Source organism: Moschus berezovskii, chromosome 1, assembly GCF_049115385.1.
Source record: "Moschus berezovskii isolate FMDL1 chromosome 1, NW_MosBer_1.0, whole genome shotgun sequence".
Classification (NCBI taxonomy): domain Eukaryota; kingdom Metazoa; phylum Chordata; class Mammalia; order Artiodactyla; family Moschidae; genus Moschus; species Moschus berezovskii.
In genome coordinates this window covers 71,051,917-71,340,274 of record NC_142460.1, presented here as the reverse complement: position 1 = coordinate 71,340,274, position 288,358 = coordinate 71,051,917, and the positions used below count along the sequence as shown (strand labels likewise).

The window sequence follows — 288,358 nt, the reverse complement described above, 5'->3', positions numbered from 1 at the left end:
CAATGCACCTGGTCACCCAAGAGCTCTGATGGAGACGTGCAACTAGATGAATGTTGTTTTCATACCTGTAACACAACATCCTGGAAAAGGAAATGGCAACCCACTCCAGTGTTCTTGCCTGGAGAATCCCAGGGACGGGGGAGCCTGATGGGCTTCCGTCTATGGGGTCACACAGAGTCGGACACGACTGAAGTGACTTAGCAGCAGCAGCAGCAGCAGCAACACAACATCCATTCTGCACCTCATGGATCACAGAGACATTATGACTTTAAAGCTTTATTATTTAAGGCATTCATGTCATAGAACTATAGCTTCCATAGACAGTGATTCCTCTGATATATCTGGGCAAAGTAAATTGAAACCTTTTTTGGAAGAATTCACCATTTTAAATGTCATGAAGAATATTTGTGGTCCACGTGAGGCAGTGAAAATATCAAGATTATCAGGATTTTGGAAGAAGTTGATTCCGATCATCATGAACGTGTTTTTGATGAGTTTAAGAGTCCCTTGGACTGCAAGAAGATCGAACCAGTTGATCCTCTTTCAAAGTAAATTAACCCTGGGAGAAATATGAATAACCTCAGAAATGCAGATGACACCACCCTTATGGCAGAAAGCAAAGAAGAACCAAAGAGCCTCTTGATGAAAGTGAAAGAGAAGAGTGAAAAAGCTGGCTTAAAACTCAACTTTCAGAAAACTAATGTCATGGTATCTGCTCCCATCACTTCATGGCAAATAGATGGGGAAACAATGGAAACAGTGACAGACTTTATTTTCTTGGGCTCCAAAATCACTGCAGATGGTGACTATAGCCATGAAATTAAAAGATGTTTGCTCCTTGGAAGAAAAGTTATGACCAACCTAGACAGCATATTAAAAAGCAGAGACATTACTTTGCCAACAAAGGTCCATCAAGTCAAAGCTATGGTTTTTCCAGTAGTGATGTATGGATGTGAGAGTTGGACTATAATTACAGCTGAGCACCGAAGAATTGATGCTTTTGAACTGTGGTGTTGGAGAAGACTCTTGAGAGTCCCTTGGACTGCAAGGAGATCCCACCAGTCCATCCTAAAGGAAATCGGTCCTGAATATTCATTGGAAGGACTGATGCTGAAACTGAAACTTCAATACTTTGGCCACTGGATGTGAAGAACTGACTCATTGGGAAAGACCCTGATGCTGGGAAAGATTGAAGGCAGGAGGAGAAGAGGATGACAGAGGATGAGATGGTTGGATGGCATCACCGACCTGATGGATATGAGTTTGAGTAAACTCGGGGAGTTGGTGATGGACAGGGAAGCCTGGAGTGCTGCAGTCCATGGTGTTGCAAAGAGTCGGACATTACTAAACAACTGAATTGAACCCTGAATATTCATTGGAAGGACTGATTATGAAGCTCCAGTTCTTTGGCCACCTGATGCGAACAGCTGACTCACTGGAAAAGGCCCTGTGCTGGGAAAGACTGAAGCAAAAGGAGAAGGGACAGAAAAGGATGAAGTGGTTAGATAGCATCACAGACTCAATGGACATGAATCTGAGCAAACTCTGGGAGACAGTGGAGGACAGAGGACCTGGCATGCTGCAGTCCATGGGGTCACAAAGGGTCAGACATGACTTAGTGACTAAACAACAAGAAGACTTCAGTGGAAATGGTAACTACTGTTATGGTAAAAAAAAAAAAAAAAAAAATAGCAAAATAGAAATAGAGCCTGGAAATGTGACTAAATTGCTGAAATCTCATGATAAAACTTGAATGAATAAGGAGTTGCTTCTTCTCAATGAGCAGAGAAAATGATTTCTTGAGATAGAATATACTTTTGGTGAAGAAACTGTAGGAGGAATGTTGAAATGACAAAAAGGGATTAGAATATGACATTAACTTAGTTGCTAAAGCAGCTGCAGAGTTTGAGAGGATTGACTCCAATTTTGTAAGAAGATCTACTGTAGCTAAAATGCTATCAAACAGCATTGGCTGCTACAGAGAAATCATTTGTGAAAAGAAGAGTTATTCGATGCAGCAAACTTCATTATTTCTTTCAAGAAATAGCCACAGACATCCTAAACTTCAGCAACTACCACCCTGATCCATCAGCAACCATCAACATGGAGGCAAGACCCTCCTTCAGCAAAAAGATCACGACTATTTGAAGGCTCAGATGATAGCATTTTTAGCAATAAAGTATTTTTAACTAAGATAGGTACATTTTTTTAAAGCATAATTCTATTGCACATTTGAGAGACTATTCAGTTCAGTTCAGTTCAGTTCAGTCGCTCAGTCGTGTCCGACTCTCCGCGACCCCATGAATCACGGCACGCCAGGCCTCCCTGTCCATCACCAACTCCCGGAGTTCACTCAAACTCATGTCCACAGAGTCAGTGATGCCATCCAGCCATCTCATTCTCCGTCGTCCCCTTCTCCTCCTGCCCCCAACCCTTCCCAGCATCAGAGACTTTTCCAGTGAATCAACTCGTCGCATGAGGTGGCCAAAGTATTGGAGTTTCAGCCTTAGCATCAGTCCCTCCAATGAACATCCAGGACTGATCTCCTTTAGAATGGACTGGTTGGATCTCCTTGCAGTATAAGGGACTCTCAAGAGTCTTCTCCAACACCACAGTTCAAAAGCATAAATTCTTCGGCGATCAGCTTTCTTCACAGTCCAACTCTCACATCCATACATGACCACGGGAAAAACCATTGCCTTGACTAGACGGACCTTGGTTGGCAAAGTAATGTCTCTGCTTTTTAATACACTGTCAAGGTTGGTCATAACTTTCCTTCCAAGGAGCAAGCGTCTTTTAATTTCATGGCTGCAATCAGCATCTGCAGTGATTTTGGAGCCCCAAAAAACAAAGTCTGACACTGTTTCCACTGTTTTTCCATCTATTTCCCATGAAGTGATGGGACCAGATGCCATGATCTTTGTTTTCTGAATGTTGAGCTTCAAGCCAACCTTTTCACTCTCCTCTTTCACTTATAGAATAGTATAAATATGACTTTTGTATGCACTGAGAAAGCAAAAAATTCATAACTCATTTTATTGTAATATTCACTTTATTGCTGCAAATCCCACAATGTCTTCGAGGTTTATCCATATACTGTTATAGAAAGATTAAGGAGTAGCAAACAATCAGAGACATTGAGGACAATTTATGGATATTCACTCCAAGATTATATATGTACAATATATATTAGATGTACCAAAGGGGAATATCCTACTGCTGACATAATATGGATAAAAACTTATATCAAAAGCTTACATCAACAGCAAAATATTGGGTATCTCTTATCCTATAAAACAAAGGCCTTACTAGCCAAGAAACGGCCTTTATGAAGCAAATAATGATTGGTAGGAGCAGGTTCTGAACTGAAAGACAAATTACATATTTTGAGTGCCTTAAAGAAACGCCAAATCATCGAAACTCTGCTAGTTGAACTTAGCAGCTAAAGTCACCCAAACTTTCAGTTCCAATTCCACACATCTTAAGACTGTCTCTAGCAGCACCATCAATACACCACCATTCAGTAACCACCGATTCATATTATTTTAAACTATTAAAATACTGTGTTATCTAAAGAAATAGACATTGCCTTTTGCATTAACATATCTCAAAAAAACCTTAGATTCCTTTAAAATTTTTTTTTTGCTTTGAAATGGGAAATCAGCCATAATTTCATTAGTATATGCCAAATATAATCAAATAAAAAACAAGTAAAAGTGAATTAAAGTTTATCAAAGCTACAGTCATTAAGCTTAACTGTCATTATTTGTCAGAATGCAATCAGTTTCGGTGCCATTTTATAATAACACTTTCTGTAATTGACAGTTTAAGAAATAAGTTTAAGATCAAGAGCATTCTAAGACTTAAATGTTATTTTTGTCATTCTAATCAAGTGACGTTTAAAACATCCTAGAACCTTATTTCAGGAGTGGAGATCTTTAAGAGATCAGGGCATTTTAGTACCTTGAACTTTCAATGGCATTTAGAATCTCTTTCAGGAGGAAGTATGGTGATGACTTTTATGTTCTACTGTTTACAGAGACTTCCATGACATCATATGGTAAGGACTCAACAAATCCTTCCAGGAACTGGCCTTTAGGCAGCTTGCATCTGCTTTGTAACATTTTAAAATGTGAGACTTTAGTTATTAAAGAGATCTCATATTTATCAGCCCCTAATTTGCTTTCTGTATGTCTTTCCAAGTAAATTCCAATACCATTAGGGTGCATATTTTCTTTTTCTGCTGAAAGTGACTTTTTTCTGCTACCAAGAGTTGTTAGTGAGGGTTTGTCTTTTATTATGAAAGAACTAGGCAGGCAGAGTTACTAAGAGGGGTCCTAAAGGTACAAATAAATCATATTAATGGACATGGTTTCCTGTTTATTTCTAAAAGAATGTAAGCAAATACATTCTTTACTGATTAGATTAATTTAACATTTTATTCTAAAAGTATGCTTTCAATATTGACTGTCTTAAAATTTGCAATTTTCTTCTCCATTTTTACCAGTTAAGCTAAAAAACAACCTTGCCTTTGATTAATTTTAATATATACATATAGGATGAAACAATATAAAAGGAATTAAAAGAATGATGATTTTTTAAAAAGCAAACAGAAATATAAAAGCCATATTCTCATGTTAATTGTTCTACATTGGAGCAAATTACAATAAACTGATTTTATAATCACATATGTACACAAAGAGCCATACTAATAATATTTTAAATTAAGCCAAATTACAATGAATTGAATTTAGTGGTTTTTAATATGACAAATTTTATATCCAAAGTCTCTTTATTAGAATTATTTTGTAGGAACAAAACCTCTGCTGGGGGGGAAAAGAAATGTGATGGCTTTAAATGAGCAGAGGAAAATAAATGTTTCTCAGCAAACATTCCTGACCTTATAAGGCTTTGGGAAGTGTGTGGAGGTAAGCGCTTTCCTGAAGTGTCATCGTCTCTGAGGATAGAAAAGGGACCCAGTTGCCAAGTGACGTTCTAATTGTCATACTGGGGCCTGCTGTCTGGAAAAAAAATCACACTCCATTTAGTAATTCCAATGTTTCTTCCTCTTCCTGTAAATGAAGGGTGCGGGAGTGGGGAACACATTCATTCACAAAAAAGAAATAGAAATATATATCCCGTGGGAAGGAACCATTTTTAGAGCTGTCTAAAAATATGTTCTTGGGCAGGTCAGATGGTATTTTGCAATATTATTGCAATGACATTAGATTTTTATACTGGCTTTGGACCTGTGCTCATTTCTGAAGCAGGAGTCATCTTGAAGAACTAAGAAAATGACTTTGCCAAAGAGATTCATGATTACATGACTAATTTATTTGTATCCAGTTCAAACCAGCTCCCCAAGTAGAACGTATAGATATCTATGAAATTTAAAAAGTAATACTCTACTTAAGATTCCTTACCAATGACATTATTCTCATAATATAGTCTTAGAAGTTATAATCTTTTTAATTTAGAGTATAATTCTATGACTTATTAAACAGGTCATAAAAATAACTGGGCAAGGGAAAATTGAGACATTGCAGGAGAAATCCAGGTCAAAGCGCTCATCAGGCACAGTCGATTAGAGAACTCATCATTCTTGGACTCTGCTAAGTGGAGGCATGGACCGGTTTTCATCAGAGCTAATAGGGACAGTTTGGGAATAGGCACAGGGTTGTGTGCTAAGAGACACAGATTACAGACAGGAGTCTTGGTTTCCAGGCTTCACCACATCCCTACCCCACATCACACACTATGTGATCTTAGAACAAGATTTTTAACCCCTTTTTAAGCTCAGATTCAAAATCCAGAGTGAGGACTAATTAATTTCTAAAGCTTTCTCTAGCTCTGAGTTCTGTGATTTCATGTTGTATTATATTTAGGTCTTTCTCAGTTGTGTTTTCCAGTTCCTTCAAGTCAGTATTTCACCTGGAAATTAACCATAATTTTGTTCTCTAAAATTCATCATTAGACTTTCTGACTTGCATATCATTTTATCCATGAGAACAACAGGATGCATCCTGCCCTGTCCTTCACAGAAAAGCTGCATCCTAGCTTGAGAATTAAAATGGAAAAGAGTGAGGTCACACACTTCCTAGGATGATGGCCGCTGTCCGCAAAGAAGGTTGCTTTCTGTCAAGAGGGTGAATCAGGTTATCCTACCTCTTGACCACTTCTTTCCTTTAGCCTCTCCAAGACCATCAAGCTATATGTATAGCTATATATGACTTTCTTTACTGAAGTGTTACTTCTGTTAAAGATGATAATGAAACAAAAGAGAAAAACTGAAGCTTTGTGGTAGGGTTTCCCAGGTGTCTCAAATGGTAAAGATTCACTTGCTATGGAGGAGCCTCAGGAGATGCAGGTTTGATCCCTTAGAGGAGGAAATGGCAACCCACTCCAGTATTCTTGCCTGGGAAATTCCACTGACAGAATGCCTGGCGGCTACAGTTCATGGGGTCGGGAAAGAGTTGGACACAACTTAGAGACTAAACAACGACAACAAAGCTTTGTGGTAAATAGTATATTCTCCATTTCTAGGGTAAAAGCACAAGAGCTGAGTTCTTCACAAGGGAGTCCATTCATGGAAAACTCCCCATACTTTCTAGGTCATATCCACCAACCCTCATGTTAAAATTAACAGCAATCTAAGTGCTTCTTTTTCCAAAACTTCTCTTGGCTAATCTTCACCCATTTTTTTTTTCCATAAAACTTCAGTATAACACGTTCCTGGGTATATTCCTCCACGTATTCCTGGGTATATTCTTCCACAGGTATATTAATTCACAGTGTATTTTCCCATATTTATGCTATATAATTTGAATTCTTGCAGGGAAAGGATTTTTACCATGTGATAAAGAGACAGGGACCAACTGACTACCCAAACCTTTCCTTAGGATGGAGGAGAAAAACAAATGACCCCATTTCCAAGTCCTTATCTTAGACCTAAATCATAAAAGTGAAGTGAAGACCATGTTCAGATCAAGAGACGTTACTCTGCCTTCCCCAATATCCTGGTCATTTGGAGTTGTCTAGTCTACCGTGTTCAGACACGACTGAAGTGACTTAGCAGCAGCAGCAGCAGTCTACCTGGTAGGCTTCAGTCCACGGGGTCGCCAAGAGTAGGACACGACTGAGTGACTTCACTTTCACTTTTCACTTTCATGCATTGGAGAAGGAAATGGCAACCCACTCCAGTGTTCTTGCCTGGAGAATCCCAGGGATGGGGGAGCCTGGTAGGCTGCTGTCTATGGGGTCGCAAAGAGTCGGACATGACTGAAGCAACTTAGCAGCAGCAGTAGAGGTAGCAGTCTACATGAAGGAAGAAGATGTACAACAGATCGGATATAAGTAAAATCCAGCTTTAGCAGTAAAATGCAAGGGCCAAAAGTCAAGCCTTGATTTCAGTATAAACCACAAAGGGTTACTTTGCCGGAATTTCTAAGGGATTTCCTTTTGCTTCTGTTACATCCGTACTGTTTCTGTCCCTTATTGTGCCCATCTTTGCATGAAATGTTCCCTTGGTATGTCTAATTTTCTTGAAGAGATCTCTAATCTTTCCCATTCTATTATTTCCCTCTATTTCTTTGCATTGATCGCTTAGGAAGGCTTTCTTATCTCTCCTTGCTATTCTTTGGAACTCTACATTCATATGATGTAGTTTTCCTTTTCTCCTTTGCCTTTTGCTTCTCTTCTTTTCTCAGCTATGTGTAAGGTCTCCTCAGACAACTATTTTGCCTCTTAGCATTTCTTTTTCTTGGGGATGGTTTTGATCACTGCCTCCTGTACAATGTCACAAACCTCTGTCCATAGTTCTTCAGGCACTCTGTCTATCAAGGAAATCAGTACTGAAGATTCATTGGAAGGACTGATGCTGAAGCTAAAGCTCCAATACTTTGGCCACCTGATGCAAAGAACTGACTCCTTAGAAAAAACACTGATCCTGGGAAAGATTGAAGGCAGGAGGAGAAAGGGATGTCAGAGGATGAGATGGTTGGATGGTATCACTGACTCAATGGACATGAGTTTGAGCAAACTTGGGAACTGGTGATGGACAGGGAAGCCTGGTATGCTGCAGCCCTTGGGTCACAAAGAGTCATACATGACTGAGCAACTTAACTGACTGACTGACTAAGGGATTTCCAAGAGTCTGGTAGTGAGGGAGAAGAGTTGAGCACTGATTTCTGTTTTATGAACAGGTTTCTTGGGAATAGAATCTGTCCTATTTTCATGGACTATCTCCTGCCAATTCATTAAAGTATCCCCTAGATATACTCTGGTCCCAGTACTGGGTATAATCACCAACTTAGTAACTCTGACATCCAGGAAGCCAAAAGATTGCTTTACCACATACAGATATGTGCATTTATGAGGTCTGCTAAATGTTGTTTGATTTTGACAGAAGTATTCTTATCCCACAATTTTATGGTAATTGAGAAATAAACAGGAGGTTCAGATATAGATGAAAATATCTTACTAACTTATTATATCTGATAGTGCTGGATTAGAAAATCCCTCTTGCTTCCGAAACCAAAATGGGTGACTTCACATGTCTAGGCATGGAGACTTACATTTGGAAAGAGTTGGGTCTCCAAAGCACCATATGCTCAGTTAGCTGCTTTACATTTTGCTGCACACCGTAAGCTCCAGAGGAAAGGTCACACGTGGCTTAGTAACCTTCAGAGTATTGACATTGAACATTAGAAAAAAGAAATGTAGATCAAAGCAAGCCAGACTCCCACCATCATGTCCATCATATAAATCACTCCTCCCTCCAAGAAAAGGAACAAGTTAAAGGTCAGAGAAAGGTAAGTGGTCTCGTAATATTTTTGAGAGAGTGGAAGTTCCTTATTTGTGAAGGGAGTAGGACATGGGAAAAGGGGCTAGACGGTTTGCCTTGGGATGGGAATGAGGATGATAACTTTTAACAGATTAATCTGAATTTACCCTATGAACTGAATGTTAATTTTTTCAAATTAATGATTATAAACCTGGACCTTATCTTATAATTTTGGTAATACTACTCATTGTTTCTTTCTTAAGAATATGCAGTAGATTCCCTCCTTTAGGAGTACAGTGGTGCCCTTAGAGAAAGCACGAAATATTTGAGGAAATAGACAAGTGAGTAAACGGCTTCAGTATACATTGGAGAGTGTTAGAAAAGAGGAATGCGAAGAGAGTCACCAAGGTGTTGACACTGAAATAGAAACCTGAAAGATGAATAGGAGTTAAACTGTCAGGCGAAGAGAGCAGAAGACATTCTAGGCAGAAAGACAGCAGAATGCCCAAAGGTGTCAGAAAGCTACCCTGCTTCAGGGACTCTGGGTAATGAGTGTGGTTTGCCTGTAATTTAAGGGACACAGGAAAAGTGTGTTTCTTCATCTGCCTGAATTACCATATTGCCACTTCCTTCCTAAGACATCATTTCATACTTTCGTGTAAATAACCGATATCCTCTTTCCCCTTCAAGATGAAAACAATAACAAAAATAAAGCAATATGATTCTTTAATGCCTTTTTCCACTTTCACAAAAAGAAAAGTACAATCTATCAAGGTCATGCTTCATCTCTTGGGAGTATTTTCCTTCATATCTGTCCTTGGGGAAAAAAGTATTCTTATATGTACACTTTGTTTTGAGAGTAAGTCCAACTTTTCCTGTATGTGTGTGTGTGTGTTTTAATTATTCACTGCTCTGTGACACTTGGCAGAAGTTTTTTCTTAGGACTCTTGTTTGCCCAACTACACTTTAATTTCCACAAATTCATAAGAAAAATTGTCTTATTAAGAAAAGCAGAGGTCATGAGTGTATTATGCCTGAGAATTCATAATATAGAGAGAAAACAGGGCAAAATTTGAGCATGGAGATTTAGGCAAGTGTCAGCTGTTTAATAGCCTTGAGCTTTTCATAAAGAAGTCATTTGAAGGAAACAGAATGATCATATCTGTTTCTTTAAAAAAGTCTTTGGGGAATGGACTTTAAGTGAAAAGACTGATCATGTGAAGGGAGACTAATTATAAAACTGCTGCCTTGTGGCTCAGCTGGTAAAGAATCCGCATGCTATGTGGGAGACCTGGGTTCTGTCCCTGGGTTGGGAAGATCCCCTGGAGAGGAGAAAGGCTATTCACTCCAGTATTCTGACCTGGAAAATTCCATGTACTGTATAGTCCATGGGGTGGCAAAGAGTCAGACACAACTGAGCAACTTTCACTCACTCAGCGATTATTGAACTATAACTAAGATGAGATTAATAGGATAGAAGAAAGGAGTGACTCTAAGAGTTATTTAGGTCAATTTGAATTGATGAAGTGGAGGAGTTGGAATAATTAAGGGTAGAGCCCTTTGCTTAGATTAGAAACATACCAGGAAAGGGAATTGATGAGACAGTGGGTAGAGAAAGGAGAAGGAAATGGCCACCCACTCCAGTATTCTTGCCTGGAGAATCCCATGGACAGAGGAGCCTGGTGGGCTGAGTCCATGGGGTTGCAAAGAGTCAGACAAGACTGAGCAACTGAGCATTCATGCATGAGTAGAGAAAAATAATGAATTTAATTCTGGATATTTTTATCTTGAGTCCCTTATGGGACAATCAGATCACTATTCTTTTGGAATATTTCAAAGCCAGTAAAAGGTGCTATAGGAGCAGATTCAATTTTTCAAACACTGACAGTTACTTTGGAAGTGGAACTGTAATGTAAGTGTATTTGGTGTGAATTTTTCTTTTGTTTTTGTTTTCTTTTCTTTTATAAAAAGCAGTAACATATGTGGTTTTTACAACCATACTATAATGCAACTTACTTTTGAGCCCAAGTTGTAGCATAGACTAAAGACTCATGAAAGATGGGTATGCTTCAGTTCAGTTCAGTTCAGTTCAGTCGCTCAGCCGTGTCCGACTCTCCGCGACCCCATGAATCACAGCACGCCAGGCCTCCCTGTCCATCACCAACTCCGGGAGTTCACTCAAACTCATGTCCACAGAGTCGGTGATGCCATCCAGCCATCTCATTCTCTGCTGTCCCCTTCTCCTCCTGCCCCCAATCCTTCCCAGCATCAGAGTCTTTTCCAGTGAGTCAACTCGTCGCATGAGGTGGCCAAAGTATTGCAGTTTCAGCTTTAGCATCAGTCCTTCCAATGAACACCCAGGATTGATCTCCTTTAGAATGGACTGGTAGCCTAGAGTCAAAAATAAAGGAAAAAAGTTAGCCGAATAAAGACTATTTCAGTCAAACCTCCTTCACTTCCCTTTCATCGGCTTACTAAGTGCCATGCCATATTTTTATCTGTCAAATCTCAGGTAATATTTCCAGTGAAACATTGTTTCTTAACACTTCATCATGTCTTCCACAATGAGATAAAATTCCTTTAGTGAAGTTCCATCTCCTTTTTGCAGATTCTAAAATAGGAAGACTTTAAATAATAGAAGAGAAATGCATTCTTAAATATATAAATTCAGAAAGTGGTCAGTCTCTTAGGATGTTATGAATAGCCTAATTTCATGGACTATCATCAAGAATTATCTGAGATTTACTCTGAATATTAAATTGTAATTATCTATATGAATAATGATGAGATCTTAAAATACTATATTTTTCTTCAGGGGATTAAAAATAAGCAAATGGATGTACATTACAAATCTTTTCATTTACATAGTCAAGGTCATCAACCACTGTAGAGAAGCTATTCATACCCAGTAAATATTGCATTTCCAAAAGGAATAAAATTGTTGTCTTACAGCTTTTTCAGTCTGGGTTATGGGTAATATTCTCAGGAGACCTCTGCTTGGCAGAACAAATGATGGTTGTATTGAAGTTTATCGAAATGTACAATAGTCTAAAACATGGAAAATAAATAGAGGATGGCTATATAGTGTAGAATTATAGGAAAGTTTTAAATTCCTAAATAATAATTTTTTAAGACTATAGAAACTTTTTACCCTGGTAAAACATAAATTTACTATGTTATTTGCCAAGTCTACATTGCAGTCTTCTACAGATCCAATTTCTGTAAATATGTAGTATACTGGAAATGGGCAAATAACGGTCAATTTACAAATTCAATGTTAAATATTTGGATATCATATAAAAATCATATGCTAAAGGAGTAAGTTTTTAGATTAAAATCTATACCATTTCATAAGGCATATGAAGTGATATGTTCATTTAACAAGTTTTTAATAAAAATAAAAATATCTTTATGTAATAAAAATGGAAGAAAGGCAGTGAAATAAGAATTGAGTCTTCCTCCCTCCCCATCCACCTGTACCCATGTTCTGCAGCCTCCCCAACCCTCCTCTCTACCAGTCTAGCCTGAAGGACCTATTGTCATCAATTATGAGGTTTTTCATATACTCTACTGGAAAAATTATCCAGATGTACAAGTATATATCTTATCTATCTATAGATCATTCAGAGATAGATCTACCTTTTTAACACAAAGATAGGCACATCATCACTCATTATGAATTTTAATTTTGTTTTAAATTAATATATCTTTAATACTGTTTCATATTAATCAATAAAGAACTAATTTTTTTTTCATAATGAAAGCATGATGTTCCATTGTATAAATGAGCAATAATATTAGAAATAGCCTTTTCCTAATGATTGGGCTTCCCTTGTGGCTCAGCTAGTAAAGAATCTGCCTGCTATGCGGGAAACCTGGGTTCAATCCCTGGGTTGGGAAATTCCCCTGGAGAAGGGAAAGGCTACCCACTCCAGTATTCTGCACTGGAGAATTCCATGGAATGTATAGTCCATGGGGTCGCATAGAGTTGGACACAACTGAGCAAATATCACTTTCCTAATGATTATATTATATAGGTTTGGCTAGAAACTATACTAGCCTTTGAAAGTTCAAGAGTAGAATATCCACTTGCTGTTCAGGTGAGTAGCCATTCCACTTCACTTCTATGAATAATTTTATAGGTAAAGGAAGAGTCCTCTCACCATTTTCCTCCAAAATATAGGAGTCTCGGATACTCTGCTCTGCCTTGGGGAGTTTTAATCTTACAAATACTGACTTTTAAAACACTTAGATCCCTGGCATGTTAAATTTAAAAAGTCATTGTAATTACAGTTAGATATTTCCTTTGTACTTAATCTGAACCTTCGAAATGTTTTATATTGAACATAATAGTCATTGGGCAACTTGTTTTTATAAACAATAATAAAATAAAGAACTTCAAGAAGATTGCAAGGTCAGGGAAAATTCTTGATCAGAGGAAGTTCGTGCATCTGACCGCTCACAAGAGTCACAGATGCTGTTGGTCAGCTTCTGCCTGTTGCTTAATAGACTGGGATTCTTGAGTCAGGAACTGAATTCCTGAGATAAATAATCTGTGGGAATTTCTGTGTCCTTCTCAGATTCTTTTTTGAAGACCATCAGCAAAAATGATTTACCATAACAGAACTTAAAGAGAGAATTGGTCTCAGAAGTTGACTCAGTTCCTAAGCTTGTATGTCATGAATCCACAAAATCAACGCCTACTATCAGAGCTCACAGACCATTAAAAATATCACAGACCTGCTCTTCCCCAGACACTTCTCAGAAGCCCCACAATCTGCTTTGTAAAGATCCTGGCTCCTCTAATTTAATAAAACTGGGAATCTTTGTGGGACAGTGTGTTTCTCTGACAATATTTTTCTACATAAGTTTTCCTTTTTATTCTCAGAGAATTAATCATTCAATAGCACTTTATTGAAAATAATACTGAAACTTGATAGTATAGGCTTCTATTTTGAAGGATTACAGATGGTGAAAAATAACTTGGTGTGTGTGCAGGCATACCTTTATTTGGGGAGGAAAGAATATTCCTAACCACATAACCAATTCAGTACAGCTAATGCCCTGGTGGCTCAGAGGTATAAGCATCTGCCTCCAATGTGGGAGACCCAGGTTCGATCCCTGGGTCGGGAAGATCCCCTGGAGAAGGAAACGGTAACCCACTCCAGTATTCTTGCCTGGAGAATCCCATGGACGGAGAAGCCTGGTAGGCTACAGTCCACGGGTTCGCAAAGAGTCGGACACGACTGAGTGACAGAACAGAACAGAACAATGCTTGAAGTATGTCCCCTTCCCAAAAATTTAGCTTTCCTTATGTTTCATGTTGAGCCAGATTATTAGAATTCAGCCTGGGTTTCCTCACCTAGGATTCAGTTGTTCATTAATTCTTCTAGATACCAAGGGTTTTCTGTCAGGCAGTGAAGTCTACTGAATTCAAAGCTGAAGCATGTGGACCTTTCCCGCCTCTGTATCCTGTCTCCACACTTCCTGTCCACTGTTCTCCTATGTAGAGAAAGTTCTCCTAATGTCCAGTATTTGTCTAGAATTCTGCTGCATTACTGAACCCACTAGGCTAAACCACCTGATATTAATGAATATTATATATATAATGAATATATATGTATATATTCATGGGAGCTTGCCATGCCCATGGGCACTATGAATTGGGCAGGCTATGCATGGAACAGTTTGCTGAGGCAGTTATCTGTGGCTAAATGAACTGGCCCAGTTCCTTCCATGACTTAATCATTGATTACCCTTCCCTTAACATCTTACGTTATCCCAGTTGTAGAATGTAAAGTTCTGAATTTACCTGAGCTACCAAATTTACATGTGAGGAAATTCTTTATAATAACTAGATCTTCCTCTTCTGACCATCAGTCATATCCAGAGCTGGCAGTATTCCAGTTGATAAATCCATGTTCTCAAGAAAGCTGTTCTTGATTCCGTAAGACAGGACTGACTGCCTTCACTGTTTCTGCCGAAATACGTTCTACTTATGCCAGTTGGCCCTTATCACATTGTGTTGTAATTGACTGTCAAAACTGTACTCTGCTCACCATTAGAATCTAGTGTCCAGCACAACACCTGGCTTGTAAAATGCTCCATGAATATTCACCAAATGAGTAAGTGAATGAAAGTTGGAGTCAAAGAGCAGTCAAAGAGAGGTGTATATGAGCAGAGAGGAATAGAGGTGGGACACAGCCACCACAGATAACTTCTCTAAAAGTATGTTTATGTTCGAAGTTAGTATGACACATAACCAGGAGTAAACCTTGTAAAAGCCTGTCCATATATGGCAATATGGTAAGTGATGGACTGAGATGGATTCTGAGACAGAGAATGGGGCGAATTTTGAGAGAAAATGTGTTATAAAGAACAGTTGGAAAAGGAATATAAATGCACTTTATCACAGATTGTTTTAAAGGCATTAACATGCAAGATGGCAAAATGATATATAAAGAACATGTAATCTTATGTGATTTGTGTGTTTCTTTTAGAAGTAAAACTTTAGTGAAAAAAGTATGATATAATGTTAACTGGAAAACAGCGATGCAAAAATGTGCAAATGGTCCAAATACCTCTACCACAGCAAAAACATATGTGCAGTGAAATAAAAGGGAAACATCTCAAAATATTAGTAATATGTTTGGTAAAATAATTATGCGTGGCATTTTTAATACTATTCAGTATTTTCTAAATTTTATTATTAAGTATATACTTCCTAAGTGATTTCTTTTCTTGCATAGGTTAATCTAGTGAACAAAAGAATGTAGTTCCCATAGCAACTAGACAAGTTGAAAGTCTCTTTTTTTGAGTAAACATAATTTAACTGTTGAGTCTTATCAACTCAAAAAGCGGTAAAACTGCATTTAAATAATTGTTAATGCTAAAACCAAACATGTCATTATATCTTTAAGATACGTACTATTTTATTACCAAAATAATTTTGTTAATGCTGTAAGTTGTTTGCAGGCAGAGACCTGCATTTATTCATTTTTAAATAACAAGGGTCTCCAAGAAGATGAGGCACCAAAACATAGTGAATAAGAGTTCTTATCTATCTTTCCCCATATATAAATGCACAATTATGCAGACAGACATAAACACATAACACAGACACACTGCTAGTGTCACATATGAATACAGAGCTCATTTCAAGAAAAGAGACAGTGTATAAATGGGATTTAGTTGAGCAAACAAACTGTACCATACCCATACTCTGAGTGAACATATTTTATATGTATATGTAGATACTCTGGGAGCAAATTTATCTGTATATGTGAATAGACAGATGTATAAGATCTAAATATATCATAAGATATTTCAGAATCAACATTTCTCAACTTTTGTCAAAAAATAGTCAAGATTTTTTATTGTTTTTCTACCAAATTTGATTTGATTTTTTTACTACCACAATTTTACATTGCACCCACTTATTTTTAAGATTGAGTTACAGAAGCTTTAAAATAAAATTCTAATTATTTATATAAAGATAGAACTATTGATTCTGGTCATAATATCACAACTATAACCACAGATAATATCATTTCAGGCAAATGTCACTTGAAATATGGTCTGACTTATATAACAGCATTTTGCTCACCAGCAAAATTACTAGAACATCAATTAGTAGAACATCCTTTCTTTTAATTGATTTTAAAAGTTGTAAATTTCCGTTCTGACCATTCATTTACAGAAAAAAAATTCTTGAATTTTAATGGCTTCTGTAATGCATACTCTGGCTTCAATAATTAAATTTCAAACCGACAAAAATTAATGGGCTTTATAAGGGATTATCATAGAAGTTAAAGTTTTAAAACACATAGAAGAAATAATGTAATGATATTAAACATTATCTTTGAGATTTAATTAGAAAGTGCATGAATATCAGGATATCATAGCTAATCCATAGAAAAATCAGAATTTTACTTTTAGCTTGTGTGGTTAATATGAATTTTATTAAATAACTTTTATGAAACATTTTGACAGTTGACTAACAAACTTCCGAATTTTATTCATATAAATATAAATCCAGTAGTAAAGATTTTATTTAAAAAAATAAAGTAATATTGTCTGCATCACGAAGTAACACCTTGTGCTTCTTTGAAAGACTCATTTTTGAAGTTTTCATATGTGAAATTATTTCTTCATTAGTGTTTTCAAATGCTTACAATATTACAAATATTAGAAATTCAATTGCTATATCACACGTTTCTATCATGTAAAGAAATAATTACCAAATGAACAGTCAATTTTGTCTATTGGCTAATAGTTCCATTTTGATCATTTTATCCTAAGGACTTTGATAATCTCCATCACTGTGCTTTAAATTTGAGCTAATTTAGGAAAGGGTTGCTACCTACTTGACGATTGAGTTGCCTGCATTAGGCCATTAAAAATATTATTTTGGAATGACTAAAAATTTGCAAAAATGCTGAAGTTCTATTTTTTAACAGACTAGTTGGAGAACAACTAACACACACAAATTAAAAATAGGGAAATCATTATTTCTCTTTTCCGTGTCTCCATATTATCATTTTTTGTCTACAATTGATCTTGACCAACTAATTAATTTCACTTTTTAAAGAGTTTGTCGTTTTCTAGTGTTTGGAATCCATTAAGTTTGCATTTGGCTGCTTTCTGCAAAGAACACGAGCTATAGGCGTTTAATCTGTTAGATTGTTCATTTTTCTCATATAACCATTTGTCTGAGGGTAGCAGTCCAGACTGATGAAGGAGGCCTGTGATGTCATCAATTCCCCCTTTATTTTCTGCCTCCACCATATGAAACATATATGTTTCCATCCTCATAGGCATAAGCTGATCTTACACATCTAGTCATCATGTCTGTGTTCTGGGCAGGAAGCAATGAAAAACACAAATAGCAAAAGTGCTTTATCATAGCAAGCTTTGCCTTTTTATTGAGAAATGGAATCCTTTCCATAGGGTCCTCTCCTCTCCGTAGGGTCCTCTCCCAGTGTATATAATCTAGTACTGGGTCTCAAAGCCACTTCCAGCTGCTAGGGAGTCTATTTTTAGCTGGACATATTATTACCTTAAAAACAAGAATCAGAGTTCTCTGAAAAAGAAGGATTCAAGTAGCTAGGGTATTTTGTTTCTTAAGAACCATATTTAACATTTTGACAATTTCTTATTAAATTTTATATGTAAAGTTAAGATAAAAGCATGCAGCCACATCTTCCTGAATGAGAATAATTTATTATCCTTACTTTTCCTAGATATTTGCAAGTGCATTGCATGGTTGTCTTTGAATATATTGTATGTTTTTCAGAAATAATTTTTTGCCATTTTTAAACTTTTCTGAAAAAGCTAATTTAATGAAGATTGAACTTAGATTCTATGAAAACTTAATTTTGATTTCTGAATAGGTTATTATGTCAGTCCTGAAATGGATTTTATTGCTTTAAATAGTATTTGCAATTTTTATCAAAATCCTTTGTATTTGTATGTCTTAGGCTGTATGTTCTGAAGAACCTGCCATATTCTGACTGCTGCTGCTGCTGCTGCTAAGTCGCTTCAGTCGTGTCCAACTCTCTGAGACTCCATAGACGGAAGCCCACCAGGCTCCCCCGTCCCTGGGATTCTTGAGGCAAGAACACTGGAGTGAGTTGCTATTTCCTTCTCCAATATTCTGACTACTTAATTTCAGTATGTGCCCAAATGTTCACAGTGTAGTAAAGTAGTATGTAAATAGAAAGAATACACATTATTATCTTATAATTCCAATTTATTGCCTTTTAACCTGCCTTTTTCTGGTTTTATTCTATAAAAAAGAATGAATAAGTTAGGTTTACCTTTCATAGGATCATCATGATTATATTTTCACAAAGATAAAAGTATAGATAGTCCTGAAAAATTCTGGAAAATAGTAGTAGACGAAGATGTTGTAGGGCTATGTGCTGAAATTTATAAAGAAGGTGCAATTTTGAGATAATCTCTGCATTTAGAGTGTATGTCAACATAGGCCTTACCATCATTGCTGAATGTGACCTAACTCTACACACAGGCCCAATCTAATTACTTTTTATATGTGGTCAAGGAGTTAGTGTTTCACCTTATCTTGATGCTAGAGTCTTGATTCAGACTTTAAGAAGCCTTCTTTGAATAAATATGAAAAATAAAACCAGAAAGGAGAAATTTTTTTGTCAATAAGACATGGGGCTTCATTTCTAGTTTGTTCACTGAGGATTATTTCTTGAAAATATACACATTGGCATGATCTAGCTCCAAGTAAAGTTTCAGAAAATTATAATTACTTTTGGTTCATATTTAATTATTCTTAGGTAGGAAAAAGTGTTCAGCCACCTATTTTTAGGTTCAGTTCTTTATGTAAATACTCTCAAAGATTTTTCCTTATAACTAATACTTAAATATTCTTTGTTAGCTTGGGTAAGAGTTCAACTTTGGAATTATGAGAAAATTTCAAACTTGGTCATTTTAGTTAACTTAAATTCTCCTTGGTTTCTACTGAAAAGTATACCATGTATTGCTCTACATTTAAATAGACTTAATGTGTTATTCGGAGAAGGCAATGGCAAGCCACTCCAGTACTCTTGCCTGGAAAATCCCATGGATGGAGGAGCCTGGTAGGCTGCAGTCCATGGGGTCGCTAAGGGTCGGACACGACTGAGCAACTTCACTTTCACTTTTCACTTTCACACATTGGAGAAGGAAATGGCAACCCACTCCAGTGTTCTTGCCTAGAGAATCCCAGGGACGGGGGAGCCTGGTGGGCTTCCGTCTATGGGGTCACACAGAGTCGGACATGACTGGAGTGACTTAGCAGCAGCAGCAGCTATGTGTTATTAGTGGTCATTAGTTTTCCTACATGTTTTTACATGTACAACAATAGAAATGTAATAATACCATTTATTAAATATTTTCAGTATGTCAAGTCTTGTGTTAGGTACTTCACATAAGTTATTTCATGTAGTTCTCACAATAACTCCATGTAATAAGTACCATTTTTTAACCCATTTTCCAGAAAAAGAAAACCAGTGCTGAGAGGACTAGGACAACATGGCCAAGGTCACAGCTTATAAGAAACAGGGTTTATAAGAAACTATAAATTTACAAGTTACAAGGAAACTGTAAAGTTTATCCCTAATCAATCTAATTTGATAATAAAACCTTCAAGAGGTCTGGAGAGGTGAGTGATGAAAAACGTGGCTAATAATTTTGAAATTATCTCCATCTGTTGGTATATGAACTATATTATGAAAGTTTTGCTTAATACTAATCTTAAGAAAAGTACATAAAGGAAATGATTATGATAACTAGAAGGGTTCTTGGTTTTGGAATCATGAAGACAAGCCAGATAATGTTATCTCCAATGATATCATATTTTAATGAAAGTTTACACTAAGGTGGTTGTTGTTGTTCAGTAGCTAATTCATGTCCAACTATTTGCAACCCCAAAAACTGTAGCATGCCAGGCTTCCCTGTCCATCAGCAACTCCCAGAGTTTGCTAAAACTCATGTCCATCGAGTCAGTGATTTCATCCAACCGTCTCATCCTCTGTCGTCCCCTTCTCCTGCCCTGCCTTTACCAGCAGCAGGGTCTTTTCCAGTGAGTCAGCTCTTTGCATCAGGTGGCCAAAGTATTGGAGTTCAGCTTCAGTAACAGTCCTTCCAGAGAATATTCAGGGTTTATTTCCAGTATGATTGACTGATTTGATCTCCTTGCAGTCCAAGGGACTCCCAAAAGTCTTCTCCAGTACCACATTCAAAAGCATCAACTCTTTGGTACTCAGCCTTCTTTATGGTCCAAATACTAAAGTCTTTGAATTCTAAGAAAAATCAAGGAATAGAATAGAAACTGTTCCGCAGGAATGTGTATTCCTACAGACTAATATCTCTTTCTGATCAGGTGACTTTGGGAGCATTCTGGATTCTGTAAACAGAGGGAAAGGAAGTAGTATATAGAGCTGATCTATAGGAATTCTACAAACTGAAGAGAAGCTATTTTATTTGCTCATTCTTCGAAGTCCAAATATCTTCCCCTCAGATTCTAAGACTAGTTCTAAACTGTCACATCTTTGTGTAGTCTTGGGTTTGCAAGAGCAGTAAGGGGACAGGGGCTGCTTCAGCATCCTTCATCTTAGGTAGGCAGCTTAAACTGGTACTGAGGCAGCTTGACAACCAAAAACTTTTGCTGCAAACCTTAGCCTGGGGAAATATTTAATTTTGTAGATGTTTGAATTGTTTTCCCATGTTACTGAAAGAGTGGAGAGCTGGAAGCTTTGTTCCTTGGGTTATTTGCCCAGAGTAGGAATCAGGATATTAAATTCAGATATTCAATGCCCTTTTGACTGAACTGCCTCTAACTTCTATTCCTCTAAATTGGAATTTGCCAATATGTGAATGCCACAGCATGAAATAGAAAATAGAGTTACAGCAAACAGTTTGGAGACTGAGTTCAAATTTTTTCAGTTCAGTTCAGTTCAGTTCAGTCGCTCAGTCGTGTCCGACTCTCCGCGACCCCATGAATCACAGCACGCCAGGCCTCCCTGTCCATCACCAACTCCCGGAGTACACTCAAACTCATGTCCACAGAGTCGGTGATGCCATCCAGCCATCTCATTCTCCGTCGTCCCCTTCTCCTCCCGCCCCCAACCTTTCCCAGCATCAGAGTCTTTTCCAGTGAGTCAACTCGTCGCATGAGGTGGCCAAAGTATTGCAGTTTCAGCTTTAGCATCAGTCCCTCCAATGAACATCCAGGATTGATCTCCTTTAGAATGGACTGGTTGGATCTCCTTGCAGTATAAGGGACTCTCAAGAGTCTTCTCCAACACCACAGTTCAAAAGCATCGATTCTTCGGCGATCAGCCTTCTTCACAGTCCAACTCTCACATCCATACATGACCACGGGAAAAACCATTGCCTTGACTAGACGGACCTTGGTTGGCAAAGTAATGTCTCTGCTTTTTAATATACTATCAAGGTTGGTCATAACTTTCCTTCCAAGGAGCAAGCGTCTTTTAATTTCATGGCTGCAATCGGCATCTGCAGTGATTTTGGAGCCCAAAAAAATAAAGTCTGACACTGTTTCCACTGTTTTTCCATCTATTTCCCATGAAGTGATGGGACCAGATGCCATGATCTTTGTTTTCTGAATGTTGAGCTTCAAGCCAACCTTTTCACTCTCCTTTTTCACTTTCATCGAGAGGCTTTTGAGTTCCTCTTCACTTTCTGCCATAAGGGTGGTGTCATCTGCATATCTGAGGTTATTGATATTTCTCCCAGCAATCTTGATTCCAGCTTGTGCTTCTTCCAGCCCAGCGTTCCTCATGATGTACTCTGCATATAAGTTAAATAAGCAAGGTGACAATATACAACCTTGACGTACACCTTTTCCTATTTGGAACCAGTCTGTTGTTCCATGTCCAGTTCTAACTGTTGCTTCCTGACCTGCATACAGGTTTCTCAAGAGGCAGGTCAGGTGGTCTGGGATTCCCATCTCTTTCAGAATGTTCCACAGTTTATTGTGATCTACACAGTCAAAGGCTTTGGCATAGTCAATGAAGCAGAAATAGATGTTTTTCTGAAACTCTCTTGCTTTCTCCATGATCCAGCGGATGTTGGCAATTTGATCTCTGGTGCCTCTGCCTTTTCTAAAACCTGCTTGAACATCTGGGAGTTCATGGTTTACATATTGCTGAAGCCTGGCTTGGAGAATTTTGAGCATGACTTTGCTAGCGTGTGAGATGAGGGCAATTGTCCGGTAGTTTGAGCATTCCCTGGCATTCCCTTTCTTTGGGATTGGAATGAAGACTGACCTCTTCCAGTCCTGTGGCCACTGCTGAGTTTTCCAAATCTGCTGGCATATTGAGTGCAGCACTTTCACAGCATCATCTTTCAAGACTTGTAATAGCTCAACTGGAATTCCATCACCTCCACTAGCTTTGTTCGTAGTGATGCTTTCTAAGGCCCACTTGACTTCACATTCCAAGATGTCTGGCTCTAGGTCAGTGATCACGTTATCGTGACTATCTTGGTCGGGAAGATCTTTTTTGTACAGTTCTTCTGTGTATTCTTGTCACCTCTTCTTAATATCTTCTGCTTCTGTTAGGTCCATACCATTTATGTCCTTTATCGAGCCCATCTTTGCATGAAATGTTCCCTTGGAATCTCTAATTTTCTTGAAGAGGTCTCTTGTTTTTCCTATTCTGTTGTTTTCCTCTATTTCTTTGCATTGATCACTGAGGAAGGCTTTCTTATCTCTCCTTGCTATTCTTTGGAACTCTGCATTCAGATGCTTATATCTTTCCTTTTCTCCTTTGCTTTTCGCTTCTCTTCTTTTAACAGCTATTTGTAAGGCCTCCTCAGACAGCCATTTTGCTTTTTTGCATTTCTTTTCCATGGGGATGGTCTTGGTCCCTGTCTCCTGTACAATGTCACGAACCTCCGTCCATAGTTCATCAGGCACTCTATCTATCAGATCTAGTCCCTTAAATCTATTTCTCACTTCCACTGTATAATCATAAGGGATTTGATTGAGGTCATATCTGAATGGTCTAGTGGTTTTCCCTACTTTCTTCAATTTAAGTCTGAACTTCGCAATAAGGAGTTCATGATCTGAGCCACAGTCAGCTCCTGGTCTTGTTTTTGCTAACTGTATACAGCTTCTCCATCTTTGGCTGCAAAGAATATAATCAATCTGATTTCGGTATTGACCATCTGGTGATGTCCATGTGTAGAGTCTTCTCTTGTGTTGTTGGAAGAGGGTGTTTGCTATGACCAGTGAATTCTCTTGACAAAACTCTATTAGCCTTTGCCCTGCTTCATTCCGTGCTCCAAGGCCAAATTTGCCAGTTACTCCAGGTGTTTCTTGACTTCCTACTTTTGCATTCCAGTCCCCTATAATGAAAAGGACATCTTTTTTGGGTGTTAGTTCTAAAAGGTCTTGTAGGTCTTCATAGAACCGATTAACTTCAGCTTCTTCAGCATTACTGGTTGGGGCATAGGCCTGGATTACTGTAATATTGAATGGTTTGCCTTGGAAACGAACAGAAATCATCCTGTCATTTTTAAGATTGCATCCAAGTACTGCATTTCGGACTCTTTTGTTGACCATGATGGCTACTCCATTTCTTCTAAGGACGCGACGCGAGAGACGCCGGCCCCGGCGGCGCAGACGCGACGCGAGAGACGCCGGCCCTGGCGCAACGAACCACACAAATAGGTGCGGCCGTGAGGAGCTACCCCACGCCTGAGGCCAGGGCCGGCGGCCGAGAGGAGCTACCCCACGTCCAACAGGCGGTGGCTGCGCGGGCGCAGGAGGGCCGAGAGGAGCTACTCCACGTTCAAGGTCAGGAGGGGCAGCCTTGAGGAGATACCCCTTGTCCAAGGTAAGGTACAGCAGCTGCACTTTGCTGGGGCAGCTGTGAAGAGATTTTCCACGACCAAGGTAAGAGAAACCCAAATAAGACGGTAGGTATTGCTAGGGGGCACCAGAGGGCAGACAAACTGAAATCATAATCACAGGAAACTAGTCGATCTGATCACATGGACCACAGCCGAATGTGGTCCACTGGAGAAGGGAATGGCAAACCACTTCAGTATACTTGCCTTGAGAACCCCATGAACAGTGACAAAGGGCAAAATGATAGGATACTGAATGAGGAATTCCCCAGGTCGGTAGGTGCCCAGTATGCTACTGGAGCTCAGTGGAGAAATAACTATAGAAGGAATAAAGGGATGGAGCAAAAGCAAAACCAATACCCAGTTGTGGATGTGACCAGTGATAGAAGCAAGGTCCGGTGCTGTAAAGAGCAATATTGCATAGGAACCTGGAATGTTAGGTCCATGAATCAAGGCAAATTGGAAGTGGTCAAACAGGAGATGGCAAGAGTGAACGTCGACATTCTAGGAATCAGTGAATTAAAATGGACTGGAATGGGTGAATTTAACTCGGATTTAACTCAAATTTTTTAGGGGTTGAAAAATAAAGGGGTAGACTAGCAAGGTTTGTTGTTGTTCCATTGCCCAGTCATGTCCAACTCTTTGCCACCCTTGCACCATGCCAGGCTTCCCTGTCTTTCACCGTCTCCCGGAGTTTACTCAAACTCATGTCCATGTACTCTTGCTTAAGAAATCTGAAGGACAGGGAGGCCTGGTTGGCTGCAGTCCATGTGATTGCAAAGAGTTGGACATGACTGAGTGACTAACATTTTTTTTAGTTACTCAGTTGTGTCAGGCTCTTTGTCACCCTTTGGACTATAGCCCAGTCTGCCAGGTTCCTCTGTCCATGGGTTTTCCCAGGTAAGAATACTGAAGTGGGTTGCCGTTTCCCCCTCAAGGGGATGTTCCCGACCCAGGGATAGAACTCTCTTCTCCTGTGCCTCCTGCATTGCAGACAGATTCTTTATCCACTAAACCATCAGGGCTTCCCATTAATCATCAGGGGAAAGGCAAATCAGTACCACAATGAGCTGTTACCTCACACCTGTCAGAATAGGTATCATCAAAAAGACAAGAAATAATAAGTGTTGGCGAGAACTTGGAGAAAAGAGAGCCCTCATGCACTATTGGGGGAATGTAAATTGGTGCAGCCACTATAGAGAACAACATGGAGGCTCCTTGAAAAGTTGCAAATAGAAACATCATCAGTTCAGTTCAGTTCATTCACTCAGTTGTGTCCGACTCTTTGAGACCCCATGAATCACAGCACGCCAGGCTTCCCTGTCCATCACCAACTCCCAGATTTTACCCAAACTCATGTCCGTCGAGTCGGTGATGCCATCAAGCCATCTCATCCTCTGTCATCCCCTTCTCCTCCTGTCCCCATTCCCTCCCAGCATCAGAGTCTTTTCCAGTGAGTCAACTCGTCGCATGAGGTGGCCAAAGTACTGGAGCTTCAGCCTTAGCATCAGTCCTTCCAATGAACACCCAGGACTGATCTCCTTTAGGATGGACTAGTTGGATCTCCTTGTAGTCCAAGGGACTCTCAAGAGTCTTCTCCAGCACCACGGTTCAAAAGCATCAATTCTTTGGCGATCAGCTTTCTTCACAGTCCAACTCTCACATCCATACATGACCACGGGAAAAACCATAGCCTTGACTAGACGGACCTTGGTTGGCAAAGTAATTTCTCTGCTTTTTAATATGCTATCTAGGTTGGTCATAACTTTCCTTCCAAGGAGTAAGCGTCTTTTAATTTCCTGGCTGCAATTAGCATCTGCAGTGATTTTGGAGCCCCCAAAAATAAAGTCTGACACTGTTTCCACTGTTTCCCAGTCTATTTCCCATGAAGTGATAGCTTACAGCAATAAACTATATAAGAGAAATTTAAGGCAAAAAAGAAGTAATTATCTGATTAGTAAAAATTGTAATATTTATATAATTTATATAAAAAGAATATTTAAAGTGGAAGACAAAAGCAGCTTTAAATTGTAAAGTCTTACTAGAAAATATGGGCAAAGCATTTGGTAGAGTATAATTATTTACAAACACTATTTTAAAAAGAGTATTTCTTCAGAAAAGAAAAAAATCTGTGGTGTTAGCAATTCAATATCATAGTTTCTAGGCTGACTAACATGGAAATGAATGCAATCAATACTATGGTAAACTTTCGTAGCTTAAGTTGGAACCCTCATGTTTAATGTCCTCCAGAAACAGTTATTTACTGAAATGAAAGATTACTACTGCAGTAAAAGCCAACTTAAAGATTCCCAGGGCTACTACTTTAATACTGACAGTATATATTATTAAATAAGATAAACTTCATCTTTATCCAGTCTTTGGCCAGTTTATGTATTACACGTTATCTCTGAGTAGAGTAAAGCACAAAATTTAAACAAGTGTCTGTTCTTACTGCTCCTAGATCATAATTTCAAAATCCTGCTCTTATTATTTGTCGGTTTTTTAAGTGAAGCATTCTTAACAGGCAAAGGAGGAAGACTTCATAAAATCTTATTTTTTTGACTCTCTTTTCAAAAAATATCTCTGAAAGATCATTATATAATACATAAGAAAGTATTTTTTCCTTTATAGACTGAAGTTACCAAAACGAAAAAGAGAGAGAGAAAGAACAGAATGAAACAATTCATTAAATATATCAATTAAACATCATTTGTGCCCAAAACCCTGATGTTTATTACTGTAGTCTATACAGTGATAAATAAGAAAGAGTCCCTGAACATAAAAGGGTAGTCCAGAAAAGGAAAGTAGAATCTGTACTTGAAGGGCAAGAAATAATAGGAGAGTGTTATAAAGTCCTGAAAATGGTAAACATGAGAGATGTGCTGGATATACAAATTTCAGTTTGATTAGAATATAAAATGTTAGAGAATGTTTGAAGTTAATTGAGAATATGTTCGTGACTCAAGATCATAGAGAACCTGCATACTGGATGCTCGATTGAGTAGAAAGTTCGTTCCGTTCCGTCGTTCAGTCGTGTCCGACTCTTTGTGACCCCGTGGACTGTAGCCTACCAGGCTTCTCCGTCCATGGGATTCTCCAGGCAAGAATACTGGAGTGGGTTACCGTTTCCTTCTCCAGGGGATCTTCCTGACCCAGGGATCGAACCCCGGTCTCCCGCATTGGAGGCAGACGCTTTAACCTCTGAGCCACCAGGGAAGCCAGAGTAGAAAGTTAAGAATCCTAAAATCATTTGGTAACAGGAGCAACAAGAAAAGTGTTTTTGGAAGCCTGAAAGAAACCTTAAGGCAAGAAGAGATTAGATCTGAAACCTAATTGAGTGATTTTGCAATAGCCCAGAGACAGGGTGGGGTAGACCATAGCCAGGAGGATACTGGTAATGGCATTCATGTGGAAATATGCTCTGGAGGTAGAATCAGTAATACCCAGCAAACAATTAGATAAACCACTTCAGTATACTTGCCTTGAGAACCCCATGAACAGTATCAAAAAGCAAAATGATAGGATATTGAATGAGGAATTCCCCAGGTCAGTAGGTGCCCAGTATGCTACTGGAGATTAATGGAGAAATAACTCCAGAAAGAATGAAGAGATGGAGCCAAAGCGAAACAAATACCCAGTTGTGGATGTGACTGGTGATAGAAGCAAGGTCCGATGCTGTAAAGAGCAATATTGCATAGGAAACTGGAATGTTAGGTCCATGAATCAAGGCAAATTGGAAGTGGTCAAATAGGAGATGACAAGAGTGAAAGTTGACATTCTAGGAATCAGTGAACTAAAATGGACTGGAATGGGTGATTAACTCAATGACCATTATGTCTACTACTGTGGGCAGGAATTGCTTAGAAGAAATGGAGTAGCCATCATTGTCAACAAAAGAGTCCAAAATACAGTACTTGGATGCAATCTCAAAAATGACAGAATGACCTCTGTTCGTTTCCAAGGCAAACCATTCAATATTACAGTAATCCAAGTCTATGCCCCAACAAGTAATGCTGAAGAAGCCGAAGTTGAACGTTGCTATGAAGACCTACAAGACCTTTTAGAACTAACACCCAAAAAAGATGTTCATTTCATTATAGGGGACTGGAATGCAAAAGTAGGAAGTCAAGAAACATCTGGAGTAACAGGCAAATTTGGCCTTGGAGCACGAAATGAAGCAGGGCAAAGGCTAATAGAGTTTTGCCAAGAGAACACACTGGTCATAGCAAACACCCTCTTCCAACAACACAAGAGAAGACTCTACACATGGACATCACCAGATGGTCAACACCGAAATCAGATTATATTCTTTGTAGCCAAAGATGGAGAAGCTCTATACAGTCAGCAAAAACAAGACCAGGAGCTGACCGTGGCTCAGTTCATGAACTCCTTATTGCCAAATTCAGACTTAAATTGAAGAAAGTAGAGAAAACCACTAGACCATTCAGATATGACCTAAATCAAATCCCTTATGATTATATAGTGGAAGTGAAAAATAGATTAAAGGGACTAGATCTGATAGAGTGCCTGATGAACTATGGACGGAGGTTCGTGACATTGTACAGGAGACAGGGACCAGGACCATCCCCATGGAAAAGAAATGCAAAAAAGCAAAATGGCTGTCTGAGGAGGCCTTACAAATAGCTGTGAAAAGAAGAGAAGTGAAAAGCAAAGGAGAAAAGGAAAGATATAAGCATCTGAATGCAGAGTTCCAAAGAATAGCAAGGAGAGATAAGAAAGCCTTCCTCAGCAATCAATGCAAAGAAATAGAGGGAAACAATAGAATAGGAAAAACAAGAGATCTTTTCAAGAAAATTAAAGATATCAAGAGAACATTTCATGCAAAGATGGGCTCGATAAAGGACAGAAATGGTATGGACCTAACAGAAGAAGAAGATATTAAGAAGAGGTGGCAAGAATACACAGAAGAACTGTACCAAAAAAGATCTTCATGACGAAGATAATCACGATGGCGTGATCACTCACCTGGAGCCAGACATCTTGGAATGTGAAGTCAAGTGGGCCTTAGAAAGCATCACTACGAACAAAGCTAGTGGAGGTGATGGAATTCCAATTGAGCTATTTCAAATACTGAAAGATGATGCTGTGAAAGTGCTGCACTCAATATGCCAGCAAATTTGGAAAACTCAGCAGTGGCCACAGGACTGGAAAAGGTCAGTCTTCATTCCAATCCCAAAGAAAGGCAATGCCAAAGAATGCTCAAACTACCGCACAATTGCACTCATCTCACACGCTAGTAAAGTCATGCTCAAAATTCTCCAAGCCAGGCTTAGGCAATATGTGAACCGTGAACTTCCAGATGTTCAAGCAGGTTTTAGAAAAAGCAGAGGCACCAAAGATCAAATTGCCAACATCCGCTGTATCATGTAGAAAGCAAGAGAGTTCCAGAAAAACATCTATTTCTGCTTCATTGACTATGCCAAAGCCTTTGACTGTGTGGATCACAATAGACTGTGGAACATTCTGAAAGAGATGGGAATCCCAGACCACCTGACCTGCCTCTTGAGAACCTGTATGCAGGTCAGGAAGCAATAGTTAGAACTGGTCATGGAACAACAGACTGGTTCCAAATAGGAAAAGGAGTACGTCAAGGTTGTATATTGTCACCCTGCTTATTTAACTTATATGCAGAGTACATCATGAGGAACGCTGGGCTGGAAGAACCACAAGCTGGAATCAAGATTGCCAGGAGATATATTAGTAACCTCAGATATGCAGATGACCCCACCCATATGGCAGAAAGTGAAGAGGACCTCAAAAGCCTCTTGATGAAAGTGAAAGAGGAGAGTAAAAAGGTTGGCTTGAAAGTCAACATTCAGAAAACGAAGATCATGGCATCTGGTGCCATCACTTCAAGGGAAATAGATGGGGAAACAGTGGAAACAGTGTCAGACTTTATTTTTGGGGGCTCCAAAATCACTGCAGATGCTGATTACAGCAATGAAAATAAAAGACGCTTACTCCTTGGAAGCAAAGTTATGAGCAACCTAGACAACATATTAAAAAACAGAGACGTTACTTTGCCAATCAAGGTCCGTCTAGTCAAGGCTATGGTTTTTCCCGTGGTCATGTATGGATGTGAGAGTTGGACTGTGAAGAAAGCTGATCGCTGAAGAATTGATGCTTTTGAACTGTGGTGCTGGAGAAGCCTCTTGAGAGTCCCTTGGACTGCACGGAGATCCAACCAGTCCATTCTAAAGGAGATCAATCCTGGGTGTTCATTGGAAGGACTGATGCAAAAGCTGAAACTCCAATACTTTGGCCACCTCATGCGACGAGTTGACTCACTGGAAAAGACTCTGATGCTGGGAGGGAATGGGGACAGGAGGAGAAGGGGACAACAGAGAATGAGATAGCTGGATGGATCACCGACTGATGGACATGAGTTTGAGTGAACTCCGGGAGTTGGTGATGGACAGGGAGGCCTGGCGTGCTGTGATTCATGGGGTTGCAAAGAGTCAGACAAGACTGAGCGATTGAACTGAACTGAACTGAGCAAGACATTTCCCTGGAATTCCCTGGCATTTCAGTGGTTAGGATTCTATGCTTTCACTGCCAAACGTGCACTTTTAATCCCTGGTTGGGGAACTAGATCCTGTAAACTTTCTGTGTTGCCAAGTTTTTTGGGCTTCCTGGGTAGCTCAGACAGTAAAGGATCTGCCTGCAATGCGGGATACATGAGTTTGATCCTGTTTTGGGACGATCTCCTGAAGAAGGAAACGGTTATCCACTTCAGTATTCTGGCCTGGAGAATTCCATGGACAGAGGAGCCTGGCAGGCTACAATCTATGGGATCACAAAGAGTCAGACACAACAGAACAACTTTCACTTTCAGTTGAAAAAGAGAAAGAGAAGACAAGGAAGTCTGACTATTTGGGCTTGGCATTTAGGAGGTAATGGGAACACCAAAAATATAATGAGAGAATTCAGAAATGTTAAGTGTTCAGGGGTGAATTGATGTGTTGAAATGATGAGGTTAATTTTTATTCATACTTTTAACAAATATTTATTGATATCCTATTATGTGCCAGAAACCAAGCTAGGTGCTGGGGATAAAATACTGAACAGGAACAGAAAGATTATATTTTACTAGGGGTGACTGCTGGGCTATTTGATAATACAAACAATTATAAACTTAGAAGTATAACAAATGTGACAAGCACTACGAAGGGGAGATCCCTAGTTACGTTTGAGGCTACAGTAAAAGGAGTGCTTTTGGTGCCTCCAGGGGTGTGCTTCTCCCTCCCACTAGAATGACTGTTTATCTGATATCTAAAGACTAGGTGATGGGAGCCAAATAGAAAAAGAGAGCAGCAAAGGGCCTTTGAAGTCATATGTGTGTCTGTGCTGTAGAAACAACCACTATCGCTGCTACAGCCGCTTGTGGAGAAAAGGAGGGTGACGTGTGAGAAATGGGAAGATGGCCATGTCATGTTGCTGAATTGGAGGCAGTGAGAGAAGGTGGTGGGTGGGGGAGTAGGTGTGATGTTGGGCAAGATGGTCAAAAAGAACTTTTCCATGCAGACCTTTGTTGTTGTTCAGTTGCTTCAGTTCAGTTCAGTCACTCAGTCGTGTCCGACTCTTTGTGACCCCATGAACCACAGCACGCCAGGCCTCCCTGTCCATCACCAACTCCCGGAGTTCACTCAAACTCATGTCCATCGAGTCAGTGATGCCATCCAGCCATCTCATTCTCGGTCGGCCCCTTCTCCTCCTGTCCCCATTCCCTCCCAGCATCAGAGTCTTTTCCAGTGAGTCAACTCTTCACATGAGGTGGCCAAAGTATTGCAGTTTCAGCCTTAGCATCAGTCCTTCCAATGAACACACAGGATCGATCTCCTTCAGAATGTACTGGTTGGATCTCCTTGCAGTCCAAGGGATTCTCAAGAGGCTTCTCCAACACCACAGTTCAAAAGCATCAATTCTTCGGTGATCAGCTTTCTTCACAGTCCAACTCTCACATCCATACATGACCACGGGAAAAACCATAGCCTTGACTAGGTGGACCTTGGTTGCCTAAATAATGTCTCTACTTTTTAATATGCTATCTAGGTTGGTCATAACTTTCCTTCTAAGTAGTAAGTGTCTTTTAATTTCATGGCTGCAATCAGCATCCACAGTGATTTTGAAGCCCAAAAAAATAAAGTCTGACACTGTTTCCACTGTTTCCCCATCTATTTCCCATGAAGTGATGGCACCAGATGCCATGATCTTCGTTTTCTGAATGTTGAGCTACAAGCAAACTTCTTCACTCTCCTCTTTCACTTTCATCAAGAGGCTTTTTAGTTCCTCTTCACTTTCTGCCATAAGGGTAGTGTCATCTGCATATCTGAGGTTATTGATATTTCTCCTGGCAATCTTGATTCCAGCTTGTGCTTCTTCCAGCCCAGCGTTCCTCATGATGTACTCTGCATATAAGTTAAATAAGCAGGGTGACAATATACAACCTTGACGTACTCCTTTTCCTATTTGGAACCAGTCTGTTGTTCCATGTCCAGTTCTAACTGTTGCTTCCTGACCTGCATACAAGTTTCTCAAGAGGCAGGTCAGGTGGTCTGGGATTCCCATCTCTTTCAGAATGTTCCACAGTTTATTGTGATCCACACAGTCAAAGACTTTGGCATAGTCAATAAAGCAGAAACAGATGTTTTTCTGGAACTCTCTTGCTTTTTCCATGATCCAGTGGTTGGCAATTTAATCTCTGGTGCCTCTGCCTTTTCTAAAACCTGCTTGAACATCTGGAAGTTCACGGTTCACATATTGCTGAAGCCTGGCTTGGAGAATTTTGAGCATGACTTTACTAGCGTGTGAGATGAGTGCAATTGTGCGGTAGTTTGAGCATTCTTTGGCATTGCCTTTCTTTGGGATTGGAATGAAGACTGACCTTTTCCAGTCCTGTGGCCACTGCTGAGTTTTCCAAATTTGCTGGCATATTGAGTGTAGCACTTTCACAGCATCATCTTTCAGGATATGAAATAGCTCCACTGGAATTCCATCACCTCCACTAGCTTTGTTCGTAGTGATGTTTTTAAGGCCTACCTGCCTTTACATTCCTAGATGTCTGGCTCTAGGTGAGTGATCACACCATCATGATTATATTGGTCCTGAAGATCTTTTTTGTGTAGTTCTTCTGTATATTCTGCCATCTCTTCTTAATATCTTCTGCTTCTGTTAGGTCCATACCATTTCTGTCCTTTATCGAGCCCATCTTTGCATGAAATGATCCCTTGGTACCTTTAATTTTCTTGAAGAGATCTCTTGTCTTTCCTTTTCTGTTGTTTTCTTCTATTTCTTTGCATTGATCACTGAGGAAGGCTTTCTTATCTCTCCTTGCTATTCTTTGGAACTCTGCATTCAGATGCTTATATCTTTCCTTTTCTCCTTTGCTTTTCACTTCTCTTCTTTTCACAGCTATTTGTAAGGCCTCCTCAGACAGCCATTTTGCTTTTTTGCATTTCTTTTCCATGGGGATGGTCTTGGTCCCTGTCTCCTGTACAATGTCACGAACCTCTGTCCATTCTTCATCAGGCACTTTATCAGATCTAGTCCCTTTAATCTATTTTTCACTTCCACTGTATAATCATAAGGGATTTGATTTAGGTCATATCTGAATGGTCTAGTGGTTTTCTCTACTTTCTTCAATTTAAGTCTGAATTTGGCAATAAGGAGTTCATGAACTGAGCCACGGTCAGCTCCTGGTCTTGTTTTTGCTGACTGTATAGAGCTTCTCCATCTTTGGCTACAAAGAATATAATCTGATTTCGGTGTTGACCATCTGGTGATGTCCATGTGTAGAGTCTTCTCTTGTGTTGTTGGAAGAAGGTGTTTGCTATGACCAGTGTGTTCTCTTGGCAAAACTCTATTAGCCTTTGCCCTGCTTCAGTCCGTGCTCCAGGTGTTTCTTGACTTCCTACTTTTACATTCCAGTCCCCTATAATGAAAAGGACATCTTTTTGGGGTGTTAGTTCTAAAAGGTTTTGTAGGTCTTCAAAGAACTGTTTAACTTCAGCTTCTTCAATGTTACTAGTTGGGGCATAGACTTGGATTACTGTCATATTGAATGGTTTGCCTTGGAAACAAACAGAGATCATTCTGTTGTTTTTGAGATTGCATCCAAGGACTGCATTTTGGACTCTTTTATGACCATGATGGCTACCCCATTTCTTCTATGGGATTCCTGCCCACAGTGATAGACATAATGGTCATCTGAGTTAAATTCACCCATTCCAGTCCATTTTAGTTCACTGATTCCTAGAATGTCTACATTCATTCTTGCCATCTCCTGTTTGACCACTTCCAGTTTGCCTTGATTCAGTTACTTAGTAATGTCCAACTCTTTGAGACCCCCATAAACTGCAGCACACCAGGACTGCCTGTTCCTCACCATCTCCCGGAGTTCACCCAAGTTCAAGTCCATTGATTCAGTGTCGCCAGCCAACCATCTCATCCTCTGCTGCTCCCTTCTCTTCCTGCCACCCATCTTTACCAGCATCAGGGTCTTTTCCCATGAGTCAGCTGTTTGCATCAGCTGCCAAAGTATTGGATCAGACCCTTATGGTTTGTGTTAAAGCATCTCTGACCCTAAAAGCAATAGGATGGCTTGAAAATGTTTAAGCATGAAAGTATCATAATCAGGGAATGAGGCTGTAACACACACTAGTGTCAGAGTAGGAGGCAGGGGAGAAGTGAGCATGTTTAAGAAATATTTCAGAGGTAAAAAGAATAGAACTTTATGATGGCTTGCAAATTGACCACTAGGGAGAAGGAAGGGTCGAGGAGAGTTTCTATATTTTGTATCATCCAACGGGATGGATGAGATGGGCATTAGTGGACAAGGTCGCAGAAGAGGAAGAAACTGTGAGCTACATTTTGAACATATGCAATTTAAGGCAGTAAGAGGATTTCCAAATAGATGTATTTGTAGCTGTTAAAACGGAAGAATAGATGTTCCTGAAATAGGTGAAAAATGCAATTGAAGACTAGAAAGTGACTGACAGGGAAGTGATAGTTGAAACCTAATTATTAGAATAAATAAGATCCTAAAATAGATTATAGAATGAGATGAGGGAGACCAAAGACAGAACTTTAGGAAATATCTACATGAGGAAACAGAAAAAGACAGAAGGTGGCAGAGGAGGAATAATCACAGAGGTAGAAGTAGAGCCTGAAAAATGAAATACATCGAGCTTCATGAAGATATAATTGCCGAGTGTTCATGTGTAATCCCTGTTATTTAATGATATGAACAGTTTCAAAATGTGCAAACATTGCCTTTTCTTATCTTCTAGCCACTCTTTCCCCACCACTCCAACACACACACACACACACACACACACACGCATGCACACTCCCCCTGCTGTTAGTTAACTATGAATAAATGGTTATGAAATAGGGTTCTGTTCCTCAATAACAGGTCTATATTCAGACCAACAGATTCTTCCCATGTTTTATTGTGATCTAAAAAATTAGAAGAAACTGAAAAATTACTTCTAAAAAATTAGAAGAAACTGAAAAATTACCTCTAGCATTAAGTATCAAGAGGCTGTATCTATTATTTGTCTAAGCCTAACATGTTGAGATATTGTGGCATAGGGCCAGCTTAACTGAACAATGGATGGTATCACCGTATAACAACAAAGTCATGGACTCATATGAAAACTATAAAAGGATACTCACTGTATTGTTCATGCCCTTGGAGTGCTTCTTCCTTCCTTTCCTGTTTTGTTGCTGCCATAGGATGTCAGCTCAGATTTACTGTCATTGTTGTCATTTGGCCAATGAATATCATGAAATGTAGTAGGCACTTAACCTTGGGTGAGTCCATGAGCAGGCAGTCTGAAGTCTGAGTCCTCTAAGGAGGTTATCACGTTGGCTGAATGTTCTTGGAATACAAATGTGACAGTGAGGCTTGTCTTTTTTCATTGCCAAGGGAAATACACCCTTCAGAATTGCTTTCCATCTTGTATAAAAGTTATAGCTTTAAAGAATATAACCTGCCTTCTCACAGATTTTCAAAACTCACCTACAGACTTAGGTAGCATCCTTATATTTCATAAAAGCTTCCCTAAAAACAGAGATCTATTTCCATGGGAATAAACCTAAGGCCAGGTTTTTTAACCTTAGCACTGTTGCATCTTGGACCAGATCATCTTTCCTGTGGGGGGTTGTCCTGTGCATTGTTGGATATTTAGCAGCATCCTTGTTAACTGTCATCTATAATTTAGTGGCACAACTCTCCCAAGTTGTGATAATCAAAAATATCTCCAGACACTGTCATAGTGTTGCGGGATGGAGGACCCCTTCCAGGGCCCGAAACTGGGCTCTTGTCTAACACGGAAATGAACTGTCTGAGGAGACACATGTGCTGACAAAGCAAGAGACTTTATTAGGGAAGGGCACCCCGGTGGAGAGCAGTAGGGTAAGGGAACCCAGGAGAACAGCTCTGCAGCTTGGTTTGCAGTCTTGGGTTTTATGGTGATGGGATTAGTTTCTGGGTTGTCTTTAGTCAATCATTCTGACTCAGAGTCCTTCCTGGTGGTGCATGCCTTGTTCAGCCAAGATGGATGCCAGAGAGAAGGATTCTGGGAGGTGGTCAGACATGTGGTGTCTCCTTTTGACCTTTCCTGAACTCTTTCGGTTGGTGGTGGCTTATTAGTTTCGTGTTCCTTACCAGGACCGCCTGTCATAAAACAACTCATGCAAATGGTTATTATGGTGCCTGGCCAGGGTGGGCAGTTTCAGTCCATGTGCTTCCCCTAACAAAAGGTCCCTGAGGTGGGGCAGGGGTACAAAATCACCTCAGGTTGAGAACCGCTGGCCTAAGAGAAGTGCCTTAATATAAAGTAAGAATAAATAGATTTCATGAGATATTCATTGTGGAAACATAATTTCCCTTTGTCTTTCTGTCATTACAAAGCATAATTGTACCTACAGGATAAATCTATGGATAGTAATGACTTCTTCATCTTTTCTGTCCTAATGAACAATTAGGTAAACAGTCTGAGGTAGTATTCTTCCTGTGGTGTTTTACATTTTATATACCAGTTTCATTCATTTATTTGTTCAATAAGTATTTGCCAGGCTCCCTCTTTGCTCCAGTTGTTAGACGTTAGTAAAGAAACAATGAGTGAGGTAAGCTATGGTGCTGCTGTTCTCAGAGCTTAAATTTGAGTGACAGAAAACACAGTGCACAAATAAAACGGAGAGAATCGAAACAGTTTGGTGTCATTGAGCAGGCATTGGTAAACTATGTTGACCTGTTTTGCAGATAAAGTTTTATGGGAACAGAGCCACACTCATTTATTTACATATTGTCTATGGCTGCTTTCCTGTTGCAACACCAGTCAGTTAGTTGTAACTGTGAACATGTGGCCAGCAAAGCCTAAAATATTTGCTATCTGGTCCTTTACAGAAAAAAATTTGCAGACTCCTGTAAGAGTGTGAGCTTGGGGGGCTATTTTTGATTAAATAATTGGAGGACAGTTTTGATATTGAGATTTATGATAAATATGTATTTGGTCTTTGCCCGTCTCTTGCCAAACATCTCCCAAAACTCTTGGAATTTCTTAAGTGATTAGAGCTATAAAAGTGTCTTTTGTTATTTAGAACAAGCCCCTTTCAACCACACCTGGTTATTTATGTTAACGAGGAGACTTTAGAGAGTCCCGAAGGAAGGGGCTGACAGTTGGGGGCTGACCAAGTTACTAGACATGATTAGATCCGCTTCAACCACATAACCCCACTTCTCACCTGTAAGATGGGGAGAGGGAATAGAGAGTGACTTAATCCCCAATGGCCAATGATTTAATCAACCATGTCTTCATAATGAATTCTTCATTAAAAATTTAGAAAAGGATGAAGTTTCAAGGTGCTCTGGATTGGTGAACAAGTTTGACACCCCCAAAACTCCACAGGGACAGAAGCTCCTGTGCTCTGGACACTTCTGTACGTTGCCCTGTGTATTTCTTCATCTGAATGTCCATTCATATCCTTTAATGTTCTTTGTGATGATAAACAGGAAATCTAATCAGTAACAGTTTTCTTGAGCTGTGTGAGCTACAGGAAATTAGTAAAACCTGAGGGTAGGGGTGTGGGGGGAAGCATGGGAAGCTCTGATATCTAGCCAGTCAATCAGGAGCACAGGTATCAACCTAGATTTGTGATCTGTGTCTCAGGTGCGGGTGACGTGGGGTAGTCTAATGGGACTGAGCCTCTAACCTGTAGAATCTGATGCTAACTCCAGGTATATGGTGTCAGAAGAAATTGAACTGTAGGACAGCCTGCTGGTGTCCATCACAGCAGCAGAATTGCTTGATATGGGGACAAAAACTCCCATACACTTAAGAGTACATAAGTATTGAGTGAGTAGTAGAGAAATAACAGGTGAGTTTTTCCTAGATAATAACATACTGCACAGATGACATTTAAACTGATAGTTGATTAGAAGGCATCCATTCTGAGAAGATGAAGGCATCAAAGAGGCAACAGGAGAAACTGGAATGAAATCCCTTAGCAAGAATGAGCTAGCATGGGAGAGGGATAGGAATGGTCTAAGATGAAATCTGAAATAATGGGGGCCTGATTAAGTAGGCCTTGCAGGTAATACTAGAGATGAGGGCTTTTATTCCAAGTAAGAAGGGAAATTGAATGAGATATGAGAGTTTTGTGTGATGTGAACTGTCACATTTTAATAAGATATCCTGGCTGTTTTCTGCAGAAAACAGGATATAGGAAAGGAAGGAAGATCAATTAGGATGCTCATAGTCAAGCCAAGAGACAATGGTGTCTTGGGCTGGGCTGTTAACAACAGAGACGGAGAGTGAGAATTAATTTGGAGTAAGTTTTGAAAGCAGAATTTACATGACTTGCCAACAATGAGGATTTGAAGGATGAAGAAAGAAGCAGTGTCAAGAGTAATTTCTAGATTTTTGTCTCAAGTATTTGCATGAGTTGCAATGCTGTTTATTAATGGTGGGGGTGAGGGACTCAAGGGAGGAAGTGTAACCAAGCAGGACCCTATGGGGACTTCTTGGGGAAGACCCTTCCTCCATATCCTCTGCTTTAGCTCTGCTCTGAAGGACCTAGGTAATAGCTTTGGATGCCTATTTCCTGAGTTTTTCAAATGCTAAAATACCACCAAATGAAAGAAATTAACTACTCAATACTTGAGGATCATAAGCACATAGCCCCCAGACCTTCTAGCACCTAAGGATTGATCACCATCAACCAAAAATCAGAAAATTGTACATGAGCTGATCACACATTCTGGGACACTCCTGCCTCACCTTGCCTTTGAAAATGTTTTGCTGAAACCCTTGGGGATTTCAGGGTTTTTTTGAGCATGAGCCACCTGTTCCCCTTGCTTGACACAGAAGTAAACCTTTATCTGCTCCAACTCAGATGTTTCAGTTTGTTTGGCCTCACTGTGCATCAGACACACGAACTTGTGTTCATTAACAGAAGTAGCTTTGAGAGTCTATGATTATCAGAAGCTCTGTTTCAGGTTTATTAAAGTGGGAATATTAAATACATACTTGGATATATGTGTCTGGTGTTGCAGGGAGAGGTCAGAGTTGGGTGTAGGTATTCAGAATGGATATATGGGTGGTATCCAAGTCAATGAGAGTAGATGAGGTTGTTTAAAAAGATGATGTACATGGAAAAGGGCAGGAGGTGGATACAGGAGAGAACACTAGTTAGTTCTATATTAGAAATTACCTATAAGAGAAGGATACAGTGGAAGACAAGGAGTAGCTGGGCAAGCAAAAGAAAAACTAGAAAAATTGTCATCTTGAAATTTTCATTCAACAAACAAAACACTCCATCGTCTTGTAAGACCAACATTTATGTTTTCACTTTACAAAAAACCTGAAGGTTAATGCGACTGGGTAACTGAGTAGAAGGTAGTGGTCAGTAGTGTGAGAGCTAATTTCAGATCTTACTCACCTTATTTCTTATAACCACAAGATACCTGAAGGAACACTTAGTTGTTGTCCAGTTATCATCTGGACCTTTCTACTCCACTCTCACTCCATTGAGACTGGAGTGAGGCCTTCTGTTCAGCTCTTCTACTTTCTGGCTCTACGAACTGTTTGGGGGATGGATTTTTTACATAAACCAACCTAATCAGAATCTTCTCTGGGAACTCCCTCAAACTAACTGGTCAACAGAGAGACTTTTCACAGGGATAATAAGCTGTGAGAAGGAGAAAAATTTAGAACTGCCAGTGACTAACTTACTCCCATATGGGGAGAGCTTGCTTACAAGTAGGACCAACACAATGGGTGTTTGAGCACCTGGAACCCATATAAGTCTGAGCCAAAAGCACCATTCCCTATACCCTCTTTCCTTCTAATTTTACTTAAATGGATTTGAGTTGGGGTTTTACTACTTGACACCAAAATTTTTTGAATATATACTTTTTCTTGTTGACTTTTTATGCCAGCATACCTCCATTTGTACATAAAAGGAATAATAATAAATGTGCATTAAATAAAATTGAAATGTCAATGTTTAATGATAGTAACATTTTGATTTAAAATTAAGCAATCAATTTAGCTATTTAACATAGATAAATAATTTTGAAAGCTTTTCTTCCCATTACTACTCAAAAACATTCAGTAATGGGAGGAAAATAGCTTCAACCAAAATTGTTGGTCTATTAAAAACATCAACATTTTGAGAATGGAATAGTTTAGTTTCATTTTGATTTAAAACCACTCTCTTCTTTTCCTCCCCTTTAATTTTATAGTTTGATGGAAAGACAAATATTTTGAGGCAACATTCTCCTGATGGTTTCATTTGCCTTTCTATCCAATCTTTAAGTTTACTATCAAGTTAACCCTCTTTCTTACCATTGCTGCTCTTAAGGTCCTCATCATAAGTGTTAATATGATGCTTTTTGATCCTTAAATTGAAAATAAATTTATAAATTTGTAAAAAAAAAAGCTAATGTTATTATGACTGTTGACATAATGTTACCATTATTATTATACCCAGCTGTTGGCCTGAAAATCCTTCTTCTGTAAGCCTGTATCAGTATACTTTCAGAGTGAAGATAATTAGAGGTACAGGTAATTCATTGTTCAGAGAATGGAATAGGATTTTCAATTATTCATCATTTCATCAAGATCATAAAGAAAAATCTGACTTCTGTATCTAAGGGTAATACAAAGACCATTGCCTTGGTACCATTATTTCCCTTCTGAAATTATAGACACTGTTTCCTTTTTTGTTAACAGGGGTGAGTAATCTACTAATTTCTGGGACTATTTTTAGGGCAAAGATAATAAAATTTTAACACCATATAGAATCTTTACTTATAAGTGCCCGTCTCCAAGGCCTGTTAATATTCTGATTCTACCTACCATAGCCTTTATACTTCTAATATCTTTACATCAGAAACTATAAATTAATCTGGTTTCTGGCTATGAACAGTGTGGGTTCCGTTAAAGTGCAAGAAGCACAAACTTCTACAATCAACTTTAGTCCCTATATAGCTCGATCCCTCGGCAGCAATGTTTTTTTTTTTATCTCATAAAAAGTTATTAATTCAAGTTCTATTCACACTTCTTCTGGCCTAATCTGATTCAGTTTTTTTTTTAACTTTTTATTTTATATTGGGTGATAACCAGTTAACAATGTTGTGATAGTTTCAAGTAACAGCAAAGGTACTCAGCCATCCATACATACACACCCATTCTTTCCCAACCCAAACTTAGCCCATCCAGCCTGCCACATAACATTGAGCAGAATGCTATTTGGTAAGCCCTTGGTTATCCATTTTTAATACAGCAGTGTGTACATGTCCATATCCCTTCCCCCCATATTTCTCCCTGGAAACCATAAGCTTGTTCTTGAAGTCTATGAGTCTGTTTACCTTTTGGAAGTAAGTTCATTTGTATCATTTGTTTTTAGATTCCAAATATAAGGGATGTCATGTAATATTCTCCTTCTCTGTCTGACTTTTATTTTTAGCACGTTGGGTTACCGATTAAAATTACACTGAAATAAAGAAGTTTCTGTCAATCTCAGGAACCCCCCTCTAATTTTTTTACTATTTGGAAAGCTGCTGCTGCTGCTGCTAAGTCGCTTCAGTCGTGTCCAACTCTGTGCGACCCCATAGACGGCAGCCCACCAGGCTCCCTTGTTCCTGGGTTACTTGGAAAGCTGCTGCTGCTGCTGCTGCTGCTAAGTCACTTCAGTCGTGTCCGACTCTGTGTGACCCCATAGACGGCAGCCCACCAGGCTCCCCTGTCCCTGGGATTCTCCAGGCAAGAACACTGGAGTGGGTTGCCATTTCCTTCTCCAATGTGTGAAAGTGAAAAGTGAAAGTGAAGTTGCTCAGTTATGTCTGACTCGTAACGACCCCATGGACTGCAGCCTACCAGGCTCCGCCATCCATGGGATTTTCTAGGCATGTATTAAATACTTATTTTCACACATATTGTGCTTTAATGGCTGTGCTTAACTTCTGTTCTATTTAAACATGGATTTTATGATACAAACATCATTAAGACCTCTTTGGAATGAATCCCACTCTTTCCACTTCAGACTTCAAGTAGACATTTTTGTTTCCACACTGATAGGCTTCCCTAACTAGTTAACTGTTACATATTAAAAGCAATCCTAGGGACTTCCCTGGTGATCCAGTGGTTAAGAATTTGCCTGCCAGTGTAAGGGACACGGGTTTGATCCCTGGTCTGGGAAAATCCCACATGCTGAGGGGCAGCTAAGCCCAGCACCGCAACTACTGAGCTTGTGCTCTGGAGCCCATGCTCTGCAACAAGAGAAGCCACCTCAATGAGAAAAATCACACACTGCGACTAAGGAGTATCCCCTGCTCACCGCAGCAAAGACCCAGCACAGCCAAAAATAAATAAATTACTTAAAAAATATTTTTTTAAATAAAAATAAAAGCAATCCTAAAAGATGATACTGTGAAAGTGCTGCACTCAATATGCCAGCAAATCTGGAAAACTCAACACTGGCCACAGGACTGGAAAAGGTAACTTTTCATTCCAGTCTCAAAGAAAGGCAATGCCAAAGACTGTTCAAACTACTGCACAATTGCACTCATCTCACACACTAGCAAAGTAATGCTCCAAATTCTCCAAGCCAGGCTTCAACAGTGTGAGAACCATGAATTTCCAGATGTTCAAGCTGGTTTTAGAAAAGGCAGAGGAACCAGACAACAAATTGCCAACATCTGCTGGATCATTGAAAAAGCAAAATAATTCCAGAAAAATACCTACTTTTGCTTTATTGACTATGTCAAAGCCTTTGTGTGTGGATCACAACAAACTGAAAAATTCTTAAACAGATGGGAGAACCAGACCATCTGACCTGCCTCCTGAGAAATCTGTACGCAGGTCAAGAAGCAACAGTTAGAACTAGACATGGAAAATAGACTGGTTCCAAATCAAGAAAGGAATATGTCAAGGCTGTATACTGTCACCCTACTTATTTAATTTATATGCAGAGTACATCATGTGAAATGCTGGGCTGGATGAAGCACAAGCTGGAATCAAGATTGCTGGGAGAAATGTCTCAGATACACAGATGACACAACCCTTATGGCAGAAAGTGAAGAAAAACTAAAGAGCCTCTTGATGAAAGTGAAAGAGGAGAGTGAAAAAGTTGGCTTAAAACTCAACATTCAGAAAACTAAGATCATGACATCCTGTCCCATCACTTCATGGCAAATAGATGGGGAAATACTGGAAACAGTAACAGACTTAATTTTTTGGGCTCCAAAATCACTGCAGATGGTGACTGCAGCCATGAAATTAAAAGATGCTTGCTCCTTGGAAGAAACGCTATGATACCTAGATAGCATATTAAAAAGCAGAGAAATTACTTTGCCAACAAAAGTCTGTCTAGTCAAGGCTATAGTTTTTCCAGTGGTCATGTATGGATGTGAGAGTTGGACTGTGAAGAAAGCTGAGCGGCAAAAATTGATGCTTTTGAACTGTGGTGCTGGGGAAGACTCTTGAGAGTCCCTTGGCCTGCAAGGAGATCCGACCAGTCCATTCTAAAGGAGGTCAGTCCTGGGTGTTCTATCGGGGACCAGCCTCGATATGGCCCAGGGTATCCTCGGGATGAACGGCGTCGGCGTCAGCGAGAGAGAGAGAGAGAGAGAGAGAGAGAGAGAGAGAGGGGCTGATGATTCCTTGGTTTACACAGGAAACCAATAAAACCCCAGCATGGGGTTTGCTCTGTTTACGTAGGCCGCAGGCGCCCTCTCAAATCACTGGAGGCACCCCACCAGGGCACCCCCTCGAGTGGGTCTTAGAAGCCCAGGCAGATAAGTAAACTCAGAGGGCCCAGTGCTCCAAGGATCTCAACCGGAAAAAGGAGAATAGAGAAAAGGACGGAAAAAGAGAAAGAACGACATGGGGAGACCAAGCTTCAGTGAGCAAGGCCCAAAACTTTATTTTCCAGTGCTGCTTTTATATCCTAAGTTGTGCACATAAAAAATAGAGAAACAGAGGTATAGAGTCACGCCAAAATCACGCGGGGTCAGCAATCTTGACCCTTATCAGGATCAGGGCTTATTTTTGTATGTCTCATGATATACAAAAGTTTTAGGTGGTTTACATCATCTTCTGGCCAGGAGACCTGCTAACAGTTTATGGCCCTCTCTCCTAACAAAGGTTAGTTAGCTGTAAAAAGGCTTATATTCTTTTAAGGTGATTTTCCTAAAGTCAGGTGCTATTCTCCAAAGACACATGACAAAGTTACATTCCTATAAGGCAAGGGTGTAGTGAGCTACAAGAAAGGAATTTATTAACTTAAGATCTGATGTGGTTAAATCAAAGGCTACTATTTATTTTCTCTATATGTGATTAATATATTTCCAAGGATACAATAGATAGAGGAAACTTTGCAGCAAGCATTGATTCAACAATGGAATCTTTTTTAGTACTATTCTAATGATTTTAACTTCTTCAACAGATTCCTGTATTTTAGAATATTAGGCTTTCTGTCCTTGCATGGCTGGGAGGCTGTAAACAGTCACACTCTTGGTTGTAAGAGCCCGGACAAACTTGTCATGCAAGTTAGAAAGCTATCAGAGGGGCTTGGATTGGAACACTCCTATTAAGCCGAGGAGAACTTTTTAACTACAGCTCTGAATTAATGTTTTCAGAGAAAGGTGGTTGGGGGGAAGCCCCCATAAGTATTAGAGGACTTGGTAAGAGGTGCAAGATAGTAAGGCAGTCAGACTCCGGTTTTCTTTGGGGTAGATGCTCAGGTAAGTCCAGGGGGTTCCTCGAGTCCTGATTAGCCTTTGCCCGTCAGGCCTCTTCCCCAATTGACCTTTGCCATGGGTAGGATTTCCCTCGCTGGCTCCCGGCAGTGTTCGTTGGAAGAGCTGATGCTAAAGCTGAAACTCCAATACTTTGGCCACTTAATGCAAAGAGCTGACTCATTGGAAAAGACCCTGATGCTGGGAGGGATTTGGGGCAGGAGGAGAAGGGGACGACAGAGGATGAGATGGCTGGATGGCTCGATGGACATGAGTTTGAGTGAACTCTGGGAGTTGGTGATGGACAGGGAGGCCTGGCATGCTGCGATTCATGGGATTGCAAAGAGTCGGACACGACTGAGTGACTGAACTGAACTGAAGATAAATTTTTCATTTTCACCAAGAACTTTAGTGAACAGTGTGTCACTAGCTGAACTTTTTGGCCATCCCAATATTTCTGCATCACCTGCTCAATCAAAGCACAGAACTGTTTTGAAGCTACAACCTTCCTTTCCCAGAGCCTGAATGGAGAAATTTATAAATCCTGCTAGTTTGACACCACTACCCAATGCCTCATCTTCAAACACCATTGAATCTTTCGAAAAGATTCTCAGTCTTTTATTTAATACTTGTCCTTTTCCTTAAATCAAAATCTTCATCATTCTCAGGTTTCCTTCAGTCTGAGAAGACGGTTTTGTCTGTTACTTCATCCAGTAGAATTGGAAGCCATCGAGCATGGGTGGCATCAACTTCTTACCATCTCTAGAAATGTATTTATAATAAATCTATGCCTACATAGTTTTACAGATATCATTATTTATATATTTCCCTATCTCCACTTTTTTTTTATTCTCAGAGGTCTTTTTTTATTTTTATGGTTCATTCTTATAGGATAATGTGTCCTTTAATCTTTCTAATTTATCTCCAAGCATAAACACTCACGCTGAAATTTCTCTCATTTCTCCATCCTTATACATATTTCTTAATAGACTAAGCTCTGCCTTTTGTTCATCTCCCATTCCTGTCACGGAGAAGGCAATGGCACCCCACTCCAGTAGTCTTGCCTGGAAAATCCCATGGACAGTGGGCTGCCGTCTATGGGGTTGCACAGAGTCGGACACAACTGAGTGATTTCACTTCCACTTTTCACTTTCATGCACTGGAGAAGAAAATGGCAACCCACTCCAGTGTTCTTGTCTGGAGAATCCCAGGGACGGGGGAGCCTGGTGGGCTGCCGTCTATGGGGTCACACAGAGTTGGACACGACTGAAGCGACTTAGCAGCAGCAGCATTTCTGTCAATCCATTCTTTAATTAACATTGTTCCCACCAAGGTCCCAAGTGATCTCTCAATTGCTAATGCCATTGGATATTCTGTAATCTTTTTTTTTTTAATTGGACCTCTTCTGGGTTGTTGTTTGCCCCATGGAAACATTGTACTTCCCTGGTTTTTAGTATAACCTCACTCAACTGGTTTCTTGTGTGATCTTTTTGTGTGTGTGATTTCTTTTTTCTCTGCTTTTCTCTGAATGTTGATCCTCAAGGTCCATCTGTCAACTCTGTGCTCTTCTTATCCCATACAATCTCTCTTTATGACTTAAGTCTCGGGTATTAGTCACTTGTCAGTGTTGCCAAACCTCTGATTTTATGTATGCCATCATCTAACTAAATGATCCTTCAGTTTATTCAATGGATATCTTACATTTTTTATTTTTAGAAATCAAATTAGTTCTCCCTTTTCCCTAACTAGACTGTCTTTTGATATACTTTATGCTAGTTGTTGAGGCTGTCTTTTGCCAAGTCATTAAAACTGGAATATTGACCATCATTCCCGACTCTTCTGTTTTCTGCACTTTTCCTATTTCTGTAATTCGCTCAGTCGTGTCCGACTCTTTGCGACCCCGTGGACTGTAGCCCACCAGGCTCCTCCATCCATGGGATTCTCCAGGCAAGAATACTGGAGTGGGTTGCCATTTCCTTCTCCAATTAGTGACTACAGAAATCATTAATCTGGTTAATTAACTGATCTGCTTCAGTTTCTATTTAGGGTCACCTGGGAAGCTTTAACAATATCCTAGCTCAATTAAAGAAGATACTCTGGTATTGGGGCCTGGAAATTTGTTTTTCTAATGGGAAGACAGGAATAAAAACCACTTTTCTCAATATTTCTCACGTATGTCACTCACTCATCTTTCATCTCCAGTTCCACTGTCTCATTTTAGATCATCATCATTACTTATTGCCTGTGTCCTGACCAGCTCCCTGCCTCAGTCTCATCCTTCTGCAATCCATTATCAATCTGACCATCTGTGTGAACATTCAGAAATATAACTGTTAAAGTGCAATTTCCTTTGCTTTTCTAATGCAATACACTCTCCTCTGGTCTAAAATACTTAATGACTTCCCATCAAAAAAAGGATCAAACCCAAGTCCTTCAACTGGGTACCTGAGGCCTTATTTTAATTTACTCATCACTTGACACATTTCGCCTTTTATTTACCTTTCTCTGCTTCCCACGAAATGGACCCACTTATTCCTGTACATAATGTGTTTATTTTCTTTCTTTATTTGCCCTTGCTTGTGAGGTCTCTGACTAGAATACCCTTTTGTGTTTAACTTTAATCCTATTTACTTTGCAAGTCTTGATTTTGTAATCACTTTTTTCCAAGCTGGCTTAAGTAGCTTTACTCAGTTTCTTGTGATGATCTCTGCCTGAAGAAATTACTGTTTTTACTGCTTGACTTTATAATAATCTTTTATATGCCTGCTTTTTTTTCTGAAACAATGACTGGTACTTAGTCATCTTTGTATCCGTGGGGTCTAGCATATATCAGATGCTCAAAAAATATTTATTGAATAAATGAATCAGTGAGCAGTTAGAAGTTATAGCTGATAAGATAAAGATGGATGCCTAATAGATCTTGTGTCCTGAAACAAGAGAATTAAATGAGAAAAGGATAATTATTGTACATTGAGAATAGGAAACTTTGAAACCAGTAGGGAAGACTTTCTGTAGGGTTAGAATATATTAGATCTTTATTGACATTATTAGAGTTCCTCCTGTAGGTAATTTATTCGGATTTATACATTCCTTTTGAGAATCAGTAGTCTTTATTTGGCTTTTTGAGAAGAAAAATGACTATATAACTGGTCTGTATTAATACTAGTCTCATTAGCAGTCATATTTCCCACACAATTGTTTTTTATACTACACATTAATCTCCTGTGAATTTATTGTCTATCATTTTTAGGGTCCAATCAACTTGAATAAGTTTGCCAGTTTCCAGATTTGCCAAACTTAGTAATGTGATCAGCACTGCGATCCCCTTCAGCCTTGAAATTCTGAATTTACATCTTGTTTAATTGAAAAATAAAAATTCAATGTTGCATCAGTGTGGTATAAATCAAAAGGTGTAAGGACTGTAAATAAATTATTATGACACATTCTATCACATTTCACATTTCTCACACAAACTCTTGAGGAAAAAGAAAATTATCCACTTTTCTCTGAATCAAGGCATCATTGGAAAATGTACTGTGAAATAAAAAGAATGCAATTAGGATACAAAAGAATACAGACTGAGACAAAGTAGTAGGTTTATTCATCACACATATGCTTATATCATATGTACCCTGTATATTTAAATATCTCATATACATCTCATTTGAGTGGTCATGTATGGATGTGAGAGTTGGACTGTGAAGAAAGCTGAGCACTGAAGAATTGATGCTTTTGAACTGTGGTGTTGGAGAAGACTCGTGAGAGACACTTGGACTGCAAGGAGATCCAATCAGTCCATTCTAAAGATCAGTCCTGGGTGTTCATTGGAAGGACTGATGTTAAAGTTGAAACTTCGATACTTTGGCTACCTCATGGGAAGGGTTGACTCACTGGGAAAGACCCTGATGCTGGGAGGGATTGGGGGCAGGAGGAGAAGGGGACGACAGAGAATGAGATGGCTGGATAGCATCACCAACTCAATGGACATGGGTTAGAGTGAACTCCAGGAGTTGGTATTGGACAGGGAGGCCTGGTGTGCTGTGATTTATGGGGTCGCAAAGAGTCGGACACGACTGTGAGACTGAACTGATACATCTCATATATAAACAAATATATATATATATATATATAAGCATACTATATAAAACATATATATGTTATTCTGGTATTTCAAATTTTTATTATCTCATGCCACCTGCAATCTCAAGTTGTTTTAAGAACTGATCTAATAATCATAAGTTTATTTCTTGAACAAGACCTTTGTAATAGTATTTGCTGGTGTTTTTCTAAACATTTATTCACTTCTTTCTCTTTAGAAACAAAACTCAAAGTTTTAGCTGGTTATATTGCTTTCTATAATAAAAAATACATTGCTCTCCAGATGTATTAGCAACTGAGTTTGGCCATCAGACTGAATTCAGGACTTAAGCTATTAAAGACAAATATTTGTGGGAGTTCTCTTAAAATTACTTAAGGGAAATTGATTCAGGGAGGAGTTTGATATACCCTTCTACCTTTCTTCTTAGCTTTCAACCTGAAAATAAATGGTGATAGCTAGAGCACCAGTAGCCATTTGGGAACATAAGGTGATTGGGGGTGAGAAACAAGGTTCTGGGATCATACAGAGGAAAGAGGAACTTGGGTCCTTGAAAAAATTGTGGCTCCATTATCCTTACCTGTCCTTCCTAGTTTTAGACATTTTCTAGTTGTGAAAGAAAGAGGATTCCTCTTGTTTACAGCATTGTTATTTATTGTTGCTTTTGTTGCTAAACAAGAATTCCAGTTGATCCCAAACTAGTAAGACCCAGGTAATATCTGATAAGTTATTCTGATAAGCATCCCTCACGGCTAGCTACTGTATGTGCTGTTAAGGAACTATGGAAATCTATTCCCCTTAACAAGGTGGTGGTGGTGGTGGTTTAGTTGCTAAGTCGTGTCTGACTCTTGTGCTCCCATGGACAGAGGAGCCTGGCAGGCTACATTCCATGAGATTCTCCAGGCAAGAATAATGGAGTGGGTTGCCATTTCCTTCACCATAACAAGGTAGGACTTGTAAACCAAAATTTGACTAGGTAATAATCCACTTATCTATCTCTAACCTGTGAATCTAACCTGGGGATTAATGTTCTGTGTTGTGTCATTATGGTTTTGAGTTGCAGGGGCACTGTAAATCTACCTGGTAGGAAGAGTAACATCTTGTTTGAAATTGTGAATAAAGTGGACTCTCCATTACACAGAAACAGGAAACCTTATACCTTCTATACAATAACCTTAAACAGTCAATTCATTCAACAAACATTTTTTGAGGGGCTATTTATAGATCAAATAAGTTACAGGGAGACTTTGTTATTTAGTCAACTGGTCTAATATCACATGGGTCATCTGTGAATTTGGAGAAAGTAGAAAGAAGAAAAATTGAATCAAATGGAAAAAACGGTAAATGTTTTCCAATAGGTGTCTTATTGTAAATTGTTCCCCCTAGGTTTAAAGACAGGATTCTAAGCCGAATTTTCTCAAATGGTAACAGCCTGTGAGTAGAAGCATTAATGTCAGGTATTAATGCTCAAATAACAAGTGTTCATGTCTGCCATTATAGAGTTTCTCAGCACCTCTGCCATAGCTTCTCCCAGTTTTTTTCTGGGAGTCCTCAGGGAAGGGTCTCACATAAACTTATAAACAGTTGTTTATATTATTCACTTCTTGGCTGTTATGGTGCATGGAAGGAAGGCTCTGTTAGGAGTTACGCCATTCTCCCTCATGCCAGGATCCTCCAGGAGAACACTCCTCCCCTATAAAGGTGTCACACTCAAGTTCTCTCTAGGTCACAAATATCCATGTTTCTGAAGAATAGCACATTCACCTTAAAGAGCATCATGTTTGAGATCGACTTGTTCCATGTAGAAATGAGCAGTGTATTTCTCTAGCCAATTCTGTCACCTTGAAGTACTACTGCTTATACTCTGAGTATCACAATGTCTCCTATGAAAACATTTCTTTGTGCTTTTATTTATAGCCCTCAGCATGCAGTACTTAATTATATTCTGTCTCTTCTGTCTTCATTGGAAGCATCTGGGATGTAAAGTTTCATCCCAGTAGGTCTTTTTTCTTTTTTTCCAGTAGGTCTTTATTCCTTCCACAGACATCAACTACTCATGCTAATAGTTTACAGGGAGGGCTACCACTCCCTTAGTTCATCAGACACAAGCAAATCCTGAATCTAGTTCTGGTTCAAATGGGAGCCCTAATATACCAGCACTTAACTCCAATACTTTGGCCACCTCATGTGACGAGTTGACTCACTGGAAAAGAGTCTGATGCTAGGAAGGATTGGGGGTGGGAGGAGACGGGACAACAGAATGAGATGGCTTGATGGCATCACCGACTGATGGACATGAGTTTGAATGAACTCCGGGAGTTGGTGATGGACAGGGAGGCCTGGTGTGCTGTGATTCATGGGGTCGCAAAGAGTCGGACACGACTGAGCGACTGAACTGAACTGAACTTGGACTCAACATGGTTTAATAAAATACCTAGTGGAGAATGAAGCTGTAATTTCTTTGTATTATTTATACTATATAAAATAAATTGTGTGTGCATTGTGTATATGTGTTTTATATATATATAAAACCATATCCCACAAAATTTTTAATTTGTGTCAATGTGATATGCTTGATACCATAGTCAGTGCTATTTTTTATTTTTTTATTTTTTAATTTTAATTGGAGAGTAACTACTTTACATTATTATATTGGTTTTGCCATACATCAACATGAATCTTCCCCGAGTGTACACGTGTTCCCCATCTTGAACCCCCCTCCCACCTCCCTCCCCATACCATCCCTCTGGTTCATCCCAGTATACCAGCCCCAAGCATCCTGTATCATACATCGAACCTGGACTGGTGATTCGTTTCATATATGACAATATTCATGTTTCAATGCCATTCTCCCAAATCATCCCACCCTTGCCCTCTCTCACAGAGTCCCAGCAATCGCACTCCTGGGCATACACACCGAGGAAACCAGAATTGAAAGAGACACATGTACTCCAGTGTTCATCGCGCACTGTTTATAATAGCCAGGACATGGAAGCAACCTAGATGTCCATCTGCAGATGAATGGATAAGAAAGCTGTGGTATATACACACAATGGAGTATTACTCAGCCATTAAAAAGAATACATTTGAGTCAGTTCTAATGAGGTGGATGAAATTGGAGCCTATTATACAGAGTGAAGTAAGCCAGAAAGAAAAACACCAATACAGTATACTAACACATATATATGGAATTTAGAAAGATGATAACGGTAACCCTGTATATGAGACAGCAAAAGAGACAGATGTATAGAACAGTCTTTTGGACTCTATTTTCTTACTAAGTCATCTCTTTCAGTTGCAAAGCTAACACCAAAAGAATGCCACATGCTATAACATGTTTTTACTTATTCTGCATTTATCTAGATATGAGTATAGAATTAGAGTATGTGAGTATGAATATGAGTATAGAATATGAGTAAGAATGTATATACTTAGTTGTAATGTTTCCTTAAGCTACTCTTTTCCTACATGCTGAAAAGCCTTCTATAAATATATTCTTTTGGGATTTATTTAAAAGGTGACCCAATAAGTTTTTTTTTTTTTTTTTCTTTTGGAGTCTCTCTTTAGTAAATTTAGCTACTGCCACTATGAGTAAAGGAGATATGCATGGGTGGAAGAGATATGGAGAAGCCAGTTCTTTTGTAGATAAACACAATGTGAAAACAAGGAACTACTCTTTAATTATTGGCACAGAAATAATGGCAAAGAAACAAAATTACTTCCTGAACTACATTTTATCACCTGACCAGCTTCAAAGACCACGTTTTGCCTGTTTTAATCAAATGAAAACTTTAACCGTCTGTATTCAGGGCTGTGAAGAATGTTAACAAGAAGTCAGGATGCTTGACAGTCATTATCACTGGACTAAAACGGTTATTTAACTAGAAAGTGGTTAGAACCATTGAAAAACGTCTTATCAGTTTAACTGGTTAGAGAAATATTTTTAAAATTAACAAAATGTTACAACATCTGAGAAACCCAAGGTGTAAAGTTTATTCCACACTGCCAACTGAGGTGGAAAAAAATTGTAAAGCATAACAATCCAGAGCAATTGTTAGTAGCATCTGTGGTGGGGCTGGAGCTAATAGAAGACATTTATTTAATCTATGATCTTGTTGAAAGAAGGGCCCAGGCAGAGTAGCTTTTTCTTTTTAAGACTGGTCAGATATGGGCTTTTCTAAAGACATTGGGGCGGAGAAGGCAATGGCACTCCACTCCAGTACTCTTGCCTGGAAAATCCCAAGGACGGAGGAGCCTGGTAGGCTACAGTCCATGGGGTCGCTAAGAGTCAGAAGCGACTGAGCGACTTCACTTTGACTTTTCCATTTCATGCATTGGAGAAGGAAATGGCAACCCACTCCAGTGTTCTTGCCTGGAGAATCCCAGGGAAGAGGGGCCCTGGTGGGCTGCCGTCTATGGGGTCGCACAGAATCGGACACAACTGAAGCGACTTAGCAGCAGCAGCAAAGACATTGGGGGTGGAGCCACAGAAAGATTACAAATGCTGGGAGAGAATGGCAGACACAGAGTAAAGGTGACTCAGACAAAATACAAAAGCTGTTTCCTCTTCAGTCATTTATACAGCAACTTGTAGTAAATAAAGAGGTGCAGTGTATACATTAGCAGTTCCTATAGTCTGGTTCTTTTACTGCCCCGGCATGATTAGTACAGACAATTTGGCCTGCGTTGCCAACTGTTTACTTTTTCATCAACCTGATGTCTGATCAGCAATTCCTCTAGAACTAAAAGTAAAAGGGAAACACGCTCAGAAATTAAGGAAGTTTTGGTTGGCAATCAGGTGTTAACCCCAGCCTATTCTGTGAAAGGCTTATACTTCATTTTTTAGAAGCTGAATGATTGTGTGCTATTTTTTGCTAGTCCACAAGAAGCCATGCTTTAGACCCGTTTGGCTGCCGTCCTGGGTAGAAGTTTGGCAGCCCTAAGGAGATGAATTCTTCAGCCTCGTATCCGCCCAGAGTAAAGAAGCAACACCCTCTCAGCCACTACTCTGTTGCTATGAAACAAAAGACTAGGAAGGTGAGCGAAGCAGGAAGTCCCGCCTTTTAGCCAGAGTTCGCTTTGGCTCCGTTTCCCAACGCTCACGCCCACCCGCCCACTCCTTATTGGTTGATTCCCTAGTGCCTTGCATCTTTTCTTCCATTTCCTTTTCGACTTTCGTTCTCGGGTGAATCCAGTCCCCTCATTGTCTCCGAATCCTTTTCCATTTGGGACGTGTGGCGAGAGGGCCTTCCTCTGGGGCCATTGTGTACTGTGGGAGACGTGGACCGGGTGGTAGTGCGAGGAGGACGGGCGCCTCCCGCCCATTGGCGCCGCCCGCTGTCGGGTAGGGCACTCGTGCGCCGGATTGGCCTAGCCCCGAGCGGCCCCGCCCCCAGCCCCGCCCCGCGCCGGGCTCTCTCTGTGTGTATCCTGCAGGGGTGGGGTGGCCAGCGAGTGGTCGCCTCCTCGGGCCAGTGCTGCCGCGGCGTCCCGTGGCCTCCCTGAGAGTCGGGCGGGAGGGGAGAGCGGGCGTGGATTGGTTTTGACGGTAATTGTTGCGTTTGCCCACCTCGGTGGCCGGTGTCTCTGGGTCGCTCCTTCCTCGGGAGCCGGGCTTTGACGGCGATTACACACACCCTGCCGGGGCTACCCACGCACCCTGGGCTCGGGCGTGTAGAGCCGGACCCGCGCACCAGCGTGTCTCTACGGCGCCGAGCCGCCGGGAGGGAAGGGGCTGCCGGGGAGGGTCGGCGCTGCTTTCCGCCCACGGGGCTTGGGGCAGCCCGACGCGGGCCTCGGAGGAAGAGGGGACAGCCCCGGTTTCCAGCTGCTGTCGCCGCCGCCGTCACACTTTGAAGAGGGGTATTTAAAGCCGGGACCGGGCTGGGCCGGGGAAGGAGGAATCAGGGGAGCCAGGGGGCTGGGATTGCAGACGACCCGGGGAGGAGCGTCCTCCGGGGAGCCGAACGCGGAGCGCCCCAGACGCGCGGGGCTGCGGGTGCCGGAGCGGGAGGGGTTCCTCGTCCTTTCTCTGTCCACCCCCCGCGCCAAGCTGTGGTCCGAGAGTGGCAGGGGAGGAGCCTGAGCCGGGAGGCACAGATGTCCCGAGACAAAGCTTTGGACCCTCTACCCCCACCCGACTTGGATGAGACGAAACGCAGGAAGCCTAAGAAGTGAACTCTCCTTTCTGTGCCCGCTCTTGTCAGTTTCTCTCTTTTAAAATGGGCTATTTGTCTGTTGGTTCGTTTGGCTCTTAACTTGGGAACAACTCCTCAACCGCGTTGTTTGAAGAACTTGTGTGCTCGTGTGTTCTTGAGTCTGAACTTGGTGGTTTTAGCTGGGAAAATCCAAGTCCTCAGCCTTTGTTGACAACAGGCGTGCCCTTTCTGCTCCTGTAGAATAATCTTTACGTTTATATAACTTGGCGAAATCACACAGTGAAAGTGCGGTTTTTGAGTGAGGCACCCAAAATGTTTTATAGGGGCTTCAGTTCTGGTCTTTTGAATTAGGGTTAAGTCAGGGAGGAGGGAAAACCGATGTGTTCTTACGTAGTTAGAGGAAATCTAAGTTTTTGTTACTGTTGTGAGTTATGTATTAATCAAGCCTTCACTCCTTGCCATGTGAGAATGATGCATCTTTAACTCTTAGTGTTCCCCAAACAGATCTAAGGTCATTGCTCCTAAACCTGTGTGTTGTGTGTAAAGATTGAGAGTGAAAAATTCACACGCTATTGAAAAGTTGAATCTGGGACCCTGAATTTTGTTCTCACTGATGGAAGAGGATGTAATGGGTACAAGAAAACCTGTTTGCTGTTGCATAAATATTTTCATGACCAACTTTTTTTTTTTTTCTTTCAAAGAGCTAAGATTCCAGATGGCAAATTCTATGAATGGCAGAAACCCTGGTGGTCGAGGAGGAAACCCCCGCAAAGGACGAATTTTGGGTATTATTGATGCTATTCAAGATGCAGTTGGACCCCCTAAGCAAGCCGCAGCGGATCGCAGGACTGTGGAGAAAACTTGGAAACTGATGGACAAAGTGGTACGTTCTGTCTGACTGTGTCTGTACAACAGCAGGGTTGACTCTGCATGTGGTTCTCCAGTTTTGTTTGTACTGTCATTTAGTAATAATTATTGGTATGACAACAATCTTTTGATTCAGATTGACCATGTTTGTTGTATCTGCTCTGGGTGTTTTGAAAAGTTGGATTCAGAGCCAAGGCTTGTTTTTTTTTTTTTTTACCTTTTGTCCTACTCTTCAAGGTTCAAAGTTCCTCTATATGACTCAGATATGCAAAGCTTTTACTGTTGGCTGCTCTTTGTTGGTGCGTGGCATAGACTCGTTTGGAAGTGTTTGTTCTGTCTTATGTAAAGTTGTGTTGCTCTTAGATAACAAAAGAGTGCATACAAGTAATTTAAGAAAAGTCTCTGATGGACTACTCATGACATCCACAGTGTGTGATGCTGAGAATGATTACTGGGGAAAGAACCATGTTAGTCTTTAAGTGAGGAAGAAGTATTTGAAATGAAAAGTTTCCATTTTCATCTTTGAGAATTCATCTTCATTAAGGAACTTTTTGGTTGTTGTTAATGGGAGAGTCACAGTTTGTTTCATCTATTCCATTTTGAAACAGGAAACCTTTTCGATTGCACATTGTTTATTGTGAAAGGAAAATTTATGATGGAGGTGGTGGGACTGAGAGTATCAGAAACCTCTGTGGTTTTTGCATGTTGCTTTCAGATGAACTACAAGTTACAGGAAGAAATGGTGCTGGATGTCAGTACCTAGACAAGTCTAGGCAACCTGAATACTTTACAGAGGTCTGCTGAGAAAACTGTAGCTGTCACTGTCTTGTCTTACTAAGTAGGATTATGAAATAAATATGATTAAGATGTAGCTTGTTTAGTTGCTAAGTCATGACCATATGAACTGTAGGCCACCAGGCTCCTCTGTCTCTGGAATTTCCCAGGCAAGAATACTGGAGTGGGTTGCCATTTTCTTCTCCAGGGAATCTTCCCGACCCAGGGATCGAACCCCAGTCTCTTGCATTGGCAGGTGTGTTCTTTACCCCTAAGCCACCAGGGAATTCTAAGATGTAGCTTGCTGCTGTGAAAAATTAATAGTTTTGCTTTTGCATCAGTAGTACTGTAAGCTATATATTGGTAAATGTTTGTAGCCCTTTATAGTTTTATTTGATAGATATTTGCAGCTAATTATAACATTAATTGATGCAGGGCTCTTGATATCTTTATACCTGCAGAAATGGAAGTTAAATAAAAATATTTCTTTGTAGCTGTGTGCTAAAGCCTTCATGAAGTCATATTATGAAGAGTAAAAAGTAAAGCAGTTTAACTTTACTTTTTTCATAACTGTCCAAATATTTTCCATGAAAAGCCACTATTGGTGGTGGTAGCAATACTGGAAGGGGATAAAATTTACTTTATTTTTGTTTATCCTTATGAAAAGCACAGATGGGTAGATGAATGATAGGCCTGGCATTCTATGGCTGGTGGCACTAAAGGCAGAGCCAGAATGTTTTTGTTAGATAAATATCCTTAGTTTTGGGCTTCAGTGTGACCTATTTAAGCTTCTGCCAATTATTCAAATTGTGATTTTAAAGTACTTCAGACAGAATGATGTCATAGTGTCAGAACATTGCAACTTGCTGCTTGAGGTCAGGTTTTCATTTTAACATTGGATCCTTAAGAATGAGGAGCATGCAGTTGGAAAAATTGTGTACATCTGGCAGGCACAATACTAGCTGTCTTTGCTTTTTTGAGGAGTAAGCAATTTAAGGTCACTCATGCTTGTATCACTAGTTGGGTGAAAGAGAAGGAGAGTCAAGGTTTTTCTTTAACTTATCTGTTGTATAAGTGGGCAAAAATTGGTCAGGTTCTACCGGGGAGGTCTCCTCTCTCCCCACCCCCTTCTTTGAGTGGTCAGAGTTTGTACAATTGTGAGTAAATATTAGAACGTCAAATGAAAAAGATCTGTATGAGGAAGTGGTAAACTCTGGTTAATAGAGTCATTATTTTTGAAACATTAAAAAATGTGTGTGTAATTTTGGCCTGTAACTGATTGTTGACCTAAGTTTTATCCTCTTTTAATTATTTCATCATGGGTTATGGTAAAATAGATGGGTTATGGTAAAATAGATGGCTTATGGGTTATGGTAAAGAATGGCTTCTGCCATTGTTTATTTTATTAACCCTTTTGTGGGTTTGCGTTTAGCCTCTCCAACTGAGAATCTTGACTCAAGAGGAAATCTATTACCTGAAGTCTTTACTTAGTGGAATGTGGGTACAGGTGTTGGCAAAGGTGCATTGTGTGGCTTTCTCTATTTGTCTTCATTATCTGTCAAGGCTGAAAATTGTTGTGTTCGTTTATGTATGCGTTTGTGGGCTTTGTGGTGGGAAACCATGTAAATCTTTATGAAAGTCCAGTATGTTTATTGCTACTCTATCTCACAGTAATAAAAAAGCACTGATAGTTACTAATTGGAAGAATATTTTATTTAATTGTATAGTGTAGAAGAATCCCCCACATGTGTTTATCTTTCCTGCTTGTCAGTGGTGAAGGAAGTGGTTCATATAATGAACACTGTCCTGGTGATTACATCAGGAACTTTATTATTAGTCCAAAAGATAATCCCTTGACACATGCCTAACTGTTTTGTAAAATGACTGCCATAGCTGGAGTTTAGCTTGTGAATAACAGAATAGTAACTTTCAAATCTAACTGGTACTTATGTAGAAGACAGGGTTAAGTATTCAGCATTTTTCTTTATAAAACCTCTTCAACAAGGTCAAATCTTCGAAGTGTAAATTTGTAAACAAGCTCCAAGTACAGTATGTCTCAGCTACCTACAAAGTAAAATAACATCTCACAGGGCTTATGAAGCAGTCTTAGACTGTAGGGGAAAGACCTAGTAAGTGTGTAGTTACACCATTCCCTGGCCTCTAGAATTTAAAACGGTCAACTGAGATTCCGGTTCTAGCTTAACTGTTATATTTTCAGAGGGCAAGCTTTCTATGCAAACTCACTGAGAGTAGGAGGGAGTAATTGCTCAGTTGTGTTCCTTGTAAGATGTAAAGCATTTTGAAAGAAAACATCAGTGTTACAAACTTAACATGGTACATTTATTGAGGAAAAGAATAGTAACATATCCCAAAGCATCTCATTTATTTTAGATATATTTTCTGGTCTTAGCACCATGTGTCAGTGTAAGTCAATAGCTGACCCCAAACTGTTCAGATCAGCGGATGCCTGTCTGATACAGAGACAGAGCTATTAGTCATGAATACACAGTGAGGTTCATATACACCTGAAAGGTGGAGTCTGTTCCAAAACTCCCACAGAGATGGAGGTTCTTAAACACTTAAACATTTATTGAGGACCTACTCTGTTTCTATGAAGTCCTTGTTACCTGGAGATGCAAAGCTAGACAAGATATAAATCTGCCCTAGACCTGTCAAGGAAGCTCTAAGACCATCATCAGAGCCAGGCATGGAAGTGGGTAATTGCCATGTCATATGGAGAGGCCTGTAACACAGACCTGTACAAAGTACAGTGGGAGCAGAGTCAAGAACATCTGCCTTGTTTTTCTTCTGGCCACTGCTGAAACTGTTGTCTGTCTGGGTTCTGCTGGCCATTGTGTTTTAGGAAAGGCATTATTGTATTGTTGAAAATGCTGTAGTGAGGGTAAGGAAATGATTGCTAATCAGTGTGTAGGAGTGATGATTTATTAATGTGAGGTTCCTGAGTATGGTTTTCACAAGCATCTTAGCCAGGTGATGGAAAGTGGAAGAAACAGTTTTCCATCTAATAATGCTAAATGTACTGAGCATACATGGATATTCAGGAAATTAAAAAATAGTTAATTGATGCCAAAGAGCAACACAAGTTGAGTACCTGCCTATGTTTTTGTCTTGCTGTCATTGTCATTTATTTGAAGTTATATTACTGACAGAGTTTTAAAAGCATTTAAAAAGTGATGATGCCAGACAGCCTTTTCCTGTCTTTTGTCCTCAGTGCATTTAATACATTTTCAAGCTTGGAATTTAATTTATTCTCTGTCTTTGTAATCTCATTTCAACTATAATATATTTTAAAGCTTTTCAGTCAAAATGTCTTAAAATACATACAGCTATTAAAAAATAGTCAGTATTCTTTTCTAAGTTAAATTACTCATACCTCTGAAAAATATTGCACATAGACTAAAACTTTATTTTCAGATGCCAGTTGTTTGTGTTTGATGGGTTTGGGAATATCACCGTCCTTGGGCCCTTGGAATAGGGAATATCATTTATTTGAAGTATTCTTCACATATTTCACTTTCCTCAGTGAGGTTGTTCTCTATTAGCAGGATCATGGGTCCAAACAGACTTGGATAGAGGATAACACAATACATATCTGGGTTATTTTTTTTAGTACTGAGTTAGATTTTTGAATCTGTGCTTAGATAAATGAAGTGATCCCAAAGTTTGCTTCCTGTCCCTTCTAGGTAAAACTTTCAGATAAAGTAAAAGATGTAAAGGAATCTTCCCAAGAGTTCCCTGGGTTTATCCTTGTGATATAGAGCATACCTTTAATCCGTTCCGTTCCGTTCAGTCACTCAGTCGTGTCCGACTCTTTGCAACCCCATGGACTGTAGCCTACCAGGCTTCTCTGTCCATGGGATTCTCCAGGCAAGAATACTGGAGTGGGTTACCATCTCCTTCTCCAGGGGATCTTCCCGACCCAGGGATCGAACCCGGGTCTCCCGCATTGGAGGCAGACACTTTAACCTCTGAGCCACCAGGGAAGCCCATTTAATAGAAGGCTTCATTAGTTAGTAATCATTTAACTCCTATAAAATTTTAACCATTCAGATTTTGAATCAACTTTTTTCTTTCAAATTTGCTTTCTATGCTATTAGTGATTTCATCATTCATTTATTATATGCCAAGTATGGAAAGATAGACAATCATAAATAACCCTGTTATCCTGGAAGATATAGTAAGTGCTGTAATACAGTGTAAATAAGGATGGCATCATCTACTCAATGGACATGAGTTTGAGCAAGGTCCAGGAGATGGTGAAGGACAGGGAAGCCTGGTGTGCGTGGTCCATGGGGTTGCAAAGAGTCCGACTCTAGAAAGGATGAATTAAGAGAGGGGAAAAAACCCTTTAAAGGTAGAAATAATGATCAACAGAAATTAAAACAGACTGGGTAAGAAATAATGAAGGGCTGTGCTAGAAAACTGACAGTAGGTATAACAAGTGTTGGTTCAAACGTGGGAGACATTTTGGAGTAAAACCTAAGGTCCTGGTGACCCTTCAGAGAGAGAGGATGAAGGAGAAGTTGAAGTGAAAGTGGCTCTTGAGGTTTTCAGCTTAGTTGACTCTAAAAGCAGTGATGCCCTTAATGAGATAAGGAACATACGAAGAAAAAGAGGAAGCTTGGGGCCTGGTGCATGATGTTTGTTTTCTGGCCCTGTTGAGTTTGACATGCCAGAGTGAAATCCCTTTTGAAGTCAGAAAATTGAATATGCAGTTAAAGAGAGAAATTAAAACTAGAGGTGTGTGTTTGGTAGATATGCCCATATTGGTGACATTTCAAGCTGTAGAACAGCCAGAGATTTGGAAGGCAGACTAGAAGGTGAGAGTTGGGGAGAAAAAGTCAGAGATTGGAATTTTGGGCTGTATTGGTTGTGTATCTGTAATTAGATGGTGGTGAAGGAAAGAACAGTGATGGAACAGATAGGAAAGGAATGAGAGCATATTGATTTCCTGGGTAGAGAGAGCTTTGTAAGGAAGTAGTTTCAACATCTAAGAAAACTAATAAGCTCAAATGGAAAAATCCAAGCTGAACGAAAATTTAAGAAATCATCACATTTCTTGAGTCAAGGCCATTGTTTATCTTTCCATGTCACATCAGGGACAGCTAGATTGAAGTGACAGCTAGTTTACATTCAGTATGTGAATTCAAGAAAATTGTTCTAGAACTGGGACAACAAGTATAAAGAAAGAAAGTTATGATAGCTTGAGGATTTGAGCAGAGCATAGCCTTGTGTGTGTGTGGATTCTATTGTAGAGGTTCATAGAATTGAGGGGAAGGAATATAGGTAGGGAGTGATTTAAGATGGAAGAAGAAGTAATTGATAAAGTAGTGTGGGAAGGAAAGGCTCAGAACAAGCAGAAGGGTAATCCTTGGTAGATAACTAATTTATATGTAGATAAGAGGGAAATGAGGAAATATACAGCGAAGTTATGGAGGAATTTGTAAATTTTACTTAGGGTTGTCAGAAAGTGTTTTAACTCATATTTGTAGTATTTAAACCATATTTTCAAATTGCAGACTATAAATTAAACAATATATATTTAAGCTAGTTTTCCAGCAGTTAACTGCGTTTGTAAGTAAAAAAACTGAAATGGAAATCAGTCCTGAACCTTTATATTAAGATCACCTTAAAACATGCTGCATCTTAAATGACACCACAGTATTGTTTGTGTCTATGCTACATCATGAGGAACGCTGGGCTGGAAGAAGCACAAGCTGGAATCAAGATAACCTCAGATATGCAGATGACACCATCCTTATGGCAGAAAGTGAAGAGGAACTAAAATGCCTCTTGCTGAAAGGGAAAGAGGAGAGTGAAAAGGTTGGCTTGAAGCTCAACATTCAGAAAACAAAGATCATGGCATCTGGTCCCATCACTTCATGGGAAATAGATGGAAAAACAGTGGAAACAGTGTCAGACTTTATTTTTTTGGGCTCCAAAATCACTGCAGATGCTGATTGCAGCCATGAAATTAAAAGACGCTTACTCCTTGGAAGGAAAGTTATGACCAATCTAGATAGTATATTAAAAAGTAGAAATATTACTTCCCCAACCAAGGTCCGTCTAGTCAAGGCTATGGTTTTTCCCGTGGTCATGTATGGATGTGAGAGTTGGACTGTGAAGAAAGCTGATTGCCGAAGAATTGATGCTTTTGAACTGTGGTGTTGGAGAAGACTCTTGAGAGTCCCTTGGACTGCAAGGAGATCCAACCAGTCCATTCTAAAGGAGATCAATCCTGGGTGTTCATTGGAAGGACTGATGCTAAGGCTGAAACTGCAATACTTTGGCCACCTCATGCAACGAGTTGACTCACTGGAAAAGACTGATGCTGGAAAAGGTTGGGGGCGGGAGGAGAAGGGGACGACAGAGGATGGGATGGCTGGATGGCATCACCGACTCTATGGACATGAGTTTGAGTGAACTCCAGGAGTTGGTGATGGACAGGGAGGCCTGGCGTGCTGTGATTCATGGGGTTGCGGAGAGTCGGACACGACTGAGCAACTGAACTGAACTGATGCTGCTTGGGCACATATTTAAGATTTTTTATAAATTTATTTGTAAGATTCTAATTTTCTCCTAGTCATTAAAGAAACGTTTGGAAAATATCTGACTAAATTTTTAGCTGTTTAACACATTAATATTTAAATAATTGTTAAGCTCACACTGTTTTTCAATAGGAATTACAAAAATACTACTTAAATATTCTACCTTTCAAAAGATTCCAGATCAGCTGAGTACCGATGTACTGATTCCACAGGAGGAGTAGTGACCTGGTCTTATTTGCTCCTATTCTGTCCAAAGCAGGAGACTTTTGTAAGGATTTTAGGTAGTAGAACAAAGTTTAGGAACTAATTATGGGCTTCAGCAATGGCTCAGGCGTAAAGAATCTCACCCACGGGAGATGTGGGTTCAATCCCTGGACCAGGAAAATTCCCCCTGGAGGAGGAAATGACACGCCACTCCTGTCTTCTTGCCTGGAAAATCCCATGGACAGAGTAGCCTGGTGGACTGTAGTCCGTAGGATGGCACAGAGTTGGACATGACTGAGTGTGCACCTGTCTACACACAAATGAACTAAATGAAAGAACTCTTAATGGTCCCCAACAAGGTGGCCAGTGCCCCTGGTCTAATTCTCCTACCTTTGCAAAACCTGCAGTGATTCTTTTGTATTGTGGTATATAGTATGGAAGGGGAAGAAATCCTAAAAGGTTGCCAGTGCCCACTGTGTGCCAGGTGTTGTGTTGAGCACTTTATTTTTCTTCTTCTGAGACTTTGTAACATCCTTAGAAGTTTCCATGGTTTCCTGAAGAAGAAACTGGCCCAAGGTTGTAAAGCTAGTGAGTACAGGGCTAGATCCCAGGTCTGATTGATTCTCAGGCCTGTGTTCATGGTACAAAGATTTATTCATGTATGACTTATGCTCATGGTATGAAGATTCAAGCATGTATGACTCTTCCTCTTTACACAAGAAATAAAAGAACCTTTACATCTGTTTGTAATGATCAAGTTCTTCTCCAAGCTTTGTGCTTGTGTCAACAGATTTATTCAATCTAGATGGGGATATTCTTTTTGTAATATTACTTCGGAGAGGTCCTTCCTTACTTCGTTTCTTTCCTCCGTATCTTCCTACTTCCCTCCATATCTTCCTACTTCCCTCCATTGAAATCTTTATTTTATACCTACTATATGCAGGATCCTATATTACGTGATGGAGATAGACCAGTGAGACAGATAGGCCCTTCACCCTTAAGAAGTTCCATTCTCATATGGAAGGGTAGTGAACAAATGAATACATAATTGACCTATTAATACAACTGGACAATTATTTAATGGTGCTTTTTAATATATTAGTCTTCTAAAGAAAACTTTGAAAACCATAGAAAAAATTGGTGGTTTCCTCAGATCCTACTATGAGTAACTTTCAGATTCATAACCAGTTATATGCTAACCTTCTGGTTTTGCTCAGTTAATACTCTGTAGAAAGAGTTCTATTTTATTTTTATATTTTTTACATTTTATGCTGTACAAATTCTTATACTTTTATATACTTAGTGGTGATTTGCTGAGATAAAATGTAAAGAATCCAAAGAACTCATAGATACTTTTTATCATAACAACATGCTTTTCAGTTCAGTTCAGTTCAGTCGCTCAGTCGTGTCCGACTCTTTGCGACCCCATGAATCACAGCACGCCAGGCCTCCCTGTCCATCACCAACTCCCGGAGTTCACTCAAACTCACGTCCATCGAGTCGGTGATGCCATCCAGCCAACTCATTCTCTGTCGTCCCCTTCTCCTCCCGCCCCCAATCCTTCCCAGCATCAGAGTCTTTTCCAATGACTGCAATAAGGAATCTCTTAGAACAGTTAGTTACCTGGGAAGCACAAATAAGGATTTCTTTCAGACTTCCCATACTGTCTTTAAAAAATGGGATATTTCACTTGGAAGGTATAATACTTGATTTAATACAACTGAGGGCTCCATGAAGTGAAGTGTGTTTTATGATGAACGTCTGCTGTGGTATGCACTCGATTCATTACTGTTGAAGTTCCCATTTGCTTCAGTAAAATTTCTTTCATAGATTTCAGGGGCTTGTTTGAATCTTGTTTGCGGGAAATATGTTTGCTGACCTAATACTTCTTTGTTACCTTTTGGCTAGAAATTTTACTTAAAGCACAGTCAGGAAACTGTTTAAATGTGAGAATGTTCCAAAAATAATTAACAGCTTTGAGAATTCTTATAGCACTAGTAAATACTGTGTTTACATTTGTGCCTTTGCATTGATATGTTTGAATATATATTTTGTATTCTGAATAAATATTCATGTATTTATTGAAATACACAGTGTGTATAATATGTATAAAATGTATTTTTGATGTGTGTGAGATCATGTACATATAGACATATACAGAGAGGTCTACTTAAAAATCTTTAAACACATTTCAAGAATTATATCAGGCAACTGTCTACCTTTAAGGAGAAAGTGCCTCACTTGTAAGTTCAGAAAGCAAGGTTCTGAGCAGTAAACTCCACTAAGTTCCATTTCTGTGTTTAAGTGTTGTCATGTCACAAGGAAGGAGTTGGTCTTGGTGATCTCCAGAGTTTTCTTTAAAACCCTTTGAGTCACTGACTATAATGGAATTTTTAGCCCAATTTCAACACTAAATGTTTTACCTTTCAGTTCAAAAGCAAAGAGTAATGAACCAATCCTTTTAGGTCCCAGTTGGTGCCTTAAAAAGTCCATCATTATGTAATGTGACTGTAGATTTGTTCTCCGTGAAAGTTCTTCTGTGTTGGGATCCACTGTCATTCTAGGGAGCAACTTAGACAGTTCTCGAGGACATCTAAGTCATTTGAATCTGAACTTGAACCTTGTGGTGAGCTTGATTTTTCTCCTTAAAATACTGTTTTTATAAAAGCATTTTTTCTCTCCCTGGCTTTCGCAGTTCCTTGCACATAGCGGGCACTCAATAAATATTTATTGAATTGAATTGAATTTGACCTGCTTAGAAGTAGTAGTCCTGGCATAAGGTTATTCATTTTCTTCAGGAGCTGTCATAAATCACGGAGTTTAATACTAATCCAGCTGATGAACTGCACACTCAGCGGCATATAGTAGTAGTTCAGCATTTTATGTTGCATTTGTCCAAGTGCAGATTTAGAAAACCATGTGGCCTACAAGGGCTGAACTGACTCGAGCCTATTTATTTCAGAGCTCCTCATTCCACTCACCACAGACTTCCTCTGCGTCCACCTTTTAGAGTGATTGCATTGACTCCTTTTCACACACCCTGCTCCCTGGGGCCTCTCAAGCCTTTGCACATCCCTTTGCCAGGAATATTCCTTTTGCAAATTTAGGTATGCCTTTCATGGTACTGCCACATGGACATGTCTGCTTCATTCCTCCTCTAGCACTTTGTACTCTCCTCCATTACAGCGCTCCCATTTTCCTGTCATTCTTTTTGAAGCCACCGATTTTTTTCACTAGAAAACTCCTTGAGGACAGGTCTTTGATGTATTCCTTGCTGTATTCCCTAGGGCCAGAAACAATGCCTGGTGCATCAACGTTTGTAAAATTAACAAATGGGTCCTGAAGTTCATGTAAATTCACAAATGGAATAAAATAAAAATGTAAATGAGTTTAGCCAGGGATCATTAATTATATGTCCAATTCTAATTAAATTGTGATATAGTTAAAAAGAAGACCAGCCTGAGATTCATAAGATGCAGACTCTTGTGTTGGATTAATGAGTTTTTAATAGTCCCTTAATCTTTGTAGTTCTTAGTTTCTTTATCTGAAAATGAATGGATTGGACAGGATCTTTACTAAGATCCCTTAGAGCAAGAATTACATTGCTCCTAAGTTAATTATAGAGAACTAGGTCTCTTCTGCCAGACTCCTTAAGGCAGGAAGTATGTTCTAGTCATCTATAATTTCCTGGCACTGAGCTCAGTACCTGGTATATAGTAGTTATCAAACAATTTTACTGAATAAAGCAATAAATTCTTAGATGGAATTACAGTTTAAGTAAAGCGAATGAGAAATAAGTTCAGGTAGAAGGCAATGGCACCCCACTCCAGTACTCTTGCCTGGAAAATCCCATGGATGGAGGAGCCTGGTGGGCTGCAGTCCATGGGGTCGCTAAGAGTCGGACACGACTGAGCGACTTCACTTTCACTTTTCACTTTTATGCGTTGGAGAAGGAAATAGCACCCCACTCCAGTGTTCTTGCCTGGAGAATCCCAGGGACAGGGGAACCTGGTTGGCTGCCATCTATGGGGTCACACAGAGTCGGACACGACTGAAGTGACGCAGCAGCAGCAGCAGCAGTGAATAGGAAATTATAAATCTGTAATGTTTAAAAGAATCTATTAAACTACAGTAATTTGCAATGTCTGAAAAAAATACCTGAGAGAATTTTTTTATTTATCAGTTAAAAAATTCACCAGTTAGAGGAAATGATTTTAAAACTGCCTGGTCCCCTAACTGCAGGTTAATAATTTATCAGTCTGGTGACATGTTGTACCAAGTTTTATGTTGCTAAAGTTAAATTACCTGTTGTAGGATGTTGTTGGTGATACTTCTGAAATTTGTGAATATTTGTGATACTATCTTTTAGTTTTAAGAATTGAGAAACAGTCTTGATTTAACCAGGATTTGTTAAGTCATTGATATATTTGCGACTTCATCTGTCTTTAGGGGGAAAAAAGACAATTATGTATAATTCAGTCATGAAAATGAAAAAGTAATATTTGTTTGTAAAAATATGTATAAAGAATTTCAGAATCAAATCAACCAACCCTCTATACATTCATTTACTTGTTTTGTACTATATGCTGGATAATCTTTAGGAGAAGGGGATGACAGAGGATGAGATAGTTGGATGGTATCACCGACTTGATGGACATGAGTTTGAGCAAGCTATGGGAGTTGGTGATGGACAGGGAACCCTGGCGTGCTGCAGTCCATGGGGTTGCACAGAGTCCGACACGACTGAGTGACTGAACTGACTGATATGCTGGATAATTATTTTAGGCACTGTATACAAAAAGGAAGGAGATAAAATGCCCATTGTTAATGTGAGAAATGTTTGTCTTAGGGACTGATGCTTGATAGTTTGAGTCAGAGTTTTCTCCTCACAAAAGATGATATGGTTGTTTCTCAAAGAAAGCAATTGAGAAAGTAAGTTTAAGAGAGCTTTCTTCATTTGTTGTTTCCTTGATTCATTGTGTTTGTGGTTCTGGAAAATACTATCGTTCAGCTCTTTTTAATTTAGTCCCAGCACTTTTATGAGTTCCCAAAAGTGCATCCATGTTTTGTGGAACCTGAAATTTAGAGTGGTCCTTTTAAAGAGGAAAAAAATACAAAATTGGGTAAGAAATTGTATTTTTTTAGAACAATAAAAAGTCACAAGTTATAAATTTAAAAAAAGTTAAGTCCACAAACATCAGAGAAATAATCAAGACTCTTACACTTTATGCTTTGACTCTCTTAGATTGCTCACATATGCCACTAGTCCCAGGTACCGGAAAATTTGAGCGTGATCTTTCTGCTCCTGTGCTGGGCTGGTCAGCATCACAGACACTTGAAATGTTCCTGTAGCCATTCTTTCGTCACAGCTGCTGGCAATGATTTAACTAAGAAGTGACTGTGTTCTTTACATTCATTTTCCATTAAAGTCAAACTAAATGTATCTGCAACCCAGATTTGCATTAGCCAGACTCCAGAGATGTCCCCCACCACTTCAGTGCCACCCAATAGATGGCTTAGTTTGACAGAAGGGATGTCACACTGGGAAAAAGACAGAAATCTTAGCCAGTTGTGTTTAAAATGCCTTGCTCTTGAAAACTTTGCAGAAAGATTTATGATGAAAGCTTTAGAAGGGGGCCAAGTATCTGAGGGACCCTCAACCTTATGGTTCACGAGCTTCTCAGTAAACCTACCTTTAGGTGCACGTTTTGCCTTTTGTTAAAGTGGGCATCTTTATGTACACACTTGTGCATTTCCCAATGATTACATTTAAATGTTTAATTGGATGGCTGTTTATTTTGTGGTTGGAGGGGTAAGAATGAGATGGGTTAACTTGCTGCTGCTGCTGCTGCTAAGTCACTTCAGTCGTGTCCGACTCTGTGTGACCCCATAGACGGAAGCCCACCAGGCTCCCGCTTCCCTGGGATTCTCCAGGCAAGAACACTGGAGTGGGTTGCCATTTCCTTCTCCAATGTGTGAAAGTGAAAAGTGAAAGTGAAGTCGCTCAGTTGTGTCCAACCCTTAGCGACCCCACGGACTGCAGCCTACCAGGCTCCTCCATCCATGGGATTTTCTAGGCAAGAGTACTGGAGTGGCTTCCCATTGCCTTCTCCGATGGGTTAACTTACTCTTGACTAAATCACATGAACGTGTACCAGTGAATGTAGTAGTAGAATTACAGCCTTTTTTTTTTTCTAACAGAAGGTATTTTCAGTTCTGCATGCAGCCCTGAATGCCCCAGTGGTTGGGTGACACCTGATGGAATGACCGAACCGTTACGTAACAGGTGTTTCTAAGCCTGGGATGTAACGTAAAGAGGTGGAAAAGACTTGTTCTGACCTAACACCCATTTACTACTTAATAATTCAGTTATTCAAATCGTACCTGTTTCAGTCTCCTCAGTGTTTGGGAACAGTATACCAAAACATAAAATCAATCAAACAGCTTTAGTTGGGAAAATAATATCTGAATGTGAGACATTAAGATAGGCCAGCAGATGAGGCCTGTTCCCCCATTTTTGTTTAAAAAAGAGACTGTTAGTGATGTACAATAACTAGCACATTGGTGTTCTGAACAATGGGATATTGAAGAGAGGCTGAAAACTTTGGGGTTGAAAGTAAAGGTCTGACGGAGAAACTGAGAGCAAAAGAAAATAGGATTTAATTGTATGAGAACATATGGGAATTTAATTCTTTGTAGATTGGTGATTATGATTTTAAAGTCAAAATTTGTTTTATGGAAAGCAAAGAAATAGTACATAGTTTGATAATTTTTCAGTTTTTCTGTGGAAGAAAGTGTTACATTTCACATGAAAATGTTTTATTTCTGTCCTTGTTTCTTTTAGGTCAGACTGTGCCAAAACCCCAAACTTCAGTTGAAAAATAGCCCACCATATATACTTGATATTTTACCTGATACATATCAGCATTTGAGACTTATACTGAGTAAATATGATGACAACCAGAAACTTGCCCAACTCAGTGAGAATGAATATTTTAAAATCTACATTGATAGTCTAATGAAAAAGTCAAAAAGGGCAATAAGGCTCTTTAAAGAAGGCAAGGAGAGGATGTATGAAGAGCAGTCGCAGGACAGGTAAGAATATTTCAGATTTTATTTTTCTTAGTATTAGTAGATGTTGCTTTTTGTTTCACGGTTAGGATAAATGTCACCGTGTATTTGTTTGAAGGGAAATACTGCATTTGTGTATTTGCTTTTCACATTATTTAAACCTTGCAGTTTTACAGGAGGTTTGCAAAAAATTATCTGTGTCAGTAGCTAGTTCATGAGATGGTGTTCTTATTTTTCTGAAGAGGCATTATTTTTCAGAGAAGTTTTAGTTTTCAGAAAAGTTGTTCAGAAAGTAGAGTTCCGTTTACCTCCTTCCCCCAAGTGCCAGTTTCTTCTTAACAGCTTGCCAAGTGTGGTGCTTTTGTTGTACTGATGAACTGGTACTGATACAGCATTATTAGCTAAAGTTCATAGTGTCTGTTCGGGTTCACTCTTTGTGTTGCATGGTTCTATGAATTCCCACAAATGTATGATAAGGTCATGTATCCATCTCTATAGTATCATGGAGAATAGTTTCACTGCTCTAAAATTGCCCTGTGCCTGACCTGTTCATTGTTTCCTTACCCGCCTGCCTTCACCACAGCTCTTGAAGCCCTGGCAGTCCTCATCTGTTTAGTCTCCATTGTTTTGCTTTCTTCAGAATGGCTTATAGATGAAATCATGTAATATGTAACATTTTTAGACTGGCTTCTTTTACTTAACAGTGTGTATTTAAGGGTACCCAATGTCTTTTCCATTCTAAAGGAGATCAATCCTGGGTGTTCATTGGAAGGACTGATGCTAAAGCTGAAACTCCAATACTTTGGCCACCTCATGCGACGAGTTGACTTGACTCACTGGAAAAGACTCTGATGCTGGGAAAGGTTGGGGGCGGGAGGAGAAGGGGACGACAGAGAATGAGATGGCTGGATGGCATCACCGACTCGATGGTCATGAGTTTGAGTGAGCTCCGGGAGTTGGTGATGGACAGGGAGGCCTGGCGTGCTGTGATTCATGGGGTCGCGCAGAGTCGGACACGACTGAGTGACTGAACTGAACTGAACTGAATGTCTTTTCATAGCTTGATAGTTGATTTATTTTTATTACTGAGTGATATTCCATTATGTGGATGTAGTTCAGTTTGTTTAATCCACTCATCTATTGAAGGAGATCTTGGTTGCTTCGAGGTTTTGACAGTTAATGTATAAAGTGACTGTAAATACTGATGTGTAGGATTTTGTGTGGACATAAATTTCAATTTCAACTCATTTGAGCAAATACTTAGGAGCATAATTACTTGATATTATGATAACCCTATGTGAAGTTTTGTAAGAAGTTTCTAAATTGTTTTGCAAAGTGGCTGTAGAGTTTACATTCCCACTGGCAGTGAAGAGTTTCTGTTGCTCCACTCAGGCAGCATTTGGTATTGGACAGTGTCTTTAGGACAGAGTCTTGATTGGATGTGTGGGTGTGCTGGATATGAGTGGCAGGTGTAATTTCAATTCCTATTCTTTGTTAAGCGAGAAGCTGGAGTGTTGATGCTTGAGTAACATCAACTGTATCCTCATTTCATAGCCAGAATTTTTGACTTGGTGATTCTTCATTGAAGTTTGTTGTTTGGCTATTTCAACATTAAATTTCATGATCTGTCTTTAGCTGAATAGAAAAAATAATAGAGTTTCCCATTTCTGGGACATTTATATCTAGAATATTCACTGATAGTGATCGTCTCTTTATATTTCCGGACTGTAGAACAAATATTAATTAAAGTATATAATGTTTTAATGTTGTTGAGGTGAATTTTAGTTTAAGACTAATGTCTTTGGATTTTAGTTTCCTTAGATATTGGGAAAACTTCTAAGAAATCTCTATTACAGGTCAAAAACAGTTGCCTCGTTTAGTCCAATGAAATATAAGATTGTATAACAGAAAATTCAGTTATCTATGTATGTAGACACTGAAGTTGTAAATACCAACCAAACAAATACCCAGAGTGAGTAAAACCATCAAATTTAAATGTAGGAAAACCGTCTGCCAAAGGTAAAATGGCATGAGTGTTTACTTATTTATAATTTGCTCTCTAAATTAGTGATGAATCCTAACATAATCATAGGAGTCTAACCAATTATGTAACTGTGGGCTCATTGCTTAATATTCTCGGACCACAGTTTACACATCTTGAGGGTGTTGAATCTTCCAGTTAGTTAGTTGCCCTTTAGCTTCAAGCTCTGAGACTCTCTCCAGGCCTATTAATGGGAATTTGAATTGCCACAGGGTTCTGGAAGTAAGGAAGAGAACTATCATAGTGTTGGTTTCTTATAGACTTTCCAAGAATGGTCCAAGGTCATGGGAAGGCACAGGTTTGTGTTTAAAACTGTATTTTTACCTTGTAGTTTTGCCATTGATCTAATAAAACTGTTATTTTAGAACTATCTTTCTACATCTTACTCAGATTTGGTAGCCCTGAAATTCTTAATCTAGCAGTGCAGTCCATGAAATTTTACTTTTTAGGTTATCAGGTCAGTGAGAAAGTGTATAACTTCCAGGATCTAGGAATTTAAGTGGATTCAGTGTTTTAATGGGATGTAGTAATATTTAATGGGGTTAGCTTTATTTCACTTTATATCATTTTTAGGAACTTGAAATATTTTTTAACTCAGGAGATGTCTTATAATTATCATTTCATACACAAGTTTTGATTTTTTTGGCTTTTTATGTGTGAGCATATCATGGTGAAATTTTATAAATTTTGATTGATCATGTATAGATTTCCATAGATGACAGATTGCATAATGTTAAGTGATCATATTGAGGCAACTCTGTAAATTCTGTGTTTTAAGTATCCAAGTAAATTTTGTCACTGTTTGAAATTCAACCCTAAGCTTACTAGCTTCTGTGCTGGTGTAGCATATTTCTAATTGGATTTTTCTTTCATCCATATTCCATTTTCTGATAATGTTCAATGGCCACTATTTATGCAAAGCTTATATTTGATAAATGATCATAATTCATAATGATGTACTGTCCTTGGTACACTGTAACAAGATACAGATTTTTTATTTGTGTTTTAGTAGTAATATATTTTTAAACAATTCATTCTGTATTCCCTTAGTTTTTCAAATGTTAACTGAGGCTTAAGCATGCCATTGTACTTGGAGCTCTGGGATGTTTTACTCTATAGAATTTGAAAGAAACTTAGAATCTTCTCATGGTTGTTATGCATTTGAGTGTTCTGTTTAGTATTATGACTCTTACCTACCATGTGTGATATATTGATTATTGGGAATATTATAAATTCTCTGAACAATAGATTTTTTTATTTTGTAAATAATGTCGCTAGGGACATCAGTATTTTTAAGCTAAAAATGAAGGACAGTTATAGTAGAAATAGTAATTTGAAGTTCATTGACTAAAGCAGCATTTCCCTGAAAGATTCTGTACTTTATTGAAGAAAATTGAGCTGAATGAATACATGAATCAAAATGTTTATCTTAATGTTCCTGTTGTATCAAAAATAAACTTCTTTGTGGATTTCTTTTAAATGTTAAATGTAGGGATTAGTGGGGAAAAAAATCAGTCATCAGTTTTGAACCAGCTGTGCTTTAATTGATTGCTTAAATATGAGCAGCCTGAATTTTTAAGACAGTTTCACGTAAATGTGATAAATATAATAACATATAGAAAAATAAGTAGATATAGCAAATGGCATGCAGTGTATTCCCTGTGTAGAAGGTGAGAGGTAGAAATTAAATACATTTATTTGCCATGGAAATAGATATTAAGAGCACATAGTACAAGCCTCTCGCTTTGAGAATGGGTGGAACAATGCTTTCTGGTAGAAGCAGCCTGCATGCCTCACCTGAGTTTTATAGTAAACCTCTTTCTGCTCCAGAATCACTTTTTCCCCATATCTCCCCTCCCCAAACATTTGAACCTCACACTGAGTTGGTGCTTCCTGAGCAATGTCTACACCATTCTTAACTGGTTTTTCTGGTAAGAATAATTCACTGGTCTCTGGCACACAGCGTTTGCGAGTGTGGAGTAGGAGTTAAGAATCATGTAGAGAAGGGACAATTTATACTTTCAAGCACAGAGAAGAGGAGAAACTTTATAACACGTTTCTTAAGTTTTAGTGGCAAAAGTCAAAGTGGGTGTGAAGGTAGTTACAGGGTAGCTACAGGTGACAATTGTGAAATTGACAGGAGATGCCTCTCTTCAATGATGTGCCTGGCAGTTTCATCATTGATCATTTTAATAGAAAAAAAGTTTTCTCTCTCATATAAAAAGTTATGTATTAATCACCTGTTCTTCACACCCTGGTGTTGGGCACTGTTTTTGTAGAACACCCAGAGGTGATGGCATAATGATAATCAGATTTTCCGTGTTTTAGAACTGCTTCAGTGCACCAGAGTGCTACAACCCATTTTTCCCTCCTACACTCTGGTTTGCAACCACTGAAACAAACCCAGAAGTCAACTGAGATGGAAAAATAGCTCTGCGTTTGATAGCCTATCTGAGAAGAAAATAAAGACTCTAAAAAATTTCATGCCAAAGAGTAATACATAGATGTTGTCCTATTATTAATATCATGTAAAAGCCCTTGGGCCATTCTTTAGTTGCATGTGTTGTAGAAAACAAATCATAGTGTGTGAATAGCTAGTATAATAATAGTCATTCCAAGAATAGATTTTTTTAAAATGTATTTTGACATTAAAAAATTAATTCTAGAAAATGCTAGCCTTTGTTTAAAATTCATGCAGGAGCATCAGGCAAAAACCTTTTTCTCTGTTGACCATTTGGCTGAGCAAAGAAAAATGTATAGGCTGCTCCATTAATAAAGTGCCTTTCTTCTTAAAGAACCACAAATCACTGTGCTTGATGTTTATGCCAGTGTTGTAACTCATGAAATAGTGTACCAAGAACATTTTGAAACTGATACACTAAAGATAAGTTGAATCAAAACAACATCAGCTACAACAACAGCAGCAACAATAAGGGCAACAACAAAATACAAAGCTGCAAACCAATCTGCTTGCATTCCTCATACAGGTGTATGACAGCATTGCTTTGGCCAAAGACTAGTGTATTAACTGGAATGTTTAAATTGGTATAAACATGAGTATATGTTAGCAGCTTTGAAATTCCTCATGGGTTTTCCATCTCACCATATAAAGATATCGACCTTTGTGTTCTGTGTGGTAGTTTTAATAATTATTGCTGGACCTCACAGGTTAGTGGCCTTGTTTATAATCCCTCATCAGGTTCCACATTTTCTCCTGGGCAGCCCTGTGCATTGTGAGAAGGACATGAGGGAAGAGTGCAGGAATCTCATGGTCTGATGCCATTTCTCCTCCAATGTTCTTTGTAACCTTGGTTGCTTTCCTGATTGCAGTATGTGTTTTTCAGTCTTTTATTGTTTTCTGTATATTCACAGTATTTGTTGGTTCAGGCATTTCAACATCAAAAAATGAGGCTGTGGTTTGTTTCAAACTAAATGTCTCTATTGCTCCATTAGTCTCTTAAATATTTGAATCCAGTAGTAGTTTCTAGTAAAAAATGCTATTTTTTGTTATTACAATAATCATTTACAGGAGAGTTAATCTTAGGAAAGTTATGTCTTCTGTAAATAATTTGTGTGGTATTAAATGCATTTCATTTGTTTTATGAAATATCTATTTAATGATGCACGAGAAGGAATGGTTTGTACTCCTTTAAGAAAACAATTTTATATTTTAAATATTAACCTAATCTTTCTATTTTCTTTTTTTTTTAACGGTGAAAATTTCAATTCTTTTTCATTTCATGAGAACAAGGGACAAGCTGCAAGCAGAAAAATATGATTTCTAAATAAGTCAAAATAGGTTTGGATAGATTTTTGAACATAATTTTAATATAAGCATACTCCATTGCTATTTAATTTTTTATATGTGTCTGCATTCTAGGCATGTTTTCCTTTTCAGTGTAAGAGTAGAGGAAGGAAAAGATTAATTTGTGATATTTTAAAATGATGATATGTACTTTGGATACAGAGGAAAATAGTAATCAGTCCAAATGTGTCTGCCAAGTAGGAAATGGAATTTTCTCTAGAAAAAGTGAACATCTTCCTGAGATTAATTTATCATCAATGAATAGTTTATTTAGTCTTTTGATAAGAACGCTTTCATTCATATTTCAAGCATATGGGAGACATGAGTGTACTTTTCTAAAGTTTGGACATGAAGGGGCTTTTTTCTTTAATATACTATGAACATAGAGGCCACAAGAAAGTTGTTTAGACAAATCTTTCAAAGTTAAACAAAAGGAGTCTGTTAGAGTGAGCAGGTCAGAGCTTGCAGAATCTTTGACTGTTAAGGACTTTATGACCAACTACATCCATGCTGCTTTTGCTAACTGGATACAAAGTAATTTATTTTTTGATTTTCATACAGGTCAAAAGAGAAAGGGGTTTCTTTAGCAGTTTCCTCTTTGGGATATATTTTCAGAATGCAAAATAATACAAATTATTCTGCTATCCAGATACTCAAATTTAAAGCTGGATCCAGTGCCCACTCTTTTTAAGTTTTAACCAGAATGTTTACATTTAACCCATTTATTTGGTATCTACTTTTTTCCCCCAGCCCTTTATTAACACCATTCAGCCTATAACACCTGGTTTATGAGGTATTAAACATTTCATTGCAATTTATTTAAATTTCTTCCAGGCCAAAATATATATTATATACACATGATATTTTGATTTTAAAATTGGAGAATTTTTACTTGCAGTTGATTAAAATTTTTGAGTAATAACCATTGTATCATAATACAGTAAAGCCAACTCACAAGGCTCAAGAGAACTTGGCTTTACGGTTGAACACCTTTTATGTTTTTCAGTCTTAAGGCAGCTTATTAAAATTGATGTTTTCCTTTCAGTAAATATCCGGTGACATTCAAATTTGATAATTAAAATCCAGAAGCACTCAAGAAAGAATGCCTGTTTTCAGTTTCATAATAACAATACTCCCACAAAGAAGGTTGATGAGTGATGTCTTTCAAGTGGCAGATTTGTTATTTATTGATAGTTAAAGAGAGCTCCTTTGGCAGTTTTTTACAAAACTAAATTGAAGTCTGTTTATAAAACAGAAAAGCTGCAGTGATAATTCTATAGCCTGAAGAATGCTTGGAAATCTTGCCAAGAAGCATTTCTTTCTTTCTTTCTTTTGGTTTTTTTGGTGATTTAATATAGAAGTGGAGTTTCTGGGAATCCAAACAGATTAGCATCCAGCCCTAATTGGTTAGGTCATAAAATAATCCTCATGTCTCCCTGTTTTGAAATAAAGTGCTTCAGGAGTATTGAGTTTTCTAAACCCATTTTTAGTATTAATCTTTTGTCTCTTTAAGATCATTATTGTTAGAGCATGAGTTCTTGTTGGAGTTTTCATTTATCCATGAGTTGTTTATTGATAGATGTATTAATTATAGCAGGTTACACCTAAGGTCATTGCAGAAGGTGTCCCATTTATGGATTTAAATCATAAAGACTGAGACTGCCTGTCTCATTTGGTAGAACCACTGAGAAAGAGATTACACTCAAAGATAATTTAGATTTATTATTGAAATGTGTTACTTTGAACATCTGATCATGTGATGTGATCACATGTAATCACAGATGTGTGACTGTATTAATTTCCTAGGGCTGCTGTAATAAATGACCACAAATGGAATGGCTTAAATTGTGGTGTTTATATATTGCCTTAAGTTGATTCTCACACTTCTGGAGCCTAGAGTCTGAAATCAAGATGTCCGGAGGGCCATGCTCCCTCCAACCCTCTAGGGCAGGGTGCTTTCTCGACTCTTGCAGATTCTGGTAGCCCCAGGCACTCCTTGACTTGTGGCCATGTAACTTCAGTCTCTGCCTCTGAAGACTGCCATTGTGTGTGTGTGTGTGTGTGTGTGTGTGCCAAACAAATTACTGAAAATTATTTTTTGAAGGATCTGTAGCTCCAATAATTTTGCAGTTTTTTTTTTCAGGTTTATAATGAAAAGCTCTGTGAATTAATTTATTAATTTTTACACATATTGAAAACTATGATGAAATTTTACTTTAATCAATAATAAAATTATATAAGTTGAAATAAGTGAATTCATAATTACTTTTATTTCATTGTATAAAATGCCATCTCAAGAAATTATTACTACTATGAGTGTGTATATTTAAGTTATAATATTAATAGCCCTGATTATCCTTTGATTAAGAATCCCTGTTTTATCCTATTATTTTGTGATAAGCCCTGGAGGATTAATTAAAGTGGTTAATTATGACTTACTTCATTATCATTAATTCTGTCTAGGAAGTTTTCTGTATTGCAAATTAAAAAAAAAAGATGTGGGAGGTGTTTTCCATGTTGGTGGCATAGAGGCGGTTATACTTCATGTTCACTTTGTATCTTTAATATCAGTGGTAAAGAATCTGCCACCAATACAGGAGACACAAGAGACATGGGTTCAATCCCTGGGTTGGGAAGGTCCCCTGGAGTAAGAAATGGCAACCTAGTCCAGTATTCTTGCCTGGGAAATGCCATGGACAGAATATCCTGACCGGCTACAGTCCATGGGGTTGCAAAGAGTCAGACATGCCTGAGCGTGACTTATTCTGAATTCTGAAAAGTGTGTACAAGTATGATTTCAAATTAAGATTTTAGAAAATCAACTCAAGGATTTTAGTAAAACAAGAGTAAATTATTTCTAAAAATGACAGGTTGAGTGACTTAAACCAGGGGTCAGTAAACTACAGAACTAGACAGTAAATATTTTAAATTTGCCAGATGGTCTCTGGCAACTAGTTAGCTCTTTTTTACTATAGGAAAGCAGATATAGACAATATGTAAATGAATTGGAATGGCTGTGTCCTAGTAAAACTTTATTTAGAAAAATATCGTGGTAGACTAAATTAGCCCTGGGGGTTTTGGTTTGCCAACTCTTGGCTTAAAGTAGGGTTTAAATTTTGTCCAGATTTTGAACAGTACAATTTTAAAGGCATTCTGTCAACATAGGCTGAGTATACACGTTGCATAAATTAGGAATGTTTATGGATGAAAGTAGTAATATGTGAGCAACAGTTGTTTACATATATAGGGATGTATAACTCTCAGCATGGGTCGGAGACCCAAGGTCTTTCTGGCTTTCTAGTTTACTTCCTTAGTTATGTTGGGTTCATCCTCATTCTAGTCACCTCTCATGGTTGTAGAATTCCTGCTGCAGTGACATTTTTTTTCCCTACAAGAGCAAGGAAAGAAGAGTACCACTACATATGCCTGTCCTCTTTCTGCTGTCGATCAAAAAGCTGTTCAGGAACCTTTCTACCTGCTTGCTCCCTCCAAGCAGATTCTCTTAGGTCTTTTTAGGCCTGAGAAATTGTTATATCCGGAACAATTGATGTAAATTTTTTCTCTTCTTCTTGGCTTTCCAGGGGAAGGTATTTAAAATTAAAGGAACGGAGACTAAGACAGTTTCATCTTGAACTCATTATCCTTTAAAAGAGAAAACAATTGTTTTCTGTTTTCATTGAGTAATACCTCATTCTCTTCTAAACTTTGACAACTGGAAACTTATGTTCAGACCCATGTAACTGAAAGCGAGTAATTAGTTTCAATAGGTAAGGAAGAATGAAATTCTGTTTTATAGGCCTTGTATTACTATCTTTGTTATCAAACGTGCCTCAGAGATGAGCGCTAAGTATTCCAATTCCATTTTCTATCTGGGGAAGCTAAACTGATTGGAGGTTACATGACTTGACAGGAATTGTATATATTCAGATGTGATGTGTTTCTAAATACTCTCTTATTACCAGTCAGCATGTGTGAGCCTGCAGCTGTCGGCAGCTGAAGGGTATCGGCATTGGAAGCCCTTTTCAACTTTCTTTCAGAAGACTCATATGAACAATTAGCACATTTTATACTTGTGAAAAGGAGGCATTTCCTCATCTTTATTAAACCATTTTTGATATATGTCAAATGGTCAGTAACAGAAACTTTTTTTTTCTGGCAAGACAGCATATATTAATTAAATTCAGGATTGTTTGTTGAAAGCGTCCTTTCTGAAACATGCTTTTTTGTGGCATTTGTCTGTGAGAGAGTGTGTGAGAGACAAAAGTTGCCTGTGACTTTTACAACTTTTAATTCCTTTGAGGAAATAGGAGAGGTTACTTAAATATTCTTGGCTGAAATATATTAATGAAGGTAAAATGTTAACTCATCTTCCGTGTACTGCAAACATTTCAGTTTTTGTTCTGAAGGTTTTTTATGGAGTATATTGATTTTCAGTGATAGTAACAGCATGTGGAGCTGTCGGTTTTATTCTTTTCCAGAAAAATTTAGAAAATTTTAATTTGAGTAAAGATCTCTGTTCTTGTTGGCCAGGTCTCACTTATCCAGTTAAAGTAGGTTTGCCTGGATTCAGTTCAGTTTAGTTAAATTCTTCAGTATTTAGTTAAATTCTTAAATTTAGTAAAATTCTTAATTCTTGTTAATTTCTTAAATACAAAACAGCAAATTCCCTTTAACCATATTTTTGGTGTTTTTTTTTTTCCCTCTGTATAATTCTAATTTTAGTTTATTCTCCAGAGTTGGATATGTAAGATTTTTGTTTTTTTATAAAGCAACTGAAGTAAAGTTGGTAATTTGTCACAGTCTTTTCCCCACTTTATCAGTATATGGTAAACTACAGCCCGTAAGCCAGATCCAGCCTGTGCTTCTTTCTGTAAATAAAATTTCAGTGGTTCGTGGACATGCCCTTATGTGGCTACACTGACAGATGTCAGTAGTTGCCACAGAGACTGTATGGCCCACAAAGCTGAAAATATCTACTCTGTGAGCCTTTACTGAAAAAGTTTACTGACCTTTGCACTGTTGATATAATCTTCGATGGTAGTCTTAGAAACTTGGCATTTTTAGATTAAATGGTTTTTTCTTCCTCTTGGTTTTCTGTTCTGCTAGTGATGCTTTATGCATTACTGATCCTTGTGATATTCTGAGAATAATAAAATGTTAATGGAAGGGAGTCAATGATTGAGAGCTAAATCTTTATTAGACCCCCATTTTCAGTCTTGTGTCAGTATGGTGTATATAATTTGTATATAGTTTTAATGTGTGATAAATTTAAAATTTTTCTTAGGGTATTTTTTGAAACACAAGATACACAAGATCTATTATTAATGTCTTTGGCAATCATCTAATCTAGTGGCATCTGTACATAGCCCAGACCAAATGATGCATTCTCACCCCCTAGAATGGCTAAGTATAGATCCCTGACTTTCTGCAGTACCTCTGCCTTTACCAATTGAATTCTAAATGTACCCACATTTTAAAAAAGTGCCCTAGTTACTTCTGATATTCTGCCTGCTCTTAAGATTCCCTAAGTCAAATCATCTCAGTTAAATGTGTACAGTCCTCTGGGATCATTGAGATGGCATAGGTGAGGCTAGAAGAAGCTCAGATCTGTTCAGCACTCCTTTCGCTTTATTAAACTTCATCATCAATGTAGGTAGATGACCACTCCCAATTGTCACTCAGGGTCCCAAGACAGGTAAGTTTCTGAAAGGCTTTTGAAAGAGTTTTGTTGGACAAAAAGGATTGGAATTCTTTTTCATATTCTTCACAGATTGGCCTAATCACTGTCCTTAAATTTTACCTTCACATGCAGCCTTCTAGCCTGCTAATTCCTCTTCATCTTCCTAGGCACCCCCCATTTCTGCAGACCTTTTCTATGATTATATAGCTGAAGCTCCCACTCTGTCCCATCCCTATCTTATTTCAGTATTTTCTGATCACTCCAGTATCTTTTTTCCTCTGATATTTAGCAAAACCTTTCATGTGACCCTTAAGCACATATTGTCATTTTTTTAAAATGGTGATAAGAAAGATCATTTAAAATGCCTCAGTGTAAGTTGTTTAAAAGCAAAAAGCACTCCTATGTTTCTCCCACAGTATCAAGAACCGTGCTACAGAATTGGCCAACACTCATAAAAGTATGGGATTGTTTCTCTAGAATTAGTGTAAACTTATTTGAAGGTTCTGATTTATTCCTTGTTTATGAGCTATTAGAGCCTAGAAACATGAGAAAATGAAAGTGTTGCATGGTGGCGGGGAGGCCATGGTGGTGGGGAGGCCAGTGAAGTGTCCAAAGGCTTAGTTTTTAGAATTTGTAGATAAACTCTGAATGTCAACTTCTTCAGATTTGGCAATAAGTGCCATTGATTTTAGAAGGAAAACTGTCCATAAGCACAATAATACCACTATTATTTATTATAGAATGGTTATATTTTACAGCAATTCTTAATTCCACTCTTTTTTTTTTGGCTGTCTGGCTTGTGGGATCTTAGTTCAATCCCTGGATCAAACCCATGCTCCCTGCAATGAAAGTGCAGAGTCCTAACCACTGCACCACCAGGGAATCCTCAGTACTTAATTCAATGTATATCCTAAAATGTCCTTAATGTAGTGATATTTTTGGATAAAGTTGGTAAAATTACTTCAGTTTGTAAGCATTGGAGTGTCTTTATTGTTACCCTTAGTACCTATGACATAAACCCCTGAAAAACCCACTGTGTCACCATTCTGCTTGATGCTGCAAATTGCACATGGCAATGAGCATATTTTACAGCTTTTCTATTGACATACTGGTTCTCCATCTGAACTCCTATGAATGTTTTCACTTCCTCTTCCTTTACCATTTCTTCAAAGACTGTTTTTGTTTTAATGCTGTGTTGTATTTATGACCCTGAATACCCAGAACTTCTCAGCAACTGGGGAATCCTCCAAAAATCTATGCTTTTGACATGAATAGTCCAGTTTCATTTGATATATATTATTGACAGAAGTGCTTTATCCTCTTTACAGCTTGCTGTGCAGCAGATGGTCGTTCAATCATTTCACGACTCTTCAGGGAGTGCATAAATACATGTGCACCAATGAAAGAAGTCTTTATTATGGTGGGCATCTTGTGTTTTTACTGATGGAATTCCCTGTTACAGATAAGGATTTTCAAACTTGAAAATTAGTTTTCAGTTTTTAGCTAGGAGTTTCGGTTTTTTTGGCATTTATATATATTTCCTTAACTGCCATTTTTTTTTTCTTCCCCTTTAAAAGGCAGGGTTGGGCAGTTAGATCTGGAATTCTTGCTGTATAAGCTGAAAGGTTTTTTCCTTTTTTTTTTTTTGGCATGAGCATACCAGCTCAGAGGGACATCTGAGACATTTTGAGTATGTAGACAGGGCTTTTAAAGAAAGGAATTGCTGTTCTCTTACATCAACCGTGCAGACTTAGAAACAGACTTTAAAGGAAAACAGAGACATGTGTGTTCTCACTGTGTATTATTATTGCGCCCCCTCACATAGCTGTGAGGGTTTGTCAGCAGTTTGTTTTGACTCACTGTACCAAGGTGGGGGTGGTTTTGTGTGTTTTTGTAAGTTAACTAGTGTGGGATGTCAGTAATCTCAACTTTACCATTTTGATTGGCTATGATCCATCCATTTCTCAGGCCATATTTTAATACTGAAACTTGCCTGAAAATCTTTGCAAATACTTTTCCTCTTCCTGTAACTGTTGAAGTCCTTAGGATTATAGCCTTTTGCTTTTTGTTTTCTGTTGCCTCTGTGATGCTTTCATAGTATCTCCTTAGACTAACTTAGGAACCGCTTAAGTTGTTCTTTTCAATTTATCTTAATAGTTCTTCTTACATAATAAAATTTAATGTTATTTATTTTGTCAAAATTGGGGACACTCCCAAATTCACTTTTCATTTCCAGGGAGGTGGTTTTAGACACAGATAACCATGATAAATTATTTTGATCCTGGATGAGGAAGTCTTTAGTAGCATCTGAAGGAGAGGACATGGCTCCTAGACTTGACTGAATGGGTCTTCTGTTTTCAGAAACCATTGACAGAGGGAAGGTGGCCTAGGCAGATGTGTATTGATGCTTTTACTCTTTCCTAAGGGAAGTGGTGCTCCAGGAAGTTGTGCAGTGTGGTGGTGCTAGCACATCTTTGGCATGGCTTTAAGGCTGGAAAGTAAAGTCTTATAAATGAGACACAAAAGGCAAACGTTATTTTCCTCTAGTCACCCAAAATACCCATTACATTTAAAGATAGTGTGGATGTCTTTTGTCCCTGACAACTTTCCATTATGTAACTGCTCTTTATTTACTTCCCGTGCTATACATGTGGCATCATTCCCACAGCAAGTTGAGAGTCTTCTTAGTATGCATTTATGGTAAACTGTCATTTATGTGGGAGTAAAATAACTAGAATTCTTCTCGCATTTTCAGTACTTGACATTTAAGAAGGAGACAGATGGCAAGTAAACAAGGTGAGAACGGGACTTTATTTGCTGTATTGCAATCTCAGGCTACTGTGAAGAATTTTAATTAGATGTTATTTTAGTAAGTTTCCAATTCACTGCAGGTCACTGAAGCTTTGAGAGAAGCAGAATGTACACCCAGTATTTTAATATATCAACAGTCTACTGCATGTAGCTGAGAGTTCATCTGGAACTAGTAGGTTATATCCTTAAGGGTGTGAAAATTTTCCTGGGTCTCAGTATGCCTTAGAATGAAACTATTTTTCTTTGTAATTTTAAATAATATTATTTAAAATTTCTGGTTGGAGTTCAGAATTAAATTGGTTTCAACGTTTAAAAATTCCTAGTGATGTCTTACCTCTCCTTTTTAGTAAGGTCATGTTCATTTTTCTTCATGGTGATTATTTTTAATTTCCCATAGCTCTATTGGAGATTTTCTTCACTATGAGATAGTAACTGTTACAGATAACTCACAATTTAATTCTTCCGTTTTCACAAAGAATTTCTGTGAAATATGACCTAAGGTTTTTTTTTATATTGAAGTTAGTTTTTAGAATGATTTATTATAGGAAAATAATTCGTGTATGATGCCTTCTTAGGTTATTCTTTGTAGATTTACATATTTCTTTTCATCTGTACAAATAATATGAAGATCTTGAATAAATATTTGCTTCTCACCATTAAAGTAAAATTAAAGAGCCTTGGAAAATGGCTGGTGCTGAGTTCATGGAGGTTAACAAGTGATATGCAGAAGGCAGACTGTCCTTCAGTTGCGAAGTGTTACAGTTTGTACAACTCACCAGCATTGGAGATAACATGTATGCATAGTTTAATTGGGAGAAGACTCTTGAGAGTCCCTTGGACTGCAAGGAGATCCAACCAGACCATTCTAAAGATCAATCCTGGGTGTTCATTGGAAGGACTATGCTAAAGCTGAAACTCCAATACTCTGGCCACCTCATGCGACGAGTTGACTCACTGGAAAAGACTCTGATGCTGGGAGGGATTGGGGGCAGGAGGAGAAGGGGACGACTGAGAATGAGATGGCTGGATGGCATCACCGACTCTGTGGACATGAGTTTGAGTTAACTCCAGGAGTTGGTGATGGACAGGGAGGCCTGGCGTGCTGTGATTCATGGGGTCGCAAAGAGTCGGACGCGACTGAGCAACTGAACTGAACTGAACTGAAGAAAAGCTTCCAATGAAAGTTCCTGAAGATGACTTTTCCCCTTAAGATTATAGCACTTCTGAAGAATATAGACTCATGATAAGGTAGTAGTAAGGTTAGGATTGAAAAGTGACTTTCTTAATTTGTATACACTTAGAGAAGATAACATAATTTTGAAAAAAGAATGCATACACTGTGTGTGTGTGTGTTTTTTTTTTTTTTTTTAGCATGATTGAGTCCTTTTTGTTTCTCATTTTGGGTTTGTAATTCACTTATATAATGGATTTTCTGCTAAAAATTGTAATAACAACAGCGTATCAGTATTATATAGCCCCCTCCCCTCAGTTAGTTATTTTCCCTTCTGGTTTCTCGTCAGTTGTTAGGAATATACTTATGTTTCCTTCAGCTCTTTTGTTGATTTTTTTGTTTGTTTGGTCTTTTAAATTTTATTTATTTTTGGCTTCTCTGGGTCTTTCGTTGCTATGCAAGGCTTTTCTCTAGTTGCAGAGAGCAAGGGCTGCTCTAGTTACTATATGTGGGCTTCTTATTGTGGCGGCTCCCTTCGTTACGGGACACAGGCTGTAGAGCACATAGGCTGCAGTAGTTGCAGTTCTTGGGCTCTGGAGCATAAGCCCAGGAGTTTTGGTGCACGGGCTTAGCTGCTCTGTGGCCTGTGGGATCTTCCCGGACCAGGCATTGAACCCTCGTCTCCTGCATTAGCAGGAGGCTCCTTTACCTCTGAGCCACCCTGGAAGCTCTTTTGTTGATATAAGTAGCACTTAGCATTGCTTATCTGAGTAGTACCACCTGCTGTGTATGACTTTGTAAAAAAGTAGGTTTTTGGTTTCTGAGTGAAAGGTTTAGGACAATTACCATCAGAAAGTTTGCTGTACCATTGAATATTACAGAATTTTAAGAACTGTTTCTCCAGATGAAGTCAACACGGTAAAAGAAGTGCAGAGTCCTGACATTCTTATTAAGGCTTGATTTTGCCTATTTAATCTTTTCTTTTATTATTAGAGGTTAACCCAGTCCTTAACATTTTGTTTTCAAATTCTTGAACTCATTTTACTGTACAGTGAAGGTGTTTGGTTTAATCTAGTTTATAAGAATGTAGAGTTAAAGATCTCTTTTGTGGTTAAAAAAAAAAGAAAAAATCAGTAGTAAAACAAAAGGACTATTTTAATGGATGCTTTGAGGAAGTGTTTATTTTGGACATAGTAATTTTAAGATCTAGAAAAATAGTAAATTTTCAGCTTTTTTTTTTCTAGTTAAACGTTTCACTTAATTATCAAGTTCTAATTCTTTTGGGATACTGGTCTTTAGTGATTGTTTTACTGTTTCAGAGGAAACTTAGATAAAGCTTAGAATTTTCATCTTAAAATTTATGCTGCTACAAAATTAAAAAAAATTTATCTGAGTTCGTTACTGATATCAGTAGATTTAAAAGAGAAGCATATCAGATTTTTGAAATTTTGATGAGTAATAAAGTTATTTGAATTATAAGGAAAATGACTAAGAATGTGAGTCTTTTCTTTTTTTTTTAAATCAGGATTAATCTCAAACATTTATACTTATAGTACCCCTGGATACTGAAAACAAATCTTAACAGCATTTCTTATTCAGAAAATGACACTGATTACAAGCAGAAAGAAAATATCCTACTGTATGTGTGAAAGGCAAATGAGTTATAAAAAGAGTAAAAAAAATCACTAGTTTTTATCTTACACTATTGTTTTTAACTTGGTCTTTGGTTTTAACTGGTCATGGAAAGTAATAAGCCTGTTTGTCCCAGAGAAAGGTGGTTGGTCTGCTTTCACTATTCTTCTTGAAACAAGGATCTGGAATGTTCTCCAGAACTATAATGCTGAATGAGTTGTCATTTCTGTTCAGTTCATTCACTCAGTCATGTCAAACTCTTTGTGACCCCATGGACTGAAGCACCCCAGGCTTCCCTGTCCATCACCAACTCCCAGAGCTTACTCAAACTCATGTCCATCCAGTCAGTGATGCTATCCAACCATCTCATCTTCTGTCGGCCCCTTCTCCTCCCACCTTCAATCCTTTCCCAGCATCAGGGTCTTTTCCAGTGAGTCACTTCTTCCCATCAGGTGGCCAAAGTATTGGAGTTTCAGCTTCAGCATCAATCCTTCCAGTGAATATTCCAGACTAATTTCCTATAGGATAGACTGGTTGGATCTCCTTGTAATCCAAGAGACTCTCAAGAGTCTTCTCCAACACCACAGTTCAGAATCATCAATTCTTCAGCACTTAGCTTTCTTCACAGTCCAACTCTCACATCCATACGTGACTCCTGGAAAAACCGTAGCCTTGACGAGGTGGACCTTTGTTGGCAAAGTAATGTCTCTGCTTTTTAATATGCTGTCTAGGTTGATCATAACTTTCCTTCCAAGGAGCAAGTGTCTTTTGATTTCATGGCTGCAGTCACCATCTGCAGTGATTTTGGAGCCCTCAAAAATAAAGTCTGTCACTGTTTCCATTGTTTCTCCATCTATTTTCCATGAAGTGATGGCACCAGATGCCATGATCTTAGTTTTCTGAATGTTGAGCTTTAAGCCAACTTCTTCACTCTGCTCTTTCACTTTCATCAAGAGGCTCTTTAGTTCTTCTTTGCTTTCTGCCATAAGGGTGGTGTCATCTGCATATCCGAGTTTATTGATTTTTTTTTTGGCAATCTTGATTCCAGCTTGTGCTTCATTCATCCTGGCATTTCACATGATGTACTCTGCATATAAGTTAAATAAGCAGGGTGACAATATACAGCATTGACGTACTCCTTTTCCTATTTGGAACCAGTTTGTTGTTCCATGTCCAGTTCTATCTGTTGCCTCAAAATCTATTCTCATTATACAATAGTACCTGGTAGAAATGAATGGAAACTGTGATGGCTATAACCTTGAGTAAACAGTACGCACAGCATTGTTTATTCATATGAGTGGTTTATCTTTTATATTTCTTCATTCTTTGCTTCTCTAGCCCCATCTCAAATTAGTCTTCCTCAAGTCTTTTTGCTCCATCCACTTCCCAACTTGCAGTGTTCTAGGCCTGCAGAACAATGTCCACATCCTTATCTTTATCCATCTGAAATGTTTTCTACTGTCTATCTAACTCTTGCTTATCCTTCAGATTGTAACTTAAAATGTCATTCCCTAAGAGAGGCCTTCTTTGACAGATCTCACCAAATTATTCTGCATATTATTTTCTGTCATGGTCCTCTATTCTCTTCTTTGCAGATTCTATAATGAACTATATATAAGGTTCCTTCTTGTCTTTGCCACTTTCTCCCCCGTGCCTATTCTGGTTCCTGCATATTGTGGATGCTCAGTAACTGCGTATTAAAGGAATGAGGGGGTGAATATACTCTAATACCAACCTAGATGCTATTTAAGCAGCATCATGAAACTTTGCAAGCATCATTAAATCTGTGCACAGACAGGAGCTGTTGTTAGTTTTTATTATTGTTCAGTTTTGTTTTCTTTCTGGGGATGGAATCAGAAATTTAGTAGTTGTTAAGCTGGAGAAATTTAATTACATTGGGTTTGTTAATCTGGTATGGTCCAGAGTTACTTCTTTTAATCAGTTGAGGATTATGTTTCATGTGATGTTTTAGAAAGGATGAAAAGGGCCTTGCAGCCACATGCATCATTCTCTTGCCTGCTGATCATAATTAGTACCAGGGTCCAGAGTCCGAATCTGTTTTAAAATAAAACCAAATAGCACAGAGACATAAGATTTACAAGTGAAACTACTTTCCACATATTTATTTGTAGTACTTTGCTTAAATGCTTAAATTAGCATATGCTTAAAATTAGCATATTTAAAAGTTGTACGGAGAAGCATGAAACTGGAGCTTGATGTATCCATTGTTATAGTTCTTCTTAATTCAAATTACATAAAGTTTCAAAATCCCTGTGACAGAAGCCCTGTTGGATAGTTTCTTGGTTATTACTCTGAAGTTTATGAAATAAGATATGAATATACGCAGGTGGCTTTGGTACACACGTCTCTTCATGAGGCAGGTGAATAGTATTCAAGTGTTTATACCTTTTTGAAATAATTGTCATCTTTTTAAAAAATAATTACATATCATACCAAATTATTTTTTTAAACAATTTTTTAGTTGTTCCTTTTTTCCAGTTGTATCAACCCGAAACACTTTCGCTTTTTGGCTCCATCCTGCATTTCTGAGCCATATCCTGTACGTTCAACCATTACGCAGTCTCTCATATGACAGTATTCCCTTCTTATAACTTTGGCTCTGTTAACTTGAAATTGTTAAAAACATTACTCAGTTACTTAACTCTTGAATAACTTTTAAACTTTAGCCTCACTTACCTGTTTTCAGTTTCTGGATTTTGCCAAGATCTTTTCTACCTTGTTGCCTCCTCAAATTTCTTCCACTTCCTGAAAAGCCCTTCCTCTGAGTCTTCACATTTTTAGAGTAGGGGCAGAGATCCAGGTGTAAGTATCACCTCCTTAGATGGGTCTTCTTTGACTACTCTATATAACATAGATTGTCCCACTCAATAAGTATTTTGAGTGTTTATTGATTGTTTTACCTATCTTTAAAGGAATAATTGAAGTTCTTATTTTTGAAACATTTTCTGAATAGTGAGTGTGAGTATTTGAGATTTTTTTTTTCAAAAATTTTTATTAGAAAACTGAAATTTGCAATGTGTTTATATCACTCACTGAGTACATGGCATTTAAAAACAATATCATTACAGAAAGATAACAAAAATACAAAGTCTTAAACCCTATGGGATATGGAAAACATTATCCACTGAGGCCTTAAATGTAGTAGACTTTACATAAAAAGGGAAAGCAATGAGTATACAAGTATACAGCCAGTTTAAGAAGTTAGCAAAATAAACAGAATAATCATAAAGAAAAGAAAGCACCTAATACATACCAGGTATTTATGCAATAAAAATAAAGATAAAATTGAGAGGCTCCACAGAGTCAAAGCAGCCTTAAAAAGCTTCTCTAAAAAGGGAAACATCAGGTAACAATAATCAGCAAGAAAAGTCTTGCAAATAAACAATACTCAAAATGGGAATTACTTACAGAAGCATTAAGAATATAAATAATAGAAACAACTTTATGCCTATACATTCGAAGATTAGTTGTCTCGTATACAGACTTATCGTTACCATCTTTCTAAGTTCCATATATATGCGTTAGTATACTGTATTTGTGTTTTTCTTTCTGGCTTACTTCACTCTGTATAATAGGGTCCAGTTTCATCCACCTCATTAGAACTGATTCAAATGTATTCTTTTTAATTGCTGAGTAATACTCCATTGTGTATATGTACCACAGCTTTCTTATCCATTCGTCTGCAGATGGACATCTAGGTTGCTTCTGTGTCCTGGCTATTATAAACAGTGCTGCAATGAACATTGGGGTACACGTATCTCTTTCAATTCTGGTTTCCTCGGTGTGTATGCCCAGCAGTGGGATTGCTGGGTTGTATGGCAGTTCTATTTCCAGTTTTTTAAGGAATCTCCACACTGTTCTCCATAGTGGCTGTACTAGTTTGCTGTACAACAGTGTAATTTTTTGTTTTTTTTGTATTTTAAACTTTTTGCTATTTGTAAAACTTTGTAGTTGGTAGTGTAGAAGCAGAGTTCAGTCTTGGTTCTTCGATGTAAGAAAACTGTTAATATTTGAGGGACACTTAGGGTCCTCAGGACTCACAGGAGAGTAGCTGAGCTCACCTGCCGGTCAGGGAAGAGTTGGGTGAGGAGTTTTGTAGGAGTAGTGGCTAGATAGAGGCAGCGATTGTGTCATGGAAGATGTCCTAAAGGAGTATGGGAGGTCACAGCTAGCTCGGGATTGTGTGAAACCATTCTGTGTTGGGGTTCTGAGGTGTTAGGTGTCTCAGCAGGGTGGGCTTCTGGGGATTTTGGTTGTCTTTTTATACTTTTCTCTTTCTCTAACCAAGCTATGAGAATGGTTACATTTCTGATGAAGGGTAGAGGGGAGAGTATATATCCAGAAGAAAAGGAAATTAATAGTGTATCATACAGTTTCTCATTTAAATAACTTTTAAGTTTTGCATTTTGAGTATTCATCGTTAGCTATTCATTTTGAAGTTTGGTGTTACTGATTAGTATGTTTGGTGCTTCACTCGTTGCTTTGTACTAGATCACGTGCCATATGCACACAGGGGATTCAGTGAGCATCTGAAAGAATAGACCCAGATTTTGAGAACAGAATTTGCCTTTTAAGTTTGGTGAGTTTTCTTCATTGTGTGCCCTAACTCGGTTTACACTAGACATTGCACTTTCCATTAAGCTCCACACGAGATAAGCGTTTGATTATATGCAGATTTGTATCTTACTCTAAAACAGTTTTGTCTCTGAAATGATACAGCCAGATATTTTTCTGTCTTATAACTTCAACTTTAAAATTTAATCTTCGCCGCCTGCAGGATTGTTTGTTTGTTTTGAAAGAAACTTTTAGAGACAGAAATGGTTCTTTAAAAGAAAAAAAAATGTAGTTCTTATCTGTGTCCTGACTCTCACAACATAATCTGATTGATCTTTCTTATTATTCTATGATGCTTTATGTGTTTGATACTGTATCGAGGTTACCAATACAGACAGAAAAACTTTCAGATTGTTGTGTTGCTGATTCAAGGGAAGTGTAATAGTACATACAGGGAAAATCCTTGGATAGGAAATGTTGCTTCCTCTAGGAAATGAAGTACGAGGCTCTAATGTCTGTCATATAAACAAGGGCCGACCTTATTAGGCAGTTTTGGATACCTGTTCAGTGACTTTATTGGAAGACTTTTCTCATCATGATTCTTGAGGATTTATGCACTGATTATACCACAGACTGTCTAACCAGTTATTTTGATGTTGACAAGAGTGCATTATGGGGGAGGAGGAGAAAGTACAAATTATAACTGTACATTGTTGCTCTCTTATTTGTTTCTTAACATCTAAAGCAGTAGAATTCCTCAGTAAGGGTTCCAGTGAAAGTGGAGGCAAGTCAACCACATTTGATTGTTAGGGTCCTTGAGTTTATAGGTGTGCTAACTAACTAAATATGAAATAAGATATATCCCTTTAAGTTAAAACTGTCAGTATGTGCAGATACTATTTCAAATACTGTTATTAGAACTGTATTGAGTTAAATTTCCAGCAGTGATAAATAAATCTGCAACTCCTTGTAGTGTTTTTCAATGCAGGAATTTCTCTTCTACGGGGATAATCAATAAGTGTGAAGAAATGTTTCCAAAATAGTGTATCTTAAAAATATTTGTGTACTATGCTAGATTGATAGGAAATTTTATTTTACGTTTTTTTTTTTTTTTTAATTTAATTTTTGGCTGCCCTGGGTCTTTGTTGCTGCAGACGTTTTTTTCCCTAGTTGCGGAGAGTAGGGGCTACTCTTGGGGTTCACGGGTTTCTCACTGTGGTGGCCTCTCTCATTGCACAGCATGGGTTCTAGGCTCACAGGGCTTCAGTAGTTGCAACCATGGGCTTATTTGTTCTGTGGCATGTGAGATCTTCCAGGACCAGGGATCGAACCTGTGTCTCCTGCTTTGGCAGGCGTTTTCTTATCCACTGTGCCATCGGGGGAGTCTGGAAAACTTTAAGTGAAAGTAAATGCTAGCTAACGAAAGAGTTTTCATTTTAGAATTTAGGTTCACCCTAAAGATAGTTGGGAGAATTGTGAAATGACACAGGATTAGGAATTACAAATTACTACTGATACTGGGTCTTCCCATCGAAACAGAATAAAGAGAGAATTTTGATTTTAGAAGGAGATCTTCCATATCATGAAGATAACTTCAGCTTTTATCTGTAGGAGTTTATCTTCCACCTTCACTGTGAGAAAACAACTGTATAGAAAAACAGTATTCATTACACTTATTTCACCTGAGTGTTTGATGTTGAAGTGTTTGTCATAAGCACAAAACCAGATTGAAAAGGTTACTTGTATTTCCTGAAGTAGGCATATTTCATGAGCCTTATAAAAATAATATTTAAAAATTTTATTATTAGAGGATATTACAATGTCTCTTTAGCAGTTACTGTATAAGGAGATAGGAGAAAAAAATTGATCCCTTAATTGTTGTTTGCAGGAAGGCAATAACATAAAAAGGATTGGAGCGAGTTGTTCATGTTAAATTTTCTGGTCTAGAAATTTGACATAGAAGTTCCCTAGAAGCTTCTGTTCCATTGTGGTTAAAATGTTTTCTCACCTTTGTAAATGACCTCATTACTGCCGATGTAGGTGAGATGTTGAAATGTGCCTGGAGAAAGTGGTGTAAAACTTCCTTTGACCTTTTCTGGACTCAGGGCTGAGATACCTTAGACCTGCTGCTTATTTTTAAAATCAAGTATGTTGTGTTCAGATGGTAAATTTGATTTAAGAAACTTCAATGTGGTTTATATATAATCATCTTTTACTTCTAAATTTATCACTGAAAGAAAGTAAAGAATATTTTGCCTCAGGATCAAGAGTAATGTTACTTAAATTTATTGATGAATAGTTGTTTATTTTCTATTCTATGCTAATAAAAACCCTTCAGAATAAAATGGGAAAATACTCATTTTGGTGGTAATAAAAGTGTTTAGTATTTCATATAATCCTTTTTTTAATGTAGTTTGGCCTCACTGTTATTTTTTTTTTTTTCATCTAAGGAAAGACAATCTAGTTTGGCTTATTTCACTCAGTGAAACGTCATTTAATATCTAATGAAAATCATTTTGGAATTTCCATTGCCATCTCTATTAAAGACAGCTGCTAATTATTAAAAATACTCATTTTGCTACTTTCTTTAGTAATGTGTTCCCCCATTTTCATCCACCCATAATAAAGAGTATTTCCTGGGCTCGTGTGGACCTGATGTGGCCTTGTGAGTAAGTTCTGACTAACTGGATGTGAACAGAAGTGAGGCTTCTAGATCATGTCCTTAAAGGGAGACCACATGCCCTCCTCCCCCTCTTTTTTCGGCTCGTTGCTGGCTACAGTGGGTTGAGTCACCTTGGGCCACATGGAGGGGAGCTATGGCAAAGGAATGACCCAGCTCCAAGAAAGAAGGAGCCCCAGTCAATGTCTGCAAAGAGCTGCTATGTGCTTTTAGGTGAGGGGGACAGAAACACCAGTGGGAGCTGCTACTATTCTGTGTCTCTGTCACACCCAGCCAAAACTAGATGCTGAAAGTCACTGCTTCGCTGAGAGTAATCATCATTTCTGCCACATTCTTTTGAGATTGTTTCAAATTTGTATAATAGTAATAAGTGAAGTCATGGTCATATGAAGTAGAGCTTTATTAACTGTGCCTTGCTTTGCTAAAAACTCAGCACTGTATTCATGCTAATGAGACCCTTTAATATTATATTGTTGTGATTTATAATGCACGTTGATTCTATGTTAAACGAATTTATGACCATCCCTAGTTGTTGGTTTTTATGACACATTGAGGGTTTAACAGGATATTGTCTACTGATGGTCCAGATTTCCTGTGTTTTTGTCTTTGTGTCTGCTCTCCTCTTCCTTTATTTTTGTCCCCAGGTCTTTCTCTTCTACTTCTCTGTTTGACTGGTGTCTGGGGAAGCTTTTGGTGCATGCTCTGCCTGCCTGGCTCACCAGAGCTCCAGGACCTTACTAGAGACCAGGTGCCTGGCCCTGATCCTGAACACATACACACTGGTGAAATTCAGCTACTTGTCTGGGGAGTTGTCAGGCTTCTATTATAATGGATGGAAAAATGCCCTCTGCTTTGCAACCTTTTAGACTAAGTAATACCACTTACAAGAAATTGTGAATGTTATAGGAACCACTGTCTGTGTGGGAGATGAGTACAAGGAAAAAAAAATGTTTCAAAATGATGAGTGTGAAATTTTCAGAAAGCATTGTTTGGTTTGTCATTTTCAGTCCAAAAGGCAACTTACATCTTCGCAGGGGAGATGCGTAGAGCTTCATTGAATGATCTGGTTCAGTCTCAAGTAATTTAGTTATGTTTCATTGTAATATTCAAGTACTCTGTCCTCGCACAGTAATCATGAATTAAGTGTGAAGCCCTACGTGGGCAAAGTTTGAAGGAGGACAGTGTTATAAGAACAACCCAAATCCTCCTGTTGATGTCCTTTCTCGCCTGTTATATTTACGGCTCTGCCAAATTCCATCGCATTCTGTATGCATATATATAATTGCATGCAGATACCAGGCATCTTTCATTTTGAAGAAAACTAGGAAATGGCCACATGTAATCTTCCTTGCCTGTGATTCATTCACATTTTGAAATTCAGTGTATATAGGAACGGAAAAGAAGGAACATTTTGTTCCACATCAACCTATATAAACTTTCAAGCACTATGGTCTATATCCTGATCCTTGAGCAATATTGAAAATCTCTGATTTTGCTGGAGCAGCTTATAGACCAAAACTCTTCTCTTCACGTTCAGAAAGTTTTCCTGTCAAGGCTTCCATAGTCTTCTGACTCCCACTGCAGTCACATCCTTGGAGATGTCAGTATTAGTCTTCATAGTGTGTTCTAGTGTTTAAATGGGACTTTGCCCTACAGTCTTTTTGACACTTCAGATGCAACTGTGATTCTCAGCTTGTTGACTTCACTATCAGGAACTCTTATCGTTATTCTGCTCAGCCGTGTGTATCCCTGGCCAAGTCCTGCTACCCTCAGGAATCTTTAATTCCAAAAATCTCATTCTGCAAACTCACCCGTAGTCCTTCTGCCTCTCTTATTTCCTTGTACCCATAAAATCTTCCCTTCAATTTTATTGATATTCTCCATTATTCACATTCCCTTCTCTGGTCTTTTAAATGTCTTCAGGTTTCTTTCATTTTCATACCCATTTTGGATCACACTAATCATTACCTAGACAGATCTGAGTTCAAACTCTGGTTCTCCAAGTTATTTACTGTGTATTGATGTTAATAATATGGCTGATTCATGTTGATGTTTGGTACAAACCAGCTTTACAATACTGTAAAGCAGTTATCCAATTAAAAAATACAAAGGGCTCTCAAAGAATAGTAATTTACCTAGTTTCTCTGCACCTCAAAGTTCTTACTGGTAAGAAGGATATTATAATATCCATCTTGTGGAGTGGTTGAAAGTGTGGTATATAGAAAAATGTTGGTTAACTGCCTAATATAGTTCAAGGCCATTAGTTGTTATTAATGTGAGCTGCTTTTATCTTTAATATTAGTTAAGAGAATGATAAATGAAGAAAAGGTGAATGAAGTTGGGGACAGAATAATACAGAGTTGCTACTGCTGCTAAGTCACTTCAGTCGTGTCTGACTCTGTGTGACCCCATAGACGGAAGCCCACCAGGCTCCCCCGTCCCTGGGATTCTCCAGGCAAGAACACTGGAGTGGGTCGCCATTTCCTTCTCCAATGTGTGAAAGTGAAGTCGCTCAGTCGTGTCCGACCCCTAGCAACCCCATGGACTGCAGCCCACCAGGCTCCTCCATCCATGGGATTTTCCAGGCAAGAGTACTGGAGTGGCTTGCCATTGCCTTCTCCGAGTTAAGGAGTAATAAGTTAAGGAGTTAAGGAGTAATAATTTGTAAGTTCTTCAGCAGTGAAGTAGCACCATTTAAAATTCATGTGAAAGGTTTTCCCAAAAAAACAGTTTGTGTGATAGTAATAAAGACTAGAGAACAGAGTAGGAAGTTTGTTGTGTGGTATTTCCAGGTTAGCATATCTTGTTTCATATTTTATCTTTTAAAAATACAGATCATGTTTTATACTGTCCTGTTACATTTTGTACCACATAGTTTTATTCTTTATGGATGACTTAATAGGGAACATTTTATGTATGTAGTAAATGTGAGTTTATTTCTGTAGTCAAGGAGATAATGGGTTTCTTTTGACGTATCTACTGTCTTGTTGCACTAATTGAATTGTACGATGAACTTGTGTCTCCATAAATAAAACTAGGGACCAGTCGTGCTGGAGCCATTGAAATGCCTAAAGTGCTTGACTTTAAGTTTCTAAAGCATTTGGATAAGTTGTTTAGGTGCTAAGTCAAAGCAGTCTCCTCAGCAACATTAATCTTATTAAATTGATGTCTAATCTCTGTGAATTTGTATGTTATCAAAATACTTTCAAAGGTGCCATTCATATTTGAAATGAAATATGAATGAAAAGATTGGGGTTCACTTGATGATGTCGTACATTGTTTATTATACAGCAGAGTGAATGCTTTAACATCAGCCTAGGATGGTGATCTCATACTTTCTTATACTACTGTTTTCACACATTTTCGTCAGGATAGGTCAGTGAGAAAAGATAAGAGTTTCAACTAATGGCAAACACTTTGTACCTTTTAATAAGGAGTTTTTAATTTGAAAACTGAGAAAAGGACTTCATGGCAGTAAAATCTGCTGTTGTTAGTTTATCTTATCCTCAAACTTTTATGAATTCATTTATTTATTAATCGGCTCCTTAATATGATTTGTTGAACACCTGTACTGTCCTGACCCTGTTGTAGTTACACAGACTAGTTATGAATTGTTGAGCCTGATTCCTCTTCCATATGGATTAGAGAGTAGATAGAAAATACTGGAAAACCTGAACAGTATCTGCATTTTGCTTAGAATGTTGTTTTTTTTTTTTTCTGTTCTCCTTTTCCTTCTCCCTTTCACCCTTTTCCTCTCCATCTCCTTTCCATCCCAGCCCTTCCTTTCTTCCCCATCTCAGGGTTCAAGGAGATGAGGAGATGGGACCTTGAAGGGGAAGATTGGTTTAAGGAAGCTATTTTCCAACCATGAGTTTGAGTCTCATCACAGTGTCTGATAAGCCATTAGCTGCAAAACTTTGAAAAGAAGAGATAACCATGACCGACTCGGTCCCTTCATTCCACTCTTATCTGATAAAGGACACTCAGGGTGCCAGTTATGCCCCAGACTTGAAGATTCACTGGTAAACACACTGTGCCTTCTGTCCTCGTGGAGTAGACATTCTACTGGGAGAGACAGACCACAAAATCAACCTACACAGCATGTTAGAATCTCACTTAGTGATACATTTAAGAAAAAGAGTAATCTCTAGGATAAGAGGCTAGGTGGTGACACTGTAGGATTGTTGGCATGGCTCTGTCATTTCCTAACACTTTCCCAAGGTGTGTGGACAGGTCCTCTTCTTGTGAGTCCGAGAGGGAGAAGGTAGAAGAATGAAACCTCCCTCTCAGGGGTGGTGTGAAGGGGAAGAAGGTTGGAGGCTGATCCTGTTCTCAGTGCCCTCGCCACCCCATCGCGGTTCCTGTATCAGGCTGAGCTGTCAGCTTCTCCTCCATTTTCACCACCTGGATGTCCCCAATTGGTATAAAAATCCTCTTTTAAGTTGTTAAGCCAGTTGTGAGTAAGAACGGGCTAGATGATGGGCACCAGAGAAGGGTTCAGAGAAGAAAGGGGTCCAGAGAGCAGAGGGTAGAATTCACTCAAGACAGCCTGAGTCTACATCACAGTTGCCCTGAGCTGGTGCTGTGTTTGTGCTATTCAACCCTCTTAAGGTGACAGAAATAACGTGGCATTTGACTTAGGGTCTGTTGATTGATTGATAAATATAGTTGATTTACAATGTCGTGCCAATCTCTGCTGTACAGTATGGTTTAGGTTCTTGGTACATGTTTGTTGACTATAGTAGCCTTGGTTAAACAGCAGAACACCAGCCTATTGTCCATTGTACACATATAAACAGGGGAGGTGTTTGACATTTGATTTCTAGGCTGTGGTTACAGTCTCCACAAATTGTAGACTTTGCAAGGCCCCTGAAACGTAAACTTGGCTTTTAAAGAAAGAAGATGTGGCTATCTCACATTCATCCCTGAAGAGTGACTAGGGCCGTCGAGGGTATTCCAGGGGATTTGAGAACCCGTGAATGTGGAGTATGGGGAATACAGGAAGAAAACACTACTAGGCTTAGGTTTGAAGATCCCCAGTTAACTACCTGCTTCTCTGAAGACTGATGATGGAGAGAAGAGTCATGAAAGAGGGGGAGTTTCAGGGAACCTCTGAGTTCAAAGGGTAAAGTGGGAACAGAGACCATATAGGAAGAAATGGGGAGAAAGAAGCTTGCTTATTTTTTTGTTTTTGTTTTTTAAGAAGAAAGTGAGGCGTGGCAGGGAGAAGGAGAGTCAGCTATTTAGAATTAGTGGCAAGCCACTCCAGTACTGTTGCCTAGAAAATCCCATGGATGGAGGAGCCTGGTAGGCTGCAGTCTGTGGGGTCACTATGGGTCGGACACGACTGGGCGACTTCACTTTCACTTTTCACTTTCACACATTGGAGAAGGAAATGGCAACCCACTCCAGTGTTCTTGCCTGGAGAATCCCAGGGACGGGGGAGCCTGGTGGGCTTCCGTCTATGGGGTCACACAGAGTCGGACACGACTGAAGTGACTTAGCAGCAGCAGCAGTAGGGCCAGAGTTGGGGACGGGGAGGCATTGAGGAAGGTGAGTAATAGAGAAATGGTAAGCCTGGAAGCTCACAGGCACCCTGCAGGGTGCTTTCTTCTCTGAGCTGGGGAGAATCTCCAGGCTCAGAGTTTAGAAGACCTTGGCAAGTTAGAGCTCAGCACTGAAGAAGATTAGTTGCAACTTGAAACAAAGAGGGTAATTGTGACCAAGACAGAAAAGCATCCTCCTTTCAATGGTCAGTACTCAGCCCATGGTGGGCAGTGAAAGAGTAACCCAGTTGGAAAGGCAATCATAGCCCAGTTTCAAAGTGTGCAGGTAGCTGAATGGGGAGGTTTGAGATAGACTGATTGATTTAGAAGTAGGATAGAAGCTATAGAATCATGTAACCTGAAACCTTCCGTGTGTTCCTTAAACTGGTTACTTTGAACTCAAGATTTTGGCATACTGTAAATGTAGTCTATGGATCTGAAGATGTCTGTATTGAACTGCTTTGGCCCAGACAGGGGCCTGGGGTACCAAGAGCAGTGCACATTCTAGGGGTTCTGTCTAGAGGGGAGACTGTCCTTCCCCCACTTTACCCTTAGTGGTGTGAGCAGAAGGTCTCCAAGAGAAGCAGAGAAGAGGTCAGGCCAGGGAGCCTTCTGTGCTGTGTGGTTTTGTCAGTGACACTGATCATAGCCAGAAGCGACTGTTTCAGTGAAGTTCAAACTTGCTGTCTGTTTTCAGTAGAAGCAGGAAGAATGTCAGAGGCGATGTTTGAATTTTAGGGCCTTTTATAAGGGCCTAAGATAAAACTGTTTAGGCCTTCTGTCCTCTGTCATTTCACTTATCAAATTCAAGTACAGCCTTTTAATTTCAACACACTTAGTTTCTGGAGATGAATAGGGCATTGAATGTTTTCTATAAACAAGTACATATTTCTGAGGCATAAACAGGAACATGAGCAGCACAAACAGAGCATGTCAGTAGGACAGGGGCTGTGATGAGTGGAACAAGGCTGCAGCCCTTTTTCTGCTCCAGTCTGGGGAAGCAACTCTGTTGTCCTTGATTTAAGGAGCAGTGAAGTTATAAATCAGAAAATGCTGATGTACCTACCCACCATTAGTCAGGTTTGCAGACAGTGCCACAGGGAGATGATATATGAGTAATATTATAGGTTGATTAAACACACGTTGCTTTTTAAAGAAATCACAAGATGAAATGGCAAAACAAAATGGATAGAATTGTTAGGGTACTAGGAATAGTGGAGGAGACTCTGAAGGAAATTTATACTTCTGTCACATGAGAGGTCTATTTTCTCCTCCTCCTCTGAAAAGGTCCCTTCCCTCAATTTTAGATTTAATTTGTTTCCCTTGGCTGTGATTGTGTCTAGCAGTTGTAACAGAGTGAGAGCATTATTTGGATTCACTCTCAAGAGGATGAGATCCCATTCATGGTACCTCAAATTGAGAGTCCCAGTTCATTCCAAAATTGACCAACCATGGAAGGACTTAGCATCTTTGCATGCTCATCCTGAGCATAGGACCTGAGCTATTGGAGTTGTTAAAGAATTATCATGCCTGAGAACTGTCAAGGCATTTTGTTTATTTCGTATTCATCACCTTTTCTTGAGCAGTTTTCCTGTGCCTCTTGTGTTTAGAGATACTGCTTAACATTATCCCATTCAAAAGTGTAATTTGTTGTTAAATAGGTTAAATGCATGTGACTACATATGTGTATGTGCGTGAGCACACACTGTATTCATATATAAATGCATGTGAATAGGATAATTATAAATTAAACTTGTAATTTAGCAAATCACAGTGAATTCGCTAAAGAAATTATCTGTCAATACAGTGAGAATTTATTGATACATTTGTAAAAATAGAGTAGTATCTCTATTTGCTGGTATAGAACGATTTTTAAAGGTTTTACAGAAATAAAAAGAACACAAAGCCTGGTGCAGACGGTGTGTTTAATATGATAACTTGATGTGAACAGGAATATATACAGACAGGTTCACATCTATGCTTGTTTATATTTGACCATAAGAAGAGGTAAAATGGGATAGAGTCATGACCTTGGAAGTGAGAAGCTCTGTTTCTTAGTAGAGAAGAAGAAGTTGAGTAAAGATATAGATAAATACTGAAATACTGAAAAATTAGTTGAGGAATAAAGGAAGGGAAGTTAGGGCAAATTCTGTGTGTATGTGTATTTTAAATGCACATTTTAATTCGTGGAACTTTGGAGAAAGCTGGGTCATCGGTCGGATGATTGCAGCACCTTCTCGCATGTTCAGGTAAGAGTACAAATACATGCTGGGCATTTGCATGCTGAAGTGCGACTCAGCATTGTAAATCAGTTTCTTTTTCTACCTACCTTGCAGAAACTTTCTTTTCTTTTTTTCTTTGCAGTAATATTTATATGAATCTGTATTCTTACTGTGAAATTTCAGCATCCGGTCTGTAGACTGTTTTTTTGTGATAGGATACTGCCTATTGGTAGAACTAGAAATGGCTTACTGGTTAGTCATTTTCTCTGGTATTTGACCTTTAGGAGAGTGAATGTGTAAACCTTTGAAACTGTTTGGCTCTGAAATATTGATGGATCTCTTAGGCAGATAAGTATTTGAATAGTAGGTTATGTGTGATCTTTAAGGGACTAGGATTTTGAATAATGTTAACCAAGCACTGAAATTATTTTGTGTTTGTATCTAAGGGACAGCAGAAATGACTACCCAGATCACTTTTCTTAATCCCATAAAATTAAGTAAATAGCTGCTGCTGCTGCTATAAGTTACTTCAGTCGTGTCCGACTCTGTGCGACCCCATAGACAACAGCCCACCAGGCTCCTCTGTCCACGGGATTCTCTAGGCAAGAATACTGGAGTGGGTTGCCATTTCCTTCTCCATAAGAAAATAGAAATGATGGGATATTTAATTCTTATTTGGCATTTATATAAAAATTAAATGTTGGCAATCACTTCATGTCCTACCTTTAAGGACCTGGTAAAGTTTAACCTGGATTTTATGAACTTCCATTAAAATTGTTGGATTATTGGGTTTGAAATTAAAATTTCTCTTCCTCCAGTAAAGAACAATATGGAATGGGGAGTAGCAAAGTTGGAAAACAAACTTTCTAGGACTTTTTAAGCTATATGAATACTCATCAGTTCTGTTGATTTTCTTGGTGGAACAAAGTCTGGCTTTTCTGTATGTATTTTCTTGAGTTTTATAATAAAAGATTCTTTAGAATCATCCTAGTGAATTTCTTTCTGTAATTCTTGAGGTTTCACCTTTTTGCATATGTGTGAGATTCATTTAACTTAATTTTGATATTGGGTTTAGAACAAATGAGTTGATGTTCTCTCTGTAAGCACAAACAGGTTATTTTCCTGTGTCACTGCAATAACAAAGAAGGGGGTGAGTGGGGTGATTGGGAGAGAACTGCTAACTGATAAGGATGAACTTGGTATCTTAGCCATGCATTTATATATGACATTTTTTCGCTTAGAATAAAATTATATGTCATTTCCCTCACCAATTTTGCTTGTTGTACTACTTTAAACTTTTTCTGCTAGCTGCTTCTAAGTCTAATAGCTTGCATCTGTGGATTTCATATATAAAGATAACATTTTCATCTTAGAAATATTTTTTCTATATAATAATAGGAAAATAGTGTATCAACAGAATTTTGGATTTATATGATATTCCCTATATAGGGTCAGTAAAACTGAAAGGAAGCATGGTATCCATTTAAAGAATTTTGCAGTGTAGTGATTTAGTGAAAAGTTCTGATGATACTGTATTTCTAGAAATGAAAATTGAAACTTTTCAGGAGCAAGGAAACAAAGAACAAGAAATGCAGCAACAAAAAAACCATACTATTGATTACTTCTGGCCTAAAGCTGAGTTGTAAAACCCCTCAGGCGTGTAGAAACTAGTATTAGTTACTTCCACCTTATGTGTTTTTGAGTCTATTCATTTGATTTTCTGTGAAACTTCATGCCTCCACTTTAAATATTTATGTTTATACTTTTCAAGTGGTTTCCACAATGGTTGACTATATATAGCTGATATATGAGTCTAGATTTAGTTAAGTTGTATCTAACATTTTACCTAGTATGTTGGAAGCATATTGGCTACATGTAAGTAGAAGGCTGGCAGAGGTTGAGATGGTTGGATAGCATCACTGATTCAATGGACCCGAACTTGGCCAAACTCCGGGAGATAGTGAGGGATGGGGAGGACTGGCATGCTACAGCCCATGGGGCCACAGAGTCAGATGCGACTTAGCAACTGAACAGCAACAACAAGTAGAAGGTTTCTGTTTTGCAGATTGAAAGGTGCAGTTGTGAAGTTAAGTTAGAGAGAGTTAAGTTGAAACAGACTTTTTCATTTTCCTTTTGCTCTTGAACATAACGGGTTTCTCTGAGGATGTTATTTTAACAAGTTAGTAGCACCAAGAGATCCTCATTTTCTAACTCTAACTCTCTAATCTTTAATTTTTCTACGTCCTACCCTATACTTCATGAACAAAGTCTTCCCAGCTGGCTCAGTGGTAAAGAATCCACCTGTCGTCAGTACAGGAGGTGCAGAAGATGTAGGTTTGATCCCTGGGGTGGGAAGATCCCCTGGAGGAGGAAATGGAAACCCACTCCAGTATTCTTGCCTAAGAATCCTATGGACAGAGGAGCGTGGTGAGCTATTGTTCATATGGTTGGAAAGAGTCAGACACAGCTGAGTGACTAAGCATTCACACACATACTTCATGAACTGTTAACACTTAAGATCTTAAAGTGAGAGAGTAGCTTAAAATAACTGTATATTTTATTGTTTATCATCGTTTCTCACAACCACTTCTCTAAACTTCTCTAAGCTTTTTGTAATTATTAAATAATTCATAATTTCTGTTGTGTTTAGAATTATTTAAATAGTATTTGCATTAAATTCAGTGCTGATGCACAGTTGAATTTATTATTGCCTTAATTAAGAAAAAGTCTACTATTTCTCAGCATTTGTATGATGTACAGAAACTGTGTAGTCATTGTGCTTTATTTTTAAATTGCTTTCTTACTTTCAATAGAGAACCCATTCCATTACCTTTTCAGTGTTTTTCCACTTTCCATAACTACAGTGTAAATCTCAGCTACACTTTTGTCAGTATGGGAATATAATCTTAATAAGTTGATTGTTGATGATGGTGAATCTTAAAATTAATGGTTTAATTACTGTATTGAATTATTATGGCTTTAAGTGTTTTTGTGTTTAAGTGTGGTGTCTGATTTTACAAGATAATACCTGTAAATACATTTTTACTATTACCAATTTATTAGTTCCCATTTTTTCTAGTAATTTTTTAAGGATAAGTTTTCATTAAGTTGACGGAGTTAGTGGTATTGTGACATGTTTAAATGAAAACACATGGATTTCTGGAAACCAGGATATTTAAAAAAGCTATAATTTAATTCAACCTTTTGAAACAATAATTGTTTATTTTCACAAATATATTTTTATTCCTGGAAACAAGTTTCAGCAGAATGATTTAAAATGATAAATTCATAAACATTACACATAATAAGGCAAATTAGATTTTTATTGGCTGTGTTCCTTGCTTTCTGTAAATATCTATATATCTTTCTATATAATACTTTAGCCATCCAAAATGCGTATTAAAAAACCAGCTTCTTTCTCACATCAAGCTGAAAACTTGCATCAGTCACTTTTCTGCCTACCTTTATTGCTGAACTAGTGGTGTACACAACTCTTCAAATTCTCCTAAACAATGCCTTCTGTTATTTCTTGGATTGGGGCTTGTTTTATTCCAGTTTCCAGAACTTGCTGTAAGATTTCCTTTGACCTCATGGTTCACCTCCATGGCGTGGCCTCTGCTGCACCACTTACTGCTTTGTGAAATATTCAAGACTCTGTTTTTCAGTAATGTTTATCTGTCTCGATTCTTTTCTTACCTCTAAACTATTCCACTGGCATTCCTTTTTAGGAATTCCTAAATGCTGGTATTCCCCACGGTTCAGTCTTCAGCTCAAATCTACCTTTTTCTTGGTGATTTCATTTAATTCTCAGCTATCTTTTTGTCATCCTTTGGTTCTCTTGTCTCTAATCCTTTCTGTTCAAACTAAGTGGTTGTTCCATATTGCCTGTAAGTACATATGCTTGGAAGTCATTACACTGACTCAAGTTAATGGGCGTGAACTCCTCATATTACCTGGTCCTTGCTTCTGTTAGTGTCATCACGCTTTATGTCATCTGTGACTACTAATCCTTTTTATTTATTTATCCTATTCATGTAGTCCCGATATCTGTTGAATCCTATTTTAAAAATAATCTTTGCTGCTGCTTCTTGTTCCCTGTTTTTGCAACTGAGTAATTTCAACCTTCCCTCACTCGTGGTTAGATCACTGTCGATGGCTGGCTTTTAGTATCTGGTTCCTCCATTGTGCTAAAGCTAGGGGAGTCTTTTTTTTTTTTTTTTTTAACATTTCAATCCCCATTGGAGGCATTTGCCTTTGTTGCACAAGATTAAACGTCTTCTTTGTAAGCTGGTTTACCTATCCAGTCTCATTTCTCACTACTTCAGACTTGTCACCATCTTTTTTATTTGCTCATTTTCTTAGAAACATGTTATGCTGATTCTTGTCTCTTTGCCTTTGGTCATGATTTCCCCTCCCACCCATCTGGGATTTCTTCATCATACCGACCCATTTCCTGTTCCAATTCTTCCATGAGTCCTTAGACCTTTCTGATTTCTTCTTTTCCTGAAAGAATTTTAGCTCCTAAAAGCTGGATACTGATATATGCCAAAGTACACTTTATTTTACATTGTTTGTGGTTGTGGTAGACCTGTCACTTCAATTGGAATTTGGATTTCTTTGGAGAAGATCATTTATTTCTGGTATCCCCTTCAGTGGGGCTTCCCTGGTGGCTCAGACCATAAAGAATCCGCCTGCAATGCGGAAGACCTGGATTCGATTCCTGGATTGGGAAGATCTCCTGGAGGAGGGCATGGCAACCCACTCCAGTATTCTTGCCTGGAGAATTCCCATGGACAGAAGAGCCTGGTGGGCTACAGTCCATGGAGTTGCAAAGAGTTGGACACGACTGAGCGACTAAGCACAGCACAGCACAGCAACCCCTTCAGTAGTGTTGGGTCTCTATTTTGGTGCTCAGTAAGCCTGATGGTTGATTTAATTGATTAAGGAGGTGATAATTCAACATTCATATAGACTTTGTTTCTTAAAAGTATTTAGCTGGATATTGGGTGAACAGACCATGTACTAGGCAGACACATAAAGCAGAATTCAGTTTATGCACAATTGACTCCTGTAGCTATTTCTAAAAGATACTTTCTGCCTGTTTTAATTTTTTCTCCTGGAGCGCTTTAAAAAAAAATGTTTTTAGCATAGGGAATGATGAATAGTCTTTGTAAGAGTTCATTAATGCACTTGGAACCCTAGATGTACTAAAAGAATTTAACAAAGAAAAATTAAATTTTGAAGGAGTGAGAGCTTAAGTGCTAACTATGAAGACTGGGCAAACATGCGTAGTAGTTGTCTAAATGGTTTAGATGAAATTGAGAAGTTTACTTGATGTGACTTGGAGGCAGTCAGCTTGCTCTTATTATTTTTATAGGTTAGCACAGTGGAAGTCAAGACTGCCAGAGAAGTCAAATGACTACCATGAAATCTTTGTATGTTTCAGTGGAATGGATAAAAAGTATCTATTGATATTCCATCGTAATATAAATCTACTAATAGTCTTTATTCCAGTGGTTTTTCTTGGCATTGTTTGAATGAGATGGATGCTGTTATTTCTCTCTCCTTTCACTACTATACTCAAAGGAAAGAAAGATATTTTTATCAGTCATTTAATAAAGGCATGGATATCTACAAGTGTATAAGGTATAGTCTCCCTAGATTTAAAGCTCAGTCTGCCCTGAAGGAGATATCAATCTGGAAAATAATGTAGGTATACAAGAGACATTATGATTTTGTGTAGAGGGTGCTGGTAATTGATTTGAAAGAAATACAAATAAACTCCTGAAGACAGGGAGAGCTTTCTTGTGGCAGTCTTGGTTGATGGATGCAGAGTTTTGTGGAGACCATTTGATTTCATCTCATGATGAAATTTCATCTCATGATGAATCAAATCACCATTTGATTTCAGATGAGATATTGGTGGGTAGAGGATGGGAGATGGAAGGACTGAACTGTGCCAGCCACAAGGACAGCAGACACAAGGTTTGTGGTGGTTCTGGGGTGGGGAGGGTAGGAAATTTGGCTCTGCAGGTGGCCGATAGCAAATCTTGGAGGTTCCTGAATCTTAAACTAAGGAATACGTCTCATGTTCATTGGGACATGCAAAACAATTGAAGAGCAACGATGTAACCAAAAGTGTGGTTGTGAAGCTTGGACACCACTGTGCAGAGTGCATTGGAATCTGATGAAGCTGATAATCAGAACATTTAGATACCGCTGTGCTAGTGCTCATATGACATAATTGCTGCCTAAATTTATGATAGTGGCAATGAGAATGGGAAGGAGAGGATGAGCACAAGAGTGATTTCAGATGAATCAGTGCCTTGGTGCCACATCCCTTTATACTTCCATGAATCTGTTTAGTTAATTTTTTTACTATGTCTCTGTGTGTGCTCAGTCGTGTCTGACTCTTTGTGACCCATGGACTGTAGCCCACCAGGCTCCTCTATCCATAGAATTTTTCAGGCAAGAATACTGGAGTGGTTTGCCATTTCCATCTCCAGGGAATCTTCCTGATTCAGGGATCAAACCCAGGTCTTCTGCATTCTCAGGTGGATTCTTTACCACTGCGCCACTAGGGCACTTATACATTTATACTATTTTCCTCAAATGTGGTCAGTGGTGAAAGATACTTCATTGATTAAAAGATTTTACTAATAGCATCAAAGTCTGTTTATTCTCATGACAAGAAACTTCGATTTGTTACAACATTTAAATCAAGTTAAACATAACACTTTTATAACAGCACATAAAACTTTGAGATAATTTAATCCTATCCAGATAATTTAATCCTTAGAGAGCATCACTATGAACAAAGCTAGTGGAGGTGATGGAATTCCAATTGAGTTATTTCAAATCCTGAAAAATGATGCTGTGAAAGTGCTGCACTCAATATGCCAGCAAATTTGGAAAACTCAGTAGTGGCCACAGGACTGGAAAAGGTCAGTCTTCATTCCAATCCCAAAGAAAGGCAATGCCAAAGAATGCTCAAACTACCGCACAATTGCACTCATCTCACATGCTAGTAAAGTCATGCTCAAAATTCTCCAAGCCAGGCTTCAGCAGTATATGAACCGTGAACTTCCAGTTGTTCAAGCAGGTTTTAGAAAAGGCGGAGGAACCAGAGATCAAATTGCCAACATCCGCTGGATCATGGAAAAAGCAAGAGAGTTCCAGAAAAACATCTATTTCTGCTTCATTGACTATGCCAAAGCCTTTGACTGTGTGGATCACAATAAACTGTGGCACATTCTGAAAGAGATGGGAATACCAGACCACCTGACCTGCCTCTTGAGAAACCTGTATGCAGGTCAGGAAGCAACAGAACTGTACATGGAACAACAGATTGGTTCCAAATCGGAAAAGAAGTACGTCAAGCTTGTATATTGTCACCCTGCTTATTTAACTTATATGCAGAGTACATCATGAGGAATGCTGGGCTGGAAGAAGCACAAGCTGGAATCAAGATTACCAGGAGAAATATCAGTAACCTCAGATATGCAGATGACACCACCCTTATGGCAGAAAGTGAAGAGGAACTCAAAAGCCTCTTGATGAAAGTGAAAGAGGAGAGTGAAAAGTTTGGCTTGAAGCTCAACATTCAGAAAACGAAGATCATGGCATCTGGTCCCATCACTTCATGGGAAATAGATGGGGAAACAGTGGAAACAGTGTCAGACTTTATTTTTTGGGCTCCAAAATCACTGCAGATGCTGATTGCAGCCATGAAATTAAAAGACGCTTGGAAGGAAAGTTATGACCAACCTAGATAGCATATTAAAAAGCAGAGACATTACTTTACCAGCAAAGGTCCATCTAGTCAAGGCCATGGTTTTTCCCGTGGTCATGTATGGATGTGAGAGTTGGACTGTGAAGAAAGCTGATCGCCGAAGAATTGATGGTTTTGAACTGTGGTGCTGGAGAAGACTCTTGAGAGTCCCTTGGACTGCAAGGAGATCCAACCAGTCCATTCTAAAGGAGATCAATCCTGGGTGTTCATTGGAAACACTGATGCTAAAGCTGAAACTCCAATACTTTGGCCACCTCATGCGTCGAGTTGACTCACTGGAAAAGAGTCTGATGCTAGGAAGGATTGGGGGTGGGAGGAGACGGGGATGACAGAGAATGAGATGGCTGGATGGCATCACTGACTCGATGGACATGAGTTTGAATGAACTCCGGGAGTTGGTGATGGACAGGGAGGCCTGGCATGTTGTGATTCTTGGGGTTGCAAAGAGTCGGACACGACTGAGCGACTGAACTGAACTGAATCCTCTCCAAAATCCTTTTCTGATTTTGAGTCTTACTCCATAATTTCTCAAATTCTGCGGTGTGATTTTGAGTTTAAAGCCAATGATAATCTTTCTTTTCATTTTCATTAGAATTAAAAAAAAAAAATCCAAAAGTGCCTCACTGAACTTCATTTAAAGCCAAACAGCATTCACGTTTCAATATACTGTCAATCAACTTTCTCTTTCCTAGGATCTTGCTTCACGGGGGAATCTAAATAGGCTTTGCAGGCAGAATGTAAGACAGATTTTGTTTACTGAAATGCTGCCATTGATGAGAAGGAGGAAAAAAGCGTATTTCCCAAGAGAGGGGAAAACAAGAAAAACAGTCACAGTTTTCTAAAAGTAGTTGAGTAATACCCAACTTGAAGTTCTTGTTATTGATTTTTTTTTCCCTTTTTTTGGTATAGGCTTGTCAGTTATCCCTTGGTAATTGGTTCTGTATGTGTAGCTTTTTACTTGTGCCTCAGATGAAAGTCTTCCTTCACAAAATTATTTATTTTCTAATATTTCCATGACAAACTATAAATGCAGTACTCTTTTTGGCCTTTGGGGATATAACCTTACAGACCTTGAAAGACAAATTTGCAGTTGTTATTTGGACTATTTTCATAGTCAAATTGCTGATGTTTGGGAGGAGGAGAAATGAAGGTTTCTTATAATTTTACTCATTTTTTTTTACTCTGTATAAAAATTATGTTATAAATAAAGTGGTTAAGAAGAACCTACATGTATTTAGTAAAAACTGAGAATAATCAAAGATACTGTCTGCGAAGTAGGATTTTTTTTGTTTCCACAATTGTCTTTACCAATATTTTAAAATACTTTCCTCCACACAACAAGCCAACAGAGATATGCTCGAAGAAACCCATGTTGTTTTGTTTGATCTAATTAATTTGACTTCTTCCTGTTTTATGTTTGTATCACTCAGAAAGAATGTGTTGTTATATAGTGAAATGTTTTCCAGAGTTTTTCTTAATCATTTTATCATCCTTCTTCCTTCCATAGAAAATGATCTACCATTGTTTCCTTCTTGAATTTGATGAGCTAGCTGAGTTTTACCCATTTAAAAATAATTGTTTTGCTAGGTTGGTTTTGATAGTAGTTGAAAGGTTTTGAATGCATATACCAGTATATTATTTGCTTCATCCTTTAAAATGTGATTTTCCATTTAATTCTCTCAATAACTCTGAGATATAAATGGGCTTGGTGACTTTATTTGCATTTAATAAATAAGAAAATTGATAGACTGTCAGCTTAAGTGAGCTGTGTAAGACAACTAAGTTGAAATTATAAATTAGAGGACTCTGAAATTAAGATATTGATTTTATTTAAGTTAGTTGTCAAGGGGAAGCTTAGCAGTCTTCTGCATACATTTTTTATAGAAATGGGAAGAACAAAGAAGAATAATTCCAAGGCTTTGGTAGGTCTCAGATCTGAAACATAACCTGTAAGGACCTCCCAGCTCTGTCCCTTGTTACCTACCCCTCTGGCTTCGTCTTGGCAGCAGCTTTTTTTGTTTCTTTGGGGCATCCATGCTGACTCTTTCTAGTCCCTTGGAATTGCTCTGTTTCCTTTTACCACAGAGCTTTTGAAAATGTTCATTTCTCCCTGGAGCAGTCATTTTTTTTCTTTCAGTATCAGTAACTCCAATTTATTTCTCAGATCTGATCTTTCTCAGGCTAGATGTTTCAGACTTCACCAGTTGGATTCTTTTGAATAGTCCTTGGTCTGGTTGCAGTGGTAGTTTCATTTGCCTGATAGTTTGACCCCTGCCATTCTTATACTGATTTGTTAGTTCTTTGAACACTTCTGCATTTGTTTTTATTCACTCTGTACCCTGCAGTGACTGGCATAGACACTGAGACGTAATGGGTGCTCAGTAAGTATTTTTTAGATGAGTGGATAGGTTTATGAGATTAACTTTGCTGAAGTTTCCACTGTAACCTTTTAACATTTGTAATCAACCAGTCATCCTTATCGGTTTCTGATTTTACTTATGAGTGCCACTAGCAGCAAGTCAGTAGTGTAGCTAATACTAGTTGGCTTAAGTCATTGGAAAGTAAGTTCAAACAGAAAACAAACAAAAGTTTAAGAAAGGGGAATGGAAGAAAGGGAGGGAAACAAAATAGAAGAAAAATAGGAAGTGATTTTTACAGGGTTACAGAATTTCAGAGCTAGATGGAGCATTGGGATTTATCTAGGCAAATCTTTTTTCCCCCTGATTTTTATTTCGATTTTTATTTCATCCAGCTCACCCCAGTGTTAACATTTTGCATTACTGCAGCACAGTGTCAATAGCAGGAAATTGGCTTCATCCATCGAGCTCGTTCAGTTTTTTCTACTTAAGCACACACTCATTTAAGAGACTGTGTACATAGGTCAGCCATTTGTAACATGAGAAAATGGGAACTTATAGACTCATTTCAGTGACTTGCTCAAGGTCACCAAGCCAGGAGACAAAATAATTTTTAAACTCCATGTTGCTGTATGTCCATCAGCCATGAGTTCTAGCGTGGAATTCTGCAAGGATCAGGACTGTTCATTAGCATTAGTGCCAGAATCGGACTCAATTTTCCTATATTGAAAGATATTAACTATGCCTGTTAGCCAGCTATGTTCATGTGGACTCAAAACATTTAACTTGGATCTGTATCAAAAATTGGAATTGAAGACCTACTTTTGTTTTTACCCAGCAGGAGTCCTCTGGTATTCAGGGAAAGGCCTAATTAAGGTTTCCTGAAACTACTCTTTAATCAGTTGGATTCAAATAAAAAGGAAATGTTTTTAATCACATATGTATCTGCTAATGCTTTTCTTCTGTAAGTAATTGCTTTGATAATATAAAGTAGTAATAAAAGTGGAGGCTTAATGGATTTTAAACATCTGGTTTCTGAACTACATGTTATAGAAAATGCATATTTAATGCATTAAGCAGTGTTTTAAACTTACACCTATGAAGTGCTTAAAGTTTAAAACTGATCATTGGGCAACTTCAGCATTTCTTGGAAGTAGCAGGCCTTTAATCTTAACAAAAAGTATAAAGAAATTAATATGAGTTTGATTTGATGTTGGAATCTGATATAAAACCAAATTCTTCCTGTGTTGCAAGCAATTCTATTTAATCATTTCTACATTTTGTGATTATAGAAAAATGGCTATAACTATAGATCATTTTCTAAAACTGGGTTATCTTTGATTTGAGTAGTTAAGTGTTTTACCATTTGGCATGATAGAGACAGTGTTTAGGCTTCCTTTGATTTTCAGTTTTGAGGTTTAAAAATAAAATTTTACTAGGTTTGGTTATTTCTCCCCTAAATTCAAAGTACACCTGTACAATAGCCTCTAATTTTTTTTTTTTAATTTCACTAAGATAGGCTTCTTGGTGAACTACAGAATACAGCTTGTCTTTTAAAATGTGTGATTTTTATGAATTTAAAATAAAAATATTAAGCTGCTTTAAATAAATCTAATTCACAGAAAATAAGTCTGTGTGTTTCAACTGAATGTTTTATTTTTTTATAAGAAAAACATTTTAAAGAGTTTGGGCTAAGAAACTTTTATTTTAGTAATAAAATAGAGACTACTGTATTAAATAGAATCAGAAATATAAACTATGTCATTAATTTCATCAAATAAAAATGAGGGAAAAGCATTTCCCAATAGAAAATGTCTTTGGATTATCTCTGTTTCCAGGCAATATTGATTTTAAATGGGCATAAATCCATAGGAAAACCAGTCTCACTTAATTTGTAGCACTCCCAGCAAGACTTAAAGCATATTTCTAGATGTACTTAGTGTAGCATTAGCTCATATTTCTTTCTTTTTGAAGCTAGTGCAGGAAAAAAAAATTTTTTTTTTTTGTTTCTTCTGATATCTACAAAAATATCTAGGAATTTTGGTCTTGCTTTTTTTGATATACTATCTAATGCTTTATTAGAGACTGCTGGTTCCCTGTCTCTAAATGTCCCATCTTCATTTTTTACTGAGTCTTTTCATTTCAAGTGAATAACAGTGAGACATTAATATCACATGTCATTTACCATTGCTTTATTTTGTTACAAACCATGACACAGTGTATGTGGCCTTTGCCCCATCTGAGCCCTATCTGTTTGAGAAAGAAGTTAAGCAGCCAGAATTTGCAAAGAAAACAGTAGGAACAGTGTTTGCCAGTTTGCTGTGTCTGCCTGGGGTTTGTACACATTCCTATCTCTCAGTCCTGGATTTTATGGCTCACATAACCGAAAATAACAGCAGTCCATTCTAAAGGAGATCGATCCTGGGTGTTCATTGGAAGGACTGATGCTAAAGCTGAAACTCCAATACTCTGGCCACCTCATGCGACGAGTTGACTCACTGGAAAAGAGTCTGATGCTGGGAGGGATTGGGGGTGGGAGGAGACGGGGGCGACAGAGAATGAGATGGCTGGATGGCATCACCGACTCGATGGACATGAGTTTGAGTGAACTTCGGGAGTTGGTGATGGACAGGGAGGCCTGGCGTGCTGTGATTCATGGGGTCGCAGAGTCAGACACGACTGAGCGACTGAACTGAACTGAACTGAAAGCAGACGTTTTTATTAGATATGCTAAAATTAAAAAAAAGACAGTGATGAGATTATTATTTTTTAATTGACTGTACTTTTTTCAGTTCACAGCAAACTTGAGGGGAAGGTACAGAGATTTCCCATATACTCTCTGCCCTCACACATACTTAACCTCCGCCATTATCAACATCTACCCCCAGAATGGCATGATTTTTGTAACTAGTGAACCTACACTGACACGTCATAATCAGCCAGAGCTCATAGTTTACATTATATAGTTCTTTCTTGGTAGCATACATTCTGTGGCTTTGGACCAATGTACAGTGACACATATCCATTATTATAATCACATAAAGGGTATTTTTACTGCCCTAAAAATCTTCTGTGCTCTGCCTATTCATCCCCCTTTCCATCTCCGCTCCTGGGTTGCCAGCCCCTACACCCCTAGCAACCAGTGATCTTTTTTACTGTTTCACTAGTTTTTGCTAATAGATGATTTTTTGCCTTGTTATTCTTGACAGACTATGTGTATGCTTAAAAGTAAGTCTGAAGACACTGTTCATAGGCTTATGAGTAGCCATTACAAATAGCTATGCAATAGAAACATGGTACTGAGCTGGTTGTGTGGTCTCCTGCTAACACTGTCAGCTTTTAGACTTTCACATAGAAGTCAAATGACTACTGACACGAGTAATAATTTTCAAGTAATAGTACTGCTTTCATGTCATTCAGTTGGACTATGTTAATAGTTTCCTATACTTTAACTCAAGTTTTGTATATAGTTATTTCCTGAGTTCTTTGTAGATGGAATATGTGTTGCATATATATATATATACCTTTGATTTTGTTGTAGCTGAGTATAATAAAACCAAAGTTATTTTTTGTCTGTTTTCATCGGATTCTCCATCCATTCACTTATCCAAGTATCTCATGTACATTCACTGCTATATCACTGTTGACCAGAAGTATGGTTGGTGGATGACTCAATAAATATTTGATGAATGAATGAATGAGTTGATCTACTTAAATGGAAGGTTATTTTGTGTTTTCATTTATCTGTTGGGAGATAGCATTGATTCTGATCTTATAATCTAAAAGCCTCAAGGATATTAGCTAATACTTAGTTTTAGGATATTTTTCTTAGTTTACTTTCAGCGATCCTAGTATTTCAATATAGTTTAGCCTTGGATGTGTCCTAAAATGATTTTTTAAATTGTCATATGAAAGCATTTGCATCAGTAGTTATTGACTGCTTTAAAGAAAATAACACCAGCTAAATAAATAATAATTTAATATTTGGAAATACTGGAAACAAATAATATTTACTAATGTTCTTCTTTAAACTACATTAAACTGAATGGATGTTATTGTTGGTGGCTCAACAAGTGAGATCTAAGTCGTAGATTCTGTGAGAAGTGTCTTTAAGACCAGCTAGTCAGCAGTTACTATGTACAAGGGGTGTGGGGCAAAACAAAAAAATAGAAATTGTGACTTCCTTATGAAGCTTAGGAATATAGTTGGGCAGAGTGCAGTGACATAAAGTTGAAGATGGAGTTATACTGCATGATCTTCAAAGGCCTTTCCAGCTCGATATTGATGTATCAGAGTCTACTTTAGAAGCAGTAATTTTGAATAGCCTCTGTATTAACAGCATAATCCTGAGGGGGGTGGGAAACTGATTTTTAAAAAGCAAATAAGATTTTTTATTTTTGGTTTTGTTGTAAATTTTATTATGCTTTCTGCTATCTGTCTATGCATCTATGCTGTTTTCCCTTAATTGTGTGTGTTTCTCTGAACACTGTTAGGTAATTTCACAAATAAAACTCGTGTGTGTGTGTGTGTGCGCGCGCGCGTGTGTGCTTGTTTTGTCGTGTCTGGCTTCTGGACTCTGTGTGTGTGTGTGTGTGTGCTTGTTTTGTCGTGTCTGGCTTCTGGACTGTAGCCTGCCAGGCTCCTCTGTCCATGGGATTCTCGAGGAAACAATACTGGAGTGGGTTGCCATTTCCTCCTCTAGGAAACTACATGCTGCTGCTGCTGCTAAGTCACTTCAGTCGTGTCCGACTCTGTGTGACCCCATAGACGGAAGCCCACCAGGCTCCCCCATCCTTGGGATTCTCCAGGCAAGAACACTGGAGTGGGTTGCCATTAAACTACATGAGAAACTATTAAAAATGCTTACTTCAGTTCAGTTCAGTCGCTCAGTCGTGTCCGACTCATAGACAATTCCTCGGGATTCTTTACAAGATTATGTTGCAAGTTAGTACAGTAATTGAAAGTGAAAGTCACTCTGTCCTGTGTAACTCTTTGCAACCCCATGGACTACACAATCTGTGGGATTCTCCAGGCCAGAATACTGGGGTGGGTAGCCTTTCCCTTTTCTGGAGGATCTTCCCGACCCAGGAATCAAACCCAGGTCTCCTGCATTGCTCTGAATTACTGATAATGGAAAATATTCCTCCCCATCATAATTTTTAATGAAAAGTAGAATATTTAGGAAATAAAGTGATTAATCTTTCTGTGAAATTTGACATGGTTAAATTTATTCCAGTGATATTTATATTTATTAATAGAAATTTACTTAGAAAATGTAAAACTTTCTCTAATGGTATTCTATTAGGTATATGTATGAAGGGCTGTTATAAGTATTAATTGACTTATTAAAGATTTAGTTTGATATTTGTTTAAAAATATGGTTGGACAATGAGTAAGTGTAAAATAATCTAGATTTGTTTCTCTGAGTAGCTTAACCAAAAAGCTCAGTAATTCATATGGTACTACTTTACGATTTGTAATGAAAATGAGTTCCTTCAAAATAGGGTTTAAAAATTTTTTTTGGTAGTTAACAGGAATGTTTTACACAAATTCATATTTATTTTCTTCTGGTTAAGTTAAAATTTAGTTTCTAAACATGTCTATTGTTGATTTATATTTTAGCAGTTTTCAAATTCTTTTTTCTTTTTGCTCTATCTCTATTTTGAAAATTTCTACTCATTAAGTTTTAGCTTAAAAATACCCTGGTATAATATGTGCAGTTTTCTGTGGCATATCGTGTTTTGTTTTTTTTTTTGCTTTTCAGCCTGCTATTTGGCAAAACCTAGCGAGGGGTTTAAGGCTCAGCATATCTTTGTGACCTTTAAAAAGAATATCCGCTTGTTGATAACAGATAAGGATCTCAGACTTTCTATCTCTGCCTTTTGTGAGATGTTTTACTGAGTCAGTTCATTAGACCATATGAGTAAAGTATCAGGTTCTACATTTACTTTGAAGTGGAGTTGGTGAATAGTTGAGAACACAGGTAGCTGCCCTTGGAGGACTGTGTTCATTATCCTAAAATTTCATTTGTGCACTAACATGGTTATGTTGTAAACAAGGTGTCTGTCTACTTGAGTGTATAGAGAAGCTAAATCATTTATTCGTTAACTCAACACATGCTATACATAATACCACGTTAAAGTGAGAACTTAAATCTCTTTGAATTTCTAATTTTTTAAAATTTAAAATTTTTAAATTTCATTCACATTGTTCTTCATTGAACAAACATCCTATTGAGTCCCTGCAATGTGCAGATCATGGGAATAGGCACTGTAGGAACATAGTGCTTCAGATGATCTGCTTCCTAATATTAATATTCTTTGGTTTGTTTGTTTCTCCCTTTCTCTCTCCCTTCCTTTCTCCTCCCCCCTTTTCATTCTTTCATTTCTTTTTTTTTAATATTTTAAAAAATTCACAACAGAGGAGAGAGAAAATGTGAATATAGTACAGGGGAAGAAAAAGTATAGATGCTGCACTATTTATGCTGCAAAAAGAGAGTATGGGACTTCAGAGTGCAGACAGTGATTAAGTGCAGCTTTGGGGACTGGCAGCAGCTTCACTATGGGATAAGTGGGATTTTCCAGCACCCAAGTGAGGGACGGATCTTGCAGTATGAAGTATGAAGTAAAGACCTGGGGTTCTGATTGTACCTAGTTACTCCAGGGAGTTCTAAGTAATAGTATAAAAAGTTCAGTCAGATATTTTAAGAAGAGATGTAATGCAAAATGTGGCAAAATGTGGTCTGTTCTGGTTAGAGAGAATGGATACCATGCTCAGAACTGTGGGCTTAATAAAAATTATACGGTTGACATTTATTCCAGGAGGTGAGTGAAGTGATCTGCCCTGTGCTTTAGAAAGGTGATCATGGGGAAAGTACATAAATATAGCAGCAGGGCTAGATTGGAGGCAGGGGCTTACATGGTTGTCCTTTGTGTATGAGATGGGGAGGATCTCAACTCTGAAGAACCATTGTGTGGTAGATAGGAAGTTACTGCATGGTGAGAAGACCAGCTGACTAATATACCAATTGGGTATTGGTAGTGGAGGGCTGTAGAAATGAAATGCTTTCTCACTATGAAGTAAGGATAGAGGAACAGCTGTTCTGCAGTAGAGGAATATCTAAGTGGATTCAAAGATAAATGAAAACTGAAGAAAACTGTAGACAAAGCCATAGATGCAACAAAAGGTGGAATCAGATGAGTTCAAAGGACAATGCTGTCCAATAGAAGCACATGTATTTTTACATTGTCTAGTAGCTATTAATATACTTTAAGTAAAAAGAAGCAGATGAAATTAATTTTAAAAATGTAGTTTGTTAACCTAAAATGTTATCATTTCAGTATGTAATCAAGATAACAAATTCTTAATATTTTACATTTTTTCCCATACTAATTGTTGGAAATCCAGTGTGTACTTATTTGCGCTCACAGCAGATCCCAAGTTAGACTAACTACACTTGAAGGGCTCAATAGCTTATGTGCCTAAATACTGTCCCCATAGGAAAGTGAAGGTTTAAGATTTTTCCTTAGGGCATCAGCAGTTTATACATATTAACAGTGCTGGAGGCACGACTTTAATGTGTAATCAGAGTCCTGTGTGAGAACCACTAATTTCTAATTAATAATTAATATAGTGGAATAATATTTAACTTAAGAGAAGACCCTTCACAGGTTCTTGGGTGAATGGGAGAAATTTCAAGCATTAACCTTGTTAGTTTTAGTATCTAGTTCTAGTAACTATTCCTAGATTCAAATATTTTAAACCCAGCAGTACATTTTTTTTTTTTTGGGTAAATGTAGCTTAAAATAGTATAATGAGAAAACAAGTAAGTGGCCATTTCGAGGGATATAAAATCATAAATTTCAGTTTGTTCCATTATCTTTAAGAACATGTACTCAACTTTATTAACTTAGTTGTATGAAACAACTTCTAGATTATTTTAGTTTCCACTGAGAATGCACCCCATCTCCACATCCCCACCTGCAACTCATTGGAATAAAATAATAATAAAAAGTAGCATTTGAAAGAATTCTGGGATGCAGCTGAGGAGGGCACAGTGGAGCCACACTCTAGTCTGGGCCACTTGACCTTCCACTCCAGGAAGATGGAAGGCATGAACAGAATACTTTACAGTGGACTTCTTTTTACCGAGCTTTGAAAATCTCGAGGAGGTGGTTTACTCCATGAACATAAGCTGAATGTCTTTATGAAACCTTGTTACTTTGAAAGTAGGTGTAGTCCATTCTAAAGGAGATCAATCCTGGGTGTTCATTGGAAAGACTGATGCTAAAGCTGAAACTCCAATACTTTGGCCACCTCATGCGACGAGTTGATTCACTGGAAAAGACTCTGATGCTGGGAAAGGTTGGGGGCAGGAGGAGAAGGGGACGACAGAGAATGAGATGGCTGGATGGCATCACCGACTTTGTGGACATGAGTTTGAGTGAACTCCGGGAGTTGGTGATGGACAGGGAGGCCTGGCGTGCTGTGATTCATGGGGTCGCGGAGAGTCGGACACGACTGAGCGACTGAACTGAACTGAACTGAACTGAGCAGTTATGGCGGGGAGTCAGAGACATGCAAACTGCCATACAGAGGTAACTCAGTGGGGGCTTAAAAAGTGAATCTCAAGCATCATAAATTTTCTCTCCTCAAATGCTGAGCCTAAAGGAATAAATAGAGGTTCCATAATTAGTCTACAAATTGTGTAGTCTAAATCTCTTGGGTAATTATCACAACTAAAAATTACACATTACAGTAATCACAACTAGCAAATTACCTGGAATTGCTTGCTCAGTGAATATCTTCAGTAACCAGAATTTGTACATGAAATGACTATGCATGAGTGCTATTTATAATAAAGTGCTTGCTAGCATTGGCTGATGCGAAGACTTGGCTGATTTCTCTACTTTTCATCAATATCACAGATTTAAAAGTAACTTACCTCAGTATCTAAACCAATGAGTTGTCCTGTTTTTAGAATAAAGCAGTTAAATTGGTGACATCAAATATTGTATTAAAATATATACACTTGTTCAGTCACTAATTCGTGTTCAACTCTTTGCAACCCCCTGGAGTGCAGCTTGCCAGGCTTCCCTCTCCTTCACTATATACATGCTGCTGCTGCTGCTAAGTCACTTCAGTCGTGTCCGACTCTGTGTGACCCCATAGACGGAAGCCCACCAGGCTCCCCCATCCCTGGGATTCTCCAGGCAAGAACACTGGAGTGGGTTGCCATTTCCTTCTCCAAAATATGTACATAGACCTTTATAAATTCCAAGAAAATATTAACTTCTTTCATATGTTAATATTTGCTAGCTTCATTAATTTTTTCCATTATTAAAGGCAAATTTTAGTGTCTTCTAAATGTTTTAGGGAACAATTAATGGTAGAATCCACTGATACTGTAACGTGTCCAAGCTGCTTTGTCTGGCCGGTTTCTTCCTGGAGTGTGACCAAAGATGTATCTAGATGGAACCAGCTAACCATCTCCCTCTTCTTCCCTCTTTCTGACCCTCCCTCCCCACACAGAGGGACACATGATTGATTTTTATTTGTAGACTCTGTTGAGATTTGAACATTTTTATCCTCTTTCCATCCTGGTTGTGAATCGCTTGGAAATTCTGTGGTACTTGACCCTGGTGACAGACGTAAAAATCTGGGACTTTAAAAGTTTGGTAATTAGTGCCTGCATATAATGAAATTTTCACTTTTTAGTTGACAGCTCTGAAGAGCACTGGTTCCTAATCTGGTAGAGACCTATGAAATTTTTTTTTTTTTCCCAAAAAGATGGATGTAAGTTCATGAACAGTTTTGCTTAAGGCCAAGGAGGGATTAGGGAGACTAAGAAGCTAACTGGGAACTATTTCAACTGGAGAGGATTGGATGTAAGAAGGAAACAGAACCACTGAGGTAACTGCAGGTCGTGTGTGTGTGTGTGTGTGCAGGATTCCAGTCTAATGTGGGTAGGTGCGGGGGAATGAATATAAGAAGGAATCTGAACCATTGAGGTAACTGCAAGTCGTGTGTGTGTGTGTGTGTGTGTGTAGGATTCCAGTCTGATGTGAGTGGGTATGGTGGTTTCTCCACGTGTGTGGTGTGTGTGTGTGTCTGCGCATGTGTGCACGCAGGAATCCAGTCTAATATGGGCGTCTGTGGGTGTGAGAGTTTCTCCTTGAAGTGTTGTAGATTTATATCACCAGTGGCTTGCTTACAGAATTACCTTGAAAATTATTAGTATGATTCAGCCAGTTATTTTTGGCAGATTGCTATTTTTAATCATCTCTGATTCAGGTGTGCACATTTCCCTTTATGTATATGAAGAAATCTGTTTCTGTTCCCTTTTACAACCCAGACAACCTCCTCATCTTACCCCATACATTCCTGGCATCTTTCAGGATTCTGTCCTGGATACAGCTTTAATGTGTTCTATGACAAAGGTGAAGTCCTGAGCTTTTCACCACTATGAAACATGTTGTGTAAATGGGATTCTTCATTCTTAGCTTTAGGTATTTTAACAAATTGTTCTTGTTCTTAGCACTAGGTTAGCTTAGAGTTGTACCTTGCCATGCCCAAACAATAACAACACAGTTCAAGTTCAGCAGTGGGCCAGGTCCAGCCTGTTTTAGGAAGTCCCCTGGCTGTTCACTGTATCACCCAGAGGGGAGGAAGAAGACCACTGCATGTAAATGAATTCAGTGATGTGGTTAAGCACAACAAAGTTCTTTATTAAATGAAAATTAAAATTGTTCAGACCTGTCTTAGTGTTTAATATGTACTTAAAAGGCTAAATGACTAATTTGACTAGTCATTTTTTACAGGATTACTCATTTTTAACCTTTGAGTTCATTATCCTTTAAGTAGCCAAACATATTTTAAATTGTCTGTAATATATTGAAGTATTAAAAATATGATATGCTTTCTCATTAAAAATACTATCTTTTTCCACTTTTATAAGCATGGTATTTAACACAGTGATTAAGTATCATTTAGTCTCCTATACCTGGGCTTTGAAAACTGTTAAAGTTATAGACCATTTATGCATTAATAATGGCAGCTGCTGCTTTTTATGTTATTTTCCTGGGTGTTTTAAAGATTACTTTTATTAATAACCCAATATTTCAGTGCCAAAGAAAGGGTAAATCCTCTCTAAAAATTAGCTTTCAACCTGCTCAAGTCATGAGTGATTAAAAAATTTTTTTTCATGAAAATGCATTAGTTACACATTCAAGAAGTCTTCAGTGTTTTGAATCTCTTCCCAGGGTTTTTTTTTTTTTTAATATGCTGAAGTAACATTCTCTCCCTCTCTGTCTCTCTCTAAGTACTTGAATAAGCCAAATGGGTCAACGTTATTTTCTCATAAAGTATGCATTTGATTATCTTTCACAGTTTTGGGGCTTATTTACTAAATTTGACTTGTGCAGTAGTTTTCTAAAGCCCAAATTATGTCTTTACACTTGGTCTTTTTGTTTCTATGCCAATATGCTATAATTGTAATTTCCATTTTCCCAGTGAGTCAGATCATATCAGGGATTTCTTTCAGAATTATCCATGGATGTCCAAAGGATGTTACTTGGTTTATAGTTTCAGGTTGAGGTTCATGGTTTTATGTATATTTTGTTTTTCTAGAATTTGTATGTAATTTGAAGTTTTTATCAACATACCTGTTACCACTAGATAAGAGCTTGCCATTGAAAGAATTCAAAAGTTGATTTTTCTATAAATTGAACGTGTGAGTTGTGACAGTGTTTCCCACCCACAGTGACCCATTAGAATCATCTGGAGAGCTTTCAAAGTGGCATTTGTGCCTGATCTGCTCTGAGACTCTGATTGGCCTGGCCTAGAGCAGGCCCTGGTGAAGGTCGGCTCTAGAACTCCTCAGGTGACTGATGAGAAACTCACCTTGGGAACCACTGAGTGATAGAAGGCACCTCCAGATCCTCCTTGGAGAAGGCAGTGGCACCCCACTCCAGTACTCTTGCCTGGAAAATCCCATGGACGGAGGAGCCTGGTAGGCTGCAGTCCATGAGGTCGCCAAGAGTCGGGCACGACTGAGCGACTTCCCTTTCACTTTTCTCTTTCATGCCTTGGAGAAGTAAATGGCAACCCACTCCAGTGTTCTTGCCTGGAGAATCCCAGGGACGGTGGAGCCTGGTGGGCTGCCGTCTATGGGGTCGCACAGAGTCGGACACGACTGAAGCGACTTAGCAGCAGCAGCCAGATCCTTCTACTCAGTTTTCAACCTTGGCTGCACATTGATGTCATTTGGGGAGCTCTCAGCAACTCTTCTTTGTGGGTTCCACACCCAGAAATTTTAATTGAATTGTTCTAGCATGTTGCCCAAGGCACATGCTTTTATAAAACAGCAAGGTGATTGAAACACAAAGGCATTTTAAGAACTGCTGGTCACCAACTCCTTTTTTTTTTTTTTCAGATGAGGAATCTGAGGCTCAAACCAAAGAGATTAAATGTCTTGTCCAAGATCCACTGAACAGAACCAGAATTCTTATTTTTAGACTGGGAGTCAAATGTTTTTACCATTACATATGATACTTTTATGGAAGTGTAGGTTTTGGTATGTCAGAAGGACCCACAAAATTATGTTCCTTGGCTACTTACTCCAGAAAATAACAAATATTTTCTCTATTTTAACACTAGAATTGTGGAAGTTCATAGCCAAGATTCAGTCACGACCTCAATTATGACATAAGAAAAATTAAGAGCTAAGGATTAGCTGATGGACAGGGAGACCTGGCGTGGTGTGATTCATGGGGTTGCAAAGAGTCGGACACGACTGAGCGACTGAACTGAACTGAAGGATTAGACATGTTCATGTTTTCTAGCGCTTGTGCACATTATCTGGAAGGAAATTAGGCAAAGAGATAATCCAACTGAAAATCAGTTAGGCCGGGTTAACCGCATGTCATCATTGCTGTAGCAGGAATTATAGATGATTGTGTTTATAAAATAACATGAGTGGTTCTTTAGGAGAGTCTATGCAGTTAGAGTTACAATTATAATATACGTTACAAAGTGTACTTTATCAATAACATTAGTAGCAAAGATGGAGATTAGAGCAGCTGTTAGAAATATAATTTTCTGCATGTCACAAAAGGGGAAAGAAATATTGACAGAATATAGGCTAACTGTACAGTCTCTTATTTGAGAAACAAATGTGTGTTTGATACTCTTAGGGCAGAGGGAGAGTGTTAAGTTGGCTGTTATTCTTCAGCCCACATCTAATTACCTCCCAAACACACCAACAAGCCTTTCTCTCGGTGCACCTGTAGCCCTCATAACACCTGTACCTTCCTTTATTTGCTAGTTTTCCTTTAGTCTGTAGCCTAGTGCAAAGCCTATGCCCGAAGTGTTTAAGAAGTATTTGTTGAATGAATCTTGGAGACTATAAACTCTAAGGGCTGTGTTTGGCAAAATGTGATCTGCTGATCTGCAGAATTTGCAGCAACTCTTGGGAAACCTGATGGAAAGGCAGATGTTCAGTCTCTACCACAGAGTCACTGAATCAGAGACTCTGAAGTGGGGCTGAGTCATCAGTGATTTAAGAAACCTTCAGATATCTGAAGTTCCCTGTTATGTGGTGAGGATTACCACACCTTTTTGTATTCTTGGAAGGATCTAGAATAAAGAATAAGATAAAGCAATCAGATACTACGTTGGATACTTTACAGATATTATTAGGGTGTTTAGTACTTAGTATCTCTATCAGTTTGCTTTTGCTGCATAGAGAACCTAGTAGCTTAAGAGAACAATTATTATTCCTCATGATTTGTAGCCTTGGCTGGGTGGATCCTGTGTTGTGGGCTACTCAGCTGAGGCTGCATGGCTTAAGGTAGCTTCATTTTGTGTGTTTGGGACCTCAGCGGGTGGCTGGAGCTTCTCTTCACGCGTCGTTTGTGATAGCCTGGGCATGATCAGGTGATTGCATAATGGTTCCCAGCAGCAGGAAAAGGGACCCACCAATTCACAGGAACTTCTAGGCCTGTTGCATTTACTAATGGCTGGTTGGCCTAAGCAAGTCACATGACAAAGCCTTGATTAAAGGGGTGGAGCAAAAGTTTCACTTTTTATGGAAGAAGTGGTCAGATCACAAAGGTACCTGCATATAGGGATGAGGAATGTATAGCTGCTTTGTAACTTAGTCAATAAGTATTTGTTGATTTGTTTGTTTCTTCATAGAATATTAATGGTCTAAAGGTGCAAGATAAATATCCTTTGAAAACAAAAGGACGTTTTAAAAGAATTATCTTTGTGATTATTTTTTAACATCTTGGACTTCCCTCACGGCTCAGATGGTAAAGAATCTGCCTGCAGTGCAGGAGACCTGGGTTCAATCCCTTGGTTGGAAAGATCTCCTGGAGAAGGAAATGGCAACCCACTCCAGTATTCTTTCCTGGAGAATCCCATGGACAGGGCTTGGCAGGCTGCAGTCCGTGGGATTGCACATGTTGCTCTTTTTGGAATGGAGAACAGTTTTATTCCTGCTTTCTGCAGAAACAGTATCTTTGCAGACTCCATTTTTTAAAAATGTGGATCTCTAACAGAAATGGGTATAATAAATGACAGGTTCAGATTCTGAAATATTTCAGTATAGCATTTTTCTTGTTTTCCTCTAAAAATATGATTATATGGATGTCTATTTTGGAGTCTTGGTGAAGATCTCCCTTGAAGTAGGTTTATCAGTTATGACAATAGCCTTAAGAATATACATACCTGATTCTGAGTTGGTAGTGGGGAGGGGTGTTTGGTATAGACACCAATTAAAGGTATGCAGTAAAATCTCAGTTGCTAGGAGGACATTTTTTCATGTGCTGCAACCTCAGACCTCAAAACTGAACATTTAAAAATATATTTGATTCCTGTTTGGATTATACATACCAAGTTACATGGGTCTTAGTTGCTTAGTTGTGTCCAACACTTTGCAACCCCGTGGACTGTAGCCTGCCAGGCTCCTCTGTCCATGAAATTCTACAGGCAAGAATACTTGAATGGGTTACCATTCCCATTTCCAGGGGATCTTGCGACCCAGGGATTGAACCCAGGTCTCCTGCATTGCAGGCAGATTCTTTACTGCTTGAGCCACCAGGGAATACATACTCATTATAGAAAATACGGTAATATGAGTATACAAAAACAATAAAATTAAATAACATGTATGTAATCTTACACCCAGACATGACTGAGCGACTTCACTTTCACTTTTCACTTTCACACATTGGAGAAGGAAATGGCAACCCACTCCAGTGTTCTTGCCTGGAGAATCCCAGGGACGGGGGAGCCTGGTGGGCTGCCGTCTATGGGGTCACACAGAGTCGGACACGACTGAAGTGACTTAGCAGCAGCAGCAGCAATCTTATCACCCAGAGATAACAAAGCACAAATGTTTTTTTGTGATCAAATGCTGAAATACATTTTATATTTTGATTATTCAAGTATTTTAATCGTGGATGGGACTAGTCTGAATTTATAAGATACTAACACTTCACAATGCAACTATTGATTTATTTCATAAATGTGTACTAATATACCTATTTTATATAGTTAATAAAAATGTAAAGACTGACATGAGATAGCATTATCATACTTAAATGTTCTTTTTTATAACTTCTACAGCAGATTCTTGTTTATTTTTCTCTACCCTCTATTTTGCTTAATTTATTTTGTTAGTTGCTTTTTGGTATTTTTCCTTTAAAAAATTTTATCAGATGCAGCAACTTCTTTTTTTTTTGTTCTTCCTCATTATTTATTATGTGTTAATTTCTACCACTGCTGTTTCTCTTTCCTAGTTTTCCATCTTTATTCAGTTCAGTTGCTCAGTCACGTCCGACTCTTTGAGACCCCATGGACTGCGGCATGTCAGGCCTCCCCGTCCATCCTCAACTCCTGGAGTTCACTCAAACTCATCTCCATCAAGTCAGTGATGCCATCCAACCATCTCATCTTCTGTTGTTCCCTTTTCCTCCTGCCCTCAATCTTTCCCAGCATCAGGGTCTTTTCCAGTGAGTCAGTTTTTTGCATTGGTGGCCAAAGTTTTGGAGTTTCAGCTTCAACATCAGTCCTTCCAGTGAATATTCAGGACTGATTTCCTTTAGGATGGACTGGTTGGATCTCCTTGCTGTCCAGGGGACTCTCAAGAGTCTTCTCCAACACCACAGTTCAAAAACATCAATTCTTTGGCGCTCAGCTTTCTTTATAGTCCAATTCTCACATCCATACATGACTACTGGAAAAACCATAGCTTTGACTAGATGGACTTTCTTGGTAAAGTAATGTCTTTGCTTTTTAATATGCTGTCTAGGGTGAACATAGCTTTTCTTCCAAGCAGCAATTGTCTTTTAATTTCATGGCTGCAGTCAACATCTGCAGTGATTTTGGAGCCCCCCCAAATAAAGTCTGTCATTGTTTCCACTGTTTCCCCATCTATTTGCCATGAAGTTATGGGGACAGATGCCATGACCTTAGTTTTCTGAATGTTGAGTTCTAAGACAATGTTTTCACTCTCCTCTTTCACTTTCATCAAGAGGCTCTTTAAGGCTTCTTCACTTTCTGCCATAAGGGTGGTGTCATCTGCATATCTGAGGTTATTGATATTCCTCCCAGCAATCTTGATTCCAGCTTGTGCTTTATCCAGTCCCGCGTTTCTCATGATGTACTCTGCATATAAGATAAACAAGCAGGGTGATTATTATAGCCTTTCCTGACTTGGAACCAGTCTGTTGTTTCATGACCAGTTCCAACTGTTACTTCTTGACATGCATACAGATTTCTCAAGAGGCAGGTCAGGTGGTCTGGTATTCCCATCTCTTGAAGAATTTTCCACAGTTTATTGTGATCCATACAGTTCAAGGCTTTGGCATAGTTAATAAAGCAGAAGTAGATGTTTTTCTGGAACTCTCTTGCTTTTTCGATGATCCAGTGTATGTTGGCAATTTGATCTCTGGTTCCTCTGCCTTTTCTAAATCCAACTTGAACATCTGGAAGTTCATGGTTCACGTACTATTGAAGCCTGGCTTGGAGACTTTTGAGCATTACTTTATTAGCGTGTGAGATGAGTGTCATTGTGTGGTAGTTTGAACATTCTTTGGCATTTCCTTTCTTTGGGATTGGAATGAAAACTGACCTTTTCCAGTCCTGTGGCCACTGCTGAGTTTTCCAAATGTGCTGGCATATTGAGTGCAACACTTTCACGGCATCATCTTTTAGGATTTGAAATAGCTCAACTGGAATTCCATCACCTCCACTAGCTTTGTTTATAGTGATGCTTCCTAAGGCCCACTTGACTTCACATTCCAGGATGAGTGGTCACACCATTGTAGTTATCTGGGTCGTGAAGATATTTTTTGTATAGTTCTTCTGTGTTTTCTTGCCACCTCTTCTTAATATCATCTGCTTCTGTGGGTCCATACCATTTCTGTCCTTTATTGAGCCCATCTTTGCATGAAAACTTCCCTTGGTGTCTCTAATTGTCTTGAAGAAATTTGTAGTCTTTCCCATTCTATTGTTTTCCTCTATTAAACACTGATCTCTGAGGAAGGCTTTCTTATCTCTCCTTGCTATTCTTTTAAACTCTCCAGCAGAACAAGACTCATCTTTATTACTCTGATCATTTTTATACATTTCATTTTTCCATCCAGACATCTTGTTTATCACATCTTGATAGATGATCAACAAATTATCACCCTGGAGAGCTTATTTTATCTTTCCCATACATATATATATATGTGTGTGTGTGTGTGTGTGCGCAACTCTCTATGTATATTCAGAAACTGGGTGCTTCCTGGCTACTTAGCCCTGCCACTATGTGGTATTCTTCTGAGGAGTCCAACTTAATTGGTTTTTGTATTTTTTGTAATGCCCTGCTGCTGCTGCTGCTAAGTCGTGTCCGACTCTGTGCAACCCCATAAATGGCAGCCCACCAGGCTCCACTGTTTGTGGGATTCTCCAGGCAAGAACACTGGAGTGGGTTGTCATTGCCTTCTCCGTGTAGTGCCCTACCATCCCCCAAATAAAATGAAACAAAACCATAAATGCCTCTTTAAATTCCTGACCTCCCTACATGCACAGGTTCACTAACAGTTAAGAGGTTTTCGCATCAAGGCTGCAACTGTTTGTTTGAAACCTTGTATGTTTGCATAAACGCATGTTGCTCAAAATAAGCTGTAAGGGGACGAAAGGGTAGTTCTTGGGTTTTAAAAGAGGAAGTTTCCTTCCTTGCTCCTGATCTCAGTCTCTAGCATCTGGTTCTGAGTACAGATGAGGGGAAAAAAACACACTTAAATCCCCATTCAGCCTGCTCTTAACCCCCAAACAGTTTGATTTGTGATAACATTTCTATTTTTATTGTTGTCTGTAGGGTCAGATATTTGGTTAATGACTTGTAACAGGAGATCTGAAAGTTTTACCTAAAACCTTATTCCTCTGAGTGTTTGCAATGTAACATGTCAACATTTCAAATCTCTGAATAGGGTTCAATTTAATCATCCTTTTAATGAAACTAAAGGAAAGAACTCCATGTGTTTTTGTCTTGTTTTAGAGATGACAAAAACCAGACACATTTAATTCATCTGAAGGCATTTAATTTTTAATTTTTTAATATATTTTAACTTTTGCATAGGTATTACATTCACAGGAACAGGCTTCAAATGGTGCTATGGAATATCTGTGTTTTTTAAAACACCACTTAAGATTTTTTTTTAACTAGCCCTTTGTTAATATAACTAGTTTAAATTAGCATTTTTGAAAGGAAATGTTTTATAATTTCCTGAGATTACTCTGGAGGTTAGATTGTATCTTGGACGCATGCATGCTAAATTGTTTTAGTCATGTCTGACTCTTTGCGATCCTATGGACTGTAGTCCACCAGGCTCTTCTGTCCATGGGATTCTCCAGACAAGAATACTGGATTGGGTTGACATGCCTTCCTCCAAGGGATCTTCCTGACCCAGGGATCAAACCTGCATCTCTTAAGTCTTCTGTAATGGCAAATGGGTTCTTTACCAGTAGCACCACGTAGGAAGCCCAGCTTGTATCTTACAAGAACTAAGTATGTGCCTGCTTCTTACAGTGGGTGTCACCTTAAACTTTGGGGTGACCGGAATGAGGTAGTTTGGATCTACTTTACGTCTGGCACCTGAGTGCAGCTCAATAATTAGCCCTTGCTGTGCTTTTCCCATTGCAGTGGCTGCAACCAGGGTAACTGCCTCGCTTGAGCTTCGGTAGGTTAATGAAAAGGAGAAGGCTTCCACTTACCATTATTTTTTTCTGCTTCAGTGTACAGCGTTAGGGGATGCCTGAGAAAGGATTCATACCAAGAAAATCCAGTTGTTCTGATAGCTGAATTTATAAACTAGAAACTTAAATTAGGCCTAAGTTTACCTGCATTGCTTTCCATATTTACATTCAGTTCAGTTCAGTTCAGTCGCTCAGTCGTGTCCGACTCTCCGCGACCCCATGAATCACAGCACACCAGGCCTCCCTGTCCATCACCAACTCCCATATTTACATTAGAAAATATAAAAGCACTTTATGGGAAAATGGGGTTTTTATTGAAATCTTGAGTTTATTATGAAATTGACTGGGTCTTTCTGTGGAATTTAGATTTATCATAAACAAACAGACAAAAGTATTATGACACACATGATGGCAGGTTGAAAAAATGATGAGACAGCTTTCTTTCTGATATTAGCTTCAATTTATGGACTCTGGCAGATTCACACTTTGCCTTAGGGTTGTTAAAATATAACCTGAGGCATACCAAAAATTTTGAGAGTTAATTTGAGCAAAATCAATCCAAATCTGGCATCATCCAATGTAGCAGAAGAAAAGGAGCTCTGAGGAGCTGTTCAGAAGGAAGGACTTCTACAGGCAGACAGGAGCAGGAAAAAGCAAGTCATACTAGGCAGAAAGAATGGGTTGATTGTTCCAAGGTTACACTCCTTTAGGGGATGACAGGGGTCTCTGGCAGATAACCTTGCTAGTGCTGATCAGGTGATTCTTGATTGACTGGTTTAAGATTCTATCTCTAGGTGAGCCAAAACTATTATTTTCATGTTGGTGACGTGGGATTTAGCATAAGCAACTCCACTTTGGGGTGTTGTCTTGTTTCTAATAGGGGGTAAGCTTGGACTGGAAAGTAGCCTGTGGGGAGATTAATCTCTTGTGGTTATAAACTTAAATTTCAAGGAATGAATGTGAAGAGAAGAGGAAAAATCTCTTTCTCTTTTACCCAGAAAGTGGGGGAAAATAAAAAATATATATATATTTTACATACACATTCAGCATGTCTATTCACATATTTATGGATATCTATGTCCGATGGCTGGTAATATAATCTGAATAAGTAAAGACTGAGAAGTGGACTCTCATGGTAGAGACTTTTGAGCCTTGGTTCCTTTGGCTCCGCGTTATGCTTGAGAGTCATCCTTTACTATACATGTTGTTGCTGTTTGTTCATTTCCATTACTGTTTAGTGTTCCGTTTTACGACTGTTCCACACATTATCCCTTCTGCTATTCATGGTCATTTGACTAGTTTTGGCTTGAGTAATAGTGCTGTGAACGTTCTAAAACATGTCTTTTGGTGTACATATGCTTGTATTTCTGGCTGATATACGTATCAAAGAGTGAAATTTGAGATTCATAGGTTATACATGTATTGTGTCTTAGCAGAATATACGTATATATTTTTAACATGTTTTAATACATTTGTATGGTATGTTATCAACTTTTTTGGTCATTTAAAAATGAGTTGTGGCTGATTAACTGGTTAGCTCACAAAGTATTGCCTATTTGTATTGAGGACAAAACATATGTATGGTTTCAATATAAGTAGGAGTTCAAAGATTCAGTTCTAGCCCCTAATTGGTCTGTGACATTTGACCTGTCATCACCATTTCAAGTTACAGTTCCATTTCTTTAAATGAGAAGGCAGAGATAATTATATGATTTCTAAGTTTCCTTCATCTCTATGTATCTGTGATGATTTTGAAATGTCTTAAAACAATGTTACATAGGTGTGCTTTTGTGATAACTGCTAACTTAGGTGGAAGAAAACTACCCAGTAAGGTTAATATTTGATCAGATATTTCTAAAAATTAAGTTAATAATTAAATTAAAATTTTCATTTTTAATTAAATTTAAACTTTTAATTTAATTAAAATTAATTAAAACTATTAATTTTCATAACAGGTAGTACTGGAATATGCAGAAATCTATTTGGTTTTTTTAGTACACAACAATGATTTTTAGTGATAGTCTAACTCACATAAAGCCCATGTAAAGGAAAAAAAAATCAGTAACAGTGAAACAGTTGTCATGAAGTTAACAGAAAATAGGTGAAATTAATTTATGGCACTAAATTTTACTCTCCAAATAATTTGATAATCTGGAGTTTCATGTCAATAGAATCTTTGTATTTTGTGTTAAACTTTCATTTGAATCCAATGAATTAAATAAGAATGATTGTCTTTGGTTTTAGTTTTAGTGTTGGCTTTGTATATTTTAATAGTCCATTCTTTTTCTTCAAGGCCTTTCCCCATGTATAATTCGTATTTGCAAGTCATTTCCAGAGTAGGAAAAAAAACTAATATTTCATAAGTGAATCGTAACTACTTATGAGAAGTCCATATTTAATGCATTTTTGTGAGACGTTTCTTTTTCACTTTTTGTTTCATTTCTTTTTCAAAGCTTGTAGTGTGTGTCCCTAGCTCAGTTCTTCATCTGTGATTAGAGGCATGTGAAAGTACGGGGGCGGAAACCTCTGCACTCTGCATGATTGGACTGCTCCTGATGGGTTCCACTTGTCTGTGGCCTGGAATTGGAAGTTATAGTAAGCATTTTAGTGAGTCTTTCAGGAAGTTAAATTTACCCATTTAAAAGGAATGTTCTGAAATTATGTCCCTCTTGTTCTTGTGGTGTGAAGATATTTCATGTCAAAAGATGATAATTTTGGTGTTAATAATCTTTTGGTGAAATAGGAATCCTAGGTTAGTTTTCTCTATTTTTGTTTAAAGTTGAGTGTTGTTAAACATTTCAAGAAAAATTATTTTCTTAAATAAAGGTGTCTGGGAACCAGTTGTTTATAAAACACCTTCCTCCATGAACCTCTTTATATTGAAAAGGGTAGCTTCTATGCATCAGCTTTTCAGAGCCCCTTTGTTACCTTTATCCTTCATGTATTACTCTGGGTTGACCTTGCGGGGTGCTGCAGCTCTCATGCCCTGCCCAGAGTCTGTCTCTGCCTTTCAGTTTCCTTCTCTCAGATGCCAGAATGGAGCAGCATCACCCAGGCTGCTCAGCTGCTCCTTTCAGACCCCAGCACTCCTGGCCTTGTTCCAGCCTCTGGTGTTGCATTCATCACTCCGCCACAGGCAGTGCCAAGATCTTTCTCTCTCTGATTAGAGGTTCTCATGATAAAATTAGTCACCCGGGCTTGATTGACGTTTTCTAAGGATATTTCTTCTGGTGGGTAGGCAGGCAGGCCCTGATTGCTTTTTAATTATTAAGTTACAAGGAGATATATAGCAGTGGGCAAATTCAGTTCTAGGAGGAAATAGCACCTTAATGGCATTTAAAGAAGGTGTTTTTTATTTTTCAGCTGGCAGGTCTTTCTTTTTTTTCCAGTCTTGCTATTCTTAAGGAGGTAGAACCAAACATAGCAGATGAAATCCTTGCCTTTAGGGATCTCAAAGGGTAATAATGATAGAGGAAGATGATTGAAGGGAGAATAATTTGCTCCTTTCTCACATTAGGCATAGATGAGCCGCACTTACACTGAACTAGTGATGTGTGTGGTTGTCTTCTATTTCCTGTAGTAGGAGGAAGCAAGCCCACTCTCTGACCTCTGACAATGTGTTAACCAATCAGAAGAACTTAGTTCTTATTCCAGGGTACAGATGTGGGGGCTGAGCTGGGGTGTGGTGATGAGGTTATTGTCAGTCTGATGTTGATATTTACAAATGGGAATAGTACAGTCTGTCCTCGGTTGGAGCCATCAAGGATTAGGGGTGAGTTCTTCAGGGTTATTGAGCAAGAGGGATGAGAAATGAGAGTCCCATCAGCAGTTAGCCTTGTTGAGGTCTGTCCTGGAAGAGAAACTAAATCACACTAAAACAAGGATGTTCCAGCCCAGAAATGATGACTGTGACTCCCAGCATGTTGGCAACATCACGGGAAGGACTGATGGATAGTACTTGGTGAGGGACAACAGAGTGGAATCTCTTACATGGATCTTTAAAAAAATGCTTGGACCTCAAGACTGCTTTAGATGCAGTTTTACATAGAGGCCTTCCCTGATGGCTCAGAAGGTAGAGAATCTGCCTGCAATGCAGGAGACATAGGAGATGCCGGCTCGATCCTTGGGTGGGGAATATCCCTTGGAGGAGGACAGGCAACCCACTCCAGTATTCTTGCCTGGAGAATCCCATGGACTGAGGAACCTGGGGGTGCTGTAGTCCATAGGGTCATAAAAAGTAGGACATGACTGAGCACAGCACAGTTTAGGGCCTATAGTGCCACTGCAGAAAAATACTTAAATACTTTACATAGAGGCACCATGGTGAACAATATCCTTTGAGGTTCCTGCTAACAAAGTGCTTTTCAGATATTAAACATGCATATGAATCACCTGAGGGGCTCATCAAAGTGCAGATTCTGAGTCAGCAGTTCTGGGGTGGGGCCTGAAGGTTTGCATTTTTGACAAGTGGTGGAGTGATGTTTAAACTGTGGTCCAAGGGCCGGATTTTGAGCTTAATTGTTAGATATTTATTTTTGTTCTTGCCCTGGGGCTTGACTGCCAAACTGGAATCTAAGGCTCACACTTATCATTTCTTCTTCTTCATATTTAGCTTTTCTTTTCACTTGACTATGAAAAGGCTATTGATGTGAAGAAGGTAATACTTTATTTTTCCCGGTGGTATGTATACTATAGGTACTATTGGAAGATCAGTGATTAATAATAGATATTAACAGGATCCAAATTAAATCTACCAGCCAACATACTGGAAATTCTTTCTGATCAGAAACCAAATGCTAGGCTGTGCATTGCTATTTTCAGACATCTACATGCAGTACCTTATTCACATGTGTGTTGTACCAAACAGATGTCTGAGAGACAGATTTTTGTGACAGATTTTGACACAGGAAATGCAGCAGGCTCCATAAAACTTAATGGAAAAATATATTGCTTAACTACAGTCCATTTTTAAAAAACAGATTGCAGGGCTTTTCAGTGGAATCAAATGGGTCTTCTCTTGGCACATTCTCCATACCCAGAGAATTAACTCTTGAGAATGTCACCTGGTGGGTTGGTACTTCAGGGGTTATTGATAATGTTGTGTTTGGAGGTTGGAGTTGGTCAGCTCAGAGTTCTACTTTAGATCATGGCAAAAAAGGTTATATTTCTTTATGACACTAAATATTTATCTGGTGAATCATTTCTGGAAGTGAGGGAATTACTGTGGTATTTTGAAATGGGAACACATCTTCTCAGATGTGCATTTGCAGTGTGATCTCTGAGTGGGTTTCAAATGGTAATACACCAGGGGCGGAGAGTCTGCCAGAGTTGAACATCTGCTTCTAAGACATAGGCTTCTGGAGCATTCCTCTCTGAGAGCTCTTTTCTTTTGCTTGTTTTCTCAATGTGTTAAATCTAGATTATATTTCATCAACGACACAGGGAAGAAACCCTCAAAATTCAATTACTATCTTAACAACAGAGAAATCTTCAATGAAAGCTTTTAAATTTGGCTGAAGATGTGTTCCTCCTTATTAAATTATAGCTTGTGATACATTTTATGGAAAGTGGTCTTGTTTTTCAAACTCCCCTTGGCTGTAGTGCTCCCTGTTGGAGTCATGGTTGGATATGCAGGCCTCTGCATCCTTGAACAACCTGGGTAGGTGATGGGCTGTGCCGTTTTAATGCACAGGGCTACAGGATGAGGTGATATCTACAGCGTGGTCTTTCTGCCCAAGCTATCTCTTTCCTGAATACAGATCACTTCTGACCCTGCAGTGTGTCATGTTGCGAGGCCAGTCTACACCCACATACTTTGGTGTACCAACCTTGCTGCTTTTACCTGGCATCTTCTCTTGCTTTTTTCCTGCCTCTGAACCCTTTTAAAGAGGGCCAGAGTTGAGTACATTCTCCTGTGGGCTCCTGTGTTGGCTGAAGAACCTTGAATGTATTATACTTTGTTTGTACAATTACACTGTATTGTCGCTGTGCATTTTTATATCTGATTATAAACTCCTGGAGGGCAGGGATGTAGCTGTTTTTCATTTTACTAATCCATTGCCTCGTGCAGTGGCAGATTATTACAGAGCCTCAAAAATATATTTACTAAAAGAAAGAAACTTAAAGTCATTGGAATTTCATATATGTAGATCTCAGTTTCTGTGTATATAATATCATTCTGAAAAACGGGGAGAACTTACTTTTGTGCCACTAAGATAGACTTTTCAAGAAATAGCTTGTTTCATCATAAGGGATATGCCAGGTAATGAAAAGATTAGTTGGTGCTGCTTTTACAGCCTAATCTTTGTCAGTTATTTGTAGTTTTTCTTTGTCTCTAAAATTTGATTCCTTAAGAAACACTTGGTTAAGCAGGAAATAGTTATACAGGAAATAAAATTTTCTTAAGTTAATGCATGAGTCTTCTCTCATCATTCTAATATTTAATTGAAATATTAAAAGTGGTTTCTTTAAATATATGTAGTTTCTTCTTTTTACTAAGCTTTAAATGATAGGTATCACCAGGAGAGTCATAATGATTGATTCTCATGTTTAGTGTATAAATTAAATCTTATAGTTCTTGGGTGCAGTAGTGCATCTGTTGACTAACCATTTCATTCAATTTATTGACATGGTACAATGATATGTTCCACAGTATCCTTAAGTGTCTTCTCAAGATTATTGTACTGATGGTTTAGGTACAGCTGGAAGCCACAAGAATTATTCTTTTAAAAAAAAAAGTCATTGTGTACACTTCAGTGTTGATAAGTAAGGGATTGTTAATAGTACTTGACTTTTGAACAGAGACCCCAGTGAATAGAACTAGACAAGCCAAAATCCAGAATGATTTCCTATCTAGACACATGTCAAATCTAGTTAATGTTAAGTTGTATTTAGAAAATGTGATTTAAATGGCTGTTCAATTAAAAGACTGCTATACAGTCTGTAAACATTTCAGATCTTTGCTTACATTTTATGTACATATAATATTAAGGGGATTCTCTACCTTTGACTGAGCATTTAAGACTTGTAGAAATTAAGTCTGTTGTCGGTATAAATCAGTGGATTAGCCTAATGGTATTTTCACACTTCAGTTCATTGTGTGGTTATCTAAATAAGTATGTTTTGGAAATTAAATTCCTTCTGATCCAGATCTGAGTAGGCTAACTTTCCAATTAGTATGGTCCAGATTTCTTCCAAAAATCTCTTTTGGTTAGTTTGTTTTAGTATCAAGGAAAATATAGAAGATGTAAATTTTACAATTTCCAGTGTAAAAATACGTTAAGTAGGAATACAAGTTTTAAATAGTGTTTGATTCTTTATCCATAAGTTATGTACTTACATTGACAGAAGAGTGTCTCAGCCTTTCAACTGCTACTGTTGATGACAATAATGATAATCATAGTAAGTTGGTAGCACTAATAATACTAGTAGTAATAATAAAAGTTTATCAGATACTTGCTATGGCTTATATTTACTGCTGTGCATCAAACCACATAAAATTTAACAGCAAGTATTATTTGTTAAGATTTTGTGGTGTTGGCTGCTGTTTTATGTGTTGTTGGCTGGGGTATTGGGTTGCCCTCACGTACCTAGCATTTGCTGTTCCCTTGTAACTGGGGACTCACTAGGGCCTTTCCACATGACTGCTTGGGTTTCCTCACAGCATGACCACTAAATTCCAAGATTATTTTCCAAGATGCAAAGGCAGAAACCACAGATCTCTTAGGGCCCAACCTCAGAATTTACACAGTGTAATTTCTGCCACATTCTACTAATCAAAGCAAGGCACAGCCTAGCCCAGGTACGGGGGTGAGGGGAATAGACTCCATGATGGGAAGAGTAGCAAAGAAATTTTGACTATCTGTAATCTTCCTCAAATCCTGTAAGTGCTGTTGTAATTCATATTTTAGAGATGAAGGGTTAACTTGGTATGCAAAGTCGTTCAGTTACTGAGTGATTTAAGCTCAAGTTTAGGTTAATTTGACTCTAGAGCTGGAGCTTTTAACTCTTATAATGTTTGATCTTCAGAGTGTAGACAGATTAAATATGTTTGTCTTTCTACTCCAAAGCCACTGTCTAAGGGTGGTTTTATTTATGTGGTGGTTATTCCATTTGCAGTCAAGACTAAAATAGCAGAGAGAGTTGATTCATATTATTGATCAACCATCATGTGGTAAACATAAGTCGCTCTAAATTAGATATTTTTAAACTCTCGATTGAGATGAAAGTTAAAATTCTTAGATGTGATATTGTAGTTTGCTTACTGTTAGCACATTTCCTTATCAAGAACAAATAAATAAAATAAACTTTTAAGCCATGTTTCCCATTGAGTATACTCTGCTCTAGTAGTCTGCATTTTTCATATGGTTTCAATATTCTAGTGTTTATTCATTAACATGAAGAACAGAGCTTTTAAGTTGCCTTTTATTTATTTATTTTTTGTTATTTCTGCTGCTTTGTGGTTTAGTTTTGGAAGACAATGTTATTTAAGTATTTTACTTTGTTGAAAAGGAAAGAAAACATCAGAGATGCCTATTATAGTAATGAACAAAATAAAAATTAAGGCTTCCCCATGTCATTTCAGTTTTCTGTGTTAGATTTTTCTATCCTGACTTTAGGATTTCATCAGTCTCAGGCTGAAATATATTGAGAAAAGTCTGTAAACTTAAAATGGGATATAACATCTTGTACTTCATATTAATTGTAGGCTGTGAAGTATATTCATAATTTTTACCTAAAGCCTATGGGCTTTGCGAGCTATCTAGTCACCTCCTACCAGCCAAAATAAAAGTGATGGCAACTCCATAGAATGTTATGGGGCCTCACATTATGTACCTATAGTCTTCTCATTTTTATAGAGGACAAAACTTTGGATAAGAGGCTTTGAAGTAAGAGACAGGCAGTACTGTGTCTAGAGCTTTGTGTGCCCATACTATGCTTTCTTCCACCATATTCCAGTGTTTCCTTCGTGAGACTTGACATTGGGAGTGTAGAAACCACTTGTCTGCAAGGTCCTATCACCACCACTGGGAGCAGAATAAGCTAAATGTAGTTTAACTTTGGCCAATTTAAGAAAATCTTAGACCTTTATTTTAACTTAAAAAATATACCCATTGTTGCTATACTCAGAAAGTTTAACAAGTTTGTATTCATCCATTAGAGAAGGAAATGGCAAGCCACTCCAGTATCCTTGCCTGGAGAATCCCGCGGACAGAGGAGGGCTCCAGTTAATGGGATCGCAGAAGCATTGCACACGAATGAGCAACTAAGCAACGACAGTGGGTCTGGGGAAATTGTACAGCTAACATCTGTTACAGCTCTGTTCTGGGATTATTTCACCTGTTTTTCATTTTGAAAGGAAAAACAAAAATCCCAATATAATCAGTCTCACTGCTTAGAAAAGCATAGCATTTCTTTCTGAGGCTGTAGATCTAAATTAGCCCCCTTCTCTAGAATCATTATCATATGTCTTGCCCGTGTCTGGTATGCTGAAGGAAAGGTGGACAATTGAATGCTCTGGTCATATGTCACTATACATTTCTTTTATGCTATTGCATGACAAGGATTATATGTGGTGTGCTAATTTATCTGTAATAACTGTTAGGCAGTCTCTTGCTCCTGAAAATAATTCAACTTGAATGGTGTATTTTTTAGATTATTGTAAAGATGGGAGATAGTGGAGAAGGCAATGGCAAGCCACTCCAGTACTCTTGCCTAGAAAATCCCATGGACAGAGGAACCTGGTAGGCTGCAGTTCATGGGGTTGCTACTAGTCGGACACGACTGAGCGACTTTACTTTCATGCATTGGAGAAGGAAATGGCAACCCACTCCAGTGTTCTTGCCTGGAGAATCCCAGCAATGGGGGAGCCTGGTGGGCTGCCATCTATGGGGTCGCACAGAGTCGGACACAACTGAAGTGACTTAGCAGCAGCAGCAAAGGTAGGAGATAATGTCACCAACTAGATTTAAAAGTAATGAGACTCAACCAGAATGGGATGATTTCCACATTTAGTTTATCAGTAGCTGTACTCTTTGACCTTTGTATCCCTGCCTTATATCCTAAAAATGTGAAATTATACTATTGTGCCAGTGGTAAATATTCTGTGGTGAAGGGCTAATAATTTCGAGAAAATTGCAAGTCAGTGCTCAAGTAAAAGGTTTGAGGTGACTGTGCACCAGAGATAGCTCTGGAACTGAAAGTCAAACTTTGCAGCCTGGATGCCAGTGGGGCCTGTCAGAGGACGGGTTGTTGCAGTGGGTATGGAAATCTAGTCACTTTCTCTCCTTCAGGCACCTTGCAGATTTGCCTGAGAAGTCAATCTAATGGCTTGTAATATTTTTGAAAATAGGAATATTTAAATAAAAAAATAGAAAAACCATTTATAAGTATCCAGAGATTACTACTGTTTATGTCTTTTACTGTATATTCTATATTTGTTTTCTGTTTGTCTGTATTGTGATACTTAGCTTTTAAATAGTACTTAGTATGGGGCATACTATTTATTGTCTTGCATTTTTCACTTCACACTTTTTATAGAGCATGTTCCTGTGCATGCACACACAGACACACTCACACACACACTCTGTGTTATCATGTGGTATTCCTATCAGGTTATACCCAAAATAAATGAGAATTGCTTGGCAAAATAATGTTTATTTTTATATTTGCCCCAGCCATTTGAATGAAGATAATTTTAACCCTGGGGGAAAGATGAAATAAATGTCAGGTTTGTCGTTTTCTTGTCGGTAATGCACAGCATGAGCAGCAGCAGAGAGATGAGCTGTCTCCCTGCTCTGTGGTTCATTTGTGTTTCACTTGTTCCGTTTCTGGGGAGCTGGGTTGAAGTGGGACAAAGGTATCAAGGAGGAAACTCTCCAGAGCCCAAGGAGGAAGTAACTGTCAGGAAACAGGTAATGTGATGGGAAACTGTGTTTATACTTCCTCAGAAAGTATGACAAATGTGATCAGTTTACTTGAGATTCTGGAAACTTCACATTAATTTCCTTTTGCTTGCTGTTGTTATATTTTGTCATTCACAAAGGAGAAAAAGATAGAGAAAAGATAGTGGAGCTCACAAAAGCTTTTTTTTTTTTTTTTCTTTTTCTCACTTAGTGTCAAACACTAGATTTTTAATTCTCTCTTACAACAGCTTTTGGTAAAGTTGATGCTTCACTTTGTAGTGTTCTATAAACTGTTTTTATGTACTGCTGCTATCGATCTGTTTAGGTCAGGAAATTCTGATGTATTTATTTTTTAAATATTTTCATGGTCATTAACATTAAAGTTTATTGGGTATCTGTTATTTGTAAGAAGCTGTTACAGGTATAGTACTTTTTCTTCTCCAACAAAGACCTTTGCTCTGATCGAGGTGAAGTGCAATATGTATATAAAATAACCATGGTGCTTTTCAGAGAGAACTTTCTCCTATGACAGGTAGTGTGAAGCAGTGGCATTTTATTTAATTTATTGGCTGCACTGGGTCTACGTTGCTGTGCATGGCCTTTCCCTGGTTGCGGTGCATGGGCCTCTCATTGCAGCGGCTTCTCTTGTTGTGGAGCGTGGGCTTCAGGGCACACAGACTTCAGTAGTTATAGCACACAGGCTCAGTAGTTATGGTGTACTGGCTTAGTTGTCCCACAACATGTGGGCTTTTCTCAAACCAGAGATTGAACCCGTGTCCTCTGCGTTGATAGATGGATTCTTAACCACTGGACCACCAGGAAAGTCCAAGTGGTGGCATTTAATAGCCTGATAGATGACATCCAGAAAGGGGGTGGAAGAGATACCATGGCTGTACTACCTTGACATAAAGCTGGTGCAGATGAAAGTTCAATAAGCTGAGACGTAGAAACTTTGAATCAGTGAGGAGGAAGAGATGGCTTAATCCAAAGTGTGGATCAGAAAGGGTAGGAGGCCATTCAGATGCTCAAGGAGGAAACAGAGAAGTGGTGTGAATGGTGGAAGGTAGCTTGGTCCCATGGACAGGAGAAATCCTCGAAGAAAATATTATTGTAGAAAAGACTTAAACTGTATTCTAATATTCTATTACTCTATCCTACTAAGTAAAAGTAAAAGCTATCTCTGAAATGTGAATGTGACAAAAAATAGAAATAGTGGTGTAGGGAATGTAGCAAGTAAAAATAATTAAGAATTTTCAGTAGAAGCTGTAAGTACTGACTTAATTGATATAATTCAGATTTCTACTTCATTATAATTTTTTTATAGTGATCCGGGAAAAGAACAAAAATGAATCTATTAATAGATTTAAAAATTAAATTGTTTTCATGGCCAAGTTTATTTGATGACGAGACTGTTCTTTTATCAAATTACCCCAGGACATAAAAATATAGTTTAAACTTCCAATGTTTCTTTTTCTTTTTAAAAACAGCCTAGCCACAAAACAAAAAACAAAAACACACAACGATGTTCTACTATGATTGCTTCTGTTGCTTCTATGTGAGTCATTGTCATGACAACTTTCCATATAGTTCACAGAAATTTCATTGTATTTTATCTTAAATAGGAATGCAGGAATAGATATGTTTTTCTTTTCTCTCTCATGTAGTAGAATGGTCTACATTTTTAAGATTTCTTAAAAAAAAAAAAAAGGTTTCATAAAAAGGTACTTGTTACCCTTTAGGTTTAATCAAAAGGAGTCCAGCACTAAAGACAAAAGTGTTTTCTTTTTTGAAGGAGATATTGTTAAGCTTTTAAACCAGATGAAAGTATGAGTGATCATATCATACTGTCATGGTTTTTCATAATAAATTTTTCATATAAAATTATTTTGTTGAAATTATCAAAGAGATAATCCTATGTTGGCATAGCTGCAAAGTTAAAATAGCTGACATTTAAAAAAGATTATATGAGAAGCTTTATTGAATGTATTGAGATAAGGCTTATTGTAGTTCTTTTTTTTTTTCATGCAAACTGCTGTCATAGTTGTAGGAAATTTCAAAATCCACATGAAGGACCCCATTCACCCTTGGAATTATCTAATTCCTTCCTAATTCACCTTTACTGTACCATTCCTACTCACTGCAGGGCTATATTCTGGTCAGAACTGCATCTATCACCCCCAAAGTTGTAGACTCCTCTGTCTCTCTCACTGATTAGTACCTTTATTCTAGTTCTATCTCAGTTTTATTCCCACTACGTTGTTCTGTACCTTTGGCAATCTCTTAGCCCCTTAAATTCATTAAAAGTTATGAATACTTGATGAATTCATCAAGAGTATACGACATAGTCTAGTAGACACTTAGGATGTGCAGAATAAATGAATGGATTAATCAAATACCCTTTCATTGTTTGCTGTGAAATTATAAGAGGCCACCATGACAATTGATGATCCTAATATGAGAATCCAACCAGTCCATTCTAAAGGAGATTAGTCCTGGGTGTTCATTGGAAGGACTGATGCTAAAGCTGAAACTCCAATACTTTGGCCACCTCATGTGAAGAGTTGAGTCACTGGAAAAGACTCTGATGCTGGGAGGGATTGGGGGCAGGAGGAGAAGGGGATGACGGAGAATGAGATGGCTGGATGGCATCACCGACTCGATGGACGTGAGTTTGAGTGAACTCCGGGAGTTGGTGATGGACAGGGATGCCTGGTGTGCTGTGATTTATGTGGTCTCAAAGAGTCGGAGACGACTGAGCGACTGAACGGAACTGAACTGAATATGAGAATGGTGATTTTTACCTTATTAAGATAGCCGTCAGTTTAAATGACAGTAGTATTATATGGGGAAATTAAAGACTAGGATATTTATACTTTTAAACAGAGGTGGTAGGTAGAATTAATAACAATGATTATTTATTGAGAGTTACTAGATGTGTTAGGGTCTTACCTTTATACCTTATATACTCCTCACAACAACTTAGTGAGACAGGCATTTTTATTTAAAATTTTTAGAGATAAGGAAACTGATTCAAAGAGAGAGGTTAGGCAACTTGTTCACAACTACCAGCAGAGTAAGGATATGCACTCAGTATATACGGTTCAAGGCCAGTTTCTTTAACATAGGATAGCTGAAGAATTAGACAGAATATCTTCTTTGTATCTGCCAGGAACTTGTCAAAGGATATTATATTTGAATGTGATAGAAATATTTCATGTTTTAGTTGTGTTTAGGTAAGACATTTGTAAACTGTCCATTTAAAACTGTTTATTTCGTAAAGCAAATTCATTTACCCTGAAAGCATCATCCTTATTTTGTGGGATAGTGTCTTGCACTTATTAGACCTATGTAGGCAACATGTTTGAGATTATACTGCAGAGATCAAAGGATGCCCAGGGTTCATCCTTCCCAGCCACAATTTTGCGCTTGGTCTCCCTAGCCTTGTTAGTGGTAGACAATTTATCTTTTAATGAAAGGGATAAAACCTTCCTTGGTTACCTATTTCAGTGAAGCTTTTGGACTGACAGAGTTTGCTAAATTCTTTTAAAGTGAGCAGTTCAGTGAAGTAACCTGGAGCAGCTTGAAAAATTACCCTACTGCTTGTGTCTCGGGTTAGAAAGTTTCTGCTCAAACTTCTCTTATGACTTGGGGTAGACTCTGGGATTCGGGCTTTTAAGATTTCTTCATATTCCTTGTAAATTGATGCAGTAACTATGGAAAACACTATGGGGGTTCCTTAAACTAAAAATAGAGTTGCCATATGATCCAGCAGTTCTCCTCCTGGGCATATATCCAGAGAAAACCATAAATCAGGAAGATACATGTACCCCAGTGTTCCTTGCAGCACTATTTAAAATAGCCAAGACATGGAAGCAACCTAAATATTCATCAACAGATGAATGTATGAAAAAAATCTGGTGTGTAGACATAATGAAATACTACTCAGTCATAAAAAAGAATGAAACTATGCCATTTGCAGTAACATGAATGGTCCTAGAAATTGTCATATTAAGTGAAGTAAGAAGTAGAAAGACAAATATGATGTGATTTCACTTATATGTGCAATCTGAAATATGGAACAAATGAGCTTATTTACCAAAAAAATAACAAGAAAGAGACTCACAGACAGAGAAAACAAACTTATGGTTATCAAAGGAGAAAGGGGTTTGGAGAGGGATAAACTAGGAGTTTGGAATTAGCAGAGACAAACTGCCCTATATAAAATAGATGAACAACACAATCCTACTATATAGCACAGGGAACTAGATTCAGTATCTTGTAATAAACCATAATGGAAAAGAATACGTATAAATGAATCACTTTGCTATACACACAATATTGTAAATCAACTATACTTAAATTTATAAAAGAGATTTGCTTTTTATTCCTCTTAGTTGTGTTGAAAACTTTAAAACATTTAGGCAGGGGATTGGATGAGATCCAGTTTTATTTCAGACTCTCAGGAGTCATCTTAATAATAGTCTGTTCCCAGGATGAGGAAATCAAAGGTGAGGCTTACATCAGCCTAGTATCCTTACTTTCTTAGGAATCAAAATGTTCCTAAGGTCAAATACAGTGTGAAGTAACTCCCTAAACCCACACTGGAAGGCACTACCTCGGAAATAGAGTGAATGGAAATTGCTCTTTAACTGGGTGTGAGTCTCATTTCTAGAGCCACTGTTTATATTCTTTTTGTCTTGCTTTTCTCTTTATGTTGAATTTGTTTCATCTTGTAAAGATTACAAAGCACATGTCCTAGCTTTAAATGTGAGAATTGAATTGTTAATAGTTTTTGGATAAAAATGTTGCCTCCTGTTCCTTCTACCAAAGGCGGTACATTTTCAGAAACTTTGGAACTCCCTGGTATGCAGTGTTTCCACTAATTCTGCACCTAAAGCTTTTTATTTCCTCCTTGATTTATGACACAGCTATTTCTTGAATTGAGAAAATGCAAGGACTACATGCGATATAATTAAATTGCACTCTGTGTCTCCTGCATTTAGTGGAGGCTACAAATCAAGTCTCCTGATGTATTTTTTATTCATCTTTCAAATTCCTCACCTCAGGATGGCGATTGTCTTGAGAGGAGGAGCTGGAGCGTTGTTCCCTCTGTACTGTCAACATTGTCGTGTCTTTTTCTCCCCTGTGCTCTCACTTGCTCAGTCTCCTCTGATGCTGTGACCCCATGGAATGTAGCTCACTAGGCTCCTCTATCCATAGTATTTTCCAGGCAAGAATACTGGAGTGGGTTGCAGTTTCCTTTTGCCCTACTGTGTGATAAATTTATTAAGGGTAGGGTTGTGTCATCCCTCATCAAATCTTGTGCACCTTCAGTATATGATGCTGGCTGTAGCCACTCAAGCTGCTCAGACTTATTCATAAACAATGATGCTGTATCACTCCAATTTCACATTCTGTGCAGTAATGTAACTTGAGAAATTGATTCATATTATTTTAAAGAAAGTTTTACATGATTGAATCCGGGATAAAAGAAGCACCGCTTCTTAAGTGATGTTCTTGACATTGCTGATGTATTTATTATACTTACTTTATTGGCACATACTTGATTTACAATGTTGTGTTAATTTTAGGTGTGCAACAAAGTGAATCAGGTATATGTATACATGAATCCACTTTTTTTTAGACTTTTTTTCCATTTGGCCATTACGGAATATTGAGCAGAGTTCCCTGTGCTCTATAGTAGGTCCTTACTAGTTATCTATTTTATATATAGTAATGTGTGTATGTCTATCACAGTCTTCCAGTTTATCCCCTTTAACCGCTGGTGGCCGTAAATAAGTCTATTTCTGTTTTGTAGGTAAGTTCATTTGTAGCCTTTTCAAAGATTGTGAATGTAGATAGTTTTCTTTATCATCTTTGCCCTCTCCTTTGTCTTTATTCCTCTCTCCCTCCCTCTGCTTCAGTTCAGTTCAGTTCAGTCGCTCAGTCGTGTCCGACTCTTTGCGACCCCATGAATCACAGCACGCCAGGCCTCCCTGTCCATCACCAACTCCCGGAGTTCACTCAAACTCATGTCCATCGAGTCGGTGATGCCATCCAGCCATCTCATTCTCTGTTGTCCCCATCTCCTCCTGCCCCCAATCCCTCCCAGCATCATAGTCTTCTCCAGTGAGTCAACTCTTCGCATGACGTGGCCAAAGTATTAGAGTTTCAGCTTTAGCATCAGTCCTTCCAATGAACACCCAGGACTGATCTTCTTAAGAATGAACTGGTTGGATCTCCTTGCAGTCCAAGGGACTCTCAAGAGTCTTGTCCAGCACCACAGTTCAAAAGCATCAATTCTTCAGCGATCAGCTTTCTTCACAGTCCAACTCTCACATCCATACATGACCACTGGAAAAACCATAGCCTTGACTAGACGGACCTTTGTTGGCAAAGTAATGTCTCTGCTTTTTAATATCCTATCTAGGTTGGTAATAATTCCTTCCAAGGAGTAAGCATCTTTTAATTTCCTGGCTGCAATCAGCATCCGCAGTGATTTTGGAGCCCAAAAAAATAAAGTCTGACACTGTTTCCACTCTTTTTCCATCTATTTCCCATGAAGTGATGGGACCAGATGCCATGATCTTTGTTTTCTGAATGTTGAGCTTCAAGCCAACCTTTTCACTCTCCTCTTTCACTTTCATCAAGAGGCTTTTTAGTTCCTTTTCACTTTCTGCCATAAGGGTGGCATCTGTCATCTGCATATCTGAGGTTATTGATATTTCTCCCGGCAATCTTGATTCCAGCTTGTGCTTCTTCCAGCCCAGCATTCCTCATGATGTACTCTGTATATCAAGGCTTCTTTAATATATTAAACATCTTTACTGGTTTACCCAGTGTTGACATCAAGAAGCTACTCTTTGGTTACCTGGTGTATCAAAATACTTTCATTTCAAATTATTTCTTAAAAACAAAATCTTACACGGAACAAATTTTAAAAATGGCTTGGGGATTCCTACTATATGGATTTCCCTGGTGGCTCGGATGGTAAAACGTCTGCCTTCAACGTGGGAGACCTGGGTTCAGTCCCTGGGTCGGGAAAATCTCCTGGAGAAGGAAATGGCAACCCACTTCAGTATTCTTGCCTGGAAATTCCCATGGACGGAGGAGCCTGGTAGGCTACAGTCCACAGGGTTGCAGAGTTGCAGTGATTTTGGAGCCCAAGAAAATAGAGTCTGTCACTGTTTGCATTTTTCCCCATCTATTTGCTGTAAAATGATGGGACCAGATGCCCAGATCCAGTCAGATAAATATTATTTCCTTAGTTGTTTAGTGAAAAAGATACATATTCTCCATTCCGTTCTGTTCCGTCGCTCAGTCGTGTCTGACTCTTTGCGACCCCGTGGACTGGAGCCTACCAGGCTTCTCCGTCCATGGGATTCTCCAGGCAAGAATACTGGAGTGGGTTACCGTTTCCTTCTCCAGGGGATCTTCCCGACCCAGGGATCAAACCCGGGTCTCCCACATTGGAGGCAGACGCTTTAACCTCTGAGCCACCGGGGAAGCCCATTAGGGTGCTTCAAATTCTTTATTAAGTAGTCATCACTTTTGGTCATATGATGAAGCAGCAATCAAGTGGGCTTAGGGAAAATTGTCAAGGTATGGAAAAAATATCCTAAGAGGAAAGAAAATTCATCTACAAAGAAGGTATGTAGTTGTTGCCTTTTTTCCCACTATGTCTAGATGATTAGAGGTGACTGTATTCTTGGATTTCAGTTTCAAAATTGGAAGTTACGTATTTTTAAATTGGTATCTAAAAGTGCATAGTGGAGTGGGGAATTAAAGCTTATATGTAAAGCAAAATATAGTAAACAAATTCCCACACAGTCATATAAAAGACAAACTTATTTGTTGTGACAGTAAATTTAAATGACATCAGCCAAATTAGCTGTAAGTTATTTTCATTTCTTTGTGTGGATGGCAACCTCAGTAAATCCATCTTTCAGATAAAGGATTTCCAGAATAATCATTTATATATGCATGATATGCATTTCTTAAAAAAATTAGTTAGAAAATATATGTTCCGGTATATGTGAAAAATAAGGTAACAGAAAACTTGCATTCACATGTTTTCAAGAACTTAAATTTCCATTTCTTTAAAGGCAAAAGAGATTTTTCCATTGCTTTAGTTTGTACAAAAAGTCAAATAGAAATGTAAATTTCTTGTAGGAAGAAGAAAATTGAACTATACACACAGTTTATAATTTAACAGTGATTGGTTGTATAGGTAGTAGTGATAACTAGGGCTTCTAGACTGAAAATTATAAAGTATTACTATTTCTGTTTTAAAGCTTAGTGTCTACATAGCCAGTGGATCAAATATCCAAGATGGGTAATCACTGGTGTTGTGCTTCAGGCTTTAGATCTAACAAATAAAAATGAAAAACATTTGGATATGATTAAAGAACAAAGAAACAAGGAGATGGATGGAGAGCAACCAATTCAGAAAATAAGGAACAGTTGGTTTACCCTAATTACAGCAATCCTGTTTTTTCTTTTCTATTCTGTGTGTATCAATTGAAAGTTTGGTCAAAAATTAATTCTTATAACTAATTATGGAAATAAATTTGTTGCAGCTTTTCCAAAGTGACTTTATGTTTTTCCTTAAACTCAAATTTCAAAAGACAGTTGCAGTTTGTATTGGCTGCATTGACCACAATTCTTTTCCTTTGATAAAGTCCATCAGTTCACTTTTCATTTCCTAAGACTGAATCTCTTATATCTACCATCATCTAAATGAGGATGTGTTGACATAAATGAGAAGAACAAAGATTCAGCTAATTAAGGGAGTTTTACCTTTGAATTAGGCTGAGTTGTGCAGAAGTGTGGCTTAATCTAAGAAGATGGTGAAACATTTTGCATAACCCAACCATAATGATTTTGCAGATTGTTTATTGTTGCCAGTCAAGCACTAAAATAAAGCCCAAGTTCTGACCCTCATAAATTTCTTTCTCATAAATCTTCTCATAAATAATAAAGGATATGGAATTTGGGACTTTTTGGTTTTTCAGTAGAGATGAACTTTTTGAGATGTCAGTTACTTTATTGCTTTCTTCTTTCCTACTTTTCCCACTTTCTGTCACAAGTACTTTTATTTATTCTGTGTTCATCTTATATAGGATACATGCTTCTTTTCATTAACTACTGAGAGGTGCATACTATATAATATCTTTGGTATGTAGCATGTCTTTTCATTTGTTATTTGAGAGTCATTAAATACAGGTTACATGCATAAAAATGAGGCAGATAGCCACAACTTTCAATGTCAAAGTCCTTCTGAAACTTTGTATGGCATTATACGCATTGCAGATTTGATGGCTTTCTCTATTTTTCCTTTGTATTTACTTGGCTCCTACCTGCCCTTGACCCCTCAACAAATACACAAAAGCAGCTAAAGCTTCAAATTGGAAAGATATTATGTATATGCCTATTGTGTTCTGGTGATTCTGAATAAGCAGGAATATAAAGAGGCAAGGTCAGCTGAAAACTGAGAAGTTCTTTTCTATTTTATCTTTCAATTGGTTCCTTACTATTTGCAGTAACAGTTTGGGGCTGATTAAACTGTTTTTTGTTGTAAACCTGTGAAAAGCTTGGAAGGAATGTGGATGATACTATTATTTTAAAGTATGAATCATGATTTGAAGCCTGCTGTAAATCACATCAAAACCCCCAGAACTTAACATGGAAGTTAGAAGAGACAACACCTACATGTCCCTCACTCTAAACCATTTTTTCCATACCATAACTTTTTCTTTCTAAAAACAGAGACTTGATCATTTCCTTAATCTTTTGGTCCACTTTGTCTCCCCATTCCTTATCACGGTAGTTTTTTATGGACTACCTTGGAATTAACTAGAGAGCTTCTAAAATGTGTACATATCTGAGGCTTATCATCAGAAACTGATTTTTAGATAGAAGTGGCAAGTGTATTTGACAGAATCTCTGTTCATTGGTTCAGATGCCTCTTTGTCATGTCCCATCTAAACGTTCTCATCCGATCTCAAGCCATCTGTTCCACTCACCTTCTGCTCTTCTTTAGCCATGTTAAGCCTAGATAGTATCCAGATAGTTCTGTTTCACACCTCTGTACTTCTCTATATGCTCTTCCTACTATTCAAAATTCTTTCTTCCCTCCTATCTTTCCCCGCCTTTCTACTCCGAGTCTTTCATCTGTCGAACAACTGCTTATCTTCCTAGATTCTCCATAAGTGACACAACTTTCCTTATTACCCCATGTAGAAATAGTTTTACTCACTTTTGATTAACACTTATATTTGATTATGAGTTTTCTAGGTGTCCATCTCTCCCATTAAATCCATGTAATTTATCTTGTTCATGTTTATATTAAATGAATACATGGGTGATTAGTAAAAACCCTGTTAGGAATTTAAATGTATAGTTTCTGTGAACATTGTTTTTAAGGGCTTTATTGATTTGACCTAGGTTAGATAATTTCATTTTTCATGAAATATATTCCCATTGAAACTTATGTGCCTATATATTTACTCTTCTCTTCATTTTCCCCCTTTGTGTCTACAGACGAAATCTCACAAAACTATCCCTTATCTTCAGCCACATGTTGGCAGAAATCAAAGCAATCTTTCCCAATGGACAGTTCCAGGGAGATAACTTTCGTATCACGAAAGCAGATGCTGCTGAATTCTGGAGAAAGTTTTTTGGAGACAAGTAAGTACAAATCATTTTATAATTTGGATCCATATTTGAAGAATGAGGAGACCTGTCTCCAGTTCCAAATGGTATAGATTTTACCTGAGTATTTCTAGAATGTTCTTCAGTGTTTTCGATAAGTGCTTTTTGATTGCTTTTTTTTTCTGTTTAGCCACCAAAATATACCTTAGTAACTGAATAATTTTGTTATTACCAAGTAGATATTATATGATATGTACTTATTTGATGTGTACTCATTGAATTAAATAGTTTTAAGAAGCAGAGGTATGTAAGATACAGTATACACGAGAAGCTCATAACTTTATAATTCACATGTAAAGCACATATACGAAATAAAAGGTAGAAAAGGAAAGATACTTTAAAAAATGGCATAAATAAATTGTTTTGAGAATTCAGAGAGGGCAACAGTTGCTTCAGGATTGCAGCCGTCGGAGACTACTTCTTAGAGGAGGTGGAAATAAACTTGATGGAGATCTGAAATTGAAGTGAGAAAAGGCCTTTATCCCTGGGATTCAGGTTTTCTTTGTGTCACTGCACAGAAAGTAAACATGTATAAGCAAGATACAGAAAAGAGGATAATGTTATCACAAAGTTGCATTATCTCACAAAACAGCTAAGGTATTTTCCTTTAGGTATTTTCTATCCAGACACAAGCTCAAGTGAGCTTGGTAAATATTAGGAATTAAATATCTGAATTCTGTTTAACTTAAATAAAACTTGCAAAACTTCTATCAGGAATCTCTTGGTAAGATGATCAGGACATGAGCATCAGGAGGCAGATGGTTTCTTTAGTAACCTTTTAAGGGTCCCTCAGTGTGTCTTGAGTGTAGGCAGAACCCTTGCTTAGAGTTTTAACTCTAAGTGATTGGTTACACTCAGACTGTTGTTTTCTTTTTTCAGTTAAATTCTGTATTTATACATTAGCTGATGAAATAAGACATAAAACATTGGAATACACAATTGTCAACAATCTGAGTCCTCTGACACTGATGAATTAACTGTAACATTAGGTTTCCCTTATTTTTCTTCGTGAAGTGCTGTGTTTATCTATACGCTGCTATGTGATTAGGGCACATACAGAGCAATACACATTTGATTAGATATACAATTTTTTTTAACTTCAAAAATATTAAAGCCGTTATCCCACCTCTTAAATAAAAAGTATTTGAATTATTTTTAAGCAGTACTGGAGGTAATACTGTTACTCCTTTTAACCCTGAGATTCTGTATTCCAGAGATCTAGCTATTTGTAATGCTCCCATATCCATTCACAAATGAGGACTTAAAAGAAGAAAACATTCATCCTCCTCTGAATTAGCCTAACATCCAAGAGTGTACTAATTAAATATTTGTGAATAGTAGAAAGCAGAAAGGGATTGCAGAGTTCTGAAAGTAAGAACTGAGGACTTCTTGAAGTTATAGCTTATATATTAATACTCTGAGCCTAATGCAAACAGTTGGTAACCTTCAACATAAACTATCTGAAAATTTTAAGAAAATCTATCAGATGAATTGCTTGTGGTATTTCTTTTTGGAAACTGAAAATTCTGGTGAGTTATAAAGTTGTTGGCTAGTCAAAAGGCCAGTGAAAAATGGAAAGATTCCTCACGTTTTTCAAGAGAGGAGTTTGTTTTGCCAGCACCTCAAACCACAGAGAATTATGCATTTGAGACATCTTTACTTCCTTTTATTTACAACCATAGACATTAAGGGGCTGAAATTTCTGTCCAACTGCTGTGTGAGTAAAATCACTACTAAATCAAATGGGGGATTCTTGAAATGCTGATGAAACATGCACCCTACCTCCCAAAACCCTTGTAACTTTGTCTTTTCCTATCTTTGCTTACTTGAAAAAGCTTCTTAATTTGTCTTTAAGATTTTTACTTTTGGGATGAGAGCTAAACTTAAAGCTTCTTCTGGAACGCAGACATATTTCTGTAGTAATCAGAATTATAGTTCTCTTATTAGATCATTGGAAAGACCATCTTTGTATTCTCTGTGGGTTTTCACCTTATAGTTCCACAGTATTTTATTGAATTAATGGAAGAATGAATGATGTAGCATTTTAAAAGGTTGAATTCTTTTATCTTTTTTTATACTCTTAATACTAGTCTGCATTTTTGCATAACTGGGTTCTCATTCAGAAGTATTCCTGTTATTTATCTACATATTGAGGGCATATGACAATGTTTTTATTTGACCTAACTAGTGCCTTTAAACCTGAATGTATTATTGTTTCATAGAACAGAACTATTGAATGGTTAGTTCTAAAAACAGCCAAACATATTATGATTTTTATAAACAAACTTTAACTTACAGAGTATTATTGTGACATTTTCCCCAAAAGGGAAATAAGAAAAAGTCAATAAGAACACAATATTCAGATGGAGTTAAAATTGGGAAAAAGTTATTGTTCAAAGGAATTTAGGAAAATCCTAAAGGGAAATTTAGCATGCATACCTAAAAACCAGGCAGCAGACAAAAATCTTGAGGTATCGTGTGCCTAATGCTTCATTTCTGTGCTTCTCAATCTTTTTGAAGTCATGGCAAGGCCGGCCTCTGCTCAAGACCCAAGCCCAGCTGCCAAGAGATTCCGCCTATCAAAGTCTCGAGGGGATCAGTAGCACATCATGTGTCAGGGTGAACTGGTTGGGAAGTTCTGTAATTGTTAGATTTGGGGAAGTCCTGTAGTTGATAGGTTTTTATGTGAGGTGTTTGAATGTTTTAATAGTTGAGTTCTGCTTTTGCTTTCTTAGTCTATTGACAGGAGATAGTAGAAGTACGTAGAAAAAGAGGGGTGGCATTATTGAGTAAATGTTTCTAAGTAAATTCTACTAAGTGAGACCAATACCAGACTGAATCGTTACCCTCTGAGTTAGTAGTTTATGATCCAGAAGCTTTCAGCATGAGGCTCAAAAAATTAAGGAAAAGATTCATTAATGTGATTAGACTCTGGTAACAGTCATTTTTCCAATAAGCAAGTCAGGTAGCAGTTTCCAGGCTCTTCATGCTAAGCATTTCTTGATGTTGAGCTTCAGACATGTGGTTCCAACCAACTTGAAGATTTTATCTCTGGCATAAAAGTTCTCACTGACCCCTCAGTGTTCCTCTTGCTCTTGATTTTGTCCCTTATTACACTGGATCTTTTAGTTTTTGAATTCCCATAATCTCTTGCTCATCTCCATATTTATTATTTTTCATTGGGTTTTTTGAAGTTAATTTGTCTGGTTATCTTCCCATTAGGTTATAAGCCCGTGAAATCAGGCTTATTTAATCAGTGTTTGCAGTTTCCAAGGTAGTTCAACACAATGTCTCATTTGGGGACATTCAGGAGCAGTCGTTCATTTAATTCCGATGAGTTGTGAAGTAGAGGCATGTGTGTGAGCATGTGCATGTGGACAGACAGTGCTTGCTTGTTCTGGAGGCAGTGTCTCAGCTCCAGTTTGCAGCTCAGTCATCCATGTTCAGGTTCTGACTGCAGCATTTGCAAGCGTTATTCCTTTGGACAAGCTGCTTGATTTTTCCATGCATCAGTTTCTTCATCTGTAAAATGTTGATGATAATACTACAAAATGTGGACGATAATAACAAGAATACCTACTGTGTAGAGTTATTGCAAAGATTAACAGAGCTAACATTTACCTATCTGGCAGGTAGGACAGTGTCTGGCACATAGTAAGTACTCTATGATGTGGAATAAATAAGCAGTTTAAACCTTTAATCTTGCTCAGTGTCCCAGGAATATATTTATTGTTAATTCTGCAAATAATAAAATTGATATTCAACTTTACGTGACAGAGATGCCATGGTCTCTAGCAATCTAAAAGCAGAAATCCAGAAAAAGTTAATAAAAGTTTTCTAAAATTGTGTATATGCTATGTAAAAGTGGGGTCGAGTATAAGAAACTGTCTTGCTGACCATGTGGAAAAAAAAAATGCTCTGTTTAAAATTCATTTCATTACATCTACCTGTGATTTCCTGAGGAAGTTGTAGGGACCTTTTGGTTTCCTGTGTTTTCTTTTCACTTTTAAGTAGAAACAAATATGCCATAAAATGCATTTTTTAGCATACTAACTAGATCAGTTTTCCCTCTAATCAAAGAAAAGGCAACTTAGACATATTTAATTAAATAATGCATGATAGAAATGAAGAACTCTTACAAGGAGAAAAAATAAACTGAAATATTAGTTCTTTTTAAAAAAGAATTATTAAAAAAACACATCAAAGAGCTTCTATTTAATATTCCTATTATTTTGTCACCTCCTATTGTTGCCTGTTTAAAACAGCCAAGGATCTTTATATCATAACGAAAATAAAATGACACGGCTATTTTGTTCAATTCATTGCAGGAGGATCCCAGATAGAAAAAGCAAATAATATGTGAAATTATAATTTTCTACCTCTAAGCAGTTTGTATTCAATTTGGGGGATACAGTATATACAAAGATGATAAATAACTTAAAATCAGTTCTGTCCCATTACAAAAGTCCTTAAGGAATGTCACAAATAGTGAATTGTTTACTAGAGTGATCAGAATTGTTTACTCAGGCTCCATGGAGGAAGTGGTGTTTTGTATGAGTTGCACATGTGTTAATAAGGAGGAGGCAGAGGAGAATGCTCTGAGGGGGATGAAGTTTTCATGGTGTCTGCTGTCGTTCCAAAGAAAGATGCAGAGTAACTTGAAGTTTCCATAAATGGCATCTTTTATTGTTGTTGTTTTCTTTTACCTTCTTTTCCTCACTGTGAACTCCTCTGTAAGTGACGTTTACTTCAGTGAAGTCACCATGAACTAAGTTCTGGTTCTTAACCTTGAAACATGGTTTCATTAGGATTCATCATGAGTATGTCTGTAGACTGTATATATGTTACTGAGCTTACAAACTGATCTATAATACAGAATGATGCTTTGATTAATTTACAATGATCAGTGCTACTGTAAAGCAAATGGGAATGCTCTCATCACTTCAGATAAATTATATGTGGAGCCATATCATATTCAGAACATTCTTTGGTGAACATGGCATCTAAATATGAGGTGGTACTGTAGACATTCCCCTGCCTCAAGGTCTGAAGTACTTAAAATTTTCACTCTCTCTTGGACTGTACTTTGAAAGCTCTGTTTGTTTCTGCCCCTTTGGACTTTTCTTTTTTTTCTGTAGACCAAGTTACACCTTTTTTAAATTGAAGTATTTTTTTTAATTGAAGTATAGTTGATTTACAGTATTGTGTTTCAAGTGTACAGCACAGTGATTCAATTATACATACATACGTATCTTTTTACAGATTCTTTCCCTTATAGATTATTATGAAATATTGTGTAGTTTTCTGTGCTATGCAGTAGATACTTGTTTATCTGAATTATAGATAATAATGTATACATGTTAATCCCAAACTCCTAATTTATCTCCCCCCTTTCCCATCTGGTAACTAAGTTTGTTTTCTACGTGTGTGGGTCTGTTTCTGTTGTATAAGTTCATTTGCATCAGTTTTTTAGATTCCACATATCAGTGATATCATGTTATTTGTCTTTCTGGCTTCCTTAGTATGATAATCTCTAGGTCCATCCATGTTGCTGCAAAATGGCATTATTTCATTCTTTTCTATGGCTAAGTCATATTCCACTGCATAAATATACCACATCCTCTTTATCCATTCAACCTTTGATGTACATTTAGGTTGTTTCCATGTCTTGGTTGGGTTTCTCTGGTGGCTCAGATGATAAAGAACCTGCCTGCAATGCAGGAGACCCTGGTTCTGTCCCTGGGTCAGGAAGAGCCGCTGGAGAAGGCAATGGCAAATCACACCAGTGTTCTTGCCTGGAGAATTCAATGGATGGACTGGCAGGAGTCCATAGGGTCACAAAGAGTTGAACAGAAGTGAAAGTCACTCAGTCATGTCTGACTCTTTGCGACCCCATATACTATACAGTCCATGGACTTCTCCAGGCCAGACTACTGGAGTGGCTTGCCATTCCCTTTTCCAGGGGATCTTCCCAACCCGGGGGTCAAACTGAGGTCTTCCGCACTGCAGGCAGATTCTTTACCAGCTGAGCCACAATGCCCCCTCCAATTCATTGCAGTCCTTACCTGGACCTCTTATGTACATTATCTGCCTAGTTTCCAGATACTTGAGTTTGTTATGTCTAAAAACTGTGTGAAGCCATTTGACTAGTTGATGGAGACCAGGGAGAATGCAGAGGGTAGATTCTTAAAGAATTCTGGTGAATGACCTATGCACCAGGGAAATTTAAGGAAGTGGAGGCATCACCAGAAAAGTAGGCTTAAAACGTGGGGAGTGTGCAATTATACATGCTAAAGGAAGGTAGGATTTAAGGAAAGAAAGAGGGAGATAAGCCAGATAATAGTACTGCAAATGAACTAGATAAAGCCTAAAAAGTTTTCATCAGATGTAGGGACAACAAGGCATTTATAACTCAATTTATTTTCTCTTTTTAACATTCTGCAACTCTCCTTTATAACCAGAGTCTTAATAGGCTCCTCTTGTTGCACTGATTAGGCACAGTGGATTTTGCTATGTACTCAGTTGGTAGATTAATGGATCTGGCCTCCTTTTAATACCATGACGGCTAGTGAATTACATCTATCAGCCCTAAGAGGGAGAGTCTGAAAATAACTTCTTTATTTTGAAGTTCCTGAGATGATCTTGGGCTTCCCTGGTGGCTCAGGTGGTAAAGAATCCACCTGCAGTATGAGAGACTTGGGTTCAGTCTCTGGTTTGGGGAAGATCCTCTGGAGAAGGGAAAGGCTACCCACTCCAGTATTCTGGCCTGGAGAATTCCATGGATAGTCCATGAGATCCCAGAGAGTCAGACACGACTGAGCTCCCCTTGGTCTCTAAAGTTAAATCTGCTTATATCCAGATTTTGGCTACTTATTTTACTTCTCCATCTTGAGAAGTATTTTGTTTTTAGGTTTTTGTTTTTGTTTTTTTTTTTTTTTGGCATTTCTGCCAAATGAGAAATGTTTGCTGAGGCCATTAATGTTTCTGAATAATTCTGAGTATTGAGCCTATCATTAGAAATTTCAAAAACTGTATTTCTAAACTATCATTTAAAAAAGTTCTCCTGTGCATGGCCCTGTTTGTTTTTTTTTTTAAACTACAGACTTCACATTTCTCCATCTCTTAGTTTGATTTAATTAAAATCATTTTTAAGTCACTTACATTCTTGTTCTCAGAAGTTTTTATATTGTATTTGGAGAAAGAATTGTTTTCATAATGACTTATTTAATAACGTGTTCCTGAAATCGAAAAGGTCCTGGTTCTTAGTCCCTCTGCACGTATATTCCCTTCTCTGTGGGATGGCTCTGCCTTGATAGGCGAAGAGAGACATATTCTCCTTCTGAAGCAAAGAACAAGTTTGCTTACAACCTGGTAACTTAAAAATAGTATTCTCTGCAGATCCAGGGACAAATATACTTAGAGACCATTATAAAGTGTTTGGGCTCCCTGAAACCTAGGTTCCTCTTCAATTACAAAAGTCACTTTGTGAATAGGTGTTACTGCTCTTTGCATCATCTGGTGGGAATTAGAGCTCAAGGAGCAAGTTCAAGAAAATGTTGGTATGCTGACCACTGCTTCCTATGAGTAGCAAAGTCTGTTAATTTGGATGCGCTGACCCACAAATCCTGTATCGTCTAGCATCCATGCAGCTGTGATAGGCTAACTTGTTAGCTTGCAAATAAGGTAAAATCCTTACAAACAGCTGTGAAAAGAAGTGAATCAAAAAGCAAAGGAGAAAAGGAAAGATATACCCATTTGATTGCAGAGTTCCAAAGAATAGCAGGGAGAGATAAGAAAGCCTTCCTCAGCGATCAGTGCAAAGAAATAGAAAAAATAATAGAATGGGAAAACTAGAAATCTCTTCAAGAAAATTAGAGATACCAAGGGAACATTTCATGCAAAGATGGGCTCAATAAAGGACAGAAATGGTATGGACCTAACAGAAGCAGAAGATATTAAGAAGAGGTGGCAAGAATACACAGAACTATACAAAAAGGATCTTCATGACCCAGGTAATCATGATGGTGCAATCACTCACCTGGAGCCAGACATCCTGGAATGTGAAGTCAAGTGGGCCTTAGGAAACATCACTACAAACAAAGCTAGTGGAGGTGATGGAATTCCAGTTGAGCTATTTCAAATCTTGAAACATGATGCTGTGAAAGTGCTGCACTCAATATGCCAGCAAATTTGGAAAACTCAGCAGTGGCCACAGGACTGGAAAAGGTCAGTCTTCATTCCAATCCCAAAGAAACGCAATGCCAAAGAATGCTCAAACTACCGCACAAGTGCACTCATGTCATATGCTAGTCACAGTAATGCTTAAAATTCTCCAAGCCAGGCTTCAGCAATATGTGAACCATGAACTTCCAGATGTTCAAGCAGGTTTTAGAAAAGGCGGAGGAACCAGAGATCAAATTGCCAACATCCACTGGATCATCAAAAAAGCAAGAGAGTTCCAGAAAAACATCTATTTCTGCTTTATTGACTCTACCAAAGTCTTTGACTGTGTGGATCACGATAAACTATGGAAAATTCTTCAAGAGATGGGAATACCAGACCACCTGACGTGCCTCTTGAGAAACCTGTATGCAGGTTAGGAAGCAACAGTTAGAACTGGACATGGAACAACAGACTGGTTCCAGATAGGAAAATGAGTACGTCAAGGCTGTATCAGAGAAGGCGATGGCACCGCACTCCACTACTCTTGCCTGGAGAATCCCAGGGACAGGGAGCCTGGTGGGCTGCCGTCTATGGGATCTCACAGAGTCGGACACGACTGAAGCGACTTAGCAGCAGCAGCAGCAAGGCTGTACATTGTCACCCTGTTTTTTTTTTTAACTTATATGCAGAGTACATCATGAGAAACGCTGGACTGGAAGAAGCACAAGCTGGAATCAAGATTGCTGGGAGAAATATCAATCACCTCAGATATGCAGATGATACCACCGTTATGGCCAAAAGTGAAGAAGACCTAAAGAGCCTCTTGATGAAGGTGAAAGAGGAGAGTGAAAAAGTTGGTTTAAGCTCAACATGCAGAAAACTAAGATCATGGCATCTGGTCCCATCACTTCATGGCAAATAGATGGGGAAACAGTGGAAACAATGACAGACTTTATTTGGAGGCGGGGCTCCAAAATCACTGCAGATGTTGACTGCAGCCATGAAATTAAAAGACGCTTACTCCCTGGAAGGAAACTTATGACCAACCTAGACAGCATATTAAAAAGCAGAGACATTACTTTGCCAACAAAGGTCCGTCTAGTCAAGACTATGGTTTATCCAGTAGTCATGTATGGATGTGAGAGATGGACTATAAAGAAAGCTGAGCGCTGAAGAAGTGATGATTTTGAACTGTAGTGTTGGAGAAGACTTGGAGAAGTCCCTTGGACTGCAAGGAGATCCAACCAGTCCATCCTAAAGGAGATCTGTCCTGGGTGTTCATTGGAAGGACTGATGCTGAAGCTGAAACTCCAATACTTTGGCCACCTGATGTGAAGAGCTGACTCATTGGAAAAGACCCTGATGCTGGGAAGGATTGAGGGCAGGAGGAGAAGGGGACGACAGAGGATGAGATGGTTGGATGGCATCACTGACTCAATGGACATGGGTTTGGGTGAACTCCGGAGTTGGTGATGGACAGGGAGGCCTGGCGCCCTGCGGTTCATGGTGTTGCAAAGAGTCGGACAGGACTGAGCAACTGAACAGGAACTGGAACTGACTCTTTACAGTTCTTTAGAACCATGTTCTACTGGTGGAGAATTTGTGACTTAAAAGCAAAGTAAAGAAAGCTTTATAAAATAATTAGGATTTATTTTTCATTCCGTTCCGTTCCGTCGCTCAGTCGTGTCCGACTCTTTGTGACCCCGTGGACTGTAGCCTACCAGGCTTCTCCGTCCATGGGATTCTCCAGGCAAGAATACTGGAGTGGGTTACCGTTTCCTTCTCCAGGGGATCTTCCCGACCCAGGGATCGAACCCGGGTCTCCCGCATTGGAGGCAGACACTTTAACCTCTGAGCCACCAGGGTGGATTGTTAATGCTTCATCTTCCTGTTTTCCTTTTTCTGAATGTTGATTATCAGTCAGAAACGACAGTAATAGGTTTTCTATGTAACTTTGTTCTTGCCTTGTTTATCTGCAGTCATTAGTAGTTTCCCTTAAATAAAAGAAATTTTGGGAAGCCTACTTATGCACAATATTATGTATGTAGTTTCTCCTGTGAGAATTTAGAGGTGTTATTGGAAATTGTATATATTTTTTCTCCTTAATTTACCTTATATATCTAGCAGACTTTACCCATTGCTTGTTAATGGAACTGACCTATGTAGAGAGACTTGGGGGGAATTTTCTGTCCATGGGGTTGCAGAGTTGGACACGACTGAGCGACTGAACAGAACTGAACTTTGTCTTACAGACTTTTAAATTTGTTTTTAGGACAGGCCAGACTGTTCATGCTAAAGAGAAGATCTTTGGCCAGACTTTCTAATTTTATGGTATATAATTTACTAACTTTTAAAAATCTGACCTCAGTAGATCAGAAGCATATTGCTATGATCCATGAACTATGTTATCTCACATGTATTATGAACCTACCAAGTATCATTGAATATGTAGAGCAAATATTTTGAACAGGAGTCTTGCTTTACAAAGAAAAGAGCCAATACTCAGTGTTTCAAGCCAGCAGCTTTCTGATTTTCTGTGGTTAGTGGTTCCTAAGTAGAAAAATTTTATATGGAATTTTGACATATTTTATGGATTATATTTACAGTTTCTCATTCACTAATAAATTGTATTTTCAAAGTTTGAAAATAAGTCAAATGGCAAATAATAAAGGAAAACAAAATATACTTTCCTGGTTACAGTAAGTTTACTACTTATTATGTTCAAAAGTTAGATTGTGAGACTAGAAATTAGAAATCAAATCTCTCATAAGTGAGTTTATTTAAAAAAATCAAAGATAATACTAAATAACCTATTATTTCTGCAATCTTATAAAAATGTTTGATTCTAAATTTAAGCTTCAGAACATGAGCTTGAGAATACTTGTCCCTTATACATGGCGGTAATGCTTATCTACGCTGTAGACAAAATGTTATAAACTTTTTTGACAACGAAGAAAAACTATCAGAAATACCCAGCATCTTGAATCTTTCTAGATGTGAGTAAAAAATTTTCACTTATGAGGAAGATAAGTTAGATCTAATCACAAATATTCTTGGTAACCCAGGTTACCATCCTGTCTACAATGTGTTATAAGGCAACTATTAGACCACAGTGATTTTGATATCTTCTTCCTGTGAGTTGCTGGAAAATAATCGTTTTTCTTTAGTGAATGAAGAGTAAAAGCTGTAATAGCTTGTTAACCATCTGTTTTCATTTCCATTAACAAATAGTCATTTCAAAACAAGATTGGATTTAAGGAATAACTGTATACAGAATATCAACAGACTTAGGATCATGGTACTAATATTTTATGTAATGAAAATCCAAACATATTAAATAGGTTATGAATATTCTATCTTCTGAACAATAGCAACTTAAAGGTAGTGCCGCTGAACACATCTTTGATTCAGGTGAATTTTCTGAACAAAATTCAGATACAAGTGAAAATAGTAATGGGTTAATATAGCACGATAGATTTTTGTTTTGTCTAAAGTGAACATGAAATATCCCTGACTTAGAATGGATTTTAAACAACTGCTATCACCCACCATCAGTACCACAGCAACAAAACAAAAACCAACAAATGTTAATTTCCTTGTTTATATGGTGGCAGGTGCTTTGTCCATTACTCCATCTCTTATTTTAATCTTAGAATTTTAATATAAATTTTTTTTTAAGTTTAGTATATTGGCTTAGCCAAAAAGTTCATTTAAGTTTCTGTAACATCTTTCACTATGAAAAAAATCTGGCTTTCTTCACTCTTTATTATATTTATGAAATTCATCCACATTCTTGCATATAGCAAGTCTGTTCCTTCTCCTTGCTCCATTGTATGGCTCTACCATAATTTACATAATCATTATGTTGGAGTTGGACATTGGATTCTACCTCTTTTGGATTATTCTTAGTAGTGCTGCTATCGACATTTTTTGTATATTTAAAAAAACGTGTACATTTTTCTGATATATATATCTAGGAGTGGTATTGCTGGTTCCTAATTTATGCTTAATTTTAGCTTTATTAACTTTTAGTAAACCACCAAAGAGTTTACAAAAATGATTTGCCACCTTCATCACCTATGAGGAGTGCCTGAAGTTTCCTGTTGTTACATATCCTTCCCAACATTTTATAATATTTGTCTTTTTAAAGGTTTTAATAAGCTACTCTGGTGGGGATAAGTGGAATCTCATTTGGTTCTTAATTTGCATTTGCATGATAATAGATGAAGTTGAGTACATATTTGTGTGTATATAGAATATTTTGATTTTTTGTGTTTGTGACTGACTATAAAATTTATCTGCCCAGTTTGAGTAGTTAGTATTAATATTTAAAAGTTTTTATGTATTATAGACGTGATTCTTTTATGTTTATTGCTCTTCCAATATGTGACTTTTTCACTTTGTTAATGACATTGTATCATGAACACAGGTTTTTTTATTATTATTATTTTTATTGGAGACTAATTATTTTACAATATTATATTGGTTGGTTTAGCCATACAATGACATGAATCCGCCCCGGGTATACATGAGTTCCCCTTCCTGAACCCCCCTCCCACCTCCCTCCTCCCCTTATCTTCCCTCTGGGTCATCCCCGCATACCAGCTCCGAGCATCCTGTAACATGCATCGACCCTGAACTGGTGATTCATTTCACATATGATAATATACATGTTTCAATGCCATTCTCCCAAATCATCCCACCCTCACCCTCTCCCACAGAGTCCCAAAGACTGTTCTATACATCTGTGTCTCTTTACTGATACAGGGTTATCATTTGCATCTTTCTATATTCCATATATATGCGTTAGTATACTGTATTGGTGTTTTTCTTTCTGGCTTACTTCACTCTGTATAATAGGCTCCAGTTTCATCCACCTCATTAGAACTGATTCAAATGCATTCTTTTTAATGGCTGAGTAATACTCCATTGTGTATATGTACCAAAGTTTTCTTATCCATTCGTCTGCAGATGGACATCTAGGTTGCTTCCATGTCCTGGCTATTATAAACAGTGCTGCAATGAACATTGGAGTACATGTGTCTCTTTCAGTTCTGGTTTCCTCGGTGTGTATGCCCAAAACCTGGTAAAGATCCCACAAAAAAAGAAAACTACAGGCCAATATCACTGATGAACATAGATGCAAAAATCCTTAACAAAATTCTAGCAATCAGAATCCAACAACACATTAAGAAGATTATACATCTTGACCAAGTGGGCTTTACCCCAGGAATGCAAGGATTCTTCAATATCCGCAAATCAATCAACGTAATACACCACATTAACAAACTGAAACATAAAAATCATATGATTATCTCAGTAGATGCAGAGAAAGTCTTCGACAAAATTCAACATCCATTTTATGATAAAAACCCTCCAGAAAATGGGAATAGAAGGGACATAACTCAACATAATAAAAGCTATATATGACAAACCCACAGCAGACATTATCCTCAATGGTGAAAAACTGAAAGCATTTCCCCTAAAGTCAGGAACAAGACAAGGGTGCCCACTCTCACCACTACTATTCAACATAGTTCTGGAAGTTTTGGCTACAGCAATCAGAGCAGAAAAAGACATAAAAGGAATACAAATTGGAAAAGAAGAAGTAAAACTTTCACTGTTCACTGATGACATGATCCTCTACACTGAACACAGGTTTTTAATTTACCTTTTCCTTTATCCTTAGAACATTTGAGGGTCCTGTTTAAAATTATTTGCTTGTGCCAGAGTAATGCAGATACTCTCTTCTGTTTCTTCCAAAACACTTTATTACTTTATCTTTCGTACTTAGGTCTGCTGCTACTGCTGCTGCTAAGTCGCTTCAGTCGTGTCCGACTCTGTGCGACCCCAAAGACGGCAGCCCACCAGGCTCCCCCGTCCCTGGGATTCTCCAGGCAAGAACACTGGAGTGGGTTGCCATTTCCTTCTCCAGTACTTAGGTCTAAGATTCATCTAAAATTGGTTTTTATATGATATTAGTTCACGATCAAGATTTATTTTCTTCCATTTGTATATTATTTGACCCAGCAACATTTATTGAAAACATCATCCATTCTCTACTACTGTTTATGGAGAGTTGTTACATATTCAGTGTTCAGATATGATTGCATTTGTTTCCAAAATTTGTTTTGTTCTGTTGTCTTTCCTGTGCCAATACCATGCTGTCTTAACTAATGTAAGGAATATAAGCTTGCCAATGTTATTCTTATGGAAGTTTGGCTTGATTTTATTTGGCTCTTGGCATTTCCCTATGAAGTTTAGAATCAGTCTGTCAATTCCTACTATGAAAATGTTTCCTGATTGGGGTTGTAATAAATCTATGAATCAGTTTGTGGAGGATTGACCATACATCTTTATCATACTGAATCTGCCAATCCATTAAGGCGTTCTATCTCTTTATGTCTTTTACATCTAATCATGTATGTGTGCGTGTTTATGCTACGACTTTGCTTATACTTTGTTAGCTTTATTCCTATTTATTTGATATTTTCAGATGCTCTTTTAAATGTTTTATTTTCTTATTATGTATGTTTATATATAGAAATACTGATGTTTGTATATTGTTTTTATATTCAGCAACCATGTTGATTTCTCTTGTCATAGTTTAATCCGTAAGCTTTTTTGTGTTTCTTAGATACAAAACTATTTCATTGGCAAATACTATTTTGCTTTTTGCTTTTAATTGGTTATTTCTGTGATTATAAAATATGCTTCAAACAGTTTTAGTATATCTTTTACTCCTTTAAGCCATTAGAGAATATTAGAGATATTCTTAAAAACCTGCTTGTAATCCTACCATGATCTGTGGTTTGTTGTTCAGTTGCTGAGTCATGTCCAACTCTTTGCCACCCCATGAACTGCAGCATGCCAGCTTCCCTGTCCTTCATTGTCTTCTGGAGTTTGCTAAAACTCTTGTCCATTGAGTCAGTAATGCCATCCAACCATCGCATCCTCTGCCGCCCTCTTGTCTTCCTCCCCTCAGTCTTTCTCAGCATCAGGGTCTTTTCCAGTGAGTCAGCTATTCACATCAGGGGGCCAGAGTACTGGAACTTCAGCATTCATCCTTCCCATGAGTTCATTTAAGTTCAGTTCAGTCGCTCAGTCATGTCCCACTCTTTGGGAACCCATGAACCACAGCACACCAGGCCTCCCTGTCCATCACCAACTCCCAGAGTCCACCCAAACCCATGTCCATTGAGTCAGTGATGCCATCCAACCATCTCATCCTCTGTCGTCCCCTTCTCCTTCTGCCCTCAATCTTTCCCAGCATCAGGGTCTTTTCAAATGAGTCAGCTCTTCACATCAGTTGGCCAAAGTATTGGAGTTTGAGCTTCAACATCAGTCCTTCCTTCCTTCCCAGGACTGATTTCCTTTAGGATGGACTGCTTGGATCTCCTTGCAGTCCAAGGGACTCTCAAGAGTCTTCTCCAGCACCACAGTTCAAAAGCATCAATTCTTCAGCACTCAGCTGTCCTTATAGTCCAACTCTCACATCCATACATGACCACGGGAAAAACCATAGCCTTGACTAGACGGACCTTTGTTGGAAAAGTAATGTCTCTGCTTTTCAATATGCTGTCTAGGTTGGCATAACTTTCCTTCCAAGGAGTAAGCGTCTTTTAATTTCATGGCTGCAGTCAACATCTAGAGTGATTTTGGAGCCCCCAAAAATAAAGCCTGACACTGTTTCCATTGTTTCCCCATCTATTTGCCATGAAGTGATGGGACCAGATGCCATGATCTTAGTTTTCTGAATGTTGAGCTTTAAGCCAGCTTTTTCACTCTCCTCTTTCACCTTCATCAAGAAGCTTTTGAGTTCCTCTTCACTTTCTGCCATAAGGGTGGTGTCATCTGCATATCTGAGGTTATTGATATTTCTCCCAGCAATCTTGATTCCAGCTTGTGCTTCTTCCAGCCCAGTGTTTCTCATGATGTACCCTGAATATAAGTAAAATAAGCAGGGTGACAATATACTGCCTTGACATACTCCTTTTCCTATTTGGAACCAGTCTGTTGTTCCATGTCCAGTTCTAACTGTTGCTTCCTGACCTGCATACAGGTTTCTCAAGAGGCAGGTCAGGTGGTCTGGTATTCCCATCTCTTTAAGAATTTTCCACAGTTTATTATGATCTCTTGAGTAGTCAGGGTTGATTTCCTTTAGGATTGACTGGTTTGATCTCCATTTTGTCCAAGTGACTCTTGAGAGTCTTCTCCAACACCAAAATTCCAAGCATCAATTCTTTGGCTCGCAGCCTTCTTTGCAGTCCAACCCTTACATCCATACATGACTGCTGGGAAAACCATAGCTTTGACTGTACTTTGTTGGCTATACTTTTGACTATACTTTGTCAGCGAAGTGACGTCTCTGCATTTAAATGTGCTGCCTAGGTTTGTTATTGCTTTTCTTCCAAGGAGCAAGCTTCTTTTTATTTCATGGCTGTAGTCACCATAACACAATGATTTGGAGCCCAAGAAGATAAAATCTGCCACTGTTCCCACTTTTTCCCATCTATTACCCATGAATTGATGGGGCCAGATTGCATGATCTTAGCCTTTTGAATATTGAGTTTTAAGCCATTTTTTTCCCTCTCCTCTTTAGTTCCTTTTCACTTTCTGTTGTTAGAGTGGTATCATCTGCATATCTGGGATTGTTGATATTTCTCCTGGCAATCTTGCTTCTATGTCTAGACATTATCAATTAAAATTTGTGTTCCAGATAGTTTTTATCATTGAATCATAAAGGACATACCTTTTTTTTTGCATCTTACGGGAATCTCAGTTGAATCCCCGGCCCTCAGCAGTGAAAACACGCAATTCTAACCACTGGACAGCCAGGGAATTCCCAAGGCCATACAATTTTAAAAATGCTATTTCCATTTAATGACAGACACTTTTCTAGAACAGTAAATGTTTTTTCCTTAGAATTTTTATTTGTTGTAAAATATTCTAATCTATGGATATATGTAGTATTGTTACTTCTGAACATGTTTTAATTTTTTGGTATTATGGACAACACTGTTGAAGAGACATGAATGAGTCTGCATTGCTGTGTATTTTATTTTAAACAGTTTTCTTTTTCAAATCCTTAGAAGTAGGCTTTCTGAGTTAAAATGTTATAGGTTTTTGAAACTTTCTGCCACATTGCCTTCTAGAAATGCTGTGTAAATTTTTGTTCACACAAGAAGTACACGAAAGTTCCTGTTTCCACACACCTGACCTTTGTTCAGATTCACACTTTTATGATATGGATTCTTTTTCCAAATGAGTTAAAAATAAAACCTAAATAATCTTTTATGAGCTTGTGGTTTAAAGGAAATGTTTTGTCCTTTTTTCAAGTATCAATCTCCTTACATTTTTGTCTTCTTTTCCTTATTCTTTTGTGTTAAAACTCTAGGGTTTTAAAATTTATCAAGTTATTGTCTCTCTTGACATTGTGTGAATAGACTAACTCCCGCCCCCCAACTTTAAATTATCAAACCATTTCTGAATAGTAGAAGGGTGTTAGTGAAGTGAAGTGAAGTCGCTCAGTTGTGTCCAACTCGTAGCGACCCCATGGATTGCAGCCTACCAGGCTCCTCCGTCCATGGGATTTTCCAGGCAAGAGTACTGGAGTGCGTTGCCATTTCCTTCTCCAGGGGATCTTCCCAACCCAGGGATCAAACTCGGGTCTCCCGCGTTGCAGACAGACGCTTTACCATCTGAGCCACCAGGGAAGTCCCCAAGAAGGGTGTTAGTTGCACTCATATCTATCTTTCTCCTCTGTGAAGCACTCACTTACCCTCCATAGACACAGTTTAATGTCACAGGTTTTAGTTTCATACTCCTCTGTCTTGGGTAAAGGTGAATAAAAGATGATTGCTGTTTGCCAGGACCTCCATTCCTTTGGATTCCCATAGCACATGAATGTTTTTCTATGATAACTTTAGTCACATGGCACAACATAAATTACTTATAAGTCTTTGCACTTATTAGACTGTGACTTTATTTATATTTTCATTGTGAACCTAGCCAATGCCTGACACATATAAGGTCTTTCTTGGATGAATACGTTAACCTCTTTAAGTCCCAGTTTCCCCATCTCTGTCATGAAGATAAATATATTATCTGCCTAACATTGTTACTATGAGAAACTAAGCACTTAATTTGGAGATTGGCAGATACTAAGTCAACAGTAAATGGCAGCTCTCATTTTTATTCCTGTTGGAAGTCTAAAGATCCTGAACACATATTATTATTATAGTGAGATCAATGAGATGGCTGGATGGCATCACCGACTCGATGGACATGAGTTTGAGTGAACTCCGGGAGTTGGTGGTGGACAGGGAGGACTGGCATGCTGTGATTCATGGGGTCGCAAAGAGTTGGTCGTGACTGAGCGACTGAACTGAACTGAACATTATTATATTACCCATTGGTCTTTTATTCAGTTCTTTGTGGATTGATGCCTACTTCTACTTTTCGTTGGATTTTAAAGTTAATTCATAATTAAAATGATTTATAATTGTAAGTGGCAAGAGAACAAATTTAAAATACTTCTGGAATGGTGAGAGCTTGAAGCTTAGTTGACCCGTTTATATTCTATTCCTTTTCTCCCTCTGCCTCTTTTGTTTTCCTAGGTCTCTGCCAGTGCACTGAAGTTTCTGTGTATCTGTAAAACAATAAGTTGCCATTAATATTTTCTCTCACTAGCTAATCTCTAGGGGAAGAGGTGGTAGAAACCACCACTCTGTGGTATTGCTACAGTTTAATTAAAGGTGTGAACAGTCATCCTCTGCCTTTTCCTCCTGCCCCCACAAACCTCAGGAAGAATGTGGTGGCAACTTGAAATCCTCTTTAAAAAGTTTAGATCCTTAGTGCAGCACTGGTAGAGCTTTTTTTAAAGAAACCATTGTACTCTATTTTTCTTCTTCCCATCATGGATATTTGGCTCAGCTGATCAAAAGAAGGGTATCTGTTGCATATACTTTTATATGTAGTGAATTAACCAAATAAGGCCCTTTCTTTTTCATTCCTGTTACTACCCTTAATTAAGGTTCTGATGAATGCCTGTTTGTACTTTACACTTATCACAAAGGAGCTTGGGAAAGTCTTATTTGCACAAGTACTGTGGAACTGTAACTTGCCCCTTTGTAAATTGTTGTTCCAAAGTAGTAAGTTAGACTACAGCATTAGATGTTTGTAAAATTTTAATTAGTTCACTGTGTGAAATCACTGGGTACTCAGAAGAGTTATGATCTGCATGTACCTTAAATACTGGAAGGAGGATAATTTTTTAATGGTAATTGATCTCGAACGATGTCTTATTTGGCCAATCAGTTTGTTTTTTATACTATATACACAAGACAGAATTCTCTTAACATTTCCGTACAGATGAGAAAGCACATACCCTTCTTAAATCAGTAGTTCTTTGTTTACTATTTAAAAATTTTTGAATATTATGGTTCATGTCCCTTTTGTGTATTAAATATTTGAAACTTTAATTTGGAGAAGAAAACTGCTTCTTAGGCACTGCTTTCAAGTTAATCGTAATGAAGTTGGACATAATTGCATACTTACACTTCACCGTAAATAAAAGCCTCCTAGTATATCTGAAGTTTCAGTGTTATTTTAAAACAGCAGCATCTTGTTAACCTTAATCAGAGCCTGACGTGTGTTTCTTCTAAATGGCTTCTGATGTGGTGTCTCTCTTCAGTTCTCTGTGGTTTCCTGTTTTTTTCATACATAGAGCAAAGCCTTTTGATGTATTCAGCCTCATTTTTTTTAATGGCATATCAAACATAAACTTTCTTATATATATAATAAAGCATTCTTAGGCTGTCTCAGCACTCATTTATTCATCTTGCCACAGACCATTCCTTCTCTGGAATTCCTCCAGCACTTCCTTAATACCCCTTCTGTAGTCTTTAGCATTACAGATTTATTTCTAGCCTGAAAGTGTGTGTTCTTCAAGGGCAGAGATAGTATCTCGTGTTTCCATAATTGTATTTCTCCACAGTGCCCTGCCTTAGCAGTTAATAGATACAATAGATCAGTGACTTTCAAAGTGTTGTCCCCAGCTACATCAGCATCACTTGGGAACTTGTTAAGATTGTAAGCTCCAAGGCTCCACCCCAGTCATACTGAATCAGAATGTCTTGGGTTGATCAGTTTCTATGCTAACAAGTCTTTCAGTGATTCTGATGCATGTTCATGTTTGACAGCCACTGCAGGAGATAATTACTGAATGGATACTAACCTTTTACCTTTATGGTGATGCTTCACTGGAAGGATTAGTATCACACGGGGCCAACCAATTTCGTCCATTCTGCTTGAGTCTTAATTCTCAAGAGATACTCGTAAAGAAAAATCTTTATTTAAATATTTGCAATCTTAGAAGAGAGTGTATATAGCTTTCACAGCCATCCTGTTATGAAAACTGGTCTTCCCTGGTGACTCAGATGGTAAAGAACCCACCTGCCAGTGCAGGAGATGTGGGTTCAATCCCTGGGTCAGAAAGATCCCCTGGAGAAGGAAATGGCAACCCACTGCAGTATTCTTGCCTGGGAAACCCCATGGGCAGAGGAGACAGGTAGGCTTCAGTCCATGGGGCTGCAAAAGAGTCGGACATGACTCAGTGACTAAACACAACAATTATGAAAACTGCAGCTTAAAATTTTCAACATATGAATGATTATTTTCTTCCACTTGTTCAGAAATAGACATTTAACATTCCAAAAGGAGGAAAACTGAAGAACGAATAGTGAATATTATTCATTTTCATGGTGGACAGGAGGTGGGTGAATGTTGGAAACTGGTCAGGTAGAGAATGGGTTGGGAGACTTTCCCCTGGGTACCATTCTATGCTCTTCAAAATTTTTGAACCATGTATTACATAAAAAATGTTTATACAAGGGTTTTAAGATTAAGTTGATCAATGAGTGTTGAATAAATAACTTTCTATGTGATAGCCAGTGGGGTTGGTTAAAAATTATTGAAATTTCCCTTTGCATTAGTATGAAAGGTTAAATAAAGTGGTTTTCTATCTCTGTAGACATATCAGAATGGTGGTAGAAATAACTTGATGACGTTCTGCCTGAACTTTCTTATGCAATGAACAAAGAATTCTTGCTATTATGTGAACACATCATCCTGTTATGAACTTCAAGAAAATAAAGGAAGAGGTCAGACATACAGGACTTTGATCTAATACCTTCTTTGGAAGCATTTTTAGAAATATCTTGATAATCAAGGACTGTTCGAGAGAAAAATTGATCTGCATTTTTGTCACATTCTTAGCAAATGGAAAATAATCCATTTAGCAAAACCCATTACATATGTTCTGAATTATAAACAGTATTCTCAACTATTTGTCTTTTAGTACAAATACAATTATATTAATGTTATGATTGAATTGTGCTGTTTCACTGGAAGGTATGTCTTAAATGACACTTGATTCAATTACTTTTTTTTTTTTTTCTTGCACAGAACTATTGTACCATGGAAAGTATTCAGACAGTGCCTTCATGAGGTGCATCAGATTAGCTCTGGCCTGGAAGCAATGGCTCTAAAATCAACAATTGACTTGACTTGTAATGATTACATTTCAGTTTTTGAATTTGATATTTTTACCAGGCTATTTCAGGTAAGCTTGGTATTTGCTTAATCCTGCCCTCTCTTCTACTCTCTCCCTTCTCTGCATATGTGTGTCTTTTGCACATGCATGCATAATGTACAAGTATATGGGAAATAGTCTCATTTTTTATAGTCTCCCATTTAAAAGCAGACTTCCCTTATGGCTTAGCTGGTAAAGAATCCGCCTGCAATGCGGGAGACCTGGGTTTGATCCCTGGGTTGGGAAGATCCCCTGGAGAAGGGAAAGGCTACCCACTCCAGTATTCTGGCCTGGAGAATTCCAGGGACTATAAAGTCCATGGGATCTCAAAGAGACACGACTGAGCGACTTTCAGTTCATTTAAAAGCAAGCTGTCGGTCATTGCTCTAAGTTTAGAGTTTAAGTTTGGGATATCTGGTGTTCTGAGCCTGGAAGTTGCTTATTAGCTTTGAGAAGATTGATGTAAAGGAGCTTTGCTTTATAAAAAGTCCCTATTTAGTTTCTCACTTTACTTTGTTGATCATTCTAGCCCAGTAACTGACAGAATGCAAGTTTTACAGGTGGGCATTTGCTGAAGTTGTATCTCAGCAACTCCCTTTGCCTCCCACATCCATTAGATGAGAACGGAAATAGTAAGCTTTGGAATAAATGGCAAACTTAACCTCTTCTGTATAGGAGATTACTGTGATGTATACTGATTCTACAGCTAGCTTTGCTCTTTCAACCATATGTTATAAACATTTTTCAATGTCATTTTTCAATAAATATTTTCATCAGTGTAATTTTCAGCTTTCAGGTGCCACAGAATATACCATCAAAATAATCTGTTATTAATTTAGCATATCTCTCATTTGGGAAACTTAGGTTTTCCTGGTTTTTCCCTAATAGCAGTGACTTTGAGATTAACCTTCTTGTCCTATTTATTGTTTTTGTTTTTGAATCATTCTTTTACAATTGTCTTCACATAACTGTTGAGAAGTAGGTATCATATCATATCAAATCATATCATATCAAAGCTGGGTATCATCATTTTGTGCTTTTGTGTTGTGTACACAGAATTACACTGAACATGAAGACTTGCAATTTGCTTTCAGTTTGCCTCTGCCATTAAATTGCATATCATATCTGAGATTCAAGTGGTCATAAAATGAGACTCCCACCTAAAATCCCTGTGATCCTAATAATATAGATTATATAGCAAGTAAAGTTTAATTGATCAAAAATGAAGCTTGCTTATATTACGACACAGTTTTTCTTTCTTTTTTATTTTAGTCTGCAGTAAGATGTATTCTGTTTGAAACATACTTTCAACAAATGTTAGCATATAATATTGGTTTTCATGTTTCTCATGTTGTAAGAATTTTGCTTCTCTGATTTATGACTCTGCTTGGTACTTGCCTGCAAGGATCGGGTAACTGATTTATGTAAGAAAATGAGATTACATGGGATTAACTTTTAATTTATAAAAGAACCCATTAACAGAGGGCGAATTAACTCTTGTCGACAATACTTAGAGAATACATTTTACTTTATTACAACTTTATAATCATAATTCTACCTAGACGTATAGAATAGAAAATTAGATAAGTAACTGCAGAAAGTACGCTTTTGGTTGTTTTCAATTTACAGTAGTTTCATTATTATTCCCTTGGTATATGTATGTTGTCAGTTAATGTTTTTCCAACGACTTTAAGATACATTTTAGGAAAAGTTTGTGTTATCTGATACTGAGTATTTTATAATGGAACTTCTCCTTTATTTAAAAGTTTCTGATAATTTTATATATTTTTCCTGACCATGATACCAAGACATTCTAATAGTAGGCATTTTGCTTCTTCCCCTTGGGAAGGAAGAAAACTAAGTTTTGTTTTGTTTTTTTTTCCATACATTAAACCTAACTGTTTATTCTGGAAAGAGTGTATTTTTTGTGGGGAGCCTGGATGACTTTCAGTCAGAGTGTTAAATACTAGAATGCCTCAGAATTATATATCAAAAGTATGATGGCAATTTAATGTTGGTTAAACACTTATCCAAACAGCTGCTTAATATGTACACACATTTTCTTATAAGCTGTTTCACTTTAAAATAGCCAAGTAATCTTAACATTCTAAGGTACATATATCTTAATTATGCTCCAGGGGATGGGAGAGGAAAAGAATCTTTTAAATAGAGCTACTGTGAAAAGTATTAGGTAACAAAACAAAACAGTACCAGTGGACCGAAGTATACCTTATGTCTTTGAAAACCCATGCTTGCAGAAGTAGCTAAAGAACTCTTGTTAGCGCCTGTGTTTTTCTAAGATTCTTTACCTCTCCTCATTTCATTATGCTTATACTGTAATCATTTATGTGTTTTAAAATACAAAAAAAATTGGTTTTGTGTACAGAAAGTGGATGTATTAACTTTTACCGATCTTTTATTTTTGTATAACTTTAAAAATTGAGTAATATTTTCCTCTTGTTAATTGTGTATTCTATATGAAAAGATGTAAGTTTTGTGGTTACTATAACTGCACAGACATATATTCTGCTCTACCTGTGATGGTTGTGAATTCTTCTAGCTTTAAACTGTTAGGGATGGAGCATTTAGCAGAGTGGGATCTGAAAGTGGGCACAGGACACCCTCAGGATTGGGGTTTGTTCTAGAGATCTAGCATCAGGTTTGAAGAAGGTGTCAGTTGGGGTGAGGAGATAGAGTTGAGACTTGTCTAAGACATGAAAGAACGCTGGAGGATTCTGGTCTCCCCTTCCTGTCTTCCCTCATCCTGATATTTTGTCAGAACTTGAACAGTGCTGTGAGTCGCTGGGAAGATCTTGCAATGGCTATGTTCCTCCGTCTGCCTGTTACCTTATCCATCTCTCCTCCAGGTAGTTCAGAGATGCTTGGATTGGCAAGTGCCCAACTCCCAGATTGGAAATATGGGGCTTTTTTATTCTTCTTTGCTCTCCCTGGGGCTGCTGCTCCTTCCTCCTTCCATTTCCCATTCTCTTCTGTAAGAAGAAGACTAGATTGTTGAGAAATGGGACAACAAATGGGATGGGTACGGTGACAGCATAAGAAGTGAGTGATGTGGGGCTATAGACTAGTGACTGTGGAGTATACAGCATGGTGGAACAGGGAGAGAAAGGGGTGAAGGAAGTCATCTGTTGCAGTGAGGATTGAGAGAGAATCTGGGCAGACCAGCCAAGGTTCTGCTCCCAGGGTAGGTTGTAAGTCTGTAAATGAGTGTTGCTGAACACAGTGGCCTTTGAGAGAATGGAGGGACTAGGCTTCTCAACATACTTCATTAGTTTCTGTAGTCATTTAAGCATCTCCAAATAGGGGCTTCTCAGGTGGCTCAGTGGTGAAGAATCCGCTTGCCAGTGCAGGAGCCACGGGTTCGATCCCTGATCTGGGAAGGTCACACATGCCATGGGGCAGCTAAGTTCATGCACCACCACTGTAGAGCCGGTCCTTCACAGGAAGAGAAGCCATCACAGTGAGCAGCCTGTGCGCTGCAGCTCGAGAGGAGCCCCAGTCGCCACAGCCAGAGGAAGGCCCACACAGCAATGAAGACCCAGCACGGCTAAAAGTAAATAAATAATTTTAAAAAGAGAACCTCCAAATAATTTTGTGTTTGGTGTGTGGAAAAAGATTTCCTATAATGTAACAACAAATTGCAAAAATAATCAAAAATAATCACTCTTCAAAGCACTTTATTTTGCCTACTCTAAGCTATTCTTTGGCAACATACTTTAAACATGCACACACAAAATACAAAACCACCATGTGTTTCTGACTGTGGGTTTCATTCTCAAGAAAAATAGTGCCCAGACTTCCTATTAAGTATATATATTTGCAGTTAGAAGCTAGGCCTTGGAATTATTCTAAGAAATATCTGCTACATAGCACAGCATTTGGCTCAAAACTCCACTTGTATTTGATCTGTGCATTGGTTGTCTATAAAGTTCAGCATTGTTTTTTAGAAAAACAGCTTTCATTAATTTGTGTGGATTCTAATGGAAGTGACCCAAATATTTTATATTCTTTTCATCCTTGTCCTATATAGGTGAGGAATAAAACAAAACAAAACTCAGTGACTCTAATAGTTATTATTCAGTTTTTTTAAACACATGCTAATACTCTTCCAAGTATTGTTTATGTAATTTTTAGTCATCCCTTAAGAAGAAAATTAAAAACATTTTTTTTTCAAGTACATAGACAGAACCTCTCATAAGAGTGTTCTCCAGAGCTCATTTTTCCCCAATTAGGTATTTTAGTGTGATGGGGAAATACCCTAAAGATTTTTCTTGTTATTTCGGCAAAGGTTAAACTCTTCATTACTAAATCATTCTTAAATCATCCTTTGCCTTGTTATCCTCCTCTCAAGGGATATAATCCTTAAAGAATTCCGCCTTGTAAATTTGAACCTTGTTTAACAATAACAAGGAACAAGTCTCAAAACAAACAGAAGTAGGAGCCCTCCACCAGTAATCGAGTCTAGGATAACTGTTTTGACAACTTTCACTTGGCAACACAGAATACTTTTTTTTTTCTTTTACGTAGAAGATTTGAGTTAATAATTTGGCACATTAGATAGAGTATGCTGCCAATTCCTTGGGATAAATGTAGCTTCAGCCTTAAAGATACAGCAGAGATGATTCATTCAACACCCTCAAGCAAAGTTGTTTATTACTGGCTGCCTTTTTTCCCTTGCCATGATAATTGGAGGGACAACTAATCCCATTAGAGAGAGTGATCGCAAACACTGCGTGTGTGTGTGTGTGTTAGCAAACACTGTGTGTGTGTGTGTGTATATGTCTGTGAAGGATTTCTATAGAATTCACCTCTAAACCTAACCTTTTCTGATTTTCTAATTGTACAAGGATGAACCAGATGTTAGAATTGTAGTGTGTTACCGTGGGAGTCAAGGCTTTGTAGACAAGTCAGTCATCAGATAAGCTGTTCACATCAACTATCCTGGTTGCTCTGCTCTGATGCTGCTTTAGTGCTGGTCTCCCTGTGGGAAGCAAGACAGGCATGTTCCTTGTTCTTATGTAGCTTAGGGTCAGTGTGTAGACTTTGCCAAATCACTTACATTCCATGATAGTCTTTTGTTCTACAAAATGTGATGTCTAAATGTTAGAGTAGTGAATAAAACAGACACACAGGGAGATGAGACATGAGATGAGAAGTAGTGATTTCGGTCTGAGAAGGCTATGTTCAGGAAAAGATGCTTGAAGAAGGAGTCACATGCTTACTTGAAGAATTCAGGTAGAGGAATGAGCGGATTCAAAGGCTCAGAGGTGAGAGAGTATAACTATGTTCAAGCCAGCAGCAATGTGATCCGTGTATCTAGAGGAAAGGCAGAATGTGAGAGAGTCACAGCAGATGGGGATACAGGGGAACTGGGTCTCAACCCCACAAGGTCCTTCTAGGCCATTTATAAGAACTTTGGCTTTTAGTCAAAGTTAGAGAGTTTTGAACCGAAGAGTGATGTGGTTTATGTTTCAAAATGATCGCAACTGCTGTATTGGGAATAGAATATGTGGAGCAGAGATTATGTGGTTTTCCTTTTTGCTTTCAGTATTTTTTTTTCCTAAAATCTGTTTTCTGCATAATTATATTTCTCCAAAATGAAATTAAGTAGTTTTATGTTTGCTTTTGGATAATATAAGTTGACCTAAACCACGTAAACTCATATTCACTTTTAAAATATCCAGGAGAATTTTAGTATGTGTATTAAATAATGGCTTGGTGTGTAAATGATAGTTGATATTCTCTAGGTAATCTTTTAATTTGCTTATACTTTTAGCCCTGGGGCTCTATTTTACGGAATTGGAATTTCTTAGCTGTAACACATCCGGGTTACATGGCATTTCTCACATATGATGAAGTAAAAGCACGGCTACAGAAATACAGCACTAAACCCGGAAGGTAAGACTTTTTGGCAGTAATATTATGTGATGTATGTAAAGATGGAAAGTCCTTGGTGGTTCATTCCTGAGTAAATCAGTTATACACATGGGGTTGAGGGGAGGGAAATGCTAATAGACCAAAACAGTGCTTCCTAATTCAGTTATTCAAATTGGTATGTTATGCTTGTTCTGAAACTTAATGTTCATAAAGTGAAAGAGGATATGGTAATATGAAATTTGATGAATTTAGAGAATGAGTCTCAGAGTTTAAAATTGGAATAAGATATTAGCATATTAACTCTTTTCATGACATGTGTTTGTGTACAAAATTGTATATTTGAATACTTGAATACTGTGCTAGTGACAAATCAGTTTCATGTTCATTATTTTAGGGTATTTTTCAAGACATTCAGTTTGGTTCTATGATAATCACATAGTTACATATAAATATAAGTGAACAGATACATGATAAATGTGTAGTAAGTTCATAAACATATAAACCTGTTGCTAGCAATCCAAACCAGTGTCATGTCCTTGAGAAGTTCTTCCATAATCTCATGCCTGGTGTTGAAATTGAATGAAACTCACAGAGCTTAGCTCTGTGAATCAGCCTCTCTGGCTTTGTCTAAGAGAGCAGACCTTATTAATGGCATATCTGGGATCAGAAAATCTCTCTCCCCTGGTGCAGACATTTTCCCCATAGCCAGTCTAGAAATGTACCAGGCACGTAGTAGGCATTTGTGCTGTGGCATGCAGTCTGCTGGGTATGATGGTCATGACAGTGAGACTGCCCTTCCTCACTTACAGCATTTAGTAGGAGACACCATCCCACTGTCCATGAGAGCACTGATGTTCATATAGGGGTCATTTCATTTTAGAAGTTTAGTATTTTTCAAGTCTACTTTTTTCTTCTAATACTATTTTTATTTGATTTTTAGTGCAAATGTCATTTGTCCTTTAAGAAAGTATTTTCAAACAGTCAGTTATTGATGATTTCTTCCCTCTTTGCCATAATGGAAAAATTTCCACCTCTTCTATTTCTAAGAATTTTTATATTTTTATATTAGAAGGCGGTTGTAGGTACAGAAAACAGTGTGGCTCCTGTGGAGTCAAAGGTTTAGACTGAGAACTGGTTCTCATTGTGACTACAAGAGCAGGTCATTTATTGTGCACATTGACAATGGCTTAGGTGAGTCATTTTGTTTCATTCAGGGATCTCTCATAACCAAATTTTTCCATAACTTTTGCTCTGTTGATTGGCATCAAAGTATCTCTTGTTTCTGGAGTATGATTTGAAAGATATAATACCATTGGAATCATTCTGTCATACAGATTTAACACAGAAACCATTTGGGAAATTATCTCCAGTTCTAAAAAAAATAATAAAGTGAGTCCTTTTTGTGTTTGTTCTCTTGTTCAAGATCATGGAGATAATTAATGGCTGTGTTGGAAGTATTAATAAAAGCCAGAACTCATCACTATTCGAATAGTGCTTTTAAGGTAGTGCTCTCTGGAAGGATGTCTTCTTTTCCTTCCCTTCTTGCCTTGTATCAGTTATTTCTTCTAAGTTTTCGTTAAAGATGAAATGATCAGTCTGTGATAAACTGTTGTATGTACATGTGATAGGGTATTTAAAATGTGTTTAGGAAAATTCAGTGAACAGCCAAATGATTTTAATAAATATTTGCTGGAGTGGTCCTTTCTCTCAGAAAATGGTTCATCTCTTTGGCTTCATGGTAAAGAAAATAGTTGGGTATATTTCATGGACATTTGAGTTCTTAAGGTTGTACTTTATTTGGATCCAACTGACAGTCATGTCTGTGTGGAATTATTTTGGATGATTACGATTAAGGATGCTAAGTGAGAAGTTGATATTTATTTTTAAGCTTTCTAGGAGAATGTTTTTAGACTTCTTGGAAAGTCCTTTCCAACAGGTCCAAAACCAATATGAAAATCACTTCTTCCTTTCTTTAAAGAACCCAGTTTTCTTCAAAGATGAAACCACATTGCAGTACTCGATATCCAAACTAAGTAAATCTAATGACTGTGTAGCTGTTATATATGCTAAATTATCTGTTAAAGTTTTTATTACAGTACTTGTTTAATCAATAACTAATGTAATGAACAGAGGCTTATTTCTTCCACATACATATAGCAATCAGGGTACTCAAATATAGCTTAAGTTAGCCTACTTTCGATCTGCTTAAGGTGTTATAAAATCCAGATATGGATATCATGAATAAGATTGAGTGTAATACACTTAAATTCAGGGAAATGATGTAAAATATAGTAAGTTGATAAGATAATTAGCTAATCATAGTAAATAATAATGAATTTAAAACCAAGTCAGTGTCTTCTGACATTGTCATTAATTTGTTTTATATTTTATAACTGTTTTTATTTCCTATCACAAGACATTGAACTTGACAGGATTAGAGGGAGACCATGAACTTACCTAGTTTGTTTTCCCATTAATATAGTTCAGCTCTTTGATCTTTTGTTTAAATATGAATGGCTGTAATACTTGAAAGAAAAGTATTACTTTTAAACAAGTTTTTAATAACTAAAAGTACATAATTTTAAGATGACAAAATAATGTATTGAATTCCATAGTAGACTGGCTCAATTTATGTCTGAGCTAGCCAAATTAATTTTTACTTATTTTATTTTTGCTTTCCAAAAATGTCACAGCTGTTTCACACCACCAGCACTTTCATGCAGAGCAAACCTCTAATGATGATGGTGGTAAATTATTTGATGGTTTACAACTTCGATTATTTTTTCACAGAACTCTAGGGATATTTAAGTGGAATTACTGTCATTATTTCTTTTGCAGATCAGTAAATGGAGAAGAAGAAAAGTGTAAAAATAAGTTTGAAGATAGAAATTCTAAATGATTTTGTTTAATCTTTGCTTAAAGAAAATCTAACAATTGTTTGGTAGTAGTTAGCGAGCAGACATTTTGAAAGTGTTTAAACATAATTTTCTTATGTTTCACAGCTACATTTTCCGGTTAAGCTGCACCAGGCTGGGGCAGTGGGCCATTGGCTATGTGACAGGGGATGGCAATATCTTACAGACCATACCGCACAACAAGCCCTTATTTCAAGCCCTGATTGATGGCAGCAGGGAAGGATTGTGAGTATGAGACATGGGAGTTGGAGTGTTTATTGTTCACAGATGTGGAAGATAGAGGCTGATGGTCTGACTGGTTTTTATTTTAAAACTAAGAAATGGATGATCCTTAGATTTTATTGTTCATTTCTTAAAATAGTAAATTTAAAGTAACCTAATTATTTGATTTTTTTTTTTTAGCATGGTCTTCACCACCTTCAGATCTCAATATTTCCTTAGAAATGTTAGAAAATACTGTACAGTTGGAGAATGGACACAGCAGAATGGTTGTTTGATTGTTCCCTATCTAGCTGTGCTCCTGTGCTCCCAATTTGTACTCTCAGTCAGTATAGGGTCTTTTAATCCTGCTGTTGGGATCATGGGCAGATTCTGATAGGCTCTGTTCTTAGACTGTTAGTAAAACTGCAAAGAAGCTCGCTTTGTGGGATTGCCACAGACATCTCACAAAAGCAACCCGCTCCAAAGAGCCATCCATCTGCTCTTCTGTCTCAGAAAAATACAGCTGGTTATTAAAGGGGCCTGGAATTTCATTTCCCTGGGGAGCACTGTGCTCCTGTGTCTCTGAAACATACCTTCCTTCTCTCCCACCCTTTTTCGCTTCCTCTCTTTTGTCTTTTTTTTTTTTTAGTTAAAGTGTAAGTGAGGTACAGTGTTAAATGTTACAGGTGACCAGTATAATGATTCACAATTTTGGAAGGTTATACTCCATTTGTTGTTGTTCAGTCACTCAGTCATGTCTGACTCTTTGCATGCACTGCAGCATGCCAGGTTTCCCTGTCCTTCCCTCTCTCCTGATGTTTGCACAAACTCGTGTCCGTTGAGTCAGTGATGCCATTCAAACAGTTTATCCACTGTTGTCCCCTTTTCCTCCTGCCCTCGATCTTTCCCAGCCTCAGAGTCCTTTCCAGTGAGTCAGCTCTTTTCATCAGGGGCCAAAGTATTGGAGCTTCAGCTTCAGCATCTGTCCTTTCAGTGAATTTTCAAGATTGATTTCCTTTAGGATTTATTGGCTTGATCTCCTTGCTGTCCAAGGGACTCTGAAGAGTCTTTTCTAGCACTACAGTTCGAAAGTGTCCATTCTTCGGCACTTATTCGGCTCCATTTATAGTTACTGTAAAATATTGACTGTATTCCTGTGATAGAAACTTGTAAAGGGAAAGTCTACCAGAAAGAGCAAATAGTTTCCAGTAGCAAAATTTTACTTTGCCAAAGTAAGAACAGGAAAAAGAAAAAGTGATGGGCTCCATGTGAATGGATAGAAGTTGTGAATTTTAAGAAATAGTTATGTAAGAATGAATGGCAAACTGGTACTAAAGTCTGTATTTCTCCTTTTTTAAATTATAAATTTGCTATTCCGTTATTTATACCTTACCTCTAGTACATCAAAGGATTCATATGTGTGGCTTTCTATCCATTATAACAGGAATTTTGTTTTGAAGAAAATGTACTTCAGAGTTTTAATTTATAAAAGGAGATCACGAGTGGGCAAATCTGTGAATGGACTAATTTTGATATATCTTATTTATATTGTGGGCTTTCCTGGTGTCTCAGAGGTAAAGAGTCTGTCTGCCAATACAGGGGACCTGGGTTTGATCCCTGGGTCTGGAAAATGCCCTGGAGAAGGAAATGGCAACCCACTGCAGTATTCTTACCTGGGAAATCCCATGGTGAGAGGAGCCTGGCTGGCTACAATCCATGCAGTTGCAAAGAGTCAGACATGAAACAACAGCAACAACAAAAGATCAGTAAAAACACAGGATATCATCTGTCCAACTGTTTCCAACTGTCTGGGTCATTTGTCCTTTCCTTATAGTTAATCTGATATTTTGGGACATAAGTGATAAAGAAGTTTACTTTGATAACTAGCCAAGATTCCTTATTCCTTCAATGCCATTGAAAGGGACTCAGCAGCAACAGTATTGAAGACCATAATCATTGAATTGCTCCTATACAGAATTTTTAAACCTTTTCTCTAGCAAAATTATTGTCATTTTGTAATCTTTCATTTCTGAATTCCCCCTAGAATTCAACACTCTTGAAGTGTGATGAATAAATATAAAAAGAAAGTTACCAACTTTTGCTTATCACTTCTATAACATTTGTAGCATTTTATCCTTCCCTATAATGACACTTTAAAATTTGTATCATGGTCATATGTAGTCAACTTCTTTTCCTAAATCTTAAAAATACAATAACAAAAAAACCCACTCACTGATTTTCTCCTTGCCATATGAGAATTGCCTGTCCTCTAGGTTTATTTTTTCCTGATTTTCTTGTAGAATTTTAAACACTAACATATCTATAGACTATTTATGGATAAATATTTTTTGTTACTTTACATAATAGTTTTAGTATAGTTTTGCCCTTTATTCACCACTGTAGTATTATATTCTTATCATTCAAAAATCTAAAACAAAAAGTTAACAAACAAAATCACCTATAACTTAATGAATTGATGAAATCCAGCAGTAATATTACTCATTTCCTAATCTAATATAGGTGCTTACCAACATGATCGGCTTCATTTTTTTAAATGGATTTCTGAATAACTAAGCACTGGTTTAGCACAGCAAATGGCATGATAACTTTTAGTAATTCTCTCTAGTAATGGAACCTTATGTTTATAAACCATTCTGTTGGTAGCTTCATTTGAAATAAATGAAACATAGAGTTGTAACCTTTGTGTATGTGCACATGTGTGTATGTGCCAGGGTAAATGGAAGGTGAAACGGAAAGAAAGGGGATGGGAAACTAGAGAAAGAAAAAACCGCAAAAATGTTTGGATAACTTTTATGAGAAAATTGTGAGCTTTAATTCTATTTTTGTTTCCTAGTAGTACTAAGCATAGTATAAAATGTAACATTAATTTTGCTTCATGTGAAAGATGTAATAATTGCAAATAGGTGTATATTCTGAGTATTTTGGAATAGAACACGAGTAACCAGTGAAAGTGTTAGTCAGTCATGTCTGACTCTTGTGACCCCCATGGACTGCAGCTTGCCAGGCTCCATAGAGTTCTCCAGGCAAGAATACTGGAGTGGGTTGCCATTTTCTTCTCCAATACATATACTAAAGGTATTTAATTGAAAATGATTGCTTAATGGCTGAGTCCATATTCATTATATATTTCTTTTATTAAAAAAATTTCCTAGATTTTAAATTTCCTAAAAATAACTTGTAGTATTATGGAAACAGTGATAAAATAAATTCTTGATGTAAAATACATAAAAAGGAGACATCAAAATGTGCATTTGAATATAGAAGAATCTGATTACATAACCTAAAAGGCAGTTAAGACTTGTATGTAGTTATGTAAATAAAATTTCTGTTTATAATCCAGCTATCTTTATCCTGATGGGAGGAGTTATAATCCTGATTTAACTGGATTATGTGAACCTACACCCCATGATCATATAAAAGTTACACAGGTAAGGACAATTTCTGGACACATATTTAAAATTAATAAGTATTTGTGATGCCTTTGAAATAACATTCTTAATAATTGGTAAATTCATGTACAGATATTTAATGCAAAATATATTTAAGGAATTCTAAGAGTGTTTGAAAAGAAATTACAGAATTTTCTTCATTTTTTGGATAAAAATCTCTTGTTAATATTTCTGCTTCCAGTATAATACTGACATTTATGTGGGGAAATAGATAAATCTGTAGGTAGGCAGATTGATAGGAGAGGAGAGAGATTTAACTTTAGAAAACTTCAGGGAAGATTAGAATAATTGTATGCATTAGTTTTTAGAGTCAAATGAGTAATTGAAACCTATTGGAGACTTGTATTCTTGTAAATCCACTGTTGGCACCCTTATAGGTTATGACTTGTGGGGGTGACTTGGTAAAGTCTTTCTTGAGGGTGATATTCAATAGTTACCAAAACCTAAACATGTTTGACTCTAGATTCCATATACGTATCACTTGAATATACACACAAAGATCTGTATACCACGATGTTCACTTTAGCATTTTTCTTAAAAATGAAATATTACAGTATACCAAATACCTGTATTCAGTCATAGGTTAAATACCATAGTATACTCATACTTCATTATCCTGTAAAGTCTTTAACAAGAGGAAGGTAGCTCTGAACACTCACATAGGAACTTCTGCATCCTGTTATGTAAAAAGTTATGTAAAGCTTAATTATGTAACATTTGATTTTGTAAAAAGACATTATGTAACTTCAATTTTATAAATAAAAATTACCATTTGTGAACATGTGAATGCACTTTAAAAAAATAAAAATGAAAAACACTAATTTGGCAACAGTCTTTGAAAGAGAACTTCCAATATTTTATTTTAAATGTAGCTGAGTTTTAAGAAATTTTAAAATTTGGATATTTTGTGCTTTGTATAATAATAAAACTCTAATAAAACCAAGTGATAAGTTTTAGGGAAAACAGTAGATAATTTTTCATTTCTACTTTAGATTTCATTGGTCTTGATATTTAAATATACTTGTTGACATGTGTACTCTTTTGGGCAGTTTTAAAAATTTAATATATGAAAGCCATTTAAAACATTATGTACTGATTCTGTGTTTTCTAATATATGTAAAAAGACACAGGAGACAATTTCTCATTATAAAGGCTTTGTTTAAAAATTAATTTAAAATTCATATTCAGGAGTAGTATCATTCTCTTAAACTACTCATAAATATTTGAATAGCTTACCTCTTTGGTTGCATTGGCTTCTGCAAGTGTGATTTTATCTTATTTTAATTTTTTTATTAATTGTAGATTGGTCCATTGAGTTGCATAACCAGTATACGGGCTACAGTCTATAGGGTTGCAAAGAGTCGGACACGAGTGAAGAGACTGAGGACACACACACATAGATACTTATCTATTCTTTTCGGGATTTCAGTGATATATATGATACTTTGGACATCTTTTCCATCTTGATCTACTCTTTCCCTGAATTTATTTTAAATTATATAGTCACACTTATACCATGGTAGACAGAATGAGTATATGGTTGTGTGTATCTATGTGTTTATACATATATATTTTTTCTCACTGAGATTGTAAGATCTTTCACTAGGTGAGGGATTAAATATTGTCATTTATTCATCTTGTCCAGGGCCATGTATGTAGTACGTACTTACTAGACTAACACATTGCCTTATTTAAACAAATATTTGTTTCGATAACTCCTTTTCTTTTATCCCTATTAAGTAACACTCTCTGTTCATACTTTCTTTATTCTTACCAATATATCTGAGTCTTCTTTGTGACAGAGATCTTTTCATTATTTGAACACCGAGAATTTAAATATGCCAAAAGCATCTAAACTAGTGAATAAAGAGAATAGATTTTTAATAAAACAATTTTTGGTAGCTGAAATGATTAGGGTTTTGATCATGTTAAACTGGGAAAAGAGTACGCAAATAGGAGTTTAATATAGAATTTGAGGAAAATAATTTATACTACTGAGCCTCAGGTTTTTTAAAATTCAGTGTATCTTATTATACTTTGGAGATTATATGACATAATAAATGTGGACAACAGTACATAGCATGCAGAAGGACCTTGGCAAATTTTCCGTCCTGAAATTTGCTAGATAGATGTCTAAGAAATAAAATTGTCAGCTGTATTGCAATTTTGACATTATAATTAGATGAGTATATCGTATTTACAGAGAAAAGTATTGTTTTTTATTGCATTTAAAACCATACGTTTGTCTCTTAAATCACCCTATTGATGCAAGTACCTTCCTAAAGGAACAGTACAAAATGTTAAATAATCCAAAGTATTAAAAAGGTTATGCAGTTGCTGATAAAATCTTTTTAATTTTATAGACCAAATTGTGACTACCAATTTAAAACATATCTTAAATGGCAGTTTGATCTGACAGGATCAAGTGTGAGGAATTTACTGTAAGTCATGGTATTTAAGAAAATTCAGTATTATCAGTTCATGCAAAAAGATACATTAACATTGCCTTTTTTGCTCCCCCAATTCCAGGAACAATATGAATTATATTGTGAGATGGGTTCCACTTTCCAGCTCTGTAAGATTTGTGCTGAGAACGACAAGGATGTCAAGATTGAGCCTTGTGGGCACCTGATGTGCACCTCTTGTCTTACAGCCTGGCAGGTATAGTCAAGATTTAATTGGTCATGTTGATGTCTTCCTTATATTCCCTATGAATATGTCTTTTTTCAGTTTTCTTCATCTTAAGGATTCAGAAAGTCATACTGATAAGTGTTTGTTTGAACGGTTGATTTTTTAAAAAAATCTCATTTGTTTGAGTCTTTCACTTCCATAATTTGACTTTTTGTTGGGTTTTCATGTTTTCTTTGTGCTGTGCTGTGCTTAGTTGCTCAGTCATGTCCTACTCTTTGTTACCCCATGGACTGTAGCCCTGTCTGTCCATGGGGATTCTCCAGCCAAGAATACTGGGTTGCCATGCTCTCCTCCAGGGCATCTTTCTGACCCATGGCTCATACCCAGGTCTCCCACATTGCAGGTGGACTCTTTACCATCTGAGCCACCAGGGAAGCCCCAAAATTCTGGAGTGGGTAGCCTATCCCTTCTCCAGGGGATGTTCCCAATCCAGGAATCTAACTGGGGTCTCCTGCATTGCAAATGGATTCTTTACCAGCTGAGCTTCCAGGGAAGCCCTTTCTTTCACTGTTATTTGTTTAATATATAAAATTAATATAACTTAATCTTACAATATTAATCATAAGTAGTTCTGCTTCTATAACACTGTTGATTTCAGAATATCACTTACCAATGTTGCAAACTAATCATATTTATTGTAGCCCAGATTCTATTTATAATAGATCAGATTCTCAAGCAAAGTAAACCCTAGTAGATAAATCTTACGTTGATGTTTCAACACTTCTCTTGAGAAGGTATGGCTCCTGTCTCACATATATCTCCAATTTCTCTGTAAGGCTAAAACAGGAGAATCAGACAGAAAGTTTCCCAAATGTCTTTAGTTCCCATAGTCACTAAATTTTCCAATTTACAGCAACAGAATCTAAGGCAAGCTGCCTTCCATTCTGTAGGCAATCAATAAATAGAAATTGATTTGATGTTTTAGAATAAGACCTAGAAAATAATTGGTTTTCCCAACGGCTTCTTTAAAATATTTCTTTATCTGTAATAAAGGTTGGAGATTTTAAAATAGATCTTTGGACAGATTTCTAGTTTTGAGTATTTGGAGGATTCGCAGAGTACTTTGCTCAAGCACGTTTTTAGCTACTCTGTTTTAACACAGTCAGTGTTGAAGTCAGTATTGTTGATTGGATTTAGAAAACAAATCATTAAACTTTCAAGCCTGTAAAAAAATTTGCAATTGAGCGTTATCATGAGCATCCGTATTCCTGAACCTTCTCTCTAGCCCAGAACCTGTGTGTTTCCACAGAAAGGATGGCCTCAGGGGATCTGGACAGGGCAGTGCAAAATCATAGGAGCGTTGATGTTTGTTGAGCTCATTACTTGATGATAGGATATTAATGATTTTCACATTTTCGCATTCTTGTGAAGAGGGCCTCTTTTTACCTTTGGGGAACTTTTAAAAATGGATGAAGAAAAAGAGGAAGAACTAGGAAATGAATTATAATTGATTTACATTTACAGAGCCATTCTGAGCTCCCAGATATCTTTCCTTCATTGGTAAAGATTCAGCTTCCCTACATGGTGCTCTTTCTGTATGCATTTGATTTATATTTTACCTGAGTTTTTCCTTGCCCTCATTTCCCTTTATCCCTGTATGATGCTTCTGAATCTTGTGTAGTACAGGGAGAAGTTGGAGGAGAAGCAATGCCCAGGTATGGCATCAGCAAACTCTCAACATACAGTTACTTGATTGCTGTTTATGTTAACAAATAATAGTTCTGCAGACATAGCAGTGCCTTTTTTTAAAAAAATAAATGTTTCAATAAATTTAGTTACACTGGTAGAAGACAAAACTATCAGTTTGCAAATGGATTTCAAAAGTATCAGTAGAAAATATTGTAGAGATGTTATTGACTCAGTGCCTGACTGACAGGGAGGGGGCCACTTTAAGATTATTTGCTTTACCTGAAACCCTTTAAGTATTTCAGGGCAAGCATTAAACTGACAGAGGCCAAATATGTTTGTCAGCCCTTTAGATAGAGTTACATCTTCAGTGCAGCAGTATGGTTCTTACAGGTTTGAAGAAAGTAAAAGTTTGCTTTTCTCCCTAAAGAAAACCAGAATTTTAGGCTGGTACAGGTTCCCGGTACTCTACCTCCACAGATGGCCTGCGTACTTCAGCCCTTTCTCTGTGGTCCTGGGCTTGAAACATACAAATACAAGCATATTGCAGGACCTAGCATCTTCATCTTGAAACTTAGCGTTCGGAAGTTCAGAGGAAGTTCCCACTATGTTGGCAGAAACCTTTGGTTAGTAAAGATTATCATTTATAGTGTCATACAAAATAGCTGTTTACCTTGTGGCTCAGAGTAAGTGAAAGAGTAGAGCTGAATGTGAAACAAAGAAGAGGTTTTGCTTATTTTAGTTTCAGTATTCTTCTTAAATGAAGTTAATCTTTTAAAACTCCAGGGCCAGTGATATGTATTTATTCTAGTGAGTCTGTGCACTACTTGCAATAGGTTTGTTATGTTCAAGGACACAGGGGTATTTCCCAGTTGTCATGGCTGTGTTATTAATCCTTCACCCTTTACATCACCACAACTTTTCTATATTTTATTCTGTCGCCTCCAAATGGTACAGTTCCTCTTGCTTGTAGCTAATCAATTACTTGATTCGCTTTATGCTTTTCTAATGGCCTTATGTTAAGATAGGTTCAGTCAATTTGTAATTGTTAATATTTGAATTTTTTTTTAAACTCTTTAGTACTTCTTAGTTTTAGAGATTGAGGAAGTACATAAATTGTCAAGTGCTAAAAATTGTCTCTGAGTAAAATTTTAGGAGAAGCTATGTGAAAAAATAGCAATAAAGTAGTACTTGAGTAAGTTAAATAGGAAAAAAAAATTCACGAATTCTAAAGTGCTTAGAAAGTTGAAATAATCAAAATAAATCACACTCATGTCACTAGTGAATAATGTTATTATCCTAATATAATCATAGAATTTTTATAGGTTAATGAAAAATATGCAAAGGCAGTATTTCAGCATCTTTAAAATTCTTCCCACACAGGATGTTTTATGATTAATAAGTATTTTTCTGATACATTTTTGTATATGTCTCTGTAATCTGTATGTTGTTCTTGTTTAGTCTCGTAGTGAAAAGTGAAAGTGAAAGTCTCTCAGTCGTGTCCAACTCTTTGCAACCCCATGGATTGTATAGTCCATGGAATTCTCCAGGCCAGAATACTGGAGTGGGTAGCCTTTCCCTTCTCCAGGGGATCTTTTCAACCCAGGGATCAAACCGCATTGCAGGTGGATTCTTTACTAGCTGAGCCACTGGGAAGCCCACGTTGTGTCCCAACTCTTTGCAACCCCATGAACTGTAGCCTGCCAGACTCCTCGTCCATGGGATTTCCTAGGGAAGAATACTGGAGTGGGTTGCCATGCCTCCTCCAGAGGCTCTTCCCAACCTAGAATTGAACCAGTGTCTGTTGTATCTCTTGATGTCAGGCAGATTCTTAACCACTAGCACCACCTGGGATGGCCAGAACTAAGATAACAAGTTAAAAGACATTGATATTGAAGATCAGTTGTCAAAAAGCCTTTGTAATGTCTCAGTTCTGTCCGTTTCTCTTCTGAAATGTATCTGTAGTCTTTTCAAAGACTCTTTAGCATGCTCAAGATCTGTGAATGAATTATAAGAAATTCAAGCCTCAGCTCCATTTGTTCCATTCAGTAGCTGCTGAGTGATTCCCTTCAACTTTTCACATTTTGTTTTTTTGTAATTTTTTTATATTGCTAGCAATATTATTGGTACTAAACCTATAGCCAGGAAGACCAAGTTTCTATTTATTGCTCTTTTAACACCAAGAGATGCACAGTGATCTCTGATTCAAGTTTTCTCTACCCCAAAGACAACTGTTGTTGGGTCAACATTTGGGAATTTCAAAGTGATGTTCAGTAGTCTGTATCTCAATGGGAATTTAGTCGTTAAAGAAGCTTCGGCTTGTGAACATTTTCACTTTTGGATAACCTGAATGTTTCTACATGTACATATAGATTTCACTCAGCACCTCTTGCTGCCAACCAAAAAATCTGTTTTGACAGCTTTCATAGTTTTGTATGGACCGCAGTATTTGACAATCATTTAAACACATTATTGCAAAATACCCCTGTTATTTAATAAAAACAAAGGTCTTATACAGTAAATCTAGTTAAAACAGTTAACACACATCAGCTATACTAAATCCTCACATGAGTGAGCTGCTCACTGAATTTTACCTAATTGATTGTCAAAATAAGGACAAATAAACACAAGTATGGGACTTTTCTATAGTTCTATACTGTGCTGTCAAACATTGTACATAAGCTTGTAGATGTAATTGGAAATGTTATGTGACTCTCTGGATATGAGTACATGTAGTAATATGTGTCTTTCTTTTTTTCCTATTCAAAATGGTAAACGGCTAGAATGTGTTTTGTGACTTTAAAACCAGTGTTTTTGTTTCTATATGCTTGTTTTTCTGTGAGAGAAAAAATTGAGTTTTCAAACTTAATTGTGCACAAGAATAATTTGATATCCCTTAACTTGCTTGGTACAAGCTGACATGGAATGACATCCATCATTCTCTAGTATCTCAAATCCACTGTTATTTATTTAGGAAACAATCTTTGAGCATCTTCTCTGTCCCAGGTTCTATACTCAAGACCCAGTCCATACCACAAGAAGTTAAAATTAAATCTAAAAATTTTATAGAGGGGCACAGTACTAATAATCACTTGAATATCCTGATATCTTTCAAATTAAATTATGGATGGGAAATATTTTTGTTACTTTCTGCTACTTTGGTTGGGTGTATTGACATGAAAAGGATTTTAAAAGGTGCATGTCTGCCAAGAAGCTCTGACAAATCAATCAGAGTCCAATAGGAAATATTAAACCCAGACCATAAAACATTCTGTGTTCAACCATTGTGAATCTTTAGCAAGTCGCTCTTCACTAACTTTTCCTTCCATTTGATGCCCTACTTTGGTTTAATTGAAATTCATCGGAGACTTAAAGTTTATATAATTAATGGAAACCTAAGACATGCACGGTGGAGGTGTCAGTCAGTTGTTTCAAGCTGCAAGTGGTTACTCTAATTGCTGTCATAATGGCCCATTAGTCATGCCTCCAAAGAAGTGTCAGATACTTTCTTCTCCTTCTGAAACATCTGTGTTATTTAATAAATTGAATAAGCAAACCTGAGTTTGCACAGAATACTAAGTAAGCTTGAGTAATCACCTCTCTAGAGGCATTCTTTGAAGCAGTATCACTGTGGATGAGGCATTTCTATTCTATCCTTGGCAATGAAACTTGGGAGAGTTTTCTTTCACTTCCACACTGTTCCACGAATATTAACAAAACATTTTCTTCTTTACCCTGAACTCCTCCGTCTTCTTTTTTGTAACAGCACGTTATATGGAAGTGATGTAGCAGGGTTACTACATAAGGTGTCAAATAAGGAATTGTTTTTATTCAATTTTTCCTTTCAGGAATATAGAAAATATCTTCTGAGCTCATGAACAGGACAGGCTATAAAATATGTTCTTCAAATTTCCTTCCAAAATAAAAAAAAGGATATATATGTGTGTGTGTGTGGATATATATATATATATATATATATATATATATATATGCCAGTTGGATATACAGCCTTGTTTTTAATTACTGCCAAGGACTTTAAATCAGTTAAAAATAAAATTAATTTTTTCTTTTAGTTATTCCTCCTGCATATTGTTTCAAAATAATTTAGAGGAAAGATATTGGAATATTCAAAATGCTTCATAAAAAGTCAGTAGATGAAAATGGATAAGCTGATTTGAACATGACATGTGATTAAAGAGATTTTTATATGTCCCATATTTCGAGAGCATTGTTGGGGAAGAAGTGTAACTGAGAGTTGAGAAGTCAGCTCAAAGGACCACATTTGAGGCACTAAGAAATTATCTTTTAATATATCTTCTTTCAAAAGCAACCAGGTTTCAAATTTCTAACCTCAGTGAAACTTTTTAGACTTAGTATTACAAGTACTTAGTACATGATAAAATGTTGAAACTCCTCTTTCACTTTGAGAGTCATGTAATGGCTGCAGTATGTTTCCTCAGCTATCTTAACCTCTTTTGTTTTGTTCCTGAGACTATTTTTGTAGTAATTATAAGAACCAGAATTTGCATAGCACTTTGGAAAGCTTTGAATTAATTTTTCTTACATTACCTTTCAGATATCCCTTAAAATGTGCATTCTTTCATTATATCCAACAAATAAAATGAAATGGCTTACCCAGTGTCACACAGTTAGGATTTGTGGGTATAGGATTCTAGTCCAAGCCTCCAGATCAGAATGTCTATGCTCCTTTGCTGATTCACTGTTTTCATGGGCCTCCCAAATTAAAACTAGAAGAGTCTAGATTCATCAATCTCATTTCCCCTTGCCCATCATATAAGAACATCAAAACTAAAGATCTCTCTCTGTTACTTATTCTAGTATCATCATTAACTGTCCTCATTCATTCTTTTTGTTTGTTTTTTAATTTATTTTTTCACTGAAGGATAATTCCTTTACAGAATTTTGTTTTCTGTCAGACCTCAACATGAATCAACCATAGGTATACATATATACCCTCCCTTTGAACCTCCCTCTCATCTCCCTCCCCATCACACCCGTCTAGGTTGATACAGAGCCTCTGTTTGAGTTTCCTGAGCCATACGGCAAATTCCCATAGGCTATCTATTTAAACTGAACTGAACTGAATGTAAGCTTCCATGTTACTCTTTCCATACATCTCACCCTCTCCTCCCCTCTCACCATGTCCGTCAGTCTATTCTCTATGTTTTTTCCTCCATTCAGTTCGGTTCAGTTCAGTTCAGTCACTCAGTTGTGTCTAACTCTTTGAGACCCCATGAATCACAGCACACCAGGTCTCCCTGTCCATCACCAAGTCCCGGAGTTCACTCAAACTCATGTCCATCGAGTTGGTGATGCTATCCAGCCATCTCATTCTCTGTCGTCCCCTTCTCCTCTTGCCCCCAATCCCTCCCAGCATCAGAGTCTTTTCCAGTGAGTCAACTCTTTGCATGAGGTGGCCAAAGTACTGGAGCTTCACCATCAGTCCTTCAAATGAACACCCAGGACTGATCTCCTTTAGAATGGACTGGTTGGGTCTCTTTGCAGTTACTGCCCTGTAAATAAATTCCTCAGTACCATTTTTCTCTATTCTGGATATGTGTGTTAGAATCTCTTTCTGATTCACTTCAGTCTGTATAATAGGTTCTAGGTTCATTCACCTCATCAGAACTGACTCACATGTGTTCATTTTCATGGCTGAGTAATATTCCAAAAAAGATCTTCACGACCAAGATAGTCACGATGGCTTGATCACTCACCTGGAGCCAGACATCTTGGAATGTGAAGTCAACTGGGCTTTAGAGAGCATCACTACGAACAAAGCTAGTGGAGGTGATGGAATTCCAATTGAGCTATTTAAATCCTGAAAGATGATGCTGTGAAAGTGCTGCACTCAATATGCCAGCAAATTTGGAAAACTCAGCAGTGGCCAGAAGACTGGAAAAAGTCAGTCTTCATTCCAATCCCAAAGAAAGGCAATGCCAAAGAATGCTCAAACTACTGCACAATTGCACTCATCTCACATGCTAGTAAAGTCATGCTTCAAATTCTCCAAGCCAGGCTTCAGCAATACATGAACCGTGAACTTCCAGATGTTCAAGCAGGTTTTAGAAAAGGCAGAAGAACCAGAGATCCGCTGGATCATGGAGAAAGCAAGAGAGTTCCAGAAAAACATCTATTTCTGCTTCATTGACTATGCCAAAGCCTTTGACTGTGTGGATCAGAATAAACTGTGGAACATTCTGAAAGAGATGGGAATACCAGACCATCTGACCTGCCTCTTGAGAAACCTGTATGCAAGCCAGGAGGCAACAGTTAGAACTGGACATGGAACAACAGACTGGTTCCAAATAGGAAAAGGAGTACGTCAAGGTTGTATATTGTCACCCTGTTTATTTAACTTATATGCAGAGTATATCATGAGGAACGCTGGGCTGGAATCTAGATTGCCGGGAGAAATATCAGTAATCTCAGATATGCAGATAACACCACCCTAATGGCAGAAAGTGAAGAGGAACTAAAAAGCCTCTTGATGAAAGTGAAAGAGGAGAGTGAAAAGGTTGGCTTGAAGCTCAACATTCAGAAAACAAAGATCATGGCATCTGGTCCCATTACTTCATGGGAAATAGATGGGGAATAGTGGAAACAGTGTCAGACTTTATTTTTTTGTGCTCCAAAATCACTGTGGATGCTTATTGCAGCCATGAAATTAAAAGACGCTTACTCCTTCGAAGGGAAGTTATGACCAACCTAGATAGCATATTAAAAAGCAGAGACATTACTTTGCCAACCAAGGTCCATCTAGTCAAGGCTATGGTTTTTCCTGTGGTCATGTATGGATGTGAGAGTTGGACTGTGAAGAAAGCTGATCGCCGAAGAATTGATGGTTTTGAACTGTGGTGCTGGAGAAGACTCTTGAGAGTCCCTTGGACTGCAAGGAGATCCAACCATGCATTCTAGAGGAGATCAGTCCTGGGTGTTCATTGGAAGGACTTATGCTGAAGCTGAAACTGCAATACTTTGGCCACCTCATGCGACGAGTTGACTCACTGGAAAAGACTCTGATGCTGGGAGCGATTGGGGGTAGGAGGAGATGGGGACGACAGAGAATGAGGTGGCTGGATGGCATCACCGACTCGATGGACATGAGTTTGAGTGAACTCCTGGAGTTGGTGATGGACAGGGAGGCCTTTCGTGTTGTGGTTCATGGGGTCGCTGAGAGTCGGACATGACTGAGTGACTGAACTGAACTGAACTGAACTGAATTCCTAGTTTTTTAAGGAATCTCCATACCATCTTCCATAGTGGCTGTATCAGTTTACATTCCCGTCAATAGTGGAAGAGGGTTCCCTTTTCTTCACACCCGCTCCAGCATTTATTATTTGTAGACTTTTTGATGATAGCCATTCTGACTGGTGTGAGGTGATATCTCATTGTGGTTTTTATTTGCATTTCTCTAATAATGAACAATGTTGAGCATCTTTTCATGTGTTTGTTAGCCATCTGTATGTCTTCTTTGGAGAAATGTCTGTTTAGGTCTTTTCCCCCCTTTTTGATTGGGTTGTTTGTTTTTCTACTATTGAGTTGTACTGCTTGTATATTTTGGAAATTTATACCTTGTCATTTGTTTCATTTGCTGTTATTTTCACCCATTCTGAGTCTCACCTTGCTTATAGTTTGCTGTGCAAAAACTTACATTTAATCAAAACTCTCCACCATGACCCATCTGTCTTGGGTGACCCTATATGTCAGGCTTATAGTTTGATTGAGTTAGACAAAGTTGTGGTCCATGTGATCAGGTTGGTTAGTTTTCTGTGATTGTGGTTTTTATTCTGTTTGACCTTTGATGGAAGAGGATAAGAGTATTTTTAATTTCTGTAATTGTGTTATTTGTCTCTGAATGTTTATTATTTAATTCTTCTATGTCTTTGTTAATTGATTCTTGCGTTTTCTCCATTTTGCTTTCAAAGTTTGTGATCATCTTTACTATCATTTTTCTGAATTCTTTTTCAAGTCGTTTCCTCTTCATTTATTTGGACTTCTGTGTTTCTAGTTTGTTCCTTCATTTTTGTAGTATTTCTCTGTCTTTTCATTATTATTATTATTATTTTAACTTATTGTGTGTGATGTCTCCTTTTCCCAGGCTTCAAGGTTGAATTCTTTCTTCCTTTTGGTTTCTGCCATCCTAAGTTTGGTCCAGTGGTTTGTGTAAGCTTCTTGTAGGGTGAGATTTATGCTGAGTTTTTGTTTGTTTTTCCTCTGATGGGCAAGGCTGAGTGAGGTGCTAATCCTGTCTGCTGATGACTGGGTTTGTATTTTTGTTTTGTTTGTTGTTTAGATGTTGTTTAGATGAGGCATCCTGCACAGGGTGCTATTGGTAGTTGGGGGATGCTGGGTCTTGTATTCCAGTGGTTTCCTTTGTGTGAGTTCTCACTATTTGATGCCACTTAGGGTTAGTTCTCGGAGAAGGCAATGGCACCCCACCCCAGTACTCTTGCCTGGAAAATCCCATGGATGGAGGAGCCTGGTAGGCTGCAGTCCATGGAGTTGCGAAGAGTCAGACTCGACTGAGCGACTTCACTTTCACTTTTCACTTTCATGCATTGGAGAAGGAAATGGCAACCCACTCCAGTTTTCTTGCCTGGAGAATCCCAGGGACGGGGGAGCCTGGTGGGCTGCCATCTATGGGGTCACACAGAGTCAGACACGACTGAAGTGACTTATCAGTAGCAGTAGTAGGGTTAGTTCTCTGGTAGTTTAGGGTCTTGGAGTTGGTGCTCCCACTCCAAAGGCTCAGGGCTTGATCTCTTCAAATCCTTATGCTTATGGTAAGTTTTGAACATATATGATGAAAATTTTCAAGACTATATGCAGTGGATTCTCTGTTTAATTTCCAAGTGTATCAGGGCTGGCCAAGGAGACTCCTTAGGTGGACACCAGAAATGTCATTGAGAAGGGAAGACAACACTGAAGCCTCTGGGTTCCTGATTAACTTGTATAGCTCAGAGAATCCTACCCAGTGCTCTGTGGAGACCTGTGATTGTCTCTTGTAGCCATCCTCGAAAACAACCAGGATATTAGATGTAATCTGTGCAAGGTCTCTGGCTTGGAGGTGCAAGTGGGAGTCCACAGCGTGGGGACCAGCAGCAAGTTGTGCTGGGCCACCAGGGTGTCTCCTGCAGTCCCAGTGGCAGTTTGTCCAGTAGTTCCAGACTCCCCAGGCTTTGGCTGCAGGGAGAGCCAGTTTGCTTCCTCATTAATTCTTTTTTTTTAAATAATTTTAGTTATTTATTTTTGGCTGTGTTAGATCTTTGTTGCTCCATGGGCTTTTACTCTAGTTGTGGCGAGTGCAGGCTACTCTGTATTTGTGGTACACAGGCTTCTTATTGCCGTGGCTTCTCTTGTACTGAGTACGGGGGTCTAGGGTGTGTGAACTTCAGTTGTTGCACTGCATGGGCTCTAGAGCACAAGCTCAGTAGTTGTGGTGGATGGGCTTAGTTGCTCCAGTGTGTGGGATCTTCCCAGACCAGGGTTTGAAACCATGTCTCCTGCTTTGGTAGGCAGATTCTTTACCACTGAGCTACCAGGGAAGCCCTCATTCTTTATAACAAGAATTTGCTGAGTTTTTATGAAATATATTGTGCTCTGAAAATACTTAGCCTGGACCCAAGGTACTGTCAGTATATGTATGTGTATTTATCTACTTAGTTAGATTTGTTTATAGTTGTTTCATGTTTTAAAGAAAGATGGTAGCTTCTAATCTGTGTGAAGTATAGCACAGTAATATACATTAGAAGTTACTGAGATGGGAAACACACACATAAAACCAGTAAAAATATAAAATGCACTCCAAAATGGGACTCATGAAGTGCTATGTATATTCTGGGACCCTCACTTTATACTGTATTTGCAGGAAGGCCTGAGGTGATTGACCTTAAAGTATGCCGCCAAATAATTACTCATCCAGAGAGCAAAATAAATTGTAATATATGTTATATTTATGTTTAAAAAAATAAAAGAAAATATGTAAGAGATAATATAGATCTGAACAATATTTAAATAAAGAATATGGATGGTAACTGATATATAAACTTAGAGTATTTATTGTTGCCAAATGAATCTTAGAATTTTATCATGAGCATCTTACGTAGTTTCAGAGGATGTAGAACTGGCTGTTAACTTTCTGTCTCTTTTGGTTTGGTAGGATTTATTTGAGGAAGTGAAATCTACTGAGTAAATCAGAATGGATGGAGTCTAAGTACTTCCTCTTAACTTTCTCAGAATGTGAATTTTTTGGAGCTGATAGAAGGAGTTATTTATTGGTTCTTCTTCATTAACATGTGTTCTGCCATCTTATGTTAAATGTATGTTGACAGAAGCGTTATTTTAGTTATTAAGGTGCAATTCTGATCATTTTTATGTTTGTTGAAGACACTCTTTGTGTTTAATCAACCATCTAACAGAAACAAGGGTGAAGTACTGAAATAGCACCAAAATTTGAGAATTTGAGTACCAAATTTGAGAATATGGTCAAACCTAATTTTCATATGACAGTAGTCAGTTTGTAGAGAAAGTAGTGGATGAAGTCATTTTAGAAGAGGCAAGTTGTGTGATCTGTGTTTGCAAATGAAAATTGAAGTACACTGCAGCTGGATTTTGATCCTAGTAAGTAATGTGAACTCTCAACAAAGGTAAAGCTTAACAGAAAATATATTTTGTGATATATACCCATAAAGCAGCTACTCTTACATAAGTACTTTGTATAGCATTATACTTGAAGGTAGGAGAGATGGCCAATAACCTAAGTTCAGTTTTAGATGAACTGTTCCCAATCTTTTTCTTGTACCATCAAGACACTGTTATTGCATATCACTTTCTCCTCTTTCCAAACACAGTCTTTTCAGTTATCCTTTGTCAGGAAATAGATCACATAAACTGGAAGTTATCTTTAACCAGACAACATGCAAATTGACCTTGCAGGTTCTAAGGAAGCCTTTGTAGGGGAATGCAGTTGCTTATTCATTCTAGCCACTGTGCTCAAAAGTAACATGATTTTAATTATTTAGATTGGATAGATTAATTGTAGTCATGATAACTGTATGTTAGGTCTTAAAAGATTTCCTGTTTTCTAGGTGCTTATACTAAAACATTGACAAATAGTTTATGTGACCTGTAAGCCATGTCACCAGGGCTTCCCTGGTGGCTCAGATGGTAAAGCGTCTGCCTACAAGGTGGGAGACCCAGGTTCGATCCCTTGGAGAAGGAAATGGCAACCCACTCCAATACCCTTGCCTGGAAAATCCCCTGAACAGAGGAGCCTGGTAGGCTACAGTCCATGGGGTCTCAAAGAGTTGGACACAACTGAGCTGCTTCACTTCACTTAATGTGAAGTGTAGGATTTACTTCAAGATTATCCAAGGGTGGAGGGAGCAAGTGAACATATAGCTGAAACAGGATTGATCATTAGTTGATAATTGTTGAAGTTGGGAGATAGGTACATTCAGATTTATTACACTTTTCTCCATGCTTCTGTTTATGTTTGGAAATTTCTAATGCTTTTTTAAAAATGTCTAAATGAATGAAGTGTCTACCTAGGCCCCAGAGTATTGCCTTCCACCCTTCATGCATTAAAGACACAGGGAACATCAGCTCTTTCATACTTTAATTGTTTACTTAGTGGCATTGAGCTTACTTAAAGAAAAAAGCTGTATACCCATTTCCCCCACAACCTACTCCCCCCATCACCCACTCTCAGCCTCTGGAAATCACCAATCTGTTCTCTGTATTTGAACTTAGTTTTCTTTTGAATTAATTGATTTTTAGATTTCATGTGCAATAGAGATCATATTGTATTTGTCTTTCTCTGGCTTATTTCTTACATAATGCCCTTGAGGTCCACCCATCTTGTGGCAAATGGCAAGATTTCATTCTGTTTTATGGCAAAATTATATTCCATTGTATGTACATGCCACAGTTTTTATCCATTGAAGGACACTTAGGTTGTTTCCATATCTTTGCCACTATAAATAATGCTGCAATGAACACAGGATGTGCATCTATCTTTTCTAATTAGTGTTTTCATTTTCTTCAGGTAAATATCCAGAAGTGGGATTTGGATGGATTGTATGGTAGTTCTATTTTTAGTTTTTTGAGGAACCTCCATACTGTTTTCCATAGTGCCTGCATTAATGTACATTCCTGTCAGCAGTGCACAAGGGTTTTCTTTGTCCACATCCTCACTGACACTTGTTATTTCTAGTCTTTTTGATAATAGCCACCTAAGAGATGTGAGGGGATATGTCACTGTGGTTTTGATTTGCATTTCCTTAATGATTAGTAACACTGAATATCTTTTCATGTACCTGTTTGCCATGTATATGTCTATTCAGATCTGTCCATTTTTTAATCAGATTGTTAGTAGTTTGTTTTTGTCTTTTGTTTCCTGTTGAGTTGTATGAGGTCTTAATATATTTTGGATGTTACTTGCAAATATTTTCTTGCATTCAGTAGGTTATCTTCTCATTTTGTTGATGCAGAACCTTTTTAATTTGATGTAATCCCATTTGTTTGTTTTTGCTTTTGCTGCTTTCAATTTTGGTGTCAGGTTAAAAAATTCATGCCAAGTTCTATGTCAAGGAGCTTACCACTTAAATTTTCTTCTATCTAGAGGTTTTATGGTTTCAGTTCTTACTTTCAATCCTTTAATCCATTTTAAGTTAATTTTTATATATGGTGTAAGGTAACAGTCCCACCTTTATTGATTTATTTATGCCATGTGACTCTTATTTTCCTAACACCATTTATTGAAGAGACTGCCCTTTTCCCACTGTATATTCCTGGCTTCTTTGTTGTAAATTGGTTCATTTCTAGGCTCTATTCTGTTCCAGTGATCTATGTGTCTCTTTATGCCAGTTCCATACTGTTTTAATTACTGTGAGTTTGTATTGCTCTACTTAGGGCCCCGAGTACCAGTTTCCATCATCATTCATGCATTAAAGATGCGGAGAACATTAGTTCTTTTGCATCTTTCTCTTTTATATTAGAACTATCTATTTGAAATTTTCTTATGTAGATCTGTAGGAAAATTCCCTGCAGGAACACAATGTGGACCCCTTTTGACTTTTATAATGAGGGGATTATACCTGGATGATAACCTATATTGAATGTGTACTTATAGTTCTTATTATCGAAAGATAGGAGAAAGATTGAGTTTTCCTTAAATATTTGCTCCTGTGTTAGAAAATATCAGTGTAAGATGGGAGAATTAAGTAACAGTTTTATTATCTGTAAAATGATGGAGTAGATAATTGAATTGTCTTGAAGCCCACTAGACCTGAGCATATGTGGCAATAACCATCAGAGAATTTTGTAATAACCTGTCTATATCTCTTCAACTCTTTTACCATTCCAAGTTTCTTTCCCAAATTATGTCAGCACTAGATGAATAAAGAATTGTTGTAGTTTTTTTTTTTTTTTTTTATTAACCAATCCAATGAACATTTGCTTTTCTTGTTTTGACAATTTGTTTGGGAAAGGAGATGCTCAGTTTGTTCATCAGAGTAAGGCTTGGGAAAGAATAAACCCATCACAGAAATCCACCACAGAATAAATCTACCACTGAATCTGACAGAGTGTATACTAACCCGTCCTGTGAGAGGAGAGCGAGAGTGTTACTCCACCATTGATTAGAGCGTCACTGGAGGGCAGGTCGATCACCATGTTCCTGTTGTACCAAGCAGATGGGACAGCCTTAAGTACGGAATGATTTCTTTAAAGGTGTTAGCCCTTTTTATTCATAGTCTCGTCTCTGAAATGATGCTCATTCATGCCATCTCTGCCTTTAATATGATCTTGTATTTTTACTGTTTTTACAATAATAAACTACTAAAGTCAGGGTATAATACAGAAACAAAAAGATGGTGGTGAATGTCATATACCATCCATCTCTAAAAGTCGGCCTTATCTGCAGGGCGAGAAAACAGTCATTGTATTTTCCTACCAATTGTAAATTCTTACTGTAGTTAGTTTTTTAAAAATGGAATTGGGAGATTTTTGAAAACTTCAGTAATGAACTAATAAATGAATTTCTGTCCCCAAAGCATTTGCACAGATCTTTTTGCAGTATCTACTTTGGAAGCAAGATGAGGGGCAAATTGTGTTATCTCACATATTACTACATTCCATATGGGCTGTGTCAGGGTGACCAGCTGTTAAGACAATTGTGACTTCTAAATATAAACTTAATTTTTCCCACTGATTGCTTATACATCAGGACTTCAAAAGACCTCAGCAATCAAAATGGAAATATTTAGCCATAGTTACGTGCACAGGAACTTTTTTCAGAATTGACTTTGAAAATGTATTGTTCCAACTGATACTACCACTTTTTTTATGATAGAAATTTTTATCAAAATGTCCTTTTTATCAAATGTTTAATTAGGACTACTGCATTTTGGTTATGAAGGATATGAGTCAATTTTGAGTTTTCTGCAGGACTCTAAAGTTTTGATACATTAAAATTGTAAATGAACAACCAGTAAAGCTAGGCTCTTTTTCTTTGGCAAAATCAAAGGTTTTGTTAAAGAATTTTTCTTAGAAAGTTTGAAATAATGAGCATTTATTTTGCTGGCTCTGTGTTCTACTCCACTACCTTCAAGATTGACCTTCCCCCAACCTCACTGCCTATCTCAAAACCCTCTTTTTTCCCCCCTAACTTCTTTTTTTATAGTTGTATAGTTTTTCTATAGTTGGCCCCTGTCTGTTTTGTTTTATTTTTGAACAGAGACCAATCAGTACAATTTTTGTGTTTGTTCAGGAGTCAGACGGCCAGGGCTGCCCATTCTGTCGCTGCGAAATAAAAGGAACGGAGCCCATCATCGTGGACCCCTTTGATCCGAGGGATGAAGGATCCAGGTGCTGTAGCATCATTGACCCCTTTGGAATGCCAATGCTGGACTTGGATGATGATGATGACCGAGAAGAGTCCTTGGTGATGAATCGGTTGGCAAATGTTCGAAAGGTAAACTATTAAATACAGGATTTTTTCATGTGTTGTGTGGGCATGAAAAAGAAATTATGCTGTCACAAGTAGGGTATGACTGAGTTTGCTTGGGTTTGAGAAAGAAAGATTCCGGAATCAAAAGAAAGGTGAAGATATAAGTAATGTTGAAAGGCTGATGGAATCATTGGTTGAGAAAGAACTAAACTAATCCCAGTGCTCCTGCTGGTTTTAAACTCCAAAATGAGAGATGGCAAGAGCCTTCCAATAGAATTAAACATCGTCTGAGACTGGCAGTAGCATATCCATGAAAACTGAAGAAAGGAAATTATTAAAATTAGAAGTGATGATATTACCTTTGTGAATTTACCATAGTCTGGGGTTTGCTTATCAATATTGCTCTCTCAGGATATTAACTTTGTCAGTTCATTGGGAATGGATGCTACTACCCAGTTATGCAACCAAGCCCACAGGGATTAGTCAGTGAACCAGAATGTCAGTTGAGTAATTAACAAACGAGAAATGTAATGATCCAGAGAACTGGACTCTTGAGCTATCAGGCTATTCTCTGTATAAAAAGATACATGAAATTCAGCTTACACTCAGAAGTGATTTGAATGATGTTTGCTCTTAAAATTAGAGAAATGGTAATGAGTGGTATGAAAGGGTTGGCACACATAGTATGAAGGTGCCACCCTTCCTTCTGACTCAGGGCAGGCATGGCTAATCAGTCATGGTCCTTATCCCTGCTGGGTTCAGACTTGGCCTGAACAGCCTTGTAGAACCCGTGCTCTGATTTGTTAGGATATGGCAGGTAATATGCAACCTGTTTGCCATCTATGTAGGTAGAGTGATGATAACGTGTAATGGCACCAGACCGTGTCTGCCATATGCATCTGGGTCTCTGAGTTAGGGAGACACTTGGTACAGGAAACGGATGAGGTGACTGGGGGGGTTACTCCTTCTTTAGGGCTATGTCAAAGTTTATTCCTTGGCCCTCCTGCATTTTGTGTTCCAGTGTTCCATGCTTACCAAGTACTTGTCCTTTGGATTTATTTTTACTTTATTTTTGATTGGAGGATAATTGCTTTATGATGTTGTGTTGGTCACTGCTCTACAACAGTGTGAATCAAATTTAAGTAAACATATATCCACCCCCTTCTTGAGCCTCCCTCCCACCCAACCCCTCATCTAACCCCTCTAGGTCATCATAGAGCACTAGGTTGAGTGCCCTGTTATATAGCAGCTTCCCACTAGCTATCTGTTTTACACATGGTCATGTAGATATTTCAGTCCTTCTCTCAAATTTCTGCATATGGAGATAGTATTACCACCACCAGAATGGCTACTCTCAAAGTTTGCTTTGGTATGAGATGGTTTTTATTCTTCACCTCACTGGTTTTTCATAAAAATGTCATAATTTAAGAGAAGCTACTCTTGATTCTGTCTTTTAATGCTGACAACTATATCCAGTTTTGAAGTTTGTGATCCCTTTAACCCAAGAGATGGAAGAAAGGAAGTAATTATTCCTTTGTTCCTCAGTAACCCTACCTAAAGGATGAACAAGAAACAAAAAGCTCTAACTGAAACAGGGAATTGAGACTTAAATTTTAAGATGAACTCTTAATCAGTATTTTCTACCAGTATTAATATGTATAGAACAAAACTTCTAACATCTTTTTATTCTCTCAACTTGAAGAGGAAGATACTCTTCTCATTTTTCAGATAAGGAAATGAGACTCAGAGTAGGCTTGTGATGTGCTGCATTAGGAAGTTTGTAGAGCCAGAATTCAGTTATGTCTGCTGAATAAAAACGCAGTGATAACCAACACTTCATATGTAGCTCTCTCACATGCAATGTGATGAAGTGGTTTCTACCAAGTCAGATTGTGGACTGTATCCTAAAATATTTGTCATATAATATTATTTTAATGAAGTAAAATAAAGTAGTAACATTTATGATTTCAGTGAGCTTACGGTGTTCTGGGTTCCTAAATCTTTGATCTCATTCGATCATGACACCAACCCAATAGAGAAGCTACTGTTAAATGTGCTGTTTTACAAAGGAGGCCATTGAAGAAGGAGGTGCAATGACTTGCCTAAGATCCAAGTAATACTTTAAGCAGAACTGGTGCTTTATTCCAGGTCTTCCTGATAACTTAAAACTTCAGTTGTGCGCAATCATGCAATACACCTCTGTTGTCCTCTTTGGAACATGTCACACAAGTTGTACTTGATACTGCATAAGTACCTGTCTTCTGCAGTTCTTTTCAGTTTCATAATATAATGTACATCACGAATAACCAGAAATTAAAAATAATTTGCATTGTGATCTTGGCATTAACCTATAAAGTTACTTACACCCTGCTGCTGCTGAGTCACTTCAGTCGTGTCCGACTCTGTGTGACCCCATAGACGGCAGCCCATCAGGCTCCCCCGTCCCTGGGATTCTCCAGGCAAGAACACTGGAGTGGGTTGCCATTTCCTTCTCCAATGTGTGAAAGTGAAAAGGGAAAGTGAAGTCGCTCAGTCATGTCTGACTCGTAGCGACCGCATAGACTGCAGCCTACCAGGCTCCTCCATCCATGGGATTTTCTAGGCAAGAGTAATGGAGTGGCTTGCCGTTGCCTTCTCCGACTTACGCCCTAATTGGTCACTAAAAACCTAATGATTCATTTCAGTTTCAGTTCGTTCAGTTCAGTCGCTCAGTCGTGTCCGACTCTCCGCGACCCCATGAATCACAACACGCCAGGCCTCCCTGTCCATCACCAACTCCCGGAGTACACTCAAACTCATGTCCACAGAGTCGGTGATGCCATCCAGCCATCTCATTCTCCGTCGTCCCCTTCTCCTCCCGCCCCCAACCTTTCCCAGCATCAGAGTCTTTTCCAGTGAGTCAACTCGTCGCATGAGGTGGCCAAAGTATTGCAGTTTCAGCTTTAGCATCAGTCCCTCCAATGAACACCCAGGATTGATCTCCTTTAGAATGGACTGGTTGGATCTCCTTGCAGTATAAGGGACTCTCAAGATGAGTCTTCTTTAGGCCCTCTTATGCAGATGACACTAGCCTTATGGCAGAAAGTGAAGAGGAACTCAAAAGCCTCTTGATGAAAGTGAAAGAGGGGAGTGAAAAGGTTGGTTTGAAGCTCAACATTCAGAAAACAAAGATCATGGCATCTGGTCCCATCACTTCATGGGAAATAGATGGAAGAACAGTGGAAACAGTGTCAGACTTTATTTTTTGGGGCCCCAAAATCACTGCAGATGCTGATTGCAGCCATGAAATTAAAAGACGCTTGCTCCTTGGAAGGAAAGTTATGACCAACCTTGATAGTATATTAAAAAGCAGAGACATTACTTTGCCAACCAAGGTCCGTCTAGTCAAGGCAATGGTTTTTCCCGTGGTCATGTATGGATGTGAGAGTTGCACTGTGAAGAAGGCTGATCGCCGAAGAATTGATGCTTTGAACTGTGGTGTTGGAGAAGACTCTTGAGAGTCCCTTATACTGCAAGGAGATCCAACCAGTCCATTCTAAAGGAGATCAATCCTGGATGTTCATTGGAGGGACTGATGCTAAAGCTGAAACTGCAATACTTTGGCCACCTCATGCGACGAGTTGACTCACTGGAAAAGACTCTGATGCTGGGAAAGGTTGGGGGCGGGAGGAGAAGGGGACGACGGAGAATGAGATGGCTGGATGGCATCACCAACTCTGTGGACATGAGTTTGAGTGAACTCCGGGAGTTGGTGATGGACAGGGAGGCCTGGCGTGCTGTGATTCATGGGGTCGCGGAGAGTCAGACACGACTGAGCGACTGAACTGAACTGAACTGACTGAATTAGATGTATAAGTAATTATTATGTTTGCTTCCAATATATCATTGTATATGTGGCTATTTAAATGTTTCTAATTAAGGTTTAATAAATGTAAAAATTTTGTCCTTCAGTCTCACTCAACATATTTTGGAATGCTTAAGAGCCTCTTGTGTCTACCAGCTATACTGTCGAACTATACAGATGTAGAACATTTCTATATATATATTGAAATATTTATTATAGATAGATATAATAGAAATACTTGATAACCAGTAGATAATTTTTTTGGACAGCGTTGTTAGGTCATTCCTCCAGGTTCTTATTAGAAGAAGCTAGGTCTTATTGCAAAAGACCTTTCCTTTTAATTTAGGAACCTAATGGTCTTAGCTTGGTCTGAATGTTTGACTATGATCTAGCACTAAAATTTGGAGAAGGAAATGGCAACCCACTCCAGTGTTCTTGCCTGGAGAATCCCAGGGACAGGGGAGCCTGGTGGGCTTCTGTCTATGGGGTCACACAGAGTCGGACACGACTGAAGTGACTTAGCAGTAGCAGTTAGCAGCACTAAAATCATTAATCTGTGGCCTGTATTTGTTTTCCTGTGAGCTAATGATGATTTTACATTTTAAATGGTTATATATTTAAATGACTTTAGGTACCTGCATAATTTCCTTGATTTTGCCTCTTGGTTACTATCTGGCCCTTTAAGAAAAACATTTCCATCCCCAGATCTAGGACATTTTAAAGCATTTAAAGAATGCTTATTGAATGCGTGGATAATAGGGGATGACAGAAAAGTATTTGAGACAAGTACCACAGCTGAAGTAGTTCCAGTGAACTAGATGGTAATGTTTTCTAGCTTAGAAAAAGGCATTTTCAATTTTCTGTACTAAACGGGCTTTCTACTTTCAGTGATTCATGTCAGAGGACAGGAAAAGGGCCATAAGAGTAATTCTTTCAAGAACTTTGTACACCTTACTGGTTGGGAGAAAATGGTATTTACCCTACATGAGTTTGGGAAAGGTTGCAGTTTCAGCCTGATTTCCACCGAATTAAGTTGAAGCTGGAGCTTTGTTTCAGTAGTGGCACTGGCAATTGAAGGGAATCACTGGTAACATAAAATGAGCACGGAACACTCAAAGGTGACTGATGGTTTTCCCTGGTCTTCCACGCATTCTCAAACCATACATGTTGTGTTCTCTCTGGCACGCTGGTGAACTTTCTGTTGAGGGAGCTAAGAAATTTTGACAATGATCTTCTCTTTAGTTTACCCCCCAAAAAAGGAGACTGGTGCTGCTCTCAGACTTTATTATCCCAGAAGTCAGCAGTGTTATTGAACAAAGCTGTCCCTCCAGTTAGCGTCATTTCTTTACTTTCCAGAAGCAGTTAGATTGAAGAAACTTAAAGAACTTGTAATTATTTGTTTGTAAATTGAGGAATCATGTTTCAATTATATGTCTTTATGTGCACTGGCCTGCCTCTTGTCAGTTAAACAGATTGTGAATTTTATAATATTTCATAAATCACTGCCACTTTCCCTTCAATAAAACCTAAATTTTACTGTAACTACAAGCATCAGTTCTTTCTGAATAATTGGGAAAAACAGTGTTATGGTATTATGTTCCTATAGCACTTTATAGGTACTTTCATTTCAAGTTACACCAAATTGTTATGTTTTATTCAGAGGACTGTCTTCTGCATCAGACTGTTCTTAAGGCCAGTGCCACTATCCTATTTATCTTTGTGTTTCTTAGTACCTAGACATATATTAAGTGAAATAATAAATGCACATGTATGTTCACATGATCTGTGAGGGCAGTGGCCTGATTTTAAGCATCTTTTTCATTCCAATCTGAAGACTTGAGTATGTCTGTGCAAAATACCAAATTACAGATTTTATGCAGCTCTGTCTTCAGCTGAGGTTATAAACAAACACCACGGATCATTTTGACACATGGCTCTTCTACTTGATTTTCTTCTACTCTGTTATCATTCTGTTGCCTCATTCATCCTTTAATTTATTCATTTTAAAAACATTTTATTCTCTCAACTCCGTGAGAGACTGTCAGTCATTGTCCAGCATAAGGAATTAATTCTCTTTTATCTGCCATTTCAAATACTCTTCACCTTTCCCTTCTTTTACAACTATATTGTGAAATTATTCCTGTCTGTCTGAAGCATATTACATTCTTCAAATTAGTAATGCTTCTATCAAAGCATAGCGAACCTGTTTGTATATTCCTGTTGTCATGGTGATATCTGCAGCTGGAATGGACATGGCAACCCACTCCAGTGTTCTTGCCTGGAGAGTCCCAGGGACGGGGGAGCCTGGTGGGCTTCCGTCTGTGGGGTCACACAGAGTCGGACACGACTGAAGTGACTTAGCAGCAGCAGCAGCACACTGAACATACAGAATGTATCTTTCTTGTTTGTTTTATAAGTTTATTTAGTAATGCTAATCTTGCAGAAGCAAGAAGAACCTATAAATCTATAATATAGTGTGTTAGTTGCCTTTCTAGATATAGTCTATTTTATGAGTTTCACTAGAAGGTTTTAGGTTCTGCTTGAAATTGTACCAGTGCTTGAGTTCTCGAGCTGTCTGAATTTCTAGGATAATTGGATCTGAGTGAGCCCTTAGAGGAAGTCCAGGGTGTGATTGGTAAGATCAAATCCTCTCTGACTTTAGTCGGATCAAAGCTAAAAAAAGGTATCTGTTGCTAGGTCAGAATTTTGTTTTATTTTGCCAGAGGTGTAAAGAATCTCCACAGTTCCTTAGCAATTACTTTGACAGAACATACTGTTCACAAAATACATAAATTACAAACAAATGAAGATTTGGTACAAATACATTGATAGACTGACCTAGTATGTGAACAGAGATTAATTTCCTTGGTCTTAAACATTATCTTAAAACAATATTTAAAATTTTAGTGAGTGACCATGTAAGAGGAAAATCAGGTGTGACCAGAGGTCAAAGGAATTATTATTCCTTTATCTTTTTTTTATATACATCCTCCTAATGCTCCCATCACTAATTAAAATACATATTGCTAATTGAAAACTTAATATATCATGTAATTCTTCCTTTTCCTAACGTGTGAAGAAAGGATCCATAGTACTCCTGTTCTGAGCAAAGAACTCATGTGTTTAGATCACAGTGGTTTTGCAGTATTCTTAGGGTAGTATGACCTTTTTAACGTGACTTAGATTCCAACCACAGGGCTCAAGTCCATGCTGGAGCAGTAAGACAAAATTTACAACGAAAGTGAAATTCAAAAATAACCAGACATTTGAAATGTAGACCATGGTTTTCAAGTATGGGTGAGTTCTACCTCCTGAAGTTATTCAGAAATATGTGGGGACACTTTCATTGTTACAGTGACTGAGAGATCAGGGGAACCACTGACATTTAGTGGATGGGGTCAGAGATGCAAGCATCCTCCAACCCATGGGACAGACCCATCTAAGAAAAATGACACTGATGCGTGCTAGTGGTTCGCATCTCCTCCTGTGCAACACAGGCAAAGCCCTGAATGACAGTAAGCAGTCCACAGTCACAGGTTATTGTTTGCCGTGTGATTGCATTCTGTTTACTCATTTTCTTAAAGCTCTCCATGTAAATGAGTAGCATTTTCTTTATTAGTATAGTAAAGGAAAAAACTACCTTGTCCAAGTGTAATATGATGATATAGGGGACCTTGAAGACCCTGTCATGCATTCCTCAGAAGTAGTTTGAATGTGTAGTAGTTTAGAAGAGGCAAGCACTTGATTTCTTAGACTTAGTTTGGGGTTGACCTCCTGTCGTATAGACTGTGAGCCCTGGAGGGCATGCCTTGCTCTTCTTTTTATCCTCAGAGACTTGCATAGTGCCTAACACACAGTGTTGGCCTTTGGGAAAGTTTTGTTTTTCAGTTTTTTCATTGGATGATCAGCAGTGACCCTGTTAACCATATAGTCCTTAAGAGGGCTATGATCCCTGGCATCCAGCACTCTGGGTTCACGTTCCAGTTTTGCTCCTTAGTATTTGTGTGCCTTCCATTTGTTATTTAACTCCCTGTGCCTCAGTGATATTGCCTGTTAAAACTTTAGGGTTGAGATTAAATGAGTTAATTAATGTAAAGCCATTAGAACAGTGCTGGTACATAGTAAACATTAAGTATCAGTTGTTATTAACATTATTCTTTATATAGTGTTATTCAAGACTCCTATAATTATTGCTGTACTTCTGAGAATTAAATATTAGTATTTTCGAGATGTCTATAGAGATATTTTTTCTTTTAGATACTATCATGTGTCATTGTTTAGAAAGAAATAGACATTACAATGGGATTGGTTTGGCAAGAGGTTGGCTGTATTTCTTTATTAATGTATACATAATTATGACATCATTGGCCACATTAAATTTACCATACAACTACCTTGTTGTCCTAACAGTCACTGAGTACCTGTACAGTTACTAAATCATGTCTGACTCTTTGTAATACCATGGACAGCAGCATGCCAGACTACTCTGTTCTTCACTGTCTCCAAGAGTGAGCTCAAACACATGTCCATTGAATCAGTGATGCCATCCAACCATCTCATCCTCTGTCACCCCCTTTTCCCCCTGCCCTCAATCTTTCCCAGCATCAGGATCTTTTCCAATGAGTCAGTTTTTTGCATCAAGTGGCCAAAGTATTAGAGCTTCAGCATCAGTCCTTCCAATGAATATTCATGGTTGATTTCCTTCAGGATTGACTGGTTTGATTTCCTGGCAGTCCCAGGGACTCTCAAAAGTCTCTCCAGCACCACAATTTGAAAACATCAGTTCTTTGGTGCTCAAGACTTCTTTATGGTCCAGCTCTCCTACAGTACAACTACCTTGTAGGTTTAAAACTCAGAAAATTCAAAGTTGCCAACATATCAGCTGAAATATTATTTTAAGGACTCAATAATTTAGATAAGTTTACAACAGTCTTATTTTCTACAGAAGTGTATTCAAATGATTAAGTTCAGGTAGCTCAGTACTCTGTAATGACCTACCTGTATGGGAAAAGAATCTAAAGAGTGGATATATGTATAACTGATTCACTTTGCTGTATAGCAGAAACTAACACAACACTGTAAATCAACTATACCTGCTAAATTAATTTTAAGAAATGATTAAGTACATATTCTCTCAAGTAGGATGAAGAACTTAAGTAGCTAAATAGCAATTGCTTATTGTTCAAAGCAACTGTAGCAACTGTAGTTTGCAAGCAGTAGGGCTTTCACGAGAGCATTTTTCAGTGGCTAGATAGAATTCCCTTAATTCCCAGGATATTCTTGTTTCTTAGCCATTTTTATGGAAATATTTCCGAATTATATGTCACTCTTCCCTGACTTCTCAAAATTGGTTATGCAGCTGAGTGAACCAAAGGGCATAAGAAGCCACTATAATCAACGTGACATACTTCTTAAGGCTTACATTTTGCTACAGGATTTAAGGGGAAGTTGCACACAGACAGTGGAACCATAGCTTTGAATTAATATCACATGTATATTTGGATCAGAATGCAAAACTCATATAAATGTTTAAAGTAAAATATGAAACTTCAAAGAAATTTCAGGTTTATGGAGGCTGGTCACAGGCTAGGAGATTATGTCCCTCTTATAAAAGGCACTTCAGGGAGAAGCAGCATAACTCTAAGTAGTTAATAATGTTTAACATTTTAATGGAGAGGGCCCTTGGGGTAATTCCACTTGCGAGGCTGTTTGCACTTCTTTACAGTAGACCCTATTGGCAGTTTTATTGACTACCTCCCTGTCAAACCTCAAAGAGATGTTAGCTCTTAATCCAGTCAATATTCCTCCTCCATATGTAACTTTCTAACCATTTTCCTCCTCTTCATTGCTCATAATTTGTAGTATCTAAAACATTTACAGAAGCTGTTAGTGGAATGTAAATAATAATAATAACGTAAATAGTAAACTTCAGTTTACACACAAATTTAATATACATATTCTTAGTAATTTAGAAAGGTGCTTATTTCTTGTTACTGTTCCTAGAGGAAGAAATGAAGAATTTTTCCATTGAGATGATTTTTCTTTCATTGATTGGTTTTTGTTTTTTAGAAGACTTTTAGAGCAGTTTTAGGTTCATAGACAAATTGAGGGGGATGTACACAGATTTTTTATGTGCCCCCTGCCTCTCCACACATGGGTAGCCTCCTCCTATTATCAACACCCCCCACCAGACTCATACATTTGTCATAATTGATGAACCTATATTGGCACATCATTACTGTCTAAAGTCCATAGTTTACAGTAGAGTCACTTGTGGTGCTGTACGTTCTGTAAGTTTGCGGAAATGTATAGTGTCAAGTATAGTATCATGCAGAGTATTTTCACTGCCCTGAAAATCCTTTGTTCTGACTATTCATCTACCCACCAACCCCTCCCAGCAACCATTGCTCTTTTTGCTGTCTTAATAGCTTTGCCTTTTCCAGAATGTTATTATAGTTGGACTAATACCGTATGTAGCCTTCTCAGATTAGCTTCTTTCACTTGAACGTGAACTTGAACATGAAGTTGTTCAGTCGTGTTCAACTCTTCGCAACCCCATGGACTGTAGCCTGTCAGGCTCCTCTGTCCATGAGGATACTCCAGGCAAGAATACTGGAGTGGGTTGCCATTTCCTTCTCCAGGGGATCTTCCCAACCCAGGGATTGAACCTGGGTCTCTTGTATTGTAGGCAGACTCTTTACCCTCTGTGCCACCAGGGAGGCTCTTTGACTTAGTAGTATGCATTTAAATTTCCACTATGTCCTTTCCTAGCTCAATGTGGCTCATTTCTTTTTGCACTAATAATATCCCATTATTCGCTTGTACCACAGTTTATTACCCATTTACCTACTGAAGGACTTCTTTGTTGCTTACAAGTTTTGGCAATTATGAATCAAACAATTATAAATATCTATATGCAGTTTTTTGTGTGAAGGTAAGTTTTCAACTCCTTTGCGTAAATATCAAGGAGCATGATTGCTACATTGTATGTTGAGTATGTTCAGTTTTGTAAGAAACCACCAAACTCTTCCAAAGAAGAATAAGAATTTCTGTTTTTACCACCTCCTCATCAGCATTTGACGTTATCAGTGGTTTGGATTTCATAATGATATCTCATTTTTGTTCTAATTTACATTTCCCTGATGACATATGATGGGTAGCAGCTTCTCATATAATGATTTTTCCATCTGTATTATCTTTGGTGTGATATCTGATAAGGTCTTTGGCTCATTTGAAAAATCTGATTGTTAGTTTCTTATTGTTGAGTTTTAAGAGTACTTTGTATATTTTAGATAACAGTCTTTTCTCAGACATATATTTTCCAAAGATTTTCTTCTAGTCTGTGGCATTTTTTATTTACTTGATAGTTTCTTTCACAGAATAGAAATTTTTCATTTTAATGATGTCATGGATGGCAAATTTGGTGTTGTATCTAAAAAGTGATCATCACAGTCATCTCATCTTTTAATATGGGACTGCTACCATATTATCTTCTAGGAGTTGTATAATTTTGAATTTTACATTTAAGTTTGTGGCCCATTTTGAGTTAATTTTTGTGAAAGAATAAGGTCTGTGTCTCGAATTATTTTGCATGTGGCTGTTCTATTCCTTAGCACCACTTGTTGAGAAGAGTATCTTTACTACATTGTGTTACCTTTGCTCTTATGTCAGAGATCAGTTGACTGTATTTTGGAGGATCTAATGTTCCATTGGGGCTGCCCTAGTGGCTCAGAGGTTAAAGCGTCTGCCTCCAATGCGGGAGACCAGGGTTCGATCCCTGGGTTGGGAAGATCCCCTGGAGAAGGAAATGGTAACCCACTCCAGTATTCTTGCCTGGAGAATCCCATGGACGAAGAAGCCTGGTAGGCTACAGTCCACGGGGTCGCAGAGAGTCGGACACGACTGAGCGACGGAACGGAACAGAATGTTCCATTAGTGTATTTGTCTATTCTTATGCCAGTATCACAGAGTCTTGATTAATGTAGCTTTTTGGTGGGTCTTGAAGTCAAGTAGTGTTGGTCTTCCAACTTTGTCCTTTGTTCTGTTGCCTATTCTGGGTCTTTTGTCTCTATCTAAACTTCAGAATCAGTTTGACCATATCTGAAATATTACTTGCTGGGGTTTTAATTGGGATTGCATTCAATCTGTAGATCAAGTTGGGAGCACTTTTCTTTTTCACTCCAAATTCCTCCCTGAATTCCTACATATTGAGATTTCTTGAAGTACAACTGTGGATAAGCAGGATAAGCATGAAATGACCATATTATTGCTCTTATACCAGGTTCCTCATGTAAGCATTTGTTATCTAAAAAGGAACAATGGTACAGTACTCCAAAATAGACAACACACATCATTTGGATGTCTGTCCGAGCATTTTCAATATACCCTTTTAATATTTTAGCAATTCACCCAATTAAAATCAAGGCCATTCCATTATTTAGAAATATTAGGCATTTGGTAATTACTTAAATATTAGACATTACAAATGACACATGAGTATGTGTGTGTATAAATATTTCTGTAATGGATATCTTCTGAATAATATACTGCGTGGGCTATTAAAATCTTGAGTTTGTTATGTTCACAAATGACTATGAGTAAAGAATGACCAAAGGAATAATTAGAAAAAAAATAGAATATTTTATTTTAATTCTATTTTATTAGAATATTTTACTTAGAATATTATATTTTCTATGGTAAATTTTATCAGTGTCCTTCATTAATTTTCATGTATTTAGAAAAATGTCCTTTTAATCATCCTTATAATACTTGTATCTTCCTTGTTCAGACGTGAAAATTCATTAAGTAAAAATCTTCTTAGAAATACTATAAATTTGACTTTGATTGTCAGAACTCTCATCTTATTAGTGATTGGAGAGATTTTCTCTTATCCTGTTTTTAATAATAGCCTGGCAGGGTTTGAAGTTTCTTACCAAATGTTTTGCTATTTCCATAATAATGGATCTTATTAATAAGGCTTTTACAAAATCTCTTTAAAAAGGTGTGGATAAAATGAAGAGTGACTAAAATACAATGAGTCCTCGATTATTTTTGGTAATTGCTGAGCATGCTGAGATGAGCTTTTGACTACTTTACTTCTTGGGCCTTTTCTCTCAGGATTTTCTGTTAAAATTGCAAGTTCAGATTTCTCTATTTTGTGTGATAGTTACTCGTCTCCTGTTCTAAGTGCAAAAGAATTCTGTAAATTTTGTCAGAAAAATAAAGAAGAACATTTTATCATTTTATGAAGCAAAGGGTTTGGAGAAATTGGTGAGACACACAAAAGGATCAAATGTGGTCTTTAAGTTTCTAGAGCAACAGGACTCCAGTTTATTAAAGGCAGTTCATCAACAACCAGTATTAAAGAACTTAAGAGAAATTGTTAGTTAGACAAATAGGCTGGTATGATGATAAATCCTAAAGAAAGGGATAGCCTGATGTGCTGAAATCCATGGGGTCGCAAAGACTCAGACACAACTGAGTGACTGAACTGAACTGAATTTGATGATAATACAGGCAGGAATCAAGGCACCCAGCTTTTATATTTTAAAGGGGGTGGAAATGGGGTGGGGGGTGGAAACAGCATATATTCTGAAGTTCTGAAAACAAGAGTTGTTTTTGTTCAGTCATTCAGCTGTGTCTAACTCTTTGTAACCACATGGACTGCAGTACGCTGAGCTTCTCTGTCCTTCACCATCTCTTGGAGCTTGCTCAAGCTCATGACCATTGAGTCAGTAATGTCATCCAGCCATTTTGTCCTCTGTTGTCCTTTTCTCCTGCCTTCAATCTTTTACAGCATCAGGGTCTTTCTAATGAGTTGACTCTTCGTATCCGGTGGCTGAAGTATTGGAGCTTCAGCATCAGTCCTTCCAATGAATATTCAGGACTGATTTCCTTTAGGATTGACTGGTTGGATCTCCTTGCAGTCCAAGGGACTCCAGAGTCTTCTACCACACCACAGTTCAAAAGCATTTGTTCTTCGGCGCTCAGACTTCTTTATGGTCCAGCTCTCACATCCACACACGACTCCTGGAAAAACCATAGCTTTGACTATACAGACCTTTGTCAACAAAGTTATGTCTCTGCTTTTTAATTTGCTTTCTAGGTTTGTCATAGCTTTTCTTCCAAGGAGCGAGCGTCTTTTAATTTCATGGCTGCAGTCACCATCTGCAATGATTTTGGAGCCGAAAAAAAGTTTCTCACTGTTTCCATTGTTTCTCCATCTACTTGCCATGAAGTGATGGGGCTGGATGCCATGATCCTTGTTTTTTGACTGTTGAGTTTTAAGCCAACTTTTTGACTCTCCTCTTTCACCTTCATCAGGAGGCTCTTTAGTTACTCTTTGCTTTCTGCCATAAGGATGGCCATCTGCATATTTGAGTTTATTGATATTTCTCCCTGCAATCTTGATCTAGCATGTGCTTCATCCAGCCCAGCATTTCACATGATGTACTCTGCATGTTAAGTTACATAAGCAGGGTGACAATATACAGCCTTGATGTACTCCTTTTGCAATTTGGAACCAGTCCATTGTTCCATATCCGGTTCTAACTGTTGCTTCTTGACCTGCATACAGGTTTTTCAGGAGGCAGGTGAGATGGTCTGGGATTCCCATCTCTTGAAGAATTTTCCGCAGTTTGTTGTGATCCACACAGTCAAAGGCTTTAGCATAGTCAGTGAAGCTGAAGGAGAGGTTTTTCTGGAATTCTCTTGTTTCTTCTATGATCCAACAGATGTTGGCAATTTGATCTCTAGTTCCTTTTCCTTTTCTAAATCCAGCTTGAAAATCTGGAAGTTCTCGGTTCACGTACTATTGAAGCCTAGCTTGGAGATTTTTGATGATTACTTTGCTAGCATGTGAGATGAGTGCAATTTTGTGATAGATTGAACATTCTTTGGAAATGCCTTTCTTTGGGGTTGGAATGAAAACTGTCCTTTTCCAATCCTTTGCCCACTGCCGAGTTTCCCAAATTTGCTGACATACTGAGTGCAGCACTTTAACACCATCATCTATTATGATTTGAAATAGCTCCAGAAAAATTTGAGAATAACTAAAATCAATATATAGGGATGGAATCATTCAAATCAGCTAACCTATAACTTGAAAGGATGATTCCATCCTTCATAGTTCTTACAGTTGCCTCTATATAAATGATTTTCTTTATACTGTGCAATATATTCTGTACAGTTAATTCTGTGTCCACATCCTACTTTCTGCTTTCTATATTTTCCTAGTTAATCTTTTCTAGATTTCCATTTACTTGTTCTAACCTAATACAGTGGACAGAAAGAAATGGAGTGACTGAAAATGATTTCATGTAAGGCAATGGCAAAAAGGATATGATCCTTTTAAGAAACCCTTGATTAGTATGCCTTTTTATTGTACTAATTAATTTTATTTATTCATTAGAAAATTAAAAGCAGAAGTGCGGTAGTAAAGTCTCTTCTTTAAAAATAAAATTTCTGCTATTAAAAAATTTAAAAGACAGAAAAAGAAAAAATTTTTCACTACTGTTAAAACAGCTTAGAGGTTGACTATCCTAATATATAAAGAGCTCTTTTAAATCATGAGGGGTAAATAAAAGAATATGATAGATAATGGGCAAAGAATACAGCATGAGCATGCTTGTGAAGCATTGAATGACTTATTTTCTTTTGAGACATTCAAAGAGGAAGGGAAAAATATAATTGATTGACCTTTAATGTGACCATCTACTAAAAATGTTTACAAATTTCATAGTTAGCATTTGAATTTTCCCAGAAATAAAAGTTAATAAAAAGTTTCCCTATTATAGTTTCAGAATTGTTCAGGGAAAACAAACAGGCTTCAGCAATGCAAAAGGCATTATTATCTAAAGGGCACTATTAGGCTATCTACTCTTACATGGGAATTTTACTGTGATTTAGGAGAACTCTGGAAAATGAATAAGTTATGATAAATTTAGACCACATAATAAACATTAAAAAATTTGTTTCTTCACTACTGATATTACCTCCATTTTATCCATATGACTAAGCCAACTTACAGATATTATAATGGTTCAAAATAAATTAGTCTTTCAGGAGGACAGTATAAAATCACTTTGAGAGAGTAGTATGAAGTATTTTTAAGATTTGCTTCAGATTACATTCACAGAGCTGTGGAGAGGGTGTTTGTCTGAAGGTGTCTAGATGTTCAGGATTACTGCTGCACCACACACCTTGGTTTGGATGTCTGTCCGAGGATATTCAGTATACTCTTTTAATATCTTAACAAATCACCCAATTCAAATCAAGTCCATTCCATTACTTAAACATCATAAGATAGGAATTTCAGTTCAGTCCAGTAGCTCAGTCGTGCCTGACTCTTTGCGACCCCATGAACCACAGCACGCCAGGCCTCCCTGTCCATCACCAACTCCCTGAGTCCACCCAAACCCATGTCCATTGAGTTGGTGATGCTATCCAACCATCTCATTCTCTGTCGTCCCCTTCTCCTCCTGCCCTCAATCTTTTCCAGCATCAGGGTATTTTCAAATGAGTCAGCTCTTCGCATCAGGTGGCCAAAATATTGGAGTTTCAGCTTCAACATCAGTCCTTCCAATGAACACCCAGGACTGATCTCCTTTAGAATGGACTGGTTGGATCTCCTTGCAGTCCAAGGGACTCTCAAGAGTCTTCTCCAACACCACAGTTCAAAAACATCAATTCTTTGGCGCTTAGCTTTCTTAATAGTCCAACTCTCACATCCATATATGACTACTGGAAAAACCACAGCCTTGACTAGATGGACCTTTGTTGACAAAGTAATGTCTCCACTTTTTAATATGCTGTCTAGGTTAGTCATAACTTTCCTTCCAAGGAGTAAGCATCTTTTAATTTCATGGCTTCAGTCACCATCTGCAGTGATTTTGGAGCCCAGAAAAATAAAATCAGCCACTGTTTCCACTATTTCCCCATCTATTTGGCATAAAGTGATGGGACTGGATACCATGATCTTAGTTTTCTGAACGCTGAGCTTTAAGCCAACGTTTTCACTGTCCTCTTTCACTTTCTTTCATCAAGAGGCTCTTTAGTTCTTCTTCACTTTCTGCCATAAGGGTGGTGTCATCTGCATATCTGAGGTTATTGATATTTTTCCCAGCAATCTTGATTCCAGCGTGGGCTTCCTCCAGCCCAACGTTACTCATGATGTTCTCTGCATATAAGTTAAATAAGCAGGGTGACAATATGCAGCCTTGACCTACTCCTTTTCCTATTTGGATCCAGTCTGTTGTTCCATGTCCAGTTCTAACTGTTGCTTCCTGACCTGCATACAGGTTTCTCAAGAGGCAGGTTAGGTGGTCTGGTATTCCCATCTCTTTCAGAATTTTCCACAGTTTATTGTGATCCACACAGTCAAAGACTTTGGTATAGTCAATAAAGCAGAAACAGATGTTTTTCTGGAATTCTCTTGATTTTTCGATGATCCAGCAGATGTTGACAATTTGATCTCTGGTTCCTCTGCCTTTTCTAAACCCAGCTTGAACATCTGGAAGTTCATGGTTCATGTATTGCTGAAGCCTGGCTTGGAGAATTTTGAGTATTACTTTACTAGCATGTGAGATGAGTGCAATTCTTCGTTAGTTTAAGCATTCCCTGGCATTGCCTTTCTTTCGGATTGGATTGAAAACTGACGTTTTCCAGCCCTTTGGCCGCTGATGAGTTTTCAAAATTTGCTGACATTGAGTGCAGCACTTTCACAGCATCATCTGTCAGGATTTGAAATAGCTCAACTGGGATTCCATCACCTCCACTAGCTTTGTTCATAGTGATGCTTCCTAAGGCCTACTTGACCTCACATTCCAGGATGTCTGGCTCTAGGTGAGTGTGAGTAATCACACCATCATGATTATCTTCTTCGAGAAGATCTTTTTTGTACAGTTCTTCTGTGTATTCTTGCCACCTCTTCTTAATATCTTTTGCTTCTGTTAGGTCCATATCATTTCTGTCCTTTTTGAGCCCATCTTTGCATGAAATGTTCCCTTGGTATCTCTAATTTTCTTGACGAGATCTCTAGTCTTTCCCATTCTGTTGTTTTCCTCTGTTTCTTTGCACTGATCACTGAGGAAGGCTTTCTTCTCTCTCCTTGCTATTCTTTGGAACTCTGCATTCAATGGGTGTATCTTTCCTTTTCTCCTTTGCTTTTTGCTTCTCTTCTTTTCACAGCTATTTGTAAGGCCTCCTCAGAGAGCCATTTTGCTGTTTTACATTTCTTTTTCTTGAGGATTTTGCATTGCTTGAATGTTAAATCAGTAATTAAAGTAGAAGTCAAGTTCTGATGATGACAGTGGGCCGTTGACTCTGTCTTCCTGTTCCAGGTAATTAAGGAAGCAGGCAGATAGTTGTGGAAGATAAGTGCATCGTGGAGCACTTTGCATGGATAGTCTTTGCAGTGAATGCACCTTGTTGTTGTTCACTTGCTAAGTCGTGTCCGACTCTTTTGGACCCCATGGACTGCAGCACACCAGGCTTCCCTGTCCTTCCTATCTCCTGGAGTTTGCTCAGTCTCCATTGATGTCTATTGAGTTGACGACGCCACTCAACAGTCTTATATTCTGTCACCCCCTTCCCCTGTGAACGGACCTAGCACTGAAAAATTTCTCTGCAAGTAACTGAAACAATGACATGCTCTGTATTCTATGTGTGTGTTTGTATATATGTAAAACTTATGTAAGATAACCTTGTTTCTTGATTCTTTTTTTGTAAAGAATAATAACCAGATCAATTTTGCTAGTTCTCAAATAATGCAATTTATCCTTAATGGGAATTGGGTAGAATTAGATGTCTGGTGACCTCTCGTGATGTGAGTTGCCACGTACTGTGATGCTTGTAGTTTGAGATCAAGATTTTTTTCTGTTGTATGATCATTTTTGGATTGGTTTTACTACATCGGGTTCAAATTCATGACCATCTGAGACTCCATGGCTTTTGGGGTAAAACTGTTGTTTTACTAATAAGAGTGACTGGCTGCATGAAAATCAGATTATGACTCTTAGAGTTTCTACTTTTTCTCCTTCAATTAAGTAACAGTTGAGTGTTTTTGCCTTACCACAAGGTAAGAGATATAAAAAAGAACCATGACATGAATAGAAAGAAAATGTTCTTAAAATTTACATGTGAAATTGCATCAGCATTTATTGACCTATTTTTCAGTTATTTGGCAGAGAGTTGAGAGGCAGAGAATTGATAGTTTAGTGATGTCATGACAATATTCAAGTCTGGAAGCTTCTGTTTAGACATACTTATTATTAAAAAGCAAGTCCCGACTCCTTTGATGTGGGCTTCACATAGTAACTCTTTGCAAAGAGTACAGTAAGCGAAAGGGTAGAAAAAGTAATTTTATCATGTAGAAACCCTGACAGTCAATACCTCAACCAGGTAGTCAAGGTCAGCATCAATAGCAATGAAATCACACTGATAGTGTAGACCCTTGATGTGATGTGATTAAAGTGTTAGTCGATTAACATGGCCTTCCTTCTAGAAACCTATAAGGCTAGTCTAGTCATGAGAAAAAAATTAGACAAACCCCAATTTTAGTAAATTAGAAAAGAAAACCTTCCATGATGTAAATAACTTAGTGTGGATGTGAACACAAATTCTTATCTCAGTTAAGGACATTCCTCACTGTTGCTAGAGTTGAAATTAAATTGACAGTTGATATTAACTACTCTTGTAAAGGTGAGTAATGTTAGAGGGAAAATAGCTTAAACACAAGCTTCTAATTCTTCATAAATACTCATACTGGGAAACATGCATATCAAAGCATGTTAGATTAATGTTAAGTATCAAGCATAAGCCTAGATCTCCAAGTAAATAGGTAGTAACTTAGCCTTGAAAAGAAAACTGCCTGGTATTTCAGAAGAGAATATTGTTTATCTAATTAATTATGATAACTTTTCTATCAAATACGGAAATCATGGTATGTCTGACACACACACGTACACACACTCTTTCAAAATAGAAAAGGTTACATGAAAGTGAAGTCACTCAGTCGTGTCCGACTCTTTGTGACCCCACAGACTATAGCCTACCAGGCTTCTCCATCTATGGGATTTTCCAGGCAAGAATACTGGAGTGGGTTGCCATTTTCTTCTCCAGGAGATCTTCCCAACTTAGGGGAACCGGGTCTCCCACGTTGTAGTTAAGACGCTTTACTGTCTGAGCCACCTGGGAAGTGTACATATGTACATACAAATCAGAAGGATTACATACATACATACAAATCAGAGTACTTATTGATGGCTTTTTGGTGCTCTTTTATCTACCAAATAACATGGAAACCTTGTAATAGTATAGAAATCTATCAGTGTTTTAGAAGTACAGAGTTTCCTAGGTTTAATTGTTTTTAAAGAAGAACATTTAACTTGAGGATATAATTTCCATGTGAAGACTTGGGAAATATTTGGTCTTAAAGCTGTTTATTTGAAATATACAACTTAAAGGAAAAAAAACCCTAATTTTATTCATTAAAGTAGATTATACATTAGATATTATACATATATCATATGGAACAGAATGATTTGTACTCTAAACCAAACACCTAAGAAAATTCTATAACATAGATAACCAAGAGCAATGTGCATCACTGCGTTGTGTTTCTGGAGACAGGTTTCTAGAAGAAGGCCTACATTTGTTTGTCTTTAAACTGCACTTCTGCTGCTTTTTTCCTAGGCCCTTTGTGCAATATGTAGGAGAAACTAATCTGTTTATTCTTTGCATAATACTGCCCTTGAGGGAACAATGTGTGCTCTTTCCATCTATTAATCAGAGTAAACTAAGTGAGTTTATTTTAACAGATGTTCAATGGCAGATACATTCTCAAAACCAAATGTCAAGAGCTGAAAGGTACACACTTCACACATCACATAAGCAGCATCATTCTCTTTTTATATTCTAGTGCACAGACAGGCAGAATTCCCCAGTCACATCACCTGGATCCTCTCCCCTGGCACAGAGAAGAAAGCCACACCCAGACCCTCTCCAGATCCCACATCTAAGCCTCCCACCAGTGCCTCCTCGCCTGGACCTAATTCAGAAAGGCATAGTTCGGTCTCCCTGTGGCAGCCCAACTGGTTCACCAAAGGTAAATCAATATTACTAGAAACACTGATAATAGTTTTATGTGATGATTATTGATTGCTGAGGTTTTTAAATCTCCATTAATCGTATTTCTTATGCTCTTGTTTATGAGCTACTTTGATGGGTCTCTCATTTGTGTATATAGCAAATCCACTATCATATTCCTTGCTTTTATTACTGTAAGAGCTGCATAATTATTCAAAGAGAGCACATGTCTGTAACAGCCCCCTGATTTGCTAAAATAAACAGTAGAGTAAGTATAGTTATTCTGTAAAATGGATTTAAAAGGTCATTATATGTATTAAAATAAATTGCATGTTCTTATTAAATGATATTTTGTACTCATTTTCATAGTGTCTTGACAAGAAAAATGTTACGGAAGTGTATTTGCATAAGGGCTTAAGATGTGATAAATTATCACACATGTTTCAAGGTGACTCAGAAGAGGGAATTATATGTACCTTTTATATATTAAGGAATTAATTACAAAGAATTACAGTATTTTCAAAGTAATTATATTACTCTTTAATATTAAAGACATAATTCTATCTGTACATTTAAGCCCACAGTTTATTCTGTGCAGATTTTTTTTTCCAAACTTGATAAGGGAATATTTTGCTTTATTAAATATAAGATTTTAAACATTAATCCCATTTGGTGATATGCTTTACAGCATAAAACTAGTTGGAAACACAGTGTTTTAGTAGTACTGGATTTTTCTACATTACAATTAACATGGTTTTAAGATCATATTAAGACTCTTTAGGGTGTTATTTAGTCAGAATTATGTAAACACAACATTCCTTTTTTTCTGCAATATTTTCTAACAATAAAAGCACAAATCATTTGTCAGATGAACTGTGTAAATGAAAATAAAGTCTGTGAAAGTCACATAGATCAGTTTAGCAGCTTATACCTTTATATTTCCATATAAGAATCAAACTGTTTTTTTTTTTCCCAAGGATCAATACAATTCAAGTAAGGTCTATAAGTAACACTGCTCTATTATTTGTGATTTTTCATTTTTCTGGTGTGTATGTGTATGCTCAGTCATGTCCAGCTCCTTGCAGCTTCACAAACTATAGCCTGCCCAGGTTTCTGTGTCCATGGAATTTTCCAGGCAGGAATACTGGAGTTAGGTTACCTTTTCCTTCTCCAGGAGATCTTCCCCGCCCCGGGACCGAACCCGCACGTCCTGTGTCGGCAGGCAGATTCTTTACCACTAGCGCCACCTAATGACTGATACAGAACCAGAGCGCATCTCACCCTTGTCAGCTGCTTTGTACTATAGGGGTGAAAACAAAAATAACAAAACCAGCATTTTCTATCTTTCAGAGATGTTGCAAGTCAAGGTGCTCTTTTAAAAAGTAAAACAACTTCTTGATGGTTTCTGCTGTCTCTCTTAAATCATAGAAACGTGCAAATAAAATAGTTAACGACTCATTATTTTAATGTCAACTAGTCAGAATCATCATATAATTTTGATATTCTGCTGTTTTTTTTTCCTGTAGTCCTTATAATCCTAAATTTTGAGTTTACATATAAAAAACTCATTAAAGGAAGGCACAGGAATCTAATAAAGCTCTATTATGGCTTAGCAAACAAAAGCAATAATATATCAGTCTGGAAGGTATTTCAGTGCGTGGAACATCTTTTCTTTTTTCCTCTTGTGTTTCTCCAGTCTTCTCCTTGCATGGTGAGAAAACAAGATAAGCCACTCCCAGCCCCACCACCGCCCTTAAGAGACCCTCCTCCCCCTCCACCCGAGAGACCTCCCCCAGTCCCTCCTGACAACAGACTGAGCCGTCACTTCCATCACGTGGAAAGTGTGCCTTCCAGAGATCAGCCCATGCCTCTTGAAGCCTGGTGCCCGCGGGATGTGCTGGGGACTAATCAGTCGGTGGGATGTCGCCTCCTTGGGGATGGCTCTCCGAAGCCTGGAATCACCGCGAGTTCCAATGCAAATGGAAGGCATAGTCGGATGGGCTCTGACCCAGTGCTTCTCCGGAAACACAGACGCAATGACTTGCCTTTAGAAGGAGCCAAGGTAAGAAATACACAAAGCAGAAGCAAAGCAACCTGCTTATAATCTTCTGCTAGGAGGTTGTATAAAAGGTTGGGTGGTGTTTTTTTGTGTCTAGTGTGACATTTCCCTGCAGGTTTTTAATTATCTGCAAGTTATAAAAATCAGAAGCTCATTAAAACTTGAACCTAAAAGAAGTCAGGAAGAAGAGTCTAAGTAATGATTTAATTTTCATAGGAAGATACTAGACAATTTGCCAGAAGTTTAGTATGCTGCTGCTACTGCTACTGCTAAGTCACTTCAGTCGTGTCCAACTCTGTGTGACCCCATAGACGGAAGCCCACCAGGCTCCCCCGTCCCTGGGATTTTCCAGGCAAGAACACTGGAGTGGGTTGCCGTTTCCTTCTCCAATGTGTGAAAGTGGAAAGTGAAAAGTGAAAGTGAAGTCGCTCAGTCATGTTCGACCCTTAGCGACCCCACGGACTGCAGCCTACCAGGCTCCTCCATCCATGGGATTTTCTAGGCAAGAGTACTGGAGTGGCTTGCCATTGCCTTCTCCGAAGTTTAGTATACCTTCTCTTATTTCATCTGCAGAATATTTTCCCATTAATAAATTGTCAAGGGAGAATCAGCACTTTTTTTAACTTTTCTGAAAAAAGGGAAAAAGCGTGGGAAAGTGTGCTAGTCACTCAGTTGTGTCCGACTCTGCGACACCAAAGAATGCTGCCTACCGGGCTTCTCTGTCCATGGGATTCTCCAGGAAAGGGTACTAGAGTGGGTTGCCGTTCCACTCTCTGAGGAATCTTCCCAACCCAGGGCTTGAACCTGGGTCTCCTGCATTGTAGGCAGACTCTTTACCATCTGAGCCAACAGGAAATCCCAACTTTTCTAGTTCCATCGAATTTGAAAAAAAGTTGTATTATTATAGCATATCGTCACTCGGTCATTTTAATTATTGTTGTCTGCGGAGAGTACACCTTAGACAGGTAAATTGAACTTCTTACCTACATCAAAACACCATGTTTTTTAGTTCATTGTTACAGAGCGAGCTCTTTCTCTATAATACTGAAAGAGACCCTCACACATAATGAGTTTTAACACGATATATATTACCACTGTCAGTTACATGTACAGGAAAGAATTTAAGCACACAGGAAACCAAAGAGGCAACAGCAGAAATCATTGAGTTTAGACCCCTCAGTGGGCCCTTGACAGAGCTGTCATGTCATGTTTCCTGCTATTTGCTTCCATGATATTTTTGACTCCGGAATTAAATTGTCACCATCTTCCTTCAGCTGCAGAAGGCTTTGCCTCTTTTGAAGACTGTAATGTTAAAGTGTTCCTCTTTTGATCTTAAGTTGTTATTTTAGGGGAGTAGACTGCTCCTTGCAGATAATAGTTTGTAGTGGGTGAGTTAATCAAGAAACAAGTGTGAAAAATGGCTTGTACTAAATTCCTATGTGTGTGTGCACATGTCTGAAGGAACACTTTGTATAATATTATTAGTTTTCCTAATAACTAAATATTATTAGAGTGGCCAGGATCAGTTCAGTTCAGTTCAGTCGCTTAGTCGTGTCCAACTCTTTGCGACCCCATGAACCACAGCTTGCCAGGCCTCCCTGTCCATCACCAACTCCCGGAGTTCACTCAAACTCATGTCCATTGAGTCATAGCAGGAGTCAAAACTGTCTACTCTGGCACTCAAAGGGGAAGAGTGGTGACAGTTTGCAGAAAGTTTTTGTTAGTGCCTCCTGTTGGTACCTTCAGTCTTTCATCTATTATAAATATGAAGATCTTTAAAGGTTTTCTCCAAGGTCGTGTAAAAGTGATGTAAATGGAAGAGAGAGCACTTGTAAAAGCATTTTTATAGTATGCTCTAAAAATGGAGACTTGATCCTTAAAAGTATGTTTCTACAACCTAGAATCTCGGTAAGAATGATTTGGTTTTTTTTTTCCCCCTTTAGTCTCTATTACTTTTCATTCATACATGGTCACACTTGACTTCAGGAGAATGTTCAGACAAGCTCTGACATGAATATTTATATCTTAGCAACATATTACAATTTATTTCCTGAATGAACTTGAGAAATACTTAAAATATAATAATTATACTATCCAGTTCATTGAAGACCTCTTTTCAGGGTTTTTCTTAGATAATATGTTATATAATCTTAACACTAATATAATCTTGCCCTTCTAAGCCCTAGAACATAGGCTATTGATTTTTCTATGAATGGTGGTGGTTTTTTAAATTAGAGTTATAATTGCTTAGGTTATAGGTGGGGAATTTTATTTTATTATATTAACTTTAGGTATAATAGTGATTTCAGCTATAAAGATTCCCTTACATGTTTTCTCTGTGAACTTTCATGTCCTGGTCTTTGATACATGTTAACATTTCAGAGGACATTGATTAAATTGCAAACTTTCCCTCTTATTGAAAGCTGAATCTATTTAGTTCTATCTAAATAATCCTAATTAAAATTCTTTAGGGTCTAATCTCATATGTTGTGTGTATTAGCATTGCAGTGCTTACAGTCTCAAAGTTAATTACATGTTACAACTAGACTGAATACTTTAAACCAAATTAGACATCTAAGATTTCTCATTTCAGTCTAGTTGTTTGACTTTGCAGGCAGATTATAAAGAAGGATTTATATATAATGTACTAAATGCCATAAAACAGAGCATGTGCGCCCTTAGTCTCCTTTTTTATTATCTTTTTAAGGAAACATAGTTCCACTTTGGTAGACCACAGAGCATGTTACAACTGACATAAGGTAGAAAAGGCCTAATTCTTCTCATTTCACTGTTGGGAGATGTAAGAGTCTGACTTCAGCAGATGGAAGACTGAGTCCATCTAGAATCCTGTAGTTCGTCTCTGCATGACCTTGGATTGGAGTTTGTTTCTCATCTTACGTCTTTGTAGTTCCTCAGTCCAGACTGATTTAATTATTTAATATATATTTGTAAATACTTTCTACATGCCAGACTTTCCAAGTGATCAGGATAACCAGTTTCCCAGTGTTCTCTCTCCTTTCGAATTTAACAAAGTGTTTTTGTAGAAGAGTATCTGTTCAACTGCTTTAGGCAGAAGTAAAAATGATAAGACAAATCTGATAGCTGCATTTTAACAAAAAATCTGATTAACACAGATCAACCATACTCTGGAATCAGGCCTGAATTTTACTTCCTGCTCTAGAACTTACTGGCTTAATGTGTACAAGCAATTTACTACATCCTTACCCCCAATTCCACTTACTTCCCTTACTTTATGAAATGAACCAATAGTACTTCATTTCTAGGGGAATAGTTATCTATTCCCTCATTTCTAGGGGAATAGTTATCTGTTCCCTCCAGATATCTAAATCTCCATATCCATTGGTTCTGGAATAAAACCAAACTAGGTAGGGAGTTCATTTTCATTTACGATAATTCTCCTTACTTTTGTTTTTAATTTAAAGCCGAAATCATTATCTCTTTCTCCCCTTCGTCTCTCTTTTATTCAGCATAGTTCCTAGTGAATACTCCACAGGAACTCTGTAACTGGTTGCTGAGTTATTACAGTGCTGAAACTGATGATGGAGGTGAAAGGGTGTGCATGCTGGAGCTGGCAGTGGGTGCGAGTCCGGCAGGGAAAGGGCTTGGAGGCTGAGGACGATCACGGTACACTGGCAGTATGAGAGTTTTTGTTTTTTAATGTAATGTTCCAGCACTGTCTTTCAGCCAAAAGTAGAGTGTTAATTTTTGTGTGTGTGTTTAAAATAGGGTTTTTTACTATTTTAGACAATCAGTCATTATACATAGGTAGTTACAATAAGAGGGAGACAAAGGAGAAGGGATGAAGGAGGAGAATGATTTTGATTTAAGAAGACTCATATATTAATGAAAATGCTAAGTGTTGCAGTGTATCCTCACCCTGCATACATTGTGTGCAGTTTTTTAAAACTGTTTTTAAAAACATACTATCCTGGGAATAAAGGGTATAGGGACTTCTTCATATAACCCATCAGTGTCTCCAAGTGTAAAAAAATATGTTTTTGTGTCAAATAGTAACAACTACAATTTAGACTTGTTTTATTAAAGGAAAGGTCTCAAATATCATCTTCCCTTTTAAAGGTAAGAAGACTTAGATGAGTACTAAAAATTTAAAGTTAAGTGTACATATGGAGCACCATAAAGGGAATTCATAAAACTGAACATTCCATAAACGCAATGAGGACTCGCTCCCCTTCATCGCCTGTCCTCTGTGGGTGTGCCGGCCCCCATCATCCATTAGAACTATTTGCACTTTTTATTTGCGTCTTCACTAGATAAATGGTGATGGCAGCAAGAATAAATTAAATGCTAATTGCTCTTTTTGCTAACTGTAGAGAGCTCTAAGGGAAAAAAAGCCCTCTAATTCATAGCTAAAATGGAGTGTAAGAATTTTCTGTGACTTTCATTTACTTCCCAATCTCTCCCCGCTCCCACCGAGCCTAATCAAGTTACCTAAGGTACTACTTTCCTTTTAACATGAACCTTGCAAGCTAAGAGTTATGAGGTTGCTTTATTTTATTGGTATGAGATTTCTTTCCTATAGGACTGTTTCTATTCCCTCAAATTCCAGCCCCATTGTAAACCTGTTTCTTAATTCATATTATGTTGGCCAGATATTTGTTTATTATTGCTAGTTTGTTTGTTTTAATTATCTGAGGTAAAAATATTTTCACTAAAATGTTTTAAGATATTGGGAACTTGAAATGTATCTGCTTTTGTATAGATACTGACACTGTGTCCAACTGTCTTTATTTGTTCCTCTTAAAAGATTAAGAACGCTACTGTTTCTTATGTGATTAAGCACTATCTCTGACTTGTCATGTTACTTCAAGTGACATCATTCTAAAATGACCCTGTGCACAAGAATCTGTTGAAGATACTGCTAGATAAATACATGGAATGATTCCTCCTTTTGATATTGTGGCTTCTGCTATTTCGGTAGAGAGGCACATGTTTATAAGAATGACCTTAAACTTATCTGTGAATCTCAAGTGTCGTCTTTCAGAAAATATGTCCTCTGTGTACAGTGTTTCAGTTTTAATCTAATGTTGTTGGAGGATAACTTATAGCATGTTTTCAGTTTTGTGCATGTGTGGGATGGGGAAAAGGAGGTTGTGTTTCAGATTTTCTATGTTAAGAAAGCTTTTTCTTAATTGTGCTTGCATTATCACAGTAGTGTTTTCCCTACATCTCAAGGGCCCCAAATGCTTTAACGTTGATTTTTAGGCAATATCCGAGCCATGAGAAAACATTTCATACTTCACAGTTAGGATGAAAGGCATGTAGAAAAATATTAATTTTAGTATTTATTAAAATATTAATAAAATATTAATTTTGAGGCATGTAGAAAAATATTAATCTAGGGTAACCTAGAGTTGATAATAAATTTTGTGATAACTCAGATTATACTTCTTCCACAAGTATAAATTCCCCTTCTTAAGTATTCTTAGTCCTTCAACCTCTTTGAGTTAAATGAGTAGGATATTCAAGACACTGCTGCTGCTGAGTTGCTTCAGTCGTATCTGACTCTGTGCAACCCCATAGACGGCAGCCCACTGGACTCCCCTGTCCCTGGGATTCTCCAGGCAAGAACACTGGAGTGGGTTGCCATTTCCTTCTCAAATGCATGAAAGTGAAAAGTGAAAGTGAAGTCGCTCGGAGGAGAATACAAAACAAACCAAGTAGAGTCTAGTGAGGATGAGACAGATATACAGTTACCTAACAGACGAGGCATAGGAAAAGCATCTAGAAAATACAATGTGGGATCTCCAAGGGGGGGAAACATTCTAATTGAGATGCAGGGTAGAAGGACGAAAGAAAGCTTCATGCAAGAGAGTCACTGATTATTGACATTAAAGATCAGTAGGCAATGTTTGTGTAGACAGGACAGGAAGGAGTAGCATGTAAGTGGAAGTGTAAGCACAGTGCAGGAAGTGAATGTTGGACAGACTCTCTGTAGTGCATACAGAGAGTGAGAACAGTGGGTCAAACTATGGCAGTAAAAATGAAAGCAATTATGAAGTGTCTTATATTCTGTACTGTGTTATTTAAAACAGTGCTTTTAAAGCTTTTTTGGCCCAGGAATGATAGGATCAGAATATTTTTGTTGTTGTTCAGTGGCTCAGTTGTGTCCAACTCCTTGCGACTCCATGGACTGCAATATATACCAGGCTTCCTTCTCCTTCATTGTCTCTCATAGTTTGTTCAAATTCATTTCCATTGAGTCAACGATGTTATCTAACCATCTCATCCCCTGTTATCCCCTTCTCCTCCTGTCCTCCAGTGAGTAGGCTATTTGTATCAGGTGGCCAAAGTATTGGAGTTTCAGTTTCAGCACCGGTCCTTCCAAGGAATATTCAGGGTTGATTTCCTTTAGGATTCACTGGTTAGATATCCTTGCAGTCCAAGGGACTCTCAAGAGTCTTCTCAAGCTCCAAAGTCCAAAAGCATCAATTCTTTGGTGCTCAGCTTTCATTATACTCCAACTCTCACATCCATACATGACTACTGGAAAAATCATAGTTTTGACTAGATGGACCTTTGTTGTCAAAGTAATGTCTCTGCTTTTTAATATGCTGTCTAGGTTGGTCATAACTTTTCTTCCAAGGAGCAAGCATCTTTTAATTTCGTGGCTGCAGCCATCATCTGCAGTGATTCTGGAGCCCAGGAAAATAAAGTCTGTCACTGTTTCCATTGTTTCCCCATCTGTTTGCCTTGAAGTGATGAGACCATATGCCATGATCTTCATTTTTTGAATGTTGAGGTTTTTTTTGTTTTTTTTTCCTTCTTTTTCTTTTTTCATTTTTTCAAAAACAATTTTAGGAATCTTTACTTAAAAACAACCTTATCTTAAAATGGAGTAACTTTGGTTTTACGAGCAGCAAGCAAAGTACAGAAGCAAAAATGCATTACAGGAGCATTAAGTTCCACATTAGGTCACAGCGTCTAATCTGAAATCACACCCATAATAACATTTTTCAGGATATCTGGGAAATAGTTATTTCCCAGGATGTCTGAACCATAGCTACTCTATTTTGACTTTTAATTGTAAAAAAAAAAAAAAATTTTTTAATAGCCAAAGCAGATTTCACCATTAATGATGTCAGTGTTTTTCTTCAGATAGTTAGATCTTTTCAGAAAAAGGTTTTATGAGTTCCAATTCTTGAATGTTGAGTTTTAAGCCAACTCTTTCGTTCTCCTCTTTCACTTTCATCAAGAGATTCTTTAGTTCCTCTTCGCTTTTTGCCGTAAGGGTGGTGTCATCTACGTATCTGAGGTTATTGATATTTCTGCCAGCAATCTTGATTTCAGCTTGTGAGTCAGCCAGCACAGTATTTTGCACGATGTACTCTGCATATCAGTTAAATAAGCATGGTGACAATATACAGCCTGGACATACTCCTTTCCCAATTTTGAACTAGTGTGTTGTTCATGTTTGGTTCTAAGTATTGCTTCTTGACCTGCATACAGATTTCTCAGGAGGCAGGTCAGGTGGTCTGATATTCCCATCACTTCAAGAATTTTCCACAGTTTGTTATGGTCCACAAAGGCTTTAGTGTAATCAATGAAGCAGAAGTAGATGTTGTTCTGGAATTCTTTTGCTTTTTCATGGTCCAGTGGATATTGGCAATTTGATCTATTCCTCTGCCTTTTTCTAAATCTGGCTTGTACATCCGGAAGTTCTCAGTTCGTGTACTGTTGAAGCCTAACTTGAAAAGATTTTGAGCATTACTTTGCTAGCATGTGAAATGAATGCAAGTTTGCAGTAGTTTGAACATTCTTTTGGCATTGCCCTTCTTTGGGGTTGGAGTGAAAACTGACCTTTTCCAGTCCTGTGGCCACTGCCGCGTTTTCCAAATTGGCTGGCATATTGAGTGCAGCACTTTCACAGCATCATCTTTTAGGATTTGAAATAACTCAGCTGGAATTCCATCACCCCCATTAATTACTTTGTTCATAGTGTTACTTCCTAAGGCCCACTTGACTTCACACTCCAAGATATCTGGCTCTAGGTGAGTGATAACCATGAGTGATAACACCATCATGGTTATCTGGGTCGTGAAGATCTTTTTTGTATAGTTCTTCTATGTATTCTTGCACCTCTTCTTAATCTCTTGTGCTTCTGTTAGGTCCTTACTGTTTCTGTCCTTTACAGTGCCAGTCTTTGCATGAAATGTTCCCTTGGTATGTCTAACTTTCTTGAAGAAATGTCTAGTCTTTCCCATTCTATTGTTTTCCTCTATTTCTTTGCATTGTTCACTTAATAAAGCTTTCTTATCTCTCCTTGCTGTTCCTTGGAAATCTGCGTTCAGATGAGTATATCTTTCCCTTTCGCTTTTCTTTTCTCAGCTGTTGATAAGCCCTCCTCAGATAATCATTTTGTCTTTTTGTATTTCTTTTTCTTGGGGATGGTTTGGTCATTGCTTCCTGTACAGTGTTACATACCTTCATCCGTAGTTCTTCAGGTACTCTATCATATCTGACCCCTTGAATCTGTTTGTCACCTCCAAACAGAAGAGGTGACAGAATGTTTAAGTTAGTATTAATAAGCATGTCAAATGGAATTGTAGTAAATATGTGACAGTGAGCTAGGAAGGCAGAAGAGAAAGAAGTTTCCTTTGGTGACAGTTAAAGAAGGCTGAATCAAGGAGATTTCTGTGTGAACTGCTTCAGTTGATACTGTCAGCTGACACATATGAGGAGTTGTTTTCTCCTGTTTGTAAAACGCTTTACAGATTTCCAGAGGACTTAATATATTTATTTTTAGCTCAAAAAGTTGTGACTTACTCCACTCTTTCAGTAGTTTTAAATAAAATGATTTTGTCTAATGAAATAGGTCCAGGTGGGAACATAGAGTTCAGAATGAAATAATATTAAATCTTGCCATCCAGCCACTTTAGATAAACAGAAATACAAACATGACTTTAGCACCTGCATTTTTAGGTCCTTTTCTGTTTGCACATACATATAATCTGTCAATAAGCAGTCAGTATTCATTTCCGCACTACTATGTGTAAAGCATTGAAGGAATGTCCTATAAAATGAGGAAATCAGTCTTTGTCCCAAAGAAACTCATGTGGAATACAGTAGAAACATTTATTCCCATAGTTCCCTTTTATTTTATAATTGTTGAAATTTTACTCGGTGTCAACAATACATTAGGTACTTGCTCCTATTAAAACAAATAATTGCATATAAACCTATATGACTTTTTCCAGAATGAATTTTAAATGTATTTATGACAGAAACATCACAGAGTTTTTCCTGCAGAAATCTTACATTGTATCCATTCTGACAACAGTTAATTGCCCAGAATTCCAATTAAGGGTGACTTTATATCCCTATTGTACAATGAGCATTTGTGGTTTGATACGTGTATTTGTTGGTTAAAAGGGATTTTAATGTTTAAAGTTTTTCACTGATCTGTACAAAAATTAATATCGACCTAGAAATTTCTTGCCGTAGCAAAATCTAAAAACTCTACCTTGTTCTGTTGTTTTGTCCATCGTCATAACCTATGATAAAATTAAAGATATATTGATATTTTTATCATAGTTCATCTCTAGTGTATTGAATGTAATGAGAAATCAAAAACTAGCACAGGGCTTTTTTTTAGAGTGATAACTTGAATAATATAAAATTTATATTGTGTAGCTTTGAATTGCAAACATTGATATATTTCAAATGAATTTCTTTAAACATGTTCCTTTTCTTAAGTTGACAAGGATGAATTTGGCTGTTTCACTTCTAAAGCTTCAGCATCATTCTAGAACACTGAGGCAGGGGGAAAGAAATTGATAGGTTACTCATTGGGTTTTCTAGAACTATTCAAGTTACATCACATCCTTTTTGCCACAGATTAGCCTGTACCGTTTATATATGGACTAATAAATAGTTTGGGAGAGAGCGTCATGATAAAACCCTAATCATTTCTTAAAGGTCTTAAAATATGTTTAATCTGCCTCTTCAAGGTTAATTTTTTTTTTCTTTTACATTGCTTTAATTTCACATTGTTGGATTAGTGAAGAACAGTTGTTCAGACAGTTCCCATAATATAACTGGAAATCAGAATTCCTGAATTCTGAGTAATTAAACTCTGGCTGTTGTATCTTATGAGCAAGGTAACAGTTTTGGTTTGTGTTGTTCACACACTGGAAACTATGTTTAAAGTTGCTTGCTCTCTGAAAGTCAGACCAGGCCTCTAATTGCCAGTAGTGCTGAAGCTTCCACCTTGAAAGAACAAAGGCATTTCTGATTATACTCCTGTGTTATTTTGTCAAGAACTTTAGAAATGTTCTGTTAACCCCAGAGAGATATAATTTATTTGGGAGGAACTGAAGCAAGAATTGCACCCAGTGCTACTTTTTTCTCTTATTAAATCCTTACAGAGAGTGATAACTTTTCAACAAAAACTCATCATGTTTGGAAACTTTTACTACTTATTTATCTAGTTAACATGTATCTGATATAGAAACTATAGCATCTCCCCTCAGTATGTTTAAGAATCGTGCTGTATTTTATTTTTTCACATAACTTGGTAGTATTTTGGGTAGTGGCAGATAATCACTATGGTTCTAAGTAAATTATATGATATTTCACTTGTTCAAATAAGCTGAAATGATACATTCTTTTCAAAATTACAGAATGTCTAAGAGCTCCTATTGTTTTAAGGTCCTCCAGAAGTTAAAATTCTAAGCTAACCCTTTGATTTCCTTTCAGGTCTTTTCCAATGGTCACCTGGGAAGTGAAGAATATGATGTTCCTCCCCGGCTTTCTCCTCCCCTTCCAGGTGCCACCCTTCTCCCCAGCATCAAGTAAGTATTTCTGGATTTGGAGATCAATTTTCCATGCATGAAGCTGCTGTCCAGAGTGGTTTTAAGGTTCTCAGTACGAAAAGTACAGGGTGAATAGAAGTGCATCTATGAAAATGAACCAGCTGGATTTTTAAAGTAAAGTAACAGAAATCAGATCCTTTCTGATTCTTTGCTGATAACGTCAGCATTTTGAGACTTATCTGCACTCTGAGATTACACAGAAACCAACAGAGAAAAAGCTAAGTCTTCCCTACAGCCAGACAGACGCTCCAGTAGCACAGTGCTCTCCGTCCCACCCCTGTTCAGAAGTGTCACATTTATGCCAGCTACCCAGTTTGACATTGTAAAATGATGTTTGGTTCCTCCAGTTTTCTCATTTCTCAAATCCATTCAGCCCCCCATCCCTGTTGATTGTTCTTTTGAGTTTTTCATATTCAGCTAACCTTCCCCATTGCACTAGTTTTGGCTTATAATAGGCCAGCTGAAATAGCCTTCTACCTGATCTCAGAATTAACATCAATGGATTTTAAAGCTAGAAAAATCACTTTAACCAAATGTCTCATTTGAAAAATAGGTACACAAGAAGCACATCAGATAGTTAAGTGATGGTGTCTACCCAAATAAAACCTGCTGCTGCTGCTAAGTCGCTTCAGTCGTGTCCGACTCTGTGCGACCCCATAGACAGCAGCCGACCAGGCTCCGCCTTCCCCAGGATTCTCCAGGCAAGAACACTGGAGTGGGTTGCCATTTCCTTCTCCAAATAAAACCTGGAGAAAACCAAATCTGATTGCCATTCTCCTCCTCCTTATATTAAATACAGCTGCTTGTTTCCCGTCCAATATATTTCATTCGCATAGCTGATTTAATTTAAATTCTGGTTTCCACAAATCACTTTCCTACTCAAAACCCAATATTGTTCTTTCCTTTTAAATTAATTCTGTGCTCTCCTGCTATCAGTAAGATCCACAGAATTCTTCTCAACTAAAATATTGTTCAGGAATTCCTAATGCTTGTCCTCTAATCTTGTCTTGATTTTTTTCTGGTTTTGTGCATCCTCAGTACCCTCCTATGCACCAAATTTTCAGAATCTTTATTCTCAAGATCCATGTCTCAGGCTCTACTTCTTTATGAAAACTTCTGAGACTTCTGCTATAGTGATGATAAAAAGACTGAAGCTCATTCTTCTTCCTCCTCAAGTTTATTTTCCACACATTTAATTATGACCTTCACTGTTTTCTGATATTGAAGTGCCTCTCCACATTAAAAAGATTATAAGGTTTTAAGGGCAAAAGCTTTTTGTTGTAATCTCTGGTTTTCCCTTAATATCTTACAACAGTTGTTATTTAGTGAGTACACTAAGAATGCTTTGTTGCTTAACTCTATCATCTGCTAAGTCCCTCATTTCTAATTGAACATCTTAAAGCATCCTCAGTCCTTCCTTTGCTGGTCACTGAATGCAAAAGAACAAAAAGCTGGATACCGTGCTTGCGTGTTAAGTCATTTTAGTTGTGTCCGACTCTGCGACTCCATGGACTGTAGCCTGCCAGTTTCCTCTGTCCATGGGATTCTCTAGTCAAGAATACTAGAGTGAGTTGCCATTTCCTCCTTCAGGGGATCTTCCTGAACCAGGGATCGAACTTGCATCTCCTGTATTGGCAGGCGGGTTCTTTACCACTAGCACTAACTGGGAAGTCCATGCCAGCTCCCAAGAAATTTACAATCTGCTTTAAAATAAAGTTAATATACATAAAATCACAAGAGAACATCACGCGGTAAATTGCACGACTCTAACTTGTTAGTTTTTGTATATGCTTGGAGAAGAGTCCAGTATAGACTTCGTAAGCCAAGGATGTTTTTAGAGAGGTTGGAAATTTCCTGAGTCAGAGAGGATGGGCACAGTTGGGAAGGGGTGTCCATGAGGAAAAGCAAGGAGTGTGAAGTTGACATCATTTAGGGCACAGTGGGGAACTAAGCTAATTAGACCATCCTCCAGTGGCCACTTTTCCTGGAGCTGCCAGATATGTAGCAGACATGGAAGTTAAAAGCCAAATATACATATTCTGTGTAGTAGGCTCTACATCAGTAATAACATATGACATTATAGCCCCAAATGAACTCTGGGTATATGTGTATATATAATTAAAACATCTAAGCTCAATTACCTCTAATTCAGAGAACATCATAAAATAAAGTACATGAAATCTGGCTACAATTAGAGATTAAAATTTTGCATTCTGTTTATTAAATTCATATTGGCAAATGGGATAAAAGGCACAGGTTACAATTTGCTTCATTTATATTTAATATGAAGTGCTTGTCTTTCCTATAAATAAAGAACAACAAATTCATAGTAAACTGCATATAATTGACATTTTTCTAACATTTCATTTTGTATATGTAGGTGTATATATTTTTGTCCCATTTACTCTTGATTTTTTTCCCCTCAGAAACAATGTAGCTGCTTTACTTAAGAGAAAAATACTTTAACAGTGCATCCTTAATAGCAAATTAATTTCCCATTTTGCATGCTGCAAATTAACCATAGTTAAAATTACAAGTGTTGGCTTTTAATAGCATGTTTATCTCTCCATTTGATTATTTACTCTGACATATGGGTAGCAGTTATTCATTGTAGAAAATATGGAAAATATATAAAGAAAGAAAAAAATTAAATAGGTACATAAATACAAGCATATACATATCCCAAATATCAATGCCCAGCATCTTAACATTTGACTTTTTTCACCTTTTTTTACATGATTTAGATTATATTGTAGAGATACTTTCATGCTGTCCTTTGTCAGTATTTTAATAAGCATTTTTCTTTTTTTTTCCTCTTTTTTTTTTTTTATTGGAGGCTAATTATTTTACAATATTATATTGGTTGGTTTTGCCATACATTGACATGAATCCGCCCCGGATGTACATGAGTTCCCCTTCCTGAACCCCCCTCCCCTTATCCTCCCTCTGGGTCATCCCCATGCACCAGCCCCGAGCATCCTGTATCATGCGTCGAACCTGGACTGGTGATTCGTTTCACATATGATAATAAATATGTTTCAGTGCCATTCTCCCAAATCATGCCACCTCTCGCCCTGTTCTATACACCTGTGTCTCTTTTGCTGTCTCGTATACAGGGTTATCATTACCATCTTTCTAAATTCCATATATATGAGTTAATATACTGTATTGGTGTTTTTCTTTCCGGCTTACTTCACTCTGTATAATAGGCTCCAGTTTCATCCACCTCATTAGAACTGATTCAAATGCATTCTTTTTAATGGCTGAGTAATACTCCATTGTATATATGTACCAAAGCTTTCTTATCCATTCGTCTGCAGATGGACATCTAGGTTACTTCCATGTCCTGGCTATTATAAACAGTGCTGTGATGAACATTGGAGTACATGTGTCTCTTTCAGTTCTGGTTTCCTCGGTGTGTATGCCCCTGGAGTGCAATTGCTGGATCATATGGCAATTCTATTTCCAGTTTTTTAAGGAATCTCCACACAGTTCTCCATAGTGGCTGTACTAGTTTGCATTCCCACCAACAGTGTAAGAGGGTTCCCTTCTCTCCACACCCTCTCCAGCATTTATTGCCTGTAAACTTTTGGATTGCAGCCATTCTGACTGGTGTGAAATGGCCACCATCACCCTAATCCCAAAACCTGGTAAAGATCCCACAAAAAAAGAAAACTACAGGCCAATATCACTGATGAACATAGATACAAAAATCCTTAACAAAATTTTAGCAATCAGAATCCAACAACACATTAAGAAGATCATACATCATAACCAAGTGGGCTTTATCCCAGGAATGCAAGGATTCTTCGTTTTTGTTAATTATTTATGCTACACTGTATTTATTATGAAACCAGAATGAAATTCTGAAGTGAACATTAAAGTATTAATAAAATCAGACTTAGTCCCAGAGGTGACTCCAGTATCAAGTATTTGTCTATCTTTCAACAAGGTAACTTTTCTGAGCCTCACCTTCTCCATCTGATAAATGAAGGGATCTGTTTATCTTAAATGATCTCTCAAATCCTTTGGGCTTCCCTGGTGGCTTGGTAAAAAAACCTGCCTGCAATCCAGGAGGCTCAGGTTCAATCCCTGGGTCAGGAAGATCCCTTGGAGGAGGAAATGGCAACCCACTCCAGTATTCTTGCTTGGATAATCCCATGGACAGAGAAGCTTGGCAGGCTACACAGTCCATGGGGTTACAAAAGAGTCAGATAAAACTTAGTAACCAAACAAAATTAAATCCTTTAGAGCTTCAACTTTTTAGGTTACATGCAGTGGTCTTCTAAGAGAAAGTTATCTAAAGTATTAATTACAAATGAATACTTGGCAACTTGAGTGTTCATTTATAGTTGGTTGTGTCCCATTTTTGAAGCCAGTGTAAATTGTATTACTACTCTGGGTTTTGTTATTTGCTTGCTTTGTTTTTGGTTATTTCAGCTTCATTAGAGTGTATAACTTGAGTACAATGAGTATAGATTCTTAGCTCTGGAGGGTTGTAGAATAGAGGTCTTAGCAAAATGTCATTCAGTGATATAGGGATGTTGGATATTCAAGTCCCTGTTTCCAAGTTAGTGTCTTAATGCATGACTCAAAATTAGGCCAAAGCAAAATAATAGACTGCTACCCAACATAGCTTCCCTGGTGACTCAGATGGTAAAGAACCTACCCAACATAGACTTTTGACAGTCCTCCCACATGTTGAAAGCCCCAATGGTGAATTCAGTAATGTCAAACCTAATATCTACTTTTAAATCTATACTGTGTTATTAATATTTACTGAAGTGTAATTGTCAAATTGTTTGATGTTACTCAGATTCCCATTATATTGATGGAAGAGATTACTCTGTGATAGTGTTTACTTTCTTGTAAAACAGTATGATTTTGTGACTTTTATCGTGTAATTTATCTGGTGACCTAGAAGAATATATAATTAATATTTAAAGTATATTCTCGTAAAACTAAGCTGAAACTACTAGTGTGTGTGTGTGCTTAGTCGCTCAGTTGTGTCCAACTCTTTGCAACTCCGTGGACTGTGGCCCACCAGATTCCTCTGTCCCAGGCAAGAATACTGGAGTGGGTTGCCATGTCCTCCTCCAGGGGATCTTTCCAACCCAGGGATCAAACCCAGGTCTTCTCCCTTGCATGTGGATTCTTTACTGTCTGAGCCACCAGGGAAGCCCAAGAATACTGGAGTGAGTAGCCTATCCCTTCTCCAGAGGATCTTCCCAACCCAGGAATTGAACCAGGGTCTCCTGCATTGCAGGCAGATTCTTTAGCAGCTGAGCTACAAGGGAAGCCCAACTAGTGTTTATAGATTTATTTATTTTTTCCTTAAATGTTTCTATTTAAGATGATTGACACTTAGCTATAAATTCTTAAATAAATGCTTATAATATGGGTAATTATAATTTAGGGGAAGAAGGAAAAATTTATGTAGATTCATTTCATTGTAGTGTCAGGTTTTATCTTGAGATAATTTGATTTTTCAAAATTAAATGAAACCTGAAACAATTAAAAATATTTATTTTACTTTACACAAGATGTTGGCCAATAAACAAAGGTATTATTGTGGGTATTAATGGAATAATTACTTCAGGTAAATAATGTTCTGAAATGCTGAGGAATATCATTTTTTAAAAGAATATTCTGTTTCTTGTCTTTTATAAATAGACCTTTTGTACTTTTGACTTACTAAGCTTTTAAATACACATGAATCAATATTACTTCATAGTTTTGTAAAAAAGGTTTTTTGTTGTGGGAGGTGGTGGTGTTGATCATTGTTATAGATTTTTTCTAAACAGATAAGGTGCTAATGTTTTCAGTTCAGTTGCTCAGTCGTGTCCAACTCTTTGCAACCCCATGAACCGCAGCATGCCAAGCCTCCCTGTCCATCACCAACTCCCGGAGTTCACCCAAACCCACGTCCATTGAGTTGGTGATGCCATCCAACCATCTCATCCTCTGCCATCCCCTCCCCCTTCCCTTAGTCTTTCCCTACATCAGGGTCTTTTCAAATGAATCAGCTCTTCGCATCAGGTGGCCAAAAGCATTGGAGTTTCAGCTTCAACATCAGTCCTTCCAATAAACACCAAGGACTGATCTCCTTTAGGATGAACTGGTTGGATCTTCTTGAAGTCCAAGGGACCCTCAAGAATCTTATCCAACACCATAGTTCAAAAAGCTCAATGAATAGAGAATACAAGTTTTGCCTTACTATTCTATTTTCATTCAGTTGCATGTACTGACTGGAAATTCAGAGTCAATAAGATTAAGTCCCACCCTCATTGGCATTTGTGCTCTAGTTAGAACAGCAGGTAAACAAATAACCATAGTATATTGTCAGGTTGTGGTAAGTGCTGGAAGGAAAAATAAACTAGGGAAAGAGATATAGTTTATATTTTGGTTGAGGTCATCAGGAAAGGTAATACTGAACAGAAACCTGAAAGAAGGCAGCAAGCATTGAAGAGCATAATGTGAAAAGCATAATGTCAGGGTGAAGAGCATAAAGGGTTAGAACTCAAGTACAAAACAGTGAAGCAGGTGAATCCCTTTGGCATATCTGGAGAAGAGCAAGAGGGACAGGAGGGCTGAAGTTGAGTACAGTAGACAGGAGCTAATTCATATATTGCCTTTAAGGTCGTGAGAGAACTCTGGTTTAATAAGTTTTAGGAGCTATTATGGGTTTTGATCAGTGTTGTGACTTGATGCTGGTTTGTGTGTTTAAAGAGTTAAACTCGGTGCTATGTGAACTGTCCTAAGGACAGCAGAAATGAGAGCAGAGAGACCAGTGAGAGTGTGGTCGTCTGATGCGGTGAACCAGTAAGAGATGGCCAGGGCTTTGACCAGAATGATGGCGATGGAGTTACATGGCCCACCTTGGGTTGTATTTTGATCCAACAGTACCTGTTAATAAATTGGATGTCTGTGAGGTATGATAAATCAGGGATGATTCTTGTATAGGTTTCTTTGTTAAAGAAACTGAGTGAATGGGTTGGTGCCATTTATCAGATGGAAGGAGATTGAGAAGAGGCAGGTGTGGGCAGGGGGCAAAGGTGGTAAATTTAAGACTTAAGCATTTGTTGAGTTTCAGGTGCCGATTACACACACACATCCAAATAGTGATGCTGAGGGGACAGTTGGACATACTATCAAAGCATTAAACTTTACATTATATATAAGCAAATTCATGGGAGAAGAGATATTTTTGTTTTGCTTTGTTTTGACTGGGGTGTGAAAAAAGAGGAGAAATTACGAAGCCACAGGAGCTGTTAAAGCAAGCATCACATTTGTAATTTTTAAAAACTTGAAAGAAGCTTGATGGAAATTTTTCATCTTCTATATGGTGCATACCAGGCTTCATTGTCTATAGTTAACAGCAAAAGAGCAGGAAAACATGTTCTGCTATTGTTCACTTGAGGATCTGTGTAGACAGTATGCATGTCAGTTTTACCTTAATCATGTTTATATTTAATGATAAATCAATTTCATTGATTTACAGATAAGAAAAGATGGTCGAAAACTTTAGATGGAAGATCAAGATGTAATTAACAGCTACCCTTTTCTTAACCCTAGTGAATGAACAGTGATGCTCTCTTGTTAATTTTTGAAGTTGCTTTTATTCAAGTAAAAATATTTTCAATATTTGTCAAGATGATGCATTAGTATTCTTTTTTTGCTTTACCTTGGGTGGATGGAAAGATGAACTATTATTGAAGATGGCAGTTCTTTGTAAGTTACAGTTGACCTAATGTCTAAGGAACGGTATCACTGGGTTCTTCTTTTCAGTTTGTTCACTGATTTCTGTGGCATTCTCTCATTGATATATTATGTAGAAATGTGGGTGCGTTTGGTTTTGACCTACTGATACAACTCAGTATTTGAAACTCAGACTTTATTTTTTCTGCATATTTCTATTGATTTATAAATTTTGTTCAGATCTCCTGCAAAGCAACTTGACCATCCTAACATATGTTTTCTGATGTTTTGTGGTGGATTCCTAAAACCTACTTGTTGACACATTGGAGAAAATAATTGATATTGCAAGTATATAATTTTAAACTAGTCTCAACAGAAAGAGAGTATGTGGAAAAGGTAAAAAACACTATGGGTATTATCTTTCTCCTTTTTATTTTAGTTTTATAATATCTAAATTCATTCAGTATTGTAATCTCTCTCATCCTCTGAGGGGAAAATGACATTCAGAGGATGGCTATAATCTGGGTGTGGGAATGCCACTAATTTCACTAATCTTTCATTTTCTCTGAGTAAAAGCTAAGAAGAAAACTGGTATTAACATTAATCCCAGTAGTCTGACAATTTTACTTTTAATTTACTATTCCATTGATTTATGCTCACAAATAATTAGAAGCCTTAGACAGAAATGTGAGCCACTACATTCTATTTAAATATACAATCTAAACTATATTCCTTATACCTTTTTTTGTCCTACAGAGGCATAATTTATCATATATTCTCCATTTCCCCATGAATATATTGATCCATTCATAGAAAAGGCATGTGGTTAGAATGAGATTTTTATTTTCACATTAAGCACAGGCATCTTGACATATTCCACCACATTCAAATATTTCTTGTTTCTGTCAACATTTCTCTGTAGGCGCAAATAGAATTAGATAAGTGATTTGAAAGCCTCTAGGGATATTAAGCATATTTGTTTGTGAAAGATGCCTATCTGCAATATCTTAAATGAGTTAAAGTGAATTTATGAACTTTAAATGAACATTTTCCAGTTGTTAAAGCATAATTTTCATACAGTAAAATTCACTTTATTAGTGTACAGTTTTGTGAGTTTTGGCAAATTCTGAGTCCTGTATTCACCACCACGGTTCAGAACAGTTCCTCACTCCAAAAAAATTCCCCAGGCGCTGTGTCAATTTCTTCCATTACCCAAACCCTTGGAAATTATCAATCTGATTTGTGTCCATATAGTTTTGCTTTTTCCAGAAGGTCATATAAATAGAATCATACAGTTAATTATAGTCTCTTTTGAGTTTGGCTTTTTTCTGCTTAACTTAGCACGGGGAATCTGACATTCATCCAAGCTGTCAAGCATATCAATAGTTTGTTTCTTTTTTATTGTCCAGAGTAGGTATTCCATTGTAAAACACACTGTGGTTTATCCATCCCTCTACTGAGGGACATCTGAGTTGTCTCAGTTCAGTCCAGTCGCTCAGTCACTCAGTGTCTGACTCTTGGCAACCCCATGAATCACATCATGCCAGGCCTCCCTGTCCATCACCAACTACCGGAGTTCACCCAAACTCCTGTGCATCAAGTCGGTGATGCCATCCAGCTATCTCTAGTTACTGGCAATTATAAGTAGTGACACTTTAAATATCATTGTGAAGTTTTTAATGTTCAACATGTTATTGGAAGACTAGATTCTCAAAAAAAAAAGTTTTCTAAACATTTATCTTCTTGATTTCTAAAACAGTCCCCTTGAAGTGTTAGGAATGAATATTGAGCCTGGATAAGTTAACTTAAAAATTAATTTAAAATTTGTTTCTCCAACTTAAAAGCAAGTTAGTGGAAGTGTTTATACTTAAGGCTTACATTTGGCCTAGTAATATACCACCCTGATTCTTCTTGATGTCGTGAAAAGAATCCTCAAAATTAGTATTAGTATTAGTATTTATGTTTATAGAGCACACTCTGAGATGCTGGGGAAATGGTTTACAGGTGGTACATACGTAATCCTCATTTCAAATACAGCTGGATTATGTGTTACTACTTTGCTGGGCTGTGATTTCTCTGAGTTGGGTGTTTTCTCTGTTAGGACCAGGATAATTAGTATAAGACCTATGGACTAAGGTATATCCCAGGCTCTAAATATTCAAATTTAATAAGAGATATTTTTTAAAACCTTGCCTTCAAAGATTATTAAAGCTTGTTACCTGTAGAAAATTAGCAAAATAATATATTTAGAACATTTTCTACATCATAAAGGGATACTAAAAATAGCTTTCTTTCCCATAACAGTTTGGTCATATATCTCTCTAATAGCCTCTCGCTCTTTTTGTCTGAAAGCTGTGAGTGCTTTGTGGGACACACCACGCCAGGTCTTGGTTGACTCAAGGTCTACCCTTAAGCATTTTGCAGTTAAGACAGAAATAGAAGGAAGACATAGATGACTATATAGAAAACACAGTGTCAGTGAATGAACATTTACTAAATACACGTAATAGAAAAGATTAAAGTTCAAAGAAAGTTACTGTTTTGTGGGCAATGTCACAGGAGGTTCATCTATAAACAGTAAAGATGGATGTTCCTACTTTGCTTTGGTTCTGGAAAAGCTGATGAACTAATCAAGATATCAGGAACTGCTCAAATGAAGGGAAAAAAAGTACTTGGTAAGGGTGATGTTTGAGGTTTAAGTTATATAGGTAAAGCCAAAGGGCTATGCAGACGGTCACCCCTCTCATTATATACCTCTGAAATCAGGAATGCCGAAGGCTGTAGAGGAGTGTATCTGTGAGCCTTCAGTTCAAAATGCAAAAATCACTAAGAAAAGCATTAGAAAATATATTATGGTTCTGTTTCAAGTGTGCACATGCAGAGAGTGGATGTATTTCTCACTGAAGGTTTAAATAGCACACGCTGAATTTAACAAGAGGTGCAGGCTGTGGGGAGGATGGCTGTGTATCTTCAATACTATGTGTCTTTGTGCATTACCAGTGTATTAACTCAGAAATGACAGCCACAGTGCAGAACACTCTGTGAATGTATGATGATAATATAAAGGGAATGAAGTACTGGCTGTAAATGGAAGGATGGTTTACTTGGCAGCTTTAACTTGGAACCAGCCAGATAAAATTGCTTTATTTTATTCCTTTGGTATCCTAAAAATTTCCCAATGAGTGAATCTTTCCCCATGTCACATAAATTATTTTCTCTACTAACAGAAGTAAACATACATGATAGTTAACAAAAGTTCTTAAACTTAATTTTATCACTTGCCTGATTGCAAGTAAAATTGAACCTATATTTTGAGTTTTTGAAGGCAAAACAACACAAAATTCTAAAAATAATTACAAATAGTGTAATAATTTCCTTAAATTGAGATTTATTTTGTGGTATTTTATATACAATAAAATTTTATAGACAAATTTACAGACAAATTTTATATGAAAATTATCTATTTGTACCTTTCATTTTATTAATATTTTAATTTTATTGGCATATAATTGATTTGTAATGATGTTATTTTCAGGTGAACAGACTAATTCAGTTATATATACATACATCTGTTCTTTTTTAGATTATTTTATTAACACTTTATTTTTTGGAGCCGTTTTGATTCACAGCAATATTCAGGAGAAGGTACAGTATTTTCTGTATAGCCCTCACATATGCCTGAAAGTGTTAGTCATCCAGTGGTGTCCGACTCTTTGCAATCCTATGGACTGTAGCCTACCAGGCTTATCTGTCAATGGAATTCTCCAGGCAAGAATACTGGAGTGGGTAGCCATTCCCTTCGCCAAGGGATCTTCCCAACCCAGGGGTAGAACATGGGTCTCCTGCATTGCAGTGAGATTGTTTTACCATCTGAGCCACCAGGGAAGCCCCTATACGCCTACCCGTCTTCATTTTCAATGACCTTCATCATAGTGGTACCTTCGTTAAAAATGGTGTACCTGCATTTACACATAATCACCCCAAGTTCACAGTTTACATTCCTTTTTTTAATTGATAGCAATTGCTTTTATTTTTCCCTTCAGAACTGAAATCAATTTTGTATAAAAATTTACATAATACTGAGTAAAATGCACTGGAATAGTATTCTTATATATTGGCTTATTTTTAATTAGAATATTACACTGATATACAAAGTCTGCATTAGAAACACAATAAAGAAGAGAAAGTCTATTTAGAACTTTATTAAGATGGTGATAAGTGGAATATCAGGATATCCAGGCCTTTTTTTGGATTTAGATATGAAGCAAATGCCACTCGAAGACTTTCCTTAAAATATATTTAAGCTAATTATCTATGACTAGTAGGATAGCTTAGTTGGTAAAGAATGTGCCTGCAATGCAGGAGACCTGGGTTCTATCCCTGGCTTGGGAAGATCCCCTGGAGAAGGGAAAGGCTACTCACTCCAGCATTCTGGCCTAGAGAATTCCATGGACTGTCCATGGGGTCACAAAGAGACCCAGCTGAGTGTATGACACACTTCACTCCACAGTAGATTTTAGCAGTAAAATATTAGATGCCCTTTGCTTTTCATTTTCTTCAGGATACTCCATCTGTTGATTTGCAGCTAAACAGTGGCGGGAGGTGGGGGGACTACCTTGATTAAATTCTTTATCATTGAAGATAAAATCAAACGTCCAGATTTGATTTTAAAAATTGTCCATTTTTATGTGATAGTACACTGCTTCTTTGAAAACTCTTAAATCTTTAGAATTAAGCTGGAACAAGCAGATAGAACATTCCTGATATTAATGAGTTTTGAATATTTGGTCAACAAATCTTTTTCTTTATACAATATATGCCTCAATTTCCTAGGAAAAAAAATTCATTGAACATGAAAGTATGTTAGGACATAGAAAGTATGTGGATTTTTTCATTTCTTTTGCTAACAGAACCCGTTCTGGCCGTTGTGTTAGCTAAATTTATATCCATGTTTATAAGAATTTGTGAAAAGTTAATGTTTGAAATCCCTGCTCTAATTCCCATCAGATCACCATTTCTCAGTCCATGTACTCAGTGGCCTTCATTTGGGATGTACATCTTTCTAGGTTACACCATGTTAGGTGTAACCCTTAGGTTATTAGCCTGTGCGCTGACTGGTGACAGTGGACTCCTGTCACCGCATCACTGTGCTTTGATTTCACCCTGAACTGTCATTTTGAATTCCAAGGTCACTCAAACAAGAATTCAAAAATCAGTATTGAAAATGTCTTCAAAGATGGGCAAAAATAGACTTGAAAATTCAAATCTGAACTATGGTTGAAATTTGAGAACCTTTAGGTTTTTCAGAATGTCTTCTTGTAATGGGCAGGGAGAAAACGTCTTAAAGTTGTTTTCATTCAAACTAGTAAGGAGAATTAAAAATGAAAAAATTGTTTGTCTTAGTGGCTCATATACCAAAGGCCTCTTGCTCCCTCTACAGAAGGTGTTGCAAAATTGCAGTCACAAAGATTTAAGAAAAAAAAAGAAGACATTAACAGGTTTATCTTGAGGTTCATGATTCACAAAATGTTTTGGATCCATATGTACCTCCAGTGTCTTGCAAACTGGTTGGTTGTCCTAAAGTTGGTCACAGTAGGTTTCTGTGTTTCTACTTTGGTGTTTTTCAGTGGTGTCAGCAAGGGTTTAGAGTAAACTCCATTAACAATAACTGTTAAAAAAAAAAAAAGTACTTTTTTCTGGGCTTGTTAATTGACTTTATTTACTCACATGAATGAGTAAAATGCTTGAAAAAATTTCTTATTAGGTAATTGTTTTACATATTTTCATTGTTTTTTATATAGCCAGGAAACTTGCACCATGAAAACAATGGACTCCACTTAAAGACGTATTCAGTTCTCTTATTATCTACTAATTGTCCCAGTCGTTTTTAGATCTTAGTTGTTGTTGGGGCAGAAATTAACAATCTGAATTGTAACTTTGCAGGAGAAAGAACTGTTTCATTAGGGAAACTGGGTTTTTTTCAACTGTACATAATACGGGAGACTGAAAGTTGACCTATAAATACTTAATATATAAAACAACCATCCATGCATATATATCATCATCCTAATTGACAAATTTCATTTGTAACAAAATGTTAATATTTTACTAACTTTGATGTAAATAATTTTATGCCTTCACTTATGACTCCAGGACCTTTTCATTTTATTTGGTAAGTTACTGGTTTCTCTTATTGTGCCATTTTGAAGTTATAAGTATAAAAATGCTTTTATTTCATCAATAGGATCTTAAGAAAAGATTAAAAATCCTTTTCATTTGTGTTTAGTATAAGAATAGCCCTTAGGATGTTACTCTGTAATTAAAAAATGAACCCAAGTGACAACATAGATTCTTTGATTTAAATAGGTCACATCAGAGTTGCCTGTCCTAAATTATTATGCTAAAATTAGACTGGATTTTTTTTCCCCCTCTGGTAGGTGTACTGGTCCATTAGCGAATTCCCTTTCAGAGAAAACAAGAGACCCAGTAGAAGAAGATGACGATGAATACAAGATTCCTTCATCCCATCCTGTTTCCTTGAATTCACAACCATCTCATTGTCATAATGTAAAGCCTCCTCCTCGGTAAGAATACGGGCCATTTTTTTGTCACCTCACATCTGGATAAGCATTATCATTTGTGGTATTTTTTTTAAACTGAATCACATCTGTCTACTGAAAAACCTTTTATTTCTTGCTCAAAACCTCTTCCACCTATAATACTGTTTTTCTCCATGACTTTCAGAGAAAACAAAAAGATGCAGATTTCCATTTAACTAGGAAGCCCTCTAAATTAGTTGACTAATAAGTCTGATAGAATAATTTGTTGCCTCCCCTCCACAAGAAACAAATTATACTCTAGTAAAACTTTGCTGTAGGTTACATATAGTGGTGATTAATTCATGGATTTTCAAAAGTAAGCTATTTTCAATGCTTTTTATCACTTCTAAGCACATATCTCATGAGGAAAAGCTATTGCTTAGAAACTAAGTTATTATACCAACCTTCCTTAGAATTTTTCTTCATGATATAAGGACTAGTATAACATATTTATTTTCCTTCTTGATGTGCTTGCTACCTACTTCAGATCTTGAAGAACTGAAACAAATTATTTCACACTAACTATTTTTATCAGTTACTATTTTACTTTCTCTTGGATTAAACAAGCATGTGAGGAATAGTGTTTGGCTTTCTTTTCTTCTTGTCAACTGTTTATTCTTCCTCCTATGGAGACAGCCTCTGTCCTATTATTAAAAATGGGTGGTGTGTATTGAAATATTAGATTGTCTTTATGATTCTGCATTTATATAATTGAATTAGTAAATCATAATCTAATAATATTTTGCTTTTTTTTTTTTTTACATCTGACGTATTAACATTCAGTGAATGCTCAGTCATGTCTGACTATTTGTGACCCCATGGACTATAGATAGCCTGCCATGCTCCTCTATCCGTGGGATATTGCAGGGAAGAATACTGGAGTGGGTAGCCATTTCTTTCTCCAAATATATTTAGTACTCAAGAAACCAAATCTCAGTTTCAGACTTCTTTCCTGAGCTCCAGTTTTCTCTGTATAATTACATCCCTGGAGCTCCGCCTGGTGTATATGAAGAGGGCTCAGCTACTGCTCAGGTCCCAGCCTTCTTGCCTTGCAGTATCTCTTTATTGACTGAGGAATAGGAGAGCTGATGAACACTTCAGTCCTCTATGTCATCTTTACTTAGTGTGTCGTTTCTTTTTGAGGTCAAGTCAGTCAACAGAGTGTTTTATGAGTGGAGTGTTCCTTTCTTTCCAGAAGAAATATCTTAAAAAAATGTTTTGATACCTTCCTTCAAGTATTGTACTATAATACTTGGAAAAAGAGAAGCAAATTTCCATTTAAAGCAGAGATCTGCCTTAATGAATTACATGGTTAGAATTATCACAGTTCAGCACTCTGCACAATTATTAACCAGGGTTATTAACACTTAGACATCCAGCACTTCCTATTTCAAAGTGTTAGTCGCTCAGTCATGTTTTTTGTGACCCCATGGACTGTTGCCCGCCAGGCTCCTCTGTCCATGGGATTCTCCAGATAAGAATACTGGAGTGGGTTGTTGTTCCCTCCTCCAGGGATTCTTCCCAACTCAGGGATCAAACCCAGGTCTCCCACATTGCAGGCAGATTCTTTACTGCCTGAGCTCAGAAGATCCTGGGTTGGGAAGATCCCATGGAGAAAGGGGATGGCTACCCATGCCAGTATTCTTGCCTGGAGAATCCCATGGACAGAGGAGCCTGGTGGGCAACAGTCCATGGAGTCACAAAGAGTAGGACATGACTGAGCAACTAACGCTTTCACTTTCACATTTCATAGTGAAAACCAAAGTGTTCTTTTGCAGATTGCTGGCCTTTAGGACATTTATTGGTAAACAGTATCATTGAGAAGACAGAGAAATAACTGAGAGATAATAATTTATTATGTTAGATGAGCCAAATGTCCACTGCTCTTATTAGAGAAAAAAGTTATTCCTTAACATCAAATATCCACTGTTAAAATTTTCAGTTCCCTTGGCTCTTAAAAATTTGTAGTAATTTTAAAAACTGAAATAAGATGAGATTTTATTGTTGGTCTCCTTGGGATCTCACTTTTTTTCATCACTGGGTAAGTAAGGGGTATAATTTTAAGACTTTAAATTTTAATTGTCACATATTGGATGAGACTTTTGGTGACAGGCCTCTGAAATCCTGAAAATAAATTTGATTTATGACCACCATTACCATCTTTCTACAGTTATAGAGAAGTAATAAATGTTGATAATCCCTAAATTTAATTGGAGTGAATTTTTTATTTGATTATTCTTGAGAGCTGATGGATGAAGTATCTTCTTAGGTCCTCTACAAAGCACGCTAAACTTAGACACCTTCTTTCTTTCTGCAGTTTTTCCTCTCTTTGGAATATCAGGAGAAGTAAATTGTCAATATATAGAAAATGCTAAACTGTAGATGAATAATTCAGTTTCAGTAAAAATCCATCATTTTATGAAAATACACGATAACTATTTTTAAATGAACCATCTCTGTACCCTTAAAGAGATGTGGCCACCAGAGAGAAAGGAAGTGAATTTCAGATGAAGCACTTTGCAATAACTATTCAAATGTCCAATATCTCCTCCATTATATATGTACTTTTACTTTGCCCCAAGAATTCAGAGTAAATTGAAGAAAAGTAAAATATAAACTCTGCTTTCTATAGCTCTTTGTGAGCAAAGTGAGCAGATAGTCTGCTGATACACAGTTATATTCTGAAAACAAAATAAGCTCAGTGCTTCTCTTCCTATGCCTTGGACTTATCCATTGTATTCACAGTTTGATTCCAAAGCATTAAAGCCAACAACGAAAATACCTGTTTTAGTAAGTATTGTCCTTTTAGAGACACCCAGATTAAAATATTTGTTGTGTACCCAAGACCTTTGCTAAAATCATTTTTCTACTTACTTGACAGAAATACCAGATTGTTTTCCATGGCAATGGTGAAATTATGGCCCAGGCTCTAGTTCTTTGAAAATGCCTATCTGAATTTTCATGGGCTTTCTGAATAGTTAATAATTCTCCTTTCTTGATAATTCCCTGATAGCTCAGTTGGTAAAGAATCCGCCTGCAATGCGGGAGACCTTGGTTCGATCCCTGGGTTGGGAAGATCCCCTGGAGAAGGGAAAGGCTACCCACTCCAGTATTCTGGCCTGGAGAATTTCATGGACTGTATAGTCCATGGGGTCGCAAAGAGTTTTACACGACTGAGCAACTTTCAGTTTCTTTCCTTCCTTGATAGGTTCCAGTTTTTTATAAGAAAAGCTTAAATAACACAAATATAAATACACTGTTAAGTATCACTAATCAATAATGAAGTCACTGGGACTTTTACATATTTTTGCCTGCATATGACATTTTTTTTCCTTCAAAAACTTGATAAGGTAATATGGAAATCATCCAAAATGATATGTTAATTCCACAGGTGTGTTTAGGGTATGAACAGTTTTGTGGCCCTTCTAATTGTTGGTTTCACTTAAAAAAAAATTTTCTTCTATGGAATATTTACTTCTGCTTTGTAAAAGTATTTGAGTAATAGTATGTAGATAACATTACCTGCACTTTTTCTAGAAAAGTAAATTAATTTTATTTTCCAACTTTATCATATGAGCAAGGTTGCTGGTTCCCATCATCTCCCCACCCCCAAATGACATTTAAATGGAAAGCAATGACTCTTACGATTTTTGTCCTTTGATTTCTGCTTTAGATCTTGTGATAACGGTCACTGTATATTGAATGGAACACATGGCACATCCTCAGAGATGAAGAAAGCAAACATCCCTGAGTTAGGCATATATTTAAAGGGTATGTATAAAACATTCTCTTTGTGTTCTACATCTTAACGGTCAGAATTTAAAGGCAAAATTCCATGCCATTGTTGTACTGAAGCTACATTAAGATTTTGTGTTATCCTCTAGGAGATGTTTTTGATTCAGCCTCTGATCCAGTGCCATTGCCACCTGCCAGGCCTCCAACTCGGGACAATCCAAAGCATGGTTCTTCAGTCAACAGGACGCCCTCTGATTATGATCTTCTCATCCCTCCATTAGGTTGAAACCTTTAAAACAATTTCAAACAAGCCACTCTGCCATCTCTTTCAATTAATCTGAATTATCAGAATTCAGGGTTCAATGCAATGCAGACTTGTCAGGTTCTGAAATTGTCTGAATTAGAATGCAGTCTCCAGCTGACGGTGGCTCTCAAGTTCATGTGACCATTATTCGACTTGGATGATTGAAACAATGGTGTACGTAGCTGGCATTGGTTAGGTTTTTATCATGTTGTCTCTTCATGTACAAAATCTTATGAGGGCCCTGTTCATTTCTTCAGGTGCTTGTGCTTCTTATGGATTTGGAGTATTCTTCTGAGATTCTCTTGAAGTGCAGTTCTTACTGAATGTGTATTTACTTTTTCTTTCACTATATAATGACACAGTTCCACTTAGCTAATTACATTATGGGGAATTATGTATTTAATTGCAGAGAGCCAAAAACAAATTCTCTTATAATCATTGCAACTAGAAATAATCTCAAATTTGTTTCAAATTCAATGAAGTACACTTAATATGTGTATGTATGTGTGAAGGTACACACAGGTGTATATGTATATAAAAGTTGTCTGGTGCAGGTGTCTATTTCATTAATTTTAGGTAGGAAGCTTCTCACCCTATTTTTAGAGGAAGACAACTTTTGGAAGTTAAAGCTGCACAATAATGTGTCACCATAACATAAAATAATGTATGATGAAGGTTCTTTTGTGAGGTTATTTGAATTATTAGGCTACTGGAAATGAACTTTTCCTTTTTCCCCCAAAGACACCATCACCTGGTATTTCTAGTTAAACAGTTGAATGTCCTGCTCCTATTCTTTCTGCAATTCAGTGCTTTACTGTCACTTACATGGATTACAAGGGCCTCCCAACTTCCTTCTTTACCTACAGTCTTTTTCTTTTCTTCTGCTTCTTCCTCTATGCTGTTTTTTTACCTGTTCCCCAAGTCTTTATGACTAGATCAGCATCGTCCTATGGAACTTTATCTGGTGACATAAAAGATCTGTATGTATGACTGTAGAACTGAATTTTAGTTTATTTAAATATCTATATGTAGATGGTTGCTACCATATCGGACAATGCAGAGAAACATTCCAACCTTCATTTTAAAATTATTTTTAATGGTGATTGCTTTACAGTGTTGGTTTCTGCCATTCAGCAACATATAACTCATCCTTTGGCTCTTCATGTACATCTCATATTTTATTTATACTATTCACTCAACCTGGAAGATACATCCTTGTATTTGATGTAGAGTAAAGTTGCTCACTTGTGTCCAACTCTTTGCGATCCCCCGGATTGTAGGGTCCATGGGATTCTCCAGGCAAAAATACTGGAGTGGATTGCCATTCTCCAGAGTGTATTTGATGAACAAATATTTTTGAGCCCCTGATATCCCAGACCTTCCTGTTCTTGGTAACACCTTGCTGAATGCGACTTTGTACCTTCCTCTTCCCTCTTACAAGGCATCTCTTTCTCTCTCTGTGTGACCTATGGGACTTTCACCTCTGAATCATTTGTGAACTTATTTTAGAACTCTCTGTGGAATCTAAGCTCCTCAGGTCAAGGCCTTATGATTTTGATCTTCACATTATCCATGTGCCTAGCATGATATACGGGAATATCAGGGTGGGGAAAATAACAATAGGGGCAGATAAAGGATTTGAATAAATAAGATAGTGTAGGAGACAGCTAAAGGTTCAAATGATACTAAGAACTAAGCTCTCTCTCCTATACTTTCATATACTTTACATTAGAAAAGTTTCTCTAATGATCATTAGAGAAAATATTCTGGATATTTTTCCCAAGGCAAGCTGGATGAGTGGTGAAACCATTTGTATTTAAATATACCTTTATATTCAATTCAATATATTTAAATCCAGAAGAATATTTATTACTAGAATATGTAGGTATTTATACTCCATTTCATTCACAAGTGTTTGCGATTGCTTACAGAAATACATATACTGCAATTTTATTTTTTAAATAATCAAGATGAGGAAAAATATGAATAGGAGTAAGATGTGGCAGGTGAAACATAAGTAGACATAAAAATCTGCTGCAATATTTTATAGTTAAAAAAGTGGAAACTATGCAAATATAAGTAACTAGCTTTGGGACCACCACAAGAGTTAGTTCTATATTTAACTGTGTCTCTCTAGAGACATCTGGTAAGTAGAAAAAGATATTCCTCTACTGCAGGTACATTTTCTGTATATTTTCACAATGAAATATATCGGGAGCATTAGTTTAAATGAATTAAAATCCAGTGGAGCAAACTTTAAAAGATAATTTAAATTATTCTGTGACATTAAATTTGTGTGCATGTTGTGATTTTCCAGTTAGACTGTGAACTCTGTTACACAGAAATTCTGTTTTGATGATGTTGATCTTATAATATTTAGTTCAAACCTCCAATGTCTTAATATTATAAAGGTTACAGATGAATAACAAGCTGTTTCATACCCTGCCATCCAACTGTTTAACAAAAAAACCTGAGAGAAAAACTCTGCATGTACCCATGTGTGTTGTATGTCTGTACTTCTCTCCAGACACCCCCCACAAAATAATCAGCTCCCATTATCAAAGTTGGTCAACTGCTGTTTAAACACTGCAGGTGAAGTTCTGCTGCTGATACTGACCTTTCTTTAAATGCAGGTGAAGATGCTTTTGATGCTCTGCCTCCGTCCCTCCCACCTCCCCCACCTCCTGCTAGGCACAGTCTCATCGAACATTCGAAACCTCCTGGCTCTGGCAGCCGACCATCCTCAGGACAGGACCTTTTCCTCCTTCCTTCAGGTAGGAGAGAAAACCCAAGCAAACCGTTCACTTGAAGCAAAAGTATTTCTAAGATCATACTGTCAAATAAGCATTAGTAATTCACTGATTTCTAGCTCTCAAGCTGAAAAGTACTGGGGGAAAATAGCAGTTGGGTGGGTCTGTCAGTTGTTTGGTTTATTGCCAAAAGGATTTTTAAAAATGGTGAAAGCAGCAAGGAATCACAGAATTTAGAAATGTTGCTGTATGCTACAGATAACACCTGTATGCTACAAAAGGCATCCTTGAGAACCGGAAGGGCTCTGTGTTTGGGCTAATAGTGATGGGGACAAATTTAGACTCGCTCCTAATTCTGAGTGTGATATTTCTAATAATGTGTTTAAAAAAATTTTTTTGAGTCTTTTTCCACAGAATAAATATTTTATTTTATTTTTTTTAATCTGTCACCATGTTTTATTTTATTTTTCTTTGGTAATTAATTTATTTTTTTATTGGAGGCAAATTATTTTACAATATTATATTGGTTGGTTTTGCCATACATTGACATGAATTCGCCCCAGGTTTACATAAGTTCCCCCTCCTGAACCCCCCTCCCACCTCCCTCCTCCCTTTATCCTCCCTCTGGGTCATCCCCGCATGCCAGCCCCGAGCATCCTATAACATGCATCAACCCTGAACTAGTGATTCGTTTCACATATGACAACATACGTGTTTCAATGCCATTCTCCCAAATCATCCCACCCTCACCCTCTCCCACAGAGTCCCAAAGACTGTTCTATACATCTGTGTCTCTTTTGCTGTCTCGTATACAGGGTTATCATTTGCATCTTTCTAAATTCCATATATATGCGTTAGTATACTCTATTGGTGTTTTTCTTTCTGGCTTACTTCACTCTGTATAATAGGCTCCAGTTTCATCCACCTCATTAGAACTGATTCAAATGTATTCTTTTTAATGGCTGAATAATACTCCATTGTGTATATGTACCAAAGCTTTCTTATCCATTCGTCTGCAGATGGACATCTAGGTTGCTTCCATGTCCTGCCTATTATAAACAGTGCTGCAATGAACATTGGAGTACATGTGTCTCTTTCAATTCTGGTTTCCTCGGTGTGTATGCCCAGGAGTGCCATTGCTGGATCATATGGCAGTTCTATTTCCAGTTTTTTGAGGAATCTCCACACTGTTTTCCATAGTGGCTGTACTAGTTTGCATTCCCACCAACAGTGTAAGAGGGTTCCCTTCTCTCCACACCCTCTCCAGCATTTATTGCATGTAGACTTTTGGATAGCAGCCATTCTGACTGGTGTGAAATGGTATCTCATTGTGGTTTTGATTTGCATCTCTCTGATTATGAGGGATGTTGAGCATTTTTTCATGTGTTTGTTAGCCATGTTTATGTCTTCTTTGGAGAACTGTCTGTTTAATTCTTTGGCCCATTTTTTGATTGGGTCATTTATTTTTCTGGAATTGAGCTGCAGGAGCTGCTTGTATATTTTGGAGATTAATCCTTTATCAGTTGCTTCATTTGCTATTATTTTCTCCCATTCTGAAGGCTGTCTTTTCACCTTACTTATAGTTTCCTTTGCTGTGAAGAAGCTTTTGATTTTAATTAGGTCCCATTTGTTTATTTTTGCTTTTATTTCCAATATTCTGGGAGGTGGGTCACCGGATCCTGCTGTGATTTATGTCGGAGAGTGTTTTGCCTACGTTCTCCTCTAGGAGTTTTATAGTTTCTGGTCTTACATTTAGCTCTCTAATCCATTTTGAGTTTATTTTTGTGTATGGTGTTAGGAAATGTTCTAGTTTCATTCTTTTACATGTGGCTGACCAGTTTTCCCAGCACCACTTGTTAAAGAGACTGTCTTTTCTCCATTTTATATTCTTGCCTCCTTTGTCAAAGATAAGGTGTCCATAGGTGCGTGGATTTATCTCTGGGCTTTCTATTTTGTTCTATTGATCTATATTTCTGTCTTTATGCCAGTACCATACTGTCTTGATGACTGTGGCTTTGTAGTAGAGCCTGAAGTCTGGCAGGTTAATTCCCCCAGTTCCATTCTTCTTCCTCAAGATTGCTTTGGCTATTCGAGGTTTTTTGTATTTCCATACAAATTGTAAGATTATTTGTTGTAGTTCTGTGAAAAATATCATTGGTAGCTTGATAGGGATTGCATTGAATGTATAAATTACTTTGGGTAGTATACTCATTTTTACAATATTTATTCTTCCAATCCATGAACATGGTATATTTCTCCATCTATTAGTGTCCTCTTTGATTGCTTTCAGTAGTGTTTTATAGTTTTCTACGTACAAGTCTTTTGTTTCCTTAGGTCATTATTCCAAAACATAATATCTTAGTAAATTATACTGCTGTAACATTAGTAGGTATTTTTTTTTCTGAAATATCTGCATTTTATTGTTGTGTTACTGTTTTTTTTTTTTTTTTCCTTTGAGTATAACAACTTGGATTTTTATTTTTTTAGAATTTGAAATGCAAGTGTTGAATTTTATTTTTTTTATTTTACAATATTATATTGGTTGGTTTTGCCATACATTGACATGAATCTGTACCAGGTGTACATGTTTTTATTTTTAATGCCTCAGTGTATTTACTAAAATTATTGGTCTTTGAGGAAAAATTAACATATAGCTTTTTGTAAATTCAAGTGAGGAGTAGAAATAAAAAGACTTATTAAACCATCCACTTCACTAGTCAGAATTATCAGGAAAAAAAAATTCAGTTATATTGAATCTGCTGATATTAACTGTTCTAGTCAGCCCTGTTGGTGATACTGTGATCTGTACTCAAACATTTGCTTCCTCAGTTTGGTTTGATTAAACATAGGATAAAGATTTTCTTTCTTAGCAACTGCTTTACATATATGCATGAGATAAATCATGAAAGCCTTTTAAGAGTACTGACTTTGTCCTTTGGCCACCTACATGCTTCATAGAAAACTTCGGGATCTTAACCATTGTCATTCACCTTTTACACGTTTCTCATGGTTCTTTTTTTTCAATTTGGTTTGATAATTTAGAAGTTTGAGGCAGTTTGTACATATGACACAAAATTATAGACATATAACTTGAAATATATAATAGCTTCAGTTTCTAAAGGCAGTTTATGTTCAAGGAATAATTTTGAATTTAATTTTTGTCAGTAAACTCTGAATTGTCCCAAGTCACTCACCCTGTGAAATGCCTCCCTGACCTCATGGATCACATTAATTTACTGAATGCTACCAGTCTGAGCTACATTTAAGCCCATTGAATGAAAGCTCAGTGAAGTGACTTCTTTTAAAATTAAGCTTTCTAGGAGTCAGAACATTTTACACACATGCTTTTACCTGTTTCAAAAGAATCCATTGTAATATATTTCAGTTCTTTATCACAATTTCATTGTTGTGCTTTGCAAAAATCTCCAAAAATTTTTTGCTCAAGATTAATTATGAGAAAAAAAATACTTCAAAATGAAAAAGCCCCCTTTCTTATTAGACAGAATGAAACTGTTATATAAACTGTTTCATTTCATGTATATCTTTGCTTGACTGCCAGAGAGGCTCAAGAGCAGTTATCCTTAGCCTATGGTGTGAGGCTAACATGAGATGACCAGAGCGGGGTCATTTGAAACTGCTGACTCACTCTTGACCTGCTTTTGGGTTTTCCTGATGGCTCAGACAGTAAAGAATCTGCCTGCAATGCAGGAGACCCAGGTTTGATCCCTATGTTAGGAAGATCTCCTGGAGAAGGGAATGGCTACCCACTACAGTATTCTTGCCTAAAGAATTCCATGGGCAGAGGAGCCTGGCAGGCTACAGTCCATGGGGTCGCAAAGAGTTGGACACGACTGAGCAACTAACACACGCACTTGACCTTTTATACATGGAAGTATTCTAATTCCATTCCAAATAATATCGATATCCCTTGGTACTAAACACTTCTAAGAAGAAAAAAAATGCAGCTTTCTTCCTCGTTTCCAGTCTCCTGTCATTAACAGGACAAATTTCTAGTCTGTTGCCAGTTGCTTTATGAGATCCTATGAGTCACTGTTTTTATTCATTTTTAAACCACGTGTATTAGAGCTCTTTATCAAAAGAAATATTTTAATTGTTCTTAATGGAATATCATAGAACATGGAGGTTTCTTTCTGCTTATAAATAAGCACTTGATTATATCATTCTGCAAAGGATTAACACATTATAGTGTCTAAAAAGTATAATAGAAAATTCATAAAATCAGTTCTTCACTCTGACTTGAACTTCTAAAAGAATCCTCTGTATATACTAAACTGAAGTTTAACTTAGTAGTTGTAGAACCGTATAAGGTAAACAAAGGTGATTGCTAAATTTAAACAGATATATGAGCATTTTACTGCTATTATTTTCATTATAGTTTAATGTGTAAAATTTTAGACCAGTGCAATGATAAGCCTTTTCTGGCATTATGGAGATTTGGTTTCCTTGAGGAAATCAGTATCCCTAATTAAAGACAGAGGTTAGATATCTTCATGATGTTAAGTCCCTCTTTAAACCAGCCTCTTTATTCCAGCATTCAGTGACCTGCACACCTGAGTCAGGCCCACCTCTTCAGCCTTCCAAGCCCACTGACTGCTCTATAATAGTGATTTTTAAACTGCAGGGCCCAGTGTTTCTGCAAAAGAGCCTTAGGGCTCCTATACGATCAAAAAGGGGAAGTGAAGCAGGGACACAGCTCTGATGCTGCTTTTATCTGGTTTCCATTTTAGGCCTTCATGCAAGATTTCTTTTGGCAAAATAATAATGCCCACCCCGCGGTACATGAGCCATCTACTCTGGACAAGCCAGTCATATCTTAACAAACCCTGAAGAGTCCTCAAAAAAGCTTTATGCTTTCCTGTCTGCAAACCCAGGGCTACTGCTAGGACATATATGCTTTTATGTGCATTACAAAAAGACACTTCTTTTGTGTTGGTGGGTTGCTTTGTGCCAGGGCCAGTGCTCCAGGAACAAAGCCAAGGCTGTGGTTATGTCTGCTCGTTCCCAGTACTGTGTCTTTTTGCAATGCACAAAATACACAATGTATCTGGCAGCCCTTACTGAACCTTTCCCTCACTATATTTCTACCTGGAATCTTCTTTTGAAGTCCTTATCCAATCTTACAGTCACAGTTCAACTCTGAAAGCTAGCCAAACTGACTTTATTAGAGATAAAGGAAAGTTTTTCACTGGGATCCAGAAATGCAGTTGCATAAAGTACAGAGAAAGCTTGGATCATTAGCAACAGTTACTGGGACTGCTTTAGGGGTTTGGTTGCCTATGACCTTATGAGGCACACCCATGATGTGGTTTCCGAGGGTGCTCATGCCCTTTGAGGGTTGCCCTCACAGAGTTCAGGTCAGAGATCCAGTGAAGCGAGGTCCTCCTGGGGCATAGCCAGTGTGGAGACTACTATGTCCGAGTGTTGATGGATTCATGGGGTAGAACCATGGTTCTCAAATTGTGGTCTTGAGACCCGCAGCATCAGCATCACCTAGAAATTTGTTAAGAATGCCAATTATTTTTTTTTTTTACAAATTCTTTTTTTCTTTTTATTTTTATTGGAGGCTAATTATTTTACAATATTATATTTGTTGGTTTTGCCATACATTGACATGAATCCGCCCCGGGTGTACATGAGTTCCCCCTCCCGAACCCCCCTCCCACCTCCCTCCTCCCTTTATCCTCCCTCTGGGTCATCCCCGCATACCATACCCGAGCATCCTGTAACATGCATCGACCTTGAACTGGCGATTCGTTTCACATATGATGATGCACTCCTGGGCATACACACTGAGGAAACCAGAATTGAAAGAGACACATGTACTCCAATGTTCATTGCAGCACTGTTTATAACAGCCAGGACATGGAAGCAACCTAGATGTCCATCTGCAGATGAATGGATAAGGAAGCTTTGGTATATATACACAATGGAGTATTATTCAGCCGTTAAAAAGAATGAACCAGTTCTAATGAGGTGGACGAAACTAGAGTGAAGTAAGCCAGAAAGAAAAACACCAATACAGTGTACTAACGCATATATATGGAATTTAGAAAGATGCAAATGATAACCCTGTATATGAGACAGCAAAAGAGACACAGATGTATAGAATAGTCTTTGGGACTCTGTGGGAGAGGGTGAGGGTGGGATGGTTTGGGAGAATGGCATTGAAACATATATATTATTATAAGAATGCCAATTCTTTAGACCTACTCAAGACTTACTAAATTAGAAACTCTGGGAATAGGACCAAAAGTCTGTATTCTCACAAGCCTTTGGGGTGATTCTGATGTATGCTCAAGTTGGAGAAACCCGAGACTAGCTTATTCCTAGAGGAATGCAGCCAGCGTGAGAAAGGGAAATAAAACCACACCATGTGAACTATTTGGAGAAGGAAATGGCAACCCACTCCAGTGTTCTTGCCTGGAGAATCCCAGGGACAGGGGAGCCTGGTGGGCTTCCGTCTGTGGGGTCACACAGAGTCGGACACGACTGAAGTGACTTAGCAGTAGCAGCATGTGAACTATGGTACATTAAAGGAACTGAAGGTGTTTTAACCAAGAGAATAGAAGATCATGAATATATTAGAGTTGCCTTCAACCACTTTTTTTGTGAAAGAATGATTAGATTTCTTCCATGTCTCCTCAAATGATCAAAGATTGACCAGTGAGAAGAATTAGGAGTGAAAAAATGCATGCCTCTTAAGCTTCCTGAATTAATAATAATTCTTATATCTCAGATGGGTACTGAATTCTCTAACACTGGAGGACTTAATCAGTGGCAAATCACTACATATGGGGATTTTATGAATATGAGTTAAAGAGTGAGGAGTTTTGTTTCACTTCAGTAGCTCTTCAAACCCTATTACAAGTCTATCAGTTACATCTCGCATTGATAGTCTTTTAAAACTTTCAGAGTATTGGATCAATCTTTGAGATAACTTTTGGGCAGTATCTTTGAGATAATTTTTGGGCAGTCCAGAGGAAAGATGGCATTGTTTTAACTGTTCAGATTGCCTCTTTTCCTACACTTGAGTAAAAGATTGTAAGTATTTCAGATAGTGGGGAAAAAGAATTAAGAAAATTCCATAATGCCTCCTCCCAGAGAAAACCTCTTGTCAGGTTTCCTTCTTACACAGCATTATTTTGATTGATACCTATTTCCGCACTTTAAAGTGCAGAGCAAACCTTTTCCTCCCAGTCTTTCTGCAGTTTTTAATAATCTCTTAAAATAAGTATTAAAAATTTTCAATTTAGCATCATAATTACCACACTGTAAATCACAGACAGTAATATCCTGCTTTTTTAGAGTAGACTAATCCCATCATGTTTGTTCATTCATTTCTGAAACATTTATTACTATATATAATGATACACTGGCTATGGTATTTTCACTTTGTATGTTTTAATCCTAAGTGTGGATATAAAATTTTAGTGGATTTTTGAAGAATTTATTTTTAAAAACTATTGATTTTCAAGTTTGGTAGTTATTGTACTCTCTGTAGTAACTGTATCGTATGTATTTTCCCACTGAAGCAGAAACCCTTCCAACCTTACAACTTGCTGTAGAAGCCCGTTTACCCTGTACCTGACCAGTAGCCAAACTTATCATGAAACATCATAGTGATTCAGAATTGAATTAAATATTCCATGCTATTTATGTTTACATTTTAGTGTACCCAGCGACTTTTTAGGTGCAATAGATTAATGGTACAGTATCATACTACTGTACATTATGTAGTCTGTTTCTGACTCAGTAATCAGTCTGGAATCTAATATTTAGCCTTAAATAAATAGATGATTAGAAATAGCTTAGGTATATCTAACAGAACTATAAATTTACCCTTAAGGAAACAGAAAGTTTATGTATTGTAGAAGACAGTCTTTTCTCTGACCCAATATTAAATCTATGATGTTTTTCAGTTCAGTTCAGTTCAGTCGCTCAGTCGTGTCCGACTCTTTGCCACCCCATGAATCACAGCACGCCAGGCCTCCCTGTCCATCACCAACTCCCGGAGTTCACTCAAACTCATATCCATCGAGTCGGTGATGCCATCCAGCCATCTCATTCTCTGTCGTCCCCGTCTCCTCCCACCCGAATGAACAAGAACTAAAAGTAAATTTTATTGAACATTTAACTGTAAATCTTTGGAAATTTTCTATATTTATGCAGAAATAACCATATTTGGTCCATTTGGTTAGCCTTCCAAAATCAAAAAGTTAATATTTGTTGCATGGAATTTATCTTCTTACCCCTTCCTAAAATGTTTCAGCAAAATTAATGAGGCTGATCCATTGACTTTTCAATTATTGAAAACTCAGAATCTAAGACTCGTTGTAATCTCAAAATTAATGAAAGCAAATTAAGTAGCCTTGGTTAGGTTAAAAAAAAAAGTCTCTAGCAAAGCTGGGGATAATTATTGTATTCAAATAAGGAAAGGAAATAATGACTTCAACTCTTGCCTTACATTATCTAGTCAGACTTTAGTATAAGTATACATTTCCTTCTTAAATTATCAAATTCTTACATGTTTTTAATATCAAACTCAAATGAAATTTAAAACAATGAAATATTATCTGTTCTTCTTTAATAGTTAACATTTTAGCCTTACGTTAGCAATACAAATTTCACAGAATTTGAATTTATGAAAAATCAGAATCTAAAGTAATTTTCGGTACTAGTATCTTTGAAGTGCAGGCTATTTACCAAGCAGTGTGCCTGGTACCATGTTTCTGTTAGGAGATATAATTCAAACACAGTTGAGTGTAAGATAAGGTCCCTGTCCTTTAGATGTCAAGTCCATTTTACAGATTATGTCTGCCTAATGCTTAAGAGAGATTAATTGATATGATAATACTATAAAAAGGCAAAATTCAAAATCCACTTTTTCTCCTTGACTTTACAGCAGTTTCTATTCATTGTACAGGACAAATTGGGGCATAAAATTAAAATTAGAAACAGTTTCTATCCTCAACAATTTTACCATCAAATAGATCTGAAAGATACAAAATTAGTAGTTTGCATCATTTAGGAAAAACAGGAAAAGCATTTTTGACCAAGTGATGAATAAATTAGAAAATATGCAGGCAGATTAGAAAATGGTTACTATCAGTCATGAAATGTTTTCTTACTTTCAAAAACTGATCTTTACAGAGAATTTCTAATTGTCTTCTTCAGCCAGTTGGCAAAGATAATAGTTTTAATCTGAAAATTATCTTTATTTTTAAGATCCCTTTTTTGATCCAGCAAGTGGCCAAGTTCCTTTGCCTCCTGCTAGGAGATTACCAGGTGAAAATGTCAAATCCAACAGAGCATCACAGGACTATGATCCGCTTCCTTCATCTTCAGGTGAGTTGGCTAATAATAATAATACCTTACATTTGCATAGTGCTTTTTAGAGCACCTTTCATTCATTATATAATTTAACGAGTGCTGCCAGCCTAAGAAAGTATTTTTATCACCTTTGCATTTGCCCATAAAGCATGTATTATGTGAAGAATGCCTATAGAATTGTCTCACAGAAAATTTTAAATTAAGCCTTAATTTTGATCTGTCAGTAAGGCATGTTCTGTGCCTCAAAAATCAATTCATTCTCTTAACTGAGTTCATGGAAAGATCCAAGGCAGCCAAGTAAGTAAATATTTCATTTTCTAACTTTTTTTTGCCTTATCAGATACGAGAAATGGGAGAGATGACTATATACACTGAAATGTTGTGTTCTCTTATTTTTCCATTAAAGGAAAAAAAATCTCTTTAGAATTACTATTAACACCAGACTGTTAATTTGCAAGCTTATTTAGGGCTACCATGCAATGTTCAGCTGCCAGTCAGTGAGTGTTGGATTGGTCAAAAAGTTGGTTCAGGATTTTGGTACGACGTTTCAGAAAAACCCAAACTTTTTGACCAACCCAATAAGAGGATATACCATTTTAGTAACTACAAGTCATACTCATAGCCTTTATTAATGAAGTGCTGCTGATCTGCTTCTTCAGGATGCCTTCCTTGACCCACCATATCTAAAATAGGTCCCCCTACTTTACACAGTCACTTTCCCCTTCTTTTGCCTTATGTTTCTTAATACCACCTTCCATTAATTTGTTTGCTTGACCATTTATCTCCTCACTCAGACACTAATGCTTTAAAGATATATTCATGATTTGGTTCACTGCTATATCCCCAAGTGTCCAGAGGAGTGCCTACATATTTCTTGGATGAGTGGCTGGATACAAGGGAGGAGGGAAGAGTAACTGACAGATGTTATGCTGAACATACACATATTAAACAATTAAAACAGTATAGTTGTCTCACAATTAGAGGCATCAGAAGTTTTTCCTGTGTAAATTTTTGTCCTATATCAGTATTTTTTAATATATTTTGACTTTTTTTTTTTTGAAGTACGGTTGATTTATAATGATATGTTACTTTCAGGTGTATAACAAAGTGTTATATAACTGAATATGTGTGTGTGTGTGTGTGTGTGTGTGTGTGTGTATGTGTGTGTATCAGTTCTGTTTAGTCACTCAGTCGTGTCCAACTCTTTGCAACCCCATGGACTGCAGCATGACAAGCCTCCCTGTCCATCACCAGCTCCAGGAGTTTACTAAAACTTATGACAGTGGAATCGGTGATGCCATCCAACCATCTCATCCACTGTCATCCCCTTCTCCTACCTTCACTCTTTCCCAGCATCAGGGTCTTTTCCAGTGAGTCTGTTCTTTGCATCAGGTGGCCAAAGTATTAGAGTTTCAGCTTCAGCATCAGTCCTTCCAATGAATATTCAGGACTGATTTCCATTAGGATGGACTGGTTGGATCTCCTTGCCGTACAAGGGCCTCTCAAGAGTCTTCTACAACACCACAGTTCAAAAGCATCAATTCTTCAGCGCTCAGCTTTCTTTACAGGCCAACTCTCACATCCATACATGACTACTGGAAAAAACTATAGCATCGAATAGACAGACCTTTTTGGCAAAGTAACGTCTCTGTTTTTTAATATGCTGTCTAGGTTTGTCATAACTTTTCTTCCAAGGAGCAAGCATGTTTTATGTCTGCAGTCACCATCTGTAGTGATTTGGGAGCTCAAAAAAATAAAATCTGTCACTGTTTCCCCATCTATATGAAGTGATAGGACCAGATGCCATGATCTTAGTTTTCTGAATGTTGAGTTTTAAGCCAAATTTTTCACACTCGTCTTTCACATTTATCAAGATACTCTTTAGTTTTTCTTTGCTTTCTGCCATAAGGGTGGTGTCATCTGCATATCTGAGGTTATTGATATTTCTCTCAGCAATCTTGATTCCAGTTTGTGCTTCATCCAGCCCAGCATTTCTCATGATGTACTCTGCATATAAGCTAAATAAGCAGGGTGACGATATACAGCCTTGACATACTCCTTTTCCTATTTGGAACCAGTCTGTTGTTCCATGTACAGTTCTAACTGTTACTTCTTGACCTGCGTACAGATTTCTCAGGAGGCAGATCAGGTGGTCTGGTACTCCCATCTCCTTCAGAATTTTTCACAGTTTATTGTGATCCACACAGTCAAAGACTTTGGCATAGTCAATAAACCAGATGTTTTTCTGGAACTCTCTTGCTTTGTCGATGATCCACCAGATGTTGGCAACTTGATCTCTGGTTCCTCTGCCTTTTCTAAATCCGGCTTGAACATCTGGAAGTTCATGGTTCACGTACTTTTGAAGCCTGGCATGGAGAATTTTGAGCATTACTTCGCTAGCTTACGAGATGAGTACAGTTGTGCAGTCGTTTGAGCATTCTTTGGCATTGGAATGAAAACTGACCTTTTCCAGTCCTGTGGCCACTGCTGAGTTTTCCAAATTTGCTGGCATATTGAGTGCAGCACTTTCACAGCATCATCTTTCAGGATTTGAAATAGTTCAACTGGGATTCCAATACCTCCACTAGCTTTGTTCGTAGTGATACTTCCTAAGGCCTACTTGACTTCACATTCGAGAATGTCTGGCTCTATGTGAGTGATCACACCATCATGATTATTGGGGTTGTGAAGATCTTTTTTGTATGTTTATATATGTGTACTGTGTATATATGAATATACATATATATATTCATCTTCAGATACTTTTCCATTATAGGTTATTACAACATACTGAATAGCATATTAAAAAGCAGAGACATTACTTTGCCAACAAAGGTCCGTCTAGTCAAGGCTATGGTTTTTCCCGTGGTCATGTATGGATGTGAGAGTTGGACTGTGATGACAGAGAATGAGGTGGCTGGATGGCATCACCGACTTGATGGACATGAGTTTGAGTGAACTCCGGGAGTTGGTGATGGACAGGGAGGCCTGGCGTGCTGTGATTCATGGGGTCGCAGGGAGTCGGACACAACTGAGCGACTGAACTGAACTGAATATAGTTCCCTGTGCTATGCAATAGGACCTTGTTTTTTTATCTATTTTATATATAGTACTATGTATCTGCTAATCCCAAACTCCTAATTTATCCCTCCCTGCTCCTTTTCCCTTTTATACCAATTTGTTTCCATGTCTGTGAGTTTCTGTTTCATAAGTAGATTCACTTATATCACTTTTTTCAGATTCCACATGTAAGTGACATCATATGACATTTATCTTTCTCTGTCTGATTTACTTTATTTAGTATCATAATCTCTAGGTCCATCCATGTTGGTATAAGTGGTATTATTCTTTTTTAATGGCTACCTAATATTCCATTGTATTTATGTATGTGTCTCTATATAGTCTCTTCTTTATCCATTCATCTATCAGTGGACACTCAGGTTGTTTCCATATCTTGGCTACTTTAAATAGTGCTGCTATGAACACTGGGGTACATGTATCTTTGAATTTTTTTATCTTTTCCAGATATATCCCTGGGAAATGGGTTGTTGGATCATATGGTAACTTGATTTTTCATTTTTAAGGAACCTCTATATTATTGTTCTCCATAATGACTGCACCAGTTTATATCCTCCCCTACAGTGTAGGAGGGTCCTCTTTTCTCCACACCCTTTCCAGCATTTATCATTTGTAGACAAAAATGTAGACGGCCATTCTGACCTGTGTGAGGTGATATATCATTGTAGTTTTGATTTGCATTTCTCTAATAATTAGCAGTGTTGAGCATCTTTTCATGTGCCTCTTGGCCATCTGTATGTCTTCTTTTGGAAAGTGTCTCTTTAGGTGATCTGCCTATTTTTTGTGTTTTGTAAAAATTGATCTGGATGAGTTGTTTGTATATTTTGGAAGTTAATCCCTTGTTTGGTTTCCTCTAGTTTTATAATACCTGGTCTTCTATTTAGGTCTTTAAACTCATTTTGAGTTTATTTTTGTATATGCTACTACTTATTTTAATTTCATTCTTTTATATACAACTGTCCAGTTTTCCCAGCACCACTTATTGAAGAGACTGTCTTTTCTCCATTGCATATTCTTGCCTCCTTCATTACAGATTGACCATAAGTGAGTGGGTTTATTTTTGGGCTTTCTGTCCTGTTCATTGATTCACGTTGTCTGTTTTTGTGCCAGTACAGTACTATTTTGATTACTGTAGCTTTGTAGTATAGTGTGAAGTCAGGGAGTGTGATTTCTCCAGCTCCATCCTTCTTTCTCAAGATTGTTTGACTATTTAAAGTCCTTTGTGTTTCAATACAAATTTCAAAATTTTTTCTCTGAAAAGTGCCATTGCTAATTTGATAGGAATTACATTCAATCTGTAGATTGCTTTGGGTAGTATAGTCATTTTGACAATATTTATTCTTCCAATCCAAGAACAGAATATATCTTTCTGTTTGCATCACCTTCAATTTATTTAATCAGTGTTTTATAGTTTACAGAGTATGTCTTTTGCCTTCTTAGGTAGGTTTATTCCTAGGTATTTTATTCTTTCTGTTGTGACAGTAAATGAGATTGTTTTCTTAATTTCATTGATACTTTATTGTTAATGTATAGAAATGCAACAGATTTCTGTATATCAATTTTGTATCCTGCAGCTTTACCTAATTCATTAATAAGCTCTCGTAATTTACTGGTGGCATCTTTACAGTTTTCTGTGTATAGTAGCAAGCTATCTTCCAACAGTGACAGTTTTTTGTTTTTTTTTTACTTCTTCCTTTCTAATTTGGATTCTTTTTTTTTCTTCTTCTCCACTGTGGCTAGGACTGCCAAAGCTATTTTGAACAAAAGTGGCAAGAGTGGCATCCTTGTCTTATTCTTGATCTTAGAATGCTTTCAGATTTTCATTGTTGAGTATGATGTTCACAATGGGTTTGCCCTGTATGTTCTTCATTATGTTGAGGTATGTTCCCTATATGCCCACGTTCTGGGTAGTTCTTATCAGAAATGGATGTTGAATTTTATCAAAAGCATTTCTGTATCAAGATGATCATATGGTTTTTAGTCTTTAGCTTGTTAATGTGATATATATCAAATTGATTTGTGGATGCTGAAAAAATCCTTTCAATCCTGGGATAAATCCCACTTGATCATGGTGTATGATCCTTTTTAATGTATTGTTGCATTCAGTTTGCTTTCAAGCTCAAAAGTCAGCTCACAGATTTGTTAACAGTGAACAGTTGTCCATTCTGTAACATCCAAATTAAGGTAGACAGCTGCTTTGAGAATTATTAACACAATAGCTCTGTACTTGATGACACGCATGGGAGATGCATAAAAATCCCTCTATAGTTTCATCAGTTTTCACACTTGAATATAACTTGGAAAATTTTACTAACTTTTTCAAATTTTGGTCCATGCTGTCTTTACCAGTTTACTTCTAGCCAGTCCAGTATTTCAGATATATCCATGGATACCCACTGAAATACTATTTTCAGTTGAAAGGGAAGATATCCAGAATGATGGAAAAATGTGAAAGTCAGAAAGGAGAGACAGTATCTAACTTATATATATATGGAAAATAAAGCAAATTCCTTGAGATGTTAAAATACAACTTTGAGAAGAGTGCCATGACTGATTTAAAAATAACATTCTGTATCACCAGCTCTGTATTAACAGAAACATATTCTCAAGTTACAAGAAGGATTGTGGCCTAAACATTCTATTTTCACAGCTTTACAGTTTACACCATAGCATGCAGGTATTATTTAGCCCAGAATAACATCATTTACATATATGATTTCAACTGGTAGAAACTCCAGTTAGTATTACACTAGAAATTTCATGGAAGAACTTTGAGTGACAAACCCGTTGAAACATCCCCAGATAGGCATTTACCAGAAGCCTGAACTGGCTTTTTACCGGAGTGAAAAACTAGCCTTGAGAATTACTTTGAGGGTCTCAGCTAGCTATAACATCAAATATTTCAACTGACTCCTTGAACTCTCTTTACAAACACAGTCAAACCACAGAAAATAAGATACTTTTTTCCAGCAAGATACTTGTTCACATGAGCCTTCACAGAGCTCCAAGCTGTCCACTAGTTTATTTCACACTGGGAGAGGGACTTAGCTTGCCTTCTGGATTAGATCTTTCCATCATAAACTTGAGACTGGATGATATGTGCCTTTGGGATACTAGCAGCACTTATTTTGCAGTAGCATTTTTATACTATTAAGACCTTTTTAAGATGATTGTTGAGGATTCTGGTATAATTTGCTGCATCTTATAAATTCCATTTCTATTTTTTATGGTGATCCAGTTGATGATGACTAATTTATGTATATAAACTTTATGAAAAGAATATTTCTAATTCCAAAAATTTAATTGATTTAAAAGTATTTTCCTTAAAAAAGATGTGTGCATGTCTTCATATACAAAGAGCCTTCCAAATGTTTTATTCCTCCCCCTCCAAAAGTTTATAACTCTCTAAAATTTTTAGATGTAACAATATTTAATGATATGAATATGTTATAATGATAGTTAATAAGTGGATTTTGCCAGCTTGTGTTAAATTCCTGTATATCTGTATGTGGGTGACATTAGCAAAATTATTATAATAAAAATTATTAGCAAAATTATTATTTTGCTAATAATCTGCTTATTTCTTCACATGGGGTTCATGTCTATACTAGCTGTGCAGGAGCTTTTACACATTTTTCAGTTTGCTTTTCTCTTGTTGTAAGACATATGTGCTACAGTTTGAATACCATTCTTTAAAAACTCAGGGAATCCAACTGACAGAATACAAAGTCATAATGATGATGTGTTTTTGCTCATGCTGATGAGTACAGATGAGCTTTTTAATATTCTTAGTATTTAGAAGGACATTTAAGGCAACACTTAAAAATAATGCTAGAATTTCAGCACATGACTTGTATTAAATGTGTTTGTAATAGATATTATTACCAAGTATACCTGCAAAATTAAGGAGGTCTCATAAAAGTAATTAATTCCAGTACTACTTTTCCTTCATTAACTTAAAGGAAAAGTGATCAGATGTTGAATGAATTTTATATTAAGACCTCAATTGGAAACTGTGGCTTCATTTCAAATAAGAGTTGGAATTGTGTATTGTTATTAGAGATGTTTTAAGATAGTGTTTTTAAGGTTTTATGTTCCAACAAAGGAAATTGCAGTGTTACAGAGTTTTACTTTAGTTCAGCTACCTAAAATGTTTTTCCTTATATACAACTTCAGGTTTAAAACCACAGAACATAGTGTTATTTTTCTTACAAACATAATACTAATATACTAATACTTCTTCTATAACAATTTTCTGAATGTATTAAAAAAGTTATAACCTAGGCTCTGTTTTTAACAATCATAATTACCTACTATAGTGTATGTGAAGATATTTGTAATTTAGTAAAAACTTTGTATCTAAAACATGTCCTTCTAAAATTAGATAGTATATCGATAGTGGCAGCAATTCAAGTTTACATAATGAGTTTGAGAAATAATTGATCCAACTTATGTGTCAATAATAAAATGAGATTTATGTCCTGATGAGTTATTTTTAATACTCAGATATTGTTATACATGAAAAAATATGTATTCCAAGACTCTTGATGTCCATCCCAAGTGTTGGCAGTGAATTACTAAAATAATCTTAGAAATTATATCTCAAACTTTAAAAGAGATTATGTACAGTTTAGCACCTATAATTTTAAATATAGATAACAGAATTTAGTTTAATATGTTTTGAGTAGTTTATATAAATATAATACAATGTAATATGTAAATTATAAGTAAATGTAAATTTATTATGGAATAAAGATCTAGCTATAACTTAAATGGGTGAGACACAGCAGAGTTTAGTAATGTACCCAAGGTCTCAAAGCTAATACATGATGGGATTTGATTCAGTAAGTATGCAGTTATTTATGTTGTTGTTAGGTTTAAAAACTTAACTCATCCATTCATACAATAATGATTGCTAAGCTGAGTTTGGAGATACCTATGAGAAAAATCAAAAACAGTAGCGAAGGAATAGTAGTGATGGAAGAGGGTACTAAGAAATCTAAAATTGTAGGGAGCGATTTCAAAACTGCATTTTGATTACATGAGATTCTTGAGTTTAAGAAGCTCAAGATTCTTTAGGATTCAGACTTGTAAAAGCAAAGTAGACAGAATCTGAAGCTTTGTTTAAAATTATTAAAGTAGTACATGGACATTAGAGAATAAAGTAGAATTAAAAGAAGCAAAAGTCACCTAGAACCATGTCATCAATAGAAACAGTATTGCCATTTTGGAGGCCTTCTTTCTAATGGTTGACCATGCACACATTCACGCAGTGGAAATCATACTCCACAGTATAATATAGTATCATACCTTACTTACAAATCATTAAACTTTTTTTGAAATGTCAGTGTCACTTTAAATTATTGTATGATAGTCCATCATTTTGATATACTGTCACACTAGCGCTTCTCAAATCTTTTTCCCTACCAATGCTCTAACTCTGAATGACAAGGGGATTACGGCTTTAAGTGGACCACCACATGCAGGGAATTGCCTTAAAAATCTTTGTTATTTCAAAAATGTCTACAAATTTTACGTTTTACTAGGTATATCTACATTTCCATCTTTAAAAACATAAGTCTCTCATATCCTTGAGGATAACTGGTGACCAGGAAGATGTACTGTTTGTATCTGGTGGCTTTACATCTTCTTGCACTTACTTGGATATTGTTGTCCTTACTCCCAGGAGTTCAAAAATACCATGAGCATGGACAGTGACCCCAGAATACACACACGTGCTTCCAATCATATTTTTAAGGATACAGGTGTTCAGGTACAGAATTCCCCACAGAGCTTGTAAAATTCACAGTCATTCCAGTGTATTACAAAACTACAACATAACTCCTTTGAGGGAACTCTAAGATCGGTTCATCTGCTCCTTTCCATCATCTACACATTCCAACGTGAGTAAGGACCTGGTGTCTCCTCTTTTAGACACCATGAGAAAGAAGTGGAGACAGTGAAGGCTGCCCATGAGTTTTAGGAAGAGGTGTCTAGAGAGAGGGGTTGGCTTTAAGTGATTTGATATAATCATCAGCATGAAACTTTTTTAACAGGTGCTTTTTTTTTTTTAATTCTTAAAGGTTACTCTTCAAGTTGTAAGAGATCATGCCTGTTGGTGTCTTGCTTAAAAGTTTATAAGAGCTCACTAAAAATTCCAGGTTTTTTTTTCCTATTCCACACTTGAATCCCTATTGATTTATAGTAACTGCTGTTCTATATAGCATTTGAGTATAGTGGTTACCATTACAGATGTTAATTCATTGTCCTCTCTTTCAAAGTCTACTCAGCACATATACCAAGCGTTACATTAACTAATTCACATACTAACTGAGAAGAGATAAGTTACACCTCTAATGGAGACAAAAAAGTATCTTTGCAGAGTGAAAATTATAAAAGCGAACTGCTTACTTAGCTGAAAGTCACTCAAAATCTTAGTGGCCAAGCAGAGATGAATCTTAGTCTGAGTGGTGCTCCTCATTGACATCCTTACCTGGAAAAGTTGTAGCTGTCAGTTGCTGGTGCAGAGCTACACTATCCAATTAAAACAAACAAAAAATTAAAGCATTCCAAATTGAATAAAATATTCAGCAATAAATAGAAATTTATATATAACAGGTGGCAAAAAGTTACATTATAGCATCCACTTACTTCCATTCGTGGGCTCTAATACATGATACGGTTCAACTCAGGGCATCTGTAACATTCCAAAGACATATCAGGTTAGGGTGGCTAGGACTAGGGTTAAATAAGTCAATATATATAAGAGTTTTATATTTAAAGAAAAAAATGTATTTGTGGACAACTAATCTTTGCTTCAGAGGTTTGTCATTTTTACTGAAAATATATCCAAAATCTGTTGTGATTCTTTCCACAAGTGGTTTGAATCATTTCCTCTAGTTGATATTTGAAATAGACCGGAGATACCATAACTCCTCTAGTTTTAATCATTTTGTGGGGTGTTCTATTTTCCCTAACATTTGGTTTAACCTAACTTGGGCTTACACAGAGTCTGACACGACTGAAGTGACTTAGCAGCAGCAGCAACTTGGGCTTCCTGAATTATGCTTAGTACTTATGATTTTTTAAGAAGAGAATAACTTTCTCAAGAAAAAATTATCATCTACACATTCCCATTACATTTGGCCAGTACTGCCAACAGCAGCCTCACAGAGTGAATAGATTTCTTGGGGGGTTTTCCTGGTGATAGATGTCATATTTTTTAGAGTCATCTACCAAGATCAAAGACACGTGTTTATTAAGTCTAAAATCTAAAAGTTCTAAAACTTAATTTTTTATTATACCATGAGATGTCTTGCTGTTACAGCATCTTTCCCAGTTGAGTAGTCTACACAGCTATACTTACCAAAAATGCTTAATAGTCATGTGCCCTTCTCAGTATTTTAGACAGGAACAAAAGAACAGTATTGGAAAAATTCTTCAAAATCTACCAGTACAAGGAATTTAACTTTGTATTTAATTCTAGGTCCTCTTCACACCGAAAAATAAGCCAGAACAGACAGTATTTCAATGTATAAATTCTGTGGTAACTGATTAAAGGAAGTCTTGCTAGAATCTCTAATAGTTTTTTGGGAAGGGATTAGAAGCAAAGCATAATTTATTGTCCATCTCTGCATGACATTAATGGAAATACTTAATAGAAAAATAAATGAAACCTCACCAGTAAGAGATGCAATTTACTAGACCATAATAATTTGAGATGTTTAGTTACAGATACACAAAATAGCACAGACTTTACCAAGAACCAGAAACTAATGTGTGTTCTTATGTCTGAGTATAATGAGCTTTATCTATAATATTTTTTCAAACTAGATATTATTCTGTAAGAAAGAAACAAAACTATCATCCAATTTTGTGTAGAACTAAATATTTTCATCCTGGAGGCTTTTGTGTATGTTATATTGATAGTGCTAGAATTGCAAATAGTTTTTTTATTACCTTCTCAGACAAATATACTACTTTTGAGAAACTATGAAATAATGTATCAGATGATTCTTGGATTTACATTTATTATTGAAAATAGCTTACAGCATTTCCAGACACCATCAGGAAAGTTGGCGAGGGAGTAGAGATCAGGAAGGACAGGACGAGCACAGGAGTCATGAGACATTTGTGTTCTAACCTCACTTCTTCATTTATTTAACTGTTTCCCTGAATGTTGCACTTGTCAGTCATCTAAGAAAAAGAGCATTAAATAAATATTGGTATCTGTCTTGTCAAATTTATGCCATCAAACATTTATGGGTTTAAGACAACTTTTAATCTCTTTTTAAAATCTAGGCTATTGATATTACATACCATATACAGATAAATGGAAATCTGTGATAAAAGTGCCCCCTTAAGTTGCTAGCCCACTTCCTGGTGATCTGCAGGGTGGTGGCCTATATTTTCTTTGTTCTTAATGAGATACTTTCCATTTTTGGACACCAGTGTCATTTGGTTTGAGAAATGAGTATCAAGAGACTGACGTGGAACCCAGTTCTCCACTAATGTTTCTGCTGGCTTCGCTTTTTTTCAAGCTAAGCTTTCTACATTGGAATCTGGATGAAGTATTTCAGCAAAGCACCAACCTATTGACTAACGGCTATCTCAAAGCATCTGCTATTTCATTATTTCCCCCCAGCATCAGTAAGGCCTCACTTTCCAGCATTCTAACTGGAAAAATATTGCTGCAAAGCGTATTTCTCAGAAGCCTTGCTTCTGACATGGGGTGGGACGTAGGACCTGATGGGGATGTTCTGGCAGGAATATCCTTGAGCTGGTAGCAGTTTCCTTCCAGAAACTTCCCAGGAAATTATCTCCACCGTAGTAGAGAAGGTGACTGTACTGCCAGAGTGGAAGCTTTTCTTTTTCGGTTATTTTTTTCCCTTCTATATCTTTTATTCCATATGATGTAAAGAATTATATATAGAAGTGGGAAGACATTTGTGTTCTCAAATTTCCAACACACCTTACCTTTGTTTTCCTGACATTCAAAATAGGGACAATATAACCTATTCAACCACAGTATATAAAAATGTTTTTTGTAGAAACAATGAAAAACTGTTTTAATATAAAATAATGAAATCCTACTGATGTATAATGTCTTTCTTTTTATCTCTTTATTTAAATACTCTTCAAAATCTACTCAGATGGTTCACAAGCACCAGCCAGACCTCCTAAACCACGACCCCGCAGGACTGCACCAGAAATTCACCACCGAAAACCCCACGGGCCTGAGGCAGCATTGGAAAATGTTGATGCAAAAATTGCAAAACTCATGGGAGAGGGTTATGCCTTTGAAGAAGTGAAAAGAGCCTTAGAGATAGCCCAGAATAATGTGGAAGTGGCCCGTAGCATCCTCCGAGAATTTGCCTTCCCCCCTCCAGTCTCCCCACGTCTAAATCTATAGCAACCAAGATCATAAAGACCAGAAGGCGAAGCAGTCGCTGACTATCCCAGGCATGTGGAGAGAAAAGTGAGATGGGATTCGAGAGAGTAGCTTTCTCCTCCTCACGTGGCATCTTTGAGAAGAGAGGCTTCGAAGTGGCTGCTTCTCAGAAGACAGCTGCTGCTTGCTCAGGATGCCAAGGGCTGCGGCTTCCTTACTTTTGCTAGCCATACTTTTAAATCAGGGTTGAACTGACAAAAATAATTTAAAGACGTTTACTTCCCTTGAACTTTGAATCTGTGAAATGCTTTTCCTTGTTTACAAGTTGGCAAAGTTGCAGTTTTTTAGTTTTGTTTTCAGATTTTTGGGTTTTTTTTGATACCTGTACTGTGTTCTTGATCAACCCTCTGTACAGTGGTCAGGTCTGCTGTAACATTTCCTACCAGCTCGCTTGCTGTGTGCGTCAACAGCGAAGTCACATTTTCATTGTGATTGCTCCCATTCCAGCCCCCTACCCAGGTCCAATTTCATTTCTCCCATTTACAAGATGCTTTAAAGGTTCTGATTTTCAACATATCAAACTAATGCAAAACAAGTGTGTGGCCTTCACTACTGAGTCTTTTCTGTGGAAACCATCACTGTTGAGAGATGGGGAAAATCTGAATGTATAAAGCATTTTTGGTTAATTAACTGCCTTTTATAAGGGATTTTCATATGATATAGAAGAGCTTCCCTTTTTGGTATAAGTTTTGTGATCTTTAATCTTCCACACTCTCATCTTTGTCATCCTCGAGGTGTAATGACTGTAAAAGAAACAAAAAAAACAACCTGAAATATTGGAAAGCAACTACTGCAAAGATGGGAGAAATACACTTGCACGTGACAATGCCATACTAAAGTTACATAACGAGGTCCTTTGATATTTATGCCTGCATTACTTATGAGGCATACTGAATAAGAGGGCTATCTCCCAGAAGTGTATTAGTAATTTTCAGATATAATTATGAGCATACCTTTCCCAAAGTGGAACAGACTTCATTTCCTGTTTCAGTGATTACACTCTGGTACCTAACAAGTTTAGGAACCAGTTCATCTTGCAGTGGAAATGGCAAATCTTTGATGCACTGTTAAGTGCTAATGCTACTGTGGCAATTTTTTTTTTTTTTTTGCAAAATTCTTAGTAGTAATTTTCTCTCTACCATCAAATGAGAGTTCATATTTAATTTTTAGAGTCTCATTCATTGCTCCACGTTGTTCCATCCAGTCAGTTGAAAGAAATTTATATAGTTTTGCCTTTTTTGCAAAATGAAGGTAGGTTCTTCAGAAACCACATTATTACTTTTAAACCTACAGATATTTATTGGGCACCTGTGATGTGCTCCGTGCTGTCAGGCACTGTGTTCTTAAAGCACAAACCATCACAAAGTGATTGCATTGTGGTATTCTGTTATCCTTTATCTGCACTTTTGATGGTCAAAAAGTGTCTCTGCTAGACAAAAGCGAGGAATGTTTCCACCAGTGCTTCAGAATTTTCAGGCAGTGTTCTTTTTTAATTACTATTTAGTGAAGAATTGAGACGAAACCAGGTCTGTGTTAAATGCTAGACCCATAGGTGGTCTTCTAAATGTGTACTACCTGTGGGTTTGTGCACCTTTCTGTCACTCATTTAACTTCACACAGTGTGATGTAAAAAGATGCATCTGATAATGAGTGCCTCTTTGGGATTTGAAACCTTGTGACCAAACGTGTAGCAGAGCCAAAGGAAACTAAGTCAAGACTTGTTTAGTCGTTGTGTTGACCTGGGGAGGGAACCAGCACATTTCTTTGTGAGCTGACACATGCCCTGACTTGACAACTTGGTCTCCTAACATGAGGTACTTAAGGAGTCATAGGCCTTGGATAGTTTGTGCTCATGTTTTAATTTCTTCATCTGATTCTGAGCTCGTTCATGTCCCTGGAAGAGAATTTTTAATTTGCCTTAAATGTTCTTCCTGTAAGTAAGTATATGAGGGCAGTTTTTATACTTTTAAAAATTGCATTGGCTAATTCTCCATCACTTTATGAACTCCGTGTTATATCATCATGATTTTTCATTTGTTTTATTAGTTTCTGATGTCATGCTGAAATAGCACTGTGTTTAGGTTTGTTTGTTTTATGACTTGCTGATCTTTGGTACAGTCTAAAAGCCAAAAGTTGCCACTTCATTGTGATAACATTGTTGTAACATTCTTAATAGATCAGGGAAGGATGTAAAATGTGAGTGTTAGAAAGCATAGTATAATCTCTTTCAAACAATCTTTAAAAATGAGTGAAAATTTCCAATGAAAGAAAAAAAAAACAGTGACACTATAGTAAGTTTAGACCTGAAATTTTAAAAATCTATTTTGCAAGAAAACTTACTAGCCTGCACCAAAATCTCTCTGTACCTAGTTCTCAATAGCAACCATTAGTTTTACCGTGAAAAAGACCAAATCAAAATGTGTATGGAATGGAAAGAGGGAAACTTTCTTTCAAACACTGTCATGAAAATCTTACTGCTACCTATTACTTACCAAACTCAAAAAAAAATTTTTTTTGAGGAAATAATTAAACAAAAACACAGTTTTAATCATAAAAGTGACTAGCCATTAATGGCTGGAAATGATCCAGGTTTGGTTTCACTGTGATCCAAAAAGTTTGACATTCCTCCCATTTCTCAAGATTTGGTAATATGATTATTTTTAAAGCCAGTACAACATATCATTTATATAATTAAAACAGATTGTGGCCAACATTAACCTTCTCTCCCCTGTTCCCTAACATACTCTGGGGCAGAAGTACTTACCTTCAAAGATAATCCAGTAAATTATCTCCATAATCTCTTTTTCCCCTTGATGTCTGTAATATCTATCCTGGCCAAATTTTCTAGAATTGAATCAGCAGTGCTTATGGTCAACTTGAACTTCCTTCCACAAAGGTGACCCCTCCCCATCCATATTCCCTTGCCTATATTGCAAATAGTCTTAATAACAGAACCCTAATTGCCCATGAACCACAAAGGGCCCCGTTGGTTAACTCAATATTCCACACACATGAACACTTGCAAAGATTTCTTCATAATGTGAATTTTTTTCTTGTTCAGTTCCAGAAGCATTTCTTATAGTTTGGACATTATTTTTCCTCTCAGATCTTCAACTTGAAGCTTTAATTTGCACTGAATTATCTAACCCAGTTATATTTTTCAGTTTTTTTTTTTCTCTTATGCTGACAGATTTGAAAGCAAATTACAGTATGTTTTCAACAATACAGGTACTTTCTGTTGACCTGGAATTTTAGTGCTTCTAGGAAGAGTTTGAAGAAAATGACAGCAGTTGAGTGAAGGGTTTTCTTCTCAATTACTATTTTATTTTTAATGCCTTTTTAAAACTTGTCTAATGTGGCAAAATAGCTATGTGTTCAATTAATTTATATTTTATTCATCCTTTTTCAATTCTGGTTATTATGTAAACTCCAGTACAATTTTATCTGTTCTTTTAAGGTATTTTATAAAATGAATGTTAACAAAAGCAAAGTTGGTATATTATTTTTCAAATGAATGCAAACATTTCAGAGCAGTTCTATGTTGTATTTTTTATCTTCATGTTCAGAGCTAAAGGTCAACATCGTATCAAGTACCCATCCCAAATGATTCAATTATTAAATAACAAAACCATATCATTTAAAGGTATTTCACATAGATAAGCTACTCCC

At 37.6% G+C, this 288,358-nt stretch overlaps 1 protein-coding gene across 5 annotated transcripts; it reads left to right on the top strand.

Annotated features, from left to right (window-relative positions):
- Positions 1-54,943: 54,943 nt before the first annotated feature.
- CBLB (Cbl proto-oncogene B) lies at positions 54,944-287,172 on the top strand. 5 transcript variants are annotated; one of them, XM_055417906.2, is made up of 19 exons: positions 54,944-55,081; positions 56,393-56,574; positions 70,950-71,200; positions 154,183-154,329; positions 175,984-176,140; positions 181,905-182,026; positions 185,008-185,145; positions 188,483-188,570; positions 191,121-191,252; positions 207,703-207,906; positions 228,645-228,830; positions 230,508-230,873; positions 241,608-241,702; positions 255,859-256,005; positions 259,694-259,791; positions 259,905-260,036; positions 262,693-262,833; positions 272,056-272,175; positions 284,391-287,172. In XM_055417906.2, the coding sequence occupies exons 2-19, from the start codon at positions 56,407-56,409 to the stop codon at positions 284,648-284,650; spliced, it is 2,952 nt and encodes a 983-aa protein (XP_055273881.1). In that variant the 5' UTR covers positions 54,944-55,081; positions 56,393-56,406; the 3' UTR covers positions 284,651-287,172. The 5 variants fall into 5 exon arrangements, with proteins under 5 accessions (XP_055273881.1, XP_088692840.1, XP_055274048.1 ...); XM_055418073.2 differs by lacking the exon at positions 54,944-55,081 and adding an exon at positions 55,090-55,395; XM_088836715.1 differs by lacking the exon at positions 54,944-55,081 and adding an exon at positions 55,534-55,690.
- Positions 287,173-288,358: the final 1,186 nt, after the last annotated feature.

Excerpts from the sequence above, each read along its gene's own strand:
- CBLB (XM_088836715.1), top strand. The coding sequence starts at position 55,633 with ATGTCCCGAGACAAAGCTTTGGACCCTCTACCCCCACCCGACTTGGAT. Across the intron at positions 176,141-181,904 it reads TTTTTACCAGGCTATTTCAG|CCCTGGGGCTCTATTTTACG; the intron begins GTAAGCTTGGTA and ends TTATACTTTTAG. Across the intron at positions 191,253-207,702 it reads CTTGTCTTACAGCCTGGCAG|GAGTCAGACGGCCAGGGCTG; the intron begins GTATAGTCAAGA and ends GTGTTTGTTCAG.